This window comes from Rhipicephalus microplus, chromosome X, assembly GCF_043290135.1.
Source record: "Rhipicephalus microplus isolate Deutch F79 chromosome X, USDA_Rmic, whole genome shotgun sequence".
NCBI lineage: Eukaryota > Metazoa > Arthropoda > Arachnida > Ixodida > Ixodidae > Rhipicephalus > Rhipicephalus microplus.
Genome location: NC_134710.1, coordinates 141,614,948 through 141,903,305, shown reverse-complemented (window position 1 = coordinate 141,903,305; position 288,358 = coordinate 141,614,948). Strand labels below are relative to the sequence as shown.

Genomic DNA, 288,358 nt, shown 5'->3' with positions numbered 1-288,358 from the left:
CCGAGAATCCATCGTACAGCAGGACCGTCGAAATGTGTCGCGCCCAAGAAATTGGGATTGATATGATATGTGGGGTTTAACGTCCCAAAACCACCATTTGATTATGAGAGACGCCGTAGTGGAGGGCTCCGGAAATTTCGACCACCTGGGGTTCTTTAACGTGCACCCAAATCTGAGCACACGGGCCTACAACATTTCCGCCTCCATCGAAGAAATTGGGAAGGAGCAGTTTAAAGAAATTAATGAAGGCACAGAAGCAGCAAGCGCCGCAGTTATTCAGGCCGTCAGCACCCAAAAGCATCACTGTAGTCGGTGCGGTTATAGCGCGCACGGTAACGCAAGGTGCCCGGCTACAGGAAAAACCTGCAAAAATTGCGGGGGGCGTAATCATTTCGCTCAAGCATGTAGATCGTCGGTGCGGTGACAAAACAGAGGCGTGAAAAAAGAGCTGCACGAACTACAAATGGATGAAGAAAATTTTTTCTTGGAAGCTTTGACCGTATGCGCAGTCGAAGCGGGAGATAACTGGACTGCAGTAGTTGACATCGAGGGCAGCCAATTCACGTGCATGCAAGCTAGACACGGGTGCTAACTGCTGCGTAATTTCAAGCAAAGACTCAAAAAAGCTTAGCAATGGGCCCCTGCAAACCTGCCACGCGACCCTGACAGCCTTCTTCGGCTATAAGACCCCAGCGACAGGAAAAATTCGGCTGCGCCTACGTGCTCACAGCAAAGAGCACGAAGAAACTTTTTTTGTGGTCGAACAAAATGTGCCTGTGACTCTAAGTGGATTAGTGGCGGAACGCTTAGGATTTATTTGCCGCCATCAAAATGTTCACGTCCAACAGTTGTACCCAGTGGCTCAACCTTTCGCAGAAGTCTTCAGTGGACTGGGACAGCTGAACGGCGAAGAGTACGCAATGAAGTTAAAGCCCGGAGCCATTGGAATCGTCGTGCCAGCCAGGCGAGTTCCCGTGGCCCTTCAGGAAAGAGTCAAGGAAGAGCTCAAGCGTATGGAAGAACAAGGCGTGATAACTAAGGTAAGGGGTCCAACGGAATGGTCAAGTCACATGGTCACCGTTGTTAAGAAAGATAAAGTACGCATCTGCCTAGATCCCATCGAGCTCAACAAAGCACTTTTGCGGGAGAACTATCCTATGCCTACACTGGAAGACGTTGTGCCAAAGCTTGCTGGAGCCAAATTTTTTTCGACATTAGACGCAGCTTCAGGGTTTTGGCAGATAAAGCTGAATGACTATAGCTCCAAACTTTGCACAATGAGTACACCGTACGGACGCTACCGCTTTCTCCGCATGCCCTTCGGTATTGCCTCAGCACCAGAAATATTCCAAGCAGCGATGCATCGTGTCCTAGGTCTCGCAAATGTAGCGGTAGTAATGGATGACATTCTAGTCTGGGGCAAAACAAAGCAAGAACATGACTGCAATTTGCAGCTCCTTCTAGCACGCTGCCGCGAACAGAATTATCTTCGACTAAACCTACAGAAGTGTTTTTTGCAGACAGAGGTTCGCTACCTTGGGCACGTGCTCACTGCCGAAGGCTTGCGTGTGGACCCACAACGTGTACAGGACATTTTGGAAATGCCGACACCAAACAACTGTAAGGAGCTACCAGTCTTTTTGGGCACAATGAACTTTGTACAGCGTTTTATTCCAAACATGTCTGAGGTCACAGCACCACTTCGTACTTTGCTGCGGAAAGACACTGCATGGGTCTGGACGGAGGTGCAGCAAGAAAGTTTTCTTAGACTACGTGAGGCTCTGATACAAGCGCCAGTACTCCGGTATTTTGATTCCAGTAAACCGGTGACCTTATCGGTGGATGCGAGCCAGCTGGGGGTGGGCGCTGTCCTAATGCAGGATGCGCAGCCCGTCGCATTTTCGTCACGGACACTTACGGAAGCGCAGACAAGATACGCACAGATAGAGAAGGAAACACTTGCTATTGTACATGGGTGCACTAAATTTCATGACTACATATTCGGACAGCATGCAGTGACTGTGGAAAGTGACCACCGTCCAGCGATATTCAGTAAGCCGTTGTATCAGTGCCCACTACGGTTACAACGCATGCGCCTTACTCTACAATGTTACCCCATCCATGTGACTTACAAACCGGGCAAAGAACTATTCCTAGCTGATGCTTTGTCAAGGTTTCCGAGCAAAGCATGCATGCCAGAAGACGAGCAGTTTCAGGTCTATGCTCTTCAATGTATTTCAGCCTCTGCACGCGCGCTGCAAGACTTGCTTCAAGCCACCAATGAGGACTCAACCCTGGGCAAGCTCCGCGAATACGCAAGTACAGCATGGCCGCTTCACAAGCAAGACGTCCCCGAGCCACTTCGGACGTACTGGGAGTACCGGGACGAGATACACGAACAGGACGGCCTCGTATTCCGGAGTAACAAGGTAATCGTGCCACAATCGAAGACATCAGAAATGATGGGTACTCTTCACTCAGCGCATGTGGGAGTCGAAAAAAATGAAGGCTAGGGCAAGGAACGTGATGTTTTGGCTGAATATGGCGGGCAACATCGAGCACTTCTGCAAAGCTTGCAAAGTATGTCAAAAGCATAAACCTCGGAACCCTAAGATGCCACTTTTGAGTCGCGAGGTACCCTCGCTACCATGGCAAGTTGTCGGCATAGATTTGTTCTGTTTCGAAGGCCGAGAGTTCGCCGTCGTTGTCGGCTTCTACTCGTTCTTCTTTGAACTACGAGAGTTTCGGACGACAACGGCGTCCTCGCTTAAAATATGGTGTTCAGAAATTTTTTCCGTCCATGGCTTGCCACTAAAGTTGTGCAGTGATAATGGCCCGCCTTTTAGCAGTCATGAGTTCGAGGAGTTTCTGGACACTTTGGGCATTGCTCACGTAACCTCAAGCCCCTACCACCCGCGGTCAAACGGCATGACGGAAAGAGCGGTCCAGGAGGCAAAAAAAGCTTTTAAAAAAGTGCTCATTGAAAATACCCGTGTTTCAAATGGCTTTGCTTGAGTGGCGCAATACTCCACGTGATGATTTGCTCCAGTCTCCTGTGCAGAGGCTGCTGGGACGCCAGACTAGAACTCTGCTACCGGTGCCTACCAGCCATTTGGAACCGAGGACCATCCCACCGAAAGTGGTACAGGGCCGCCTTCAAGAAATACGGCACCGACAGAGGACCTACTACAACCGCGGTAGCAGAACACTACCGCCTGTGAAGCCAGGCCAGCAGGTCACCGTATATGATACAAACCAGCGGACCTGGGCGCCTGCAGTCTTCATCGGACCGTTCGGGGAAACCCGCTCGGCCATCGTTAAAACAGAAGACGGCCGGGAACTTCGGCGCACAAGAGAGCATCTCCGCTTGCTAGAACCGCAACCAGAATCAAACCAGCCAGAAGCGAGCCTTGTCCCTCCAAACGGGGCGTCCTCAACGGCCCCTACAGAACTACGGCATCGCACAAGGCAACGATGCGAGCCCTGTCGGTACCCTCTACCTGAGAGGCGCTAACCAGGTGTTAACTGCCCCGTAAAAAGGGAAGATGTAGCAAGGCTCAATAAGCGCCACGTCACTGTTTGTACCTTTAGTGCGCATGCCTGGCGGCGGCACTCGTTGTGTGTGTGTCTATATATATATATATATATATATATATATATATATATATATATATATATATATATACACTCGTTCTTGTTCCGGCAATAAAGTTGTTCATTGCCTGAAGCCGACTCGCACACACTATGGTTTCGAATATTTAAAACCTCCCACTGTGGCGTGCCTTGGTGTTGTATTGACGTTCTGGCTTGTAAAGCCGAAAATTTTATTTTTCAAATTATAAACTGTTGATATCTCCCCCTCCCCGGCACTCGTTCTAGGGTTGGTGCTTTGATAAAGACCAGTCACATATCTTTAGTAAAATGCTTGGATATCAACTATTCATAACTCTCATTTAAGGATGTGGAAATGAAATGACGTCACTAAATTACCGTTGAGGTGAATAATTAACTTTAAAAGCACAGTAAACTTGACTAAAAAGCTAATTCAACGCTAAAACAATGTAACCTGAACTAATAATGTCACCACACTTCTAAAACCTCATGCAATGTATATTGCATACCTGCAAGGTGCAGTTACTCGAGCGCTTTTTGCAGTGAAATTTAGCCATGGAGTTAATCCCGTTCATGGCGGTACTATTTCTAAATTTGACGTTTGAATATCTAACGAGGCATTAGGAGTTTCTTTCGGTGAAATCCGTGTTTTTTTTTTTTGGTGATGTAATTGAGGATTTTATGCATTGTGCTGGCACGAAGTTTATTGTAGATGATGTGTTTAGAGTACACCGTTCAACGACTGTGGTGAAATAGAAACAGCAATTTATGTTAATTCATGCTACACAACTCTCGTGATATGCTCCCATAGAACAGAAAAACACATAACGAAGTACATTACTAACGAACGGAAGAATTAAATATTTCTCGGTCTTTTCATGTTGTTTCTGTAGTACAATCGACAAACGTTCGTATTAAACGAGCATGACGGTACGAAGGCATGGAATTGGGTTCTGCAGCATGTTGTGACACATGTGCCACTCCAGGTCACCTTTATTACATGACATTGGAATCCACACTGAGCTTGATCTATGATTATGTACCTAATCAACGGAGAATAAGAGCTAAGCTCCGGATTCATTATTAATGTGGCTTCAAAGACGAGAAAACAGCGCGATTCGCGAGCAATCTAGCGCCCGTTCTCTCTCTCTGTTTCGTTGAACTGCTTGTGCCCTGAGATGCCACTTCGATTTCTTTTTGAATAAATGTGGCGATCTGGAAAATTGTGAGCGCCAAACAAGGCGCTAACAAGAATGAGAGAGAAAGGACGGGTGCTTGTGAACGTCGTGTGGAGGCATTAGTTAGCGCTCGAAATTTCCCGATAGCAATGCGCCATCTGGCAGGATTTCAAGTTTTGTTAAAATGTGGCGATGGCACAGACCATGGGCTTTTGTAATGTCATTTACTACCATTTAAACAGCGGTGGCATAATTTAGGGTACCATGAAAATTGTCGCGGTCATATTTCAAGAAGAAAGGAGGCAGAAACGCACCGTTCATGCCATACGTGATCCTTCATCACGCGCGAAAATAAATTTATTCAAGCTGTAATGTGGTCGAAGAATTCTTTTACCGATCATCAATCAGAGAGGCTTTTAATTCTCGAGTCTCTTTATGAGATATTGCTGCCATCTTTTTCCAACAGGCCTGCAGTTTTGTTGTACCGACATAGCAACGCCCAAGTTTTTCAAGATTTTTTTTCCCATTCCAATTCAAAAACGACTCCATTCATAGTCATTTTTGAAGCTCGTAAGAACTTCCTGTCGTTCGTCACCCGTCACCGCGTTCGTCCCGTACACACTGCAAAAAGCTTGATGGCAAAGTCGTTTTCTATGTTCAAGTTCCTCGTACCCAACCTTTCGCGCTCTTTGTGCACTTCAAGGAATGCAGAAAGACTACAATACAACCCAACGAGCTGTACACCGTGCCGTCGGGACTGGTATGCATGGCGCAAACATGTTGCGAGTGGTCTCGCAGTGTTCTGCCATTGCACTCCGTTCGCTGTTCTTTGCGCTCAAGTGCTCAAGTTGGGTCGACACGCGCCGTCGTTCCGGTGCCATTGGTGTCATGTTTCCCGCGTATTTTCTTATACACAGTGTTCTGCGAATAAATGTCTCTGTGTAGCCGCTGGTGCCGAGGTCACGGATTACATTTTTCTTTCCTTCCCCATCTGTGGTGACAATTGGTGATTGGATTATCGGTTATTTCTTTATTTATTTTAGTTTTCTCGTTTGGCTAGTTTTCTGTATTCTTGGCCAAGAAAGGTGATCTAGAACATTTTTTTTTTCATGGGAATGACCATAGGTATGTGCGTATGTGGTTGCAGCTCCACATTTCCAAGTGGTGCGATTCGGACTGCCCTGCCAACGGCTCCTGTTCTCTTTCTGCTCTAGCAGCCATAGCCGTCACGTTCTTCCAAAAATTTTCCTCCTACCTACTTCTAAACTCTTTTCTACCCTCCCCTCCCTTCAAGGCGCTCAGCAGTGCTTTCGCAAAATCGTTTGTTCCAGGTGTTAAAAGCTGAACAATATTGCTGCTATTTTTCTGTCATACAAGCATCCAGAAATCTTGCCGAAATGCTCTGTTTGCGTTCTTTTTGCAAAATCGCTTGATGCTGCTCTGGGCAACCCGGACAATGACGACTTTTCAATTTTTCGACAACGAATTGCACATAAGCTGTTTGCGATTAGCAAGAAATCACTCTGATGTGCGATTGGAGGTGGAAAATGTATAGTTTGCTATTTGTATGAAGGCTTGAGATAAATGTAAAGGGACAACTGAAAATGAGGGTGAAAGAGTGTGCTAGCGTAACCTTTAATTTAGATAGGTACCTCATCTTCCAGTATAGCTAGGTGGCGCAGACATTTTGATATTTCGGCGTTTCGGTAGTTAGGTGTTTTGATTTTTTGACTTGGTGCAGAAGACTGAGGCGCGAAAAACATATCGTGAAGCAGGAAGAGCAGAAAAGAAGAAAGAACAGCGCCATTGACATTTTACACTTTCGGTATCTTGTTTAATCGGCTTTTTCATTTTTCGGAGTACTAACTTTTGGCGTTCCAATAGTTCGTCATTTCGATTTTCGGCGTTTCGAGTGCCGCATTATTATAGCTTTAGTCAACAAAAAATGCCCTCCTTCCACGCTTCTTACGGCCCACGCTCCTTACGGCCTTCCCAATCCCACGCTCCTTACGGCCTTCTCAATACCGGCGCCGCGCGTATATTTTTTTCTGACGCGTAGTGCGGCGGCTAACCGCACGAGGGCAGCACCACCTCACTGTAAGCTCCGCCGGCTTCCCGCGTCGCCGACTGCGACTTTTCTTGACTGCGTTCGATGACCTCGGGTAAACAATGCATCAGACACGCTCAGGCACGCTAACTGCACTAGCGTAGCCATGATTTATTGTTGCGTGCCGCTGTGTAAGTCACAGCAAGGGAAGACACTGGGTGTGTCGTACCACCAATTTCCTAGCGATGAGTAACTGTGTTCGAAGTGAAGGAAAAATGTTTCACGTGAAAACCTCGTCATCAATGACAAGTCCGCATCGACTGTAGTGTGCAGCAAACACTTCACGGAAAATTACTATGTTCCCGGATATCGTATCCGGAAACTGCGTCCAGGAGCCGTGCCCATGGTCTTCGATCAGTATCCTTCGTATATGGTCCCGGCTACGAAGAAGCTGCGTAAACAACCTGCAGCGCGTGCCCCCTCGGCCACCTCGGCTCCTCGACAGCCGACGAAACGGAAAGCGGAGTCATCGCCGTCTACCTACGGGGAGTGGATACATCGTGAAGCTCGTCAGTGAGTTTGAGTGTGGTGCTTGTGTTACGATGCTGAAGACTACGAACAAAGCTGATCCTTTGTATGTTCTGTTGCACAGCCAGGACAAAAGTGCACTCCACTACCCAAACCGTATGTTTTTGACACTGTTGGACAAGATTGTTACTTTCTTTGAAAAAATTGAAAAAGCTGCTAGCAAACTTCCGCGTACAAAAGTGCATGAAGTGCTGCAACTTCTGGTTACCCCACACCTCGAACAATCACCCGTCCTCCTCTGCCCAGAGGGTGTAGACAGCAGCCACGCAAGGCGCACAGCTCGTTTAATTGCGGACAAATTCCTCAGACTTCTTTTCGTTAACTACACCAAGATGTTGAGCGATAGAAATGAAAAACCACTTGCGTGTGTGCACAAGCCGTCTAGAAAATATTTCAGACTGTGATGAGTATGTCATGGAGGTTCGCTTTATTTTTACCATGCATTTGTGTTTGTGTTAATTTGTATTGCTAGCGTGGGTTTGAAAGAAAAAGGTATTTGTGCTCACCTCGCACAGAAATTGTTTTTTATTTAAGTTCTAGTCCACCTTACGGCAAAATAAATATTGCTTTTTCTCTCTGCATTTTGTGCGCTGTAATGGATTACTGTTGCTTGTGACAACACGCGTGTGCGAAAATCCGGGAAAGCTGCCGGAATGGTTGCGACTGGGTAAGCGGTGCTCTCAGAGGTCGACTATAACATTTTAACCTCATCACATGCAACTACCGAGCTGTATTGTGTGGATAAAACGTTCATCTTGAAGAATTCAGGCGCCGCAGTTGGTTCTGTTCCTCGTACTCAGCGCTGTTATGATGGTCATAGCGCTGTGGCGCGCACACTGCGCCCGTGAACGCGCTTGGAGACGGCGGAGCATGGATGGATGGATGGATGGATGGATGTGGCTGTACCCATTAGATCGGGCGGCGGCTAATGCCACCTAGCCGTAATACTTAGTGAACTAACCATTACATTTATCTTTTTTTTCCTTTAAATAATGAAGTTGAGGATTCGTACTTCGCAGTGAAGGGTTTAATTATCACTCGTGCCTTGACTTTAGCCACCATTCAGATAACCTCCTTCTAGTTAAGTCTACCCGCTTAAAGTCTATTTTGCCCTCGCTGTCCCTAAATCCCAGTGCTTTGAAAAACTCTGCACCATCATCCTGAACTATAGGGTGAAGCCCTTTACAGAACATTATCAAGTGTTCGGCAGTTTCTTCTTCCTCTCCACACGCACTGCATACTGTGTCGACCCCTTCGTATTTGGCCCGATAGCAACAGTGGTCTAGCAGCGCCACCCCAAACTTGCGGCGGCAGGCAGCAAAACGCTCCAATGCGAAGGCCGTAAGGGGAGCGCCGGAGAAGGAGTCGAGACCGGCCGTGGCACTGCTCAGCTTACGCCGGCAGGAACAGCAGCAGCTGGTCCAGCGGGCTCGCAGGGTGGCGCAAGGCAATGGAGCCCTGGACTGGGGGCCCCACCCAAAGAAGACTCGGTGTGCATTTGTTATTAATAAATGTTTATTCTCTCTCTCTCTCTCTCTCTACGAATATAGGGACAAATGCACGAAATATGGTCTTTCTCGGTTGTACCTAAACGACACGACGCAAACGTCCCCAGATTTCTTGCGCATGTGCAAAACAAGGGCTACTCGGGCTACTCTTTAGTAAGCAACATTGTGCACCAATTTTTTGCTTGCAACATTGTGGGCATTGCCTAGGTTTGAAGTGCCATCGTACGCGCTACCGCAATAATGGCCGGTTTGGGTAGTCCTGATGCGCTCTCCGTTCAGCAAGAGGACCTGCTGGTGGCTAGAGTTGGACCGCACTTCGTTGGGCTATTTTACAATGCTCTTGAAAACCAGCGAGGCCTGATGAGAAACTTTTTTGCTGACACCGCGAAGCTGGTGTGGAATGGCAACACATGCTACACCAAGGAAGATATCGGCAAGTTCTATGATTCACTACCGGCTTGCCGTATAGACGTAATATGTGCCGACGGAGAAGCCTTTTTGCATCAAGGCCAGAGAGCTTTAGGCCTCGTTGTTGGTGGCCTAATAAAGTTTTTAGACGATGGCTGGGTGCAGTTCAAGGAAGTCTTTGTACTGACGGCTGAAAACAATGGTTGGAAGGTGGCTGAGGACACGTTTTGTCTTCAAGGCCCCGTACCGCAGCGTGACTGAGCAGACTTTGCGTGTTGTTCACTGTCTTGTGTGTTGACCACTTTTGTTTTTCTGTTGCGTGTACGAATGTATGCATGCATATTTATTTTATGTTCCTCTGAAACATTAAATGACATGTTCTTGACGTTAGAAATCACGACTTTGTTCCATCTTGAAATGTCAAGTAAGCCAGGAAAAGCTGCTCCTAAGCAAATTTATAGTGCTGAATCAGCTGTATTTGATAAATTACAAAATGTTGAATATTATATTAGCAGCGCATAGCGCATTTTAGTTTCGCATAAAATTATAATACCGGCATCTTTCGAGTAATCCAGCTTACGGACTATAGCTTTTAAAAGTTTATGTATCCGAGAGAATTGATCACTATAAAGATAATTTTTTTCACTGCATGATGTGATGCCACTTACATCGGTGAGACGCGTGACGACACTGGCCCGGGAGGAAGACTGGGGCCCAAGAAAATTTGTAGAATCATGGTTTACCCATCGTAATCTGCATGCAATATAGTAACTGGTCCCCTGCCTGTTTACGGTAACATATAAGATGCATTCTATTATCGTAGATCATTTGTGTACTGACGATGCCATTTGCATATGTGGAAAAACGTCTATATTTCATTTCAGGAGTGAGGTTGAGGATGTTGTAGGTAGCCGGCGGATCTAGCCTTGCATAATTTGCAGGCTATTGCCCCGCCCGGTTTTCTCTTTGCTAGTTGTAGCTAATATCCTTTGTTTTTTAACTAAGCACGAGCAGGCTTTTCAAATAAAAATCGTACATAGCGCGACGTAACCCGGCATAAGACGGCGGCCTTTGTGCTATATTCCACTCGCAGTATTGTGCCGGTTCTCTATCTCACTGCACTATACCCCAAACATAATTGTCATTTCAGGAGTGAATCTCCTTAAGGCGTGAGTCTCTACATCCTCCGATGTTGTACGTAGCAACCAGTGGCACATACCTGCTCTATTTCAGGAGTGAATCTCCTTAAGGCGTGAGTCTCTACATCCTCCGATGTTGTACGTAGCCACCAGTGGCACATACCCGCTCTAGAGCGGGTATGTGCCACAGGGGATGCGAGATGGTAGATGGCGGTACTTGGATTGTTCTTCTCTTCCGTAACAATATATATGGACGCACAGACGGACGCATGGATGGACGGACAGACAGACCAGCAGACAAGTGGACGGACGTGCGGAGCGGGTATGTGCCACAGGGGATGCGAGATGGTGGTCCTAGGAGTGTTCACTAGATCGACGCACGAACGGATGGACAGACGCATGAACGGACTCACGGACGGACGCACAGACGGATGCATGGATGGACGCACAGATGCTCGCGCGGACGGACGGGCTGATGGGCCTTCTTGTCTCTGTGTCGTCGTTTTGTTCTCGAGCTGTAACTATCGTCATGCCATACCAACTAGCCCAAGCTACCACACTTCTAAGTGGGGCTTCAATGTGGAGGACCAATTGGACCACACAGTTATAATCGGTCATTCCAATAGGTCCACCAGTTTTCGATTGGTCGCCCAATTGGAATGCTTGTCAGTACAATTGATTGCACACATCGCAATTGGTAAACCATTAGAACAGCGAATTCCAATTGGCCTCCCAATCGGAATGCTTGTTGGTCCAATTTAATGTGCACACACGAATTGTAAAATACTTTCCATTTGGAGTAGACCTTTCATTGAAAACATTCTGGTTGTAAAGAGTTCATGTTGTAAGTGTTCAACTGGTTGGCCTGGTATAAACCAGTGAATTTCAACTGGCTGACAAGCCGAAGACCAGTTCTCTTCAACGGCAGTGTTTCGGTTCACCCGGTGGCACAAACCTTTTCAAGGCAAAAACGTTCGGTTCACCCAATAGCCGCTTAAAACCGGCTTGACTTGGCTTAAAGTGTATGAATAGACGGCATTAGAATCGTTGTGTTAGAAAACTTTTTTCAGGCGGTTTAGGCGTTCTTTATTCTGTGGTTCATGTAGAGTTTCTCTCTAGCTTGTGACACACAGTCTGTGGCGGGTTCATCGTATTCTAGTCGTGATGTTGTTTTGGTCCGACGTTGGTGTTGGATTGGACTGTAATCTGTTTGAAATGGCGAGAACCGCCTCTGCCCGTGGGGACGTGGTCGCTTTCTGTTGTTAGAAAGTGGTTCATACGCAAGTCGCTGCCGCTTTTGTTAATTCCTGTGATGTCGCCGTGTTCAGGAGCTTCTCATCCATGCTTATCGAGTAGTTAACAGCATTCGCCCGAAGTGTTTGCCGCCAAATCTACAAGCGATGATAACGAGCATAAAATAAAGGCCGTGTGGAATGCGATTTGTGAATGTTGGTCTGACCAACGCCTTCTCTGAAAAGATGCCTGAGGAATGGCTCGCGCTCCCACCGGAGTTGGCCTGCCTTCAGTTTCAAACAAGCTCCGCGCGGTGGCGCTCGCGACCGACACATTATGCCAAACACACATTATGCCAAGTGAACAAAGAAGCGACCTACCGAGAGAACAGTAGGGAACCGGCAACCAGAACGGTGGAGAAGGAAAAGCAAGCAAGCTTGGAAAAAACAGGTTTAGCCGGTTCAACTGTCGCAAGGCCCAGCTTCAGCGAGGTAGTGGTGGGGCAGGAAGGGAACAAAAGAGCCGGCGTCACAGGTGCAAGTAACACCCAGGTGCAGAACGCTCCAGGGGAAAAGTCACAGCATGTGATAATCGCCGGGGACTCAAATTTAAATCGATGCACAGAAGCCATCAAAGAGAGGGTAAGAGGTGGCAAGAGGGTTGCAGTAGGGGCGTTCCCAGGACGCAAGCTGGAAGCAGTCATGAAGCAAGCGAGCGCAAAGCTCGAAACGAATGCTGATAGACGCAACCTCGTGATAATTTCAGGCGGTTTAAACGATGTCCTAAATGAAGATGCAGCAGGACTAGCAGCCACACTGGCGAAAGGCGTCGATGACATGTGCGCCACTTCTCCTAAGCACAATCAATTCCACTGTCTTCAAGAAAAGGAGGTACCGGTGCGTGATAGCAACCAGCAAAGAGCGGTGGTCAATGCAAACCAAGAGATATGGCGGATGAGTCGAGAGAAAGGCTTTGAGGTGGTGGAAATAAACAGAGAGGTGCATAGGTGGGGGGGTTTTCAACGAGACAGAATTCACTTCGATGGGCGGCTAGGTCATGAGGTGGGTTGGCGACTTGCAGGACGCGCAGTAGCTTTTTTGGGGGGAAAGCGAGCCCTTCGGGGAGCAGGATAGCTAGTAACGAGGAAAACAACCAGGGAGACTCTTCGACAGGTGGTATGGACAGATACGATTCCAAAGTGGCACCAATTTCTAAGATACGTAGAGTCCGGGGCATAAATAGACGTAGCCACGAGCGCCGAGCCAATTCAGACATAGGGTATATTAACATGCAGGGTGGTAGGAACAGGCTGAAGTGGGAAGAGATAGAAGAACAGCTAAGGGAAGAGAGGCCGATGGTATACGGTTTTGTAGAAACACATCTCAGGGACATGGAACGACCTCCGAACAATCCGGACTACGCGTGGGAGTATTGTAATAGAACAGAAGGCAGCAGAAAGGGGGGTGGTATTGGGGCATTCATTCATAAAAGTACAGACTGGCAAAGGGTCAAGCAGGAGTGCAAGGAACATTTATGGCTAAAAGGGAAAGTGGCAGGTCAAATGACACTCCTTGGTTCGTGTACTTGTGGACGGGAGCAAAGGCCAGAGAGGAAAACCAGGCAATGGTAGAGTGTATATCAAAGGACATTCAGGAGTTAGGAAGAGAGTGCGAGATAATTATACTAGGAGACATGAATGCGCACATAGAAGATATAGATGGGTATACCGACCCGACAGGCAAAATGATCATGGATATGTGTGAAAGGCTTGATTTGATCATTTGCAACAGTACCGAGAAGTGTGAAGGGCAAATAACATGGGAGGTAGGAAGGCTTCAGTCGACGATAGATTATGCACTGATGTCACATAGGATGTATGATAAGCTCAGGGAAATGCACATAGATGAAGGTGGCTCCAGAAGTCTGGGTAGCGATCACAAACGTATCAAGCTAAGTTTTGGAAGAGCAGTGAAAGTGGGAAGGAGACAAGATGAGCAACTACAGGGAAATTTTTATCCAGAAAGGCAAATTGAAATAGCCACTAAACAAATTGAGAAAGTAATCACGGAGGATAACAAGACAGTGTGGACATACACGAATCTAATTAGACTATTTGAGATAGAGCTTGCTAAGACGCGTGACAAGTCACCCCGGAAAAGAAGACACAAACCCAAAAGTTGGTGGGATGAGGAAGTTAAGAGAGCCATAGCAAAACGTCAGGAAGCCTCTAGGGAACACAGACATGCTAAGCAGCGGGGTGAACCGACAGATGATGTGGAAAGAAAATGGGCAACCTTTCAAAGCTGTAGAAGGGATGCATCCCTTCTGATCAATGAAAAGATTAAAAGGAAGGGAGCTCAGTGGCTGGCAGAAGTACATAAAAAAGATAGAAAGGCAGCTGCGAAATTTTGGAACCATCTAAACTCCCTAAGAAATGAGACGAGCCTAGAGCAGAACTTTATAACTACAGCCCAAGGTGCTAGGCTAGAAGGGGACGAAGCTATTGAATATATAAGAACAAGGGTGACAGAAAAATTTCAACAAAGAAGTACTTTATGCACCACAATAGACAAAGACGAATCAAGTGGTGCAACGGCTCCATTTTCACAACAAGAGTGGGAAAGGGCTGAGAAAAGGGTTCCTAGTAGTACATCAACAGGCCCAGATGGCATTCCAATTAGGCTGATAAAAACATTAGGTCCGAAGTCTAAGCAGGCTCTGAGAGAGGCAGTGAGTACAATAATAATCGATGGTGAAGTTCCCGATGGATGGAAACTTAGCAGGATGAGCATGATCTATAAAGGAAAGGGGGACAAAGCTGACATAAACAACTACCGTCCTATAACAGTGACATCAGTGGTCTACAGGCTGGCGATGCAAATTATAAAGGAAAGACTGCAGGCGTGGATAGAGGATGAGGGGGTGCTGGGGGAACTGCAGAATGGGTTTCGGAAACACAGGAGGTTGGAAGACAATCTGTTCTCACTGACGCAGTGCATCGAAATAGCAGAAAAAGAACACAGGCCCCTGTGGCTAGCATTTTTGGATATCAAGGGAGCGTATGATAGCGTGGTTCAAGAGGAATTGTGGGGAATACTGGACACACTAGGCGTGGAACATGTAGTCACTAATCTTTTAAAGGGTGTCTCTAAAGGTAACAAGGTAGTTATAAAGTGGGAAAAACAGGTATCCAAGCCTGCAGAGGTAAAACGGGGGCTTAGGCAGGGGTGCCCCCTGTAACCTTTATTATTCATGATGTACCTACAAGGATTAGAGGCAAAATTAGAGGGAAGTAGGCTAGGCTTCAACCTCTCTTTAGTCAAACAAGGAAAACTTATTGATCAGGCACTACCAGCATTAATATACGCAGATGATATAGTGCTAATGGCCAACAACAAGGAAGATTTGCAGAGATTGATGGACATCTGCGGTAATGAGGGGGATAGGTTAGATTTTAGATTCAGTAAGGAAAAATCAGCAGTCATGATTTTCAATGACAACGAAGGTAGTGAGCTTAGGATACAGGACGTCACGCTAGAGATAACAGATAAATACAAATATCTGGGCGTATGGATAAGCAATGGGACTGAGTACCTGAGGGAACACGAAATATACGTGACGACTAAAGGTAACAGGAATGCAGCAGTGATGAAAAATAGGGCACTGTAGAATTATAATAGGTATGATGTTGTGAGAGGAATATGGAAAGGGGTCATGGTTCCTGGGCTGACGTTCGGCAATGCGGTCTTGTGCATGAGATCAGAAGCTCAAGCAAGATTAGAAAATTAAGCAACGTGGAATAGGTAGGCTTGCTTTAGGAACTCACGGGAATACACCAAATCAGGGAGTACAAGGTGATATGGGATGGACATCACTTGAGGGCAGGGAAGCTAGCAGCAAGATAAAATTTGAGAAGCGATTGAGAGAAATGAAGGAGGAGCGTTGGGCTAGGAAGGTTTTCAGCTACTTGTACATGAAGAATGTCGATACAAAATGGAGGAAGCGAACCAGGAAGTTGACTGGTAAATACTTAGAAAACAGCAGGTGGCCAAACCAAAAAGAACTATCGGTTAAGAAGAAAGTGAAGGAAACGGAGACTGACATGTGGAAAATGGGCATGATTAAGAAGTCCGCACTAGAGATCTATCGAACTTTTAAGCAGGAAATTGTCAAGGAAAGGATCTATGATAATATTCGGGCCACCTGCTGTTTTCTAAGTATTTACTGTTTGAGGCAAGGACGGGAGTACTGCGAACCAAGACATATCGGGCCAAATACGAAGGGGTAGACACAGTATGCAGTGCGTGTGGAGAGGAAGAAGAAACTGCCGATCACTTGATAATGTTCTGTAAAGGGCTTCACCCTATAGTTCAGGATGATGGCGCAGAGTTTTTCAAAGAACTGGGGTTTAGGGACCGGGAGGGCAAAATGGACTTTAAGCAAGTAGACTTAACTAGAAGGAGGTTATCTGATTGGTGGCTAAAGTCAAGGCACGAGTGAAAATTAAACTCTTCACTGCAAAGTACGAATCCTCAAACTCACTTTTTAAGGAAAAAATAAATAAATATAGTTTTGAGTTCATTAGGTATTACGGCTTGGTGGCGCTAGCCACCGCCCAATTTAAAGGGTACAGCCATATCCATCCATTCATTATCATGGCAACGGGCGGTATCATTTAAGTGTTCTTTATATGCGGCCCATAGGGGCGCGCCAGTCGAGAGTTGTTCAAGACCTGCAACTGTGCGCTACTGTTTCGGAGGCTATGCAAAGTGTTGCGTTGTTGCACCGTTTGCCCCAAGTGACGCTAGCGACCGAGAACAATTTCAAAATGAAAAAAGAAAGGGTGTGGCAGCCGTTTTTTTTTCTCATGCGGCAGGCATCTTCCTAGAGGAGATCTGACGCACGGAGGAAGGAAAAACCTTTTCCTTCCTCCGTGGTCTGACGCATGTATTACGCAGATGTATGGTAGGTGCATGCGTACGTGTTGCTTGAGAACCAATCAAACAGCTGGTGTCACTTGGGAGGAAGTATATACTTGTGCCAATGCTTTCGTTGAAGCTTGTTCTTGCGCAAGTGCGCGAGATAGATACGGAATGCACAAGTTGGAATTAGAGAACGTTCTTGTCCGAGTGGCTTTATTAAGCGGTCGCAGATGATGGCAGTTTGTTTGCTTAGCAGTGTGTGTTTAGATTGCGGTAACCAACAGTGAAGGATGGGTTAGTTTTCTTTGTTGCGGTGCCTTCCAAACAAATCCGTTGTTTCTTCTCTTCATTGCGTCGGTCTTCATTGCGTCGGTGGCATTAAATTTTGCTCTGTGCTCTTCGTGACACTTTCTCTTGCTCTTGAATGCTCTAGTAAAAGTTGACGCGAAAAGTCAGCTGAAGTGTTTGAAGTTCCTTGCAGCTATCCACAGCAACATTTCTTTGTCTGTGTGATCAATTGGACGCACGTTATTTGGCGTGCCTTTAATAACACAAAACGTTTCCTTTTTTTTTTGTTTACTGAACGGTCCGGAAAAAATCGGGGACATCTGTCCCGACTGGGACAGCGCGGGCAAAGTCTTGGACAGTCCAGCAAAATTCAGAATGGCTGGTAACACTAGTTTAGGCAAGTGTATAAAAATAAAAAAGGAATAAAATAGAAATTTCATTGCTGGGAGCATTGTCGAACTTAAATTGCTAACCCCTAGAGGTCTTTTGAAAAGTTAACATTGCCGCAATACAGCAGTGTCATGGGCTGAAGAGCTTGCAGTGTATTGCAGTAAAGCATACAGAACGCGCGCGCGCGCGTGCGTGTGTGTGCGTGTGTGTGTGTGTGTGTGTGTGTGTGTGTGTGTGTGTGTGTGTGTGTGTGTGTGTGTGTGTGTGTGTGTGTGTGTGTGTGTGTGTGTGTGTGTGTGTGTAAAATGGAAGCGTAGTACTGCTATTAGGCCTAATGCGATGCGCCGTGCTTTGTCTCATTACTGGTCATGCGACAGACGGCATCAGCACCAACTTCAACCTTTGTAAAGAGTCCAGATGTTCCCCCCATAATTATTTTTTTAATTGTGGCAAGTGATTCACACTGCAGTAAACTTGTAGTATATCGCATGAATAATTTAAAATTCTTGCATGGCCCCCAATAAAGAAGTGAAAAATACCTGTGACAAACTCCTTGGTACTCCAGATTTTGTGCCATCAGATATGTGCTCTAAAATGAAAATGATCATTAATATTGAAAGATATACTCAGGCTAGGTATTGGAGATGATTGTGCATATTTCGATAATTTCCTTTTAAAAGCTCATGGTTCACTTTATCGTGTTTTCTTTAGTTATCAAGAAAAATAGCTCCCCAAGAATGGTCTAAAATTAAACACACAGTTTGTCATGGGGCAAGTTGAGCTTAGCAAGGAAATGATTTATGAAAACCATTCTGTTGTATAACTAAATGCAAGATGGTTTCAGAAAAGATGTTGACCTGAGATGATGGAATGTGTTCAAGCATCATACAAAGGCTGCTTGTTGTTATAATGTGGCTGTAATTGGACAAATGCCTGTAATCAGGCGTGGAGATACATTGCATCTCTGATCATCAAGTTTATAAAAAAATAAGTTTTAAGGGGATGCTAAAAAATTTTTTTTTGAAGGGGTGAGCATTATAGAGCATTGCTTTATTAATGTCTCCAATTTTATTAGGTTAGCACTGAGGCTTGCAGGTATGTTAAATGAGCATGGTCATTTGAGTAACACCTCAGAGGTGAATAATTATAGGGCGGACAGCAAAGTATGCATGAAACAGGATTATGCAAATTGCAGAAATAGACATGATGAAGTTGTCAAGAAGACTTTGTTAACAGTACATTTACAGGCTTCATGCAGAATTTGCTTTCCAGCAGAGTGAATTTACTTTTGCTGATGCTTTCGATGGCATCATTGCAGTTCATAAGCACTAGTTTTATGCACTGCACGTGACGATCTTGTTTTTTTAAGGTTCATGTACTGATTAAAAAGTATAGGATCAAGAAACTTACATGCTTTCTTAAGGCTTAATCAGGCTCACCATAGAGGTAAGTGGTGACATTTTAGTGAGTTATATGTGGGAGGTCTGTGTACATAACATCATAGTAATCTTGCAATGCTGTAGCTTTATTTGTGTAACGAGTGAAGCTTCTTTTTCTGTTAAAAATTTCTGCCAAGCAAACAAGTTTCAACATCAGGATTGGCCCTTGGTTAAAGCAGGTAGTAAGAGTGAGCTTATTCACAAGCCCTTCAAGAGTACCCACTGAGGGAATTAGTACCTATAGGGCGAAAATTTCAGTGCACCAAGAAGGACAAGGAAGAACGGTGCAAGTTAACATTTCAGGAAGGTATTTTCTGGACATCATCCTTCTCTAGCCACAAGCTTGTATGGCCTATGTTTAGCAGACTTCTACTAACATAAACTAGGTATAAATGTTATTTCTCTATTGCAAGATGACACACCATATACCTTTTGAGAGTCTCCTCACCACAAGCCCTTACATTAGCCTAAAAATTTTTTTTCTACGGTGCCCTTTTTTTGTCCTAAATAGTTGTCTCAAGCAACAATATGCACATTGTGACAGTCTAGCTGGTGACCACAGAGATGGCTCCAGCCATCACCATGTATACTCCACTCAAAATGTAAGACACTGCAAAATCATAATCAGGTGTGTGTGCATACGACCTTGAACGTGTAAGCAGTGACCACTTCTCTTGTGTTCTCTGCACTGGCGCATGCTTGTCGCACACCTGTTCAAGATTGTGACAGTGAAATTAGTTCTAGCAATGCTGTCTCAGAGGTAAGACTGTGTACACCCTTAGGAACACCATGGTGGAGCGAGCAAAGGTTCATATCAAATGTAATAATAAACTGGCAACACCATGGTGATATAGGCACACTTGCATTATTTATTACATTAATTTATTGAGGCCCACATCGCACAGCTAAGCCTAGTTGTGATCTCTTTTCGTTATTGTCTACATATTTTTCCCATTGGTCACAGCACAGGAAGAAAAATTTCTTTGTAGGAGCACCATATTTTAAGCTTACATGACTCCAATGAAGCACTGTGCGAACAAATATATAAAAAATGTCAATGCTTCGGGTCCTATAAATGGTGAACTGGTTGTCACATTCAGCTTTAGCATATACTCTAAGGTCATTTTGCATCAACAATGCCACATACAATAGTTTAACAATGGTTGTTAATGGGCAAGATGATGTATAGCTTCAGGGAGGTAATTAAGCTAAGGGGGAAAATTCTAGATGCCTAAGCACCACAGGAAAAATGAAAAACCACAGGGAAAGAGCGTCAGTCGCAGCTGAACTACAGAGAATACTTACACTGCACCACACATTCGCATCGTCTAGAATTTCCCCTAATAATGTTATACCAACCTGCCCAGATACAAGTACTTCTAAGGTAATAAAGTGCAGAATGACACTTGCATAAGACAGGAAACACAGGACGTGAGTTAACTGCCATCTATCTTTGTTTGTGGCTTTGTTAGAAAATATATCAGAAAACAGACACATGTGCTGAGTGACAGTATGCAATTTAACATTCATCAAAAACGTCACACAACATTGCCTGCTCGAGAAACTTTCCTGGTTTTCAAAGTTTCAACAAATGTGTCACTAATAAATACCCTACTTCTTTTCCAGCTTGAACTGCTTCCAACAGTTCACATCTATCAGGACTGCTGTCTGTAGTCTTTGTCTGGTATTTAATCTGAACTGACATGCCCTAATACTTGCACACAATCAGCCAGATTTGTCTATCTATCCTTAACAGCCTGTAAGTCTACGTGTAACAACACCCGCTCCACCTTACCAGTGGTCATAGTCCATAGGGGTCATTATATCATTCAGTTAGCTGCCAAACTATACTTTCATTCATTCACTTCATATTTCTTGAAAACAGAAATATGTGAACCCTACAACTGCTTTGCAAAAAACAAATGAAGTACAAGTATAATACTTGCTATGATGGCTTAATTAAAAAAATTATTTCATGATGATGGCCCAGAATCTTTCTTTAGAGAACATGTAAAGCCCATATGGAGAAGTACGTGTCCCAGGGAAATTCTGAAACTGCCAAATTCGAAGGGTGTGCAAAATATTCTACGATTTCACATACCAAATTGAATACCGTTCTATTTGATTCAGTCGCCATTATTCGTAGAACTAAATATTTTTTACTAGTTTAATAATATTTAAAATGTTAAGTGGACTGAAATAAATAGAAAATATGTAAAAGTATCATAAGTTTCATCCCTGGCAGGTTATACGCATTAAACATGACAGCTTATCTAGTGCAGCTGGCTGCTTCGCTCTAGGAAAGTGATTTTGCTACCTATACAATTGTCACTTACCCTTTTTTAACACTTCTGTAGATTTTAAGGGCTTGATGTTTTCGCCAGATACTCGATTCCTACTTTTAATATTGCTAGGAGTCCTTATCATAGCTGCAAAGGGAGATACAGCCAGTTTTCGATGTACTTGTTTTTATATTTCAATGGAAATAATACATCAACTGGGAAATATCAATGAAACATTTTGTATTAAAATTTATTTCAAATTCATTTTGCTGCACAACATGTGTACCAAACAGTGGCCGACAACCATTGGGTGTACTTGCACCACGCTCTGCCATAACGAAGCACATGCATGAAACCTGAGAGACACGAGCTCATGCACGCAGGTGCAATTATTATGTAGTCGTCCCTTGAAAATTCCTTGGTAATTTTGAATACTTGGCTGGGCAGATGTCTGTTAAATTATTTTCGAATGTCCCGGCTGATTACAAAATGAGCAGTGCTAATGATCTTCTTGGCTTGTGCCACAAATTTTTTACCACTCATTCTTTAAAAATATTTCCTAACACTGTTGTTGTACAACCAAACAAGAATATGTACATGCTCTTTAGCGTACTGTTATTCACAAACTAAATGGCAGTTCATCAAAACTCACGATAATGAAGCATTCATATTCCATAATTACGATAAAACTGCAGGTGAGTTACAACAACAATCAATCTTGCACTGATGTCATTATGTTTTCATTATGAATTTACTAATTTGCATGCTTGCTTCTTTTTCACAAGTTATGCATACCACTATACAATACACCACAACTAACTCATTTGTCAACTTCAGTATTTTATCACTTTCAATCAACCATCATAGTGCAAAGTTTTGAAACAAGTCACTTTTAAGACTCACAAGTTTTTTTGTGCCCTTACAGTGCATCAAAGGCCCTGAAGTGTCAAACAGGCCAAAAGGCATTGGTAAGGCTTGTTCATAGGCATTGGACAAATCTGTTTACAAAATGTGTTAAAGGCACATGGGTGCACATGTTTTGGTTTGGTTGTACGTTAAAATTAAGAAAGGAAGGAGTGGTGCGACATTTATGGCACAATCCAAGCATGTGGTTAGCATTGCCAACTTTATAGTTAGTACAGGAGTTTCAGATTAATTCCACCCTACTTTTATTTAGCAATATATCTATACCATGTGGTACAAATAGTTCCTGTTAGTAATTTCACAAATGACAACAGCATTATCAACAAATAATGATGAAATTTAGATGATAGCAAGGAAGGGCATTGGCAGTTAAAATGAGAAATAAGCTGGGCTTAGCTGAGCGCTAAGTGAGTTCAATTTCATGCGAAGCATTCAAAGCACTAAACTTTGTTAGTGCCAAGGTCCAGATGACTTAATTTTAAAGTAAATGTTTATGACTGACCTTGTCAAATGTGTTAGAAAATTCTAAAATAATTCAGTCTATGAATAACTGCATCAAGAGAATGGCACAATTCATGAGTGAATAAGTGGAGTCTAACTTTGAAGCATATTATAAAATCTATACTGCGTAGTGATGTATGAAATGTAGAGCGATGTAGATGTACTGAACTGCTTAATAAGCTTTGTTAGAATATAATAATAGTAGTGGTATTACAACATATGTGCAAGTTAAAATGAGAAAAAATAATAATAAATTTTTTAAATCCCAGAAGAAAAAAAGAAATTAAAAAAAATCACAGCATATTCATGGAGTGACTGATGATGAGTGGGGTGAAGCGTCCGTCCATGCATGCGTCTATGCGTCCGATCGTGTTTGAGAATGCAGATGGCGCATGAGTAACACCGATGAGACGCGTGCCAAGAAAGCCGAGCGCAAGCGTCTTTAACGTGCCCGCCACTCTGCTTCGTTCACGCCCCACCAATGATCCACTACGTATGATGACTGTAAAGGAGACTGAGATATCTACTCGTTCTATGCTTATCCAGGCACAGCCCCCCCATGCAGTCAATCAGAGAGTAGGGGTACAGTGCCATCTAGTTATCTTTACCCAACTGCAGTTTCTATGTAATTCTTAAGAAAGCGCTGTCTATTATACTGTTCGGCAAATACTGCCTTTTTTTCTTTGTCCTCTCTTCTCTCGGTTACACGTGACGCTTGTACCATATCTAAGGACACAGTGAAAGATGAGGCATTAGTACCAAAAGGACTTATTTGGTTTGCATTCTTTTATGATTTGGGTGAAGTATGAATATTTATAGCAATTTGATTTGGAAGTGTATTTATTAAGTGTTTGTGAGTGCCTGTAATGTGTTAACTTAAAACGACAGAAAAAAATGACTTTTGACGAGTTGATGTTTATGTCATTATGAATTTATTGAAACAAAATCTTTAGTCTTGCTATTTTTGCCCTACCTTGTAGTGTTAATAGACCAGCTTTCGTTTGCAGCTCAGTAGGAGAATTCGTTAGATTGCATTTGTTATAAATATACCTCACTGCCTTCCTGTGCACCCCCTTTTAATCCTCGCAATTAGTTACTTTGTATGCAGAAACCAAACAATACTCTTATAATCATGTTAGTAATATATTCATTTTTTACTATTAATATTACCATTGCATTGATAACATTGCACTTAATTTGCGGTTTACTCATTAAATCTGTGTTCCTCTGTTACACTGTTCAAGGCAGTATTTATAATGTCCTTACAGAGACCTATATATTTTAACTGCATTTAATGGACCCAGATATATCAGCCAGTCTTGTGGCCCACCCTACAGGACAAGAATATTTTCGTCATTTCAGGACATCCTGAGGATGTTTTGGATTTTTGAAGGAGGTACGTATTAGGGAATGACTGATGCACGGCTACCTGTTTTTTATGCAACCTTACCTTATCTCCAAAAGATCAGGTGATGGCAGTATGAGGAAAAGCAGTTAGACCTTTTCAGAGTAGCTTTATACCTTTCTATAAATTGCAGTGCCATGTCCTCCTCTGGCAGAGAGGTGCAAGGCAATAGGAGGTAAGGGAGTGCCAGCCCCTTTAAACTTTGATGCAGCACACAGCAATATTTGGTTGTGCATAAGTCCTGTGCTTTCCACAAACTGTTTTTTAGTTGTTTGCACTGCTTGAAATACCCTGTGCCTTTTTGAAATGAAACTTGTACTGGCATACAATGAACTGTAAATGTTGTCAGCATTAGATGTACAAAAAAAAAAAACCATCATGAAGGCAGTGAGCCCTTATCACTTATTTGCCTTGCACTACAGGTATTCTGGGATGAAGAGAATGGCCATAAGAAAGATAATAATAATAAAAATACTACTACTACTACTACTACTACTACTACTACTACTACTACTACTACTACTACTACTACTACTACTAATAATAATAATAATAATAATAATAATAATAATAATAATAATAATAATAATAATAATAATAATAATAATTCATACCAACTGGTTTCATTATAATAAATGATTCCAGCTGATTCCATTTCCAGGCCAGCTGGTTTCATTTTCAGTCTCGAGCGGTTCATGCTGGGACCAACTAGAACATGTTGCTAACCTGTTGGCTTGTACTTAATCCCAGCTGTATACAGCCATGGTTTCAGTTAAAGTGAACTGAAACCGTGGTGTATTCTCACCTGGAAAAGAAAGAATGTAGAAATTGATGCATCGAAAGGCAGAAAAGAAAACAAAGAGGAAAGATAAAACAGAGAACAGAGCAAGAAAAAAAAAGACGAGCTCTCAAAGAGAAAGAGAGAAGAAACGAGAGAAAGAAGGAGGCACACACACACCGAACTTCTCTCACCCCCCTTTTTGAGGGCTGCTCGTTTTTTCCCTATGCGTCACTTTTTTATTACTACCTGGCTAAATTTTCGCTCCTATACACAGATCGACTGAATTGATGGCGCACTCAGATTTAGCGTACATACTCGTCCCATCCTGTCCCAAAATTCTCATGCCTGTCGTGCCAGAAAACAGCTAAGCGACGCAAATCACTATCGTGCAGCTGAGGAGCTGTATCATGCACAGATCATAATGTCAGCCTGATCGCACGAAATAACGGTAATAACTTAGTAGTACACCATGCATAACACAAGCGTTCAGTGGGCCCTTAAGTTATGTCGTGTTAACTGCAGAAATGGAAGTTGTGCTTTGCCAGAATTTTCTTCAACTATGAGCCATACACTACAGCTGTGTTTTGTATGAGTATAAAAGAGAGTACTGCTTGAAATGTTAAGTACACTGACTATACGATTAAAAATATGTTAATCAGCATTCCTAAAAGTTACATTTTCTTGTAAAAAAGTGACACATACCTATGTCAAGATTCGTGCCAAAAGGACGTCTTGCCCAAGGATATTTCTGAAAAATTCAGCATATTCCACATAGCTTAAGAATCGACGTTATGCGAAGCATGAGAACACATGCTTAGCGTGACCATCTTGTAATTTTTTTATAGCGTCATGTCATGAAATTACGCCAAATATACGTCCAATTGTTCCACACACAGACATACATTGAAGAGTTCCAAGTGTTTATACAACCAGTTGTTTGCTCTTGTGCAATGATGCAAACATGAACTTGAGTGTTAGGGACACCAGAAGCAATAAGCTGGTATGAAGTACTGGTGCTAGTGAGAATGGTAGCCCTGGACGCTGCTGCATAAGTTGACTTCATCGCATGGGTCTAGCAACAATTGACGTTAACCCGACGTCACGGCTGCATCATAGGAGTACATATGTAATGTTCATAAAGCTAGATTGCCACCACTGCAACCACTATTAACGTTTCATGACCATATTAAGGTATTAAGCTATTTGAAAAGTAGGTCAGAGATCTGGCGTGGCTTTGTTGTAGAATATGCTTGATTGCCACGCAGAATGCTTGGGTTCGATTCCTGCTTGGACCGCGATATTTATTCCTTGCGTTCGTCGGGTCAGCCTTGCCGATGTAAGGCTTTTTAGATGCAAAGCATCTCTGACTTACGTGTGTAACGCCGTACGTACGTCCGTGCGAACGCAGCGCGGTGCGTTTCACTTGCCGCAGGTATTGGAGCAGTGCCAAGTAGGTCAAGTCGCAGCTGCGCGTTAACGTCTCACCCGCAGCAGCTGCCGGCTCCTCCACCCGCTCATAACACACATCTCTCCCGCTTCACCCTCTCCACCACCCGCAACGCTCCACCGCACGTCGAGTGGAAACACTCTTTGAGCTCGTTATCTGTGATGAAACTCACACGAAACCCAACCCACCTCCCATGTCTTTGCGTTTCAAACAAACGTTTACTCGAGTAAACGTTACACCGAGTTCGCTTCAAGCCGTTCTTCCAGCACTCGCGTCGACGCCCATTTCAACTGGGTCAACCACGTGCGCACCACTGCTGCTTTGCATCCCAGCAGGGTTCACTTCGGGAAATGGTTCATAATTTCTCAATGCACACGTGTCAAAATTTTCCACGTGTGTTCTCGTCATTCCTGGGTAGAAGCAAAAAATTAAGTGTCAATTACTTGTGGCACATACCCGTGGGTATGTGCTATTCAGCAGGAAGTGTTTGACGACGCGCATGACAGGATTGTGACCTTATTCATGTCTTAACCAGCGCGTCGTACTTGTCAAACTATGGAACCCTCCCATACTAATTTTGGTTCACGCCAAGTTAAGGAAGTGATCACAAAAGCACCCAAACGTGAGCGGCTAGATAGATAGATAGATAGATAGATAGATAGATAGATAGATAGATAGATAGATAGATAGATAGATAGATAGATAGATAGATAGATAGATAGATAGATAGATAGATAGATAGATAGAAAAGCATAAATTTAACAAAATTGTCATTTTTGTCTATATTCAGATGCAATTTGCGCCCTGTGGTGGTCAAATTGAAAGCCACCTTAATAATTAAATCAAAAGCAAATCAGCACTTCTTTTCAAATGGCAAAGCTAATCATTAAATTTTTTGTTTTAAGGAAGAAATTAATTTTGAAACTTTCCTATCGACGGCAATGTGGAATTTCAAAGCGGCAGCTGTTGTATGACCAGATTGGAAGATGGGCTCCAATGGGAAAGTTCAAAAATTACTTTCTTCCCTGAAACAAAAATGTAATGATGACATTTGCATATAAAAATAACTGCTTATTTGCTTTTGATTTAGGTATAAAGGTGACTTAATTATAGTACCACAAGGTGCAAATTGAGTTTCAATATGGACAAAAAGGACGACTTGCAAAATTTGTGATTTTTTCTCATAAAGTTTAGATGCTTGAGAGGTCTGAAAATATTTTTTTCTAAAAATATACCTTTTGTCGAGAAAGTATTCACTACTCAGGTATTCATACGAACTGCAGTATTGCAATAAAAAAACTGCAAACTTAAGACATTTTGGCTAAATTCTTGTAAGCATACGCGCCAGTAACATTGCACTAATATTGCTGAGCTTCAAACACCTTACCCAAGCACCTTTGCTTAACATGTAGACCAATGTTGGTATAGAAAGAAGGAGCGGTACTTTTAAAATAAACTTTTCTGCAAACAACACCCAAACGACATTTTCAGGAAACTCAGAAGGCAGCCACATGACCAAAAATTTTTTCTTTCAGAAAAATTTTAGCAGTTCACTGTTTTGAACACAGTGAATCAGCACAATTGTTGTTTTTTTTCGAATACATTTGAGATGGTCACCAAAATGGCTGGGACGTTTGGCATAGAACGACCCAGACAGACAGACAATGAACATTATGTGATCCTGAGGAGCTTTCGCGGGAACCCCTATCGGGGACCCGCAGAAGCCGCTGGCCGCGTCCAAGTCGGGGCTGGGACACCGTGATGTTCCGCCCTTTCTTGGGCCCTCTGGATTGCCTGGATTTGTGCCTGGAGCGATGGGCTCCGGAGTGCCTCTTCCCAGTCGGCTTCGCTGGATAGAGGGCCGTTAGGTAACGCGGGGCATCGCCAAAGCATGTGCGCTAAGGAACAATAAATTTCATTACATTCCAGACAACTTGAGTTAACGTCTGTGGAGATACGACTGAGAAGGCCCCGCGAGGGGAACGAGCCCGTTTGGAGCATTCTAAGTGTACTTGACTGAGACCTGTCTAACTTCGGGTGAGGAAGAGGATAGATCCTTCTACTTAGCCGATAGTGAGATGTGAATTCATTAAACATAAGGAGTGGATCGTTATGCTGGATTTCATCCTGACCCCATAAGGCCTCCATGCCGCCGCGGTGCGTTATATCTCGCGCACGGTCATGGGCAAGCTCGTTGAAGTAATGTACGTGCTGATGAACGTCCGCACCCATATGGGCGGGAAACCAAGAGATTAAGTGAGTGGCAGGGTCTGTTCACCAATGGCAATTGCAATTCTTTGATTGTTTCGGTACTAGATGTACTATCTGGTAGAGGCAAAAGGTGTATTAATGCCGATGTGCTGAAGAGAAAGTCAAGCTAGCCCAAGAACAGGGAAGGGACTGCTATTTATTTGGAGAAAGCGTGTAATAATGGGTTACAAGAAATTCCTGTTGTGGGATGCTGTGTGACACATTACAAGAAACTAAAACTGGGGAGTCCACATAGCCCCAAAATTAGATGATGAGAATCAGAGAGATGAATCGACTTTCAATGAGCCCAACTATATTGGTGGTGCACACGGGCACCAGACGAGGTGGTACACTGGTTACAGGACCCATATGTTCTCAGCAGATCCTAGCCCTTGTTCGTCAGTGAAAGCCGAGCTGGTAGGAGGGGGCTGGATATCAAGGTCTCCCACGCGAAAGAGGTGGGGGGTTGAGGGTGTTAGGGGAAAGGGAAGGAAGGGGGTCTTGAGTTCTGAGCAATCTGCCAAGATAAGTGGCAGGAAGCCTTTTTCTCTTTTGCAAAACGGACTGAGCGTGGCATGTTTCGCAGGGCACATGCGGTTCATTTCATTGATTTAACCTCAGGGCGCATAAAGGCCTTACAGAGGGGGTAGGGTTAAAACAAAAAAGGCAACAAACACAACATAGCAATACAACATACATGCTCAAACTAAGTTAGAATAGGCTGGAGACGTAATCCATTAGTGCAGCCTTGAATGATGACGCATCCTCTATGCAGGCGATAGAATGCGTAAGGCGGTTTCACTCAGTGCTCGTTTTCGCTAAAAAGAAGTCTGAAAAAAATTAGTGCAGTAAAAAGAAATGAAAACCTTGAATGAAAAAGGAATGAAGATGCAATGATACGTATGAAGATGCCGAGATGATTTCCTGTTTAAGTGAACATTTATGGTAGCTGATCTTTTGAAAAAGAAATACAGCCCTATCGGAAAAATTGCGATGGTGGATACTGGAAAACATGGTGGGCGTAGTGGAAATAATAGTGGGCATGGTGGAAATAATCGTGGGCATGGTGGAAATTATGATGGCTATGGTGGGACGTAGTGGAAAATAGGGTGGTTATGCCGGGACATACTGTGTGGTATGGTGTACAGATGATGGGTAAAGTGGAAATGATGGTGGAAAGCAGAGGCTAGATAGTGGGCAATAATGGGACACTCTGTCCACCATTGCGATAATGCTGGGAAGCCCTAAGCATATGGTGGGTGGTGCTTACTATGGTGGGCTACATGGTGTACCAAGCTGAGAAACTCTTCCCACCATTGCGATAATGCTGGGAAGCACTAAGCAGATGATGGGTGCTGCTTGTTATGGTGGGCCACATGGTGTACCAAGCTGAGAAGCTCTGTCCACCATCGCGATAATGCTGGGAAGCAGTAAGCAGATGATGGGTGGGCTTATAATGGCGGGCAATTTATATAGTGTACCAAGCTGGGATCTGTACACTACATGTTCTACCACCATGATTTCCACCAAAGGTTAGGCCTACCGGCCGAGCCCGTACAATTGTGTTATCCGTGCTTCCGGGTTTCAGAATACACGATTTCGACGATTAAGTATGACAATACAGCGCAGCCATGGCATCAATTAACCTAAATGAAGCATTTTTCATTGTGTATGGTGTCCGCTCAAGAAGCAACAAACATCGATGCGACGCGAATAAAGCACTTCCAGAGAACGTAATTAAGTGTCTTCTCACCGACAGCCGCCGGTCGCACTCGCCGGCACTTCTCTAGCTTTTGTACGAGAACTCAGACGTGGCAATTCGTATGCTTGGTGAACCAATATGATATGAACCAATATGATGTTTTCGGCACACTGCATTCGTTTTGGCCAAGCCGTTATGTAGTTGTTGCTTTAGCGAAAGAGCTACAGCGTTGCGCTGGCGCGACTGCCCTCTACATTGCGCGAAAAGCATCCCAATACTCAATCAAATAAATTAGGTGGGCGTATCTATGGAATGAGCCTAGAAGCGTCATAAAGCGTGAGTCAGTGCTTTAGTTGACACGGGTGCGGAGTTTTCTATAATAAGTGAAAAACAGGCTGCTCTCCTAAAAAAAGTGACGATGCCTTGGAACCTCAGGCCAATTCGTACTGCTGGCGGGCACATCGTCATGCCACTAGGCGTTTGCACAGCACGAATACAGATTCGTGGTTCTACCTTCGTTGACAGCTTGAGCGTTCTCCGTCAGTGTTCTCGAGACCTGATCATTGGCGTGGACTTCCTCAGGAAGCACGGTGCTATCATCGACATTCGACAACGCCTCGTCACGTTCTCGACAAAAAGCACCACACCAGAGCATAATCCCAGCCACGATAGAGTATGTCTGCGGGTAATTGACGATGCTGTGACGATACCACCGCACTCAAGTGTTATGATTCAAGTGGCGTGTAACAAATCAGCACACGGTGAAATGGTGGCGGAGAGCAATCGATCCCTACTCTTTTCCCAAGGTGTCTGCGTAGCACGAAGCCTAGTAGACCTACAGGCTGGCCACTGCGAGGTACTTGTTACGAACTTCAGCTACGAGCGCCGACACCTTTTCCCTGGTACTGTCATTGCCTATGCCTACCTAGTAACCAATGTGACTGAATGTTTTGCTTCCGAGGCAACCGATAATCCCGAAGCACCTCTCCGGGGCGTCGATATAAATCCAACGCTTTCTGACGAAAACAAGCGAAGGATTAACGACCTGTTGATAGAATTCCACGCCTGTTTTGTACGTTCATGGAGAATCCGTCAAACATCGATTACCCTCTACGGCAACAGCCTTACCGCGTTTCACCAACCGAACGACGCGCGATTCAAAAGCAAGGGAAGGAAATGCTTCAAGACGGTGTAATACAGCCATCAAGCAGCCCTTGGTCATCGCCAGTGGTCCTTGTAAAAAAGAAGGACGGTACAGTTCGCTTTTGTGTCGATTATAGGAAGCTGAATAACGTCACAAAGAAAGACGTGTACCCGTTGCCTCGAATGGACGATTCTCTTGACAGGCTGAGGCGAGCGAAGTACTTTTCCTCAATCGACCTCGAAAGTGGTTATTGGCAAATTGAAGTCGATGAACGTGACCGCGAAAAAACGGCTTTTGTAACTCCCGACGGCCTGTATAAATTCCAAGTGCTCCCATTCGGCCTCTGTTCCGCTCCGGCCATATTCTAACGAATGATGGATACCATTCTCGCTGACCTCAAGTGGAAAAGTTGCCTCGTCTATCTAGATGATGTTGTTGTCTTTTCAAAAATGTTTGACGAGCACCTCCGTCGCCTTCGGAGTGTTTTTGAAGCCATATGATCCGCTGACCTTACCCTCAAGCCTGAGAAGTGCCATTTCGGCTACAATGAACTGAAGTTCTTGGGTCACGTTGTGAGCGCTGCAGCTGTTCGGCCCGATCCCGAGAAGACTGCATCTGTGGCCGCTTTTCCAGCTCTGACAGACAAAAAATGTTTTCGGCGATTTCTAGGGCTCTGCGCATACTATCGCTGCTTTATTGAAAATTTCTCTAAGGTTGCGGAGCCTCTCATCAGACTTACGCGTGACGACACCCCATCTTAATGGACTGACGAACAAGCGACTGCCTTTGCGGAACTGCAACACCGTTTGTCTTCCACTTCTGCACTCGGTTATTTCGATGAGGAGGTGCGCACTGACGCAAGCAACATTGGTCTCGGAGCGTACGCCGTTTGACCAAGTTGGGATGGACCTCCTTGGACCGTTTCCTTTGTCTCACTCCGGAAACAAGTGGATCATCGTCGCAACTGATTACTTTACGCGTTACGCTGAAATGAAGCCATTGCCACGCAATACAGCATCTGAAGTCGCCAGTTTTTCATGCACCACATGGTGCTTCGTCACGGCGCCCCGTCATTCGTAATCACTGACCGAGAAACAGTGTTTACGGCAAAACTGTTGGACGACATCTTCAAGCTCAGTTACACGAACCACTGCAAGACAACCGCATACCACCCTCAGAGTAACGGCTTAACAGAAAGGCTGAACAAAACGCTGGTGGACATAATTTCTATGTACGTGGATGTGCAGCATAAAACGTGGGACGAAATCCTGGCATACGTAACGTTTGCGTACAACACCGCAACCCAGGAAATGACAAGGTTCGCACCATTCCGCCTCGTTTACGGTCGAGACGTGCAAACCACGCTAGACGCTATGATTATTTGTGACATCGACCAGCAAGAGCTACTAACTCCTGATGTCGACGATTACTATCAGCATGCAGAGGAAGCACGTCAATTAGCTCGCGTGCACATAAGATCGCAGCAATGTAAAGACGCCCGAAGGTACCATATCCACCATCGACAAATCTCCTATAAACCTGGCGACCAAGTGTGGGTTTGGACTCCTGTTAGACGGCGAGGTCCGAGCGAAAAAATCCTGAGCAAGTACTTCGGACCCTACAAAGTATTACGGCGGTTGAACGGGGTCAACTACGAAGTTATTCCAGACGGAGGCTTGGTAACGACCCAACGCCACTCACCACGAACAGAGATTGTGCATGTCGTCCGCCTAAACCTTATATTACGCGGTGATATCACCTTATTGTGTTGTTGTTGTTGTTTTCCTGTGCGAATGGCTCGTACCCAAAGAAGGGGATTGGCCGATTATAAGGTGAATTTGCCCTAAACTTTCAGCATTGCGTCATTCCTACAATTTTTTTTGTAACTTAATTTTGATTTGAAATACCGATATCAAGTTTGCAGAAAAAGAAATGAGAAAAATAGTGAGACAGCAATTTAGCAAGAAAATCGTTTAGTCGCAGTGATGTATTCTTGAACGGCGAATAAAACATCCCTGTGGCTGAAACCCAGTGTAGAGGCTCCAAATGAAAGAAGATCAGGTTGTGATAGTTGCAAGCCCAGTCTTTGAAGAGGTGGTGCTAGTATGCTTTGCCTGAATAAATCGAAACGGCGACAATGTAATAAAAAATGACTGATCGTTTCCTCCTGATTACAGTAAATGCACATAGGGGAATTCAATATGCCTGATCTATGCAAGTAAAAATTGAGGGAGGTAACGCGGCAACGAAATTTTGTGATGACAACTTCCATCATCCTTGATTTAGTCAGTTCACTGCGCCAGGGAAATAACAAGTGTTTGTACTCTGGAGAAGCCGTCAGTGCAGGGTCAGATAAATTTTGCCTGATTTTAAGTGTGCGAAATCGCGCCACCGTAATGTATACTGTATGAGGGAAAATAGGAATAATTGGTGTCGAAAGGGATGCCTTCGCAAGAGAATCAGCTATTTCGTTTAACAACAAACCTTTGTGCCCTGGTGTCCAGATTAAATGAATACTTCGGAGATGACAGGGGATCAACGATTTAAAAAGTTTCGCTATAGGTGAGTGACCAGATGCGGACACAGAAGAGCACACTGATAATGAATCAGTTATGACTGCTACAACTGGAATGGAAATATTTACCTTTCGCAAAGCTAACATTATTGCCATGAATTCAGCCAGAAAGACAGGAAGAAAGTCCGGTAAGCGAAGTGAAAATGACCAATCAAGTACGGGGCAATATATTCCAATGCCTGATTTTTCATGTGATTGAGATGCGTCCGTTGCTATAATGACATTTGTTGGCAGAGTACTTAAATGGTCCTGCAATAAACCATTTAAAATGCCTGTAGGTAATAGCTTTGCGTGAGTTGGGAAGATATCATGGTAAACAATTTCTGGAGAATTTTGTTGCTCAGTTAAAGGAATCAGATCACGAACGTGTACATTTAGGGGCTCAAGTAACGATTGAACAAATACTATTTGTGGTTTGGTAAATCTGGGCCAATGCACGGAGAGGAATAGGTCAGGATTGGAAATAAAAATAATTTGTTCAGGGTTAAACGGTGCTTCATATAGTCGTAAAAAGGTCTGCACAGTAAGAATGTTAAAGCGACATAATAAGGTTGGTATTCGTGCTTCAAGGTATAACACTGCATTTGCAGTATACTTTGGAAGTCCTAAGCAGAGCCGTAAAGCCTCTCTTTCCAACAGAACGAGCGGCCGAAGTTTGTAGGCTGGCGCACCAGAAAAAAGAATGCAGCCAAACTCCAACACAGGTCGGACATACATTTTATATATAATCAAAAGTGCCTTTCTTCTCATACCTGATCTACAATTGCTCAACCTCCGCAATACGCCCATCGCGCGTACTGCTTTTGTCGCGATGTATTCAATGTGAGGGCGCCAATTTAGATGCTCATTATACATAACTCCAAGATATTTCAATGATTGTACTTGTGGGATATCTTGAAGCTTGTAATTAATAGATATGTGCACGGGATCTTTGATTGGAAAAACGAGAATAGCACATTTACCGGTATTCAGGTTCAACATCAATCCATCCAACCAATGTTCTATTCTATTAAGATATGTTTGCAAGATAGTGTAGAGACAGTGGAAGTCATGTGCCAATGCAAAGAAAGCAATGTCATCGGCATAAACATAGGTTTTCACTTCTGGATGAACGGGGATGGTACTAAGCAATATGTTGAATAAAACCGGGGAAAGTACTGACCCCTGAGGTACACCTCGGGTTTGCTTGTGCTTACAGGAAGAGAAACCGCCTTGATAACAATAGAATTCTCTTCTACTTAAAAATTCCGTCACCCATGCTACTATATAAGGTGGAAGTCCATGACTCCATAACTGATTAGTCAAGATAGAATACTCTACACTATCATATGCTTTACATATGTCTAACGTTACTAAAGCCGCAAAGTGCTTTTTGTGACGGGCAATATGAATACGACTTTCCAGATCTACATGTGCATGCCATATGGAATATCCAGATCTAAAGCCAATTTGGGAAGGACTCAACAGTTGTTTCTCGTTAATAAACCTAATTATACGACCATGAAGTACCCTTTTAATAAGTTTTACTACATTAGATGTTAAGGCTATCGGTCGTATGTTGTCTAAATTATAGCCTGCCCCCTGTTTCTTAAGCAATGGTATAATTTTCGCCATCTTCCATTCAGAAGGGATCCATGCTCTTCTAAGGGAATAATTGACGAGACCTAACAGATCATTCGGATATTCCCTGTGAAGTATTTTTAGCATTGTATTTGTTATTCCATCGGGGCCTGGTGCTGCATTTGGCAAGCTTTCCATAGCCTGATTTAATTCGGAAGTCGATATTTCTGTGTAGTCATAGATGGTTGTTGTGTAAGCCGAATTAGGAAGATGTGTTGAGAACCTGTTTTCTAATTCTTTATCCAACTGATTCAATGATTCCTGTAGTTCCTGTGAGGTGTAAACTACTGAGTCAACGTTTCCTGGTATAGGGGTCTTCTTCCTACCACGAAGGAAGTTGAATAAAGCACGTTTGTTATTTGATTTAGACAGGTACTCGAAATGTTCTTGGTCATATTGCTCTTTCGCTCGCGATACAGTGCGTTTAAATGTTGCCGCAATGAACTGATAATCCTTCCAATTTTTTGGACTCTGATTACATATAAGTCTTTTCCATGCAGCTTTTCTTCTTCTATAATCTCGTGTGCACTCATCATTCCACCATCTACTAGGTTGGGCACTTTTGGATGACGACGAAGCAATTACAAATTCTGAAGTGTTCTTGGAGATTTTTAAAGCAGAACAGAGATTTCTGCCGAGGTCTTCATTTTGACCACTGGACACTGCCCTAATGTTGGAACGCAAGCAGTCTTTAAATTTTTTTGTAATTGATCAATGTTGGGGGACCGCCAGGGGGCCACGGAGTGCAGACACGCATGTCGCGTCGGCTCCGCAGATTTTCAGTGATTCTCAGCGTGAAATCGAAGAATTGACGGACGCCTTCTTACAGTGAAGAAAGTGGAAGTTCCACGGAACCCCGCGATACCACTCTCAAGTAGGTGGACGTTTAATTTTCGGCACATTGACCACATTTATGTAACGCCGACGAACGCACGACGCCGTTGCCTCCTGCTGCTGTGCATAATGCGCTTGGCCTAGCCCACGGACGCTGGCGTCTTGAGCCCCTTCAAGGCGGCGTCTTATCGGGTTAATGCCACAGGATGGCTACGATGAGCGTGGATGGCGAAGATATCACGCAACAAGAGTATGAGAACGACGCAGGTTGGCGCCTTGTGAACAGAAAAGGACGAGCCAACAAAGAAACCACAACGCATGAAGCCAAGGACCAAGAAACGCACTTCTCAAGCGAGAACGTGGTCAGTAATAGATGGAGGAAGGGACAGAGAGCAAGACAAATTGCGGCTGCGAGCAGGATGCCCCGTCTGCCGAAGGAAGATTACAAGATAATTGTGCGCCCACGTGACGGCTTCAAGGTCACTGACTACGGGATCAATCGTCTAGAATGCTGCATCGCCAACGCCGCTAAAATACCCAGGAATGAATCGGAAGAAGACACGGTATGTGCCAACTATAAACAGAACATTCTAGTGGTCAGCACACCATCAGAGGAGCGCGCCGAAAAATACAGAACCATTGCTAAACTGAAGATTGGGGACAAAGAATTCGAAGCCAATGCGTACGAGTCAGCTCCGGAAGATACATCTAAAGGGGTGATCCGAGGTGTAACGCAGGACGTGTCTCCAAGAGAGATCGTGGAAATGCTGGTAACCCCGAGAAATCCGACAGTCCTCATGGCCAAGAGGATGGGAAACACCACAAACGTCATCGTCCTCTTCGATGGGCATCGCGTCCCAAGTTATGTGAGCTACGGAAGAGCACTGGTCAAGTGCTCACTATACTGCAAGAAAATAGACGTGTGCTACCAGTGTGGACGCCTTGGTCACAGAGCTGACGTCTGCCCGAGCCCGAATAACAGAATATGCAGAGGGTGTGGCACTAAGAACCCACCGCAGGAGCACGAGTGCGAAGTGAAGTGCCAGCTGTGTGGCAAAGACCACCCGACGGCAGATCGCCATTGCAAGGCCAGATTTAAGGTACCGTATCTGGTGAAACGACGCCGCTGGGAACGAGCCCGACGGGAGGAAGAAGAAGCACTTTACTACGAGACGGAAGCGAAAACACTTCACAGGCAAAGATGGGGTGACTCAGGTCAAAGATCGGAACATCGAACGCGGGACGCATCCGGACCAGAAGCCTTCACCAAGCTTCAAGCACAAAACAAAAACCGCTCTACGTTTACTACCACCACATCTATGTCGAGATCCAGATCGAGGTCCACATCGAGGTCCAGATCGAGGTCCAGATCGAGGTCTAGACCCAACACCGGCAACACCGGGTCTCCCCGATCAAAGGAGGGAGGAGGATTCCAAAGCTCAAAAGGACCGAGCGGCGTCCGTGGCACCGCGGGACCCTTCCAGGTGAGCTGGGCTGATGTGGCCTCCGGGGCGCGCGCGGAGGCAGAGGCTGCTTTTCAATGTAAAATTAAGGCGCTAGAGAACGAATTGGCGCAGATCAGGCAGAACAATGTTGCATTTATGGATGAGATTAGAAAACTCAGGGAAGAAAATGATTTTCTGAAAAACGGAGGGGTTACACGCAACGAGGAAACCTCACAAGTTATAATGAAGGAAAAAGGCGCAGCAATGGAGGAAGAGGTAGCAGCCCTCACCCCTGTTAAACGTAAACCAGAGAACGCTCCGATTAAAAGCGTGGTAAAGAAACCAAAAGCAGTGGCGACGCCACAAGAAAGACAGGAGGAATTCGCAAACACCATGGAAGCCAAAATGGAACAAATTGAAAAAAAATTGCAAACTAAGCTCGAACAACAAGAAGTTAGATTTGAGGCAAACATAGAGGCCAAAATTGAGGAGCTAGGCAAGACGATACTGCAGAAAGTGCAGCAAATGGTGGCTGATTTCGACGCCAAGCTAGCAATATGGGGATCGCAGTCAAGTGGTGGGGGCCCAGTTAAGACGTCTTTTAAACCGTACGCTAGGACCTCGGTGCCCACCGAGGGATTAGAGAACCTGTAACGCCGCCATGGACAGACAAAATAGCTACACGATTTGGCAATGGAATTGTCGAGGATATAATCGAAAACGATACATTTTGCAACAACATCTTAAAGACACCAGCACCCCGGATGTTATAATGGTGCAAGAAACGCACGGGCTGGTCAAACTGTCGGGATATAAGTCATTCGGCAGTGCTGATGGGGAGACAAAGGTATTAGCAACGTTGGTTAAGCGAAATATCACGCGGTGGTGCAACATGACACGGAAATCAAGGCAATAAATCACATTCTCCTCGAACTCATACCCACGCGAAAAACAGAGGACAGTCTTTTCGTATTGAATATTTACAGCAGTCCTAAATGCAGAAAGCACAAATTCCGCACGCTGTTTCGAAAAACCCTCGCTATAACGGGCAACCGGGCGCTAGTGATTGGAGGAGATTTCAACGCCCCACACGGTGCATGGGGATACAGGATCGAAACCCAGAAAGGCAGGAACTTGTGGTTGGACGCACAGGAGGAGGGCCTGACGCTCGTGACCGATCCATCCATTCCTACAAGAACAGGTACTTGCGTTTGCGCGGATACCACGCCAGATTTGACGTTCACCAAAAATATACTGGACACGCAATGGACCAATACGCAACATGACTTGGGAAGCGATCATTTTATACTTGAAATAACGGTGAGGGCAGGGCCGCGGAAGGCAAAAGGCAGACAACTTAAACTTGTCGATTCGGACAAGTTCCGAAACATCAGAGAGGAGCCCGACGAAATGATACGGAGTATTGAGGAATGGACCGAAAAGTTAAAACGAGACGTGGAGGCCGCTACGCAAACGGTGCCACCGGAGGCGCAGCTAGAGTATGTAGACAATAAGCTTCTCCACATGTGGGAAGCTAAGGAAGGTTTACAACGGAGGTGGAAAAACCAAAGGCACAACCGGACACTTCGTAGAAAGATAGCTAAATTGAACAGAGATATAGAGCAATACGCCCAGCAGCTGTGCAGACAACAGTGGGAGGAAAAGTGCAATGACATGGACAACCAGATAGGAATGGCGAAAACGTGGACCATCCTTAGACATTTGTTAAACCCGGACGGAAACAAGTTGGCAGAAAGGCACAATATTAATCGGTTAATACAAAGATATCAAGGTACAGAGCAGGATTTCCTGAATGAAATCAAGAAAACATACATCTCTCAAGCGCTTCCCGTTACACACCCTGATTACACAGGGCTAACAAATGATGATTTAGACAACGAGATCGGGGAGGCAGAAGTGAGGGCCGTCTTGCAAAAACTCAATACTAGATCAGCACCTGGACCAGATGGCATAACTAACAAAACGCTACGCAATTTGGATGACGAGTCCATAACTAAGTTAACTGAATTCATTAACAAATCATGGAAGGCAGGACAGATTCCGCAACAATGGAAGACGGCAAAAATCGTGTTAATACCCAAGCCAGGCAAGCGAGTGCAGATTGCGGACTTGAGACCCATATCTCTCACATCTTGCGTGGGGAAACTCATGGAGCACGTGATTCTGGAGAGGATAACTACCTATCTAGAGGACCGGGATGCGCTTCCACCCACAATGATAGGGTTCAGGAGGAACCTCTCAACGCAAGACGCAATGCTACAGTTAAAACATCAGATTATAGATAATCCGGGAACAGCGACAAAGGCCATTCTAGGGTTAGACCTCAAGAAGGCCTTTGATAATGTAACCCATGCAACGGTGCTAAAAAGGGTAAACGATCTAGATCTGGGACAACGGACGTACAATTACGTGCGTAATTTCCTGACGGGAAGGAAGGCAAAGATCATGATAGGGGACCTAGTTTCAGAGGAAATTGAGATGGGCAGTGCAGGTACGCCGCAAGGCTCGGTATTATCGCCTATGTTATTCAATCTGGCTCTAATTGGACTGCCAACCAAACTCCAAGGAATCGAAGGACTGAATCATACTATATATGCAGATGACATCACCCTATGGGTGAGAAGTGGTAGTGATGGCGAAATAGAGGAAACGCTTCAAACAGCAGTCGAAACGGTCGAGCGGTATCTGGAAGGTACTGGGCTAGCCTGCTCTGCGGAAAAATCAGAGCTGTTGCTGTACAGACCTACTCGTAGAGGTCGCAAACCAGGCAACTGCCTGCAAGGTCTTGCTCATAGAGAAGAAATACAGTTAAGAACAGCCGATGGAAAAACCATACCCATAGTCGACAGGATCAGAGTACTGGGTCTGCTCATCGAAGCCAAGGGCAACAATGGAGAAATCCTCAGGCGATTGGATGCAACTGTAGCCCAAATAATGAGACTCATAAAAAGGATAGCAACTAAGCACAGTGGCATGCGGGAGGAAAACACGATAAGGTTGATACAGGCATTCGTGATTAGCAGAATAGTATACGTAGCGCCATACTTAAAATGGCAAGTCGCGGAAAAGATCAAGCTAGACTGCCTCATTCGAAAAATATTCAAACTAGCTATAGGGCTACCGATTAGCACAAGCACCGACAAACTGTTACAGTTAGGCCTGCACAATACAATAGATGAGCTTATTGAGGCGCAGCGTACGGCGCAATATGAACGTCTCTCTAAGACACGAGCAGGAAGACATATTCTAGAGCGACTAGGTATAACGTATCACACGCAACACGGCGTTAAGGTGGACATTCCAAAAGAGACCAGGGAAACAATGATGATACCACCCTTGCCAAAAAACATGCACCCCGAACACAATAAAGCTAGACGAGAGACAAGAGCAAAACAAATACAAAAAAAGTTTGGTAATGACAAGGACGCAGTTTTCGTAGACGCTGCTCGATACAAGCGCAAACGGGGGTTTACCGCAGCCGTAATCGATAGCAACAAACGCTGTATGACATGCGCGACGATACGCACCACAAGTACCGAGACAGCGGAAGAGGTAGCCATAGCGCTCGCTGTAGCTCAGACAAACGCAACCGTGATAGTCAGTGACTCTCAAACGGCAGTGAGAAACTTTGCCAACGGCCGCATCTCCCCGGAGGCACTACGTATTATCAAAGGAGGGTGTCGAACAAGCCCCAGAAATACATATATTATATGGACACCTGCTCATGCCATCGCGGGGGACAGCAACAATGGGGCTGTACATGACGCAGCTCGAGGGCTCACCGACCGAGCTGCCCTCTCAAGTGCCGCCCCAACCTCCTCCGGTGATTACGGCGTGGCAGACGAGTGGGAGTGGGAAGACAGAATGACCAGATACAATGAAATTACAAAACATTATAGATTACAGAGGGGCATATTCCCGCCCCCTCACCCAAAATTAACAAAAAGACAGTCTGTCGAATGGCGGCAGTTACAAACTAGGACATATCCGAATCCTGCACTATCGCACATTATATATCCTGATATATACAAAACGGACAGGTGCAAGCGTTGCGACTCCAGAGCCACTCTGGAGCATATGTTATGGGAATGTAGAGGGATTAGTACTCATAACAAGTATGCGGCCTCTGCTGACAGCCTTCGCGCGCGCTGGGAGGCCGCAATGCTCAGTTCCGTCCTCGAAGACCAAATGTGGGCCGTCCAGCGGGCCGAGGAAGCCGCCAGGATTCAAGGACTCCTGGCCGTAACCTAGGCGGGGCCAATCGCCCACCCCATCTACTCGCCGGACTCTGAATAAAGTTCTTTCCTCCTCCATTGATCAATGTTTTCTCTGTCCTTTCAATAGATTTCACAGCACATGAGATTTCAAAGTATACAGGAAGATGGTAACTGTTTGAAGAGAAATCAATTGTTTTCCAAGACTTTATTGAAACACTTGGGCTGCAAAACGTGAGATCTAATACCGATCGTGTCCGTCCGCGAATAAATGCAGGCTGTCTATCATTTAGGCAGGTAAGATTTTTATTAATCATCCAATCCCACAGAAGAGTACCAGAATGGTCTGTTCGAAATCCCCATGAAACATGATGTGAGTTGAAATCACCAGTCAGAAGGAAATCATTCTTGCAATTAGCTAAGGCAGTATCTAATTGTTGAGTATTATGCAAACCCGTTGGAAAATATGCGTTTATAAGTGAAAAAGGGTGGTGCCCGGGCAGACAGAGGTCTATTGCCAAAATTTCACAGTCTGTGGACATAAGCTGAAAAGCTATGCTCGCTGTGCGGCAAAATTTATTCGAGACTAGTATAATTAGACCACCTCCTAGTGATGGACGGTCTAACCGAAATGCTCTAAAATTGTTTAAATGATAATTCTTAACAGGGTTAAGCCAAGTTTCTTGTAATAAGATTATATCCGGATATAACTGATTAATTAAGCAAAGTAAGTCAGTAGAAGCAGAAATCAAAGACCTACAATTCCACTGTAGTACTTTCAAGGTATCTATGTTGAAGAGCGAAACACTTCAGCAACGGCAGCTTCTAAAATACTCTCCTTAAAAAGTGCACTGGCATTTTCGCTGCCCTTTTTGGGTTTTGTGTTTGGGCAAGGAGATTTTAATGGAGATCCAGTGCGCTTCTGACGCCTGAAATCTTGGCATACGTCCATTTCATTCTGATCCTCCACGTGGGTCGACGTAGAAGGTACGGACAAAATTGGGGTTTTCTCCTCGCGGGATTGTCGCTGTGGGGCTAAATTGGGTATAACTTCCACTGCACAAGGTGCCGACTTGGCCATCGGTACTGCTATTGCAGAAGCCAGCTGTGTCATCTGTGAGCAAAACACTTGAGAGATGCACTCACTCACGCTCGTAACTATGTGTTCCAGCGCTTTCGACATCGCCTTTTCTACTGCAGCCTCAATAAGATTAAGAATCTTCGTCTCACTTAGTTGTTCGTGCCTCGACGCGACTCCGGCATATCCAAAGGCTCTATCCTTCACAACTGTTATTGCTTCTCGCCGCGAGCAACGACGAGAAGCAATAACATTATTGTGCCAGGGCAGCAAACATTTGCTTTTTTTTTTACATTGTCCGTTGGGTCTTGAACGAACTGTGAACTCTGTTAATGTTTTTTTTTCTTATGACCAACCTCAGACAATTTTTTTTTGCACCTGCATATGCCCTGTGCACTATAGGTACTGTTTCTCTCTCTCTCTCTTTTTTCCTTATCAGCCCTGCCGTCCCCTTGTGTATGAGCATCGGGTCGATGCTCTAATGGGAGGGGGAATAATGTCACCTAGAGTTGTGAGCCGGCAAGCCCTAGCGAGCCAAAAAGGGCAAAGAGAACGAAGAAGAAGTGTGGTTAGCGCCTCGTTTCAAGATACACGCTGGTGTCTTTGTGCCCCGCTGTTCCTGTATTGTCTCTACGGCTCTTGGTGCGTGACAATATTGTTCCACTGACGCCCTTATTTCGGCCGCCGCGGTGGAATAGTGGCTACAGTGCTCGGCTGCCAACCCGAAGGCCGATCTCGGCCGTGGCATTTCGATGAAAGCGAAATGGTAGAGGCCCGTCTATACTGTGCGATGTAAGCAAACGTGCACTACATGGTGAAATTTCCTGAGCACTCCACTACGGCATCACACAGAATAATATCGTGGTTTTGGGATGTAAAACCCCAGGTATTATTATTATCATCATCACTGACATTTCTCGCGGACAGCTGGGTTCTGCTGCCAGGAGCTACCCTCTATGATCACGTCAGGTGGCACAGCTGCTGTGCCAGTTGTCAGGTAATCATAGAGGAAAGTGCTTCAGGATGGGCAGAGCCTACGCACCGCGACGTCGCTACAAGTGTCTCGTTATGTCGACAGCGCCTACCTATGTTTACAAACATGCAATAGGTCTATACTGTTGAGGGGATAACACTTGTCGGCTTGCTTACGAAGAGCGCACGGCACGCGTGATTTTTTTTCAGGTTCCTCATTAAGGAATTTCCAGGAGCAAGCTGCCGTTTCAATAAATGTGAACATAGCCGACGCGGTGAATATTTTCTTCCTAGCTTAAAACAAAAAAAAAAATGTGACGACAAAACGTGTCATATAACAACTATTTATTTGCTTTCGTTTGAGGCATAGAGCTGATCTTTAATTGAAGCACCGCGTGTCAATGTCGACCGAAATGAAGATTTTTTTAAATGGGCAATTCTTCTAGAAATATTTCAGTAGTCTAGAAATTACAGTGCCATTGAAATCGTCCATTACAAAAAACACGTGCGCACGGTAGCCCGGCGTAAGAATTTTAACCACCGTGATTTTAACGCACCCCTCACCATATACTTGGCAGGACAGAACGCGTGCACCATTTCAGAGTATACCATTCATGTTCATGCACTACATGCAGAGTGATACGCGGCTTCAGTTTTCGGCCGGCGATTGCATCACTTTCGGCGAGGAAGCGGAGGATGAAGTGCCGCTGACCCCGACCCCGGGTTTGCTGTCCGAAATCGCCTTCCAGGGAGGGCGACGCCAAGCGCGGACCCAGCAGCAACGCCGCCGTCTATCGCGATCAGCGATGCAACACTTGAGCGACGGCCGGGCTCTCTCAGCCCTTGGAAGGCGTCTGCGTATCGCGCGAACCTCGAAGGCTAAATACTGGTAAGGATATGACCGCCCCATAAATACTGTTTTCCTATGCAGAAATGAGCTTTTTGAAGAGATAAACAGTGATAAAGTGGAAGCGCTATGGGCAAAACAGGAACTTTACAAAGGGAACATGTGACGGAATGTAATGATATTCCTCTTCAGTGAGCACACTTCTTCTCCAATGATATTCCTCTCCAATGAGCACAGTGCACCACTGATCCTAAAGGTTATCCGCCTGCGTTATCGCAGCTGGTATCAGCCACCCAATCTGGTATTGTCATAGCTCGCAGGGGGCAGCTATCTTTTAATGGTGTGCTTTGTCTGTGGTAAAACGGATGACCACACATTGCACTTGGCCTGTCCTTATCGCGTGCTGCAGCATGCGGCACGGTTTTCGCTCACCCGTGACGTACAAACAAATTCACAGCTCTTACACTGGCCGCATCGACAGATAAATGGGGTCAAGAATAATTGCGTACGCTCCCTCTAAACGTCAGTGCGAGAAAAATAACCTGGCCTATAAGAAAGGAACGTCTGAGCGAACGGAATTGTTACAATATACCGACCATGGTCCTGATTACGTATGTCGATTAGGCAACTCTATACACTCTTGATGTCTACATACACATATTCTACGGGAACATAACCAACAGACAATTCAGCAAAGGGGAAAAAACAGGGGACATCATTTGTTCTTTTTCAGACCTGCGTTTCTGCCCTAAATTTAAAGCAATTAAAGGTAATCGAAAATCGCCCCACAACCTACGAATTCCGCGACCACTGATCTACCTATTGAGCTATATAAGACGGAGCGCGCTCCCTCTTCCACTTGGTCGCCTCCCCCTGAAAAAAAATTAGAGGGACGCCAAGTCTGCCCCATAGCTTTGTGCATGTCTGCCATAATGTACTCTGATAGAGCTGCCACGTCTTTGTTTAAAGGGCTGGGTTAGTTTGGACCGCGCAAGATTTTGACGAAAATGGCGGCCAAGAACCCCTTAATTATGTTGTGTTCCAAGAAATCTTTATTCCGGGTCTTTATTCCCAGAAGGCCGAGGAACATGAACAGGAAGTTGTGAGAAGTGGTTATAAGAGAGAAAAGAAAAGTAAGCCCCGTAACTGTCTGCATCAGGGTGCGACACCTCAATAGTAGCTCACAAGGGATGGGGTGAGGAGGGATTAAAAGGATATATATATATATATATATATATATATATATATATATATATATATATATATATATATATATATATATATATATATATATATATATATATATAGAGAGAGAGAGAGAGAGAGAGAGAGAGAGAGATGCGCTGGGGCAGCGAGCGAGGACATATGAGGGATAGGAGAGATAGGAAAGGTGGAAACTCGGTCACAGGAGTCCGAGGACGAGGCACCACTTGCGAGAGCTCTTGTCGGCGTCAGGAGATGGCGTAGGGCCAGCCCAGTCGGCCAGAGCTACGCTGACGTTGGAGATCACGAGGGCACAACCGGTCGGCACGGAAAGAAACCACATTATTGCATGCATTGCAAGCTTTCGAACTCGACCAAAGTAAGGGGGGTGGAGCGCTACAATCAAACTTGCCCCTCCTCACCCTTTCTAACGAAGAATACTTCGCACACCTATGTTCGCACATGTTTCCTGAAACTCGTGCTTAGCGTAATGTCATTCTATGGCCACCGCTGTCACGCAATACGCAGCTTTTACTGATATACGTGTGATTAAACAACGCCGTTTGGGGTATCGCAGGCCCAGCCTATGCTTTGCTCAAAATCTGCCATCGTGATGCCGCTGGTAATCGCCGGCCTCGTCGCCTTCACCTTCGTCCCTAGAGAAGCGCAGATTGCCACGAAAGAAGCTCCGAACGCCGGCGGGGACCTGGACATTGACAAGATCGGTAATGGCGCAAACATCACTGCAGCGTTGTTCGAGGACAGCGCTACAGGTGTGGCAAACAGCAGCCTGGAGGAGTGGAGTACGACTCTGGTGGATAGCTCTCCAAACTCCTCCTTCAACAGCCAGTCTTCCGTGCCCGACCGAGAAGCACACTTGAAAGAATGGCGAGTTGAACGACAGAGTACCCTCGCCGAAACGGCGCACGCGGTGTGGAATTGAAGAGCACGAAAAGCCTCCTCGAAATTCCGTTCTGGCCCGGACAGAAGCTCAGCCCGTCAAACCCGCAAAGCGAGGCATTGAAGACGCAATCCATCGTAAATACGCCCGAGAAGTCTTCCGAATAAACGAACCGCGGCTGCAGCCTCAGGTTTAACGCCCACCCGACCCCAGCATGATATGTGTCGTAGAGCTACTCTATATGCTACCTCATGATAGCATATAGAGTAACTCTAATTTGTCGGTGTAGGCAGCTTCCCTCAACGGATGTCCTATAGTGAGGGTGACAATAAATCGCGTGCCAGTCGCGTTCGTGCATTCACTTGCTTGCGGATACAGTGTTAAAACTGGGGATTAGTTTGACCGCTTACAAAGGTTCCAAGTGAAACATATTTCCAGAACTATTGTTGCTTATTTCACCATCACGGGCTCGGGAGGAATGAATGTCGAAGTGTTTGAAATAATGGTGGTCACTTTTTCGATGACGCCACAAAAGAGTGGCACGGTCGACCGGTGTGCCTTCCCCGCGAAATTTAAATGTGCAATGCGAAACTTTCGGCATTACATCAAATTTATTTGCAAATTTAAACAATACAACACGTTTGGGTGCATTATGCAATATCTAAAGCTGTTTCTGTGTCGTCTATACTGGCTATTTGATATGGCAGAACAGTATTTGGGACCATCTATATACTTATTATGATGGTACAATTGAGGCATCAAAATCACTACGCTGTTCATAATGAGCGCATACGCCCGTCTAGCTCATACTCATTTGAAGTTACGCGATGAAACACTTGTGGCGAGCGGTCGAATGACTGCGCGGAAGGTGCAGTGCAGTCGCAGCAAAAGCATGAAGAGCGGTCTTTCCAGGCCTTTTCTGAACACTCTTTTGGCAACTACCCCAAGCACACTTGGATAGTACCCACTAAGCCATAAATAATTTTTGTGTAGTAGGAAGGCATCCCCTATAAGCCATTATTCGTCAATCTTCGAAGAAGCCTGGTACTTGCTACACAATGTTGAGACATTATGTGCCTTTTGCTGACGCTGTGGCGGACGATTAATAATTATGTCCAAGGCTTTTGTAGTGGGTTGGAGCATTCAATGACCTACCCATTACGAAAAACGCTCCCTTATAATGCGATTTCCAACACGAAGCTCGTGAATTGAGTTTGTAGTGGAGTTCGAAGCGTCGGCGTAGCTCAGCGCTGCCACGAAGACTGTCCGGGTCCCAATTCTCACCTCGATAATTTTTATTATTTAGTTTGTTCTTGTTTTTTTTTTCTTACTACGACCACTGGCGGCGAAAAACAATATTTATACGGCGCCGGAATAGGCTTTTGTTTTGATCTGATAATAGCTTTCGCTATAAAACTAGTCCTAGCTTTCAATAGTGGCGCAAGGCTAAAGGCACAGAGGAGCTGTTCGGTATTGGCCATATGCCAAGCTTTATGGAGTAATACATACCAAGTGATACCAAGTTACAGCTCATTTCAGCGGTCTCGCTTGGCAGCGCACCGCGATTCTCGGTAAGCGGCTCCCTCATCGGCAGGGCGAACCTTCTCTCCGTTTTCTTTATTTCTGTCTCTTCCTTTCACTTGCTCCACTACGCTGAGCGTTGTTATCCTTTGAAGAGGCCTTGTAACACTTCTTGAGCCGATGGTCAAGAAACGCTGCCGATCGAAGCACCCGAGAACACCCGAGCCAAACATTAATTAGCCCGGAATTTATAATTAAAGGGGCTGTCTACCGCTCTTAAACAATCCAATTGTGGCGAAAATGAGAAGATTGTTCATCATATCGGCAGAAACGAACATGCTTTTTTCTCATAAAAATAATTATGATTTAAGCTTGATGTTGGAAGTCGACAAGAATGACCGCTATAGCGTCACACAACAGCGACGTGGCTGTCAACTGGCAGGACAAGAAGCTCTCGAAGGCAGACTCGTTTAGCTGAAAAACAAACTTGAAAATGAATTTTACGCACATGAGGCAGTTTTAGGTTTCGCCAGAGAGTAATATTTACTTTATTTTTCTCACACGACACACCCAGTGGCCCTGTCAACTGCGCGTTCCCCTGTCTGCATGCCTGCTGCGCCACTGATAAAAGAAAAAAAAATACTTTTTGGCGAATACGAGCGAGAAACTTGAGGGAATTTTCTAACCATGCTCGCGAGTCCGACATAATCTAGTAGCGTTCTGTGAAAGGCGCACACCAGTGTTCACCGCGGTAGCCATGTTCTACATTGAAGATTTTGTCGTCACGTTCAGCTTCACCAACGCGTACATGCTGGCTCTGATATCATATATGCAACGCACAACACCAAAACATCATTGAAAGACACCAAGGACCTTCTATTCTTTGCATGTCTTATGTTAGTTTTAGTAGCATATTTGGCATACGTGGAACCACTAAAGTTTGTTTCACAGCATTGGTGTACCGGTGTACCAGTGCTGCTGGAGCAGACTAACTTTTCCGCTCAACTGCGGAGGTTTTCCAAGCTCACTGAACAAAGCTGGGAAAACCATGGTAATAGAAATTCGGCAGATCCCGTGTACCTTGAGAATCGACGTTATGCGAAGCATGCGGAGGAAAGGTGACCGTGCTATAATTTTTGTATTGAGTGACACGCTATAATAACGCTAAATTGATGTACAAATGTTCCACGCATAGACATATTCTCATAGTCGTTGCTCCTTCCGGTGGAAGAAATGCTGTGCCTCTTCTGGAACATTGTCGTGCAGAAGCGCTGTTAAGCAGCGTGAGCAGTATACTGCTTACGCAGGTAACCGGCGCTTCTGCACAAGGAGTACCACCGCAACCATGCCAGTTTTACGCCCTGAAATGGCATGAGCTTGCACTCATGCCATTTCTGCGAAGTCCCATCTAACTTTCATTCAACGGCGGTGCATAATCTACCCAGCCTATTATTAGCCGAAAATTCAGCGTCCATGTCATACCATGTGCACACCTTCTTGAGACGATGCAGAACACTGGGCAAGAACGAGATAGGGGCAAGCAGCTTCGTCTACGTAGCTATATATCTATCTATCTGTTTATCTAGCCGCTTCGTGCTCACGTGTTTGCCCCCTTGGACCGAAATTGGTATGGTAGGGTAAGACAGACTGACAAAACGACTCTCGCAGGCCATGACATGTATAATGTCACAATCCCGTCGCATGTATCGTCACTTATATATATATATATATATATATATATATGTATATATATATTGTAGAGTACTCCGGGGCAGAGGCAGCAGCATCAAGCGTGCAGCAGAGGCTCGAGCTCATGAACTGCGGCTGGTGCATCGCCTTACTAGCAACAACCTTTCCGCTCAATAAATCTCCTGTGTACTTGGTGAAGGTAATAAATCTCCCTTTATATATATTAGAGAGAGATGAGAGAGTTTCACTAGCAAATAAAGATAAATTTGGTCTCTTATAAGTTGCAACACTATGATATCATTATGAAAGTATCTAGTGGGAGACTCCAGATTTATTTTTCAGTTTACACAGACATCGATCCACCCTCGCTTAACGCTTGGCTCAAAGCGAGAAAGACCGTATAGCTTGCTACTCATGGAATATCCCATTAAATAGAGCCCTCCATTGTGTGAAATCTGCTAATTTTTTTACATGCTTTACTTTGTTAAAACAAGCACAACACATCAAAGAGTATTCTTTGCTGGCCCAAGCAGCTTTAATGATTCCAGTTAATTCAGTTCAATATGGTCAAAATAATTTTCAGATAGTAGTGAATACAATTTGTAACCAGTAGACCTTGTACAAAGCTGGGGTTCTTTCCACCAAAGGTATTTTTTCTGGATGAGTATTAGAGTTGCTCTTTGCGGTCACCCAAAAGCCTTTTCTGGTCAATAAAAAATGTGCACCATCTTTCCCTAGCCCTTTTATAGGCGGGCATGTCGAAGTGTACACATTTGTATATAACCAATAAATTACACTTATTTTTTTATTGGCGAGCAAGTCATAGAGCGAGAATACTATTCATCGGTTGACTGTGCCAGAATTGCTTTGTATTCTCAGTAACAATTTTGCATTCTGAGAACCAGTCACTATACGGTTCATGACTAACTTGTTCATCAACACATCATATTCTATGCATACAAATTCATTTTAGGGGCATTTTCCACTGAATTTTAGACTTCTCACTGATCCATGATGCAGTTTTCAAAAGCCTGTGATGAAAAAGAAGCAGGCACAGAAAGCCCCTGTAAAATAATAGCTGCAAGAAAGTACTTCCAACAGTCCATTTTCAGCGAACGGAGACCTAATCCAGATTTTGAAGAATATCTCGGGAGGGAGTCAGGAAATCTGTGCCCCTATAAAATAGTGCACCCAAAGCCCTCCCCCCTCCCCTCCTCCCGGGTACTCTCTGCCTTGTGTGTAAGTACGTTAAGTACCTGTTGCTTTTGAAATTTGCTGAGGAGTCTCACAGTTGTAAAGAATTTTGTTCATTCCTTACAAAACTTCTCTTTTAAGTGTTTTTTTTTTTTCTTAAGTTGACGTGACGATGTCAGTGTTGGAAGGGACATTTTGCTTTTGGAGCAGATTCTGGAGCAGAAAAAATGGTGCTTTGGAACAGGCTCAAGCGTCTTCGGAGCAGAAAAAAAATGCTACAAATTGGGGTTGCTATTGGTGTTTTCAGAGAAGATGCATGTTTCTAAGGGCTCCTGAAGTCTAAAACATCACTTAAGCATCTAATTTTATTTCCAGTTGAACCCCTTTATCATAGACACTGACATAAAAGACAAATGGGTATAAGAGACACCAGTGTACCTACAATAAAATACGGGTTGATAAGAAATGAATACGAAGTACCCTGCTCATAAGAGACAATAATTGCTGTCCAGAGCATGTCTCCTATAAAGGGGTTTAACAGTATTAATAAACATACGGTATGCTAGTATGCAGCTAGTATACAAGCAGAATACGTAGATGGCATAAATAATGGGCGGGGGTGAAGGGTCAAGAGAGTTCGGACTTTTCTGGTGTTCAGGCTGGGGAGGACACCCCTTGCAAGTGCCCCACTTGAGGTTAAGCTTTGCATGTGATATAATTGAGTTAACAGTTAAGTATAGTGCAATCAACTTTTTAAAAGGCTTGTCATTTTTTACTGTGTGCCTGTGTTAAATTCCCCTCAGCTGTGTGAACTACGAAAATTGAAAAAAGGTGAAACAAAGAGACTGAATAGAACAATGCAACTGCTCGAGTTCGGACCCCTTGCTCGTTTTTTCAAATTTTTTTGAAAGCATGATTTAATTCCTATATAAATACAAATACAACCCATATTAAAGATATAAATTGGACACCATGGCCTGATATGCGTCACCCCTCGAGATTTTTCTGGATTTACGACATTGAGTAGCATACTAGGATGATAGTGTATACAGCTTGCTTTTGGTTTCGCTTATGCTCACGGGATGGTCTCATGGTTCAACTTCATTTTTTTTTAATTTGCCAACATGCTTTCAGAGCAGGTTTGGAGCAGTTACTAGCAAATATTGCACTTTGGGGCAGCATGGAGCAGCATTTCTATTTTGGAGCAGTTTGGAGCATTTGGAGCAGCACTTCCATCACTACGATGCTAACTGCGCATGTGCTAGCAGGCTTTGCCTATCTACTATACACGTATTACTTTGCTGCCATAAACTGTTAGCAGCACATTGTGTGTCGTTGTTCCTCTGTTCTCGTCGTTTCAGCATTTTTTTCCCTTCATTATGCCCTGTAACTCCTCTCGTACTTATCAAATTCTAAATATTCTTGTGGAAGTCGATTAATTCATAAAGCAAAAAAGCTCTTTTAATGCGGTAATTAGACAATTACTTACAAAAGCATTGCAGGGCCCCTTTAAACATGCCTCCTAAAACATGGCACTCAGATTTTATGATTTAGAGGGGAGTGAAAAAAAAAGGAACACCTAATGACTCGATTCTTATTTAATGCAACAAAAAAAGACAGCATAAAAATATGACTCCACCTATACCCATGTTCCATGGCACTCAGGTCAGAGTTTTCTTCTGCCTGCAGTTAGGGGTACGCAAATATTCGGAAATTTATAATGATACATTGAATATCATTTTACATTCGAAACTTGAATCAAATAGTGTATATTAGAAATACCCAGTAACTTTTTAAATACATTTCAAAAAGCAAGCACCGCTGAAAAAGACTCAAAGGCACAAAACATTGAAACACAGAAGAGTAACACTGCGTTGTCAAAGTGCATGCAGCCTAAAGCCTTGCCAGACTATCGACGTTATATTGATCACAGAATCAAACTCCACTGTCGCCAAAGCAGCAGTGTCATCAAATCACTATAATCATTACAGCGATGATGATGCTGACTAATGAATATTGTTTAATATTTATACATCAGCTTTCCTTAGCTGCAGACAAAGTGCCACATTGAATAATGTAGCTACTGCTGCATTCCAACCTGTAGCTACAAAATATTTTGAAGGCTTCATTTGCCGCTAATACGAGTTTACCTCAGTTTACATAATTGTGGTTTATTTTTGTAATTGTAATGTTGCTCCACTAAAGCTTGTGAATATCTGCTTCATGTAAAATGCTGTGAAATATTTTCCCCTGTTTCAAAAATGGTTAGATTATCATTCTAGGACTGCATGCTTTGAAAATGGCTGCTTTACGATTAAAAGATTTTTAAAATTGTATTTGCTTCATATTCAATTTAGTGTCTTCGCTATTTAATTAGTATTTAGTTTGGTTCTAAAATTCACAATTTGCACACCCCTGCTCATAGTCCTTCAGAGCTGAACCAATTAGCCATGCCAGCCTGTTCTAAAATTTAAAGGGACACTAAAGACAAATATCAAGTTCCCGTTGACTGTTGAAATAGCAAACCAGAAACCTCGAAGTGCTACTTTTCTTGCCAAGGAAGTGCTTATTTTGAAATACGATCATGTTTTAGTGGTCAGCATCATGGTAGCTCATAGAAAATCACCTCCCTGAAAACAGTTTTTCTGACGTCACTGTTGCCAAGCCCAACGTTGCCTGGCTTCACTGCATAGCCACCAACACTAGTAGCAGCAGAGCCAATGTAGCGGGAGCCACAGCAGCAAGAATGGTGACTGAACAATTTTCTGCTTGACTGCTAGATGGCACCACCCATACAGCCTGACCAGGCAAAAAAAAAAAAAATTGAACCACTTGCACCATTTCCCATAACCCCCGGCGGTGCTTTTTATTGCGATAGCAATTATATGGAAAGTCTCGACTGGTTCTTTGCCGTCACCGCCGCCGTCATTAACGTATATGTATATGTATGTATATACATATACAGGGAAGGATGCCCAAGCCTCCTGTTTCTGAGCAGTGAACATAGTCTATCCAGCCGTGGCAGTCTGCGCCCGTGCTTATCTCGTGAGCGAATAAGGTAGGGAGGGGCACTTATGGTTGTCGCGCTATTGCGGCAACGACCAGCGCGTGCCTTGTGCCCCCACAGCAAGCGGGAGCTTTTACGGGCTGCGCTGCCAACATGAAAAAGCGGTGCGAAGAGTCGGGTGCGTAGCCAGAAATTTTTTCGGGGGGGGGGGGGGGGAGGGCACACACTCTTTTGATATGGTCATTTTTCGCTTTTAGGCCATCACGAAAAAATTTGGGGGGGGGGGGGGGGGAGCACGGCATGGTGTGCCACCCCTTGGCTATGTCCCTGCCAAGAGTGTACCTGGAGCGGCTGCATTCTCTTACACCAGCATTTTGTAGAATTACATGAGATCAGATCTGAATGAGTTGACTGCCAGTCTCACTTCACATAACATTTCAAATTGTCGCAATCACATTTTTCAATGAAACTGATTTTGTGCAATCATCCCTGCCACAGTTGTGAACAGCACTTGACAACATGCGCATGTGTATACATAGCCACCGAGAATGCTTCTTGAGACACAGTTAGGTATTCAGCGACTATGCACGTTTTGCAGGTTCTGTACTGTTTCTCATAAGTTATTCACATACATATATATCTGTGATTACGTTTCGTGCGTCACTTGTGCGCGAGAAACGCAGGACATGTTTTGATCTGCTTGCCATTTTTCACGTCACCTTCTAACTTGTTGCTATCACATTCATTGCTCCGCCTTTGTGGAAAAGCTGTAACTTTTTTCTATAAATAAAACAAAAATCGACGAGCAGCACTTTCTTATGTCTTTTCATGCACAGAAGGTTCTTCTTTTATAGCAGCTAGTTTGATTACTAGAGATTGTAGCTGGATGCTCTCACGTCATAGGGATCATTTTGAAAATGTCTCGCTCGTGGCACACATCATACGATATATTTATTTTCTCGGTAAAAAGGGCACTGCTGTTGATAATACTGTATTGCTGTTTTAGACGTTGTCGTACATTGATCTGTCACTCTAACATAAACTGTTATTTGCCTTTAATGTCCCTTTCACCCAGTACAAGGTTTCATGCAAGAACCACCATCAAACAGCACATTAAACTTTATTCATGCAAAACAGACCTCTATTAGACATTGCTGGTAAAGGTCAGGGCTTCATATTCACTCTTCAAAAACATGGCGAAATGTGAATGCATTTTCCATGTGCCTGGCATGCATACAATGTTTCACATGTGGCTACACTCACCCTCATTGCAAACAATTCACTATCTATCACTAGGGTACTATTTGAGAAAAACATATAAGCTTTACACTACACAGTAAAATTGTTAACAAGGCGTACTTGAAATTTTGTATAAGTGGCAAAATGTATCAGAGTTTCTTTAGGTATTTGAGTAGCGATATTGTCCACTGTGTTTTTGCAAGTTTCTAGAAATGGTAGGAATATAAAAATACACTAAAGATATTAAATTTAATGTATATTAAAGAAGCACTGACACAAACATTATTTTTTGGTAATAGGCAGATTATGACCAACTTATCACAGCTGAAAACCTCATTTGTGCGAGTGCACAAGGGTTATTTATTTAGAGATTTTTTCAGAGCACGCAATCGCAATTTCGGATTCAAGTAGCACCGAGCCAGGCAGCAGCAGTTTTGGGGGCAAGGTAAACACAGCTGGCCACGTCACAGCACAGCCAGCACACGCAAAGCTACAGGCATGGAGGAGGAAATGAAGTGTAAGGCAAGAGCAAAGCGTGTGCCAGCAACCAGCCAGCACAAACTCGTGACATACGTTTGTTTACACTGCTTATGCATTGATGTCGGTGTCGCTAGGGGCTCCGCATCTCGCTCAGTCTCGTGGTGTGCACTTTAAAAATTGATTTTAAATATGTTCTAGGTTGTTTGCCCTTGATATCTTTATGTTGCGTACGTCTCCACATATATCTATCTCGCTTATTATCTCACCTTTTAAATATTATGTCAGTGCTCCTTTAAAATTTATGAGCCCAAAGTAATAAACTTTACAGTCATGCAGGAGAGAAGCATGAAATATGTGAAGTTTTCAAGTTCAGTACATTTTAAATGAAGATATAAGAGAAATTTTGAAGCAGCTAGCGTAAAACTTTAAGTATAAGAATTTCTGTACTTTTATGGCACATGAGGATGTGATTCATTCAGGAGAAAAAGATGCACATGTGCTTCTCCTATTTGCCGACTGGCAGTAATATACTCCATAGTATTATGAACTAAATGTACATGACTACATCCATAATTTTGACTGAAGCATCATTACACACTAAATTCTACTGCAACATAAATTCTTGAAGTATTTGAAATTTTATACAGGATATCAGGCCCAGCTTGTCGTTCAATATAGACATCTGCTGGGTGCCCAAGGACAGCATTTTATGGATTCCTGCAATAGCAGGTTCGTCTTAACTGTCATTCAAATCATTGAGTCGCCAACCTAGCTCAAAAGAATATCTTGTAGACTGTGCCTTTTAAGCTCTGTGATTCATAAATTGCATGTGACAATAGAAATGTGGCAACACTTTTGCTCTTGGATGCAGACAGTTTCCAATACTAAAAAGAAAATGTGGGACTACACGAGTCTTAACATACACTAGCAGTCATTACACACTATCATATTCAATAAAATATCTTTAATAAGCCTACTTTACTATACAGTGTAACTACAGATGCACAAGATATGAAAGCTCATGTTGGTATGTTAATGCAGGTGTGTGTCATGTTTTTGTTTCGTTTTATTGGTAAGTACATGACAATGCCTCAAGCATTTTAAAGCAGGAGTATATGCCAAGCACACCAAAAGTCACATGGTGCCCCTTATCTGGAAAAGGTGGCTTCAAAGATATATTCTGTGCATGTTGTACACAAGTTTACACTCTGGACAGCATAAACTTTCCCAAGGCTTCCTTCTCACAATATGACGCTCGCCAGACTGATTGCGATTTACCAGCTCCCTGCTTGTAAGGTTGAAAACCCCCGACAAAGCATTGGCACCTGGCACACCAATGCACTTCCCTAAAAAAATTAGTTTTAATACACATGTTCTACCACAGCCAGTCTGAAATTAAAAGAAACCAGAGCAATACAACTGTTCTTCAATGGCACTGCAGCTGCTCATTTCAACCTGTCAGTCAATCGACTGTTCAGGGCCATGGTGTGCGTTCATAGTGTGAATATTACTCAACATGGACAGTGTCCATAAGCACATATTTAGTACTTCCACTGTAGTGACATCTAGGTCTTCCACCAGCAGAGTGAAATGGCCCATGGCATTAAAACTAAAGCCTAGAGAGTTTGTGGCTGTTGTACCACCATGAGACTAGGACACAGCAGTTCATGTGAAAGACGTCCATCATCTGTGAGCACGCTCACGTGCAGGGCAGCCATGTTGTATGTGCCAGCCTTTGAAAAAGTGGCTGACAGAGCTACCGCAGCCGTTGTATGAGACTTGATCGGCAAATGACGCCTCACAGCTGTTGTCCAGCTAAAACCACCAGCATCCGTTGCCACCATGTCTGGAGTCATCGTAGGGCTTGTTCCAGCAGCTGGTGCCCTGTAACCAGCCCCCCAAAAAATTAATAAGAAAAAAAACATACTTGCCAAAATATGATACATTTTCTTTCTCAATTTTCTGCTGGTGTGTATAATACAGGTGCAACTTGTATACCCTTTTCTCCTATTTCCTTCTACTTTATGAGCGTATGCAACGTTGACTGCGGAAATTATATCGTTTATACAAGTTTTTAAAAATTGTATTAGGTGACAGCGGCAACAGATGTCAGATCATAGGGTTCAATGAACAAACAAATGAAGCCCCTGAATAATCTCTACATCAACATGATGCCTACATTTATGTCTTGGACGTACCAGCCCAATGAAAGTTGCGAACTTAAAGCAGCAAACGTACTAAAAAAAAAAGCATAGTAGCCGCATATGTTGTAATCAACTATTTCATTTGGTATATGGGACCATAATTATTGCATTTTAAGCCCTCAAAATTGTTTTGACAGCCTTTATTAGACAGAAAATATAGCTGCTGAGATCTGCACGTGTTACACACAAGGACCGCAGCACTTGACTGGCTGAGCACAATGCGATTCGAGCCATTCTTTGTCACTCGCCTCGCGTGTTTCTGCGCATGAAGTCGCCATATTCGCAATGTCCTATTCGTTCATTACTATGGAACACCGGCAACTATAAAAAAAAGCTACACTACAAAGTTCAAACTGAGAGCAGGTGAGAATGCACTAGTAATCAAAAACAGTGCCGCTGGACGACACTTCAGTGTCAGTGAAAAATGATGTACGAGTGACAGTCATAAAAAATTAACTTTAAGAAACCTGATGGTTTGAGCGATAAGCCCACCCACCCGAATGGGTCGTACCAACGTGAGGAAGGCAGGCCAATGATAAAGTTGCACCTGCAAGTGTACAGCATAGACTAAAGTTGTTGGTCTTGACAGAGGACACTGTTAATGCTCCAGATTCGTGAGGGACAACTGTTTTACCACCACAGTGTGCACTCCATGTGTTGGAAGCTGCAGGAGAAAAGCTGGAAAAGCTTTCGAGAAAAGCTGGAAAATCTAAGGAATTCATGGCAAAGCAAAATTGGCGAAAATGACATCGACGAATGTCACATTAACACAGATGAAGTTCTATCAACATTCAACATGCGAAGGGTGAAAACTACTATATAAAATGGTGACAAGGCAGTACTGGTGTGAAAAACACGGCAAGAAAAATCTCCCTTTACAAATTTCGTAGCTGGTCGCATAGATGGGACAGAACTGCCACCAATGCTATACATACAGTAGAATCTAATTGAAAATCTTTTAAATGGAATTGCTGCTTAAGTGGAACAACTGTTCTTGGAATACTTGGTTTATTATATTTGAATTCTGCACCTCTGTTCATGTCTCAGTAAACAAAACTCCTGTCAAGTGGAACATACCGTAGACTCTCAGTCAACGGAAATCTGTTAACCGGAACTACTGATTAAATGGAATAACTGCTTCTGATATGATTGGTTTTGCACTTGTATTAAGCACCCCAGTTCACCTCTCAGTAAACAGAACTCCTGTTAAATGAAACATGCTTCCCCGGTTCCTTCAGGTTCTGTTTAATGAAAGTCTACTGTACTTTCCTCGTCCCTTAGAGTTCCATTTAATTAGAGTCTACTCTATTTAAGAGTAAACTGATGCCATAAGACATTTTTCTTAGTTGTCATGGTATAGACCACGATGTAAGATTAAGTCAAGTGATGACACTGCACCCGGCACAGCGTCCAGCATGTGTTCGCCGCCGCGGCTGTTTCCGTTTGATGCGACAGATGGCGCTCATGGAGGGTGTGCCAAGGCGCTCACAGGGGAATGACTCCGATCCGCGTGTAGAAGATTACTGCTGCGGAGCCTCACTTGTTCATTACGCTCAATATACACATGCACATGGATGTCAATAATTAATAAGGGGTGTGCTAATACCAAAATTCTCTAATACGAATTGAATATGAATACATAGCTTTGAATACGAATCAAATATCGAATAATGAAGAGGTACAATTTTTTCCCACCAGTAATCTTATACTCAATCATATATTTAGGTTGCAAATAGTACAACTGTTATTACAGTCAGTTATTCCACACAAAAATTTTAAATACCATCTGTACTTGCCAGAAAGCATAAGACTAATAGGTGAGCTTGTGACTGTGATGTTGGGTTCAATTCACATGATGAACAAATCTTTTGTATGTTTTTTTATGTGGTAGCACTTTATTACAGAAAGAAAGAGAAGCTTTAGTACCTGCCTTCTTAGCTCAAAAGACCCTGATTTTATAGTTTTCTTTTTATTTTGTCCACTGTTCTCATATCTGGTCAAGTCACTAAGGAAAATAGGAGTACTTGAGGCAGCTTTCAAATACACAGCAATACTCGTTATCTCGCTTGCTTCCGTTGCCTTTCTTGGGGACCGCGCTCGCCATTCTACGATCAAGAACGCTAGGTTCTTCTTTCCTCTCTTCTTCTCCTGTTTCACAAAATGTTTTTTGTGCCTCAGTCATGTGCACAAAGTGAATTTTAGGTTCGAAGCGAATAGTGATTTTGGTCAAATAATTTCGTATCGAATAGTATATATGACAAAGAAAAATGGGCATAGTTATCATGACATAACTAACCTGCACAATATTTTTTTTAATGAAATAGAGCCTCCTATTCAAATTTTATTTTTTTTTCGCATTCAAAAGAAGTCAGAAGAACTGTGTAGTAACAGAATTTTACTTTCAGCAGGATGCGAGACATAGCCCTTAAAATACGTAGCATTTTAAGATTTACTATACTTAGAGCATATAAGCCACCATAACTAGCTTTTGCACTTAATAAAATTAATTGATTTTAACGTAATATTTTAACTTAAAGGGGTCGTGCGACCCTTTTCAAGTAGCAATGGAATGCATTCACTAAAGAAGCTTCATGACTTAACCAACGCAAATAGAATCCTTCCATAAACGCGGAGTTGCAAAGATTTCTCGCACGCTGCTAGTGCATTCTCTTTTCTCATCCCAACGAAAGCACTGGAAGCTAAGCAGGGAGGGATGGCATGGGAAAAGGAAATACGTCACAAGTGCTTTCTGAGCTTGTGGAGTCATTTGCAGAGAGAAGAGAGCAATTTTTAGCTGACTTTGAGAATTTATTGTGAATCGCACGCCGTGTGCTGCGCTATAATATTTGACTTTCGTGTCCTCAATAATAGCCTTAATTTACCGATTGGGAGTGTTTTCTGACAATGCTCAAAAAGTGTTGCAGGGCCCCTTTAAATTTGAAGAGGGGATTCGCGGCACAGCGGATTTCTTCTCGATAGGTCGCCTATACTGCAGTGAAACCACCTTTACAAGCAGTACATACGGATTAATATCCATTTATTACTTTCTCGTGAATACTTTGAAATATTCAATGATTTGAATTCGAACCGAAGCGAATTCAAATACTCTAATTTTTGTTTGAATATTCGAAGCATCGACATAATCACACAAGCCTACGAACGATTATAGTGAACATCAAATATTCGAGAAATATTCGAGTTAGTTTTAATATTCGAAGGCGATAGTCTGCGTGCGTGTGTTGGTGCGTGCATGCGAGTGCATGTGTGCCTGTGTGTGTGTGCGTGAGTGCATGCACGCAGATATCACAGTCACATTTTTGTTGCTTAGCAAAATTAACAAATCTTTGCCAGAAAGCTTTCAACTAATGTGTCACAAAACTTGCACGCTTTCTATTAAGAAGTTAAAATGACACGGAACCCTTGCCAGTCTTGCTGTTAGCGTCACGCAAATAACTACATTTTGGCCAGTGTAATACCCCTGTCACACGGTCACCACTAAACTACGTTGCACACCGTCAACGTAAATCTCCCCTAGGTGGTTCGACGGAGAAGGAGTTGTGGCAGTGTCACACGGCAATGAAAAGGTTGTAACAGTTGGCGCGAGGGGACTCAGCTGGCGCTGTTTGATTTTCGGAAAAGTATTCTAATTTCATCTCTATTGATTTTTTTGCGAATCCTCGTTCTAGGGTTTTTACAAAAAACCACTATTAAGGAGGTAAGAGGCTAACAAACCATAAAAATATTTTCAAAGAAAAACGAATTCGCTAAATGTAGCGATGCTGCTAGTGACGCTGGCCACATTGGGCTTTTAGTTGTTTTGTTGCCTGTGTTCATGTTTGTGTACGAAAGTTCTTGTGCTTCCTTGCCTCGTGAGCGCACATTTTGTGTTCTTCAGCCATGAGTGACACAGCGACGACCACAACCACACGCATGGACGAAATATTTTTCAATGGCGCCGGCCGGCCCGACTCGCGAGGCACCACGTGCGAGGCACGGAGTGTAGAGCATCGGTGTTGAGAGTAAGTGAACTCTGGCGGGCGTAAATATATGTAAACAAACACGCGTTTTGAATGAGTACTGCAACGAAAGAACGTTTAAGATTGCCAAAATGTATTACTCTTTCACTGCGGCCACTTAGTGCTCGAAATTTTTCTCTGACCTCTAGACTGCTAGGGATTAGAGTACCTCGTTTCGCTGCGAAGGGAGATCGTTGAACGTCCTTTGCGAAACGCTCCGTTTACCTTCGTTTGAGTAAGGGTGGCCGTGTGACACGGACCGCATCTTCGTTGTCGTAAGGACGAGGGAGTTAAACGGTCTTCGCGGGTGCCCGTGTGACAGGGGTATAAGCAGCATGGTATGATGGGGAGAACTTAATTGGGTCCCAAAGATTGACCCTAGGTTAACACGCACCACATCATGTCGGCACTGTCGGGCCAGTGCCATCAGCCATTTTTCGAGCTACTTTATTAAGCTGCGCAGACTTCAACTAGCTGAAGTACTTATCAGACAGTGAGAGCGAGCTCACTAACTAAAGCAGTATCATATTTTGCATTTGATGAGGCATCTAAGACTATCTAAAGCCTTGACTTTAATAAAAAGTGTTGTGTCATAAATACTATAGTCAGAAGTGTGCCTGCAATGTTCCAGTGACACAATGTTTTGGTGACACATTCCGGTGACACTGCCAGCTGAAGAGGCTGAAGTGTTCAACAGCCTATCAGTCAACAAGTGCTTTGATTAATTTTGGTGAAGCGCAATGACCTTATGTGTTTCTTCCTTGTCTGTTTACAATGAGTGTTCCTTAATGTTTTTATGTCATAACCTGCATCCCTTATGTTGACACTTTCATGAACACTAATCAATCCATAATAGACAAGTACAGCTCATCTTATGAACCCATGTGTAGTCACAACTGATAGAGTCAATTGTGTGACAAAAGGTGCACCTTATAGTAATAAAAATTGACATATACTGCCATCAAACTCAGATACTTATATTGAATCTGAAGGGGATAATAAAAAATTTTTAACTGCTGGTAATTCGATATATAAAAATTGTGTACATCGAAAACATATTCAGGGAGATTTTAAAACTGTTTGAGATACACAATAATTCATTATATGTGGATTCGATACACGTGGCTTCAACTGTACGAACGTTCCTATGAAAACGTCTATGAATGGGGGTAGTGGGAGGGTGTCTTCTCCAAAGATGCAGCTTGTATAATCTAGACAACCCGATATGTTTACCCAAACAAGCACTAAACAAAGCCCATGAGATATATGTAACATAACCGAAAACATTAAAAGGGGCTCTGCAACACCTTTCTCAGTTACCACAAAATGACTTCCCAACTATTTTTTCTTTTTTAAGAAGTTGTTGCCCCTTTCTGGCAATGGCCCTTTTCACTTGGTTATTGATAAAACCAAAAATTATGTTCTTATTCAAAAAGCCATAGTTACACACTTCTCATACTAACAGAGCGAGTGAGTCAGCAGGGCCCTCAAGTATGATGCGCAATTGCGATGTAACAACATCAGTATTATTTGAAATTACCAGTGTCTTTGAAGAAACATTAAAGGGGTTATTGGACTACGGTATGTTGCCTCACAAATCTCCAGCTCCAAAAACTGTACAAGTTTATTACCTACAAGTGAGCACTTTTCCTTTCATCCCCATGAGCGTGCTGGAACCTACACAGGAGGGGATAGCAAGTGAGCGATGCACCACCCAAAAGCTATGTTGCAACCCATTATGGCCTTGAACATTTTCTCTCTTTTTTTTTTTCTCTGAATCTGTTGGTCCCTACTTCTGGTTCAGGTGCTTGGCACACTATCTTGTAGTGGCACCCTGTAATGGTCATGGTACTGACGTGACTTGGCATATCACTTCCAGAGATGGTACGATGATATGCCATTGGTGAAATCAATCAATACCTGACGGGCCCATTTCCTGTCTGCTTGGCAATGACATTACACAGAAGCAAATGATTTTAGGCCTTTTTGAGATAGAAGTGAAGATTCCCAGCTGCATAAAGTGCAATAAAATTTAGCTCACATGTTTGTAACTGCCTTAACTTCAGAACGACAACAAAGTGTTGTGACTAGGTTCATAAAGTGTTCCAGCTCCTCCGTAAGCTGATTACTTGTACTATACATTATAATTTCAACAAAATTTATAGAAAGTGAAACACCTATTCTCACACTATACAAGCATTCTATATTGAACAAATTAAAGCAATTAAACTTGTAAACAATACGATCACTTAAAGGGGTACTGACACAAAAACTTTGCTTTCGCGTTTTTCTGCTGCAATGTGTTGCTGGGGCCTGTTAGTCATGACACGACACATCATTTGCTGCAGCACATAACAAATAATTAACTACAGCCCCCTCATAATCGATCAGTTTCAGTTTGAGAGAGCTCCAAAAACAGGGTGCAACTGTCGCCACCTAGCGTGTGCAGATCTTGACCACGTCACCACACAGAGCTGCGACACACTTCCGCACAGTCCACATCGTGAATTACTTTCGAATAGAAAATGGGACTGTAAAATCGCCAAACACAAAGCTTTCTAAGCATACGCCACGGCCACGCACTTGCAACTAGTCGCCAAAAAGTATAGACTACGGAAACAAATGCGGCAGAAAAAATGGCGGCTATGACGTCACCATAAAATGTTTTGTTGACGGCAGCGAGGTGACGTGAGGGAAGTAGATGGTCACCTCAGGGTCCCCTTCGAGGGTGTCAATGGTGTGATGGAGTCGAGGGCTCACGCAAGCTTTAAAATTCTTTTAAAATACTTCCCCAGCTGTATTTGCTGTTGATATTTTGCAGATGATATACGAATGTTCTTGGAAATTGACCCCACAGGCTGTCTCGGCCACAAAATTTTGTGTCAGTGCCCCTTTAAACAAGTTGATGCAAATGTCCACTGTAGTGTTTCATATGTACTCATTGCACCTACATAAGAATGTGAACATCAGGGCTCAGAAACAACACCTACACCCTTACTCATCTTGCCAAGAAAAGGGTACCTAGAGAGTGAAGAACTTGATTGAACAGATGACAGAATGACTTGTGTTCCAGACCTGAGCTACAGTGCAGAACATTAAAGTAAGAAACTTCACGTTGAATTCAACCACCTGGGACTCTTCTATGTATACTGCTCTAATACCAGCATATCTATCAAATTGCATGAATCAAATACCTTGACTTTTCCAGGTTTCCCCTGACCATTACAGCTAAATTTCCCTGACCGATGCAATGAATACTACTTCATATAAGTTGGCCATTCTATGAATCATATTTAAAACAAAACAGCAGAGAACACAAATTTACTTATTGCAGTTGCCCTTATTCTCCAAGTACACTCGTATCATGCTTCAAAAGTGCTCATTCCTTCATAGAAAGATATATAGAAGCCTTAAATTTCACTTCAAAAGAACCCTTTGTGTTTTCTCGGTCACTCATTAATAAGTGTTGATGTTTGCTCCTTTTTCTCCAATCTTTGTTTCCTGTCTGCCCTTTTTAATGTTTGCAGCTGCTATTTTAAACATTGTAGACATGTTGGCCATTTCAGTTGGTAACTTATAATTTCTTTGTGCCACCTGCCACAATGACAGAATTGGGAATCCCTCACATGCTAGTGACTTTCCCTGATAATTCTCAAAAAGACACTCCTTTGTTGAAAAGCCTCCCATTATAATGCAGTGGAGGAGCCACAGGAGCGGCCACGTCAGCAGCACGTGTAGGTGAGCTCTGCACATATCTGCCTATAACTTTAGCAATTTTGGTTCTAGGAGGGTCAGAGTGGTGTCTATTTGTTCGTGAAGGTACAAGGAGTTCAACCGCTACAAATACTGCTATTACAAACGAAAATTTTAAATTTTAGGAGCGGAAAACAGTGTGAATCTGTGAAAACAACAACAGTCAGACCACGTGTTTTTTACGATCGCTTGTAGCTTCGTTAATATTCTACCGGGAAACTTCTTGCTTATAAAGTTGAAAGTCCTTAGGGTAAACCTGACGCTACTGAAGTTTGATCAGGCTAGGTTTAATAGTTCCAGAGTTATTCCGCAATCAAAATTAAGCCTAATCACTAAAAAGATTAAAATGGTAATATCACCTCGTAAACGCATTTAAATTTTGTCCGCTTAATATAATAATAAACCGCACCCCATAGGCTACCAGGAGGCCAATTCCGTACACTCTAGGCCCTTAATTAAGGTGGTGAGGCCTGAGGTGCGGCCTCACCAGTAACCACCGCCGGGAACGCACTCCCTCACCAGAGAAGGATTGGCCGCCCTGGTGCAGTATCTGGCCACTACCTCCCACATGCATACGTCAAATAATGCAGTGCTGCTGTGAGCATGAGACAAGTTTCATATCAAACCCCATCTCCATGTGATCATGACCACATATCTTTGCCTATCCACAGCCCCTGTTGCTTCCCGTCAAAGTGTGCAAGTTGTGCCTGTGGAGTGCTTTCTGAGCACACCTTCATGTAGGAACGATGGACTAAGTGTGCTAGCAAGCGAGTCACCCTGATTCTAAGTAAGAATAGGTACTAGAGTAAGTTACCTGGGACCAGCCTCCAAAGACAATGCACACAGGGTCCAAACAGCTTGCATCCACAGTTAATTTGTACTTAAGATGATCTACTTCACAAATTCAAGGCTTTGAAAGACAACATACAGCCTTTCTTGAAGTTCAAGTACTGAAAATTGCAAGTTGCAACCACTATTGGTGCCAATAGAAGTCACTCATTGCAGACAATCCAAGGCTGGATAACAATAAATTGATTAGATATTCGGGTATGTTCAAGCCTATCATCATCAGCTTAAAGGGTGGGTCGGTACCATTGAGATAGAAATTCATTTTCCGAAATAGCAACTATAAGGTGACATCAAGAGCACTTTTGCCATCGCCGTCATGCTTATTAGTCCAAATTGACAACACCGGCCTGCCCGTCGTATGTTTCAAGCAGGAGTGAAAGCTCGTGAACAGCTTTGACAAACGTAGTTGAAGCAGAGAAGAAACGAGCTGCACCACCTGCTTCGCACGAAAGGCGCAAGGAGATTGGAGCTGAAGGGGGCGTGAGGTTGCGTGCCTTTGGCAGATTGCGCGCACCAGGCATGGTCGCTGGCGGTCGCTCGTATCTCTAGAAGGGATCAGTGGACGGATCACAGCCTTTTGTTTGTTGTACTCTCATGGCCAAGTTTGCAAACGAAGTTCACTTTTTATTGCTATCACATTCAGTGAATTGCCTTTGCCACATAAGTGACTTCTTTAACGATTTCGACAGCAGCAGGCGAGGAATGACATCTGCTACCAATGAGGGAATATAGCCACTGTTTACCTGTCTGAAATTCATGCAAAAAGGTTTCCAATTCCTCAGCTATAAAAGGAGTGGTCTGCTTTGCTAGCACAGTGTTGTATAATTTGCTTCATGGAAGGCACGGCCCGTACGTGTGGGAACACCAAGAAAGCAACAAAATAAGAAAAGCCGCCTTACTCGGCCCCTCTAATGCCACACGGCGATATTTGCCGTATCCACGTTGTATCAAAGCGAGTAAACATAAAACGCAATATGCCCGAAAAAGTAATTTAGCCAGAGCGTCCGATGAAGAATGAGAAAAACGATTTAAACTCCAACCGTAAAGTACGTGAAGATGTGTAAACCCGATGTTTCGTAAGCGACTTAGTTCCTTCCTCAGGGAAGAATGGGGCTACGTTGCAACAGCATTTTCAAAGCACTCACGGGGCTGTTATTGACCACTCCCCCTCCCTCTCTCTCTCCCATTTTACCGTAGAGCGTAGTCCATGTGTATACACCGGGGGTTCCGAGAGAATAGTTGATGTTTTGGTTCGTTCGCTGTATATGCCACGACTCGAGTCGTAACTTTCTGCTCTAGATAGTTTCACTTTCAAAGATGGTCGTTGCGTCAAAATTTATCTGGTGGTCAAACGTCTCAGAATGCTCGGCAACTGCGCTGAGCTTTTTGCAGAGCTTCCGGACGTTGTTGGCGTGTTGCTTGAGTCATTTCGGTAGGTAGTCGTCCACTGAGGAAGCAACCAAGTCGGTTCCGAAATGTCGAGCTTACGCATCTTCAAATACTTTTTGGTTGGAGTTTAGATCATTCCCAAGTTTGCATACCCAACCAGATGGACATCTGCCGAATGTTTACATTCAAGCCTATGACAAATGAGCTCAAAATCGCACAAAAACTGAAGTTCAAGAAGACCTTTTGTCATTCCCGTGGGCGAGCGCCACTGTCTTGATATGCTTCGAAAGCTCATACTTTTGTATTTCTGTTCCCACCTTCATCAATGCTGCGCACATGCGAAAGAAAGAAAAATGAAAAGTATGGTGATAAAGGCAGGTTGAACGAATTCACAATATATTTTAACTTCCATTTAGCTGTGGCTATGTAGGCTTGCTTTGAAGACATCATCAATCCAGGTGATGTCTTCACCGCTTCTTTGTTCGATAACTTTGCCATTATAAACAGCGGCAAATCGACTCTCAGTTTTAAAAGCTTCAAAACCAGACAGGTGCGGTCACATACTGAGAGCCGAGTGCACCTCGACCTGATCATCTACAGCGATAGAGAGGAGGCCATACATTGAAATCAAGGCAGAACTTACTTCCAGGGCAGCAACAGGCTCCCCGTAACAGACGACGAAGCGCAGGCGAACGTGGTGTGCGCAGCTGATATCCGCGCAAATATTGAATCCGCGCAATGACGAGATCAACTAGTTGTTCTCGTTAGGTAATTATGAAGGTTTTAATGAATTAGCAGGAATGTTTGAAACCGCATTCTACGTTGCACAAATTATATCAGGCACCCGGTGACCGGCGGACGATGCGCCTCTCATCAAGTTCGGCATGATAGGCTAATAATTAATAGTTTATTAATTTTTTAAGTGACCAGCTATGACGACAATTTTTTTTTTCGGCTAATGGGAAAAACTCCAAAGGTTCTGGTAGGTTCTGTGAAAATACCTAACGGCAGAATTTTGTTGGAGCCATGCGAATCGTGCAGTGGGATCTGCACACACCATTCGCATTACCCATTATAGTTTGTATTAAAGGCTGAAAAAATAACTAGAAAACGTCACTCAACATTGTCAGGCAGACCCACTAAGAGCACAGCACATTCGCAGAAATTAGTTATGCCTGTGTCGCGACACTTTGGTAGAGATCAAGCCCTGTCGGGACCGGATTTTTTCACTGGCTCATCTGCGCTAGTCGCGGAAAGGAGCCCATCGGGCTCGAGAGCTTCAGCTTCGAACAAAGTATGCTGCTTATATTTTAAGTTAATACTTCACTGTAGCTGCTTCTTTCACAGCCTGCGGGGACACATTCAGTGACTTAACACGGGCAAACAGCTCTGTTCGGTGTGAAGGCGAGGTGATAGTATGAGATCTAGATATCTATGAAACGTGCCCATTCAATCGCGGGTTCAATCCCGGTCATGGCGGTCACATTTTGATGGAGGCAAAATGCGACAGGCCTGTGTACTGTGCAATGTCAGTGCACGTTGACACCAGACGATGATAATTTCAGTCGCTTATCACAATAGCAAAACCCCAGATATCATTATTATTATAAATTGCATCAAGTGCCCCAAAACGCCAAGAAGACTATGTAGTAACATCACTAACACTGCTGTGCAGATTGGCTATGTGCAGCACTGCGCGTTCAGAGGAATCAACCATTGCAAGCACGTGACTAAACTATGGATGTGCACACTTCGATAGCGATCAATCCCAGTTGTGACCGTTTATTGCTGGCTCATCTGCGCAAGTTGCGGAAAGGAGCTCATTGAGGTCAGGAGGTTCACATGCAAACAAAGTATGCAGCTTGTAAACGCTGGGTTAATACTTCCCAGCAGCTGCTCACTCCTTCACATAGCAGCACCCCAGCGCATAATCTTTCGCAGCCTGGGCACACACTCAGTGTGCCAAAGCGCGCGAGCAATTCTGTCAGTTGTGAAAGCACAGTGATATATAGTGTGAGATTTAAATGTATTTGCAGCAAGCCCATGCGCACTAACACTCGCTGACTGATCAGTGACTCACTCACTGATCAGTGACAACGCATTTTTCAATGACTAGCATGAGCTCTCTAGCCTTTATTGCACAAAAGACCACAAAATCAGAACTGTTAATGCTGCGCCAACTCGCATACGGCAAACGAACACTTATTGCTCAAAGAGGGTGCACCACTTGCCGTATCCGCGGAGTTTCCAGGCTCGCGTGGTGATTTAACACACTTCAAGCATTTTTCTTCGACCGTGATCCCTCTATGTGAAATCTTTTTTGCGGCTTAAAAAATATCACGGGAGTTCAGGAAAATTTTAGGCACATTTTTCTGCTCAAAACTTCACTTCATTACCGCAAGCATTTTCAATATTCTCCACATCGACAATGTACCTGTAACTTTTCAACGTGTCCGCGGTATAAATATGCACATAGCAGACTCACAATTTATGACAGCATTTTGTACAGACGGGGAATAGCGCGATCACATGCAGCACGAAGAGCCCGATCACATGGAGCCCAGAAGTGTCACGGGCATTTGTTAGCGCTATAGACGCCCCGGCATATAAGCACACAAGTCAGCAATGCAGACTAGGTAACAAGCATCCACACTACATAGAACACATCACGCAAAATCTCTTCAGTGTGTCTACTACGACACGCGGACACAGCGAACGGCAGCCAAACGCACAGAGGACACACTCGAACCGGCGCGCGTTTTTGGACTGGCGGAAGCCTGATTGATTGATATGTGGGGTTTAACGTCCCTAAACCACCATAGGATTATGAGAGACGCTGTAGTGGAGGTCTCTGGAAATTTCGACCACCTGGGGTTCTTTAACATGCACCCAGACTGGCGGAAGCCTGTTGCAGCAGCAGCGCCACTTCCAGCCACCACTTGCGACGGCGCTGCACAACACCACGAAGTTTTCAAACTGAACAGGTTCTTTAAACGCTGCTTCCCGACTTATTCATAGAGTAACATAAAAATTAATAGTGGTAACTCTGGCCAAAAGCGGCGGCGCTATGCAGCTTCACGCCAGCCGTAAGATGGCAACACAACAGTCACTGCTTTCAAGGAAAACGGACACACTACCGTACTTACTCATGTAGTGAACAAACTTTTATTCTAGAAAAATCGGAGCAAAGTTAGAACTTAATATGCAGGGCAAATTTCATGAAAACTTCTTCGGAAGGAGCAAAAACTGCAGTAATCTAAAAGAAAGTTAGGTCGCTTATCTTTTCGCAATTTACATAAACATACACTGTTTGGAAACAGCTTCTTTGTTGCACTTTACTCATCTTTGGTTGCATGATGGCGCTATCTTCTGCAAACTGTCCCTGGGCCGCCCGTGCATGCCATAAAAGCGTTTCGCGGCTATCTTTTCTCACAATCATTTAACCACAGCAGTGGTATCTGCTGTGATCCCGAGGGGTGCCGAAAGCGTGCGCTACGACACACTTTGCCAACTTCGCGGCAGCCTCACACGACCACCATGACGACGCCGTTAACATTGTAGCAAGCTACCCCCGAAACCTCAAAACAAACCGTCGATAACAAGATTAACGACAATATACGACCGCCGCCTTGCTTCTGCATGAGAAGTTCCTCTACGCACGGATAACAAGCAAAGAGAGAACTGGGGATGCTATCATGTTGCAGAAATCGTCACAATCTTTTCTGGACAAGCGATATTTTTTTTCTGGTTTTCCAGAAACCTGCAACGCGATAGCGACGAATGACCTTTCGTGACAGCAATTCCTGTCTTCATCGCTCAAAAACCGCATGCACGTGGTTGGGTTTTTTTCGTATTTGCAGGAAGCGATTGTCGATCGGTTGGCGTGGGCAGTTTTAAGCACACAGCGAGCGAAGGTCACGATCATCAGCTGTAATGTCTCTACACGCGCACCGTTCCTGAACCCCTGCTGGCATGCCGCGCACAGATAGAAAGAAAAACAATACCGCGTGCGGCAATGGGCGACGGGGGGGAGCTAGCAATGGTGACTGAGGGGTGCCGGCGAAATGGCAAAATAATAAAAAATGGAAGTGATCCAAGGGGTGAGGAGACGCCAGGTGTTGGTTAGCGGGACTGCAGCGGATGAATGTAGGGGGTGCGTTTATTATGTGAGTGCGTTCATTACGCAAGTAAATATGGTAGTTATCTGCTACAGTACCTTTTCTAGTGTCTTTGCGACTGCGATTGTGGCTTTCTTATCCGTCATTAGCGTCTCGCATGCACATGGTCGGGCAATATCTGGCATAAATCTGATGCGAGAGAAGTGAACATGGCCTCGCTGCGACGGCAACGTTTTCACACTCCCTGTTCATGAGCATTTAAGGCAATGAAGAAGTATGAACAGCAGCAGGGAGACACAATGAAAGATGTGCGATAACGTGCCTGGCGTGCATCGTGGTGTTTGCTTGTTTTATCTGCCTCTTGGCTTGGCTGCTGCTAGGTGCAAATGCCATCATTACTTTGTAAAGTGCATATTGCATTCGTCATTGAGGCCTTAAAGTAACGTTGTTCCCATTGCGCAGTTCGGCGCAGAAAGCTTTTTTTGTACTCTTCACCTCGCTTTGTACTCCTCACCTCATTTTCGTAAACTGCATCACGCGAAAAAAACAAACTGTTTGTAATGCTGCACAGCACATTTATGAGAAAATCGTTTCTTGGCTAAAAAGTGAGTCGCCACTCGCATTATTAGGTTTTCTTTGTGCCGGTACATGTATTCAAATTCAGTTCATGTGTGAGATAGGATGTTATATGTGACGTTCGATAATTACATAAAGCTCCAACGATCTGATAAGAGAAAAGTGGTGAATCTAGAAAAACATTTGTTAGCTAAAACCAAGGCTTAATCTTTGATCAAACATTCCTGCCTCGTTAACAGCTTGCATGGCACCTAAAATTGCTTTGTTTTTGCTGTAGCAACAGCTTGTGACTGTTTTTCGCAAAAGAACAATGTGAAGTGCGTAGGAGAAAATCTGTTCGAAGGCGGCAAAGAAAACCTAACTAACATTTTTCTCTTCTTCGTTGAGTTCATGCCGGAGTCAATTGCTACGGCAACCAATACCGCGTTGCATTGTGCACTGTAGGTGTAGTTGTGTGCATCTATTGCAGTTTTACTGTTCTGTGGGTCTTCTTATAATGTTGTCTATATGCTTTTTTTGTGTGTAATTCATACTCATGATATGGCAGCTGTATTTCCACGTCTCGCAGTGCAACGTACCTCCCTTTGTGCCTTCGTTTATCAAACATTAACAAAGTGAGCATGTGCTTACCAAGAATATCACTTGAAAATAAAAGTTTTCACTCCTCCAATGAGTCTCATGTTGTATTTAAAATGTGTGCATAGACACACAGTCGCTCTGGTAGCGCAGCTTACACGAAGTTAATTGATACATGCAAACGATACGTTAAAAAAAAGAAACTTAAAGTATGACCTCAGAGACGAGCACGCACATATAAGTGGTCTTGGACACTGTATAATATTCCTAATTGCTAAAAAATAGCCCTTCGAGACATCCTTTTTTACCGCCTCCCATCTCTGAGGCTGCAAAGATTCTCAACGGCCGTTTGGAGTGCTGCGAACCCAAATCAGCCGCAGGGGCCTATGGGAGTGTCCTCTCTTAACTTTTTATATATTACTCTATGACTCATTCACCATGCCCGGAAACATAGCCTTCAAAATTGGCAGCTGTTACTCGGAGAAAACTGTTGCTGGGACGCAAGTTTGTACCAGTTTTTACACCACCTAGATAAGAGCAACACCTAAGAAAGTTGTTTTACCTGACATGTCTCACTCTGTTAGTGAATTCCCTCACTTTTCCCTGTTTTCCCAGTTGCTAGACACCCTGTAGATATTCAACACATGTCTGACAAATGCTAGTGAGAGTTGGTCAATAGCTGGAACTCAAGGTTAAAGAAGCTGTTTGTAAAACACGTGTTTGCGAGTTTACCAAGTGATACTGCCAATACTATGCATGCACAGTCACTCCCTGAAGTTATAGTATAGAACTAATCAAGTAGTGGCGTTTTATTGCTACCAGGGTTCTTTTTTTTTCTATTATACAATTCCCCCTCTTGCCCATAGTAATAATTATTGAAAGCACCATGCATAGATACTTTTACATACGCTCGTGTCATGTAAAATTGCATAAAGATCTACAACTTAGGATGCCGATCATATCACAAGCAACGTTAAATGAAAGGTATCAGCCTGAGCAAAATCGGAATTCAATACATTAATCCATACCCATCTTCTTAGTAAAAGCATTACTGAAAATGAGTGACTACTCAGCCTACTACACTCAATTCCCAACGAGGGGGCCCTAGTAAAACTGTGACAAGACACTTTTCATATTTGTAAACCTAATTTTCCTGCAATGCAGCTTGCTCAATTAATTTCAGTTTGTCACTTTCTGCAAACAGAGTGTTTAGATACAGTTTACTTGCACTATGGCATAAAAAACGTAAGCTCAGTTCTCCAGACATTAATGCGCATAAATAGATGAATCCCAGCATGTTCAACTAGGGCCTCCCCTCCATTTGTACCAGGAAAGGTGCAGCCATTAGGAGGGCTAATATGCAGTGCAGGGAAGTGTACTTGGAGATTATGAAAAGGGTCTATTAGTCAAATTATTCAAAACGCTGAATTATTAAACAGTGAAAAGATAGAAAGCCCTATTAAACATTCTTCAAGATAAAGGCAGAGATTCAGAAGGATTTCCTGGTTGAACTTAAAGGGACACAAAAGGCAAATAAATTATGTCAGAGTGAAAGATCAATGTAAGTGAACGTCTAAAACATCATTAAGTATTATCATGAGCAATGTTCTCCCTATCCAGAAATTAACGTAAATGTACGACACTAAACGAATCACTAGAGACATTTCGAAATGATCCCTATGATGTCAAAGAGCCTGGCTATAATCAACCATTAGTGATCAAACCAGTCGCAATAAAAAAAGAACCTTCTGTGCATTGCAACATGTGATAAAATGCTGCTTCTCCGTTTATGTTTGATTCACGGAAAAACGAACTGCTTTGTGTTACCACGGGAATGGCATGATTGGTTCTAAAGTTCCATTTTCACCTAGGCTGGATAGGTGATGCGATCTAGCGGGGCTAACTTGAACCAGGCAAGTGCAAAATTTTTATTGCAGAAACACTCTACATTATACTTCTGGTGTGAACGCATTGCAACAACCTAATTACGAATAAGTTGCCCTTTAAATATTTTTTTCCTCAAAAATGCTAGGCAAACACAAATGTGTCTATGACTGTGGTCGAACAAACCATCACAAGATGTCAACACCATTGTCCAGAAACCGAGCATTCCTACAATCCTTTGCTATGTCGAGGGCCATGCAGCAAAGACAGGTAATATTGAGCAAGGCAACTGCTATGTCACAGAGGTCCGTTTTCAGGCGGGCTACTTTAAATGCGCTAACGCCGTGCATATTACTAAAATGTGATTGCATTTTAATATAAGCATTTCTTTGGATGAAAGTACCACTACGAGGTTTCTGGATAGCTATTTCGGCCATTAACAAAGACTTATTATTGGCCTTTAGTGTCCCTTTAACAGACAATGCTGTGTAATTGCCACAATACAATATGCTTAAAAGACAAAGCAAGCTACTAAATATGCAGGAGTGCCACAAGAATAAACAAGCATAAAACAGAAGACTTCATAGATATAAGAAGCCTTTCACTGAATTAATGTTTTCAGGCTTTCAGTAAATTTGATGTTTATCAGAGGGCACTTCAGGAGGTTGAATTAACCAAACTCAATTTAGTGAGAGTTGTCAATAGACAGATTGATTTTCTACTAGCACAGGACTCATTACTGCGAGGGATACGCAATCATGAATGCTGAAAAGCTACACGTACCTGTTGCTTGGCTCCACTGTGACTGTGACTGGCCTAAAGCTAGGATTATGCACAAGAAGACTCACTGGTATCACCAACAGTCTAAAATAGAGCAAAAGTGCACTTAATAACACATGTGTATTGGACAAATATATATCACAATATATTTAGGTGACATCTGGAGAGTACAAACAATTATGTAAACAAGTGAAACACTCACTACCAAATATTTTTTTTTTGAGAAAGTATACAGTTGAGCCCACATATAGCGGCCCCACTTAAAACGAACAATATACGCATGACCGTGAAAATATACATTGGTTCAATGGCACAAAATCGCACTTATAACGAACGTCTCCAAGCGCCGCTGACCGGTTACAGCGAATGGAGTCAGAGATCTGCCGACTTCCCGGGAAACCAATTTCGACCACCGATCAGGCATCGGCGAGGTGGCCATACATTCTTATTGTTAAACGTCGACTCTGCCTGCGCGCCCCTCTAGTTGCCGCTCTCCCCGACCGCTTTTTGTTACGCACTCCTCCGTCCTTTGTCCCCCCGCTACTCTGAGCACCCGGCATCGCCAGACGAGGCCCGTGTTTTCACACTGCCATCGATATTTCGAAGACCGGTCGGCCATCTACCCTGTTTTTGATCACTGGTACTGTCGTTGGTGTCGCCGGCCAGGAGTGACCAGAACATTTGCCAACATCGTCGGCCACCGATTGTATCCGATAGTCTGCGTCTAGTGCACGCGCGTACGTTACCCCACCGACTCTGATAATTTGGGATTCGTTTCGTGTTTAGGACTTGTTCTCACTCACTTCGCACTCAACTCAGCATGCCTTCCGCGCGCGTGCAGAAGTGCGAAAATGGCGGTTAATTTGCGCGGAACGAATCGCAAAATATCGAAGTTCGCGCAGCCGGTGCAACGAAACGATTTTGTGAACACGGCCGCTGATTCTTCGAACACAGCCGTGCGCACCGGTTCAGGCGGCCATGCACTCTTTAAAAGTTTTTCTACGTACGAGTTTCGCGGATCTTTCAAGCAAGCTACCCAACCTGCCTCCTTTCCATGTGTTTTGGTTTTCAAGCTCGCCCTCCCGCCGCATCCTCCCCTCTCTTTATCACAACTCCTTGCCCTTCACTCACAAGTCTGCTCACCTCTCTTGATCACAACCCCTTCCGCCCGTCTCCACCGCTCAGCGACGCCCACCACGATGGCTCAAATTAGTTTCGTTTTTTGACTGGAAACGGGCCCAGAGCTGTTCCACACGCTCTGGCATGTGTGTCGCGTGTGCGCGTCTTGCTCGCTCTTGGTGTGCGTGTGTGGTCATGATGGCCGACGGGAGGACTAGCACACTTTTTCGTGCCGCTCAACAAAACGTCGAATGTGTGACCGCTTGGCTTTAGCGTAATCGGCGCGTTAGGTGCTGCGTTGCGGAGCACTTGCTCATAGCTGTTGGCCACCTGGCAGTCAACTTGCCGCTTCGGGAATCCCTGTATTCAGCTGTGGAGATGGTGAATATTTCGTGGGCGGCGGTGGCGACTACATGCGCACGAAAGTTTTCGCGAGGCCGACTTCGTCGACGTCGAGCCCGATGCCAAGCCATAAGCTTCCGAACTGCGGCGGCGATTAGTGGCCGCGCGTCGTCGACTCCGACCTGGGAGAGCAGGTGGGACGTCTGTTGCGATGGTTTAATTACAGCCGATGATGATCCCGACACTGCGGAACCGTGCACGGATTGGGGCATTGTGAATGAAGAACGTGGCGAGAGCGATTTGGAGGAATCGGATTGCGAGAATGATGAAGCTATGGAGCCAGTGCCTCATGCAGCTTATGCCACGAGCCTCGGCAAACGAGCACCCTGCCGTTTTAAATGAATTCGAGACCGCCCTTATCTCTTCTGTTCTTCGAAACACGTGCATGACGGACTCTTTGGGGCAAAAAAGTTTGTGTTTTTACTCACAACTTTTTTTAAAGCTGTGTTTCATTTAATACGAACTTCGGGATACAGCGAACGAATGCCACGTCCCGCTCAGGTTCGTTATAAGCGGGCTCGACTGTAGTACAAAGCTTAAATGTTTAGAATTCAACGAGATTGTATGTTTAGATCTAGATGTAACGTAAAGCAAGTCCTGTTCTGATACTTTATCCGTGCTTTGCTTCATATTTTATAGAGACAGAATGCTGCCACAGCATACTTGGTGCTAAGAACAGGCAATAATATTTGTTAGGGTTTTACATCCAAAATCAAGATCACAGTCATTATGAGAAATGCCATAGTGCAGGGCTACGGAAATTTTGACCACCTGAGGTTCTTTAATTAACATGTGCCTAAATCTAAAAGCTAAATATAATGTTTTGCCCACATAGAAATGTGCATGTGGCAACGGTGATCCGGTCCTGTAAACTTTGGGTTAGCAGCCGAGCATCATAATCACTAGACTGCCATGGTGGGTTTTCAGAACAGCAAAGCTGCAACTTATGAAACTTGTATAACAGGATATGCATACACAAAGACACACGTGTAACAAAATTATATTTCAAACCCTAACAGAAGCGATTTTTTCTTGCAGCATTTTTAGACTTTATTATCAAACTTTCCAAGCAAGCATGTGTTGAAAAAGCTCCAACCCACATCTCAAGCTGTCAACAGGCTAGCACTGATGCTTGCTCAGCACTTTCAGCAACACATACATCTGAATTATATGTTTACAAACACTTTGAGTTTGAAATTTAGCAGGTTGTCATAGCCTGTTTCCCAATACTTTTACTTAAAACAATTAATTAGTATGTTATTTTGATGGTGTTGCCTTGACTCAAGAAGAGCATTTGACCACACAATATATCTAGAAATGCAAATATGCTGCTTCCGACCGACACTAACAGAATGAAAAGAACTCCTGTCCAACCATTCCACTCTTAAAAGAAAACTTACCTGTTGGTTACAAAGTCATGTTTGACTTGAACAGGGTGTACCAATGCACAGCGCACATACTGAAATGTTGGTGCCACCAGGCTAACAGAAGGATGTACTGGAATTGCTGGTTTCAAGTCTGCTGGCTAGAAAAATAATAAAAAAATGCTTATAAGATGAAGCATGAACCAAGACAATGATCATTTCCCAGTTTTTAAACTTCTACAAGTAGATTTAAATGATATATTCTAATTAGCATTAAAACAGATAAAAATGTCTCAAACAAACTTAAGTCTTTGCTATTTCATTCATATTCAGTTCAAGCATACACACAGTCTGAAATTGCTTGATATTAATTTACTTCTGTTCAAATAACGTTATATGTAGTGGAGCAAAAATACACAACAGGGCACTGTTCCAAATGATTCCGCAGATGTGCAGAAAGAGTGGTTCCAGAGCAAACACAGAGGGCAGATAACATTAACTGAATATTTCCCAGTCTCATTCCATAAGAATTAAATTATAGGCAACCTACATATCAATTTACTGTTTCGAGTGAGACCAAAATAACATATTTGGCCAGTATAAATATGTTTCCATCCTTTGGCAATATTGTACAGTGCCACATATTACATTTCTCTTCTTCAAGGAACACAATGTACCTGGTGGCATGATGTTTTCTTGATTCATTACAGTGCAGCAGATCATTCAGAGCAGTTTGTCCTTGACAAACTCCTCAGTTGACTGAATGTCCATTTGTACATGGCATAATTTTTAAAACTTTCAAAGGCCTATTTTAATCAAACAGATTTCATGTCATCACTTTGTCAAACTTCTCAGTTGACTGAATGTCCATTTGTACATGGCATAATTTTTAAAACTTTCAAAGGCCTATTTTAATCAAACAGATTTCATGTCATCACTTTGTTTATCAATGAGCAAATATTGAATATTACATTTCATGCTTTGAGGTCATTTTTCCTAAATATTTGTAGAATAAAAATATATCACTATTCAAACACTGCACTTAAAAGGTACCCGTATATGAACAGTGAAAATTATCAGAAAATCTTGACTGAGAGGGCTCCATTTTTATTTAGTAGCAACCATATGAAGAGAACGAACTGTAAAAGTGAGCAAAGCATAGAGAAATTTACCATCTTTTTTTATTCAACTGTGGAATAAAGTATAAGGCTAGAATTTCCAATAAGTTTGATACTCTCAATAAAAGATACGCGACACAACACTCAAAGGAAACATAATACTTTCACAAGCAGAAACCAAGCCCACATATCCTAGCGCACTTCTCAACCAACTAACCTGCAGCAACAGCCATGCATCAGTCCATCAAGAATTTTTGTCCTTAAATAGCAGAAACTAGTCTTCGAAGAATCAGTACTGTAACTCATGATCGTGGTGTCACACTTAGAATATTCATTAAAACACAGACATTACGTGGTTTGTGACACTGGTGGCATGAAGCTAAAAACCCAGAGAATCAATTCTTGCCATACAGAGAGCCATCGGGATAATGCAAACTGTGCTTTGCATTATTAAGAACAAGGTACTTCTGGTAATTTATCCTTTAATCACAATTAACTTTACACATCAACATAGAACAGTTAAATTTTCAGCATCCTTTCCTTTGTTGTATGCTGACTTTATATGGTTGTTAGTAAAATAAAAAAAAAACACTTTAAATTAGCATGGAACTAATAAGCAATCTGTAAAAAAAACCACCACGGGTAAATGATGAAAAAGAACTGTACACTAGTGACAGAGATGATTGAAGATATCAACACAACTCATGTGATTCATGAAACAATACCGAGCTGCCCAGTTTTCTTTCCTTTTCCGTAATGGCAAATAAAGGAAATTTTTTACGCAGAACAGCAAGAACCTAAACAACAATGGCAAAGATGAAACAGCTGCTTCAGCAATGATAATGCTGTTGAAGTAGTGCTCATATCACACGGCCATACAACCATGGCTTCTTCAGGGCAATGAGAACAGACAAGATGTAGCATTCAAAAAAAAGAAAAATAAATGTAGCAATTGCTCCGGCCCTTTGCTGCCACATGACATGCTGTGATTATATAAGACCATGCTTTCGGTGCACTGAAATGTCATGACTTGTCCTAAGAGCTCAATTCCCTGTGCACAAGCTTACAGGGGTCGCAAACATTGCAAAGTTAACCATTATATGAGCACTGTGCCGAAGTTAATTTCCTTACGAATCATTTTCTTCTTTAAACATTCTTTGAATCCGTCAAGAACAACAGGAGTTACGGGGAATCATCACGCCCTCTGAGTGCTTTCTCTCTTCTTTTGTTCCAATGAGTGACCACAGAGGGGATAAAACAAAGGGCATAAATTTACAACAGCGTGCACCATGAAATGTGTCCAATATGATTCATCTCATCTACCTTAAATATGATTCATCCCATCCCGCCTGCCACAAGGCCTCAGTTGTGACCACATTACTCCAGAGAGCCAAGAACGTATGCTTCAATGACACGGAGCGAAAGAAAGAAGATCACGTAATTGTGGACATAAAAATAACGAATACCCAAAAAACTTCATTTGAGCTGCCACCCATTGCTCAGAGCAACAGAGGATATGAGAACCCAAATCAGCATTATTTGGAAGCCCTCCAAAACATCTACCAGTCCCATACAACCAGGGAACCAGCGAAATATTGCCGTGGGTCTTCAGAAAAGAAGGGGTTCGCATTGCGCACGTGCCTTCGTGAACGCTTGGCCGCCTCCTCCCCTGCCCGAAAGACTGGCCAACAATGGACAGGACCCCCGATGTCGTTTACGAAATCCCGTGCGCTGAGTGCCCTTCTTCGTATATTGGTGAGACAAAAAGCCTACTGGAATAACTCAAACAACACGCCAACGACATGCGGAAGCTCTACAAAGAGTGCAGCAAAGTCGCCGAGCATGCTGAGACATTGGACCACCAGATCGATTTCGACGCAACGACCATCCTTGAAAGCGAGACTAACTGGAGGAGAAGGTTACTACTAGAGTCGTGGCATATAGAGCGAACGGCCCAAAACAACAACTGCTTTCTCGGAACCCTCCCCCTGTGTATACACACGGACTGCACTCAATGGCAAAACGAGAGAGAGAGAGAGAGAGAGGTCATTAAACGCCCTGCAAGCGCTTTGAAGATACCGCTGTTACGTAGTCCCAGTCACCCCTGAGAAAAGAACCAAGCCGGTTCCGAAACGTTTGGTTTATTTATGTACTTTTGGTTGGAGCTTAAAAATCATTTCCCAGTTGTCATACCCAACGAGACAAACATGGGTCAAATGTTTACATTGAAACAAAGCATTACTTATCCCAATAGGCGAGAAATTAAGGGGGCATGCAAGTCGAAAAACGCAAGTTTTAAAAAAAAATTACGGATTTTTGTTTTCACTGTCTTGACAAAATTAGTACCCTGGTGTTCTGAAAAAAAAAAAAAAAAAAGATCTATGCCGGGACTCAACTGGAAATGCTTTAAAATTTCGTCTAAAGAGCACAAGATGGCTGTTAAAAGGCCGAAAGTGTGCAGTCTTCGAGCACATTGCCACTGATACTGCGCCACCGCTTGCCATTGTTGATCTCATGAGGTGAATAGCCGAACCTCACTCTTTGACGATTCCCGACGGTTTCCCGCGCTGCTGCAGTGCAAGAAATAATAAAAATAAGCATGCAATAACGACGGTTTCCCGCGCTGCTGCAGCACAAGATTAATAAAAAGAAGCATGCTTTTGCCGCATTTTTCGAGCGCTGTGACAGGCTTTTAAGTACTGTGGTACGGATTGGGGACCACGATTGGCTGCTGCGCATTTGTATGTGCTGTGAAGCCTACTTGCAGGGCCCGTGTATCGTCAAGCAGCATAGCTAAACAATGCTTTTCTCGTGTGTTTATCTCCATTATGGATGAAGAAAGCTGTCGCTCGCAGGGGAGCTACACTGTCAATGCGAAAGCTGTTGTGGTGGCGCACTCTGTAGGAATGGGCTATGAGCAGCTGGTCCGATATGCCGCAGTTCTCGGCTTGCAAAAACCGATGCATCATAAGTCATTCACAGCCATCAGCCGGAAAGTCCATGATGCACCAATGGATGCCATCTGTGCCAGTCTTGCGAGGTTGAGAGAGCTCACAGTGAGTAGAGTTAGCGGGGACGATGCTGCCGTTTTGTACGACAATACGTGGCACAAACACCGCCACAAAATGACATTGGTACTGTTGTGTACACTGGATTTCGTTTCAATTTCGAAGTTCTCTCGAACTTCTCCCTAGCTTGCAGTCAGCACAAAGCTCTCGCAGATGGAGCAAAAGAAGTTTGGCAAGTGTTGGTCCTGTCTGTGAGGAGTCGGCTTGAAATAGCCAAAACGACAAACTTTGGTGCTGGTGCATTTCAGTGGCAGTGACCAGTACAAGAAAGATTGTTCTTTTTCATTGCAAATTTCATCACATTTAATGACATCCTTGTAAATAAAAATTCAATTTTAACTTTAAAACTAGTTTTGCTTAAAACACACATTTAGCCATGTTTTTTCAATGCACCCCTCCTTTTTTGGGTATATCTGGTGCTCGTATCTGCATAAAATCTTGCCCAAATGTTTTCGAAAGTATGACAAATGCAGTTACCTAGTTCAAACTTCATTATTTTTAATATATAATAAAAAAATTCAATGTGAACCTCTACTAAGGTAGGAGAAATTAGACTTTGTTACATCTATTATTTTTCATGTCTATTACATATTTTGTATGCACTTCCCAATAAATTATTTGCATTCTACACACTATTCAAAACATTATGAACTATGAACAGTAAAAATTATGAAAGTTTAGTGATGAAAAGAGGGGGAGCAAAAAGACTTAAGGTTTTCATTTTGTCATGTTGCAGTACCATATAGCAAGGTCCCAAATCTTAATTCTCTGAGAATCTGCGGGCCACTACAAAAGAATGCGGCCCGCGAGCCGCATGTTTAATTAAGACCCCTGCTATACAGTATGGCGCTGGCATGTAGCAGCATATTTTGGGAACATGTTTCTTTCCTAAAGCCTGAGGGGTGGTTCTGGATCCCTTTATAAAGCCAAGCTAATACTTAAAGAGAAATGCTACTCGAAAGAAAAATTTCTTTAATACGTAGCTTACGGCAATATAAATTTTGCTATTTACGTAGTATTTTTATGCTGATTTCAAATATGCAATCAGTTTTATAGGAAGTTGCATAGTTTTCATTTTGTACCGTGACAGTCAGTGAAGTGTAGCTTTTTTTTACCACACTTTTCCTGTCACTAAACTTTTAGTTATGAGCCATTATTAGATCATATTGCTTCACATTACCTGTAAAATTCAAAAGCTTACCGGCAAGTCTGTACAGTACATTTTAACGAACATAAAAAATTGTAATAGGAAGAGCCTATAAACGTTCAGCCCGCACTATTTGCTTGCTTCAATTTCATAATAATTATATTTGTCTTAACAAGTTTTAAAGGAGATAATTGCACTCTCCACATGTCAAGGAATATGTGGGAGAAACTTCGTCTAGATATGGCCATCAGATGTACCAAGAACATAATGTCTAAACTCAAAAAGTTATCGAAAATTGCATCATAAAAAGAACACACCTTAAATATAAAAATGAAAGCTAATTTATGTCTTCTATCATGAGAACTTGAGAATCATAGTTATTTTGAGCATGTGGCTTAGATGAACTCCTCATGCTAAATAAAGAGGCAAGGTGACATATTCCAAGGCAGTCTAGACACAATCTTTTTTATTTTTTAATACCCACCTTATGCCGTTTAAAAGTGATTTGAAACTATTTAAAGTTTAAATACAAACTTAATTTTTGTTGTCACGAAGGTAGAGACTAAATTTTGACAAAACAAGTAAGAAAATGTATTTTGGAAAAAAAAAAAAACTTGGGTTTTTCAAGTAGAATCTCCACTTAACAATTGAAAATTGAGTGGTTATGATAGGCTTAGATAAATCCAATAGACCCATTGGTGTTAGCTCACCAGGACAATGACAACACAGCAGAAGCAACAGGTGGTGCAATGGTTGTGTTACAGACACCAATCATTTGTCTTATCAATGAGATTGATGTCCCATCAGTGACATTTCTTCAAAGCATTTAAAATTAACGAGGCTATACCTTCCTCTACTATACCAAGTTTGAAGCAAAGAAACAAATGGTGAAAATAATCATTATTTTGCTTAGATTGTGGCACTGTTATTGCCTCATATGGTTGCCGTCACAATCACAACCTCTACTGCACTCCAGGTGGTTGCATGACGAGTGTGCTACGGGAATACTGGTGTGCAACCAAATGCTTTTTAGAATGTCTGATGCCATGAAATAGAGCACATACTGGAAGGCCCGATGAGTAATGTAATATATTCAACTTTTTAAGCTAATGAAGCTGAAATTATTAGCTTTTAGATACTTTCTTAACAAGGAACTGTAACATTTCCTCCTATTAAAAAACTTCATTACTGATACACATTTTTATTGCTTTAACAATATGCTGCATGATTCGCATGGATCTAGAAAGGCTAGGTTATAGCTGTCATTTAGGCAACTCCACAATGCTCTATTTTGACGAACACGCAACTCTGAAATCCACACAACACGCAAAGAGGCTGTTTCTATGAAAGATAAATGTGCTTCTTTAAAGACATGTGCAAATGGCACACAACAGCCTACTGTCAGGAAATAGTAAAGATGTAATTAAACTAGGACAACCTTGTGTCCTGGAAAGGAAGAGTATACTGTATGAAATTCCCGCAGCAACACATGATGCTGGCCTCTGACCACACGTACTGATCCGTCCTGTTCCACTGCTGCCTGAAAAGATCAGATAGTTCACTTTAATTTAAAAAGACTGAATAAAAAAAGTTCATTACAGTATTTATTCCAAGCATCTTTACACTAACAATGCCTTGCTACCTGCAAATAATAATTGTTTTTAGCCGCCATCAAAGACAAGTGGCACAATGGACACTTGGACCACCAGTGCCAACCACAGTGGTAACAGCAGAATGGCTATGTCAAAGCCAATGAAAGGGATAAGGAATGAAATATTAAATGAACTATTCCATGGTCTCCCAGCTGTTACACATTTGAGCAGAATGGCTATGTCAAAGCCAATGAAAGGGAAAAGGAATGAAATATTAAATGAACTATTTCATGGTCTCCCAGCTGTTACACATTTGTAACAAATTACCACAGCCACAATTATATCGCACAGCAAAAGCTGCACAAACATCCTGACACTGCAAGCCACAAGCTCCTTTTACCAAGGCTGGTGTGCTATGTGCACCAGAACACAAGAGTGTGTGGGAGCCAGTGGCATTGCCAGCGTGCATGTGAGGCTAAAGTGCTGGAGTGCATGTGTAACTGCCAACACAGCAACATTAAGCATAAAACTGCTACACCATAAATGCTGGCAAAGACTACTGTTCACTTTACCCATAAGGAAAATGCTTACGCTACAGGACGCAACAGGGTAAAACAGGCCTTGCATGCTCAATCTCTTAAACAGGTTCTGAACCACTTTTCCAAAAAATCATCCAATGGCCCTTGTATCAGAGTTTACTGCCTCGCAAACCTACTGCTGGAAAAATTTATTGCATCTGTCAAGAATGACCTGGACTATAAAGATTTACCACACAATTTCAGTGCTTTCTCTCTTCTCACAACCTACCGAGCATACAGGAAGCTACACAGGAGAGGATGACAAGGGGACAAGACTATGTCAGCGGGCATCATGAACCTGAGCGCATGTCATGAAATGCGTTCTCTCAATACCAGTGCGATTCTGGTGAGCGCTAGTATTGCTAATGTGTAATTTTAGCACACTATAGAGTGCGACTGCAGCATGCAATACCATCCCATGGCAAGAAGCACAAATAATCCAAATACCACTTTTGATTCATGTCAGCTACTGGCCAATAGCAGGAATCTGTTGCTGATGCTGGCAAATTCCAAGAGAGTGAGGACAGGCCTCTGTATGAAAAGGCGCTTGAGAAAGTGGCAACTTCGCACTACACTTGTAAACTTTACATGCTGCACACAACTACCAAATTTAGCTGAACTGTTCACAGCAGTGTTTGATGTTCACTGCATAAGGTTTTCCACCCACCTCAAAGAGTTGTTCATGACCCCTTATGCTGATTACAGATATGAAGAAAGGAATGCTGTGGGCCTGAATAAGGCCAAAAATCAACAAGCTCCATGAAAAAGCATAATTCCAAGCTCCATACAGTCGACGACCGGTTTCTTGGACCCTCAAGAGACCGTAAAAACGTCCAGAAAATTGGGCAATCCGGAAAAATGAATGCATGCGAAAATGCACCTTTTTTACTGATATCTTTCACTGACAAAATGGGTAACGGCAGGAGTACGAAATTCTCGTTGAAATCCAGTGAACGCATGGTTTAGGTGGCTCTTAAAATAGCCGTTTGTTTTAAAAAAAAAAATACATATATCCAATGTGGCCAGTGCTACCTCAGTGGCCAACATTAAGAAGTTTTTGGCCTGAAAAAGTCGCTGATTTTATTCTGTACAACATTCTGCTTGCCCACGACCATGTCTGTCTCAATTTCGGTTAACGTCATGCCTCTGCTATATACCAATAACAGTGCCATCAGTGCTCGCATCAACTCCGAGCTCGTTGGTTGTGTAGGTGCTGCTTTTTCGACCCCGGTGTCGGAGTCACCTGAATCCTCCGTAACTTGACGAATGATTTCGTTATTCCTCGATTATGCACACAGTTTGAGGTCTTTGTCAGTGTCGGCAAAGCCCTCAAAGGTCATCCCGGCTGAAAGTGAAATGCCGGCAGCGTGCACTTCGTCGAAGGCAACGTCCGTGGACGGAAGTTCGTCACACATGCTGTTTTCTTTAGGCGAGAAGGTCAGCTCGACGTCAGATGTGAAGCCTGCACGGCAAAACCAGTTCTGAAAAGTCTCTAGCGTAACGGCCTTCCACAAGTCAGCAAGCATGTCGACGGCAGACCTCAGGTCAACAGCGTAGAATTTCCCACTGTCGGAGAAGAACACCATGCGGCTAAGCACGCGTGATTTATAAGGATGCTTCAAGTTGTGAATCACCCCTTGGTCCATCAGCTGCAAGATCGCTGTGATGTTTGGCGGCATAAATTCAATCTTTACAGCCTTTAAGTTCTCGATGTGGCCATGCGGGTGCACTTATCCACAAACTACAGCACTTTTCGATGTTGCTGCTCGAATCTTCTGTCCAGCTTGTGCATGTACACTTCAAATAGCTACTGCGTCACCCATGCCTTGTTGTTGGCTTCGTAGGGAACAGGCAGAGTCAATGCCCCCTTGAAACATCTTGGATACTTCGACTTCCCTATAACAAGGAACAGAAGCTTCTCACTACCTGACATGTTGCTGCCAACGAGGACAGTGAGCCTCTCCTTGCTATGCTGGCTGCCATGGCAAGGGTCACCAGCAAATGCAAGCGTTTTCTCTAGCAGTAATTTGTGAAACAGTTCAGTTTTGTCGCAGTTCAGAATATAATCGGGTAGAAACTGCTGAAGCAAGGACTGCAGCCTTCCATTCTGATATTCGGCGACTACGAAATCGTCAACAGCGCCGCTTTCCCCGCACATCTTCTTGAATTTCAAGTCACTGCGGCTCTTGAAATTGCAAATCCATCCATCACTGAACTTGAAATCCTTCACATTCATATGAAGCGCAAAAACCTCCACCTTCTGCTTCAGGATGTCACCTGACACCGGGATTTTCTTGGTGATCATGGCATTGAGCCACACGAGGAGTGCTTCTTCGAGCTTCGGGTACACAACAACTTGCATTATTCTTTGCTGCCCCGGTTGATTTCACAGCCAGTTCCAAGATCTTCATCTTATTTTTCATGAAGCCCGAAACAGTTTGCTAAGAAATTCCAAACTCCCTCCCCACCTCTGCCTGCGACCGACCGCTTTGGACTTGTTCGATGATGGCGGCTTTCTTTTCCATTGTAAGCCTACGAGGGGAATTTGTGCAGCTCAAAGAAACACATCAAGATGAAGGAGCAGTAGGTGCCACCGCTATTAAAGGCGAATTCGCTTGACGAAAAGGCAGCGCCAAACAGCTAAAAACTCAGCATATGCAGATGCTCGGGAATCGTTAACGCTGAAACACACTGCAGCACACAATCTACTGCAGAGTTGACAGAACAACACGTGAACAAACACAGTGAGGTTTGTGGTTTGACTGGGCTAAGGCTGGCAATGGATTGGTGGGCGCTATATTGCAGCGATTGCCGTTTCGAGAGTGCGGCAGCTGCGGTGCGGTAGGCGCGGTGCTACCGGCCACACTGGACCACATCTGCAATGTTGAGTTAAATTCGAGGCCAAAACAACCGAAATGCTGCCGTTGGTGGCGACTTCAAGGCCGCGGCTAGCTGTACGAAGTCTGGAAAATTGGATGGTGAAGGTTATAAGCGTCCGGAATTTCAACTATTAAATACATTGACTCTATGGGGAACTTGACAGGGCCAGGGATGAGTTCGGAAAATCAGGCATGTCCAGAATTTCGGGCGTCTAGGAAATCGGTCGTCGACTGTACTTCAGGAGACAATGGCTTGTACTCATTGCACAAAGGTCAATCACAATGCCACAGCGGCTGGAGCAGTAGAGAGCCATCTACATCCTTCCCCATTGGCGAAGGGACAAATTTGAAATCCTAAAAATTAAATAATATTAGTAATAACAATAATAATAATAATAATATCATTCGGGGTTTAACATCCCAAAGCCACAATATAATGATGAGAGATGCAGAGGGCTGTGGTAATTTTAGCCATCTAGAGTTAAAATGCACTTACATCGCACAGTACACCAGCCACTACCCTCTCACCTCCACTGAATTACGACTGCCACACCAAAATCCTAAAGATTTCATGTTTCTACAAAAAATCTGAAGGTTTCACATTTTTACAAGAGAAGGCATACAGTCCTTCCCAGATAAATCAACAGCAATATTGTTCTGGATACTTTGAACATGAGGCCTGCAGAATTCTTTTTAAGGGGCATTGTGGTGCTTACCTTCCAGATGACAGCAAGTGTGATTTGAAAAGGCTGCAGTGCAGGGGCTTCATCAGGCACAACAGCGACTGCACCTGGGTGGCCCAAGGTGTCAGAGCCAGGCAATGAAAGCTCCTGGCCCCACCAGCTGCAGAACTCAAGGCATGGACTGCGCCCACTCTCCAACTGTGCATGACAGCATGCACAACAGCTGGACTCAATAAAAACATGAGCAACTGGTGCAAGAAAAAGTAAACCTTTCCTGCAGCTGAAAGTATCACTTTTCATTTTATAGCAACAATAATAATGTTTGTAGAAGAAATGAAAAAAAAAAAACAGATGCTGATTAAAAGCAAGAGTTATTTTAAAATGACATTTACAGTTCATATAAGAGCTTTGTTCACACTGAACCATACAATGGCCAAACGACTTCCAAAAGGGTGCTACCAACCTGACCGTGTTCTGATGAAAGCTCCCTGGGTTGAAATGTTGTTTTAAAATACAGTTTCCCTTTGGTATGCATCTGTTTCATTTTTTTTCACACAAAGAACACATTTTATGCAGGGTGTTCTGTTTCTTGAGACAATACAGATTAAAAAAAAAAAAAAACTCATGACAGTCATACTCCTGTTGTCTTCACATACAAAGTTTACGTCAAGGTGGTGCAACTAGAGGGACACTGAAACCACAAATAAACAAAAGTTTGTTAATTAGCTTTCCGTTATTGACTAGAGGGCAGTTTGCATGGGAATGTAATATGCCTTCCAATATATGGCATACGCACTTTTTGAAAACGGAAAAAGCTGCACGTAATTAGTGACATTCATCACCGAATTTCAAGTACACATTGAAACAGACAGCACCTGGTGTGCAGGAAATGCATCCACTCAGTTATGCCAGAATAAGATCACCCATGACAAGGAAGTGATGAAATTTCAATCAAAACACATCAAAGCAGAATCTAGTCAGAAAAATTGGTACGTCATCTGAAATACGGAACAAACCCCTCATTTTCTTGCATGTGATGTGTGGTGTTTATATGTTTCTTCTTAAACTATAGACGAGAACTTTCATTGCCATCAGGGGGCAGCCATCTTTGGTGGGGGGCTGCTGGTCAAGTGGAACGTATGACCACGATTGCATTTGACTTTTTTTTTTTTCGCATGCTGGCCGCTAATGTTTGTCTGCCTGTGGCATAACCACATTGACCGCCCCTACGCTGGCCACGCCGACAGATTAAATTGTCGTGGTACAACGCGAATAAAACACAGGTACACCTTGAGACAACGAAAGCAGCGTGTTCTCAACAGCTGAGCTGCAAAATCGTCTTCTTCGGTCTCGAGACAAGCTAGAGGCCCACTACCTCGTGCCCACTAAATCCCCCATCATCGTTATCGTCCACATGTAGACACGCGTCATTTGCCTCTCTCTCAAAGAGCATCGCCCCGATGCGAAGTCTGTAATGCAGTTTTTTTCCTCGAGTAAAATCTCACGCAATCACTCTCTGACGTAAGGCTTCACGCGGACTACGTGAACGAGTTCAGGATGGTGCTGGCGACGCCTTGTACTATACGAACAGTCGGGAACAACTTCGTGACATCACTCAGTCGTCGCAGCACTAGGTACGGTGCAAAGTATTTTCTTAAGAGCTTTTCGGAAAGTCCTCGTTTCCGTACAGGCGTCCAAACCCATACTTTGTCGCCAGTTTGGTAGACGACTGTTCTGCGCTGAGCATTGTAGGGGCCTGCATCGTACTCTTGCAGCTGGCTGATCTGTAAACGTTCAAGTTGCCTAGCTTTTTCTGCGCGTTCTGTATATGTGTCGCCGTCCGGGACGATGTCGTTGCCTTCGTGCGGTAACATTGCATCTAACATGGTTCGTACTTCCCGTCCATGAACGAGGCTGAACGGTGTCATGCGGGTCGTTTCTTGCTTGGCCGTGTTATACGCAAATGTTATGTAAGGCAAGATTCTATCCCAATTTTTGTGTTCAACGTCTACGTACACTGAAAACATGTCTTCAATGGTTTTGTTTAGACGCTGTGTCAGCCCGTTCATTTGCGGGTGGTATGCGGTGGTCTTACGATGTGTTGTTCCACTCAGCATCAGACATGGTCCAAAAGAGCTGCCGTAAATGCGGTTCCTCTGTCTGTGATTAAGACGGTTGGTGCACCATGCCTCAGTACAATATTCTCGATGAAAAATCTTGCCACCTCTGCTGCTGTACCTCTCTGGATAGCCTTTGTCTCGGCATAACGGGTCAAATAATCTGTCGCAACAATAACCCATCGGTTGCCTGCAGTAGAAGTAGGAAGTGGGCCCAAAATGTCCATGCCGATCTGGTGGAATGGAGTTATTGGGACCTGTACGCGTTGCAGGAGGCCAGCTGGTTTAGTCGGCGGTGACTTGCGTCGCTGGCAGCCGAGACAGGTACGAACGTGGTGCTTCACGGCTGTGGTTAGTCTTGGCCAGTAATACCTTTGCTGCACCCTGGCCAACGTTCTTGTGTAACCCAAGTGGCCAGAGGTAACCTCGTTGTGGCATGCTTTCAGTACTTTGGTGCGAAAGGCTGTTGGGATGACGAGTAGATAGGAAGATCCCGTCGACGAAATATTTTTTTTGTAGAGTACTCTACCACGTAAACGAAACGATGACAACACTCTTGCAAAATCTCTTGGCGCCTTCCGAGATCTGCCATCCAAGTAAGTAATTAAGCCAAGCAACTCAGCATCGTCTCGTTGTTGCTGCACAATGGTGGTCATGTCGAGGACACTGAGAAATGATGTTTCCTCCTCCTCGAGTAGGGTTGCCGACTCAATGGGTGAACGGGACAAACAGTCGGCATCCATATGTCGCTTCCCCGACTTATGTACGACTGCCATATCGAGTTCCTGCAGCCTGAGACTCCAACAAGCTAATCGGCCGGTAGGGTCTTTAAGATTTGTTAACCAACACAGTGAGTGGTGGTCACTAATTACTTTGAAAGGGCGGCCATATAAATACGGACGAAATTTTGTAACCGCCTATACCATGGCAAGACATTCCTTCTCACTCGTGGAGTAATTAGCCTCAGCACGTGTTAACGTTCTGCTTGCGTAAGGAGTTACCCTTTCTGTGCCCTCTTGCTGCTGCACAACCACAGCTCCCAGGCCAGCATTGCTAGCATCGGTGTGTAGCATCGTAGGGGCTCTTTCGTCGAAGTGGGCAAGGACTGAAGGTGTTTGTAGTCGCTGGCGAAGATCGTTAAAAGCAGCTTCCTCTTTGTTATTCCACTCAAAGGTGACGTCTTCTTTCGTGAGACGAGTTAACGGTGATGCTATGCGTGCGAAGTCCGCGATAAATCGTCAATAATATATGCAGAGGCCGAGAAAGCGTCTGACAGCCTTTTTATCGGTCGGCCTAGGGAACTGTTCTACGGCTGCGATTTTTTCAGGATTGGAACGAACACCTGCATGACGCATGACTTAACAACATGACCAAGAAATCGTAGCTCTTCGCAGCAAAAGTTGCACTTCTCAGGCTTCAACGTCAGGCCCGCATACTGTAGGCTCGTAAGACCACCTGAAGTCTTTCAAGGTGCTCGTCAAACGTTGCGGAAAACACTGACGTCGTCCAGATATACTAAGCATGTTTTCCACTTCAACCCAGAAAGCACGGTATCCATGAGTCTTTGAAAAATAGCAGGCGCTGAGCACAAACCGAATGGCAAGACCTTAATTTCATATGACCCATCTAGTGTCACAAAAGCGGTCTTCTCGCGGTCTCTCGGGTCCACCTCGATTTGCCAATATCTACTCCGCAAGTCCATTGAAGAGAAGTATCGAGCATGTCGAAGTCTGTCGAGAGAGCCGTCTATATGCGGTAGTGGATATACGTCTTTCTTGGTCACCTGATTAAGCTTCCGGTAATCCACACAGAAGCGCAGGCTGCCGTCTTTTTCCTTAACGAGGACTACAGGCAACGCCCATTGATTGATATGTGGGGTTTAAAGTCCCAAAACCACCATATGATTATGAGAGACGCCAGCAGGCAACGCCCAGGGGCTCTGTGAAGGCTGAATGACGTCATCTTCAAGCATTCTCTCTACCTGCTGTTGTATCGCTTCACGTTCTTTTTGAGCCACGCGATAAGGGTTCTGGTGAATAGGTCTCGCCGTTTCCTCGGTAATTATTCATTGCCTGGTTAGAAGCGTCCGGCCAACTCTTGATGTTGTCGAAAAGCAGTCTTGAAATTTGGACAGTAGCTCAAGGAGTCTGCGCCGGTCGTCTTTCGGCAAAGTAATGCTAACGTCTAGAACAGGCGCTGAATCAAGATTTAGAGATTTGTCGACTACCGTCAAGCAGCCTTCGGCATCTACGACATCGTCCAAGTAAGCGACAGCAGTGCCTTTAAAAAGGTGCCGGCGCTCAGAACTAAAATTGGTCAGCAGCAAGTCCGTGCGTCCCGGAGCAACTCTGACGATACCTGGTGTGACGGAAATACCGTGGGTGAAGAGCAGCGAGCTTATTTGGTCTGCAACTCCTTCGGCGTCAAACTGAGCAGTGGCGGCCACAGAAACAAGCGTGCATGACCTAGGAGGGAGAACCACATCGTCTTCAGTAAGACGCAGTTGGTTTGCTCGCGCCTCTGGAGAATTGGGTAAGCCCGAACTGTTGCAAAACATAATCAAGCTCTCTGGCATGTTGATGACGGCACCATATTCCCGTAAGAAATCCATGCCAAGAAAATCTCTGCAGCATGCGGCGATAACGACGAACGACGCAGTGAAAGCAGAACCTCTGATGTCAATTCTTCCGGTACATCTTCCAGAGAGCATCAATAACTGACACCCTGCCGTTCTTATATGAGGGCCCGTCCACGGCTTCTTCACTTTTCTGAGGCTGTCAGCAAGGTCCTGACTGATAATGGAGAAGTCAGCTCCAGTGTTGACTAAAGCTGTCACTATCTGGCCGTCAAGAAGAACACTCAGGTCGGCAGTCACAATGTCATCGTTTTCACGGCTTATCGGCTGTATGACGTCATGCTGTGGGGGCTTCTTGTCGTTTTCTTTATGCCCTGTAACCTTGCCCCCAGAGGTCGCCGCCCTCAGTTTCCCTGGCGCGGGCTAGGTGACTTTCTTGTATTAAGGTCTGCGTAGGTGCGGCGGTGCGACAAAGGCGAACGGGCGGGGGACGGAGAGCGGGATCGACGTCTCGGACCACGAGGGTGAGTAGGCATTGCCTCCTCTGCAGTGGTACAGCCGTTCCCAAAGTGAGAACGGGCTCCATAGAAAGAGGTGTCGTCACGGCGTAGAGTGTATTCGTCGTTGGCACGTCAACCGTCAAACCAAGGTCGATTAGGACGGAATGAATCACCTCAATGCCAGCAATGATGGGCAATATGTCCTGCACCTCCGCAGTGAAAGCATAGTAGACGTCTGTCCAATGTGCGCCATGCGTCTGTTTTCCGGGTCGGTGGACATCTGAGCATCTCCCCTGGCGTCGATGCCAATGGGGTGGCTGTGGACAGCTGGTTGTATGGCTGTAGCATGGGTGGTTGATGCAGTGTCTGCTCTTGCAGCGGAGACGAAGGGGCCATTGGCACCTGGTGGTACAGCGTCGGCATAGCGGGTGGTGGACATCGGAGAGCGGCAGCATAGCTCTTAAGACGCTGCTGAGCATCAGGGCCAGCCGTAGACAACGCTTGGTGGATTTCGTCGAGTACGATTTCAGCGATCGACGTGATGGGAGTTTCAGCAACCGTATTCCGCAACCTCTGCAGTTCTTCGCGAATTATCTCCCTAATTAAGTCTCGCAAGCAGCTCTGACTCTCAGATGTCATGGCAATAGCATTGATTGGGACATTGCTGGACATGCGGTCATTTTGCCTGCAGCGTTGATGGAGCGCCCTCTCGATAGCTGTAGCCTCCTTAATGAAGTCAACCACAGTACTTGGAGGGTTGCGCAGTAGCTGTAGCCCGGCGAAAAGCTGTTCCTTGACACCGCGCATGAGGTAACTAAACTTTTTATCTTCCGTCATGTGCGGGTTATCTCGATGAAAGAGACGAGTCATGTCCTCGGCAAGCATTGCAACGGTTTCGTTGGGTTTTTGAACCTGTAGTTCCAATAACGGCTGCGCACGGTCCCTTCTATCGACATTGGCAAAGGTATCGACGAACTTCTGTCGAAAGTCGAGCCAAGCTGACAGATTGCCTTCTCTATTCTCAAACGAAGTTCGAGCACCGTCGTCAAAGTAGAAATAGACGCGTGAAAGCTTTTCCTGTTCCGACCACTGATTTACCTTGGCGACACGCTCGTAGTGGTCAAGCCAGTCGTGAACGTCTTCATGGGCACCGCCACTAAAGCTATCGGGAACGAGGGGTTGAAAGATGGTCATCTGAGATGGGTGCATCGAAAAGCTGCCTTGGGGCACCTGTTGCGGGCTTGCGTTGGCCATTCGTTGAGGTGTGCGGTGCCTAGCAGGTCCCAGCGAGTGAGCTGTGGCGCGAGGCCTCGCAACCGTCGACTGGAGCGATGCACCGGAGTTTCTACAGGTGACAAAGCGTTTGGACTCGATGAACGGCTCCCAGCGGGCTTGTGGAGCATCAGACAGGGTTGCGGCCCAGCACCTCCACCAGTGTCGTGATACAATGCGAATAAAACACAGGTACACCTTAAGACAACGAAAGCAGCGTGTTCTCAACAACTGAGCCGCAAGATCGTCTTTTTCGGTCTCGAGAGAAGCTAGAGGCCTACTCCCTCGTGCCCACTAAATCGCCCATCATCGTTATCGTCCACACATAGACACGCATTAATATATTGGGCCAAGAGTGTGCAAAACTGCTCTAAACACGAGTGTTATAGTAAAAATAATCTTATAATAATAATAACATCTGGTGTTTTACGTCCAAAAAACACGATATGATTATGAGAAACGCTGTGGTGGAGGGCTTTGGAAATTTCTACCATCTGTTCTTCATTGTGCACTGACATTGCACAGTAAATGGGCCCTACTAAAAATAATCTGGTCTATAAAACTATTTGCCCATCAGAAAGACATGTTGCAGTGGCTGCCGCCAATTTTTATGCTGCACTGAGGGATAAAAAGTGGATATTGTGATTTTTTTGTGCAAAGTTGAACAGGGACAGATTAGCACTGAACATTACACGTAAGGATAAGGCAATCCGCTGGTGCACTTGAGATTATTTGCTGCTTTCTACAATAAGATAATACTTCTACACATGCTTTAATGGAAAGATGGCATATGTAGATGGATTCATTTGATTTTATTTCCCAAGGTCAACCTGCTTGGTGTTATGCAATGCATGGAAAAACATAAAGACGAAAATGTTTTCATTTTAGGCTTATTGTGAGAACTAATTGAAATGATGTCCTAGTGTGGTCCAAGTACACTTTCTATGATTCTGGTAATTGCAGTGTCACTATTCTCTTCCCGTGGTCAGCCAATTATCATGAAAGTACCGGCTATATGTAGTGAATGGGCAAAAACACATTGTGGGTCAGTCCAGTACAGCTCCTGCTTAATACATGAAAAACAATGGGCCTTGTAGATACCTTGCCATACTACAAACAGTGAATAACTTGAACTCATGATGTGAGGGTGGAGCTTTGATTTTCCAAATCTATTATTGCTTTATGATATTTATAAAACTTTACTTATAAAACCTTATTTAAAAATACAGTTCTACATATATTATATTACGCTAGTGGCAAAAGAGTACACACAGTTTCACTGTACAAGAAACCTGCATGCATCCAAAGACAAGCTGGCAAAGTGGTTAGTGTAAATGTGAGCCACCATTTCATTTGAGACTACAGAGGAGTGGTTTGAGAAATGCAGGATATATCAAGCAAAATGTGCTTCAAAAAGGGCAACATATCATGGTCCAAGGACAGTGGCAAACAACTGTAAGTGACAATAGATCGGCATCATTAATTTGATGTACGAGTGTAGCTATCGACCTTTACATCAGCTGTTACTGTCCTTAGAAGATACAATATATGCAGCTGGTCAAATGACTTTACTTACTTGCACTCGTGTTAAAGGAAGCTGCGAGACCACTGTTGTGTTGTCCTGGCTTACTGAAAAAGAGAAAGAATATCTTAGGTGTAATGTATATGAAAATAATTATTGCAATGACAGCAGAAAAAGGAGTGCAATAACATACATTTAGAACTGAAAGGTGTGACCCGCAGTGTCAGGTTTTTTGTTTCTTGTGGCTTCACCACTGTGGTGCCTAAAAAATGATATGAAAAAAGTCACATAATTAATAAAGAAAAATTTCAAAAAGCATCAAATTTGTATGTAACATTAGATAGGGATAAAATGATAAATAACCAGAACCCAATACAGTAAGATCCAAAACATTGTTCTATGGTACTCTTTTATAGATTCATATTGTTTTACTGGTTTGAGGAATGTAATTACAGAATCATTAACATACATACGACCTCTGATGATAATAAACATTATTGTTTATTCACAATAAACATCATTGTCTAAGGACAAACATGAAGGAAGCAGTAATGCAACAGCCAACATTCATAGATGCGTTGTGTTCAAAAACTTGCTCAAAGGAACAGCACCCACCCGTCTGTAGAACTGATGTCATTGGATGTGTGTCATCGGAAACCTGGTCGCAGATCGGAATCGATCTGCAGTAAGCTTTCATAAGCAGCAAAAGAGCTTGCATTTTTTTTATTCTAAGGCTGTGTCCTCATTCCCTTTATTCTGAGTAGCAACCAGAGCAAGACAACAATCAATGGAAATCAAACTACACTAGAACTCACTCATAACGATACCGGCTTTAACAATACATTGATTATAACAATGAGAAGCTGCTGCACCGTCACCTTTCCCATGTTTTCTCTGCTGAAATAATTCACCTACACCAATGCCTGCTTGCTGCATTATAGATTATAACAATAAATTCTCGCTGTTGGGTGCCCATTCCGAAAGGTAATGGAATGTGAAATCCTTGAAAAGATTGAAGAAAGTCTGAAATTCAAGCTACTGAACCTCCGCCCACAACACTACGTCCTCCAACACCCTTTGCGATTTGCAGTATGCTTCACCATACAGCTTTGTAGCATTGAGAAAAAGCTGACTTTTAAACTGTGCTACAGTGGTGGCTTTTGTTGGAGCGACATGCGATTTGAGTAAAAAGTTGAGACTTAGAAACGTTTTAGCACCCAAAACTTCAAATGTTGTCTTACATTCACTCCACAAGTTTTGCGGTGGCCCCATGAAAGCGTGCAAATTTTCAAGCATGTCCAAAAAATTATCATCACTTTGGTGTCTGTTGGAGTATCCTATTTGATATACTATAGTTGTCTCACTGCAGCCTGCCGTTCTTGTATTTTCCTCTTGCAACCTGTTTATAGCAATTATCGGTTATAACAATGAAATTTCAGTGGCACTTGAGCACTGTTATAAGTGGGTTCGACAGTATTTTTGTTTGCAGCTGGTAGTTTTTGCTGAAAAGCAAGCAGTGTGCTAAATAACACTTTCATGTGACACAGCAACCATCTAATATGCATATTTTTACTACAGTTTGTATATTTACCAAATAACAATTTACCAATGTGTGCCATCATGCCCTAAGCATAGTGCATCAAGCCATATTTTTCATAGCGTACCATACATATAAAAAAAACTATAATAAACATATCCCTTTCGTTGCTGAGCAGACCACTGTGTAAGCATCGCTCTATTGCGCATTCTTGTCACTTTTTTTTGCGTGTCACTTTCATTTTGTCACTTTCTTTCCTCTGTTTGTAAATTACTACTTCTTCTGACTTTATTTTTCCTTGTGATCTATGTATTTTCTTGTCGATATTTTCAGCCATAGTATTTTGTGTGTTTTCTATATTCTATTGTTTCCGGTGATTCACATGCTTTACTGTAAATAGTGTTATAAGACTCATTTAATATTTGTTCTTTTTTTTTTCTCGAAGTGTATTCACAGTGTTTTTTTTTGTGTGCAACCCACCCCTGCCTATGGCTCGCAAAGCAAGCTGGCAGTATCAAATAAATAAATAATCATTTCGTATAAAGATACCCTGTAATGTTACCATAAACACCTCGTCTATTCACGACAAGATACCACAGACTAATTATCATTTTCCAGCATGACTAAAATTACAAGTTCCACTTTGCTGTATTCCACTTAAAACTGAAAAAAATCCATAGCAACCAACACTGCTAAAGCTGTGGCATAACTTGAGCCAATCGAAAATTGCGCAACCATAACATTATACCCTCATTTATGTACTTAACATTGTAGTGTACAGTGACAAAGGTAACACTTGTTATAACTAGTACACAGGTACGGCCACGTCTGTGCAGAGCGTGCGAGCAGCCAGAAACACTTCGAGTGAGTTTCGGGCTCTGACGTGGTGTGTCAGGAGCATTCACAACCTAGTGGTCAGATTGACCACATCAGGGTCCAAAAGTGCCTCAAGGTGTCGCCAGAGTTTTTCAATATTTTTACTGGTCATGAAGCTACGGCGTCACTCTATGGGAGAGCTTTGTGCGCTGCAAGCAGAGGCCGCGGGGTGCCGTTGCGTCCATCGAGCAGACGGTGGTCGCATACCGTCGCATGTACCCGTGCACTTTTCACTGTATGTTTGGTGTTGTGCATGTTGTGCCTGAAGATCAAAAAAAGATGCCGCGTACATGCTACGTGCCTGGGTGTCGATCCGGTTCTAAGGAAAATGACAAAAAAGTGTAAGTTATCGCTGTCTAGAGATCAAATAGCAGGTCCAAGACAAGAAACTAGTGGTTTAACATTTGATCCCCTGCCGGTGAAAGCGTGTGAAAAGCACTTCGATGACAGTGACATCTTTCATGTGAACCAGTGGCTAATCGTATGAGTTGTTCTGAAGACGCCGTGCGACTTTCCAAAAGTTTCGCTGGCCACTGTGCGGAGGATATTCCATGGCCTCCCTGTGTATTTGTCTAGTGGAAAAAGGTCCACAGCTCACCTGCCTACAAAGCGTCGCCGGGAACCATCAGCTGAGCTGGAAACTGTCGAGGCTACACCGGCACTGTGCATGAGCCTCTTTACACAGCTGCCATTGATAATAATGCAATTAATGAAGGTCAGCATACTGGCCAACTTCTTTCGCCTTGTTGCAAGCCAGTAATAAAGAAGCTCAATGAGTGAAATGCTCACCGTTTTTATTTATACAGGCACTGGGATCACCAAAAGTGCCAAACAGATGGTAAAATGCCAAACAGAATTGGCCAAACAGATTTGGTAAAATGCCAAACAGATGGATGGAGCTACATGTAGCTCCTCGCAGCTTGCAAAATTCGAAGTACACAGCCGTTACTTGGAACAGATACTTCAGCACTATTAATGGGAGCTTGCTAGGGTGACGGCGCAAAAAAGGATGCAATAAAAAACAAAAAGAAACTCTACCGAGTTTGCGCAAGCTGTAAAAGCATGAAAAGTTAATTTTCTATATCAGTACGTCATGAGCACGAGAACATAATTTTTTGTGTCGTATGTTGACACCGCCGGCGTGGGACATAGTAAGTCAATCTTCATGTCTGATGAGGCATCTAATACTTTCACCTTAAGTCAAGAGTAAAAATATAAATATGGACAAGTAAAACACAGCATGAGTAAGCTACACAGCAAAGTAAAGGACCGAGAAACTACATTGCATGAACAGCTGTGCTTTAAACGGGCTATGGCACCGTAGTGATAAATCAACACAAAACAAAACATGAAAACCAGGGCGAAGCCATATGAAGTATTCCTTGATCCTTGTCAACAGCTAATTCAAAGCACTGATTCATTCAAATCTGGTGTTCGTTTGATACATACAAGTCTATTTTAGGATTTATACATATATAAAAAAACTGAATGTGTATATAGCCTGAAAGATTGGATATACACTGTCAAGAGTTGCAACCACTGCCTTTCGTGACGTGCTAAGATCTACCAGAATCCTTGAAAATTTCTGGGTCATCCAGAAATTTTCACTACATGCCTCAGAAAAAAAAATTTTTAAGCGGTAGCATATCTCACGGTGGTAGCAGCAAGCCTTTGTTGCCATCAAATTTCTAGCTTCAAGGCACCGTTACATGCGAAATTTCATTTTAATAGAGCCTTCCCAAATTTCCTTGAAAGTAACATCAATCTGAAGATGTAATCAATCTTTCCGGGTACATTTAATAATTCTTCGCAGTTCAAGCGCATGCTGTACCATCGCAGTGCCGGGGCTGCTTCGATGCCCCGGGGTAGGGTGCCTCAATATGCACGCCCCCCGCTCAGGGTGCTGGCACCTCTTGTACTACTCCCTCCGCCATTGCAGTGCCTGCAGCATCTCCGCCAAGCTGTAGAGCTCCCGTGCCAGGTTTCTTCAGCATGTTTAGCCTGGATGCTGAGTTCCTCAGGGCTACAACCATTCGCGTTAAGCTAGAGACCACTACGCGTAAGAGCAAAACCTGTATGCAGCGGGAGTGATAAGGGCGGCCGCGGCAGATGTCTTCCCTCTGAGTGGAGGAGTGGGTATCGAGGCACTCTACCACGGGTCCGACAAAGGCACCTCTCATGGTTGCTCCTGTCCCTATGTCAAACTTTCGGTGAAGCTTTACGAAAAGTAAAATTATTGAAGAACTCTGGTGTCAACCCGCAGAGCAAAAACCAGCTGCTCGTGAACTCTACACAGACGTGGCCACAGCTGTACTGCACATGTTCACTCATAAGCCCTTCCAAAATTAAATTACAAAACAGTCTGCAAGTAAGATAGAGGCGTGCAAATTTAGAACTTTTCTAATGAAATACAGATATTTAAAAAAGTGGGCTCAGAATAGTAAACAGAATACTTATGAATATTTTCCCTTTCTAAAGCAATGTCTGATGTCTAAAGCAATGTCTAAGGCAATGTCTATTCTTAAGTCTGATCTAATAAGAAATCAGGCAACTACTATATATGGACACATGCAAGCGTAGCACCATTAAAACTACATATCCAAATAACTGATGAACTTGCAGATGATGATCCGTTTCTTTGAATTATATGGGGGGGGGGGGGGGAGGAATAAAGCAATGGCATTACCAATATGTGTTACCAGACCCATGCACAGTGTTGTTCCTAGTGAAGCAGAAAAGTGTGATCATACAGCACCACACATTGTTTCCAAGCAACAAAAACAAGGCAATACTCGAAATTTCGCAAAGGCCTTTCTTGCGAAACGCAGCTAGCTCTTTTCATTCATGACCTTCATACGAATCTTGACTGTAACAGACAAACTGACGCTATCTTCGACTATGAAAAAGCTTTTGACAAGGTTTCTCACCGACACTTGTTACATAAACTTTCCTTCTTAAACTTAAACTCTGACATACTAAAATAGCTTGAAGCGTTCTTAGTGAACGATTCGCAATTCGTCAGCATCAGTGATCAGTCCTCCGTTCCACTTCCGGTTACTTCAAGTGTCCCCCAGGGGTCTGTTCTTGGCCCACTTCTTTTTCTGATATATATCAATGACTTATCCCTTCATGTAACTTGTAAAATTCGTATGTTCGCAGACGACTGCGTGATTTATCATACCATTAACAATATTACTGACGCAGATACATTACAGCAAAATCTTAACCACGAGCAGTCTTTGTGTACTCGGTGGCTAATGCCTCTCAATCCAAAAAAATGCAAACATATATCATTTACCCATAGTCACAGCCCCATTACTTGTCCTTACATGATAGCCAATAGTCTCATTGAAACAGTCCCATCATTCAAGTACCTAGGAGTCTTAATTTCATTTGATCTTAACTGGGGCACACATATAAATAGCATTCTGTCATCGGCGAACCAATCACTCGGCTTCTTGAGGCGCCACTTACGTCATGCCCCACGCGACGCAAGATTCCTAGCGTACATAACACTAATCAGGCCTAAAGTTAAATATGCTTCACCAATCTGGGACCCTTATCAAAAATACCTCATCAACGCACTTAAGTCTCTTCAAAATCGCGCAGCAAGATTCATTCATTCATCCTACTCATATGACGTAAGCATGTCCGCCCTAAAAGAAAAATCTAAACTACAATCCCTCTTACACCGTCATAAGATATCCAGCCTTGGTCTTTTTCATAAGTTTTTTTACAGTTCACTTAACCGCGTGCCGTACATCACCCCACCATCAAGAATATCGCAACGCACTGGTCACCCGATACAGGTTTCAAAACCGCGCACACACACTACTACCTTCTCTACTTAATTTTTTTTTTCGTACAGCGTCAGAGTGGAATGCCCTTCGGCACCATATTGTATCTACAAATAACCGTGACATGTTCTATGCTGCTGTGTCTTCTGTTTTACCAAATTAGTTGCCATTGATTGTACTTAATGCGAGTCTTTATTTCTACAGTGTTATTTTTGTGCAAAATTTTTAATGATTATTACATTATATTGCCACATCATGTTGTTTCTTCTAATGTTACCAAATTAATCACTTAGCACGTGTTCTCGTTTTCACAGTGTATCAACATTTCTCTCTGTTACTTTCTCTACTTTTTTCAAAGTCCTATTGTTTTTTATTTTTTTATTTGGATTTAAACCATTACATGTTATTCCCACCCCTTATGTAACACCCCTATAAACGGGGCCTTTATGGAAATAAACTGAACTGATCCTCTTCAGCAGCGGTGGGTACATTTGTGTGCGCTACTTGTTTGTGCTAGTTGTGTCAACTTGGAGCAAAAAGAGAGCTAGATATATCGCTCACTGGGTTTTTTTAACCTTCTGACATCTAGTAAGCCTGTCACGGCCAAAATGTCAATGTGCTGCGTATGACTATGACCAATCACTTTGGTGAAAACAGTATGATGTTCGTTGGGTCGTTTGATGTGCTGCGTTACAAGACCAACATCAACAGTATTACTATATTCAGTCGTGTAATTAATGCACTCTCATCATAAATGCACCCCCTACTCCATTCGTCAAAATTAAATTTTTTTCCCTGCATAGTAATAGACGCACTCCCTTCATTCATCCACTGCAGTCCTGCTGACGAACATCTGGCGCCGCCTTACCTGTTGCAGGTTTCTGTTTTTTATTATGCCCACCCCCCTCGGCCACCTCGGCTTGCTCCCTCCCCCCTTCGCCCGTTGCCGCGTGCCATATTGTTTTTCTTTGTATCTGTGCGCGGCACGTCCCCCGTCTTTATCTGTGCGCCACAGCGAGGTTCAGGAACAATAGAAGTGTAGAGACGACGCAGCTGATAAGCACATAGCGAGCGAAGGTCATGAAACTGCCCTCGCCAACCGACGGTCGCTTCCTGCAAATACGAAATTTTAAGGCCAAACGACGTGCCCATGATTTTCGAGTGATGACAGGATCTGCTGTTGCGAAGAGTGATTTGTCGCTACCGCGTCGTAGGTTTCTGGAAAACCAGAAAAAAAATCACTTGTTGCCCAGAAAAGATCGTGACGATTTCCGCAACATGATAGCACCCCCAATTCTCGTTTGGCTTGTTCTCCGCATGTATAGGAACTTTCGCATGTGGAAGCGAGGCGGCGGCCACATGTTAATCTTGCTATAGGCGGTTTTGATGCTTTGGAATAGCTTGCTGCAATGTTGGTTGCTTGCTGCAATGTCAACGGTGCTGTCGCGGTCGTTGTACAAGGTTGCTGCAAAGTTGGCAAAGTGCATCGAAGCGCCGTAGCTCATGCTTCTGGATGTCCCTCGAGATCCCAGCAGATACCGCTGTTGCGGTTAAACAATCGCGAGAGAAGATACGCGCAAAACGCTTTTGTGGAATATGCAGGCGACGCGGGGACAACTTGCAGAAAATAGCGCCATCATGCAACCACCGAAGTTGAGTAAAGTGTAGCAATGAAGCTGTTTCCAAACAGTGTATGCGTATGACAATTGCGAAAGGCTAAGCGACCTAACTTTTTTTTTTGCATTAACACATTTTTTGCTCCTCCCGAAAAAGTTTTCATAAAATTGGCCCCGCATAATAAAAGCACCCCCAACTTCGCTACAATTTTTCGAAAAAAAGTGCACTCATTACATGAGTAAATACGGTATTTTTCATTTCTTCAAATATGTACAACCAAAGACTTATTGCGCACACATTGAGCCAATGATTTCACTCGTTTTATGAAAAAATGGAACATGATTGACTGCAGAATCAAATATTTAATTAAATGCTAATGACGATTGGTTGTTGTAACTCACACAAAAACACACATTTCCTCATTTCCTATTGAGACCTGTAATGCCGAGTGCCTTGAAATTATGCTACGCGAAACTAACACATCTGCGGAGAGTGCATCATATCTTGCGACTGAAGGGGACATATTAACCCAAAAGGATTCATATACTTTCAGCTGTGTAACTAAAAGCAAATAATCCAAATTGAATACGTGAAAGTTAATAATTGAATTTATGTGCCCCATGGGTAAGATAGTAAATGCTTCATATGCACAACAATCATAGCTAAATGCAGACAAATAATTTGGAATACGAACTTCTCATATCCAATCTTCTACCTGCCTTAAGACTCCCAATCAAAGTTCTATACCTCATAAGCTTTAATGACATGAATATTCAACTAGTTCAAAAAGTGAATTTCCATATCAAACATGAATTAATTGGCAAGGGCAATTTGATCAGTATTCAGAACTTGAAATATTCACACTTCTTCAGCAATAATGCAATCAGGAACCTTCTTTCTGTATGATATAAGGTATCCAAACTTTTCATCCTGCAGCAAAATATTGCCTACTGAATGCTAGAGCACTAGACTTGCAATAAACATTTAAGAGCCTTCAGTGGTCACTAATACTCTTGTCACACGGGCATCTGCGAACTCTCACGTCATTACGACAACGACAATGTGGTCCGTGTCACACGGCCTCCCTTACGTCAAGGAAGTTAAATGAAGCTTTTCGCAAAGAGAGTTCAGCCATCTTTGTTAGTGGTGGAAGAGAGTACTCTCGTCTCTAGTAATCTGTTGTTACTAAAAAAAATTGCAAATACAAAACAGCCACAATCAGCACAGTAATGGGCTTTATCCATATTCATTTTTCTTTCACTGCATAATCTGCTCATAATACGCATTTTATGAAAAAGAAATACGCTTACAAATGTACGTACTCTCCACACCATGCTCCACCAAAAGCTATTGAGTCGCCACTTTGACAACGTTTCTTCAAGTCCATGCAAGTACAGTGTAGTGCCAGTCATCCTGTCCGTGCGCACTGTGGTGTTTAGATCTCTAAAATACATTCACTTCTTATTGTTATGCTCCTTATTCTGCTTCAACACTGCCAAAATTCATAGCAGTGGTTGACGCGGGTTTTCTTTCTTCTTCGTCGATCGATGCCGGTAGCCGTGTCGGCTCTACATGCGAACTGTTGTGTGACCCATCCACAGCAAGGGCTTCGTGTACTGGACGCGAGACCTGTGCTCATTTGATATAGTAGAAAACCTTGTGACCAATGTGGTAGCGCAACTTCAAAGAGTTCGGTGACAACTTGTAATGTGTTTGACAATCGGCATATTTAGAGAAAATGTGTACCAAAACAAACGTACAGTGTTGCCACCACTTCTGTCAACATTATTGCCAACTTGCTGGCAAGTTTACATGTCTGTGATAAAATGCAAAACATTTTTTTGTTGTTTTGGTGTAAATAAATTATAGCTTATATAATCGCACGTACAACTGAAAATGTTTTCAGAGGGATTAAAGCCAAAATCTTGCATGCAGAGAAGGTGCAGCAGCGCCTAATGGGCCCCTTCCAGCTCCCGTCAAAAGCTTATGAAATTTCCGTGTGACACGGGCATAAATCCATTTCTATTGAACTCCCGAGGGTAGTTTTATATTGATGGAGTTCAACAGAAATCAGTGGTGGCCGAGTGATAGGGGTGTAAGTGCAGTAAACAGATGGTTCATTTTACAGAAAGTGCTCTACCTCAACGAAGTATCATCCACACTCTCATTTCTATTTGACTTAGGTTGTTTTATTTAGTACACTTTTCTCTTTCCAATGTGATTGGATTTCACAAACTAAGAATGTTACATGAGTTATCAACAGTGCAAGCCGCACCTTAACATATAAGAACATTCTCAAAGGCTGTCATCCATTCTCATGTATTGTCTGCACAAAGCAGAAAGCCACGTATATCCTGAAACTTAAACAAGCACCAGTCTTAATGCTTGAGTACAATGATGACAAGTGTATAAAACTCAAAGCATTTCACCAAAAGGGTCTCAATGTCCAACGACCATGCTCGTTGCTATCTTTGTACTGTAAGTGTTTTTGGCTGCTGGACACAGCAAACGCATGTATATTTGAATTGGTTGGTTCACACTTGCAGAGGAAGTGGCACAAAAAACAGGACATAATAGAGGCGACAAATATCACTAAAAAAATAACACCTACAAAATCACCCAAAAATAACACCCAAAAAATCACAAAAAAAAACAACTCCAGCAGATCCCACTCATCATGGGAATCAGTATAAGTGAAGCTTTGATGAGACAAGACAAAATGCCCCATCATGCTAAAAAGCCTGCAGCAGTATTCAGTGATGCAAGTGCCCCTTAAATTGCGAGTTTTTTTTTTTTAGGGGCGAAGCTCCTTATGGCGTGGCTTGTGCGTCCCTCGTATGTAACCACCAGTGGCACATACCCGAAATAGCGGTCTTTACGATTTTGACCTCCAAGGTGGTTCCGGTGAGAGATTTCTTCTGTGTGTTGTTGAACAATTAAAGATAGTGCTCAATGCACATGTTAATGGCTGCTAAGGGGGAATGAGAGACAGGAGCATTCGGCTTTTAGTCAACGCGCACGCTGCGATCCCCATTAGCAGCCATTGGCATGTACATTGAGCACTATCGGACAAGAAAGGGTTGCTACATCATACTTGCTGGGTGTAACCTCCTTGGTTTTAGAAAGGTTTATCGAGCGTTGAGCCGCAGGGCCATGAATACAATGAAATAGTATATACCATGAATGAATTCGAGGTGGTTAAAGGGGGGAAGCAGATACGAAGCGCAAGCCGTAAGAAATTAAAAGCTGAATCCTCCTGTCTCTCATTTCACATTAGCAGCCACTGGCATGTACATTGAGCACTATCTGACAGGAAAAGGTTGCTAGGTTATACTCGCTGGGCGTAACCTCCTTGGTTTTAGAAAGGTTTAGCGAGCATTGGGCCGCAGTGCCATGAATACAGTGAACTAGTATATACCATGAACTCAAGGTGGTTGAAGTTGGAAAGTAGACCCGAAGTGCAAGCCGTAAGGATGTGTGCGTGTGCCACCTCTCGTTTAGTCCTTGGAATGTTCACTGAATGGCGTGCTTCTATATGGGGAATATATGATAAAAAGATGCGAGATGGTGAGACTTTGGAGTGTTGAATAGATGGACGAATAGACACACAGACAGATGCATGGATGGACGCATGAAAGGACGCAGGGGCAGATGCATGAACGAACGCAGGGACGGGCGCACGAACAGACGCATGGACGGTCTCACACAGACGGACGAATGCTTCGCCCCACTCTCCATCATTCACTCCGTGGATATGCTGCCATTTTTTTTTTTACATTCAGTTGTGCGACCATACAGTATGCAAAATTTGATGGAATGAATAACCGTTTAGGGCAAGAGCATGCAGTTAATATGCCTGACAAGCACGACTGCCATGATTAGCAAATACAAATACCTACTGCCGCCCCAGAAATGTGCACTTCTACATGCCTAAAACCAATAAACACTAGTCACAAAAGTTAAAATTGCTCGGACAAACTTACCTAATTTGGGGTGCGATATAAGAGGTACCAAGCTCCACACAGGGCTTACACATGTCACTTGCAGCAGGCTCAAGTCAACACTACTGAGGCCATCTGTCTGCAACACATATACACAAGGCTCAGTGGTTAGTAACACTAGTGCACTGCTTACTAGCCTCAGCTTACCTCGCAAGCATTGGACACTTGCAGAGAGATGAGTGCCCCATCAGGGGAGCCTGCCACGCCAAGAGAAACACTCTGACGAACAGATGCCTGGAGTGTTAATGATGGCAGAGTGGTAAAGCTGATCTGGTGCCACAGAACACGGTGCCTGCATAACAAAGCAAAAGAACAGACATAAATGCTACAGAAGGTCTAGATTATTAAACTGTCATGACTAGTTCTGCCGCTGATACCCGACGCAATACAGAAAGTCAAGTGTAGCCTATCCAAGTTGCACCACTCTGCCAGATGTTTTTACAAATACATGCTAAGGTACAGCTAAAAAATAGCCATTTTAAAACAAAAGGGCATTTTTGCTGAAGACATGCAATCAGTGGTGACAGAAAATACATGGTAATTAGTTACCAGTTATCCCTGATTCACTAACTGATCTATTGAGCTAGCAAGTCTTGTGAGCTCACTGTAATCAGAAGATTGAAGTAATCTCTTTATAAAAGCCATATCAGCTTTTGTACTTGGAAAGATGTCATTAGCCACAAAATTGCAGCATGGTGAATTCACATCCAATGGAGCATGAGAAACTGTTACTGCTGAGGTCATGTCCCTAAGTCATCAAGCAACACGCAGCCTGCACTGCTCTGCTCCAAACTTCACAATACGCTTACAGGGTCACTGAGTACTGGCTGTTTATCAAACGGTAACGCACACAGCAAGATCACCTCAAAGGCCACATATATGTCCATACTTTAGCACCCAGTTTCAGTCTCATGTTGCACCAGAGCTCTGATAATAGATTTTTTCAAAGATCCAAGATCTAAAAGCTGACACAACTTTCACAAAGCTCACTTCAATTTTCTAATTACGATGAGCTTGCTACTTATCTGCATAAAAGTTATCAATTTTATTAATTAAGGAATAATTACTATATGTTGGCTAATTACCTTTGCAACTGATAGCATGTCTGTAGTGGCAATGACCTACTTTTTCAAAATCACTACCTTTAAGCATTACTGAACATCTCTATAGAAACACCCAGCATAAAACTTGGCGAGATAGGGCAATAGCACCGGAAGAGTTGTGCTATGTTGTGAATTGGTAAAACTTTATATATCTGCTGCCTAACGCAGAAGTAGGCAACCTTTTGAGGCGGAGGGCCGAGTTTCATGAAGTCGACAGGGCAGGGGCTGCACGACAAATCAGGGGAGGGGGAGGGGAAACAGGCAATGAGAAAAAACTCGTCGAATTTGAGTTGACAACAACTCAAAATAAAAGGTGGAATCGAAATCATTTACTTTGAAAACTCATGTCACAAGGTAGCAATATGCAAACATAAATTACAAGAAAGAGCACCATTTGAGGTCAAAACTGCCATGTTGGCCTTCAGATAGGGAGTGACAGGGAGAGGGGTGGGTGTTCTGACGCGTTCCTGAGGGCCACATTAAAGCTGCCGCATGAGCCGCAGGTTGCTGAACCTTTGTCTAACGCAAGCCATAATCATAAAAATATTTAATACCGTATTTACTCGCATAATTTGTGCACTTTTTTTTTGCGATTTTGGCACTTTGAGAAGAGAGTGCGCAAATTACGCGGGGATTTGGCAAGCGCATACGAAATAATGTGCAATAGTCCTCACATGTGCAGTATATAATTTTTAAAAAGTTAATAAATTGGAACACAAACAAATTTCACTTGTTTATTTTCAAGAATTAGTGCGTATTTAACCTAGTAAGATACGGTCAAGTGCGATCTTGTCGGAATCGCTGATCGAGAGGTTCGACCGAGAATCCCTGTCGCGGCCACTGTCACTGCCCTTCCAAAGCACATTTGCCCTCGGTTCTGTCTAGCCCGTTCGAATGTCCTATTTTCTTTGCTGGGAGAAACTAGTTCCCACAACACAGCAATACTAGAGGACCTAAGTGTTCGCACATACTTGAATGGGCAGGAAACTTGTATTAGCAAGCGTGGATTCTTCTGCTTTCTTCCATACCGATCGCGCCGATCATTACATGTTGAAGCACTTTGCGCTGAACTGCTTGGCAGTGGCACGATTCCAGTTTTCTTCGGCAGACTTTATAAAAGCGAGCTTGAATATTGTCGTATATATAATTACAGTAGCCCTTTGCAAGAGAATAGTAAAAATGAGGCAAATGAATGGCAAAACCTAAACTTTCAATATCAACCAAGCATGCGTTGCAGTGCGGACGCAGAGAACGAGAGGAAGAGTTGGCGCGACAGGCCCTCGCATGCCTCCGGTGCCGTGACACGAATGGGTATGTTCATGGTGATAGAGATGGAGAGATAGAGGAGAAGAAACCATGGAGGAAAGAATGGAGAAAGTGCTCCAGCGGTTCCAGCGAACCGTTAGCGTAGACCCGTCAATAGGTTTGGGTGTTTGGGTACAGTATTCTAGTAACCCTAGTTCAGGGTAAATCCTCAGAAGAAGGGTCTTTGCACTCCTAGCCTGTTTTGAGTGCGCTCGCCTGATCGGCCAGGCACATGCCCGGCTCGCCCGTCCAAAGAATTTGAAAGTCGAAAGTTTTCGTCTGTGCATCAGCGAGCTGGCTCGGGCGGGTCAGTGGGCGCAAAATATGCAAGTACCGTAAATGTTTTTTTTTTTCGTAAAGCTGACAATATATTAGGGGTGCACAAATTATGCGAGTAAATAAGGTATGTCAAAATATTAAACTATATAAACTAACGACTGGACATAGTAATTACACAAACACAAGTCAAAGTGCCTGGACATCCACCTTTTTTGGAATGCTGGTTGCAAAAACAAAATTACAATTTTGGGGCACTGGAACATTATATACTACTGCACAACTGCAGAATCGAAAGGCAGCCAGCTCCCTGTCATACGAGCCACACAGCCCACCACCTGTGGCAACACAAAGTGGGATACTGCTCATACAGAGATTGGTAGAATGCACTGATGTCTATATAAAAGTGACAGTGCTTAAATTTTATATAAGCACTGTCACTTTTGCAGCCCGAAAAGTAGCTGCAGTATGAGGTGAATTCAACTCGGATTCCATGTCTGCCTGACAGTGGACTGCATGCAAGAGAACTTGACAGTGGCCCAAGTTTTGAAGTCTGGATGCTACAAAGAGCAGCGCTATTTTCTTTTTTAAACAAATAGATGCAATAAGATATAAATTTACTTATCAGAAATTAACTGCTCTCAAAACAACATACAGTCGAATCTCGATAATTCGAACTCGAAGGGGCCCGAAAATTTGTTCGAATTAAAAGAAGTTCGAATTAATGAAAGCTAAATAAACGGAGGGCTCTCCATGCAGTGGCACATGTGCATTGAGCTAACACACGAGGGGGAAGTTTTAGAAGACTTACATTTATTCACAAATCACAGTAAATCCGTTATTAGTTGAAATAATCGGTGATGCGCGTCTGCACAAGTTTGCCTTGCAGCGAGTCAATCAATATCGCACGCAGCTTGCAAAGCATTTCTACTTCGGCTTCAGCATTCTCCTGGCAAGAGAAGTTGCGCGCGGAAATGTCTGGCACCGACACTTTCTAAAGACGACAACAACGATGACTGCGTACCGGAGCCTCCCGCTCTGTGCTACGCAAGTGACGAGAAAGGAGGGGTGTCTCCACGCGGAGAGAAGCATATCGGCATTTGAGAGACAACAAACACTCCACAGCAGTTTTTTTTTTTTCCTTTCTTCGCGTACGTCGTTGAAAGGAGAAGGGTTACGTGGCAGGGACAGGGAAGGGGGAAAAGTGGCACCAGTGAGAGACCCCTTAAGGCGCAGAGCCGTGCTCCCACAAGGGGCAAGGGCTGTAGAATATAGTGCCTTTTTCCTTTCCTTCAACCATACATTCGTTCAACCCAGCCACAGCTTTCCTTTTTTTCTCTCTCTCCCTTCGCGCACGGCGTTGGAAGGAGAAGGGTCTTTACGTGGCAGAGATGGAAAAGGGAGAAGCGTGACACAGACGCATCGCAGATCGGCATTTAAGAGAGAGCAAACATTTCACCGCAGCCTTTTTTTTTTTTTTACTTTTTAGTTCCTTCGCGCTCAGCGTTGAGGTGTCGCAGGTGCCGCCGCGGGATTAGGCGGGGTGCTGAGAGCATTTTCGGAGTGCGGTATGTTCAAATTAACCGTCAGAAGTGCTTGGGCGTTCGAATTATGGGGTGTTTTCCCCCTTTGCAATACACATAGCTTTGACGGGACCTCATCGTGAGTTTGAATTAACCGGAAGTTCGAATTAAGCCTGTTCGAATTTATGAGATTCGACTGTATGTTACAATCAGTGATTGTCGTTGTCATATGCTGTGGCTTTGAAGTAACGTTAGTTATGTCTAGTGGCCCCCTTTTCCCTCATTTCATAATGAGCTGAGAGCAGTGGGCGGCTGATAGGTAGTTAACCCTAAATAATTCATTGGCGGGGCACCGAGCAAGAGGCGATGGAGTGGCGTGCCCTTGTGGGAAGCACACCACTACTATGTTAATTCCATAAAGGGTTACTACGTTTGAGCATTGCAGATGTGCAAACACAATATATAGTACGTAGAGTTTAAAAAATAAAGTTAGGGCTCATGAGCTGAAAGCGAGTTGAAGAGAAACATACCCAATATTGGGCATAGCAGCACACAACCAGATTGGGGTTTCCCAGCATTCACTACTGTCTGTGAAATTTAGGTGGTCAGTGACATGAGTGACTAGGCAAGATTGATAATCTATATTGCTTTGACAAAACAGATACTACTTCTGCCCCATAGCCACAGCTGCTTGTTTTCACATAAATTTAAGTGATTTACCTTGATCTATGACAAAGCACAATCATTAAGCAAAAATACAAAAAGAATTGTGAAAAACTGCTGTACGTCCATTTTTCATTTTTGTTGATTGCTCCATCAATTCTTTTAAACTGTTATAATTTTCTTGACAATGGGAGAACCAAAGGCTATTTGGACAAACTGACTCACGAAAGCTGCCCCTGAGGGCCTTGGTAGTAGAATAAAAGATGCAGCACATGGCGACCCGGCTTCTTGGCACCATGCAGCCAGAAGGGCAGTGCCACCCTTTGACCACCCTCCATGCGGGCACCCACAGCAGGTGCTTGCACCCAGGCCAGTGGAGGTGCCTGAGCTAGCACAGGTGGGCTTGGTCGAAGCGGCTCCTCGTGGTATGCTTCATCCTCGTCGTCAGATACAGGACATAGGCAAAATAACTGCGGCTGTGCGCATGCAAGCTGCAAGGAATGCAATGCTGGACAGCCATCTGCATTGTGCAGCTCCACAGTAGCCTTCTGCACCTCTCCGCAGAGTAGTTGTCCAGGCAGCTCTGAAAAGGTCACCTGTGACCAACATGTGAGAAGCAAGTTCAAAGTCCAGTACTAAAGCCAGCATTACAGTAGGAGCAGAACAATTTCACTGAATTCGCAGCGAGATCAAGCTATCGGTGGGAGGACCATCCCCGCTGAACTTGGCAACGTTTAAGGGGGCAGACTGGTCTTAGACATTTTTTGTTTATTTCTTCAGTGATCTTGATAAAACTGCACAGGGTTATACAGTTTTCACTGCTGATTTCAAATATGTAATTAGTTTTCCTGTAACTCACTTTGTTGCTGAGAAAACTTAAATTCACTTCCTATTGTTTAAGGCCACCATAGAAAAAAAAGCGCTTAATTAAAAGTGATATTTAGGATATGCCAACATAGGCTAACGACTATAGAGTGAAAGTATGGAAGAGGTTTTTGTTTTTAGACCTTTATTGGTTATTTTGCAGCAAAATGAACTATACATTTTCAAAAGCAGTTGGAATTGTGTTACAATTTTGATTAGTAATTAATTAAAAAGGCATGTGCTCTAAATTTTGCTCCCATACTTGCATTCTACACACATACAGGTTTACACTGCAAATAGAAATATTGTTGTACCTGCCCTAGCTGCAGAGATATTAAGGCCTGAAAATTGAATAGTCACAAATTTACTTTTTTGAGAAAAATGGAAAAAACTGAAAACACACAGTTTCTTCAAAAAGCAACGATCATGGTGCGCATGTTAGCAATCCTCACGAAGGCGCTCATAAATTGGTAGTAGAGCTTTAGACAAAGGGGCTGGCAAATTATAAAGAAGCCTCAAAGTCGGTTCCCCATTTTTTTTTGCAGGTTCTGCATGTTAACGGCACCAAAAATCTGGACAGTTAAAATGATATTACAAAAAAATTACTACTTCTTGGTGCGTGACAATTTGCAGAGAGATAGAAAAATACTTGCAGAAACCAAATATGTCAATTTTAAAAAATGAATATTTTTGTCACTTTTTGGTCCCAAAGAGCAGTCTCCCCCTTAACACTAAAACCTTATCTAGTGAGGCAAGTCTAGCTGTACTATTGGAGGAGCTAGAGGGCATTGAATGGGATGTAACTGGGCTCAGTGAGGTTAGGAGGACAGATGAGGCCTATACAGTGCTACACAACGGGCTCATCCTTAGCTATCGGGGCTTGGCTGACAGAAGAGAACTTGGAGTGGGGTTCCTAATTCACAGAAACATAGCTGGCAACATAGAGGAATACTATAGCATTAATGAAAGGGTGGTAGGTATGGTAATTAAACTGAATAAGAGATACAAGATGAATGTGGTACAGGCTTACGCGCCTACATCCAGCAATGATGACGCTTCAGTTGAAAGCTTCTATGAAGACGTGGAATCGGCTATGAGTAAGGTAAAAAAAAACACAGTATACTATACTGATGGGAGACTTTAATGCGAAGGTAGGGAAGAAGCAGGCTGGAGACCAGGCAGTAGGAGATTATGGCATCGGAACTAGGAACGCCAGAGAAGAGCTACTAGTAGAATTCGCAGAACGCAATAATTTACAGATTTTGAATACCTTATACCAGAAGCGAGGGAACTGCAAGTAGACATAGAGGAGCCCTAATGGCGAAAATAAGAACGAAATAGACTTTATACTCAGTGCACACCCAGGCATCGTGTAGGATGTGGAAGTACTTAGCAAGGTACCATGCAGGGACCAGGGAATGGTACGGTCCAGAATTCGCCTAGACTTGAAGAAGGAACGACAGAAACTGATACGCAAGAAGCCAATCAATGAGCTAGCACCGAGAGAGAAAGTACAGGAATTCAGAGTCTCGCCTCAGAACAGGTACTCTGCTCTTATCGAGGGAAACTGCCTTAGCATTGACGCAATGAATGATAATCTGAGGAGTATCATTACGGAGTGTGCAGTGGAAGTTGGAGGTACAGTAGTTAGACAGGATACTGGCAAGCTGTCCCGGGAAACAAAGAATCTCATTAAGAAGCGTCAGAGCATGAAAGCCTCAAGTACAACAGACAAAATAGAGTTGGTAGGGCTTTTGAAGTTGATTAATAACGTAACGTATCTGATGTGAGAAGGTATAACATGGAGAGAATTGAATACGCTCTGAAGAACGGAGGAAGCGTCAAAGCAGTGAAGAGAAAACTAGGGATAGGTAAAAACCAGATGTATGCACTAAGGGACAAAGAAGGCAAAATAACTACCAATATGGGTAGGATAGTTAAATTAGCGAAGGAGTTTTAGAGAGATCTGTACAGTAGCCAGCACAACCACGACCTTAATATAAGAACTAGCAGTAACCCAAATGACACCCCACCAGTAATAATAGAAGAAGTCAGAAAAGCATTGGAGAGTGTGCAAAGAGGCAAAGCTGCTGGTGAGGATCAGGTAACATCAGATTTGCTGAAAAATGGACGACAAATTGTGTTAGAAAAACTAGCGACCCTGTTTACGAGGTGTCTCCTGACGGGAAGAATACCAGAATCTTGGAAGAATGCTAACATCATCCTAATACATAAGAAAGGAGATGACAAGGACTTGAAGAATTACCGGCCGATCAGCTTGCTCTCCGTCATATACAAGCTATTTACAAAGGTAATTGCTGACAGAATAAACAAAACATTAGAATTCAATCAAGCAAAGAAACAAGCAGGATTTCGAACAGGCTACTCAACAATCTACCACATTCATACTATCAATCAGGTAATAGAGAAATGCTCAGAATATAACCAACCACTATACATATCCTTCATAGATTATGAGAAGGCATTTGATTCAGTAGAAATATCAGCAGTCATGCAGACACTGCGGAATCAAGGTGCCGAATTATATATAAACATCCTGGAAGAAATCTACAGGGAATCAACTGCTACCATAGCGCTTCATAAAGAAAGCAACAGAATATCAATCAAGAAGAGGTGTAAGGCAGGGGGACACAATCTCCCCAATGCTATTTACCGCGTGCTTACAGGAGGTTTTCAGAAGCCTAGAATGGGAACAGTTAGGGCTAAGAGTTAATGGAGAGTACCTTAGTAATTTGCGCTTCGCCGATGACATTGCATTGCTGAGTAACTCAGGGGACGAATCGCAACTCATGATTACGGAGTTAGACAAGGAGAGCAGAAAGGTGGGTCTTAAAATTAATCTGCAGAAAACGAAAGTAATGTACAACAAACTCGGAAGAGACAGCGCTTTGAGATAGGTAATAGTGCACTTGAAATTGTAAAAGCCTATGTCTACTTAGGACAGGTAATAACCCCTAAGTCGAATCACAAGACTGAAGTAACTAGAAGAATAAGAATGGGGTGGAGCACATTTGGCAAGTACTCTCAAATAATGACAGGTAGATTGCCGCTATCCCTCAAGAGGAACGTATATAACAGCTGCATTTTGCAGATACTTAGCTACGGAGCAGAAACCTGTAGACTTACGAAGAGGCTTCAGCTTAAATTGAAGATGACGCAGTGAGCAATGGAAAGGAAAATGGTAGGTGTAACTTTAAGAGACAAGAAGAGAGCAGAGTGGATCAGGGAACAACTGGGGTTAAGGGTATTATAGTTGAAATCAAGAAGAAGAAATGGACATGGGGACATGGGACGTGTGAGTATCTGTATTCAGTGTTGAAATTTTGTACTCTTCCCCCTCCCCCCCCCCCTGTAATGCCCTTGGGGGCTGTGAGTACTATGACAAATAAATAAATAAATAAAATGGGCCAGGCATGTAGCACAGAGGCAGGATAACTGCTGGTCATTAAGAGTAACTAACTGGATTCCTAGAGAAGGCAAGCGGGTTAGGGGGAGACTGAAGGTTAGGTGAGAAGATGAGATTAAGAAGTTTGCAGGTATATATTGGCAGCAGCAAGCACAGGACCGAGTTGACTGGCGGAACATGGGAGAGGCCTTCGTCCTGCAGTGGACGTAGTCAGGCTGATGATGATGATGATACAAATACACACAACGGCGCTTGCTTTCTTGTGTGCAGTTTGAGCCGATTGTCGGTGAATAAAATATGTTGACTGCAGTTTATTGGTAATATCTATGCTTCTCTCTGCCAAATCAATGCACGAAGCCCATGCAACGTCACTATGACTTGGTTACTTGCGAACGCCTAGCTCGCCCTGGGTGACTGTCTGCATATGCTTTCGCACTAAATCACATTTTTGCTGTGTTTCTTGTACGTGTTTAGCTTGTGCTCCACCTACTATGCACTGCTGTAGTGCGACTGAACTACTTATTTGCTTCTTGCTCACCTGCATAAAAAAAAAGAGAGAGAGAGAGAAAGAATAATCATAGCAACCTTGTAGAACAGTGCGATGAGTTCAGTATCACTGTTCACACGAATAACCATATGCTTTCTTTTTTTCTCTTCACTATCAAATGTGGGACAGTCGATAAGTCCAGTTAGAAAAACTTTGTGGCTGACAGCGCTATGCGCTACATAGACAATTATCGCATACGCACATGTTGTTGCACTAGTAAAAGCATAAAAAGCTTGCAAGAGTTCAGCAGAAAGCTTTCATTGATAAAGTACGTGCATGACAGTGATACAACAAAGGTCTGGTAATTTTATGGGACGAGAATGTTTTTTGTTTTCTTTTGTTTTTTCAAACAAAAAATACTACTGCCATTCATCATTCAATAACAATACCACACAAACCCTCAAGAAAACGTATATAAAGATTACATTTTTCGAGAATTCATACAACACAAATGTAAAGTATGCTGTCTGAATTAATTTTGAACATCTGGGTTCTTTAAAGCATTTTTATATCCAAGCACATGAATGTCTTTCGTCGAAAGTTTAACGCCAAGTTGAAAATGCGCAGGGTGATTCCGTTTGCGATAGATGGTGTCAGAGATGCGTACAGCTTAAATTTGTTTTTGCATTGTAGAATATTTTTGCTGTTCCAATGCATGCAGGATACCTAAAGTTTTTGATTTGTCCTATTTTTCTCCCTTTCTGAATTCGAGAAAGGTAGTTCTAGCATAGATGCATGAACTGTTTCGAAATTGAGGCAGTATGTCAGCCAATAATCGTGACAAAGCACACTCAAATGAAAAATAAAGCACAATTTTTCGCTAAACCAAACTATAAAATAGAACCCCTTAAATGTTTTTTTTCAAGTTTTATGGGCACTATTACATTGAGGCACACACTTTATGATGAAGAATGTGCTGAAAGTCCTTTTTGTCCTTTTTTATGACTACGGTACAAGCAGCAATAAAACCAAAAGCTGTGGCTATGACGTTATACGTAAAATCGTGAGAGAAAAAAAAGGATGACAAGACTGATGCTCTAGACAGTCGGGAAAAGAAAGAGAACATGAATATATACAAGATCTAACAGGAAAGCTAATACCTCAAACATGAATCGAGTTCATAAATGCACTTGCAGAATTTAATGCATTCGGTGACACCATATTGGTGAGGCTTCCCTTGATTCATAGCCACAATTTAAATGCGGAAATTCAGGTACAACTGAGATGCTTGTCCTTATTTACTGACAGAAGAAACAAACAGGCTGCACAAACACCCAATTGTACTACAGCCGCTGGAGATGAGCTGCGCTGCCCCGCCACGGTGGTCTAGTGGCTAAGGTACTCGGCTGCTGACCCGCAGGTCGCGGGATCGAAGCCTGGTTGTGGCAGCTGCATTTCCGATGGAGGCGGAAGTGTTGTAGGCCTGTGTGCTCAGATTTGGGTGCACGTTAAAGAACCCCAGGTGGTCGAAATTTTTGGAGCCCTCCACTACGGCGTGTCTCATAATCATATGGTGGTTTAGGGACTTTAAACCAAACAAATCAGATGAGCTGCGCCAGAAATATGTGTGTGCACGTGCACACGTGTACGTGCAAGCGTGTGTGTGTGCAAGTGCCCCTTTGTACCACTTACTTAGATTAAAGCCTTTTTGTGCGAGAAATGGGGCGAAAGAAGTGCAGCTTGGTGCATAGGTGTTTGATTGATATGTGGGGTTTAACGTCCCAAAACCAACATATGATTATGAGAGATGCCGTAGTGGAGGGCTCCGGAAATTTCGACCACCTGGGGTTCTCTAACGTGCACCCAAATCTGAGCACACGGGCCTACTGGTGCATAGATGTTGTCCCACTTTTTTTTTTTTTTTTTTGAAAGACCCGTCTTGGGTCAATAAGACACATGCACCCAACTTTTTCCTCATAAATAAGTAGTTGTATTTCGGTGAAATTTGCTTCAGAGTATTTCTAAATACATTAATTGGAGATTCCGTAGGCATATTTTTGTTACGTGACAAATATAGATGAACCGGAGTTAGTCCAGAACCACACACCTAAATTTATTGTTTCAGATTATTTTCTCTAGGTTATCGACTGTAAAAACACAGCTAAGACTTCCTACTTTTTCTCTTCCTGCTCCTGTCTATGCCTTTTTTAAAGACGATAGTCTTTCTTGGGGACCTTCGACGTAAAAATTTTGGTCTGTCTGTCTGTACATTTGTCTGTTTGTCCACTCTTAACGGCACCGTGTACTTGAAATGGTTGACCCCATCTGCAGTGCGCACCAATGCTGCTCAAGGCTTAGCGTTTATACTTGTGCAATTGTCAATTAAAAAGCAATTATTGCGCATGTCTGGGGTACCATAACAACACGTATATATTCTGCATGTGCACCTTTTACTAGAAAAGACATACATAAGTAATTTTAAGAACTGTAACGCTTATCACGCTGCGCTGACCATGCAATGCTTGCACGAAAAGGCGAGTGTTTCCAACGCTTTGCCAAGATGAGACGGCGGTGGCACCTACCCGTCGCCTTGCGTTCGACACCTTATCACTTCCGAGACGGGCGCGCACACCCGTCTCAGAGCCACGCGCTTCGTTTTCCAAGAAAACTGCCAGATGGCGCTCATGTCTCACGAGTGACATGACTTGATGCGCTTGTTCACCTCTGCTGCATACTCAAGGCACTCTAACGCAGCGCCTCCAGAATAAATTTTACCGATTTTCTTGCGCAGAACATCAAATAAATGTTTTTTTTTACTCTCTCCACACGCAAGACTATCGTCTTTCGACGACATTTGCAGATTAACATGCAGATAGGAACCAATTTTTTTTTTTACTGAATACCTAATTCGACACCACGTGAAAACCAGAACAATCAGTCAGTTCACTCAGGCCATTGTACAGGTCATCCAAATGCAGCTATTCCACAGCAAGAGCACATCACTAAGCTTTTGCAGTCTTTCTTCCTGTGCACTGCCTGAGACTGGAATAACCTTGCAAATGAAGTAGCAGTCATCCTTAATTTCCTGCACTTCAAGACTGCCATTCAGAAAGCAGACCAATCCACATTGTGATTAACAGCTCCATCAATACCGTCACTTTAATACTGCCAATCCCTCAAGGAAATTCTCAAGTGGGACTTTCAAGGAAATAAAAAAATAATAAAAAACATTGTCACTGCTTGAGGAACACATGGACTTATCTGTGGTTGTCTGTCTTAGCCTTCAGTTAGGTTTAATATGATGAGTACAGTAGACTGCTTTTAAACGAAACTTGAAGGGACCAGGAAATGGGTTTCATTTAAGAGGAGTTTCCTTTACTGAGAGGTAAACAGGGGTACAATGTTCAAGTACGAAACCAATCATATTAGAGGCAGTTGTTCCATTTAAGCAGCAACCTTGTTTTTGAGTTTACAACGGACCTCCACTCCGCAACTTTTTGAGTTTGCAACGGACCTCCACTTAAACCTCGACTCTTCATTTCAAACCATGTCATCTTCCTCGATTTTTCTAAGGTGTTCGATCGCATTCCTCATCAAAGACTTATGTTCAAACTTTCTTCCCTTAATCTAGACCCGCTCCTACTGTCACGGATACAAGCCTTCCTCACTAATCGATCCCAATACACAGTCATCGAAGGTCACCATTCCTCGACTACAAATGTAATATCTGGTGTACCTCAATGTTCCGTCCTTGGCCCTCTTCTCTTTGTAATTTTTATTAATGACCTTCCCTCAAGTGTTGCAGTGAAAGCTTGTTGATTCGAACTTCAATAATTCGAATTTATGAATAATTAAGCAGTAAGTTATCGTCCGGCCAAGCTCCATACAAGCCTATGAATAAAAAAGCCCGTTAATTCCAACGCGAGTAGGTTCCGCCGCCGATAGAACGAACTACGCGCTACCGCGCTGGCGGCTTGGCTAGTCACTCGATAGGGCAGCTGCCGAGTTTTGAGGCGGCGTTGACAAAGAGCGGAGAGAAAAACGGAGAAACTGGCGCGGAGGCCAGAGTGCAGAAAATAGAGCCACTTACTCTTCTCCCCCTTTCCCCCATAATCTCTCTCTCAGCGGCTGCCTGCTCTCCGTCCTACGTAACCGCCAAGATTTTTTTTTTGAAGCGCCAATCGTGGAGCTTTTGAAAATCCTGCGTAGTTGTCATTGTTAGACGACAGATGGCATGACCAGCACACAGCAAATCGGGTGCGTCGTAGCTTCGCCCAGCCTTCTCTGCAGTCTCCGTCTTGGGCGTGCGTCAACACTTCGGTTGTTGGTGCTTGGAGTAGCTTCCGACTGTTGCGATTCTTTGTGTTGGTGTTAGGCCTCGACTAACGTTTGTTGCGGTAGTGCCGGTAGTAGCTTTCCGTCTGTTGCGATTCTGCTGCTCCGACTTGATGGTGTGTGCCCGCGGCAAATACCGTGCCAAAACATTTCAGGAGAAAGCCGATATCCTGCGGGAAGTGGACGCCGGACTCTTGCCTATGCAAGATATCGCGAAAAAACATGGGATACCAAAGACGACGCTATCTACTTATATAAAAAATAGGAGGACTATTGAAGACGGCTTAGAGGCAGAAGTTGCGAGCAAAAGGAGGAGGTTGCGGCCCGCTAAGTATCCTGACTTCGAGAAAGCACTTGTCATTTGGATAAAGGAAATGTGTTCGCAGGACATACCACTGAGTGGCCCAGTCATACTGGCAAAGGCAGCGGACTTCGCCCTGTAGCTAGACTACGAAAACTTCGCTGCTTCAGATGGGTAATTGCACCGTTTTTGCGAGCGCTATGACCTTGTTTTCCGTGCTGTGTCGGGTGAAATGAACGCGGTCAACATGAAAACATATGAAGGTTGGCGCTCCGAAGTGCTTCAAGGCTACATGGAGAAGTATTCTCCGCAGGACATATTTAATGCGGATGAAACTGCCTTATTTTTCAAATTGCTGCCCGCCAAAACTATCACGTATAAAGGCAACAAGTGCACGGGAGGGAAGAAAAGTAAAGAACGGATAACTGTGATGGTTGCTGCAAACATGACCGGGACCGAGAAGTTGCCTCTGTTTGTGATACGCAAATCGAGAAGTCCTCGTTGCTTCAAGAACATCCAGTCCCTCCCATCAGACTTTGCGGCCAACAAAAAGGCCTGGATGACGGTAGATTTTTCGCGCAGTGGCTGGGGAAGCTTGACAAGAAGTTCGAACGCTGTGGCCGCAAAGTCCTGCTTCTTGTAGACAACTGTTCGGCTCATAAAATCAACATTGAGAAGAAGGCCATTGAGCTTGCCTTCCAGCAAACACGACAGCGGTACTGCAGCCCATGGACCAGGGTATAATGAGAAATTTAAAATCATTTTATCGGCATCATATGTTCGAACGAATTATTCTGTGCAGTAACTACCAAGTGACACTCCTAAGTGCACTACACATGCTTGTGCATGCTTGGGAGCAAGTGACAGTGGTTACGATAGCAAATTGCTTTCGCCACTGTGGCTTCAGCACCGAAGCTCTGCAAGCTGACGAGCCACCAGGGCTCGAACATGATGTCACCGCCCCCATGGAGGACGTTTTGGAAGACATCTGCTTTGCGGACTACGTCGATGTGGACTCAAGTGCAGTGGTGTGTGGTGCACTCACGGATGGCGACTTAATATGTAAGGTGAAAAGTGCAGAACCTGTCGCTGCCAGTGATGATGATGAGGAGGAGGACGAAGCACCAGTGCGGCCCTCTGCTGCGGAAGTCATGGCCGGATTGAATGCCGCCCGTCTTTTCTTAAGTTTTGAAGAAGGCGGAGAAGAGGCCTTCCGCCAAATTCGCTCGTTAGAGCAGAAAGTGCTGGCTGTCACCTTCAAGGAAAAAAGTCAGACTGCGATCACAGATTTTTTCAAAAAAATAAATTGTTATGCCCTGCTCGCAGTGTACTATTGTTGTTCTTCACTTTCGTTAGTTTGAACTTTCGTTAATTCGAACTGAGGCGGCTTCCCCTTGCAACTTGAATTAACGAGCTTTTACTATACATCTCCGATATGTCTCTTTGCTGACGATTGTGTCGTTTACCGCCGTAGATGTGATGGTTTTGATCAACTTGCCCTCCACAATGATTTAAATGTAATTGAAAATTGGTGTTTCTTATAGATGATGCAACTTAATATTTCTAAGTGTAAATCTCTGCAAGTTTCCCGTAAACGCTCAAACCTAAATTTTACTTATTCTCTCCAGTCTACCCATCTTGCCCTAGCAGAATTGCACCAATAACTGGGTGTTATCATCAACAGCAAACTAACATGGTAAGACCACAGCTTACTGCTGATGCATCCAAAACATTAGGTTTCATCAGAAGATCCCCGTCCTGCTCACCGGCTTCAGTTCGTAAACTTGCCTACGCAACCGACGTCCGTAGTAAACTCGAGTATGCCTTTCCAATTTGGAATCCACACCAATCTTATTTAATAGATGCCCTTAAAGCCATTCAAAATCATGTGGCTTGTTTTATAACCTCCAAATACAATTTCCGCACAAGTGTTACTACTATAAAATCATCACTTTCTCTCACCTCTCTGGACGAAAAATAGCACGCCTTTGTTTATTTCACAAAGTGTATTTCAATTATTCTTACTTACATGGCTCCCTGCTTCTCCCACCAATTCGAACTTCGCGCCGTCTCTTCAATTCTTTGAGTGTACAAAATTTAAAAGGTTCAACCAATGCTTTTAACAAATCTTTTCTCCTGTTAACAATTGAGGATTGGAATCGGCTTGCAAATACAATAGCCAATGAACGTAATACTCTGAAGTTTAAAACCTTACTCAAGACTCATTTTACAACTGCACCATCGTAATTTCTGTGTAGCCAGTTTCCTTTCTCTAATTTTTATGCCACTTTGAATCATGCTATTAGTTATATAACGAGTTCTGTTTTTATTATTGCCCTGTAATTCCAATTCTAAAATTGTAACCTACTTTTTGTTCTTGGTCTGTAATTGCCTTTGTGTATCCTTGCTCGACCCTCCCCCCCTTGTGTATTACCCCGTCAGGGGCCCTTAAGGGAAAATAAATGATGATGATGAAGAGAGTTTTGTTTAATGAGAGTTTACTGTATTTGTAAGTCTGTACAAAATTTGGATATATACAAGTTTTTATCAAATGCTATATGAGCTGCATGCAAAAAGAAATGCATGTGGCTACCATGCTGTTTTTCAAGCCACGAAAATTGAGTAACAGCCTTCTCATGCTCATAACACAACAGTTCTTTAGCGCCTATCCTAGCATTTTTCTGCTTCTCATACAAAAAAAATGCTGAACAAAGTATGTGAATTTGAATAAAATTAGATTTGTAATTATCAACATCACTTTTGGGATTAAAGTTTTTAAAAAGACTCGCACAACCATCATCACCGCTGGCTCGCAATTGCTTGGAAATTGAAAGATGGTAGGTAAGTAGGCCTGTGGCCTAACATTCCAAGTCCTCTCCCCAGAAATGCTCCACTCGCTAGGCTAGCGTAAAGGAACAGACCATTAAGATATCTCCAATTATGGCAAGACCAACATCATCAAATATATATATATATATATATATATATATATATATATATATATATATATATATATATATATATATATATATATATATATATATATATATATATAGCTGCCAGCTCGTAATAAGTTCACGTGCTACATGACGCCAAACAGGCTCACAAAGAGCGTGCCACACTCACCGCCATGGCTACAGGTGGCACTGACTGACACTCCCACGTTTAAATTTAAATATAAACTCAATAATGTAACTGGGGGGATAGCCACCATGGTGGCTCAGTAGTAGAGCATCGAACGCGTTATTCGAAGGACGCAGGTTCGGTTCCTGCTCACAGCAAGCCACCCACTTTTCTTTCTTCACATTTACGTTACGATTGAGTCTAATAACTTTCCCTATACATTCCTTGGCATTATTGTCTGTTAGATCTCACTAACATTGGTCAAAACACAGAAAAACGAGCCCTTAAGTATACACTTCTTTTCACTTTACATACATACATATCATCATTATCATCAGCCTGACTATGTCCACTGCAGGACAAAGGCCTCTCCCATGTTCCGCCAGTTAACCCGGTCCTGTGCTTGCTGCTGCCAATTTATGCCCGCAAACTTCTTAATCTCATCTGCCCACTTAACCTTCTGTCTCCCCCTAACTCGCTTGCCTTCTCTGGGAATCCAGTTAGTTACCCTTAATGACCAGCGGCTATCCTGTCTAAGCGCTACATGCCCGGCCCATGTCCATTTCTTCTTCTTGATTTAAACTATGATATCCTTAACCTCCGTTTCTTCCCTACTCCACTCTGCTCTCTTCTTGTCTCTTAAGGTTACGCCTACCATATTTCTTTCCATTGCTCTCTGCGTCATCCTCAATTTAAACTGAACAGTCTTTGTAAGTCTCCAGGTTTCTGCTCCGTAGCTAAGTACCGGCTAAGTACCGGCAAGATACAGCTGCACTTGAGGGATAGCGGCATTCTACCTGTCATAATTTGAGAGTGCTAGCCAAATGTGCTCCACCCCATTCTTATTCTTCTAGTTACTTCAATCTCGTAGTTTGGTTCCGCGGTACCTGACCTAAGTAGGCATAGTCTTTTACAACTTGAAGTGCGCTATAACCTATCTCAAAGCGCTGCTCTCTTACGAGGTTGTTGTAAATTACTTTCGGATTCTGCAGATTAATTTTAAGACCCACCTTTCTGCTCTTCTTGTCTAACTCCGTAATCATGAGTTGCAATTCATCCCCCGAGTTACTCAGCAATGCGATGTCATCGGCGAAGCGCAGGTTACTAAGGTACTCCCCATTAACTCATATCTCTAACTGTTCCCATTCTAGGCCTCCGAAAACCTCCTGTAAGAACGCGGTAAATAGCATTGGGGAGATTGTGTCCCCCTGCTTTACACCCTTCTTGATTGGTATTCTGTTGCTTTCTTTATGAAGCACTATGGTAGTAGTTGATCCCCTGTAGATTTCTTCCAGGATGTTCATATATACTTCATCAACGCCCTGATTTCGCAGTGTCTGCACAACGGCTGATACTTCTACTGAATCAAACGCCTTCTCGTAATCTATGAAGGCTATGTATAGTGGTTGGTTATATTCTGAGCATTTCTCCATTACCTGATTGATAGTATGAATGTGGTCGATTGTTGAGTAGCCTGTTCGAAATCCTGCTTGTTCCTTTGGTTGAGTGAATTCTAATGTTTTCGTTACTCTGTTAGCAATTACCTTTGTAAATAGCTTTTATACTACAGAGAGCAAGCTGATCGACCTGTAATTCTTCAAGTCCTTGTCATCTCCTTTCTTATGCATTAAGGTGATGTTAGCATTCTTCCAAGACTCTGGTATTCTTCCCGTTAAGAGACACCTCGTAAACAGGGCGGCTAGTTTTTTTTAACACAATCTGTCCTCCATCTTTCAGCAGATTTGATGTTACCTGATCCTCACCAGCAGCTTTGCCTCTTTGCATGCTCTCCAAAGCTTTTCTAACTTCTTCTATCATTACTGGTGGGGTGTCCTCTGGGTTACTGCTAGTTCTTATATTATTAAGGTCTTGGTTGGCCCGGCTACTGTACAGATCTCTGTAAAACTCCTCCGCTATTCCAACTATCCTATCCATATTAATAGTTATTTTGCCTTCTGTGTCCCTTAGTGCACACATCCAATTTTTGCCTACCCCAAGTTGACTCTTCACTGCTTTGACGCTTCCTCCGTTTTTCAGAGCGTGTTCAATTCTCTCCATGTTATACCTTCTTACATTGCATACCTTACGCCTATTAATCAACTTTGAAAGCTCTGCTAGTTCTATTTTGTCTGTTATACTTGAGACTTTCATGATTTGATGCTTCTTAATTAGAATCTTCATTTCCTAGGAAAGCTTGCCAGTGTCTAGTCTAACTACCCTGCCTCCAACTTCCATTGCACGCTTCGTAATGATACTCGTCAAATTATCATTCATTGTATCTATGCTAAGGCAGTTTTCCTTGATAAGAGTTGAGAACCTGTTCTGAAGCGAGACTCTGAATTCCTGTACTTTCCTTCTCAGTGCTAGCTCATTGATTGGCTTCTTGTGCATCAGTTTCAGTCGTTCCTTCTTCGATAAGAGTTGAGTACCTGTTCTGAAGCGAGACGAGACTCTGAATTCCTGTACTTTCCCTCTCAGTGCTAGCTCATTGATTGGCTTCTTGCGTATCAGTTTCTGTCGTTCCTTTCTCAAGTCTAGGTGAATTCGAGACCGTACCATATTCTATGGTCACTGCATTGTACCTTGCCAACCACTTCCACATCCTGCACGATGCCTGGGTGTGCACTCATTATAAAGTCTATTTCGTTCTTATTTTCGCCATTAGGGCTCCTCCATGTCCACTTGCGGTATCCTCGTTTTCAGTAGAAGGTATTCAAAATCCGTAAATTATTGCGTTCTGCGAATTCTACTAGTAGCTCTCCTCTGGCGTTCCTAGTACCGATGCCATAATCTTCTACTGCCTGGTCTCCAGCCTGCTTCTTCCCTCATTAAAGTCTCCCATCAGTATAGTATACTGTGTTTTTACCTTAATCATTGCCGATTCTACATCTTCATAGAAGTTTTCAACTGAAGCGTCATTATGGCTGGATGTAGGCGCGTAAGCCTGTACCACCTTCATCTTGTATTACTTATTCAGTTTATTTGCCATACCTACCACCCTTTCATTAATGCTATAGTATCCCTCTATGTTGCCAGCTATGTCTCTGTGAATTAGGAACCCCCCTCCCAGTTCTCTTCTGTCAGCCAAGCCCCGATAGCAAAGGACATGCCCATTCTGTAGCACCGTATAGGCCTCATCTGTCCTGCTAACCTCACTGAGCCCTATTATATGCCATTTAACACCCTCTAGCTCCTCGAATAGTACAGCTAGACTTCCCTCACTTGATAAGGTTCTAGAGTTAAATGTTGCCAAGTTCAGGTTCCAATGACGGCCTGTCCGGATCCAGAGATTCTTAGCACCCTCTGCTGCGTTGCTGATCTGACCGCCGCTGTGGTCAGTTGCTTCGCAGCTGCTGGGGACTGAGGGCCGGGCGTTAATTGACGTATGCATGTGGGATTACGTATGCATGTGGGCACGCGTATGCACGCGTAATTCGAAGGTCGTAGGTTCGATTCCTGCTTACAGTTGGTAATTTTTTCATCCACTTTTCTTTCTTCTTATTTACATTCCATTAATGTTAATAACTTCCCCTGTACATTCCTTGGCATTAACGTCTGTTATATCTCATTATTATTGTGTTAAAAACACGGAAAAACGAGCCCTTAGGTATACACTTCTTTCCCTTATTTCATTGAACGAGGGTCTCGTACTGGCAGACTTGGTGTGTTTAGGTTGTATAAGAGGGACAATTAATCAGCTGCCCGCTCATAATAAGTTCACGTGCTACGTGACGCCAAACATGCGCATAAGAGTGTTTTCACACTCGTTGTTTGGCTTATAGATGGCGCTGACTGTCGCTCCTACTTCTAAAAATTCACAGATAAACCCAAAAAGTGGATGGAGGGAGAGCCGCTGTAATAGCTCAGTGGTTAGAGCATCGAACGCGTAATTCGAAGGTCGTAGGTTCGATTCCTGCTTACAGTTGGTAATTTTTTCATCCACTTTTCTTTCTTCTTATTTACATTCCATTAATGTTAATAACTTCCCCTGTACATTCCTTGGCATTAACGTCTGTTATATCTCATTATTATTGTGTTAAAAACACGGAAAAACGAGCCCTTAGGTATACACTTCTTTCCCTTATTTCATTGAACGAGGGTCTCGTACTGGCGGACTTGGTGTGTTTAGGTTGTATAAGAGGGACAATTAATCAGCTGCCCGCTCATAATAAGTTCACGTGCTACGTGACGCCAAACATGCGCATAAGAGTGTTTTCACACTCGTTGTTTGGCTTATAGATGGCGCTGACTGTCGCTCCTACTTCTAAAAATTCACAGATAAACCCAAAAAGTGGATGGAGGGAGTGCCGCTGTAATAGCTCAGTGGTTAGAGCATCGAACGCGTAATTCGAAGGTCGTAGGTTCGATTCCTGCTTACAGTTGGTAATTTTTTCATCCACTTTTCTTTCTTCTTATTTACATTCCATTAATGTTAATAACTTCCCCTGTACATTCCTTGGCATTAACGTCTGTTATATCTCATTATATATATATATATATATATATATATATATATATATATATATACACACACACTTAGGGAATATCTTTATGGAATATCAACTGTGATTTGACCTCATGCAATTGCCTCTTCAATAAACAATTTTTCTCATTGCCATCAACAACGAAAATGTCGAAGATGATTGCTTACATCTCATTCATGAAGCCAATAATGTAACAGCCCATGTACAAGTTTACCCAAAACAATTTCGAAATTACAAATGCCCTGGTTTACACTGTGATGAACTCGATTTACTAACTTGTTTATATTTTTTCAAATATTCTTTTACCTCCCCATTGGAAGAAGCTCCCTCATAGCGAATTACCAACTTATAAAAAACAAACCATACATGATTCAAAAATCGAAAAGAAAGGTCCTTGACTTTAGTCCTGGTTTGTCAGGTCAGCACCAACAGCCTTCCGTCAGTATCTTACAGACATTCAACACTTTGTCATTTCTGAAATACGACCTCAGGCATCTGCAATGACTTTTCTTAGATACAAGGATATCTATGCCCCGCCGCGGTTGTCAAGTGGCTAAGGTACTCGGCTGCTGACCCGCAGGTCGCGGCTTCCAATCCCGGCTGCGGCGGCTGCATTTCCGATGGAGGCGGAAATGTTGTAGGCCCGTGTGCTCAGATTTGGGTGCACGTTGAAGAATCTCAGGTGGTCGAAATTTCCGGAGCCCTCCACTACGGCGTCTCTCATAATCGTATGGTGATTTTGGTACGTTAAACCCTACATATCAATCAAATCAAATCGAGAGGATATCTATTTGTACATTAATCTGTATGGTGTAACAAGCCTCAATGTGAATGAGTCATATGACCTTGGGCAATTTCCATACAGTTACAAAGACTATCAGTCGTTATAAGAACATAGTATTCCTGCACAAGTCATCATCAGATCAAGCAACACAGAATGTGAATTGCGTATTGATGATTAATTTAAAATCATGAAAAATGTAACTGACCGTGAGTTGAGGCATAGGTCCAACCACAGTGGGTTGTAGGCGAAAGTCTGAACGTGCCCCCTTCAGGGGAAGAACAGGGCCCGCTTTGGAAGGCACTGTAAGCGGCTGGAAGCCCCTGACTGGGCTTGGAAGTGGCCCCAAAGGTGCAGCAGCCTCACGCTGTGCTGCCGACAGCCCAAGGCAGTACGCCAGACCTCCTATCTGTAGCTGACCACATTGCTGTGGGCGCACACGAAGTTGAATCTGCACAACAGAAGAATGCCTGCCAGTGAAGATACTAGGCAGCTATGTAATAATTGCAAATAATGACTAATACAATACAAAAGTAACAGAGCATATCTCACATATGCTTACTCATGACTAAGTATAGCCACATCTATCACCAGTCACATCAGTCACAGGGATAGCTTTTCAATTTTATGAAGGTGAATGCAATAACTACAAATGAATTACTTATTGTGAGATCCAATCTGTTAATTTAAAAAACTTGTGCACACAGCATAATGCATACCGACACCTGTATACATGTAATGGTAATATGCAGTTGAAATTGTGGCAAGAAATATTTCTAACGATGACCGAGGATGGCGAGTGGCAGAGATGCCACATGGATCACATAGCAACAAGACATCCTGTTGCTGTAAGCACAATTCAAGCAGCATCCCATCTCTAATTATATGGCGAAAGAAACCTTTTAAAAATGCTGCTTCTGAAAGACCGCAGCCTACAACAACTTCAGATGCTGAATGTCTAACAGAAGATGCACATGACTTCTTCCAATCGTGATTGACTTTCAGATACAACTGTCATAACTGGTATGCCTGAGAGAATGCAGTGAACAGAACAGTTAGGACAAATACCAGAGTTCGTACCATGCAGTCACTATGGTCACATACTGAAGGCACCAGAGTAGTTGTGTATGAAAGAGACTTGGCCAATTAGGTATTGGATAGTGTACTAAGAGTTTGCTAGAAGGGCTAAATATAATCTATTGGTGTCCATGCAATCAAGCGAAGATGAGTCCGACAAAGTAGTGTTTTCAATGCCTCTTTGCTTGCGACTCAGTTTGCGCTCCATGACAGTTAATCTGCAAGTGAGTGCAGTTGTCAGCAATGTAATGAAAAAGAATAAAATAGAGCCACTAGACAATAATAGTAGATACCTAAGGGCTATCAATCAAACTCTTGTTCTCCATATAAACACAATTCATATATGTAGCCTTATATGAGGGCATGATCTAAACCAGCAGCATTGGCAAGCACTCTTAATTTTGACTGTTGATTCCTTTTCTAACATTTATCCAAGGACAAAATTCAGTCAGTGTAAAAGTAACGGATAAATTAAATTAAGTGACCTTGTGTGACGCAACTTTCTAAAACATGCTAAATACAAAAAGAGAAAGAGCCAGCGACAGGTATAGGGCACTAGAAGTACAAAATATGAAACGAAACTGGCTAAGCACACATATGTATTACTAGAAAAGAAAGACATGTTTTACAACATTCATAATTCTTCACTATTTTCTTAAACTAAATGCAATCACAATAGTGGTGCTCCTGCTATGAAAGTGAGCAGCACCTGTCACTAACTTTCGCTACAATACAACTGTTACAAGGCTCAACTAAATCTTTATTGTTCAATTAAGAGTGAGCACCACCCCCCTTCCTAAGCAAGTCAAAATTACCAGCTTTCTGGAGGGTGGGGGATGCTTTTCGGGAACGGCACCAAGATTCAAGATGGTGGCAGCAAACTTGGCCAGCCAAAAAAAAAAAAGGAAGGGGGGGGGGGGAGTCAGACACAAGGTCAGAAATCTTACGCCGCCAGAAACTCCATTGATAAAAATTGAAGCTAAAAATGGACATTCTATACCAAAAATGGACTCTGTCAAGATTCTAGGTATCGCCCTTGATGCCAAGAGTTGTAACTCAAAGGTACTGAACAAGCCCACAGGACAGGCTAGTAGTGTCCCAAGACTTCTAATTTGCATCTCAAATGAAAGATGCAGTCTTAGCTTGCCAGGCACTTTTCTGAAGTCTTGTTTTTTTTTTTACGTCGTGCCATACCTTAATTTGGCTAAGGAGGAAAAGACCAAACTTAAATTCCTTATCAGAACCAATTTCACGCAATGCTCAGCCTTCTGTAATCCACGAACACCAAGAAACGAGCCTCCTGGCTAATGCAGCCTCTGTTCGTATTAAGTTTGCCTATGTGGCGGAGGAAACAGCAATTTCTCTGGCTTTTCCAGCACAAACACTCCCCATATCGTCTTGGGATTGCACGCGGCAGTTGGATCTTTCTTGGCCACCCCCTTGTCTGAACAGATGAACAAAGCATTTCAAAGAAATCGGAAGAGGAGCAAAGGAGAGTACCACACCTCCTGGTTCCCAGCCCATCCAGACGACTCAGCCCGCTCGGATGTACACTCAAACCTCATTATAACAAAGTTGCATCTTACAAGAGAATAAGTTCGTTGTATGTGAAAATTCGTTATAAAGGTTATTTCTAGCACTGCATCTATTGTAAGAGCACTTTTCATTTACTTCATCATAACTGATATTTTGTTATATCTGTGTTTGTTATATCAAAGTTTAAGTGCAATTCAAACAAGCAGTCCAAATGAATAGCTATCGTGGATAGCCAGGCTCAAAACAAGGTTAAGTAAAAAGATCCACCATGTAATTTCCACGAAATCTTTTTCCTTCAAATGACTACAGTATTTCAGACATCAGGTGCAATGCTGTGAAGGCTAGCAAGACTTCTTGCAGGATTTTCTTTCCTTATTTTCCGGCTGAGTAATAAATGAAGGCATTTAGTGTCTCTGAAATAAGCAAACACCTCTGTACAGCTGTTATTATACTGCTGGATCGCTAAAAGTTTTGCTGTTTTCATTTTTGGTATTTCTCTTGCAGCTCGTAACCACACGGCAAGTGGAAGCTCATGCACAGCTGGTGCAAGTGTTTACAACGACAAAAGCCAACCACAAGATGCACAGTGTTTTACATTTTGCTGGCCAAACTTCCTGCATAGCTGCCACAGCTTTGCACGATAGCTTTGCACTACGATAGTTAGTTGCCACAGCTTTGCACGACGATAGTTATAGCGCGAGAAAAAAATGACGACAAAGAGCACCAATCATTATTCTGTTCTCACGATATAACTATCGTCATGTCATACCAACTAGCCCAAACTGCCACGCTTCTAAATGTGTATAGGCAGGAGGAAATTTTCAGCCCGCTACTCCAAAATGAACAAAACTCGAGCCAGCACACTCAGAAGTCTGCAAACCCATTCACATTCAACTTCTCGGTCACTTAAAACGACACTAAGATATCATAATAAGTCTATGTTGATTGTTGAGATGGTGGTGGTGGTGAAAAACATTTATTTACAAAAGAGAGGTGTAGGACCTCTGTAGAGGCCCCTACAGACTAGGTGGAGTCTCTATTCCGGGACCCCATTGGTTAAAGCCGCCGTCTTGGCTCTCTGGACCAAGGCCTGCTGGGCCTGAAGGTCTGAGCAGCCGAGCAGGGCCGCCTCCCAGTCCTCTCGCCTAGGGTTTGGGTTAGGAGTAATGGCTGCGTTAGCTTGGCAGGCCCACACCATGTGGTAGGTGTCTGCCACCTCCCCACAGTGCTGGCACTGTCCTGTGACCGTAGGGTCGAAATGTTTGACTATGGCAGGACATAGCAATGTATTCGTCTGGAGGCGAAGCAAAATGCGCTCCTCTGCTTTCTTCAACCCCCGTGCGGGGGGAGGGTAGCGGCGATGACTTTCCCGATAATAATAAAGAATTTCCTTATATCGGAGGAGAGGGTAACCCTCCTCATCGGTCTCCATCGGCATTGACGAAGGTAGCCCGGAAATGAGCGCTCGGGCAGCCGCATCTGCAGCCTCATTTCCCCGCAATCCCTGATGGCCCGGTGTCCATATAATGCGTTTCGGATGAGGGTCCGTGTCTCTTATGCAGTTGCGCAGTATTGTCTCGGCTAACGGTGATATGTACCCGGCTGTATAATTACGACACGCTCGGCGCGAATCCGTGATAATATACCGGGAATTACTGTGAGAGGCCGCAAGGGCAATGGCGACCTCCTCAGCCTGTGTTACAGAATACGCCCTAAAGGTTAGCCCATCCACCTGTGTGCCCTCGTGAATAGCAGCCGCCGTGTACCACCCCTTGGAGGTGGGGCCAGCAACGTCCACGTAGTACACACCTGGCTTCTGTCCAAATTGTCGTTCCAGCGCCCGAGCGCGTGCGTCACGTCGCGCTGTGTGTTCATCTCTGTCCATTTTAGTGGGTAGAGGTCGGACCAGAAGGGCTGTGCGCCACAGTTCTGGCACTTTGACCCGTTCCTGTTGTTCGAAATCATGTCTTATGTGCAGACGTGCAAGCAGGCGTTGGCCAGAGTTGGTTTGGGCTAGCCGTGTGTACTGGTTTAAAAGATGGGCTTCCTTCAGCTCTTGGTATGAATTAATCACACCCAATGCCTTGAGACGGCTGTTGGATGTAGAGATCGGAAGATCAAGAGCCCGCTTTATTGTCTTTTTAATGATTGCCTCGATTCGTTCTTCCTCATGTTTGCGGAGGGAGAGGTAAGGGACGGAGTACATGACCCTGCTGGTGACAAAAGCGTGCGCTAGCCGCAACGCATCTGTGCACCGAAGTCCCCCCCTCTTGTTGGAGACCCTGCGGATCATGCGACCCACCTGGTCTCCTATCTTCCTTAATTTCGTCAATGTTGTGTCAATCCGGAGCTGCTGGTGAATGTATAGGCCCAGGACCCTGATCTCCTCCGCTCGTCTGATTGGGCCCGCAGGAAGAGTGATGGAGATATCTGTGTTGTCTTTAGGCATGCCTCTAATGTGAAGGAATTCGGATTTGTTGGGTGCGCATTCGAGTCCGCAACGCGCCGCGTAGGTGTGTACAATTTCGGCAGCCTGTTGCAGACTGGTCTCAATGGCACCTAAGTTCCCTTGAGTTGCCCATACCGTAATGTCATCGGCATAGAGGGCATGATGAATGCCCTCTATGGCCGCCAGCTGACGTGGCAGGTGCATCATTGCGACGTTAAATAGAATGGGGGAGAGAACAGCCCCTTGCGGTGTCCCTCTGGTACCCATTTGATACGGCCCGAATTCGGAGTCTTCAATGCGGAGCAGGGCGGCTCTGTCCGATAAAAAGTCCTTGACGTAATTAAATGTGTTCTGACCACAGTTAGTGAGGCTTAGGTGTTCGAGTATGACGCTGTGTTTAACATTGTCAAAGGCCCCCTTCAGATCTAAGGCGAGGATGACCCTGTCGTTATGTTTCATCGCCACCGGTTGGATGACCTCTCGGTGTAGTTGCAGGAGTACATCCTGTGCCGATTTGTGAGGACGGAATCCGAACATGGTAGGGGCGAAAGCCCCTTTCTGTTCAAGATATTCCGAAAGTCTGTCCCGCACCATCGTCTCCATCAACTTGCCAACGCAAGACGTTAGAGAGATGGGGCGAAGGTTGTCTATGTTTACTGGCTTCCCCGGTTTGGGAATGAATGTGACCAGTGATGTCTTCCACTCTGAAGGGACCGATATCCGACCACTCCAGATGGCGTTGATGTATTCCAAGAGGTGTGCCAGCGCAGGATCGGCCAAATTTGCCAGCGTCTTGACCGTGATTTTATCCTTACCAGGGGCTGTTCCTCTACGCATTTTAGCCATTGCCGCCTTCATATCATGTAGAAGAAAAGGGGCATCTAGGGTCTCGTTTTCTTTTTGTTGAGATAGCGGCCCAGAAATCTCGTAGTGCAACTTTTGTGCCAAGAAAGCGCTCATTTTGAAATAAAATAAATTACAATTTAGAGATCAGCCTTGTGTTAGTACACTTCAAATTACCCGCCTCAAGTAGAACCTTTCACGTCAGAGTTGCTGTACACAATGTTGTCCGACTTTACTGCATGGCCGCAGACACTATGCGCAGAACGAAAGTAGCAGGAGCCATAGCAGCAACAATGGCCATTGAACAATTCCTGCCATGGCCTCCGAGATGGCAGGCATGCTTGGTTCAACTGGACCGCAAGTTGGCACGACCTGTACAGTTTACCCAGGCGAAAATTGAACTTTTGAACCACTCGTTCTATTCCCCATAGTGATGTTCGGCAGTTCTTTTTTCTATGAATCAAACATAAACGAACAAAAGAGCATTTTATTATGTCTCTTGATGCATGGAAGGTTCTTTATTTAGCGCAGCTGGTTCGATTAATAGTGATTCATGGTAGATGGTTAGTCTGACGTCATCGAGATAATTTTACGAATGTCCCTACTCACGGCTTATGACTTCTTGTGCATTTACATTAATTTATCGGTAAGTAGGGCCCTGCTGTTGATAATATTGTCATTTTACATGTTGTCATACATTGAGCTTTCACTCTGACTTCAGTTGTTATTTGACCTTAGTGTACCTTTTATAGAATGGACTTTGACCCCTCACAGTCGTGCCACAAATGTGATCACCACTCATGCTTTTCAACAACATGCTCTGGCTGTGCCTAGTCCTTAACACTTCTCCACCTATTGCCGAGGAACAATGAGAGGCATCCCTCAAGACCAGCAATCTTCGCACTCAACTCCAGGCTGCCAAGAGGGCACGCAACATCGCGGTGAGATTTCGTATTCCAATTTCATTAGGAGCAGAGCCACCAACATGATCTAGAAAAGGGGAAAGGGGGAAGCCTTCAGATCCCCCATTCCCCTTTTACTCAGTGCTTGTCATGTCATGCATGTGTACTTCCTCTGAAGCCTTGTTGCTCTTGTTCATGCCACAGCGCATTACTGCCACGAATCAAACACAAGAAACACATTGGCAATGCGATAGGAACATACAAAATGGCATGGAAGTGCCTCCAATGATAATGATGATGAGTTGTTTTTAATGGCACAAGAGCCAATTGATGGCCAAAGAGCACCGTTTCAAAAGCCTAGATATGTGAACAATGATATGATATGCCTGGCTGTAAAAGGGCCTTAAAATTCCTCGCGCTAACGTGGGCAAAAACATAGAAGCATTAAAACCATGACATTGACATGAAATATGTGCAATAATACTAAATGACGAGACGTCGTGATAGTGGGACAGTGGCGGAGATGCAGCCACCGCGGCAGCGACCTCTCTTCAGAGATCTGGCTACGGAGCGCCCGTGTATATGACCTTAAAAGTACATACATCTGTTAAAAACACCAGCAATGATATATGAGGACAAGGGGGTTCTCTACTGATGAACATTGATGGGTGAAAGGGTATCTGTTGTCAGCAGGGATATAAAAAGTGCTCTTTTCTAAGAGAATCTAAATCACTGCACTGGACAAAAATCTAGAGAACCGTGAGTGGTTCTCCCCATCTCTCACACAATGCTGCATCGCCACCAGACAAAAGGTATAAATGTGTCGAGTCTGCGTGTTCTATCTGTAGTCTTGTCAGTGTGACTAGTGTGAAGCATGATCTATATACTGTTGGCCAATTTCCAAGTCTCGGTTTGACAATATGCAGTTTGTTTTCCATCTGCCGATCCCACAGGCACTGCCAGCACGCCCTGAGCTCCCGTCATAAATGGTTTCAGATCAAGCGCAGGGACAGGTACACATGTATTGGCGCCAGTGTTGTCTTGGGCAGATGTGCCCAGCTGATCCGCCAACACGTTTCTAGCGATTTCGCGGTGCTGTAGTCTACAACACCGCGATTTCGCGGTGTTGTAGTCTGCTGGGTGCCCCGGCACCCAGCAGACTACAACATGCCATTTAAGAGCGTAGATCGTGCATAACAGAGAGTACAAGGACACAAGGACAGAATTTTTATGTTTTTGCAGAGTTTTCAGAGTCACCACTATGCTCAGTGAATCTGTGTATATTACCACGCATTGTAGTTGCAGTTTCTTAATACGCTTGACAGCCACAAATACCGCGTGAGCCTCTGCTGTGAAGATGCTTGTTTCGGAGTGCAGAATACCGGAGTTGGAGAAAGATGGGCCAACAGCTGCATAGGACACACCAGTGTGAGACTTCGAAACATCTGTGAAAAATTCAGGGCAAGTGTACTTGTGTTGGAGTTCGAGGAAGTGCGTGCAGATGTGTACAGAATGTGCGTGTTTAGTGACTTCCATGAAAGATCGCAGTTTATGACTTGCCACTTCCATGGTGGCAGATATACTGCTGGAGCCATCAAACATTGTTTTAAAAGTGGCACAGCTGTTTTCTCAGCGAGCCTCCTGATGCAAAGTGAGTAGGGCTGTCACAGCGAAGGACGGTTATTGAACAAGGTACAGTTGGACAGATCATTAATTGTGGAGTGAGCGGGATGTTCATCAGCGTTAACCTTGAAATAGTATGTCTCTGCAGGTGGAGCGACCATTCATTTGATTTTACGTACAGACTCGCTACGGGGCTAGTTCGAAAAGCACCCGTAGAGAGGCGTATGCCTAGATGGTGGACAGGGTCGAGAATCTTTAAGGTTGATGGTGTCGCAGACTGATAGATTAAAGCACCGTAATCTAGGCGCGTGCGTACGAGGCGTTTATATAAATTCATCAGACATTTACTGTCACTGCCCCACGTAGTTCGTGATAACACTTTCAAAATATTCATGGTTTTTAAACCCCCGTCTTTTAAATACTTGACGTATGGGATGAAGGTTAGTTTTGTGTCTAATATTAGGCCCAGAAATTTATGCTCCGTCTTCACAGACAGACGTTGACTATGCAGGTCGATCTCGGGATCAGGATGAACGCCCCTTTTTCGGCAGAACAAGGTGCTGGTACTCTTTTGCGCGTTCAGTTTAAAACCATTCTCATCTGCCCATTGAGAGACCTTGTTCAAACCTAGTTGAACCTGACGTTCACACACTGAGAGGTTACAGGACTTAAAGCCGACCTGCACGTCGTCAACATATGTACAGTAAAACATATTTCGTGGGATAACGAGGCGCAAAGAGCTCATTTTCACTATAAAAAGTGTACAACTCAATACCCCTCCTTGCGGCACTCCTGTTTCTTGAACAAATGTACGGGACAACACAGTGCCCACTCAGACACGGAATGTCCGATTAGACCGGTAGCTTTTGATTATTTTAAACATTCTGCCCCACACACCTAGGTGTGACAGGTCTCTGAGTATGCCAAAGCTCCACATTGAAGAACACTGACAGAAAGAATGGTTTATGAATGAAAGCATCACCGATTTGTGCCTCGATACGAACGAGGTGGTCAGTAGTGGACTTAGCCTCTCAGAGCCCGCACTAGTATGGGTCAAGCAGGCTATTTGTTTCAAGGAAATGCACCAATCATCTATTCAGCATTTTTTCAAAAACCTTGCATAAGCAACTTGTCAATGCTATGGGCTTGTAGCTTGATGCTAAAGATGGGTCCTTGTCCTGCTTAAGAATCGGAATAATGATTGCTTCTTTCCAGGTGGAATGGATCTCACCGGAAAACCAAATGGCATTATACAAAGAAAAAAGAACTTTTTTTGGTTTCAGGAGGCAGACGTTTGAGCATTTCGTATAATATACGGTCAGAGCCTGGGGCGGCTTTGATACAGCAGTTTAATGATGCCTGTAACTCAGCTAAGACGAAAGGTTCATTGTATGCCTCATTGTGGATTTGCGTTCTATTTTCTGTTTTTCTGTTCTTGCTTTGTATCGTTGAAACGCTGGACTGTAATGGAACGAGCTGGAGACCTGTTCAAAGTGTGCACCAAGGGAGTTCGCTTGGTCTTCCAAACTGTTGGCTTGTGGGTTTACTAGAGGAAAAGGATGTGGTTCTCGTCCTACTACCCTACAGACCATGCTCCACTCTTGCTTCATGTGTATATGAGTTGATTCCAGATAAAAACCTCTGTCAGCTCTCCCTCCTGGCCTGTCGACGCGTTCACCTGGTTTGGGACTCGATGTTTTTAAAATTGACAAGATTTGCAGCGGTCGGTGAGTCTCAAAGCAGTCTCCATGTTTTGTTTTGTTGTTTGCGAGCACTGCGGCACTCACTGTTTCACCAGGTGACCCGTCGTTTTCCGCCCAGTCCAGATGTTTGCGGAATGCACTTAGCTGCAGCTTCAATAAGAAAACCAGTGAAGTATTGTACAGCTGCATCTAAGCTAAAACCGCATACGTCAGTCCAACATAAGCTAGCAGCCTTGTAAAACTGGTCCCAATTGGCTTTTTCTATAAGCCATTTGGGAACCTGTGGAGGACTTTCATTTGGTACTGCTGAGCTCAGAACTACAGGATAGTGGTCACTTCCAAAAGGATTATTAATGACTTTCCAGTGAAGAAGTGGAAGAAGCGATGGAGATACAATGCTTAGGTCGATTGACGAGTAGGTATGGTTAGCGAGGCTATAATATGTTGCCTCTTTCCTATTGAGGAGACATGCGCCAGAGGAGAAAAGAAACTGTTCAATCAGACGACCTCGTGCATCGCAGCACGAGTCACCCCACAGACTGCTATGTGCGTTAAAATTTCTAAGGAGAAGGTACGGTTCTGGAAGTTCATCAATTAACGCTTGGAATTCTTGTTTACTAAGTTGGTACTGAGGAGGTATATAAATAGAGCAAATTGCGACCAGTGTATTCAAGATAATGGCTCGGACGGCTACTGCCTCAAGAGACGTCTGAAGTGGTAAATGTGTACAGGCAGTTCCTGGATCCACAACAATGGCAACACCACCGGCTGATGCAACTGCATCATTCTGATCCTTTCGAAACATAGCGTAATGATGTAGAAAGTTTGTGTGTTTCGGTTTCAAGTGTGTCTCTTGTACACACAGCACTTTTGGTGTATATTTGAGTAAAAGTTTTTGAATATCGTCGAGGTTTTTCAGCAGTCCTCTAACGTGCCACTGTAATATTTGTGTCATTTTAATCTGTGTGATGCTGTGTGTACAAAGGTGTCCTTACGTTACAGAGTCCTTAGGAGGCCCTGTATTTCGTAGTTTTTCTTTTTTAGTGCGCTCCAAAAAGCTGCGCCTTTCCTTCGGCGTCTCGGCCGCCGGAGGAGTCGTACTTGTATCCATCGCCTCTTTGTGAGGTGGTGGATGGTGCCTGCTCAACAGGCACATTCACAGAACTTTCGGACCTAACTGCGCTTGCAGTGGTCTGAGTTCCGGCAGACTAGGGAGTCTCCTGGCCCGCTTTGTTAGGTGGCGGAGCAGTACTGGCTGCTCCAGCCGGGGGCGCTTGTGGCGCGCCCGCAGTCTCTCTCTGTGTGACTTTTGCGGGCACGGAAAGATGCGGCACAGCGCCCCGGCGCGTCACATCAGCGAAGGAGGGACTGGAATAATGGATGGAGAAGCGTTTACGTGCTTCTTGAAAGGACAGATTGAACTTCACTTTAATCTGAAGGATTTGTTTTTCTTTCTTCCAGATTGGGCACGATCTCGAGTAGGCAGCATGGTCTCCTTCACAGTTCGCACAGCATGATGTGTTTGAAGTACACGTATCTGATGCGTGCTCGTTAGATGCACATTTTGTGCAAGTAATGCGCCCTCTGCAACTTTGTGACCCATGTCCAAGGCACTGGCACTTGAAATATCTGTGAGGGTTTGGCACATAGGGCCTGACACGGAGCTTGCAGTAGCCAGTTTCAATTGAATCAGGTAAGTCACTGGTACCAAAGGTGATGATTATGTGTTTCGTGGGTGTTTCCTTTTTCGTCTCGTCGTATAATTATTCTTTGGACCTTGACTACATTCTGGTCTTGCCAGCCTTTTAATAATTCACTTTCGGACAGTCCAAGCAGGTCGTCATCAGAGACCACGCCGCGCACTGTATTCATTGACCTGTGTGGGCCCACTGAGACTGGGACATCCCCAAATGCTACAGGACAGATAAAAATTGAGAGATAAAGACAAAGATGTAGGTACAGAGAGATACGAAAAGGCGACTGCCGATTTCCCCTGGGTGGGTCAGCCCAGGGGTGCCGTCTACGTGAAGCCGAGGCCAAAGGAATGTGTTGCCTCTGCCAGGGGATTTTGAAGGTCCAATCACCCGGCATCGGCTCAAGCCCCAGGGTTCCCTATTCCCCAAATACTGCAAAGCCACGCACGGTTAGGCGTGGGAGGGAGTCGAAACTCCCTCGTTAGCTCGGGTCCATGGTGTCGCTATACACCAAATGCCTGCTTACAGAGACGCCCCTGCAGGGGTGCCTCCAATGATAAACTAGCAGAACAGTGCTAAGCAACAAACACTGAACTCATGCCTTACTTTTGCTCTTTTGCTGACTATGTCATCATAGGTATCATCTTGGAATACTGAGATCTCAAAGCCCATTCTTTTGCTCACGGGACTCCGTAAATAAATTGTTACAGGAGTCTTGCGCTAATTTGGGGAGCGATCACTATAAGGGGAAAAAATGTTGCCAACAAATTTTCGGTGCAGACACTTAAATCTCGGGCTACGAAGGCAGAGAATGAATGAGATGCAGGCCAGTGTTGGATGCACCCGACACACAATCACTGTGTAGAGCGAGAGATAGGGCAAAGGAGTTGGGGAACTTTTCTGGAACAGTGTGAAAATGTGAAGTGAGCTGTGAAATTGGAGGGGGAACTTGCTTGTGTAGAGGTGCTTGTTCGGAATTTTATGGTATGCCTCACGAATGCTTTAGAATGAGTAAAGCACTTTCTAGCAATGTTCATGGTACCAAAACAATTATTTAATATACAGTAGACTCTCGTTAATTCAAACTCGTAGGGACCTCTGAATTTCGTTTGTATTATCAAAAAGTTCGGATTATTAGCAGTTCTCAGATACACTCAAACCTCGTTATAATGTAACGGGGTATAACAAAATAATGGGTATAATGAAGTAAATGAAATTCCCCTTGAAAGCTCCATTGAGAACTATACATTTTAAACCTCATTGTAACAAAATAAAATATACCGGTAGATGAATATAATGAACTAAATTAGTCTATCAAATAGTCTATCAAGTAGTCTATAAAAAAAAACCGACCGTAGTGTGCTAAGTATATTGTTTTCTGAGGAGTTTGACGCTCGTTCGGCACGGCTCTTTCAAAACTACCGCGCCGACCTTACAGCTACGGCACGCGCCGCCGAGAAAGCCATCCTGCTCACGCAGCCAGCGGAGAGAATTGAGGAAGCGCTCAGTGGGTCACATGACCGAGAAGCGGCGCCGCGGTGCAAAGCGATTTCCCTCTCCACGACTTAAAGACGACGGCAATGACTGCGTCTCCGCTGCTACCCTCTGCACCGAGAAGGAGGACTCTCCGCGACAGCTTTCTTTTTTTTTCCCCTCTCTCTTTACGCGTGGCCTTGAAAGGAGAAGGGTCTGTCTCTATGTGCAGAGATGGAAAAGGGAGAAGCGTGGCACAGGTGCGTTGCAGATCGGCATATGAGAGAGAGCAAACACTCCGCCACAGTCTTTTCTTTACCTTTCTTCTTTTCCTTTGCATGCAGCGTTGAGAGGTGCTGCCGCGGGATTGGGCATGGTGCTGAGAGCATTTTCGGACCGTGGTATATTTGAATTAACAGTCGCAAGTGCTTGCGCGTTTGAATTACAGGGCATTTTCGCCCATTGGAATACACATAGCTTTGACGGGACCTCAGCGCGAGTTGGAATTAATGAGGTTCGACTGTGTTTATTTTCTGCCACACGTGTGGTCAAGTAGCGATACATTGGTCCGTGAGCCAGTTTTATTCTTTGCATGCATATAGGTGTGCGCCCATCTGAGCATACACTGCCACAAACTGTTATAATTGATATAACGATATAATGGATAGAACAAAATAATTGTGGCTCCCCTTCAACTTCGTTATAACGAGGTTCGAGTGTAGATGACACTGGGTGAGGTGATACCACACATTATGATTAGGCATTGACTTTATCACATCTAAAAATTTTGTAAGTGTTTTTAAACCCTTGCTGCAAGCAATGAAGAGAAAGCAGAGGTGTAAGGCCCACAAGTGTACAGGCCATTTACTCCTGATCAGACAGTTTAAAGATATCGTAACTTGCCAGCTGCTTCTTTGCTATAGGTATGTGCCTTCAGGACAAAGCTCTCTATACCAATTCAGAAGCATGCGTGTGCTTTGTTTCAAACGTTTGTTTACTAGTAAAGCCTTTGTTCTTGAAGGCTTGAGGTGCTTATTTTTCATTTTTAAACTATTAGGATTATATAAGCACACAAAGTTTTAAACAGTAGTGGGAAAGCAGCAGATATTTTCTGGTATGGAAGTGCAAAAAGTATGAATTAACCGAATGATGGAGTTTGAATCAGAGGTTTTCAAATACATTGAAAGAATAGAAGGGCAACCGAAAAATTGAATTTTGTTTGAATTAACTGAAAGTATGAATTACCAGAGTTTGAATTATCGCGAGTATGTTGTACCTAATAAAAATTTACCATATCCACAAAGTGAATGATGTTAGAGGAGCTTGCTCGGGGGTGGACAGAGCATTTCTTGGCGAGACTATTTCTGTAAGAAGGCTTGTTAACGGCTGGCGCATGATGTGTACATCAAAGGCAGTGTTGACAGGCCCGTTTCGCAGCCAGCAGGGCACGGTGTTGACAACGTCGATCGCCACATTACCCACCTGTTCCTTTATGCCATATTGGTATTTCCTGTGGGTCAAATGCCAAATGCTCATAAATCGCAGATGCGGAGCTATTAGGCGTTCTTCAATGAGGTTGAGAGCAGGCAGGTGAGGGGGCTTGGGAGGATATCAGTACCCGTGCGTACACTTATCGGAGGAACTTGTGTGTAACACTCACCGTAAAAACTTGTCATGTGCTGCTGTGCCTACGAAGCAAGGAGATGAATTGGGCGTAGTAGCGAGGAGGCGAGTGCGCAGGCCATTGAAAACTGACGCCTTGGGTGGCGGAGCGCAACCTAGTGAGCATTGTTGTAATCACTGGAGAAGACGTCGTAAGCGGCGACCGGAGAAGTGTACACTGGCAACACTGGTGTACATGCCGGCCGCGGCCGCCACCAGACAAGGCGCAACCATAAGAAGCTTGCCTAGCAAGCTCCTAAAATGAAGATATTATTGAAGTTGCAGAAGGGTGTCTTGAAGAGCCAGTTAGTGAGAGGGAAACAGCGCAGAAACGGGACACAGTTGGGTGGTCATTCTCACTTCGTACTGTTTTTGCACTGTTTTCCCCTCAATATTATAAGTATTAGTATGTATAGTTCCCTTTTTTCCACTTGCCTTCAAGATGCACCATCCCCAAAGTGCACAGTGGGTTGAAATGAAATGCAGCATCTATGGTGCTGTATTTCCTACTGTGCAGGAGCAGCAGAGCATAAGCAGCTGACACTCAGTTCCTCTAGGAAGTTTGCTATTCTCGTTGAATATGTCTCACTAACGCAAATCTCTCGCTGGTACAGTCTGTTTGGATAAACCCAGTCAAATAATATACAAAGTGTAGTGGAGAAGATAGACAATATCTAGTACGAGAAGGTAGATGACTGCAACAAAGAGCCCAGAGAGCCAAGACAGTGACTGATGCCTGAAACCACTTTATAATTTGGTGGAGGTGCTGGGTAGTCCTTGAAGCTGGATCTACCAGGTCCCACCTTATCTCCAGTTCCAGCAATTCCGGAAGAACCCTTCTCTCAAGGTACCTCTCAGGTTCCTCGCCACTGCATGTCTTGGCGCGTTGCAACTGCTTCACCCACGAATCCTCAGCGACAATGACAATCAAGACATTCAGCAGTGGCTAGCTATTTACCACAAGGTGAGTGCAATGAATAAAAGTGATGATGTGGCTAAGATGACTTATATAAGCTTTCACTTGTCTGGCGTCCCTAGTCTCTGGTTGCAAAATTGCGAAGCTGCTATTGTCAGCTGGGATTCATTCAAGGCAGCCTCTTCTTGTTTACCCCCCCCCCCCCCTCCCTCCGTTGTGCGAAAGCTCTATGCAGAAAGATTTCGTGAGTGGGTTCAACAGCCAGGAGAGACCTTTACTAGCTATATTGAAGACATTAACTTGTGCAAGCGTGTCACCCCATCGATGCTCGAAGCAGACAAGATAAAACAGCTACTCAACAGGTACAACCCAATTGCAATGCTGTTTAGCCAAGGACTCACAAACCATAGCTGACCTGGTCAGCTTGTACCAGAGTTTTGACGAATTGCGCAAACAACGCATTCAAAAACGATGCTGTCTGGAACAGAGTCCCTCGATCGCGGCCTTGACTGTCCGAGACCAGCATGACATGTTGGCTCACATAATGCACTTTGTGCGTGAGAAGTCGCTCAGCAGCTCTCCATTTTATCGAGCACACCTGAACCAGCATAGACGCATTATCTGGCCCCCGCCATAAGGCACGTTATACAAGTATAGGTTACTGGAGCTTGCATTTCACTCGTTCACCACCTATGGGGGTCGCACCCCTTACGTTTGCGCAGGTTGTTACAGAGCGCCTAAACAGCCCACTTATGCTCCTTCGCTGATGCCTGTTCAGTCATCACCAGCTCTGTTCAGCCCATTAGTTAAAGCATTTCCCAATCCGTGGCGCATTGCAGACAACTGCCTCGTCTGTTATTCTTGCGGTTATGCAGGACACATGGCACGTTTCTGCCACCACCACCCTTCCATTCACACAGACACCATGCAAAGATCGTCTCAAAAGTCGACACTCTAGCGGCACAGCACGGTAACAGATCCATCTCCCCGGCGTTGCTCCCCGTCACCTATGCACTGTTGACCCTACCCTTCAGATGCGGAAAACTAGATGCCGCAGTTTCCAAGACACGAACTGTGTCGTCATCAAAAGAATCCAGTCCTCGCATTTCTTTGGCAAACCTCATCGTTATTGTGGACGGTTATCATACCTTTGCGCTTGCGGAAACTGGTGCTGCCATTTCAGCAATTGATTTGAAACTTTGCCACGAGCATCAGAAAGTTACCATGTTGTAAAAGAGATTGTGCCTTCGTACTGCCAGTGTTCATCATATTCGACCATCAGTTGTCTGCATAGCTGGTGTTGTAATCCAAGATGTTTTGTATACTTTTGAATTTCTTGTGCAACCTGCGTGTCCTCATGCTGGGATACTCCACTCGGATTTTCTGTCACATAATAATTGGTAATTGACTGTGCTCATGTTGAAGATGCCATCTCTACGTTCGTGTTCCTCAATGCTATAAGCTGTGTAGAAGAAGCTGTTGTCGCCAACAGCCTTGACCTACCACCGAAAAGCGCAGCCTTTGTTCCCGTGCTTTGTGCCAATGTGTCCAGGTCTGCAGTTTTGTTAACGCCATCCCAAATATTCCAACATCACAGGAGCTCCACATTGCCCTTGGCTATTCTAGACATTACAACCTGCGCTACAAATTTGTTTGTCACGAATCCTTTGCCATCTCCAATAAACCCTCTTATACAAGTAACAGTAGCAAAGAGCTCAAAAGAGCATACTGACTGAAATCTACTGCCTGGAGACTTAGCCTATATCACCCAACGGGAGCACTCTCTGCTATATTATGTAGACAAGCAGCTATTAATAGTCAGCCAGCAGCTCTGTTTGAAAGGGAGGTGTTCCAAGTTGGTGATTCGCCTGTGAGAACTTCTTATATGTGCATGGCTACAAAATTTGGCTTAGATGTTCATAGCTCTATCTTCGCTCTGCAGAATGTGTTTTCTCATTAAGCACATGGCACGTTTCTCGCCACTGCACAAGCACAAGGGTGATTCAGAATCCCTTCAAAGTCTAATAAATACTTTTCTTTGTTTAAAAGTAGTAGTCAAATAATTCAGAATATGGTAGACAGTACACCAATTTCATACCATTTTTAACAAATATGAGGACACATTTACATTTTATGTATTTTACAAGGCACTATATGATCAGGCCGGGCTTGGATTACATTAAATCTCCCAAGTGCATTTGTGCTATCCTAGGGTGCATGCACCTTTTGGGTATATTTCAAGTTCACCTTGGTCATAAAATCATAAACACTTTGTATGTAAATAAATATAATGAATAGCTGCTAGCCATATTTCTATACATGTACTGAAGTCTGGTTGAAATTTCTTTTATCAGCTTCAACTAAGCTGGTTTGTTCGTTTAGCTTGTGCAATACATTTAAATGTCTCATCAAATACACACTATGTGAGGTCAAGTGCATGGATGAATCATCACAGCCCCGCAACAACACTGACAGGCCACTTACCTTCTGTGTCTGCTCAGGTTCAAGGAGTACCTCGCTCAGGATGTCAGTTTTAATGATTCCGTCAACATCAAAATCCTAAGGAAATGAAAACAAGAGGTTCAAGCTGGCAGTTGGGTAATTTCCTCAGTTTCAGTCCATAATTGTGCAAATGTAGTTAATATGCATACCTTTGTTAAAAATCCATGTCTGCTAACCCCTTTGATTGTCACATTAAAGAACTAACACAGATATCCTGTGCAAACCCGAGTGCATAATTCCAATCAACCACTTTTAGGCACTATACTACTTTTGTGTGACATCTTGGAAGCTAATATACCGCTTAACTTAGTCTATCAGGGAGCATCGCAGCAAGTGGTGTCTCGGAAAGTGTTCTCTCACTTTTGTGCTGAAGCGTGCCCATTTCAACCTTAATCACAGTGTTCCAGTAAGGCAATCTACACAGCATTAGTTCCAATTGAAAGTGACTAGTGTTATTATGTAAACATGGCCCAAGCGGTTTATGCATTTAGAAATCAACTAAATGTGCACATTCTTCAAATGCTATCTAGTTCTCCAGATTCAGAGCACTGCACAGACCTCGGCCGGCCCGAAAGCCCCGCCCCAGCCCGTGAGGCAGGTGAAAGACTGTTCGATCGGGCCTGGGCTGGGCTCGAGCCCGTGAGTTTCAAACTTAAGTAGGCCTTGGGCCTGAGTCAGGCCTGTATTACGCCCGCGTCTCATACATATCGGTATAAAGGCATGTGTATGCTGTTTGGCTTTGTTGTGTGAATTGATTACTGCGATAGCAATTATATGGAGACTCACGGCTGGATTTTGCCAACGTCGTCGACGCAGGCGTCAGCGTCGATGTTGGTGACCGTCATTCACCGTATATGTATACGTATCATATATATGAAAACGCAAGCAAGAAAAATAATCCAGAAAAAAACTCCGGCGCGCAGAATCGAACGTTCGATCTTTTGCTCGCAAGTGCGTGACATTACCCACTGAGCCACGAAGGAGCACCTCCTTGGACGGTGAAACGGCAAGCTATTTGTATCTACCACTTACTGCTGCCGATAGCGATCTCGGGGAAACTATTGTGCATCAGCATTACCAGCAAGATGGCGCTCTGAGCGTGCGGCGCCAGATCTTCACGATGCAATGACGCATGCTGATATGTTTATCCTCCACGCGTACTTTGCCCTACGTCCTTACGGGGGGGGTAAACACTCACATGTGCACATGCTTATCTCGCGGTGGGGAGTATCGTATGCCTTGGGCTGTCACCAGAACGATTTTGCTGTAGTTACCTAGTGCACAAAGGTCACGGCACTTGTTGCACAGTCTACGTTCGCGAAAAGGGCGCACTTTTCAGACACAGCGAAGTGACAACTGAGACACTTATTCGCGTTCATCTTCACCTGTGAGTACGTTCCGTGCGTCATTTGTGCGAGAGCGCTGCGGGGCACGTTCTGATCTGCTTGCCATTCTTCGCGTGACATTCAAATTTGTTGCTATTGCATTCATTGCTTTGCCTTTGTGGCAAAGCTGAGACTTTTTAATTAACTTATTTTGTCCACTGAAAAGCTGGCCCTTTCTGAAATAAGGGCTACTGAAGCAATAAAATATGCCTGATCCACATAAAATGTCATTCCACACAGGCGCTAGCCCTGTTGAAAGCTGACTTCTTTACTTTCCACTTTTTCTTTCTCACCATAGTCACCGCTTTTTCCTTTCTGCCACACATCTCATTCTCCTCCATTGTCGCTGTTGCGAGCTGCATGCCTGCAACCACAACCGCGAGCCAGAGATGGCTAGACTTCGCTACCCTGTTCAAACTGAGGCCTTCAGCCATCGGTGACCCACTGGAATGCTTCCAGTCTCTGTGGGAGGTCGCTCTCTCGGCAAGCGCTACGCTCCGTTCAACGGGGAGTGCTAAGGAAGCAGCCAGCTAATTCACTTCGGTGCTCTAACCCACAGTTGTTTTAGAAGCTACAGTCGAACCTCGATATATCAAACGACACGGCGATCGCGAAATAGTTCGATATATCCAGAATTCGATATAAAAAATCACGAAAAAATGTGTCAACAGCTTGCTGAAAACAAACCAACGAACCATTCAAGCGTGGTGCAGTAAATACTCACTTGAAGATTCAAACATAGTATTTATTGTGTTGGTTTAAAATATTGAAACAGAGTAGCCTGCTTTTTGTTGGCCATGGCGTGTTTGACGACTGCGTCCTCAATACAGTCCAGGCGATCCATAAGAGATAGGCCGGTGCAATCAATCGCGCCGCCACTGCGGCGCACAAGGGCCAAGGCAGCTACGACCTGAGCTGATGTCGGGAGCGGGGCACCATCAGCGCTTGCGGGATACATTTCGGCAGAGTCTTCATTTGGCTGCTCAGCAGTAGCTTCGACGACAATCTCCACATCCGTGAGCTCCGCCATGAGCTCCGCCATTCAGAGTTAGGCCTGTCGCGCACCACAGCGCGCGACAGGCCTAACTCCGAACGCACGAACACTGCGAGCACAACGACCGGTGCCTGCCGATGCTACGGGGGGGAGGAGCTTGCAACAAGTGCGCAGTGTGCCGTTGGCACCATAGAGACTGCAACGACTGCAAGCTGCAACGCTGAGGCATGAGTCCGGGTGTAAAGCGCGCACATGGCGCGCACATAGCGCGCCCATGCCGGCTCGCCTGACTGCTTTCCCTTTCTCGGCGGCAGCGCAAGCCGCGTCCGAGACAGTCGTCTGCGTCCTTTCCCTCCTATACTATCCTCCTCCATCTTTACCTCCCACTTCCCCTTCCCCCGCGCGACGTCGTGTCGGTGCCTTCGTATTGAAAGAAAATAACAGCTCGGCGCTTTTATCTTCACTTTCCTCATTCAAGAACCACTACCGCAAGGCTGCGGCGCGCGTACGCCGCTATGTTAAAGTCGCGCTCTCGGTGCCATCAATCTGTGCAGCATTCGTAAACGCCCGCCGCTCTATCGCTACTTTCGAGAGTTGCGGGAAAGCTCGCCGGCTGTCAATGGAGCGCGGGTGGTTTGGGGTGGCTGAGTTCGATATATCAATTATATGTCAAACTTTGTTCGAAATAAAAAATCAATAATGCATGCGATTTCCCACGTGATATAGGAACCATTCGATATAGGCAATAATTCGATATATCCGTGCTCGATATATTGAGGTTTGACTGTATTAGTACGTTATTGCTTTAGGACATAACACTTTCAAATATTGAAGGCTGTCACACGAAGACGACAAGACATGCATCTTCAGCGAACAGCGAGGATTGTGGCTCGCTCACTAATGTGTGTGGCTCGCTTTGACAGATTTATCCCACTGTGGTGGTGGAAACTCTGGGAAGAAGGATAGGTCGAAGAGCCTGCTTGTTTTGAGTGTGAAAACATAGTGTATGTTGGGGACGGTTGCCTGCAGAGAAGTCCACGTGACAGGTTTATTTATGCAATACTGCCCAGTCTGGTGTATTCCTCACATAAACAGCTAAAGCTAGTTTTTTTCTTTCATTGCATTGTGCAATAAGTCAAGTTTGGAAGAGACTTGATACTTTTACTTGACAGCTCCAGCTCTTATGCAATATATGTAGAATGAAAGTACAAATTTTTGCCCCCCCCCCCCCTTTTTTTTCCCTTTAGGAGTATTATATTTTGCTGTTGTCCTTTGCATTGTGAAAATAAGACTGCGTGGTTAGCACTGCGAAAATGAGACACTTAGGTATGACTCCGATTACAATTTATATTGCCCTGAATTTATTTCGAAAAAGTGCTACAGGTATAACTTACCAAAAGTAAACAAGTACCAGAGAAAGTTGTGACACAGTAGGAAGTTCTCAAAACACTCTAGAATATATCTTGTCAGGTGTCCACACAATAACCAAAGATCGGGCAGTGCCTCGTTTATGCTCAAAACATAATTGGCTAAAATGGGCTGTGCCCACACCTTTTAGGTACAGCCATATTTAAAAGCACCAGGCCAGGCGCGGACAGGCCGGAGCATGGTGTTTTTGGGCCGGGGCCCAGGCAAAAAAAAAAAAAAGGCCCATGCAGTGCTCTATTCAAATTTCCAGTTTTCCAACAAGACGAATTAGTGCAGCAGCACAAAATTTTTTAGCGATAGTGATAGTGCCTCCACAATGCAACAAACTATTCACTGCAGTGCTTTCGAAATGATGAATGATGAAGGCGCTTATGCCCCCCTTTCACTAAGAAAGCCATACGTAAAGTTTCGAGGTTGAAAAGGTCTGCATTCTGACAAGGAGAAAAAGGTACATTTTAATAAAATGCACCTTCAACTAATTAAGTTCAATTATGGTTAATTTAACTGTGTGATGATAAAATCCCACAGAAGGACCTGGCCAGCGGTAATCTACATCAACAAATTGAACCTGCCGTTATTTTAATCCTAAAAAACCTATGGCTATAGTAAAGTGAAGTTAGCAGAACCATGAAAGCTCCTAATTTGGCATTTTTACTAAGCGCTATGGAAAAACAAAAAAACAGGGACTAAAATATTTGATGTCCGATTTTCATGGTCTTCCTGCCCAAATTTTACATCCAAAACAATATTAATTTAGCCTCCATCTCTGCTGCACTAATCATCTCCCTGTTCGAACTAGCGATTTCTTGAGTCAATACATTTGTGACCAAAGCAAAGCCTAAAAGACAGCTTTGCCACAACAAAAATGTGATGGGGTGAGCATATTGTTACGAAGCAGTGGGCATGGCTCCGCCGTCGTAGACGAATCGATAAAGAAGAAGTGGACTCACGGCGCGAGATTCTGGCTGCCCTGGGGTGTCACACTTACCTGTAAATATTGGAAAGTTTCTCTTTTTCGTGTGTTCGTAATTCTCGTAATAATATTGAAAATCTGAAGGGGCCACTGCCAATTGGACGTTGACTGTAGTATTTGTCTTCGAAAAGTTCGAATAGTAAAAATCCCGTGCGAATCAAATCGAATAGCGAACACTATTGGAAAAATATTCAAAATTTCAAATATTCACACACCCTTAGCTTTTTGTCAATGAGTCTCAGTGTGTAATATATTCCGAATGCTTTTGTGCACGTAACAAGTGTCGTACATTTTCACCGTGACAAGGTGATCTCATTTGTCCAAAATAATGTGTTCTTGATAAATATAAAAAAAGCCCTAAATCAGGTCACGCAAGGATATGGTATATAAACCTGGGGCCATGGTATTTTGAAACCACAGATGGAAAGTTCTTTGATATGAAATAGGGAGGCACAGGTCCTTTGTAGAAATAAACCATAGTTTTTGGTATTATGAATATCGTCATACATGAAAGCATGCTATGCTACGAAAAGCTAGTTGGCTATTGTCACTGTCAGGCAGTGTACAGCCAGATCTACCAGGGCTATATGCTGCACATGTCGTGCAATGGCCGCAGCTGCTGCGTTTTACCTTGTGTTTACACTATGTGTCAACTGCATTTAGCTTTGCGTGTGAATGTCTCCAAAAGCATTCCCAGATCTATGTGCCTGATGTTGCAGCTTGCATTATCCCCCCCCCCCCCCCCCCCCAAAAAAAAAGAAAGAAGCAGCTAAACGTGCTTCCTCAATTCTGTTTATGATATTCATCACGTCAACTTTGTCAAAGCCAGTGTCCATAGATATCAAGTGAAATACATTTGTGCTAGCATATATAAACAAACATCTTATTTGTTAACTAGCAGGCTAGTATTGACTAAAATAGTATGCAGTGGGTTCAAGCTAACTTGGGCTAAGCAACATAATTGTTGAATGAACAACGAGATAAGAAAATGCGACTAACAAAAGTTTTGTTTTTGATTGCCTTGAACATACTGGCAAATATTTTATTGTCAATACTTAGTCCCTTTGTCAAAATTATTTGCCCACATAATGTATTACAGTTTAACCTGCTTTTAACAAACCTTTATATAACGAATTCTTCAATAAAACAAAGTTTTTATATTCCCCACCATAACTCTATAAAAGCACATGTATTTGCGACCTCTATGTAACAAAGCAACAGTGGGAGACAATCTTGATAGAACAAATTTTTGCCATTGACAATGTAAAAATTTTGCCCAGATTTTGTCATTTTGGTATGAGCATGCATATTCCACGGTTGCCCCGCCGCCGAAAAGGCGCAAAGCAGCGGCAGCGCACTCGTGGCCTCGGTGACTCCCAGGCGAGAGCGAGCGCTCATTATTGCATGCTGGTGTGTGCGAGGTGAGCGAGCGGGCCTACACCCCATGAGCCAGCGTTACCACCATTCTTGCCGCCGCGAACGCATGCGCGGATGTGCCCTCCCCTTCAAACCAAAAACAAACAAATGAAAAAAAAAAAACTACTTTTACATTGGCAGTGCGACACCTTCAGTTAGCATCGCATATATGGGTCTGCGCAGGATATGGAGGGCGCTTTGCCGTTTACTTTTCCGCAGTATCGGTGTCGTTCGCTTTTAGTTTTCGACGCCATGCACACAAGCATAATTTCATTGCGCACGCATGGTGTGGCCCCGGCGGCGTTCGACCTTTGCTTTATTGCAGACATCCACGTGTGTCACTACCGAGAGCCTTTAGAGGTCGACTCGTCGCGCGTTTCTGTTTGCGTCACGAGTTCGTGGGACCGTAGCCTTCGCGATTAGTTGATTAGCCCTGGTAGCAACATGACTGTGCATTGAATGCAATGCAATGAACAAATTGTAATGCTATACGAAGTAAGGCTGGCAGCCAACTATATTGGATCAGATATCGTGGAACTGCTATAAAACACATGTGTAAGCAAATACAGCTGCTCTAGGGAGAAGTGCTCTTTTCATACAGTCGCTTCGCTTTGAAAGCGTACCGATGCTTGCCAAGAGAGCACGCGCACCAGCAATTGCGACCACACCCTTAAAATCCAAGTTCACTATTGCTACTTGAGCGACCCCCCCCCCCCCTTTTTTTTTCATGCTCGTTCAATACGGGTGCTTTCCTTTCTGTTTGAGCATTCAAGGGCCGATCTAATACGCGGAGGGATGTTATCGTAAGCGCCCTCCAGGCGATAGAGATGGGCAGGCTCATATGATTTCTGTGTCAGTAGCGCTAGCGCGATTTTACTCACTTATAAATGTTACGATGCGCGGGGGCATGTTATCAATTTGGGGTTCTTACGGAACATACAGGCATCAAAAACCCGTTGAGAGTATTCATATAATTTCTATCACAATGATACCAGTTTTTTGCCGCTAAATAAGTGTTTTGGGTGAGCTCTGCCTTCAGCTCACTTTTTAATTTGTGCGTTCATTTTTCGAATTTTGGTATTGAACCTGCGTATAGCAAAATCCTCTTTATAGCGAATTTTTGGGGGAATTTGTCAATTTCATTATATCCAGGTTTATCTGTACTTGCATATTTGCAGAAATTTTTACATCAGATTCCAAAACGCATTCAAAAACATCCTAGTCCAAAATGTCAAGCCTGCTACATCACTTCTGATTACTTTTTCTATCTCATCGTTCTGTTAGTAAGACGCATGGCTGTATGTACACTTCGTAGAGAAACACTATGTTCAATTTAACAAGCCACAAGACATATACCCCGACACAAATTATTGTCAAGTGCATGTTAACAGGTTGCGTTTCCACAACGTTCTACGCGCATACTGTAATTACATAATACTTACTTGCCCTAAGTCATTGTCATTGCTGACAACACCACTATCATCTGATGCCGTGAAAGTCCACAAAAGATACATGTCCGTCAGCTGCAGAGCTATTTGGAGAGGATTGTGTAGCTCCAACTCAACAGTGATAGGCTCTGCAAAATATGAAATTCAACATCAGCTGCCACATTGAAATCATTAATTTGGCTTTTGTTAATTTTTAAGGTCTGATAATCTGGACTTGTTTTCTGGAGCCAGTAAGCATATGCATTGTTTAATGGCATTAAACTACCATTCATTTGATTAAATTAGGTCATGAGGGTCTCGTGGACACATTCTTCACTGAAGGAACTTGCAAGATTACCAGATTACGAAATATTTCATGTGCCTTTTGGGGAGCAAGATTTTGTCTGAAAGAACTGCAAAGTAGATTAGCATAGCACAATAATCTGGAATCAGAACTGGTAAATGGATGTCCTAAATCCACCTGAACAAAGGTTATGGTAAGTTGAACATTTCTGAGCGAGTCAATTTCAAGCTAGGATTTCACTCACAAATGTTCAATATACCAAACTTTTCATTTAATGGGTTTAGACATCCAATTTTGTTGCACTGCAATCAGTTCTGATTGCAGATTATCGTAATATGCTCTCTTACTTTGTATCTCTTTCAGTTTAGAAGAAATCTTCTTCCCCAAAAGGTACATGAAATATTTTGTATTTTAAAAACTACCCATTATACTAGAAAAATAGCTGCATATATGACAGCAGCACTCAAATATATATATACATAACCTCGCCAAGTTTCATCATAACCAATAAAGAAATGAAAAACATTACCGTATTTACTCGATTCTACCGCACCCTCGATTGTAACGTGCACCCGATTTCCACGACGAAAAAAAAAAAAAAAAAGGAAAACATCGATTGCAACGCGCGCCCATTTTTCTCGCTGGCCCGCATGATCACACCACTCAAAAAAACTACTCCTTTCGGGAGCGTCTTCCATTTAAACATGAGGTACGGGCGAAGCTTGTGCCCATCTGACGTGTAACAGAGCATTGCTGTCACTGTAGTTTTACCGTGGACCGATGTCAGCACGCGAACTTGCTTCGCCCCCTTCTTCTCGATGGTTGTGGTGCCAGGCATATCGAAGTAAAGAGGCGTCTGATCGGCATTCCCGATTTGCCCAAGCAGGTAGCCGTTGTTGCGCCGCACGTTTAGGACGAACCTCTGAAAACTGTGAAGCTTTTCATCGTACTCCTTCGCAAAACTTTTCGCATATGCCCTAACCTTCGGAGGGAAAAGCCTTTCCTCTTCATAAAGTTAGTTAGCCAGCACTTGCTCGCTTTAAACAGGCTTTGCATTAGACCTTTTTCTAAGGCTAATTGCATAACCCGCACTTGCAGCTGTTCTGTCATCACGGGCCGCTGTGCCGCTCGCTGCTCAAGCACATACTCACAGAGCAGCTCTTTAATTTGCCGAAACCGATCCTGCTGTGGTCCACTGAAGCCTTTGCATGAAGCTTTGCTGTCGACAATCTTCTGCTTTTGTTTCCGCCAGTCTCGCACGCACGTTTCGGGAACTCCGAACGACCGCAAGGTGGCCCGATTTCCGTCCGTTTCTGCACACGCGATGACTTTTCTTTTAAAAGCGACATCATGGTGCACTCGAGTTTTTGGAGTCGGCCCTTTGATGCCAACGATGCTAATGCACTAGAAGATGACGAACTCCTCAGGCAGGTACGAAGTGCCGCACATGGCAAACACATAGGCAGAAATGGCCGACACGCCATGCCAACGCACGTAGGGGGCGGCCATTTTGGAAATGCCGATGGCAATAGAATGACCGTATTCATTTTTTTTTCATACTCGATTCTAACGCGCATGCGATTTATGAACTCGCTTAACCGAAAAAAAGGTGCGCGTTAGATTTGAGTAATTACGGTAAGTGCTCTTGTGCCACGGCCTTGCCGGTCACTACCGGCAATCACCGTTCCGTGTAAAGCGGCATTCTGAAGTGACTTCAACACAGTAGTGGTGCGGAGAATTCTGCAGGGCCGTCGGTTCGCTCGCCAAAACTTCTTTAGACACACTTGACCGATGAACTGCCTGAAGGGACGGTTACAGTCTAAACTGTCATCTCCTCTGAGCTGCTCAGGTCATTAAGACTCACCAGACAATGGGCCGAACGTATGGGCTCGGTCTGCGAGAACGTTTTCCACATTCCTTGGTGCATTCTTGTCTTTGCGGCCTGCCAGGAGCTAGCAGCTGTAGATGAGTCAACCCTGAATCTTGCCAACCAGATGAGGTGACTTTAGGCGTGGAGTTCCAGGTCATCCCACCGTGCCAGTTGTGTCGTATTGCCCCTCCCTGTGCAACGGGCTGTGCGTGCCTTTCCCCTTTCCTAGGTTCAGAAGAAGGCACTTTGCCTCTTCGGGGGGGAAGTGGAGGACAACGATCCTATTGGACGGTCCTGGACTCGATTGTTTTCCCTTGCAAGGAAGACGGAGGATATGAAATGAGAGTGCAGACACGCTTGGGTGTGCTTCTTCTGTTTCATGTTGTTTCATGTTACTCTAAACATGTAAATACTGTACATAAACCCTTCTTTTTACCAACTCCGGCTCTTCTACTCGTCTTCTCCAAAAACTAGGATGGCTTGAGTCAGGACCAGAGTCGCCACAGTCATAGATGTGGTGGGATGTTTCGACACTTCATACCTAACAGCGCCATGTCCACCTTCAAGGGCAATATTGTCACAGGGTCGTGACTTCGACAAAGAAACAGACAGTAGGATAAAGGTTAAACTGTTTATTTGAGCAAACTTGTGCCCGGTAAACGGAAAGTTGGATCACATTAGCAGACTTGCACTAATAGCGGCGAACGGATCGTCAGCCGTCGATCAACTGACAAGCGTCGAAGCGCGTCGGCATTTATACACTTGCCGTCGAATGTTCTAGCGTTATCGCTAGCGGTGACCTAGGCTCCAGAATAATCTGTATAGTTCGCGGAGTGGGCGTGATCTTATAAAAATGACCTAATACAGTCCTGAAGCTTCTTAAAGACTGCAGGCATGGTTTGCGCTGAGAATCACGTAGTGTATTGGGGTGACAAAAAAACTTGAGAAAAAGAACGTGGCATTGCCCCCCTCTGAAAAAGACATCGTCCCGATGCTTTAACGGAAGATAAAAGTACAACAATAATGCAAGAAAGTACAACCAATAAATTATGATACAGCTCTAATGCAACAAATTACACTGTTTCAGCTCATTAACGCGCATGAAACGACTTGAGGCGCGCGACATGGACAACTTCAGGTCGCGAGCGGCGTCGTTGAGAGTTCGTGATGCTGTCGGGGACAATCTCGTAATCAAGTGGGCCGAGAGGTCGAACGACCCTGTACGGTCCAAAGTACCGTCACAGAAGCTTTTCACTGAATCCCCATCGGCGTATCGACGTCCACACGCAAACACGTTCACTGGGCTGGTATTCCACGAAGCGGCGTCGAAGATTGTAACGACGGCTGTCAGTCGTCTGTTGATTCTTGATACGGAGACGCATGAGTTGTCGGGCTTCTTCGGCGCGCTGAAGGTACTCATTAACAAGAGGTTTTCTTTGTCAGTGACGTTGGGTAACATGACGTCGAGCGCCGTTGCCGGGCTTCTTCCGTAAACCAATTTGTATGGAGATATCTGCGTCGTCTCCTGCACCGCTGCGTTGTATGCGAAGGTCACGTACGGAAGAATGGCGTTCCACGTCTTGTGTTCTGACATCCACGTACATTGCCAGCATGTCGGCGATGGTTTTGTTTAGCCGCTCGGCGAGGCCGTTGGTCTGTGGGTGGTACGCTGTCGTCCGGCGGTGGCTTGTCTGGCTGTATGCCAAGACTGCTTGTGTTAGGTCGGCAGTGAATGCCGTTCCTTTGTCAGTGATGAGGACCTCCGGGGCGATGTAAGACGATGTTTTCGACGAAAAGCTTAGCTACCTCGGATGCACTCCATTTGGGCAGGGCTTTTGTCTCAGCATAGCGGGTGAGATAGTCGGTAACTACCACAATCCACTTGTTTCCGAAAGTCGACGTCGGGAACGGCTCCAGTAGGCCCATATCGACCTGCTGGAACGGTTGGCGAGGTGGTTCAATGGGCTGCAAAAATCCCGCTGGCCTTGTCGGCGGTGTCTTGCGTTGCTGGCAATCTTGGCATGTCTTCGCATAACGAGTGACTTCGGTGGTAAGACGTGGCCAGTAGTACCTTTCTTGTATCCACTTCGGCGGTATGACGTGGCCAGTAGTACCTTTCTTGTATCCTCGCGAGCATGCGGGAAACACCGAGGTGCCCTGCCGTTGGATCGTTGTGCAAGGCCTGCAGGTGTTCTGGTCGCAGAGCTGAGGGCACCACAAGGAGGTACTTGGCTCGAAGCGGTGAGAAGTTTTTCTTTTGGAGAAGACTGTTCCAGAGGAAGAACGACGCAAGCGCGCGCTTGAATACCTTAGGAACTTCAGCGGTTTTGCCTTCGAGGTATTCTATTAAGGCCCTAAGTTTTGGGTCGGCCCGCTGTCGTTCAGCGAAGTCGTCGGTAGTTATCGTTCCCAAGAAGCAGTCATCATTTGGGTCGCCGGGCTGTGGTGGGTCGACAGGCGCACGAGAGAGACAGTCGGCGTTAAAGTGTTTCTTGCCGGACTTGTAAACGATGGTAATGTTGTATTCTTGAAGTCTTGGGCTCCATCGTGCGAGGTGACCTAAAGGGTCCTTCAAGGTAGCTAGCCAACGCAAGGTGTGGTGGTCGCTCACAACTTCGAAGGGCCTGCCATAGACGTAGGGTCGAAATTTCGATGTAGCCCAGATGATGGCGAGGCACTACTTTTCTGTTGTGGAGTAATTTACTTCTGCTTTGGATAGCATTTGGCTGGCGTAACTGATAACCCTTTCCAGTCCGTCAGCCCGCTGCACAAGATCGGCGCCGAGACCTACGCTGCTTGCGTCAGTGTGTATTTCTGTCTCAGCTAATTCGTCGAAATGGGCGAGTACCCCAGGCATCTGGAGGCATTGCTTTAGCTCCTCGAAAGCGTCTTCTTGTGGCTTTTCCCACTTGAACTTCACGTCGGCCCTGGTAAGGTTAGTGAGTGGATCGGCGATGCGGGCGAAGTTTTTGGTGAACCGCCTATAATAGGAGCACAGTCCCAGAAAACGGCGCACTGCCTTCTTGTCAGTGGGCGGCGGAAAGTCGCCGATAGAGGCTGTTTTCTGCGGATCGGGACGAACTCCAGACTTGTTAATCCTGTGCCCCAGGAACAAGAGCTCCTCGTACGCAAATCTGCACTTTTCTGGCTTCAGGGTGAGTCCAGACGTCTTGATGGCTTGACGTACAGCTTCAAGGCGCTGAAGATGCTCGTCGAAACTCGAGGAAAACACGACGACGACGTCCAAGTACACAAGGCAATTCTGCCACTTCAATACTGTCAGTACTGTATTCATATTACGTTCAAAAGTGGCAGGTGCCGAGCAAAGACCGAAGGGCATCACCTTAAAAACTCGAAGAGGCCGTCCGGTATTACAAACGCAGTCTTCTCTCGGTCTCTTTCGTCGACTTCGATTTGCCAATAGCTAGTCTTGAGGTCCATCGATGAAAAGTACTTCGCGTTATGGAGCCGATCTAGTGCGTTGTCTATTTGTGGGAGAGGATAAACGTCCTTTTTTGTAATTTTGTTGAGGCGGCGATAATTGACGCAGAAACGTAGGGTTCCATCCTTCTTCTTCACTAACACCATGAGGGACGCCCATGGACTTTTATACGGCTGGATGATGTCATCCCGTAGCATTTCATCAACTTGTCTCTTTACCGCCTCACGTTCTCGTGTCGAAACCCTGTACAGACTCTGACGAAGTGGTCTGGGATTTTCCTTGGTTATGATGCGTTGTTTCGCGATGGGGGTCTGCCGAATTTTCGACGATGACGAAAAGCAATCTTTGTATTGCAGGAGCAGGGTCTTGCTTATGGTTCAGAAGGCTGGGATTGACATCAGAAGCTGAGGGAGGGGCTTGGTTTCTCTGAGCAGGTTCTGCAGAATCGGCGAGGACGAAAACGAAAGAACTGGTGGCTTCCACAATTTCTTTATGTATGCGACTGTCGTGCCTTTGTTCACGTGTTTGTATTCATCGCTGAAATTTGTGAGCATAACCGTCGCTTTGCTTCCCCGCAGCTCTGCAATTCCTCTTGCGACGCAAATATTGTGGGTGACCAAAAGATGCTGACTGCCTTCAATGACGCCTTCCAGGTCACGTGATTTCGGAGCGCAGACTGAAATAATGACGCTGGAGTGAGGCGGAATAGTGACTAGCTCTTCTAGCACATTCAAGGCGGGGTTCCTTGACGACGTGCGCGGCAGTAGTACTTCTTCTGTCGATAATGTTATCGACTTTGTTTTTAAGGTTGATGACTGCACCATGTAGGCATAAGAAGTCCATGCCAAGGATGACATCTCTCGAGCAACGCTGTACGACTACCAAGTCGGCAGGATAAATATGGCCGTTAATGGCGACTCTCGCTGTGCATATTCCTGCCGGTGTTACTAGATGACCTCCGGCTGTGCGGATTTCAGGGCCTTCCCAAGCTGTCTAACTTTCTTCAACTTCACGGCGAACGACCCACTGATGACGGAATAGTCGGCTCCAGTATCGACGAGAGCGGTCGCACTGTGGCCATTGAGAAGAACGTCGAGGTCGCTAGTTCGCCATCTCGCGTTGCAGTTAAGCCGTGGCGTTGGGTCAAGGCTGCATCGGCTTGTTCTGCTGCTTCCATGTTGCGTCGTCAGGTCACCTTCCGTAAGTGAGGTTTCGTCGTCAGGACTTTGCCTGGTTGGCGTCGTGTTCGGAAAGCTCCGTGGCGTCGTATTCGGAGGATCTTAGGTAGTTTGTCACACAGCAACCGCACCTCCACCGGCTGCTGCCCTTAGTTTCCCGTACACAGGCTAGGAAACCGGCCCCGCGTTGGGCCAGAGTATTGCCGGTGCCGCGGTGACATGCGGCGGCTGGGCGACGGTGGATGGGAAGGACTTTGTGGTGTCCATTGCGTTCCTTCTAGATTGTCGGCAATGTCCCGTGTTCGTTCCCCTGGCTGCGGACGTGGCGCATTGACAGCGAGGCCACGCAGTCCCATCTGTCAGTACTGGCAGCGGCGGTAGGTGTGTTTGGCTTCACCGTAGTGGTAGCACAGTGGGTGGTGGTCAGGGGTGCGCCAGACGTCAGTCTTCCTTGAAGCGTAGCGCTGGTAGGCCTAGGGCGGTATGGCGTCGGCAGTGCCTGGCGGAAGAACTGCGGCGGGGCTGTGTCCTGACGAGGGCATGGAGGAGCGTTGCGGCACACTGCAGTGGCGTAGCTCATTGCTTCCAGTTCAGGCTGCGGTGCTTCGGTGATTCCAAGCGTCTGCTGAAATTCTTCACGAACAATGTCAGCGATCGAATTGGCTTGAGGCTGCGTTGAAGGCAACAACTTCCGCAGTTCCTCCCGTACTATCGCTCGAATCATCTTGCACAGTTCGTCAGTACTGAAGGCATCGGCGCAATTGAATGAGGCACGGCGGTTGTTTTGCATTGTGCGCATCTGAAACACCTTTTCTATAATTGTGGCTTCGGCAAGAAATTCGCTGACAGTCTTGGGCGGGTTCCGGACAAGTCCCGCAAACAGCTCCTGCTTGACTTTGCACATGAGGAACCGGAGCCTCTTTCAATCAGTCATGTTGGAGTCGGCGTGTCGAAAGAGCCGGGTCATCTCTTCGACGAAGAGTGTTATGCTTTCATTAAGAAGTTGCAACCTTGTCTCCAGCAATGTGGCAGCTCTTTTCTTGCGGACGACGCTGGTGAACGTGCTCAGGAACGTCGTCTGAAAGAGTTCCGAGGTTCGTAGTGTGGATTCATGGTTTTCATACCACGTCTTCGCGGAGTCTTCTAAGTAGAAATAGACACGGCGTAACTTTTCCTCGGGGTCCCAGCTGTTCAAGGTGGCGACTCGGTCGTATATTTCGATCCAGCTTTCCGGGTTCTCGCCTGACGATCCATGGAACGTTGGGGGTTCCTTAGGCTGCTGGAGAACGACTGGGGCAGGCTGCACGGGGGCGGTCATGGTTGCTGCAGTTGATGTTGGGGTCCGGGGCTGCCTGACTGCTTCAGGAAAAGGCCTGTACTCTGGTTGTAGTCCCCTCCGCCTGCGGCTTGTTCGCTGTTCAGGGTTGGCGTCCGTGTCTTCTTTGCCGCTCAAGCTGGGCTCGCGGCTCGAAGGGGGCGTCCGGAACTTCAAAGAAGCAGCACTTCCACCAGATGTCATACGGTCGTAACGTCGACAAAGAAACAGACAGTAGGATGAAGGTTAAACTGTTTATTTGGGCGAACTTGTGCCCGGTAAACGGAAAGTCAAATCACAGTGGCAGACCTGCACTGATAGCGGCGAACGGATCATCAGCTGTCGATCAACTGACAAGCGGCAAAGCGCGTCGGCATTTATACACTTGCCGTCGAATGTTCTAGCGTTATCGCTAGCGATGACGTAGGCTCCATAATAATCTGTATAGTTCGCAGAGTGGGAGTGATCTTATAGAAATGACCTGCTACAGTCCTGAAGCTTCTCGAAGACTGCAGGCGCGGTTTGCACTGAGAATTACGTAGTGTATTGGGGCGATAACAAAACTTGAGAAAAATAACGTGGCAATATTTACAAGCCAGCCTTATCCTTACCTCTCATTTGCCTTATCATTTGTGCGCCCTTGACGCACATTAAATGCATAAAAACAGTAGGTAGGGCAAAAGATAACTGAGGTTGGCTTCTCAATGTCCTTTGTATTTGTTTATGAAGTACACTAAATGGACCCTCCCACACTTTTCCAAGTAATTGTCTAAAGGCTTCATTAAAGGAGCTTATTGCTTCACAAATCGACTGCTGCGACACGCTTTAGAATTCGTCATGTACAAGTAGGGTTGAAGGGGTTTGTCGAATGCTTTAAGCCCTTTATCTCTCCTTTAATAGCAGCGAGCGCACCACAAGCTATGCACAGACGAGAATGACAAGAAGGCGAAATGCATCTCTTCCTCAGTGCACGTCTCGACTTTGAGCACTTCTTTTCATATTGTATTCGAATGCACGGCTTACTTTCAACGTGACTGCACGTACGTGCACAGGCACGTGGTGGCATTCCGTGGCAGCCACGGTAACTATGCAGCTTCCGATGCTCAAATAAGTCAAAGGCCCTGAACACTGCCTGTATGGCACAATAATTTGGGTATATGGCATCATCTGTTGAGAATAAGGGGCGATTTCTAGCTGACTTTGAGAAAATTGGAAAGTCCAGGCTACGTGATGCGCTATAACATTTTGCTTGTGTGTTGTTCTCAGGAGCCTCGACTACTGATCAGTAGTGTTTTTTAATTATGCTGAAACTGTTGCAGGGCCCCTTTAAGGAAACAGAAATGAGAAGTAAACCAAACAATAAAGATAAGGTTGACTTGTGAATACAAGCCCATGTTTCAGGAACACTATTATATGCCCATTAACTGCAAGCTTTAAAGACTCAAGGCTCTGAGCACATACCTAGGACAACTGCCAGGGGCCGCACACTATTGTCTGTGCTGGAGTTTAGACAGTTGAGCTGTGGCCGGAAGGTCAGGGGTAGGATGCCCCCATGAGCTGCCCGGGCAGCCATTTCTTCGAGCCACGGCTCACCTGGCGGGGACCCTTTTGCCCCCAGCAGCACACTTGTGGCACCTTCAGACACCCGTGGAACTGGCAGCTCCACTCGCTCAGGGCCAGCTTGTGTCTGCAAAATGAGTACAGTGAGTAAAATGCTTGCATAATGAAGCACGTGGGACTGTGACAATTATTCATTAAACACGTCACTGCAGTATATACACACATCATGCACTTTTATGGCTCCATAAAACAGATAAGCATACTCGAAAAAAAAAAAGTTTATTCATAGCAGATTCAAATGACACTTGGCTAAAAAAAAAAGTCTAGAACTTTCTTCTGCACAGTACTACGACTTCATGCAATATCACCACCAACTGGACACTATTGAGATTCACAATGGGCTGTGGTATGAGGTCGAGGAGTGAAGAGGGATACATACATTCCACACTAAACCACAACACCATGCCACAGAACAGAAAGCATTTTGCCAGCTTTATTCCTTCATTTTTATTTGCCCTTTCTATTTTTAAAGTTCCTAAAAGTTAAAGGGGGTTGACTTTGTAGCCACGTTGCGCCCTTTCTCTTGGCAGTTGCACAGTGCGTGTGTATGGCTAAACATATTCATTGTAAAACAATGAATGGTGGGAGATTTTTATGAATTGCTTTTTTAAGATAGGCCGCCACCTCTGACAGTAAAATTTACAGTCGTAGTCTAAAAAATATAATTCTACTTTTGGCTTGTAGGGCTTAGGTTCTTTGTAAATTTAACATGATGAAATTGCTAAAAATGTAAAAAATTATATTTCTAAAAATCAAAATATGCATGTTGTGTCAACAGCTATAACTACAAAATCGTACGTGTGGTTCAAGCACAACTTGACAGGTACATGAAGAGGACATCATAATCATAACAATTGTTGGGATTGAACATCCCAAAACCACCATACAATTATGACAAACGCCTAGTGCAGGGCTCCGGAAATTTTGACCACCTGGAGTTTTTTAACGTCCACCTAAACTTAAGCTAAGCACACAAGCCTCGAGCATTTGCACCTCCATAGAAAATGGGGCAGCTGTGGCAGAGATTCAATCCTGCGACCAGCGGGTCAGCAGCGGAGGGCCTTAGAGACACTAGACAACCATCGCGGGTCATAAATAGGAGATTATCCAGTGCACTTAAGCCCCAATATCACCACATCTTTAAGCTGAAGCATATTTTTATAAAAATAATAATAAAGTTCATTTTTGGTAGATTTGCTTTGCATACAATTGCCTATAGTACAAAAAGTTACAACTCAATTTCAATCATTCTGCTTGAATGCACAGTTAGGGTCAAACCTCATAAGCGCGAAAATGCACGCGACAGCGACGAGCGACGCTATGAGCGACGAAACAGGGCAACGCGTTTTCGCGCGATCGCTTGGTTCTCCAGATTTGGAAACCATCGCTCATCGCCCGGAAGTGCTGGGCTCAAGCAGCCAATAGCGAAATACCGGAAAAGACAAAGACTGCATAGGTGCACATGACCCTGCCCGAGTCACGTATGCGCAACAAGAAATAACGCAATGTTTATTACGCATGTGCATATAAAAAATGCTGCAAGGTAATAATAAACAATTTCCGTTTCATTACACAACAATATATCTTATTTTTAAATTGCATGCCTCTCACTACGCGGTTTTCTTGGTGCGAGTAGACGGCCTCATGCCAGCAACAGTGGAATTCGCTCGCCGAAGCCGTCGCGTGAATGAGGTTTGCCTGCGCTAGCGACTGATCGCGCGAAACCGATCTACGTCGCGTCGCTTGTCGCTGTCGCGTGCATTTTCGCGCTTATGAGGTTTGGCCTTTATGTATGTAAAGAAATCATATGGAAGGTTTTCTGTGAAAATATTTATTAGAAGAAAAGTTGTCACTGTTTCAATAAAACTTGCAGCTCGGCGAGTTGGTTCATACATCCAAAGTCAACCGGTGTGCACAAATAAAGATAAGGACACAGAAATACTGGGTCAGGAACAGGCACTAACTTTCAAATGACTTATTTTTCATCACCTTTCAAATTCAAATCTTCAAATCTGAAGGGGGTCACTGCCAATCGGATGTTGACTGTATATTCGTCTTCAGTAAGTTTGAATTGTCACGAAACAGACATAGTCATGTGGTCATATGGTCAAGACTAAACAGCTTACAAGAGAACACCTCTTGCAGATATATAAAAGGCCTCCATCAGTCCGTGGGGTACGGTATCATCACTCCTACACAAAATCAATCTCTCTGAAAATTGGTGAGCACATGCAAGCTTGGCAATGTGCAAACAATTGTGCATTCACGTCATTTCTAAGTGAAAGCTGCCTTTGCACGGTCGTTCACGCAGCGCCCCGTTTGGCTTACGTAAGCTTTTCCACAAGACAACGGTATTTCATAGACGATGTCAGTCGCATATTTTGCATACATACCTGAAACTACCTGAAAGCCGCGGCTGCCGGCGTGTACACAAGTACTGTCAGTGCACTCGTCTATGGTCGCTGCTCAAGATTGCTGCTCCGGTCACCTTACCAGTGATTCCAACAATGCTCACTATATGGTACGCTGCCTCCCAAGGCATTGTTTTTCAATGGCCCGTGCACTCGCCTCCTCGCAACTACATCCACTTCGTTCTCGTCGTTTCGTAGGCATGGCAGCAAGTCATAAGTTCACACGATAAGTGTTACACACGGGTACTGATATCCTTCCAAGCTCTCTCACCTGTCTGCTCTCAACCCCGTTTAAGAGTGCCTGATAGCTCCACATCTGCGATTTATGAGCGTTAGGGATTTGACTCACGGCAGCGACCAGTATGGCATAAAGGTAGTTATTGTGCCAATCGATGTGGCCAACACTGTGCACTGCTGGCGGCAAAATGTGCCTGGAAATGTTGCCTTCGATGTACATATTATGCGCCAGCTCATTAACAAGCCTTCCTACAGAAATAATCTCGCCAAGAAACGCCCCTTGCACCTCCGAAAAAGCTCCTATAGCATCATTCACTTAGCGGATATTGCGATGATTTTTTTTAAGTTGTGGGAAATGTGGTGCATATAAAGCATCACCTCTGGACGTCACCTGCGATGTGGGCCACGGTCCATGCTGAAACAGGCTGCTTTAGCATCACGCAGAAGAACCTCTGTGATCGCCGTCACTGCCATGCCAGGATAACCGGCAGCAAATAAACGCTGAACCTGACCATTAAAGCTATCTTACATTGCATGTGGGCATGATTTCGTGAGAGCAAAATGTAAACAGTTTGGCAATACCCCTCTTGACAAGCTTAGACGATGCAGGATCGTAAAGAAATGGGGCCTTCTGCGCACATAGACCACAACGCACACATAGATGATGAGCTAGAACGAGATGTAGATCTAAAAACTGCAGCGAGTTATCAGAGCAAAATTAATAGGTGAAGGTCAAGCCATTTCTATACTGTTCAAAAATGTTAAGAATAGCATTAACGAAGTTGCTCAAAGTATAAAATGGGGCCTCATTAAAAGAATTAAAAAATCGCCCACATACCTAAAAACTTTCAGAACACATCTTTCATCAAGAGTACTATCTAAAAACCAATCAATGTCCGCTAGCGAAATGTTGCACAAAACAGACGGAATACACAATCCAATACTAATTCCTTGTTGCTGCAGATAAAACTCATTTTGAAATGGAACACTGATTTTATATGCAATTAAAATCTTTGGTATCAGATTTCTCGGACTTCCTGTCCAAATTTCAGGTCCTAAAATACATTAACTGAGCCCTCACCTCTGCCATATATATCATTCCCATGTTGGAACCAGTGTTTTTTTTTTTTTTTTCAGCCAATTCATTTGCATCTGCAGCAATGCCTGAAAGACAGCTCTGCCGCAATTCAGAAGTGTAATGGGGTGAAGCATATTGAAAATCTGAAGGGGCCACTGCTAATTTGATGTTGACTAAATATTCGTTTTCAGGAAGTTCGAATAGTTTGAACAATAGAAGCACAGGGTGAATCGAATAGCAAACACTATTTGAAAAATATTGAAAAATTCGATTATTTGCACACTCTTGTTTAAAGATTTAGATTGACTATTCATGCAATAAAAAAACATTCAAAATGTCTACATTTACCAGTTTTTAGCTTGGGCCCTTCTTCAAAGTGACTCATATGTCTTTTGAGCAAGCTGAAGCAGGCTTTTTCTTTCTCATTAATTTAGCATCTCCAGCTGAATCTCATCCATGTGCTTTTTAGAGGGTCAACGTTTTGTATATTGATTTCCTAATTTGTGTTGATGCTTCCTTGTCATCCTCTACACTGTGATAGGGGCTGCTGACAGGGGCTACACCTATAGGGGCTGCTGTGAAAGCTGCGGCGCATGCACAATGTTGAGAATCATACAGCAGACAGCAGCTCCACATTGCTTTGAGAGCTATGGTGACAAAAGTGCCCGTGGTCGCCGCATTGGTTCTTCGAGCAAAATTTTAAGATATCGTAGGGAGACATTCATCAGCAATCCCACTACGAATAAATAAGAAAACCTGCATCAAAGCAGCCATGTTTTCCCCGTTAGTGATCGCCTTGCTGCCCGTCGTCAGTACTGACAGCAAATGTGTGCATCAGGTGTGTGCAGTGCAAGATGCTTGCTTCATAACTGTCGCGGTAAGCTGTCATTTTTTTCTACTTAGAATATTATTGGTGTGTGCACACTATCTGCGTACTTGTAAAATACTCTGAGCATTTAGAAATATTGATGGATTCACGGCCATTCACCATAGAAATTTTGGTGAGTGGCCGTCGGCATGCTCATTTCTTGTGCCTTCGTGTCACGCCATTTTCAGCTATTGACTCCCGCGAATTATTTTGCTTGAAATTGTTGCGACATCATCCTATCTCATCATGATCATGGTCTTTACCACACCGCTCGCGCAGCTATGCCAAGAGCTTGAGGTGCGGGCAAGAAAGAAAACGCACTACTATTTCAGCCAGAGAAGACACCGCAGTCCCGTTTCGTCTTTCGCTTCACCTTGTAAAGTGGCGATCCCTTCGGCCACGGTCACTTCGACCAGCATGATGTCTCTCTCATTCACTACAACCTCTAGTGTTATGTTCTTTTTCAGAATGCGCATTTGTCACTATAGCATTGGCGAAGCTTCGTTTTTCACCTTGTAGTTCTGGTACTCTTCAATCTACATAATTTCTTCCTAACATGCAGATTGTTTACCAATCTAACATGCAGATTGTTTACCAATCCAAGAAAAATACTGCTGGATAAACCACTCGGAAAGATGGGATTCAGTAAATCACTTTCAGCGTTCTTTCCGTTGGGGCATCACTAGCGTTTAGCCAATGAAGCACTTGCAATGACGAATGCGATTTACTGCACGAGACGAAACAAATTGAATGCTTAGGTTGTCTAAATCAAGCTTCAACAGTGTTAGTGTTTTTTTTTGGGGGGGTATCAAGCCAATTACTTGTTTCGAAAACAATCTACTGCTAAGCATTTTGAGATTATCAACGAATTTCTTAATATAACAAGGCCCCCGCACTTTCATGGTCGATCTCCCGTGGTGGGTTGCGGCAGTTTAATAAGGGTCAACCAACCCATGAAAGTGTCAGTTTCATCCTACTGCATTCGCATAGTGCTGCTAGGTGGCTAATTGTGTTTACGGTAATATGCTACGTAACAACATTCACTGATGGTCCCTAACTAATGGTTCTATCAACCCAGCAAAACACTAATTGACCTCACTATGCATTCCAAAGGGTAGAGCGAGTTAATAATTATTAAGGTCCATTAAAGCATTCCATTAGACATAAGGTGAATTAAAATACCTTGCATAACTTTCTTTTCTCACCTGCTCTATGGCAGAAGGAAGATCACGAAATGTCATTGCACCTGCAGAGGTGCTGCCTGAGACCACTTCAAGCATGCAGCGGCAGAACGAGATACGGCAAAGGAAGCGAGAACCAAACACCTTTCACAACTCACAAGTGTAATCCATTTATTTCGCAGCCCAATAAAGCAGGAACGAGTCGAGAAACTATCAAGCATTGTTCCCGCAGGACACGACGTGTACCCTTGGGTACAATCGAATACGCAGCAGTTCATGATTCCGATAAACCACGTGCTAGCGGACATTGGAAGAGCGTTTGGTTCTGCTCGAGCTCTCAACGGCAGTCTGCTCCGACATCCGCGAGGCAGCGCGCCACTCATCGTGCACGGAGCGTATACTTAACGATAATATTTCATGAACAGTGCTACAACTTTCTCTTAGGAGGGCCAGAATTAAATCCAAAAGATCGAAATGGCACATGAAAAAGGCATAGACAACTAAACACAAATGTGAGCAAGTTAAATAAACAGTAGAGTGCCAAAGCACCCGCAGCGCCTTAGTGGAAATCTTTAAGCAAGTCGAAAACATCATGTCTCACAATCTTTAGAATGTATGGAACTACTTAGCATTATGTAATATGTATACGAGACATCTATGACAAGATGATGGGTGCGGTAGAATCAGAAACCTTTAGTTTTGGTTTAGGATACATCTAGAAGTAGTTCACAAAACTAATTTTTGAATGCCTCATGATAGCAACTTCTAGGCATACCAGGTTAATGCCTGCAACTGCTGCAAGGTGTTCCTCCGTAGAAAAAAGCCGGCTGCTCGAGCGCTCTGCTCAGACATAGATGTGGCTGTACATTATCAAGAGCACATTTGAAGCAGTATAGCAGAGGAATGGAGAACCACAAAGTGTAGTATGAGAGGTACAGTACAGTCTTGATGACAAGATCATCGTGGATATGAATTGCATAATATAGTAGAATCTCGATGATACGATTACAGTTGATGCGAATTTCGAGATGATACGAATTTTAAGATTCCTTTGGATAGACTACATTATCCAAAATACACCGTGATTCGGTGTTATAGAACCGAGATCGCCAGTCACTGCGGATGATGCGAACGCGCGATTGACCGCTGCACGTGAATGGCGCAACTTGGATTGTCTGTGGCGGGAAGGCCCATTCACACCATGCCTCGAAGAGAGTGAACGCGGCAAAACTCACGGGAATTTCCCCCGCATTGCCACCTAAGTGACCAGAAAACCACGCTGCGAGACTGACACAAAAAAATCTGCCTGAGACACATTTTTTCGCCACGCGATAGCAGATCGCCCATTTGCTTCATGGCATGGGCTACACCGGCTGCACTAGGTCTCAAACCACGTGATGTGAACAACGAGCCGCAAATTCAACATAGCGGCAAAGGCGTCGGCGGTGGTTCGCGTCAGCGCAATCGCGAACTACCAACGCAGCACAACAAAGCTCATGAATTTTACAAGTACGCGTTCATCGAGAGCCTGGTTTGAATTATGATCGCTGCGAACACCCGAAGTCAAAGAAGGTGAAGCAGCAGCGAGTCGGCATGCCCTAACGTGCCTTGCTCACTTTTGTACTGCCGGCTGAATCTGTCGCCGCCGCTGCCGGTGCGTCTGCTCTTGTCGTTTCTACTGGTGTATCTCCCAAAGCAATGTTTTTATTGGTATAAACTGTTTCTTTGGAGTGCTTTGTATGCATAACTAGAACTCGGTACGAATTTTATTGCTCAGGAAATGGGCAAAATGGAATGAATTCTCAAGCAATTAAGGCAGCAGCGGTAGGCAGAACGAATGTGAGCAATTTTCGGTGGGCGCAGACATGGTTTCGTGGATGTTCTGGCATTTTCGCTTGAATTCTGGCGTATAACTGATTTTTTTTTCTGAGTCGACTTCGCGGCGCATTTTTCCAGCCGCTTAAGCCGAAAGCGAGTGATTTTCCAATAAGTTTTGCCGCTTTCCCTCCCTTTGATGACAAGTGTGAACGTGCTTTAAGCACCAGCAGCATGAATGAGGAAACCGCGGCCATTTATTGAGAGGCGGTGAAAGCAGAAAAGGTAGAAAGATCATGGACTTCTTTTAGCAAGTAGTAGTTGACCCCAATAAAGTTCCTGTTCATCTTTATAATCAGCTTTAACTGGTTTTTGGTTCACACAAATTTGGGATGATACAAATACTTTGCCTGCTCCCTTTAAATTCGTATCATTGAGATCTACTATACAAAGTTTAGAAACATCCCAGACAGACTACCGTATAAACCGGAATATAAGTCGAGATATTTTCAATAAAACAACGAGCTAAAGTCGCCCCTCGTCTTACATAGCGGTGTCTAGCCGACAGTGCACCACTGTCTGGGAACATGTGGTTTGCATGTGCATGAGAAGCTGGACACGGCCATGTTCGCATTCAAATCCAATAGCAGGTTGTTTTTTTTCTTCTCTCTTGCCTGTTTTTTTTTGTGTTCATGATTTTCCTCTGATCTGTTCTAAGTTCTCGCTCCGCTTGACATTGTGTTTCATTTTTAGCGGTCTTTTTTTTTGTTCACTGAATATGAGTAGCGGTATGAGAAGGCAGTACTCAGCTGCGTTTAAACTAGAGGTTGTTGAGTTCGCAGAAGCGAATGGGAATATGGCTGCTCAGCACCGCTTTGGTGTATCAGAAAAAAGCGTGCACTATTGGAGAGTGCAGAAAAGGAAGCTGCAGATGTGCAATCCTCGAAAAATGTCATTTTGTGGGCGAAGTGCGGTTGATCTGCAGCTGGAGAATACGCTAGAAAACTGTGTGGGAAGTTCATACGTGCTCGCTGCCAGTAACCGTGGATACCATATGCAAAAAAGATGTGAAACTTGCTCGAGAAACAGGGCTCATTAGAGAAGAGTTTCGTGCACCAAACTCTTGGGTGCATCGATTCATGAGACGCAAAGGATTTTTTTCCGGTGGCGCATATCCATCTGTCAGAAGTTTCCAGACGAGTTCGAGGACAAGCTTATAAACTTTCAAGGCTTCCTGAACTGGCTTCGGGAGCAGAACAACTACATGATGGGGCAGATTGACAATGCCGATGAGACTCCCGTGTGGTTTGACATGCCTTCATCGACCATGATCATGCAGCGTGGCGTGGCATATGAAGATGTTGTCCACTGGCAACGAGCACTCGCGCTTCACCGTCATGCTGGCATGCATGGCAAATGGTAGAAAGCTTCCGCCCTTCATCATTTTCAAACGTAAGACAATGCCAAAGGAAGTGTTCCCACCCGGTATTGTCACTCGCGTCAACAAAAAGGGATACATGGACGAGGTCATGATGCTTGAATGGATACGAGTAGTCTGGAACCATCAGCCAGGTGCACTGCTGCGTTTTTGCAACATGCTGGTGTTAGATGCGTTTTGTGGTCACTTAACCGACACTGTGAAGCACGCACTGGGCGATGAAAAAACGGACCTCCCCGTGATACCAGGTGGTATGACGTCTACCCTCCAACTGTTTGACGTACTAAACAAGCCGTTCAAGGACCGAGTGTGGCTGGAGCACCAAAAGTGAATGTTTGGTGACAACCCAAAGACACGACGGGCCGCCTACAGAGGCCTCCGCCTGCGACTGTTTGTGGCTAGGTGCTTTCCGCCTGGGGTTCTTTGCCAGATTCCATGGTGGAAAATGCTTTTAAGAAATGTTCCATTAGCAACTCGCTGTATGGCATGGAAGACAACACACTGCGGGAGGCGGCCAGCGACAAACTCTCGTCTTCAGAAGGCAGTCGTGCTTCGTCTGACGAATAGGAACAATTACGATGGTGGTTGAGGGGACCTCCGACGATCGGGGTGCAGTGCGCTGAATTCGCAAATAAATGTCGTTCGGCAATTTTGGGTTGTTTTCCTTTTTTTTTTTGGTAACCTGAACTTGGGGGGGTCGGCCTATATTCCCACTCGACCTATAGTCCGGTTTATACGGTATATCACATAGAGTACACTACAATACAGGTTGATACAAAGTGTTTCTGAGTAAGTTGTAGATGATGTGAATGCATGAACCATCAGCGCAGGAAAGTGCAAAACTGCAAAACAAAGTGCAAAACTGCAAAGCAACACAGGAACACTGGGCTGTTTCGCCACTTTTGAGGTCGCATTAATTTAACATGTTTTTAGAAGGCTTATATGGGGTATTGGTTTGGTGGAACTTTGGCAGTAACATGTATCAAAGTATTATTTTCATGTTTTATAAACCATGCCTGCATTGCATAATAGACGTCTTGCCCAGCAGTCAAGGGCCGATGTTGGCTCAACAAACTATGCAGGAGATTTATTTTTTTGCTGGTAGTATTTGCTTTTTTTAGAAGAAACAATTATACTGTTTCTGCTAATGATGACATCAGACACACATTCAAAGATTATCATAACAGGACAAAGAATGCACAGGCACAAACATTGGGGCTAAGCAGAGCAGCAAGAGACCAGGCGTGAGCCCAATTCCTCCAGTCTGTGAATTAAAATGGCATCAAAGCATCGTCCAATACATAATAAATGGCTTGATTTGAAAAAGCAATAGTCTGCTTCACCGTCACTTCATTACAGACATGGCAAAGGATTACCTACATGGATTGCTAAGGATATGTTCAGTCCAGTGCAACCTAATCATCGCCTCAACTCACCCTTGAAATAACTATCTGTTCTTCTTTAGGGTACGCAGCAGAAGTGGCTTGCATTTTGCTTTTCATGCGGCATATGTGGTACACATACAGATGCACCGACTACTTTTTTTTTTCTTGGCACTCGTGCTCTATTTCCTTTCCTTGCGGGTACCCGGTAGTCAGATTGAATTGATTGATTGAATTGTCATAAGCAATAATGTGGCATGAGAAAATTTCATGAATTTTGGTGATAGCATGAGATTTCACTTCAGAGTGAAGATGAGGCTATCACGAGGCAATCATAGTTTCAAAATTTCAATTATAATTTTTTCCTTATATTAGAGTCTCATTAGTGCATAAGAAAAAGCGAAGATTTGAAAACAATATCTGCTTACCCTAAGCACAAGAAGGAACTCTCGGAGAAAGAGCAACTGTTGAGATGGGCTCTGAGCGCTTCGCTGTGCCAAGAGGCGATGAAATGCTTCCCTGGCACGAACTAATTGTTTTAGCTGTGCAGACTGCCGTCCAATAGTGAACTGCATATGACCCTCGGCAAGGCTCCAGCCACGGCCTTGATACACCTGCAGCAAAAAAAAAAAAAAAAAAAAAAAATGATGTCTCAGTGTTCTAACCTAAATGTAACCGGATATATGTCGATTACTAAACACTCAAGAAAACTCACACAGGTGCATCCACTTGCTCTGTTCTACCATACCTGGTTGGTGAAGGCAGTTTATTTAGGGCAGCACAGTGCTCTTCAACTTCCCTTATTTTCTGTTTAGAGAAGTCACGGCCAAAAGCCTAGCACCAGTGATTTTTTTTTTTACTCGCCATGGTACTTGAGCAATAGTCGGCTCAGTTGCAGTGGCAGTGAACTAAAAGGTGTCACCAAGCTATTGATAAGAGAATAGCAAAAGGGAACTACCATGCAGTGAAGCATACTGCCTGCTGTCATTACATTGTCAGAAATTGGCTTAACACACTGCTTTGAGACCACAGAAAGCTTCCCAGTACTATACATGTGTTTCACAAAGATGTGGATTGAGTTGTAAACAAGACTGGGCATTTCATGTAACCTTGGAGAAAACAAATTTGCAAACTCCCACTTTTACACTAAGGAATGTCCAGGACATGCAGAATTTTCAGATGAGCTCAAGGTAGGCATATTTTATATTTTGAATTAACAATATATCAATCCATTTTATAATCTCCTTTGGGCTCAATATATACAGGTTTGACTGTTAATATTAGTGCACAGTCTACACCCCTAAAGCTATCCTAAATATCTCAGAAAGTTGCTATGTGGTACACACATTTATTGATGCACAATGCAAACCTCGACAGCCACAGCTGCAGGTATATGCCGTCTAAACTTGGCAAATATACACAAAAATCTTTAAATTCCAGAGCATTTATTTCCATCTCTCTAACCACACAAAACTGAGTACAGTAAAAGTTTGCTGATTCAACCATCATAAATTTATAAAGTCAGGTAATTCAGACTTGTTCTCTGAGCCTGGCTAATGTATCCATTATTTTTCATCAAAAACTCTCAATAATTTGAATATATTTTGCCTCACACCCGTTAATTCAGACAATCCTCATAGCATGCCAAGCATTAAAGGTGCAAATGCGTGATGCAAATAAGCAAATCTGGTATTAGTGTCCAGCCAAATGAGGCACAGCACAGTTTACATCGCCATCATCATCAATGCAAACTGCAGGTAATGACAGGGAGGCCAAAATGCATCATGCCTTCCTGTGGCTACCCCCTATAACTATTACACTGGTGGTCACGGGCTCTCAGAAAAGTGTGGCTATGAGCCATGATTGTTGGTGACAAAGGGTTCATCCACAGCTGCAGTAGCAAACTAGGGTTGTTTTGATTGAGTGCATGCGAAATGTGTGAATGCTAGCCATGATCACTTCGATAGTAAATATTGTTTCATTACCAACAGCTGCGGGAAAAGTACAGTAAAACCTCATTTATTCAAAGTCACTGGGACCATGACAAATCTTTGCATTAGGAGGGCTTTCAAATTAACAAAACATACAAAAAGTTGGATGCAAGGAATTTGAAACTATCAAAAGTATAATCAGGGCTGGTGATTTGCTGTGCTGGCTAATTTGCGGTTCCAAGGATTATGTGGTTTTTCCATTTTTACAGTTTTTCTGCAAACAAAGGGGAATGCCGGACATCACTGCTGCATTGGAAAAAAAGAAACGTTTTTTTGATGAACTAAAATGCGTGCCTGCAGAAAATAAGACATCTTCACTGCAATACGGTAGTGATACGCGGGCAGTATGTCACTTGCTTCACGCTGCATCAACACGTCATGATGAGACCATTCGCCCATTCTTTCTAGTAAAATAAAAAACTTAGTAAAAGACAGTGTGACGAAATTCAAAATTTTTTGGGTGGCAAACATGATCACTGTAGCTTTTGAACAGAGTTTCCAAATTAGACATAGCACGCAAGAACTCCGGCAGCAGTGCAAGCACGCAAATTGGTGGAGCAACTCACACTCAGTGGTTTGGATACATCGTGGATTCTGAGAGATTGTCCTTTCTTAATTTCTTTATATTCCCAGAAAGAATGGGTAAATCATGACACGCTGACCTTGCAAAGAAGCATGTCTTGTTTTTCGCCGGCGCACATTTCAGCTGGTCACGAGACAGTTTTTTTTTTTAGCCGATCACAAGACAGTTTCAAATTTTATTTTTCATGCTGGAAGTATCGAGGCTGGGATACTTCAGCTGCCACTCAGTGGTATCACTAGAGTTCATTGTCTAGTGGCTTTCAAGGGCTGACATTTCCGTGGCTTTGCGGCGAAATCGAAATTGGGAATTGGTACACTGCACCCAAAGTTTTCTAATTAACTGGATTGGAACTGACTGCCACTTCAAATTATCCACTCAAACTTACATTGCAAGATACAGGACCGCTGAAGTAGTATTTCAAAATAACAGAGTTTGAATTAATGAGGTTTTACAGTAGTTTCCTCATGATACAGTGCTTGTAGGCTCTGTGTCCCTTTAGAACTACAAGAACGCTATCTTATCACAGGGGTGGAACAGAGTCCATGAATTTGAGAGCAGTCCTGAGAACAGGCAAAAGTATCTTTTATAGCAAGCTTGGAGCAGCCGAAAAGACCTTTTGGAGCAGGCTTGGAGCAGCCAGAAGGGCCTTTTCGTGCAAGTTTAGAGCAGTTAGAACATTCGGAGCAGATGTGGCCCCGTTACACACCACTCGTTAAGCAATACAATGCTGCATTTTTCAAACACTTACTAAATTCTGCAATAGTAAATACATCGACACATTCGACTGGTTTTTGCTGTTGCCATTATGTTTCATATAAAGCCCATATTGACAACTTAACCCTGTGCATTGCGTGATCTACCCGCACGTAAAGCGCACGAATGGGGGAAATGATGGCAGCTGAAACGAAGATCACAATCATTGCGGCTGATGAAGCAAAGATCGCGAGTCCATCTCCATCGTTATGAGGGTGCATGAGACAACATCCACCGGCTCTGGAGGCAGCGCTCCACCAGTCTTGAAAGAGCATGAAAAGAAGCGAGTGAGGGGGGTGAGGTATCGCCCTAGCAGCAACTGTGAGAGAGAGAGAGAGAGAGAGAGAAAAGACATTTATTTGGTCCAGAAGAAAGAGGATGAGATGCGTATACATCCAACTCCTGACTAGACCAGCAACTGTGAGCTTTGCTTCTATAGGCGTCGTAGTCGCGATCGTTGGTGCGCAAGCTATCTTGGCAGCCATCAGCAGGCGGCTATCTACGTGTCGCACTCTTATTGCGAGAAGACTGCGTGAAGCGCTGTTCTCTGGAGTGGTCATATCTCATACACCAGCATTTCATAGAGTTACGCAAGATTGGATCCAAGAGAGTTAGCTGCCAGCCTCACTTCGTATAACATTTCCATTCGTTGCTATCGCATTCGTTGCTTCACCCTTGCTGTGCTACTGTAATTGTTTTAGCTATGTACAGCCGCCCATTATTTAACCTGAAAACGCAAGCATCAAGTGCGGCAAAATGAACGAGAATATGCGCATGCATGAAGAATAAAAGAAGCCTCCTCATTGGGAAGATGGGAAACAAGGTGACTTTATTGCCCAGAGCACCATTGCATGAATGCGTCCCCCCCCCCCCCCCCCCATTGACGGCCGTTCCAAATCGGTCGTCACGCACTAGTCCCATCATCATCCTTCTTCTAATATTCAACAATGTGCTTGATGAGCAGTACGGTACACCTGTATTTGCTAGGCTGCTCTGGGAACTGGACATCATCCTCGCTTCTTTTTAGCACTGTTACTGCCGTCATTTTTTTTTTCTTTTCCGACCGCTGCCACTAGGTTACAAAAAAACAGCTTCACTGCAAAGCCAAAGGAATGAATGGTTTCGGAAGAAATTGTAAGGCTGGCAGCCAACTCTTCTAAATATGATATTGCGTAACTACAAAACGTTGGTGTAAGAAGATACGGCTGCTCCAGGAAAAGATGCCCTTTTCACAATCTTTTCAGGTTACGGGCACAGCATGTAGAAAAATAGAAGGATTCACAAGCCATTTGCTCTGATGCCTGTCATTATAGCGCGGACCGGTCACAGCCTTGTCGAAACCGAAACTATAACCCTATCAATGAAACCAAAAACACGACGTTTCAGCCTTGTTTTGGGGTATGGGCTATCTCAATAATGATGATGGTGAACCCTGCGCCAACTATCACTCGATACCTGTTAACCCTAAATGCAGTTTACCTGCGGGACACATGTGCACCACAAGGCGCACACGACTTTACAGGGGGTAATAGCACCCCCACGGGCTTCATGGCTGTCGGACGTTGTGGCTAAATTTTGGTTTTGATGAAGTGTGGTGCTGATAAACGAGCTTGGCACAACAGGGGCGGTTCGACGCAGAATAGTGCAGGTAGACACATTTGGTGCACAATGGCACAAATGGTGCAGCTGTTCCATTACTGTTTTATCGTGTAACTACTGATCACGGTTTCGTCTGCAGCAGATGTAATGTCTACATTTCATAATGTTCTGACTGTGCGTGTGCAAGAAATATGCGTACCCTCAGAACTTCAAAGGTGTTTTATGATTGTGTCGCTGGCGATCACAGTTTAATCCATAGTGTAAACGGCAGCTAGTATAGTTATGTTTTGACTCTAAGCATTGTGCACGCACAGTCACCAAAGTCAAAACATAGATGCTGTTGAAGATTAAGAGCAGTAAACTACCATTACTGGTCAGTTTACCAAAAAAAAAATATTGTAACATATAGCTGGTTGGTAATGGTTGTGGTAGTGGCAGTATGGAGGTTGAAAGGGGAAAGAATTCAGATCAATTAAGACATGAAAACCCTGCACCCTGGTCACATTGTGAAAAAGTCAGATTATAAGAAGTGAGAGTTTAAAGGCCAACAGCAACGAAATTTCGCACTCCACAAAAAGTCAATATATAGGTAGTCTAGCTACAAATAGTGCTGTCTGCCAAATGCCGCTTTCGAAATACAAGTGCTTCCCTTAGAAAATAACTCGCAAACAACGGTGTTTTTGAGACCGAAACTAGAAAAAATGACACCATTATGGCTGACCAGAAGTGACATGAACAACAGAAAAATCGTCTGCTTCGCGCTCCTCGAGCACGCACATTGCGGAAACGCCCCTTAGTGTTAACTTAAGAAAGCTGCGTGAATATGCCTTTTATCGGACGCTGGTCCGGACTTCCCAATGGTGGGTTTCCAGTGTCCGATCCCCGTATTCAGAAACGCTGCTTGACTTGAATTTGACTTTCTATCGACTTCAATGCAGCATGAACATGTTTCGAACGCACTGTCTTTAGGCGGTGTAAAGGCAGCACAGACGCACAGAGCGATTCAGCGACAGGGAGGATTGCTCACAAGGAGTGACGCGGTGACGTTCCGTAGTAATTGTCATATCCGGTTCTGTCCGATTCGCCAGGGCACACCGCTAGAGCTCCGTGTCGTCTGCTTGCTGGCAATTATAGCACCGTTTATAAATTTAATTTAACACAACTGCAAGATTTTTCACTGCCGTTATCGTAACTTACTGTATGTATACTACTCATTTATGGCCGTTTCTGCCCATGTAAAATTTAGTTGCACTTGGCGTTTAATACTGCTTTTATGCAAAATATGTACTGGATTAGCATATTCATTGAGAAAATAGAAGTGCATCAATGTAGTACACATCTGGACTGAGTTTTCTGATACTCTTGATAATTTGAAATTCAGTATTCTGGGAAATTCTTTTCTGATCCTGTGAAATCCAAATAAACAAGAACTCTGCAACCACGGAAAAAAAGTCAATAGACTTCATATCACATATGCATGACACATCCCCCCCAGGCTCAACGTTCATGTATGTTGGATAAGCTCGCTCAATTAGCTTTCACCAATCTCTTGCCACCTGAAGCTGGGCACCATCCCTGAATGTGAAAACTCCCACAGTTTTGTCATCATGCAACTTCCTATGCAATTCAATGTTCATGCCCACATGCCAGGATAAAGATGGCTTGTTTTGTGATGCATTCTTTCGGTGGAACCACATTACAGCAGCTCCGTATCCGTCGTTATAAGCATGCGATGACAGATGAGGTAAAAAATTAAGGTAAATTTAAAAGCTTTCCAAGGTTGTCGCACATGGTGACAAGCATGTCAGTATTATTTCAAAGCAAATGCAAGTTTATTAACTCTTTGCTTATATACAGTCGACTCTCATTAATTCAAACTCGAAGGGACCTCTGAATTTTGTTTGAATTATCAAGAAGTTTGAATTATCAGAAGTTCTTAGATAGGTGACTGTGGGCAAGGCGATGCCACACATTATGATTAAGCATTGATTTTAGATTGATTGATTGATATGTGGGGTTTAACGTCCCAAAACCACCATATGATTATGAGAGACGCCGCAGTGGAGGGCTCCGGAAATTTCTACCACCTGGGGTTCCTTAACGTGCACCCAAATCTGAGCACACAACATTTCCTACAACATTTCCGCCTCCTTAGGAAAAGCAGCCGCCGCAATCGGGATTCGAACCCACGACCTGCGGGTCAGCAGCCGAGTACCTTAGCCATTGGACCACCGTGACGGGGGCAAGCATTGGTTTTAGCACATTTAAAATTTTTCAAGTGTTTTTGAGCCCTAACTGCATAGATTGAACAGAAAGCAGAGGTGTTAAGTGCGCAAGTTTATTGGCCATTTACTGCTGATCAGACCTTTCAAAGAAATCGTGGATTGCCAACTGCTTTATTGCTATAGGTATGTGCCTTTAGCACAAAGCTCTCTATACCAGTTGAGAAGCTTAACGGTTTACGATGGATGTGCTTCATTTTAAACATTTGTTTACTTGCAAAGCCTTTTTCCTTGAAGGCCTCAGGTGCTTATTTTTCATTTTTAGACTGTTGGGATTATATAAGCACACAAACTTTTAAATAGTAGTGGGAAAGCAACAGTTATTTTCTGGCATGAACGTGCAAAATGTATGAATTAACCAAATAATGAAGTTTCAATTAAAAGGCTTTTAAATACATTGAAAAAATAGAAGGCCAACCAAAAAATTGAATTTTGTTTGAAAAAACCGAAAGTATGAATTATCAGTTTGAATTATGACGAGTTTACTGTATGTGATGCACACAGTGAAACAGAAATGTGTCTAGGTGTGCTGAATTAGAGTACTGTACGACAGGTAAATGTTCATAACTTTGCATTATCTACTAATCCAGTCTCTTCATCTATCTGAAAAAAGAAGCGGTGACTCAAGCACGGACGAAGAAACATCACACGAAGACGGTCGCTGTCTTCATGTGATGTTTTTTCATTCATATTTGAATTAGCACTGCTCTTTTTATTTCAGATGGATCCGTATCAACAAGCTGGCATCCATTCACTTTGAAGTTCTTTATCAACAGAGTCTGTTCTTTGCCCAAATACCATACAAGTGAGTATCGATTCACAAGCAAAATCTTCACGCAAGTCAAAATAAATCAAATAGGGAGGAGCTGATGAGCTGAACTAGGGCTTCACTGCAACGGATCCTGTGGAGAAATTAAACAAGAAGCAGCGCCTAACCTGAAGAGCCTGAGAATAGGCATGCAGAGCATGACGCCGATGGGCTGCCTTTGCAAAGCGGTGTCCAGATAGCACCAGGTGAAAGGCGAATTTTCGTGGGCAGATTGGTGTCGCACGTAAGAAGCACAGGGCTGCTTGCTCCAGTAGCAGGGCACTGCGCAGGTCTGATCCCTCACTAGTAAGCCGTATCAGTTGTCCAGCTGCCACTGACGCCTGGCCCACTTGCCATAGGCACTCGGCACTTAGTAGTGCTGCTCGTGTTGCCAGTTGGGGCACTCTGGGAGAAGCGAGAGCCATATTTACCAAAAATTTTAAACACCCAACCGAACCCCAAGCAATTACAGTCTCTGCACACCATAAACCCACATAGAGCCGAAGGTATGACATAAAATGCAATAACACTTCGAAAAGTACTCTAAATAGGCATAGAATATTTCCATGCACATGCACTTCCCGAGATCAGCCTTTTTCTTTTCAGTTGAAACTGAAATTTATGAAATCACAGAGAAATAAAGTGGTAATGTACAAACTGATATGCTGAAAGAATCCTGCACGCACAAGAAAGCAACAGCAAGACTAAGGCATGCAGTTGATGGATGTAGAATATATCAGGGTAACCACCCACTTTTCTGTAATAGTATGCGTCCAAAGGAATGTTTTGTTTAAAACAAAGATAACATAATTTGAAACAACCCTGTTTTTAAAAATAATAAAAGAGGCTTTTTAACACTATTTTTGCTTGTATCACAAAGCTAGAAATGGAGAACATTATAGCATGAGATGTAATGCATGGATAACGAAAGCTCATTTTCACATGACTTCTGCTCAATGTAGCATGATGTAAAGATAAGTTGTTTGCCCTGTGTTTGTGATGTCTCTACATACTACATGTCTCCATCTAATTCACAATGGCAACATATTTCACAAAAACAGCAGGGCCTTAAATTTCCGGCTCCAGTTCACTTTTGAAGATTCCGCACCTCACAAGAACATGCTAGGTTTATGGAAACCCATGTATTTTCACTGATAGAGCCCAAGGCATGCTATTGAGACTATATTAGAGAATGCCCTTCTGGCACTGGCATAAAACCCTCCTTCCAAAGTGTGACCACACTTAACCACATGACTAAACCAATCTTGCAACCCAGTTTGTGCCATGAGGGGATATCGCAATGCAAATAACGTATGAGTTGTGCAGAGAAAACATCAATTGGAGACGCAAGAGAGTTCAGCATCCCCACAGAATATATGAAAAAGTGCTCCACCAAGATTTCGTTCAGACTACTCCACAATAGACCATATTCATACTATCAATCAGGTAATAGAGAAATGTGTGAAATACAACCAGCCTTCATACAGAGCCTTCATAGATTACGAGAAAGCATTTGACTCTGTCAAGACATCAGCAGTAATGCAGGCATTATGGAATCAGGACATTGAAGAAGCCTATATAAACTTGGTGAAAGAAATCTACAATGGATCCACAGCCACCATAGTTCTCTAAAAAGAGAGCGACAGAATCCCAATAAAGAAGGGTGTAAGACAGGGAGACGATCTCTCCAATACTATTTACCGCGTGTTTACAGGAGGTTTTCAGGACCCTAGATTGGGAAGAGCTACGGAAGTGTACCTTAGCAACCTACAACTCACTGATGACATTGCCTTGAGTAACTCAGGGGAGGAATTACAGCTTATGATTAAAGAACTATACACGGAAAGCAGAAGAGTAGGTCGGAAAATTAGTGTGCCCAAAACAAAAGTAATGTGTAACAGTCTCAGCAGAAAACAGCACTTTGAGATGGGTGGAGAGACGCTGGAAGTTGTAAAGAAATATGTCTACTTAGGACAAGTGGTAATCGCGGAGCCGAACCATGAAAGTGAAATAACTAGAACAACAAGGATGGGGTGCATCACATTCGACATGCATTCTCACATCACGAATGGTAATCTGCCACTAACCCTCAAGAGGAAGGTATATAACAGCTGCATCTTGCCAGTACTTGCCTACGGAGCAGAAATCTGGAGGCTTACAAAGAGGGTTCAGCTTAAACTGAGGGCAACGCAGAGAGTGATGGAAAGGAATATGATAGTTTAAGGGACAAGAAGAGAGCCGAGTGGTCTAGAGAACAAACCAGATTTAAGGATATCATAGTTGAAATAAAAAAAAATGGACATGGGCCGGGCATGAAGCACATAGGCAGATAACCGCTGGTCATTTAGGGTAACTGACTGGATTCCCAGAGAAGGTAAACGCATGAAGGGGAGACAAAAAGTTAGGTGAGCCTATGAGATTAAACAGTTCGCAGGTATAACGCGGAAATGGAAACACAAGACTGGGTTGATTCGCGGATCATGAAAGAGGCCTTAACCCTGCAGTGGGCGTAGTCACACTGATGATGATGATGATGATGATGATGATGCACCATCTTCTCTTAACATAGGTATAAAAGAATGTACTATTTTGGCACTAGGCTGTACCTCCAGTACACTGAAAATGAATCTCTCAAAGGAGTCTGAATTCTCGCTATGAATTGTATTGTTTAAAGGGTAAAAATTTCAATGACAGAACAGAAAAGCCACACATATACAGCAACTTAGACAAATAAACAAAATCATAGCAACTTCAACCACTGCCTTGCATTAATAAAGTTCCACTGTTCCACTCTGCTATATGCTGGTATGCAGAGGCTGCTTTCTGCCATTTGCAGTACTGTACTAGCCGGCTCAGCTTCATTATAGCATAACACAACAACATAGCATAACTTTAAGAAAATGTCAGCTAACAAACCAAAATGTCGTGTTGCTTTCCTACTTGACGAGTCAAGAAGCACTTTTCATTGGCAAGGCATTTCTTATGAAATTGTGACAAGGCAGTGACACTTGGAAGATAAAATCACAATGAAACCATCTAGCAGTAGGCAGAAACAGACAAGAATATCACTATGCACAAGTCCTCTTAAACTTTAACAAACACTAATAAAGCACAGAGTACTCAGCTTTAGAACCTGAAGAAAATACAACATGTTTTTGTACATGCACTAAAAAACCACAGAAAAATGGGTTTCATATAAGCTTAGCAACCTCTGAACAAAATGGCTCCAATATTAACTCACTTGCAGGTATTGAGGTAGAGGTCAATAGCAGAGTCCATATAACGTACAGGGAAGGGTCTCTGAGCGCTGACTCCAGCCATAAACACTGCTAGAGCAGCCATCTCCTGCAGAAAAAAAAATACATGAGTGGATATAGTGAAGGTTTAATCATGTTTGCAAACAACTTATTCATTTTGTAACACAAGGTCTCCATACCCATTTACATCTTCGTATGAGCATAGAAAAGAACTGAAAAGGTCCATGTAATAGATAGACATATCAATGTATTTTTTAGTTTAAAGGATTCAGACTGATTACAGACAGTTTACACAATTATAGCCATAAAAAAGAATATCACCTCACATTTCTCCCCCTAAGACTATGAAAATTTCTATCATTGCAGCAGCACAAAGCATAGCCGACCATATTTGACTTTAGCACAAACACATAACGCGTACAGATGCAAAAGTACAAAAATACTGAGCATGAAAAACACTGCATCAAGACAGAAAAAAACAATCAGAAAGAAACACACATACACTGCTCTACGCTGTGTGTGCATGCTTCTTTTCACTTTCTTTGTCACATCTCGGCATGCTGTTTTTCACGCTCAGTGAGCATTGAATGATGCACTAACAGGCAGTGTTATAAATATACAGATACAGTACAACCTCATTAATTTGAACTCTGTTATTTTGAAATCCTCCTTGATACGAAATATATCTGCTGTCTCATATTTAGCAATGTAAATCTGAGCAGATAATTTGAAGTGGCGGTCAGCACCGGTCCGATTAATTTGAAAACTTTGGCTGCCATGTACTAATTCCCAATCCTGAATTTGCTGCAAATCTGCGGAAACAACGGCCCTTAAGAGTCATAAGACAATGCAATGTAGCGATACTAATGAGTGGCAGGTTATCACATCAAACCTAGCTACTTCCAAAGTGAAAAAGTAAAAAATAAGTCACAGTTTTGCCACAAGGGCGAAGCAAGGAATGCGATAGCAACAACTTGCTTCTGATCTGCTAGCCGCTAATAACAGCAAGCACATCCAAATGTGCAGCGCGCTGCTCATGCACAAATAACGCACAAAAACAGCACACACAGGACGAGGGCGAACAAACTACATTTACAGCTCAACACTAAATGCACTGTTTAAACAAATATGATGCACAAAATGTAATCACAGGTACAGATATGAGTGCAAACTAACAAGTGTACAAGTTGTTACTTCGCTGTGTTTGAAAAGCAGGCTCTTTTCACAAACAGGGCCTGTGCAGCAAGCGAAGTGATCTTTGTGCACCTAGCAACTAAAAGCAATCATTCCGGTGAAAGCCGAAGGCTTGCGATTCTGCCCCACCACAGGATAAACATGAGGATAAGGCCTTTCCCCCTACGCCGCGCAAAGTACGCGTAGGAGATAAGCGTGCATTGGCGCATCACGACAAGCTGGGCTTTATGCCGAGCGTGCTCATCGTGCTATCTCACTGGTAATGCTGAAAACATGCTATTTCCTCCGAGACAGGCGTCGCCAGCTCTGTTGAAGGAGGTGCTCCTTCGTAGCTCAGTGGCTAACGCCGTGCGCTCAGGAACGAAAAGTCTGACATTCAATTCCGTGTGCTGGAGTCTTTTTCTGGACTATTTTTCTTTCTTGCGTTTTAATATATATGAAATGTATACATATACGGTGAATGACGGTTAACTCCAAAGCCTTTGGCAAAAACCAGCCGAGAGTGTCCATATAATTTAAAAAACGGTCTAGTGATTAACCGAAATGTGTGCCTGCGGAAAACAAAATGTGCTTTACTGCAGTATAGCGGTGATGCGCGGGCAGCATATTGCATGCTCCTTGCAACATCAGTGCATCATGATTTACCCATTCTTTCTGGGAATATAAAGAAATTAATAAAGGACAGTTTAGCAGAATTCGCAATGTATGCAAACCTCAAATTGCCAGTTGCTCCAGTAATTTGTGTACTTGCACTGCTGTCAGTGCTCTTGCCTGCAATACCTACTTTGAAAACTTAAGTTTGGAGGCTTCTATGATCATGTTTTCCAGCCATAACACATTGTAAATTTTGTCATAATGGCCCTTATAAAATTATTTATTTTACCAGAAATATTGGGGGAATAGTCTCATCATCACGTGCTGACTTAGCGAGGTGCAGGCAACATTCTGCTCCTGTGTCACCACTGTGTTGCAGTGAAAATGTCTTGTTTTTTGCAGGCCCGCATTACAGTTGATTATGACTGCTCCTCCTTCACCGCCACGGTGATAGCAGTGAGGCCCGTTGTTCCCCATGTTTGCGGCAAAATTTGGACCAGGCATTGCTGGAAAACATGACCCTTTAGGCCGCAAACAAGCAGGCAAAGTAAACAACTATCAATGATTACTTCGAATATTTCTTAGTTCCTTGTATCCCACTTTTTGTATGTTCTGTCAATTCAAAAACCTGCTTAATTTGAAGATTTCTTACAGCCCCAATGACTTCAAATTAACGAGGTTTTACTGTATATGGACACTAAATCTAAGACAAATTTTTCTCAGGAGGGATATAAGCTGAAAAAGCCCTTATGAGCTCTGGGTATTGCAACCTAACATGCATGCCTAGTAGATTACATGCTAGATATTAAGTTTGCAAAGTATGGAACAGGTGCATAGCACAAAAATTGTCTAACCTTCAAATAGAAGGCTGCAAAGTTCCTTGAAGATTTTTTTGTGTGCGTCTACATGTGTGCGTGCGTGCGTGTGTGTGTGCATGTGCACGCGTGGGTGTGTGTGTGTGTGAGAGAGAGAAAATAAAACCTGTACACATGCATGCCTGCATAGCAGCTGCTCCCTTGAACATCACTAAGCACGTGAACCACAAAATGATGACAGTGTGTATTGCCACGTTCCTTTTCCCAAGTTTTGTTATCGCCTCAATGCACTATGCAATTCTCAGCGCAAACCGCGCCTGCAGTCTTCGAGAAGCTTCAGGACTGTAGTAGATCATTTCAATAAGATCATGCCCCCTCCGGGAACTATACAGATTATTCTAAAACCTGCATCGCCATTAGGGATAACGCTAGAACATTCGATGGCAAGTTTATAAATGCTGACGCGCTTCGACACTTATCAGTTGATCGACGGCCGACGCTGCATGCGCCACTATCAGTGCAAGTGTGCTACCATAACCCGACTTTTCGTTTAGCGGGCACAGGTTCGCCCAAATAAATAGTTTGCTTTGATTATTCCATCTCCTGCCTTCAACCACGTCACGACCCCGTGACATCTGGTAGAGGAGCTGCTTCGTTCATGTACCGGACGCCCCAGTCAAGCCGTGAACCCAGCCCACATCGTGGAGAAGACACCGACGCGCACCAGGAGCTGCGAACAAGCCCCCAGCAGCAAGGTCTACCACCGGAGTATGGGCCTCTATAAGACAAGGTGCGGAAGACCAAGGCCATGACCTCTACTGTGGTGACAATGACAACCGCAGCATCCCAGCCCGCGATCGTCATGCATCAACCCAGAGAACCACCATACGACCATGGGTCATACGACCATGTGGCTGCCCTCAACCACTACGACACTGAAGAAAACCTTTGTCCTGTGTCTTTCTACCTGGAAGACACTGCAAGGACCTGGCTTGAAAATCGGGAGTCTGCGCTTCAAACATGGGATGTCTTGTGCGGTGCATCCCTGCAAACGTTTGCGAGCGTCACTCGCAATGAGAGGGCCACTGCTTTACTAGAGACTCGGGTTCAGCTACCAAATGAAAATGTTGTCATTTTCACAGAAAAAAACGACCCGCCTATTCCGTCACGCTGACCCGGACATGCCCGAGGAGAAGAAAGTTCATTTCCTGATACGAGGAGTCAAACAGGAGCTTTTGGCGGGACTGATAAGGAGTCCACCGAACACCGTTTAAGAATTCGTATCGGAGGCGACCACTATCGAAAAGACCCTCAACATGCGCACCAGACAGTATAATCGTCGTCTGACTCCAGACTGTGCTGCTGCAGAAGCCACTGACTCAAGAGACCTGCGTGAAATGATCCGAGCGATCGCGCGGGAAGAGCGGCGCAAGCTATTGCCTTCGGCGCAGCCTCAAGTGGATTCGATCGCCGACATTGTGCGAGAAGTTTGGCAATCGCTTCAAATTCTCCAAGCACCGCTGCCCGAGCCGGAAGCTATGAGCTACGCCGCTACAGTGTGCCACAACGCTCCTCCCCGTCCACGCCAAAACGCGGCCCCGTCGCACTTCCATCGCCAGACGCCACCGCTGCCATAACCCCCACCGACGTCCTACCGTTCGCCAGCGGGCCAGCGCAGTGCGCCGAGGAAAACGGACGTTTGGCGTGCATCTGAATACCGCCCGCTCTGCTTCTACTGCAATGAGGTCGGGCACATCTACCACCGTTGCCAGTACCGACAGATGGGACTGCGTGGCTTCGCCGTCAATGCACGACGTCCGCAGCCAGGAGAATGGCCACGTGACATCGCCGACTACCTGGCAGGAACTCAATGGACACCACTAAGTCCTTCCCATTTGCCGTCGCCCAGCCACCGCATGTCACCGCACCACCGGCAGTACTCTGGCCCAACTCGGTGCCAGTCTCCTAGCCAGTATCCGGGAAACTAAGGGTAGCAACTGATGGAGGTGTGGTTGCTGTGTGACGAACTACCGAAGATCCTCTGACGCTGACGACGCCGCGATGGAGCTTTCCGAACACGACGCCAACCAGACAAAGTCCTGACGACAAAACCTCACTTACCGAAGGTGACTTGACGACACAACATGAAAGCAGCAGAACAAGCTGATGCATCCGTAACCCGACGCCATGGCCTAACTGCAACGCGAGACAGTGAACTAGCGACCACGACGTTCTTATCGACAGCCACAGTGTGACCGCTCTCGTCAATACTGAAACCGACTGACTATTCAGTCATCAGTGGGTCATTTGTCACGAAGTTGAAGAAAGTTAGGACAGCTTGGGAAGGGCCTGAAATCCGCACAGCCGATGATGATGATGAATGATATGTGGGGTTTAACGTCCCAAAACCAACATATGATTATGAGAGACACCGTAGTGGAGGGCTCCCGAAATTTCGACCACCTGGGGTTCTTTAATGTGCACCCAAATCTGAGCACACGGGCCTACAACATTTCCGAAATCCGCACAGCTGGAGGTCATCTTGTAACGCCGGCAGAAATCTGCACAGCGAGAGTCACCATTAATGGCCGTACTCATCCTACAGACTTCGTAGTCCTACAGCATTGCTCAAGAGATGTCATCCTTGGCATGAACGTCTTATGCCTCCATGATGCAGTCGTCAATCTCAGAAAAAATTCAATAACGTTATCCACAGAAGAAGAACTACGGCTGTGCACGCCGTCAGGAAACCACGTCTTGAATGTGCTGGAAGAACAAGCCACCATTCCGCCTCCCTCCAGCGTCATTATTTCAGTCGGCGCTCCTGAATCACCTGACTTGGAAGGCGTTGTTGAAGGTAGTCAGCATCTGTTGGTCACCCGCAATATTTGCGTCGCAAGAGAAATTGCAGCGCTGCAAGGAGGCAAAGCAATGGTTATGCTCACGAATTTCAGCAATGAATACAAACACGTGAACAAAGGCACGACTCTCGTATACATCGAAGAAATTGTGGAAGCCACCAGTTCTTTCGTCCTCGCCGATTCTGCGGAACCTGCTCAGAGGAACCAAGTCCCTTCCTCAGCTTTCGACGTCAATCCCAGCCTTCTGAACCATAAGCAAAAAACGCTCAAGACCCTGCTCCTGATATACGAAGATTGCTTTTCGTTGTCATCGAAGATTCGGCAGACCCCAATGACGAAACATCGCATCATAAACGAGGAAAATGCCAGACCCCTCCGTCAGAGTTTGTACAGAGTTTCGATGCGAGAACGAAAGGCCATAAAGAGACAAGTTGATGAAATGCTACGGGATGACACCATCCAGCCGTCCAAGAGTCCATGGGCATCCCCCGTGGTATTAGTGAAGAAAAAGAATGGAAACCTACGTTGTTCGTTAATTATCGCCGTCTGAAAAAAATCACAAGAAAGGACGTGTATCCTCCCCCATGAATAGACGACGCACTTGATCGGATCCATAACGCCAAGTACTTTTCGTCAATGGACCTCAAGACTGGCTATTGGCAAATCGAAGTCGACAAAAGAGACCCAGAGAAGATGGCGTTTATGACACCGGACGACCTCTTCAAGTTTAAGGTGATGCCCTTTGGTGTTTGCTGAGTGCCTGCCACTTTTCAATACGTTATGGATACAGTACTGACAGGATTGAAGTGGCCGAATAGCCTTGTGTACTTGGACGACTTCGTCGTGCTTTTCTAAAGTTTTGATGAGCATCTTCAGCGCCTTGAAGCTGCACTTTAAGCCATCAAGACGTCCGGACTCACCCTGAAGTTAAAAAAGTACAGATTTGTGTACGAGGAGCTCTTGTTCCTGGGACATGTGATTAGCAAGTCTGGTGTTCGTCCCGATCCGTAACAGACGCCATCGCCGACTCGCCACCGCCCACTGACAAGAAGGCAGTGCCCCGATTTCTGGGCCTGTGCGCCTATTATAGGCGGTTCATGAAAAATGTCACCCGCATCGCCGATCCACTCACTAACCTTACCAGGGGTGACGTGGAGTTGAAGTGGGAAATGCCACAGGAACACGCTTTCTAGGGGCTAAAACATCGCCCCTAGATGCCTCTGTTACTTGCCCATAAAGATGAATTCACCGAGACAGAAATACACACTGACGCAAGCAGCATAGGCCTCGGCGCCGTTCTTGTGCAGAGGACTGACGGGCTGGAAAGAGTTATTAGTTACGCCAGCCGATCGCTATCTAAAGCAGAAGCCAATTATTCTACAACAGAAAAGGAATGCCTCACGTCGCCTCGCACGATCAAGCCTGAGACTTGAAGACTATGACATTATCGTCGTTTAGAAGTCCGGAAAGAAACACTCCAACGCCGACTGTCTCTCTCGTGCGCCTGTCGACCAACCACCACCCAACGACCCAGATGACTACTTCTTAGGAACGATAACTGCCGACGACTTCGCTGAACGACAGCAGGAGGACCCGGAACTTAGGGCCCTAATAGAATACCTCGAAGGCAGGACCACCGCCATTCCGAAAGTATTTAAGCGCGCACTTGCGTCGTTTTTCCAGCGAAACGGCCTTCTCTAAAAGAAAAACTTCTCACCACTTCGAGCCAAGTACCTCCTTATGGTGCCTTCAGCTCTGCGACTAGAACTCCCGCAGGCCCAGCACGACGATCTGACGGCAGGGCACCTCGGTGTTCCCCGCACGCTCGCGAGGATACAAGAAAGGTACTACTGGCCACGTCTTACTGCCGACGTCACTCGTTATGTGAGGACATGCCAGGACTGCCAGCGATGCAAGACACCGCTGACAAGGCCAGTGGGATTTCTGCAGCCCATTGAACCACCTCGCTGACCATTCCAGCAGATTGGTATGGACCGACTGGGGCCGTTCCCGATGTCGGCTTTCGGAAACAAGTGGATTGTGGTAGCTACAGACTACCTCACCCGCTACGCCGAGACAAAAGCCCTGCCAAAAGGCAGTGCATCCAAGGTAGCCAAGTTCTTTGTCGAAAATATTGCCCTACGTCACAGAGCCTCGGAGGTCCTCATGACCGACAGAGGAACGGCATTTACTGCTGACATAACTCAAGCGATCTTGGCATATAGCCAGACAAACCACCGCCGGACGACAGTGTACCACCCACAGACCAACGGACTGACCGAGCGGCTAAACAAGACGATTGCCGACATGCTGGCAATGTACATCGATATCGAACACAAGACGTGGAATGCCATTGTTTCGTACGTGACCTTCGCATATAACACGGCGGTGCAGGAGACGACGCAGACCTCTCCATACAAATTGGTTTACGGAAGGAGCCCGGCAACGACGCTCGATGCCATGTTACCCAACGTCACCGACGAAGAAAACCTCGATGCGTGTGAGTACCTTCAGTGCACCGAAGAATCCCGACAACTCGTGTGCCTCTGTATCAAGAACTAACAGACAACCGACAGCCGCCGCTACAATATTCGGCGACGCTTCGTAGAATATCAGCCCGGTGAACGTGTTTGTGAGTGGACGCTGATACGCCGACGTGGACTCAGTGAAAAGTGAACTCAGTGGACTCAGTGAAAAGCTTCTGCGACGGTACTTCGTACCGTACAGGGTGGTTCGACGTCTCGGCGTACTCGATTACGAGGTTGCCCCTGATGGTATCACGAACTCTCAACGACGCCGATCGCAAGCTGAAGTCATCCATGTCACGCACCTCAAGCCGTTTCATGCACGTTAACGAACTGAAACAGTGTTTTCTTCTATTATTGCTGTATCGTAATTTATTCCTTGTACTTTCTTGCATTATTGTTGTACTTTCATCTTCTGTTAAAGCATCGAGACGATGTCTTTTTCAGAAGGGGGCAATGCCATGTTCCTTTTCTCAACTTTTGTTATCGGCCCAATATACTACGCAATTCTTAGCACAAACCGCACCTGCAATCTTCGGGAAGCTTCAGGACTGTAGTAGATCAATTCGATAAGATCACGCCCACTCCACGAACTGTACAGATTATTCTGGAACCTATGTCGCCATTAGCGATAACGCTAGAACACTCGATGGCAAGTGTATAAATGCTGACACGTTTCGCCGCTTGTCAGTTGATCGACAACCGACGCTGCTTGCGCCGCTATCAGTGCAAGTGCGCTACCGTAACCAGACTTTTCGTTTAGCGGGCACAGGTTCACCCAAATAAACAGTTTGACCTGACCATTCCGTCTCCTGTCTTCAACCACGTCACGACCCCGTGACAGTATGCACTTGCAATGTATATGCTTAGGCAGGCGCCACACAGCTAGCGATTTCAATCTCATGCACTTTTTTTTATGTACTACAATATTTTACAAGCTTTGCCCACAAGCAGACACCAAGTCAAGCCAATGCACACTGAAAGATGTCCGAAAAAGCAAAGACTCAAAAACAAAGGCAATGTATAATGCATGTGGAAAAATTATTTGGGTGTGTGTGCAGAGGAGCTCGACAAATATATAAATGTGCTTAAGGATTCCGTAACAGTTGTATTGCACTAGCGCACAACTACTCCAGCAGATTGGTCACGAATGGCTGTACAGTAGCTACAGAATGCATTATTCCAAGTATGGGTAATTTAACTAAAAAAGAAACTTTTGAATACCATGCATTATTCCAGTGAACTGTCAGTGTGTTTAAGGACTCCTAGAAGCCTACATTATATTCTAGAGCTTTTAGCCTTGGATAATTATTAGGAGTGTGTGAATACTTAAATTTTTTTAAACAAGTTGTACATAAATATGCAAAATACTATCTTCAAATATTGAAAATATCATCAGCATAATCAGCAGTTTATCTTATGGCAACTGCTAGACAAAGGCCTTGCCAAATGACCTGTCCTGTGTGAGCTGATTACATTTCAAGCTTCATTGCTGCACGTAACCCTTTGCCATCCCTGCTTGCTTGTGCATCGTTAAAATGTAGCAAAAAAAAAAAAGGAGTGACAATAGCTTTCATTACTCTTTTAAGGAGAAACACGGGTCTTAAAGACTGAAAAATTTCCGAAAAATCAATTTTTTAAAGTATTTTTTTAATAATATATAGGGCCTGAAGAAGGTGTTCCTAAAATGATTTTGCCATGTAATGCCTATTTGTCAAGTAATTTGGTCTCAAAGTCAGTTTCGTGATCATTTTCCCTCGCGACGCCAGCTCAAAAACGGCCATATTCGACGCCGCGGTGTCTGAGAACCATGTCAAGTAGCACAGCCATTTTGATCTCATTTGAAAGCCGTATTCTTCTTTTGTCTGTTCCAAGCAGAAGATTGTTTTTCGTCAAGCAACAATGTAGCTATTTCAAATAAAAAAAAACCGCATACTCGCACATCATTGGTGCATTTCTGTCACGTGGGGCAGTTCCTGGTTTTCTATTGGATGTCAAGGGATACGTCTGCTAGACAGCGGTATGCAATCTACCATTTTGTGACGAGTCCTAAGCTAAAGCTGTGCGATCGGTGGGATGGCAAGCGGTCATCGAAAGTTCCATACTGCTCATGCGTTCGAAAAGGAGTGAAAACAGCATCTGAGAGCATGCAGCGTCTTATCAGCAAAACCCTCAGCCGCCGAGAACACGGAAAAAGCTGGCTGTGCCAATGCTATCATGAACGTGGCTTCCGGCATCACAGACTCGATAGCCGGGGCCAACGATCACATGCGAGATCTGCGCATTGGCACTCCCCACGTTTCAGACGCTGAAAAAGTGGCCCTTGCGTGTCGTGCGAGTGATATTCAAAGGGACCTTTAGTCGACGTCAGCCTCACGACGCGACCGGTCTGTTTTTTGAGACTTGGAAGTGACTGCGACTACTGGAACGCCGTTCACCATCGTAAGCTGCTTCAGTGTATGAAGTGCGGCGTGTGGCGGGCCTGGCAGCATTTCTGAGAAAGATCGGGAATATGGCATTACCACGAAACTTGTGCTGACGTGTGATGAGTGCGGGGAACTGAAATTTGTACAGAGCTCACCGAGAGCAGGGGGGAGATGCGGCGCACGGCCCATTCGAGATTAACGTGGCCGCGGTTCGCACGGCACAGCAAACGAACAAACTGCATTGAATTGCATTTTTTTTTCACCCTGAATGTTTCATGGAGATGCAAAGACATATAAAGATTATGTGAAAATGGGAATAATTCCTGTTTCATAGAAGGCTGTCGCGCACGTTACTGACGATTGCGCAAGCACTGTCAAAAGCTGTATGCCGATCTGAACTTATGGAAACATCTGGCATGCAATGAAAAGAAAGCTTCAAAAAATGATGACTACACTCATGGTGGCTTGTAGCATCATTACTGTACTGATTTACACCATTACCTGTCGAATATACATGCTCAACGTATCCCTAAGCTTCTTTTCTAGTTTTCTCAAAACAACACTTTTCATCAAGTCCGAGGCCATTGCCCACAGTATCTTTTGATCTAGTGGTTGGATTTTGATAATTGTTGCAGCATTTGAAAGCTTATACATAGATGAGTGCAACAAGACCAAAACATTATAATAATTTGATTAAGAACAGTGATTTAATTGGTGATAAAATTAAGCAACCATTTCAGATTTCTGATTAGTCTACTTGCTAAGGCCATAACTCGAACCAATGAAGCTAAAAATAAAATTATGGTTTCCTTGCACAATCTGTTCTTTACAAAACACTGCCATATCTAATTTGCAGCAATTTGTTATGAGAAAGCTGTCTAAACAATGGACAGAATGTAAGTTCATAGAACAGTCAATATTTTAAAATCTGGAAGCGAGAGCAGAAAACTAATTGCATATTTGTCTTCAGCTATGAGAAGTTCATATCACATAAAATTTCCAGCTCTAAATACTCAAAATTAAAAAAACAATTTTTAAGGCCAGTGTCTCCCCTTAAAATAAATTAATAGAACTGCATCTCATTCGATGCAGCACATTGAAGATACTTTTGAAAATGCACAAATTTCAATTATAAAGCAGAAGAATGAACTAATTGACACATCTATAATGTGAACACTATTTAAATGTTTGAAAGTGAAAAACAATCCCTTCCTTATGCAATGTGATGCTCATACAGTGTTTTCTTTTTCCAAGCATCTAAGCATTGTTTAGGTAATACTATTCTTAAAGTCTATTTCATTCTACCGGTTTACAGTATGAGAAAGTAAAACATATGTGGTATAAGAGAGTTGCAAAATTAGACTTGGTGAATAAGAAACCACTCCTGTCACCTGGGCATGCAGGAGATGAGACTAAAATGTAGCACGAAGGGAATGTGTGCATCCTGCATATTTCTCATTGATTACAGTAAAACATCCCCAACTGCCAGGATTGCATCACAAGTCTGCACTGAGTGGTAGTATGGGTAAATGCAAAGTAGAATGTAACTTAATGGATATGTGTTAAGAGTTGTTTCATTTTAAAAATAATTACGCATAGCCTTTGTAAGTTGTTACTTGAATATCTGAATTCGTCCAAATACTTGCCTTTTTATCTGCATATCTGGTCATGGCTGCATATTAGAAAAAGTCTAAATATGCAATCAAATATGCTTCAAATAAGAAAAATATTCAATTCATATAAAAATGTCTGAATATTTAACCACCTTTAGTTATTATATTGACAAAGCAGTACACTTGAGACAATGGAAATAGAAGAGGTCTGTTTGATACAGAAATTGTCAGGCACGTGTACTGAGACTCTGTACTCAGTACAGTGAATAAGAGAGGATTTAGTTTGTCTGAGCAGAAAATATTAAGAGGTGATGATGAGACTGTTCTGGCTCAGTATGCTAGTTTGAAAATGCGAATTTAACTCAAGAAACAACCCATGCAATCAACAAGAAAATGTTCACAGTAATACCCCTGTCACACGGCATGTGTAATGTCATTCACAGCAACTGACATTTAAAACGAATGTCATTGCGATCTTGGATTCCAGGTCTACAGGGCTACTTGAAATGACATTCGCAATTTATGTCAATGTTCATTGGCAGGCTGCTGTGATACCGAAAATTCACATATCATGCATTTAATTTATGCAACATTGTCCGACTGATTCAAAATATACCTCAATGTGACAAAACAGCATCGGCAGAAAAAAAAAACTCTCATACCAAAGCAACACTAGCCTAAAGCTTGCGGCAATATTTGGAACCATGACAGGGTTCATGAATTTGTGACCGCGATAAATTATGAGCACTGCAAATGAACAATAATTACTCTCAGCAAATGAAGTATCAGAGTTTACTGAAGAGCTGAAGATTAATGACGACGAGAGGTTTGGAGCTGCACCTACATGCCAATTCGTTTACGTTGGCTGCTCTTCGGGCTTGAACTTTGTCAGCGAATTACAGAGAACTGTGGTGCTTCCCAAGAAAGGAAAATTGGTTTGAAAACACTCTCCCTAAACTGGTGTCCAACATAAGTGTGTGTATTCTGCTTCAAGCGAGTCTAACGCGGCGACACTGCCCCAAAAGAACAGCGAGCGTGTGTAAACATCGCTGACAGGAGTCTGGAAAAGAAAACATAGCTGTACAAATTGCTTCCACTATTGTGTTGCACATTAAAAAGTAACCAAAAAGTTAACAACCTTCAATAAACATGTGAACATTATTTACACTTGCTTTAAAACGTCGAATCTGTAATCTCTTGTCAAGCGCCTGTTGACAAAAGTACACATGTCACGCTTCCACGAGTTCAGCGAACACATTCAACGAACGAATGTCAGGTGTGAATGTCATTCACTATGCCCATGCAGAAGCAACAAAAATGCAATGATGCATAATGTCATTCACAGCAAATGACATTACAGGTGCCATGTGACAGGGGTATAAGACAATACACAAAATTTGGGGTGAGAAAACCTACAACTGTTTTGTGAGAAAGCATTTACAAATGAACCTCACCTGTGCTCCTGCCAAATGCAGCCAGGCACTGTCTCCACTAAAGTCTCTCTTTGCACTGTGATATGCTTGGTAGGCAAACTCATATAACTGAAAAAGAAAAGCTAGATCTCCAAGCCGACGCACCTGCAATTCTGGTGCATCTTGGCCATACCTGCAAACCAAAAGAGAGGGCAAGCAAGATCTAAGTCCCACATTTGTTGTTATTTGTAGCCGAAGAATCTCAGCCTACATTGGTAGACAAAGCTAGCAACACCAGCAAGTAAATGTTTCTCTAACTAGCCTGCAATTTTTCCAATAGCCCTGGCACTAGTTGCACCGTTACATTATGTATGTACAGTAGAATCTCGATGATAGAATTACGATTGATGCGAATTTCGCGATGACACGAATTTTAAGGTTCCTTTGGATAAACTACATATACAAAATACGTCGTGATTTTATACGAACGGGATCCCGAGCCACTGCAGATGATACGCACGGGCGATTGACCGCTGCACGCAAATGGTGCAACACGGCCTGTCTATGGGGGGAAGGCTCATTGACACCGTGCCTCTAAGGAAGTAAACGCGACAAAACTCACAGAAATTTCCCCTGCTTCGCCGCCTAAGTAACCGGAAAACCACGCCGCGAGGCTGACACAAAAAAATGCGCGGCTGAATCTGTCACCGAAGCTGCCGGTGCATCCACCCATGTCATTTCTGCTGGTGTATCTTTCACAACAGCGTTTGTATCGGTGTAAACTGTTTCTTTTAAGTGCTTTGCATGCATAACTAGAACTCGGTTCGAATTTTAATGCTCAGGAAATGGGCAAAATGGAATGAATTCTGAAGGGGCGAAGGTGACAGAGGTAGGCAGAACAAATGTGAGCAATCTTCGGCGGTCGCGGACGTGGTTTCGCGGCCACTCTGGTTTTTGGTTCACAAATTCGGGATTATATGAATACTTTGTGTGCTCCCTTTGATTACATATTGTTACAAGACTACATCACGCTAAAGAATCAAGACAAACAGCGAGAAAGACGACGTGATTCTGGGATGTGGGGCACGCTGTCGCTTGCCATCTCGGCTTAGGCTTGGCGTCGTGCAAATATATCTTAGCTGTAACCTCGTTTCTCTGTGTGCCCTCCCGTAACATCTTGGTGGAAGGTGCGAGGTAGCAAAGCACGATAGAGCTTCGCAGCGGACGCCAAGTTGTCGCTTCTAACATGTCTACCAACAAGGATGCTGTGCCAACAGCCATGCCTTGCGCATCAACGGCGCCCACCTCACCTGTGGTCATTGTGACCACTCCACCCTGCGATCCTGGCAACTTTTCGGGCACTGACGGCGAAGATGTGGATGAGTGGTTTCAGCTCTACGAGCTCGCGAGTGAAAACCACAGATTGGACCCAACCATGATGCTGGCAAACCTTATCTTTTACTTGAAAGGTATGGCCAAGGCGTGGTTCAACAACAATGTGGAAGAGCTCACCAGCTGAGACGTCTGTAAGACGAAGTTGCGCGAGTTGTTCGCCCAATCTACCGGATGCAGGCAGCCCGCTAAGAAAGAGCTAGGTAACCGCGTCCAGACATCCATGGAGTCGTACCTGGCCTATATTAAAGATGTCTTGACCCTCTGCCGTAAAGCTGATAACACCATGACCGAAGCCGACAAGGTCGCACACGTACTCAAGGGCATCGCTGATGATTCCTTTAGCCTTCTTGTATTTAAAGGCTGTTCGACAGTTCAAGACGTCATTAAGGAGTGCCGACGCTTCCAAGAAGCTAACCCCCGAATGCAGAGATGTTACTTGACTCGTACTTGACTCGTTCTTGACTCAAGACCGTCTTGCCGGTCGCCATAAATCGTTCTCGAACTTGCGGATGACTTGAAGGCGACTTGGCTCGGTCGAAGTCAGGACAAGTTTCAAGTCAGCTGCGGGGCTTGCTTGAAAGCGACTTGACGCGTTATTCCAACATGGCCACCTCCCGAATGGACGTCGCGTGAAAGGTCGCCGCTTTTGAGTTTGCTTGCCTCGCCATAAGCGTAGCATTTTTTGAGACGCACTGCCTGCCGAAGATTCTTGGAACCGCTTTACGTGACCAAGGAAACCCGATGGAGTTGTACGACGAGCAACAATTCCACGCTAGGTACAGATTCATGAAGAACGCCGTGGGGCAGCTGCTCGTTATGTTGCCGCTCCGTGAAAGTGGTGACAACCGAAGACAGCCCGTGCATCCAGTGTTACAGCTACTGATGGCTCTCAGGTTTTACAGCGCTGGCACATTCCAGCCAGTCACCGGAAATTTCCTCCGCATTCTGTAGTCGACAGTGTGCCGTGCTGTCGGAAAAGTCACGCTATTCATCGCAAAGCACCTGTACGCGATGCTGGTGCGCTTTCCACAGCCGGCGGACTGTTATGAAGTGGCTGAGTTCCTTTGCGTGACAGGTTGTGTCGACTACACACACGTGCGTATTAATAGCCCCGGTGTCGACAACGCCGAAGTGTTCCGTAACCGCAAAGGCTATTTCTGTTTTTCTATAACACGACGACACTTTCCGTCTCTTTCGGTAAAAAAAAAAAATTGACTCGGTGCTGTGTCCGTATGCCTCGTCTATCCTTTCGTCCCGTCTAGGGCGCTGTTTTTCGCCCACAAAGGCATCGCTTGTAGCACAACGCTACGTAAAATTACACACATACAAAAAAGAGGTGCCCCTATCACGGTTTTTTTAATCCGCGTCACCATCATGCAGCGATACATTGCTGCACCCCGCGAGACAGAATTCTGCTGAGGGCAATGTCCTGACCCCCGCTTTTTCTCTTGTTTACCAAGCTGAACAAAAGGATACGAATCACATTTGTTCCCAGAACTATTTTTTTTTTCATAATAACTGCGACCTAGCCCATTACAGGCATGCACACGGGCGAACAGAAAGGCAAATACCGTGAAAATCGCGTCACATCGTGAGCCAGGTCAGCACAAATACATGCCATGGCGTTCGATTGAGAAAAAAAAAAAAAAACGACGAAAGAACCCAACGCGATGCTTGTTTCGCCTCCAAACAAGCAACCATGAAGAAACGCACCGCATTTGGGTGGCCACTAAAACCAGCGGACAACGAAGCTTTACAGAAGCAACACTGCGCATCGCTGTGGTGGCAGGCACCACGTGCCGCTCGTTAGCCGAGAAATGGCAAGAATATGCTTGAGGCCCTTCGTTTTTATAGTTATTTTAAAACGTATGGTCTTTTTTTGGTGTAATGCATGCCTTACGGGAACAATTTCATTAATACCCTCGTTAGCAGGCAAGCAGCGTGTTTCTGCTTTCAAGCTCGTTCTTGACTTGACCAAGCAAGACTGCCTGAGCATCTATGAAACGCGAAGGCTGACTTGGGCGTTTTGAAGTCCGCTGCTTGCTTCGCGCCGACTTGCTCAAGTTAAGTTGAAGTCGCGAGCCAAGTAACATCTCTGCATTCGGGGGTAAGAGTCGTCGCATTTCCCACCACTTCACCCGTCTTCCAAACACCGCAGCAACATCAACTTGTGAAGATCTCTGTTTTGAGACCCAGCCCAATCCACCCTCTGCTGACATTACGTGGGTCGTTCGACACGAAATCGAAGCGATTTCACTAGCACCCTTGAGGGTCCCGACGCCGAACGATCCTCAGCCCACCATATCCCTCCTACAGAACGTTGTGCGCCAAGAATTGGCAAACACGGGCCTTCAAACGATTTGTTCTGTGCACCGACGATGATGATGATGATGATGATGTTTGATGTTTTGTGGCACAAGGGCCATTTCACGGCCAAAGAGCGCCAGTTCATCTTACTAAAAAATATGGACAATGATTGTGATAAGCGGCTGTATAAGGGCCATAAAATTCCTCGCGGTAAGGCGGGTAAAAACATACAAGTAATAAAATCATGACCATGCCGTGAAAAGTGTGTGTGGTGAGAATAGATGACAAGACATGGTGATTATAAAAAAACGATGGTGGATATGAATGGCATTAGCACAAGTGCCTCACTCGTTCATACCCTTGTGTCCAAGGGCCGTGAGGCAAGTGCTTACTTGTGTAGCCACCGCAGCAAAAACCTCTCCAGAGAGGTTGTGCTACGGAATGCCCGGGTATATGACATGAAAATTATGAATTTCTTTAAAAAACGCTAACAATGTTTTATGACTAAAAAAGCGGCTCCCTACCGACGAACATTGCAGGGTGTAAAGGTATATGTTGTCGGTAGGGTAATGGAAAATATTGTTTTCTTAGAGTTTCTAAGTGTTTGCATTGGATTAACATGTGAAGGACTGTTAGTGCTTCACCACATCTGTCAATAATGGTGGATCGCCACCAGACAAAAGATATGTGTGTGTCGCGTATGTGTGTCCTATCCCGAGTCTCGTTAGTATTATATCTGTATGACGCGATTTCGATACGGGCAGCCAATGACCAAGGTGTGGCTTAATAACGTGTAGTTTGTTTTGTGTGTGTGTATCCCACTTGCTCTGCCAGTATACCCTGAGGTTTCGTTTGAGAGACGGCTTAAGGTCAAGGGCCGGGATTGATATGGGTGTAGGGGCAGTGCTTTTGTGAACGGATGCAGCGAGCTGATCCGCCCTCACGTTGCCTTGAATCTCACGGTGCCCTGCCACCCAGCACACTACAACATGTTGTTTGAGTGTGTAGAGTGTGCACAAAATGGAGTAAAGTGAGACAAGGACTGGGTTTTTGTGTTTTTTAAGAGTGTGCAGAGCCGTTACCACACTGAGGGAGTCCGTATAAATTACTGCTTTTTGTATTTGTAATTGCTTGATGTGTTTGGCCGCCACAAGTATCGCATAAGCTTCCGCTGTGAAGATACTTGTGTCTGGATGTAGAGGGCCAGCATCCGAAAAGGATGGGCCGACAGCAGCGTGGGACACAGAGGAGTTAGACTTGGAGGCATCTGTAAAGAACTCTGGACGTGTGTATTTGTGTTGAAGTTCCAGGAAGTGTGTTCGGATATGGGCAATAGGCGCATGTTTTGTAACTTCTAGAAAAGACACATCGCAGTCTATAGTCTGCCATTGCCACGGTGACGGGTATGCTACAGGAGCCATTAAACTGTGTTCAAGTGAGACTCCAGTTTCCTCAGCTAGACTCTTCAGGCGAACTGAGAAGGGCTGCCTCATCGAAGGCCTGTTTTGAAACAGAATTGAGCTCGACAAATCATTAATAGTAGAGTATGAGGGGTGCTTCTTGTCTGCTTTTACCTTAAGGAAATAAATAAAGTACATGTAAGTTCTCTGCAGATGAAGCGACCACTCATTTGACTCAACATAAAGGCTTTCTACGGGGCTGGTGCGAAAAGCACCCGTAGAAAGGCGGATGCCCAAATGGTGCACGGGGTCCAGCATCTTCAAAGCACTTTGAGTCGCAGACTGATAAACAACGGCCCCATAATCTAAGCGGGTGCGAATGAGGCTTCTATATCGGTTCATGAGACATTGCCTGTCACTACCCCACCTAGTACGTGACAACACTTTTAAAACGTTCATGGCTTTTAAACATTTTGTTTTTAGATACTTGATGTGCGGTACGAAGGTCAACTTGTTGTCCAAGATTAAACCTAAGAATTTATGCTTGGCTTTGACGGACAGACGTTGCCCGTTCAGTCGAATGTCAGGTTTCGAGTGCATGCCTCTCTTTCGAGAGAACAAGACACACGTGTTTTTTTGTGGGTTCAGTCGGAATCCGTTTTCCTCTGCCCATTTGGAGACCTTGTTTAAACCTAACTGAACCTGCCGCTCACACATTGCCAGATTGCAAGACCTAAAGCCAAGCTGGACGTCATCGACATATGTACAATAAAACATATTGCGAGGGATGGTCAAGCGCAAGGAATTCATTTTTATGAGAAAAAGTGTGCAGCTAAGTACACCACCTTGTGGCACGCCTGTTTCCTGGACAAATGTTTGGGAAAGAACCGTGCCCACTCGGACACGGAATGTCCGGTTTGACAGGTAACTTTTGATTATGTGAAACATTCTTCCGCGCACGCCAAGGTGGGACAGGTCTCTTAGAATTCCAAAACGCCATGTTGTATCATAAGCCTTTTCGATATCGAGGAACACAGAGAGAAAATATTGTTTATGGACGAAGGCGTCTCTGATCTGTGCCTCGATACGAACAAGGTGGTCTGTCGTGGATCTACTCTCTCGAAACCCACACTGAAATGGGTCGAGCAAATTGTTTGTTTCAAGAAAGTGTACAAGTCGGCAGTTTATCATTTTTTTGAAGACTTTGCACAAGCAGCTTGTAAGTGCAATAGGCTTATAACTCGAAGCTAAAGAAGGGTCCTTGCCTTCTTTCAAAATGGGAATAACAATAGCCTCTTTCCAGGAGGTAGGAATAGTGCCAGAAGACCAAATAGCATTGTACAAACAAAGTAAAGTTTTTCGGGTTTCGTTTGGTAGGTTTTTTAACATTTCATACATCACACGGTCAGAACCTGGGGCAGAAGTACTGCAGGAGTTTAGAGATGTTCGGAGCTCAGCTAGACTGAAAGCTTGGTTATATGCCTCGTATCTAGTGGATTTGTGTTCGAGTTTCTGCTTTTCTATTCTTGTTCTGTATTTTTGGAAAGTGTCAGTATAGTGGGACGAGCTGGATACCTGTTCGAAGTGTGCACCGAGGAAGTTTGCCTGATCGTCCAAGGTATCACCCTGAGTGTTTACGAGTGAAAGTGTGTGTACTTGTTTTCCTGCTATCCTACCGACCATGTTCCAGACTTTAGCCTCCTGTGTGTATGAATTAACCCCTGATAAAAACTTCTGCCAGCTTTCTCTTCTGGCCTGCCGACGCGTTCTCCTGCCTTGAGACTTTATTTTCTTGAAGGTTTCAAGATTTTCGGCTGTCGGTGAGTTCCGAAGCAGCCTCCAAGCTCTGTTTTGCTGTTTGCGCGCGTTTCGGCATTCAGAATTCAACCATGGCACACGTCGTTTTCCAGGGTGTCCATTTGTTTGTGGCATGCATTTTGTTGCAGCATCAATCAAAAACGCTGTGAAGTAGTTCACAGCAACATCAATGTTCAAAGTACAGATGTCATTCCAACCTAGACAAGCGATAGTATAAAACTGTTCCCAGTCGGCTCTGTTTATTAGCCACTTGGGAACACGTGGTGGACACTGAGTTACTGTCGTTGTGCTCAAAACTACGGGGAAGTGGTCACATCCGTACAGATTACTGACGACTTTCCACTGGAGTAGAGGCACAAGAGAAGGAGATACTATGCTCAGGTCTATGGAGGAGTAGGTGTTATTAGCGAGGTTATAATAGGTTGGTTCTTTTCGATTTAGGAGACACGCGCTTGACGAGATAAGGACCTGTTCGATCAGTCGACCTCGCGCGTCATACCGAGAGTCACCCCATAGCCTGCTATGCGCATTAAAGTCTCCAAGGAGAACATAAGGCTCCGGAAGTTCATCAATTAGAGAGTGTGATTCGCGTTTTTGCAGCTGATAGCTAGGAGGAATGTAAATAGTGCAGATTGTGATCAGTTTATCAAAAAGAACCGCTCGAACAGCCACTGCCTCAAGGGATGTTTGGAGTTGTAAGTGTGTGCATGCTATTCCTTGATTCACTATGATGGCAACACCTCCGGATGATGTCATAGCATCAACACGGTCTTTTCGGAAAATAACGTATTTACGAAGAAAATTTGTGTGTTTTAAATTAAGGTGTGTTTCTTGTACACACAGCACTTTTGGTGAGTGTTCATGTAATAGTTCTTGGATGTCGTAAAGGTTTCTGAGAAGGCCCCTGACGTTCCATTGTATAATTTGAGTGTTCATGGTGAATGTAAAATAGTGCTGTGTGTACGAAAAGCGAGTGGCTGTTTAGACAGGGAGTTTGAGTTCACTTAACAGGGCCATCACCAGGCCCTGTTATCTGCTTTTTTTGTTTTCTTGACGCGCTCCAGGGAGCCACGCCGCTCTTTCGGCACCAAGGGTGCCGACGTATTCATTGCCTCCTCGGAGGCACTGGATGCCCGCACGTGCGGGCTGTTAATTCGAATTTCGGGCCTCGCCTGGTGAGGTGAGGCCTTGAGACCGGAGGACTCTGGAGTCTCCGGTCTCTGTTTGGGAGTAGGCGGTGTAGCCTGGGCTACAGCCGCCTTGGGGGCAGGTGCCACAACCACCGGCTCGGTATGCGCGGGCCGAAGGAGTGGCGAGGGCTGGTGCGGCGGTGCCCCCTGACGCGCCGCATCAGCGTATGTAGGTCCATAGAATGGAGCGACTCTTCGCCGTGCTTCCTTAAATGTAATGTTCTCCTTCACCTTCAACGTAATTATTTCTTTTTCTTTTTTCCAGTATGTGCAGGAGCGTGAATATGCGGCATGGTTTCCTTCGCAGTTTACACAGTGTGGCGGTTGTTTGCAGTTCTCAGACACATGGCCTAGTACTCCACATTTTGCACAAGTCTGGTGACCACGACAGGTTTTAGAGCCATGGCCATACCTCTGGCATTGGAAGCAACGACGAGGGTTTGGTATGTACGGCCTGATAGATGTCTGTGTACCCTGTTTGAATAGATTCCGGTAGTTTACTGGATGCAAATGTGAGTATTAAGTGTTTCGTCGGTGTTTCCTTATTATCTCTTCTAATGATGATTCTCTGTACATTAGTGACATTTTGGCTCTTCCACCCCTCCAAAAGTTCAGTCTCAGTCAAGTCAAGTAAGTCCATGTCAGATACCACTCCGCGAGTTGTGTTCATTGATCTATGTGGTGTTATGGTTATTGGTATGCCACCGAAATCTGAGAGACGGTCTAGCTTTTCAAATTGTTCTTTGTCACGGATTTCGAGGAGAAGGTCTCCACTAGCCATTTTGGTTACCTTGTATCCTGTGCCAAGAGTTTCGGTAAGACATCTAGAAACCAGGAAAGGAGAGACGGTTCTGGCTTGTTTTTCAGTTTTTTCACAGTGGATAACATGATAGTGAGGATATGTTTCTTCGGGCTGGTTAAAAAAGTTTATATCATCGGTGCGTACCCGCTTTAAGCCGGTACGATCAGACAGTAAGGGGAATGCTCTGTGCATGCCTGTCGTATTTTTGTTCAGCAGCGTTGGCGGCTACCCACCATGGAGCCCAACGAGGGGACGCTACAAGTTTGCGGATGCTGAAACCTGCAGACGCCAGCCGTACAACGCCACTATAACCCAATGCGCCTAGACCAAGGTAGGCTATTTGCACAGGGTTAACCCTAGCCGCCAGGAAGTTTGGAAGTAAACGGAAGATAGTAGAAGACAGGACAGATAAACAGTAAGAGATAAAGATGAAGATGTAGGGAGAGAGAGATAGGAAAAGGCGACTGCCGATTTCCCCTGGGTGGGTCAGTCCAGGGGTGCCGTCTACGTGAAGCCGGGGCCAAAGGGGTGTGTTGCCTCGGCTGGGGGGCCTTAAAGGTCCAATCACCCAGCGTCGGCTCAACCCCCAGGATCCCCTTTTCCCCGGACATGGCAAAGCCACGCACGGCTAGGCATGGGAGGGAGTCAAAACTCCCCCGTTGGCTCGGGTCCGTGGTGTCGCTACACACCAAACGCCTACTTGCGCAGGCGCCCCTGCAGGGTGTTCTGTGCACCGACCTGATGTCCATTCACCTACCTTGAACACACGTCAGTACTACCAGCATCCTGCTCCACGTAACCGAGATCCAAACGCATGGAGGACGCCTGGCGACAGGCCAATTTGCTTCCGTTGCAAACGAGTGGGACACATTTCGCGTCATTGCCGAAGCACGTGGACCTTGCCCTTGCGCACAAGCCCAAACTTCATGAACTTCGACGCATCAGCCCGCCCTTCTGGCCAAGAACTACCCTGCCGTGATGACTCAGCTCATTACGACATGACAGCCACGACCAATGCCCAGTATAGCCGCTCTCCTTCACCACGACGTAGATTCTTGCGGTCTTCTCCGCCATCCCGTTCCCCATCCCCGTGCTTCGCCTGACGGTTTTCTTCGAAAAACTAACTGGTGCAGCTCCTGGAGGTGACGCTGCTGCTACAACTTGCCCTACAATTCCTCTGTTGACCCTCTCGACCAACCAAAACTTGATTGATGTAAAAGTGGAGGGTTCATCTATTAAAGCTTTAGTCGACACTGGTGCCCAAATTTCTGCTATAAGCTTGCACATTCGTGACCGCTTAAAGAAAGTCTTGACTCCAGCCCCTTCACGCTGTGTTCGTGTTCCTGATGGCAGTGCAACTGCTATCGTTAGTGTCTGCACAGCACGCGTTACTATAGCCGGCCATCAAACCTCCGTCCCCTTCACTGTTCTCATCAACTGCACCAATCATGTTATTTTCGGCCTAGACTTTTTATCCGCCCATTCGGCCCTCATTGATTGTTCAGCTAGCACGGTGCAACTTGACCTGTTTTGTACGACTGATACGCCCAGTCCGCCCCAAGTTCGTCTCTGCTCTGCTGAACATGTCCGTTTGTCACCGCAAACAGTTACCTGCATTGCCGTTTCAGCGTTGCCACCTGTACCTGATGGAGACTACGTGCTCATATCCATTACATCCGTCCTTCTGACTCGCAGTGTTATTTTTCCGCACACTATTATTACGTTAGCGGAAAACCGTGCTTGCATCCCTTTGCTGAACTTTGCTCTGTGTCCACAAGTGCTTCCGTGTGGAATAGCCCTCGCCACGCTGACACCCTTTGAGGATTGCGTCATCTCAGCTTTGTACCCCAATGATGTGCGTCACCCCAACTGCGAGCAAGCCTGTTCTTCGACAGAGAGTCCATCTTCTAATGTGGAAAAAATGATCGCGGTGGACCTTTTGCTGCATTAAACTGACATGCTCAGTCACGTCCTGGAATCGTACTTGGACGTATTCGACTTTTGTGACCGTCCGCTAGGTCAAACCAGCATTGTGAAGCACCGCATTAAAACCGGCGATGCATCTCCGGTACATCGACGGCCGTACCGTGTTTCTCCTGTGATTTGATTGATTTGTGGGGTTTAACGTCCCAAAACCACTATATAATTATGAGACGCTGTAGTGGAGGGCTCCGGAAATTTTGACCACCTGGGGTTCTTTAACGTGCACCCAAATCTGAGCACACGGGCCTACGACATTTCCGCCTCCATCGGAAATGCAGCCGCCGCAGCCGGGATTCGGTCCCGCGACTTGCAGGTCAGCAGCCGAGTACCTTAGCCACTAGACCACCGCGGTGGGGCATGTTTCTCCTGTGGAGCGTCAGATCATTCAAAAGGAAGTCAAGAAGATGCTCACCAAAGACATAGTAGAGCTATCTTCCAGTCCATGGGCTTCCCCTGTTGTTCTTGTAAAGAAAAAGGACACCAGTTGGCGATTCTGTGTCGATGACCGACATCTGAACCGGATCACTAAGAAAAACGTCTACCCGCTACCGCGCATTGATGACGCCCTGGATTGCCTACACGGCACTAAGTATTTTTCCTCCATCGACCTTCGCTCAGGGTACTGGCAAATTGCTGTCGACGACATGGACCGAGAAAAGACTGCTTTTGTGACCCCTGATGGTCTTTACCAGTTTAAGGTCATGCCGTTCGGATTATGCAATGCTCCAGCCACCTTCAAACGAATGATGGACACTCTCTTGGGCGGGTTCAAGTGGTTAATTTGCCTATGTTACTTCGACGACGTCACTGTGTTTTCCCCGACCTTTAAAACACACCTTGACTGCCTTTCCTCCATTCTTCTGTTTTTCGTAACACAGGACTGCAACTGAACTCATCGAAGTGCCACTTCGGACGCCAGCAAATGATTATGTTGGGCCATCTTGTGGACTCCTCTGGCGTACGACGTTTTGTAAACAATTTTGGGGACGTTGCCCGACCTCTTACGGCTTGTTGAAGAAGGATGTTCCATTCTCTGGGGGCGCTGTGCAGGCTTCGGCATTCTCTAACGTCATCGCGTTGCTCACAACACCACCTATTCTGGCCCATTTTGACATGTCTGCCCCAACAGAAGTCCGCACTGATGCCAGTGGCTATGGAATCTGTGCTGTTTTGGTCCAGCATCAAAGCGGCTGTGCCCGCATTATCGCATATGCCAGCCGTCTGCTCTCTGCGGCCGAGCAGAACTACTCTATCACTGAACGGGAATGCCTTGCTCTAGTTTGGGCGGTTGGCAAATTTCGGCCCTACTTACATGGTCGTCGTTTCACCGTCACAACTGATCACCACGCCCTCTGCTGGCTCTCTTCGTTAAAGGATCCCACTGGGCGTCTTGGTCGCTGGGCACTACGGTTCCAAGAATATGACTACTCAGTGTCTTACCAATCTGGCCGTTTACACCATGACGCTGACTGCTTGTCCCGCCATCCAGTGGACCCTCCCGAGACTTTAGATGAAGCGCTGCCATGTGTGCTCTCTCTCTCTGCTTTGAGCAACATCCCTGATGAACAGCGCCAGGATCTCGTGTTGCGTGACATTATTGAAAAGCTGAACTCTCCAACGCCCCATCCGTCAAAACTGTTTGTACTTAAAGAAGGCACCTTGTACCGCTACAATGTCAACACAAATGGGCACGAACTGCTCCTTGTGGTGACTTCCCACCTACGTTCGAGTGTTATCGCCCAGCTCCATGACGCCCCCACCGCCGGTCACCTTGGTCTCTTTCGGACTTAAACCGCATTCAATGTCGATTTTACTGGCCCGGGCTTTATCACTCCGTGCACCGCTACGTCGTCGCATGCGACCAGTGCCAACGTCGGGAAAAACCCCCTATGAGTCTTGCCGGACTCCTCGAGGCACTTGATTTTCCTATTGACCCCTTCTTTCGAGTTAGTCTTGATCTTCCAGGCCCTTTCCCTCAGTCTACCTCCGGAAACAAATGGATAGCCGTCGCTATGGGTCATACAACCCGGTACGCCATCACACGAGCTTTGCCAATCAGCTGTGCCACAGATATTGCCGATTTCCTTCTCTATGATGTCATCCTCGATCATGGTGCTCCATGCCAACTCCCCACAGATCATGGACGCTATTTTCTCTCCCGAGTTATTGACGACCTGCTTCGCCCTTGCGAAACCAAACATAAATTTACGACGGCCTACCATCCACAAACTAATGGGCTTACCGAACGATTCAACCGGACTTTAACTGACATGCTCTCCATGTACGTCTCCTCTGACCACCTAGACTGGAATGTTGCATTGTTATTGGTCACTTTTGCATACGATTCTTCACGCCACGATACCGCTGGGTTTTCACCATTCTGTCTCTTATTTTGCCGCGACCCAACTCTACCTTTCGACACCATCTTTCCGACAGCTGTCGATTCGCCGGCTGAATACGCCCGTGACACTATCACCAGAGCTCGCAAAGCACAAGAAGTTGCTCGGAAGCGCCTCTTAGCATTGCAAGAGCAACAGAAGCAACATTACAACGCACTTCATCGTGACGTCTCCTTTGCCCTGGGTTCAATTGTGTTGTTGTGAACACCGACTTGGCATGTTGGTCTCTCCAAGAAGCTGTTTTCCCGGTACTCAGGACCCTACCGCGTCTTGCACCACGTGACCGACGTTACCTACGAGATAGCCCCACAGAAGTCGTCATCTTCCTCCACTACATTGTCTACAGACATTGTTCATGTCTCCCAACTTGAGCTCTACCACTCCGCAACACCATAGAAAGCACCGAGACGGTGCTTCTGCACCCAGGGGTCATGTTACAGACTACATCACGGTGAAGAATCAAGACAGACAGCGAGAAAAACGACGTGATTTTGGGATGTGGGGCACGCTCTCGCTTGCCATCCCAGCTTAGGCTTGGCGTCCCGCAAGTTATATCTTAGCTGTAACCTCGTTTCTCTATATGCCCTCCCGTAACAATACAAGTGGGTACACATCTTTTTTTCTTCACAGCATTCAATTGGCGATAATCAATGCAAAATCTCCAGGATTCCTCTTCTTAACGAGAGTCACTGAAGCTGCCCATGAACTCGCCGACTCTTGTATGACTCAGCCTTGCATCATTTCGTTCACCGGCTCGTTAATAATTTTTGGCACTCGAATGATGAAACACGGTATGGCTTTTGTCTAATCGGATTGGCCAAACCTGTGTTGATGGTATGACGTGTCGAAGAAGCAGGAATTGAAGGTCCTTTGTTCCTCTGCCCAAAGTCAAACGCGGAGACATGCTTCGAAAGTACATTCACTAATGTTCGGCGTTCCTTGTGCTTAGCAACTTTTTCCCCATTGACAGAAGAGCCGTTTCCGAAAAGTAACTACGATGCTCTTCCGGGGCATCTCTAAGCTGAGTCACCAATAAGGCCTCGTGTTTTCCACTGATGATGGCCAACTTTAGACCATCTGATAGCATCACTGGCTCTGTGGAGAAATTGACCGTCCATAAGCCAGCGCGTCCACCTCTAATCGACACCACACAATGTGGGATCAATACATTCTTTTTCATACACATGATGTACACCAGTTCTATATTGGCATCAAAGTTGGCGGAATCGCGGTCGCTGCAACCAACAGGTACACAAACAGTTGATGATGGAGGTATGATAGTGTTGCCACAGACACACATTGCTGTCTCACCATCCGCAGGGTTTTCCAAGATTGCTGGCGGAACATGACAGAAATTGTTGCCCCCGTGTCCACCAAAGCCATCACAGGCACATTGTCAACAAAAGAACGCACCCCGTTTTTGAGCATCAACACAGGAGGTATTTCTGATATTAGCCCATCTCTGGCGACCTCACCTCCATCGGCTGCGCTTGCTAGGTTTTTGGTGGCAAAGGAGACGTGGTGCGACGCCGCGGTGAGGAAGAATGGGGAACACGAGAACGTGGTGGAGGCATCCAACTCCTGTCAAATGTAGGGAGTGATTCCAGAGGCTGCGTGTCGAGAAGTCGTCACCAGACGATAGGTGTGTTACTCTTGGGTCGCTGTGCGCTCGATCAGACGATCCTGTAGAGTTGTGGTAGGCCATAGTGTGTTACTCGCGGGTCGTCGTGAAGTTGTTCGGACGGTCGTGCAAAGAGTGGAGGGTAGCCATAGCGTGGGGCTACACGCTGATGGTTGCAAACTCGTGAAATATGTCCTGGGACACCGCAGAAGTAGCAAACTGGTAAAGGTCAAAACATTGTTTGTTTGTCGATGAATCAAACGTCGCATTCTCTGGCGTAGTGGGTCAGTTCATCCCGTATATCATAGGGATAGACCGGGCGTCACAAAGAAGGCGGACGCTGAGGGCGCTGGTTATGGCTGGGAGCTGGCAAGCGTGGTGTTCTCCTTGGCTGTGGGGGTACGCTGTACTCAACAGCTGTTGCAATAACCACTGATTGCCGAGAGGCCGTGAAAGGCGGCGGCACAGTCAAAGCCTAACATGGCGCATATACTGAATGTTTGTCATATGCCGAAGGGTGGTTAACTGCTCTCCATAGCGAGAAAGTTTTTCGCGACCAATGTGTCGGATTGTCGAAGAGAGGTCTGGACAGGAGCTCACGTTGATGCTGGCAACCGTTGTAACATTTGTGAGCTGGCTAAACTTGGGAGCAATCCCGCACATTTTGAGCTGTTCAAAAGTTCGCCATTGCCGAATGACGTCGGACACCGAGTTCAGGTGCTCCTTTCTGATAAGAAAACTATAGACATCCTCGGCAATGCCTTTCAGCAAATGTCCGACTTTGTCTTCCTCTGACATTTGAGCACTAACCACCTTGCAGAGCTTCAGCGCATCCTCCATATATGTGGTACATGCCTCACCTGGGAGCTATGCGCGTTGATGCATGTGTCTGCTCAGTCCTTTCCTTTTGACGCTGAAATCGCCGAAACACACCTTCAGTTCTGCAACAAAAACATCCTACGTTGTCAGCGTGTCCTCGTGGTTTTCGTACCACACAATCGCAGTATCCGTAAGGCAAAAGACTACATCGGGAAGCTGAGCGGCGGCATCCTAGCCATTGGACTTGTCGAATCACTTGCACCAGACGAGCCATGCGTCGACATCTTCTCCCGATTTTCCTTCGAAAGGTGTGTGACTCGGTAGTACTGCAAGTACTGCAGCGGACCACAAGGTGCCACCCTAGAGGCATCTCCTTCTTCGGGCATGTTAGAGGCGATCTCGTAAGACGGCAGGAGGCCGGCAAGTCGACGGCTTCGACGAAGCTGCAGCAGTGATGGTTCCATAGTGGGCGCGTATCCTGCAACTTCACCACTCTGTTGCACAGAAAGAGGACCAGGTCATACAAGATTGAAGGGGCCGTTTATCAAATTGCAAAGGGGAGCGCAGGAGCGGCCAACAGGTTGATAATCGCAGCGTCGTCTTCTCTCTCGCTGCAGCTTGGCGCAGCCAGAACGTTCACCCATCTCCATTTTCTTTCCAGGTACGCCTAACAATAAGGACACTCGCGGCTCATTTTGTTGCGATAGCAATTATACGGACACTTTCTGCAGGATTTTGCTGCCGGCACTAACCATATATATATATATATATATATATATATATATATGCAAAAAAGAAAAAAAAAATCGAATGTGGGATCTCTGAAGTGCGAGTGTGAGAGCAGCTCCTTCAATGTTCAAACGGCAAGCTATTTATATCTACCACTTACCGCTTGTGACGGGCATCTCGGGGGGGGGGGGGGGGAACTATTGTGTTTTCAACATTACCAGCAAGATGGCGCAATGAGCCCGCATCGCCACATCGTCACGACACACGCTCTAATCTCCCACGCGTACTTTCCGCAGAGAGAGAGCAGACGTGGACGCTAACGTGCACTTATCTCGCAGTGGGGGCAATTGTACATCTTAGCTGGCCTTAGGCTTTCTCCCAAATGATTCTGTTGTCATTACCAGGTGCACAAAGGTCACTGCAATCATTGCACAGTCTCCGTTCGCGAAAAGGGCGTTCTTTTCAGACACAGCAAAGTAACAACTGAGACGCTTATTCACGTTCATCTGTACCTTTAGGTACGTTTCGTACGTAATTTGTGCATGAGAAAAGCAGGACACGTTTCTATCTGCTTGCCATTCTGCGCGTGACCTTCCAATTTGTTGCTATCGCGTTCACTTCTTCATCTCTGCAGCAAAGCTGTGACTTTTTTGCCATTGCGGTCTAAGTCATGCCTAGTGTAAATTTTTAATTGACATCACCACCCCGTGCATCAGATGTTATATGGGTGAACAAAGCTTGTGGAGGCTGCAGACAAGCACAGCTCAAGAAGATATGAAGCACGCCGGTCAGAATCGTCCAGTGAAGGAGCATGAAAGGGTGTCAGAGCAGGGAGGGGGGGGGGGGGGGGGCTGTGTTGCTCGAGCAGCAACTGTGAACTTCGATCAAAAGGGCACAGTCACATGTGCTGTCTCGACTGAGATCAGTAGACGGCTCATACCCATGTTTGTGCTCTTACAGCTTACTTCATGTTGAAAAGACACACAGCTCGAAAACCCCTTAGCTTCTTGAAACGGCCATATTCCCTTATAGTACCAGCATTTTCTTAATGGTAGCTGCTAGTGATCGGCTAGGTATCTCGTATTAAAGAACACCAGATGGTCTAAAATTCAGAGCTCTCCACTTCGGCATCTCTCATAAATGATATCACGGTTTTCGAGTGTAAAACCCAGGGTATTCTTATTATTATTAGCTGCTAGTTAAGGATGTGCGAATAGTGAGAGAGAAACAACTCTATTTTGCGAATAGTGAATTTTGGAACCGAATCATAACGAATTTTCGAACTGAATCAAATAGCGATGACACCGAATTGAATATGAAAAGTAACCGAATACTGTTCAAATAGTCTTTGAATAGTAAGTAGACCATTTTCAAAACAGTCTTTGAACATCAGAACACATTATTCGAAACAAATGTTCACAAACTTTTCACCAAAGACCATTACAGCTAGTTTTAATTGAGTCAAAATACCACAATTACAAAAACTAAGATAAACTCTAGGCTTGTGCAAATATTGTAACTAATAGTTGAGTATTCGAATTCGCTTCAATTCGAATTTAAGTTATATTTGCAATGAACGAATAGATGTATATTAATCCGCATGTCACTGCCTGTAAAGGTGGTTTCACTGCAATGTAGGAATGCTAAGCCGTGAAAGCATTTACAAAAAAAAAAAGCGCTTTGCCGCAAAGCCTTCCTTCAAATTTAAAGGGGCCCTGCAACATTTACTGAATATGGTCAGAAAACACTGCAGATCGGTAGTCAAGGCTACCGAGAACACCCGAGGCAAATATTATAGTGCAGCACGCAGCCTGTAATTCACAATAAATTTTCACAGCTGAAAATTGCTATCTTCCATCGGCAAATGACACTACAAGCTCAAAAATCACTTGTCACAGCCAAGAAGAAATATACGGCTCTTGTCACAGCCATTGGCTGATTTGAGCATGGCGCGCTCATCGTTACTGGGGTCACCGCTTCTCCATGAGTATGTGCGCAATCGCACTAAAAAGCCACGTGTTCTAAGAAAAAAAAAAGGTGCTCAAGGTCATGAGGTCGGTGTGACGTATTGTCTTTAGCCGTGCCATTCCTCCCTGCTTGGCTTCCAGCTATTTCGTCGAGACGAGAAGAAAGAATGCGACAGCGTGCGACAAATTTTTGAAACTCCACTCGTACTGGGCTGATTCTAGAAACTTTGAGGTGTTGAATTTGTGAGGCGACAAGCATGTTTACTGGCTCCATGGCTACTTGAAAAAGTATTGCAGGGCCCTTTTAAAAGAACATGTTACCCTCAAATCAATTCTTCATTTTACTAAGCTTGTTATGATGGCTTATATGCTCCAAGTACAGTAGACTCTCAGTAAACAGAAATCTGTTAAACGTAACTATTGCTTAAACGGAACTATTGCCTCTACAATGCTTGATTTTGGGCTTGTATTCTGCACCCATGTACACCTCTTGATAAACAGAACGCCTGTTAAATAGAACACACTTTCCCGGTCTTTTCAGGTTCTATTTACTGAGAGTCTACTGTATAATAAATCTTAAAACGTTAAGTATCTTACAGGTTATCACTCGCATCCTACCGAAACTGCTACTCAAGGTTGTTTCGACTACCTTTGAACGAAAAAAAAAAAGACATTTGCATAGAGCCCCTGTTTCAATTCAAAAGAAATATTGTGCAGGTAGGTCATGATAAATATTCCCTTTTTTCATGCCATACATACCATTCAAATTCGATTTGAAATTATTCAGTCAAAATCACTATTCACTTCCAATTCGCTTCAAACCTAAAGTTCACTGTTCGCACAAGCCTAGTAAACTCGTATACAACAGGCACTAGAGCCTTCACAATATTTCGTAACTGTCGGTTAACATAAAGCATTCACAAAAGTTATCAATGCGAGACATTGTCGCTTTGTTTTAAATGAATTTGGGACACACAAACTAAATAATTTACAACCAAACGCCATGAATACAGCTAAATATATAATGAAGCATATAAGCCTGTCATCACAACGTAGCCCGCGCACCAACCGCATGTTAATATCAGCATTCAAATTTACATCTGCAAGAACAATTTACAAAAACGCAGCACTCGCGTCTGTTATTAGTCATGAAGACGAAAGCAATCAGTGTCCATCTTCAGTTATTACAGTATAGACTACTTATAACATAACCGCTTATAGTGCGGGACCGGATATAGTATGGTCACTTCAGACTTTCATTAATTCTCCCATAGAACCCTATGAATACACATATCGCTCATAGTACAGTCGCGGGAGGTGATTACCGGTTACAGTGCAGATGCCTATAAACAACCGTCACGGCGAACGCCCGTCTCAACGAGGTGCAGTGGGTGCCCTGAGAAAAGCGGGTGAGAAAGAGAGAGAGAGAGCCGAGGTCATTGCACGGAGCAAGACAGGCGCGCTGAGTGAACGAGCGGAAGAGTAAAAAGCAGGTGCAGTGAAGACACACGCGTAGCTCTCTCTGTGCTTGCACGGAGCACTCTTATTGGGCTATTCGAAACCGCGTGGAATTTTCTTTGCCAATCAGTGTCCTTGTGTTTGTAGCATTTTAGGTTAGATGGCAGCACCGCCACAACAGCGTGTGTTGTCAAACCGATCGAACGGACGGTCGGCGGCACGCTTAGTCAGCCTGTAAGCCTCGCTTGCCTCGCTATGTCGTGTTGTGTGTGTGATCGGTTGCTAGGCCTCCTAAGTGACCACGTGCTTTGATAGCTTCGTCCACATCTGCAGGCATCAGAAAACGGCAAGCTGTTTCGCTGGAAACAAAGGTCGCCATAGTGAAAGAAGTTGAAAAGGGCATCAAGAAAGCTGCTGTGGCTGCAAAATATGGTATCGCGGATACCACCGTGTCAGCAATTTGGAAAAACTGAGACAAGGTGCGACAACAGCTGGACGTGAATTCTGCTGCATAATCCAGAAAAAGAACGCGCACATTGAAGTACGAGGACGTTGACACTGGCTTATTCCGTTGGTTTAAAGAAATGCGGGCTCAAAACGTGCCGATTGATGGGCCCATTCTGCAAAGAAAGGCCAAGTGCTTCGCTAATCTTTTGGGGCACGATGACTTTAACCCCTTAAATGGCTGGATCCAGCATTTTAAGGATCGCCATGGAATAAGTTGTAAGGTTATTTCTGGCAAAAGTGGCGAAGTTGACGACTCCGCAGTTCAAACGTGGCTGAACATGAACGCGTAGAGTATGTTTCTGGCCCATGCGGCCCGCAACATCTGCAACACCGACGAAGCTGGACTTTTCTACAACTTATTGCTAAGCCGTAAACTTTCATTGAGAGGGGAGCCCTGCACTGGACGTAAGGCATCGAAGGAGCAGGTGACAGTTTTGTTCTGTGCCAACTTAGATGGGTCAGACAAGCCCCGCTTGCTTGTCATTGGGAAGTATGCGCGGCCAGGTTGCTTCCGGAAGGCAGAGCATTTTCCCATGACATGCAAAGCCAACGGCAAGGCTTGAATGACCCAAGACTTGTTCAGAGAATGGCTGCAAAAATTTGACGAGGAGATGGTGATGCAAAAGCACAGCATTGTTATCTTATTGGATAATTGCACCGCTCACAACGTGCACCCAAAGCTAACGGCTGTGAACAAGAAGTTTCTGCCATCCAACACCACCATGAAGAGCCAGCCGCTTGATCAAGGTGTCATAGCAACTGTGAAGGCTCTGTACAAGAAGTTCATATGCAAGAAAGTTCTGCTAAACTTGCAGCAGAAGGAACGTCTCAAAGTGGATTTGAGAGCAGCTATTTACATGATAACAGCCTCATGGAGGCAAGTGCAGCCGTCTACAATAAAAAAATGGTTTCAAAAAGCAAGTTTCTCCCGTGATCACTCTACCGATTTGCCAGCTGACAACAACGAACCAGTGAGCGTGGACTAGGTGTGGTCCGATTTGGTCAATAACTGCGTTGTGTCAGAAACCGACACTTTTGAAGACTTTTTTGGCGACATCGATGACGTTGCAGACATATGCGAAAAGGCTGCAACCGATCAAGAAATCGTCGCAGCGATCCAAGGTGACGATGATGAGGCTGCGCTCGAGTCCATGCCTTACGAGGATTATATTCCAGACCTGACGTGCAAGGAGGCACTGGAGTACATGAAAAAACTGAAAGAGTTTTGCGCCACAAAACAAGTTAACCGACGAAGTGCTGAGGACGAAGTGATAGCTACAGCCATCAAGAAGCGGCGGCAAACTAAAATAACGGCATTTTTTCGTCCGTAGGGAATGTAATTAAAGGCATTTCGTGAATCCGCTTTGAATTTCGTCTGCTTCACGTGAAGGCCGTTTGAAATGATAGGGCCTGGGATGTGCACAAACAGGTAACCCATTATGTTTATAAATGGACTACAAAAGCTCCCGCAGCATTGCGCGATTGTCGCATACGCGTGGCTGCGCAGCCCAAATGTTCTACATATAAGAGGACCTTAAAAATCGCCGTTTTAGTTATAGTGCGGTATTGCTTATAGTGCAGTTATTGGCAATTTCGGTGACTTATGTTATAAGCGGTCTACACAAAGTGAGCAAAAAGAAACACGTTTATGTATCTAGCAATCAATATAGTGTCAGTAGTCTCGTAAGAGCTTGTGCTGCAAGTAGGTCACTTTAAGTATTAAAACAACAATGACCTCTAACTGTTCCAAAATTTTGTTATTTTGGGGTTCCCCTGTTGGTACTGATTGTTCAAAAACTATTCGAAACATACTCGGTATTTCAAATGTTTCGAAATATAAACTATTCGAGTCAAGAACCAAATCAAATACAACACTATTCGATTTGTTATTTGAAATATTCCAATATTAACACACCCCTACTGCTAGCCTTCTTCGCATAACATTCCAATTTGTTACTACTGCAATCATTGCTTCAGCCTTGTGATAAAACTGAGTTGTTTTTTTCACACCTTTAACAGAAAATTTTAAAAAATAGGCACAATCTATCTTCTGGATGTTTCCCTAAAGCTTATATAAATACAGACTACATCATGGGTCAAGAGGATATTTGCAACAGCTTAAATATCTCTATTACGCAAAAAAAGCAAGGGCCTTACACAACCGAGTTGACTGATGCGTGGGGCCCCTGAGGCGTTGTCTTGCTTCCAGCAAATAACTTCTTCATGCTCATAAACGATCTATGGATCCCTTTCTTGTTTGTCACCTTCAAAAAATGAACAAAGCAAGGTTTTATACCTTCAATTAAGTTAAATTTTTTAATCAACATGGAAGGATATCTTCAGCGCAAACCCTGCCATGAAACAAAACAGAAAGTTGCATAAGCAAATGAATAATGGCTTTGTCTGATTGACTTCAAGATTATAACATTAGTAAAGAGATTTTAAAAATACAGATATGCAATACCCAAGGAAGCCACATCCCAATGACCCCATACTGCTCCAATGATCAAGTCACAGATGGCTATAATAACTTGTTTTCTTTCACTTCTAAAGAGTTCGTCGCAATAAATTTTTTAAGAAAGTGTTATTGACAGCAGCCATTACCAACATAAGCAACACAATATTTGCAGGTAAATTATAGTGTGCAGTTTATTATGTACCACACCTTGTGATCATACCTCCTTTAAGCACTAACTAGTAATTCACCACCAGCACTTTGGCGCTTAGTCTGACCAGGCATCAAGACTTTAAATCTGTTTTAGCAACATTAAATGATGGTTCAATTTGTATGATAATGCGTTGTGTTATTACTCATTTTGTATGATGATGTGCTGTGCTATCATTTGGAAAGCTCTGCATGAATCACCCCTTTTTAATAAGTTTACTCAGGGGAACTTAGGGGCACATTTACGTGTGCATGGGCATATGGCAGTAAGTTTACATTTGTTTTGCAGATGGTTTCCATTTGTTGCGCTCGCAATAACTCACGTCTACCTGGTTTATAATTTCTCAAAAGGCGACCACTTGATACTATCTCATCTATTGCTCACAAGGATGCGATTTCAGCTGCATACAGGCACATGCTGGTATATATAAACAATGCTGCTATATACGAACGATGCTACTGTGGCTGCAATTTTTTTTCCTTTAGGAATCATGAATATTGATTTTTTTTGGTGGCAATGACATCAAGGGTTATGAGAAACTTATTCCTCTCTCTCACTCTCTCTTTTTTAAACGGGCACTGCCATAGCGTTTTCTTGCATGCACCCACATACACAGTGATGAAGCTATGCACGAGTGCTTCAGTTTCACAACTGTGAACGAGTTTAGCAGCTGTTCCTTTGATTTGTATATTGCCCAGATGCCAAATCACAGTCACATTCACTGAACAGAGATTAAAAAATAAAACCAAAATAAAATATGGCAAATCTGCAAAGAATAAAAACAAGACATGCTCAAGCCTACACATAGTGTATATTAGCAGTTTAATTCATAAGATAAAGAAGTACACGAAAAAGCAGCCCATTATATTTTATAGTAGGGTGATTCTACATAAGCTCGAACCAAGCATGGCTGGTCGATCTCTTAAAATTTCTTCCAAATTTTATATTTCATTGCCTGATCAGTGGAAAGAAGAGATCTGCAATTAGTTTTGCTATAAAAATTTTTTTTCGAAGCACAGTAAATCAATAATGAAGAAAAGGTAGAGTGCCACGCTTATGTGCCTTGCTGTTTTTTTTTTTAAATTTGGCAATGAATTACACAAATTATAATAAAGCTACGTACCACAAATTTTTTTAGCTAAATATAGAAGTACTTGTGCTTACGTTCAATTATATTTCGAATCTCTGCATAGCGTACATTTTTCTAAAAAAACTCTCAAATTTGTCCTAAAAACTAGAAAATGTTTTTTTATTGCCTAATTTACGGGCCTTTATTTTAAAAAAGGCCTGTGACAGAGCGGTAAAAATTTCGAATTACTTTCTCAGCATGCTTATTCATGAAACTGCGAAAGCCTTATTATTAACACTTAAAAAAAAAGATATAATCGCGCAAACTTCAAGGAAAAAGCAAGCGAGAAAAGAGCACGCACTCTGACGATAACTTAAAGGAAACAGATCTGATATATTTTATACGTTCCCCCCCTTAATTCCCCTTCACATCAGCTTTCACAATAAAAAAAACATGTTGCATTACATGGTATCGCTTGCTCTTGCGGCCTGTCGAAAAATGCCCTTGCGCAAGAATAGGCAGCGGTAGATCAGACTTCCTGCCCACTAAGTATGGAATGCAGGCCTATACTTCCGTTTATTAAAAGGCAAGCACCACTGAAATAGCTGTTGACAGCACTGAGGACGTCCATTCCGAAATGGTTTGGCAACAGGAGCGGCCATGAGTGCGGGATTAATGAGCAAGCAAGCATGAATTGATTGATTGATATATGTGGGGTTTAATGTTCCAAAACTACCTTATGATTATGAGAGACGCCGTAGTGCAGGGCTTCGGAAATTTCGACCACCTGAGGTTCTTTAACGTGCGCGCAAATCTGAGCACACTGGCCTATAACATTTTCGCCTTCATCAGAAATGCAGCCGCCCCAGCCGGGATTCAATTCCGCGAACTGTGGGGTGTTCCGGGGCAAAGAAGGCTCGTTTTTGCGTCCTCAGATGATAGGTTGCGATACAGCCAGAAATAACTTCCACGCATCGGAATTGGAGCATAGATATTTTATCTGCCCTTTGCTCGCATAGCAGCCACGCACTGTTAACATTGCAGACATAGCAGACATTGTTTGCGCTTGTTGTGTGTCTAAAGTAAATGAGAACAAAAGCATGTATACAATACGTAATTTTACATTTAAACGAAAGTGCCCCCAGGTTACCGATCCAACGCACGTGCTTGGCACGTCAACAGAGGCAATCGGTCTAGGTAGCAGATTCGCTGTCTGTAGCTCAAGTTCCCCGACCACATTTGGCGCCTGTACAAGAAACACTTCGAAGCATCGACATGGAAGTTGCAGTTTGACTGGGTTCTTTCGGTTGGAAGCTCCTGAGCACTCTTGTCAGGAAGCTGCGAGCGCTCACTTCCCGCATGCAAGTGGCAGCAGCTTTAGCTAAAGAAATTCCGCAGCATGAATTAATTGATCTCAGTGAAGTCCATAAAGGTGGTGCTCCAGGAGTCAAATCAGAAGGGAACAAATGCCAAACTATAGACAACAGGGTGCACCCGCCTATCTCCAGCAGCAGACAACTTGTACTAGCCGTGCGCACAGTCCGCTGCTCACACTTCGTTTGACTCCGATAGTGCTCATGCTTCCCTTTGCTACTGTACGTTTCACGGCAGCAAAATATAGCTCCTAGCACAATTATTGTGCAGACTACCTTTTGAAGCACAAAAAGCTCATTTCAAAGACACAAAATTTTCACTGAGTTACCCACAGCTTGATGCCGCAGTGCCTCAATGAACCCCATGCGTACAACACTAATTTCTAATCATTCGCTACCATGTTTATCACTGCTCATTTGCAGCGGCAGAACGTAATTACTCAATACAATATCATGCCAAATTGAAAAGCCATACACAATCACAAATTTTATACAATCTTTAGACCCACATGTGCTCAGTCTTGCACAAAGGCTTTATTCGACGGGCCTCTTCACAGTGGAAAATGGACTATGCGTGCTTGCTTGCTCGGTAATCTCGGACTCATGGCTGCTTCTGTGACCAAATCATTTCGAAATTGTTGCCCTCAGTGCAGTCCAGAGCTATTTCAGTACTGTTTGCTTTTTAAGAAACAGAAATGTAGAACTGCATTCCATACTTAGCGGGCAGGAAGTTCGATCTACCGTTGCTTACCCTTGCACAAGGACATTTTCTGATGGGCGGTAACTGCAAGTGAAACCATATAATGAAACATGTTTTTGTTGATTGTGAAAGCTGATGTGCAGTAAATAAGGGGGGAAAATATAAACATATTGTAACGGGTGCAGGAGAGGAAAAGTCAAAAACTAGTTTATTATGGGCGAACTTGTGCCCTGAAAATTATGTGCGAAAAGATGGAAGAGTCCGCTAGAGCGTTTCAAAAACAAAAACTGTTCCTCTGCCCACGCACCTTCTTCTTCTTCGCAGCTCCAACCCACACTGGCTCATGCCTGTGAACAAGAGGCATGAGTCGTGCGGCCCCAAGCAAGAGTGCGCACAAGACTGTGGACACTGATTTTTCATAATGTCGGATATTGTAAACAGTCTCTGTGGCATTAGTCCCCCTTCGAAATACGCATCGTCTCGATGCGTGATGGAGGGAGGCAAACAGAAAAAGGGAGCGCTTTCATTCGCTCTCATAATAGGGCTTCATACGAACGACGTGTACGACTTCTGCGCTGTTTTGCCGCTTTGAACAGATGTGTCCATCGGCGATGACTTCGTAGTTTAGGTCACTAATTCGTTGGAGAACCTTATAGGGGCCAAAGTATCGACAAAGAAGCTTTTCTGATAGGCCACGGCGTCGGAGTGGTGTCCATATCCACACTCGCTCTCCTGGGTTGTACTGAACTTTTCTGCGGCGCAGGTTGTAGTGCCTTGCGTCCTTGTTTTGCTGTTGATGTATTCGATGTCGTGCCAACTGGCGTGCTTCTTCAGCCCTTTGCAAAAAGTCGTCAAGTTCATATGGCTCGTAATTGTCGTTGTCTACTGGCAACATGGCATCTAGTGTCGTAGTGACAGTGCGACCGTAGACCAGCTGAAATGGTGTGACGCGGATGGTCTCCTGCACTGCCGTATTGTAGGCGAAAGTTGCGTATGGCAAGATTTCGTGCCACAATTTATGCTCAATGTCAACGTACATCGACAGCATGTCAGCGATGGTGCGGTTCAGGCGTTCTGTCAACCCGTTGGTTTGGGGATGGTATGCAGTGGTCCTCCTATGGCTGGTGCTAGTCATTGTCATTAAGGACTGCATCAAATCAGCCGTGAACGCTGCTCCTCGATCGGTAATCACGACGAGTGGGGCTCCATGGCGAAGAACAATATTCTGAACGAAAAACTTCGCGACTTCCGTTGCCGTTCCTCGCTCAAGGCAGCCGGTTTCAGCGTATCGTGTCAAATAGTCAGTCGCAACTATTATCCACCTTTTTCCTGATGAGGACATTGGAAATGGTCCGAGGAGGTCCATTCCAACCTGTTGAAATGGAGTCGCAGGTGGCTCTATAGGCTTGAGAAGACCGGCAGTCTTGAGGGGTGGTGTTTTTCGCCTTTGACACTCGCGACATGTCTTGACGTAATGCTTCACGGACGCTAGCAACTTGGGCCAGTAGTATTTCTGATGAATTTTGGCGAAAGTTCGACTTGCGCCCAAGTGACCCGCAGACGGTTCATCATAGCAGGCTTCTAAGACTTCATGCCTCATGGCTGATGGTACAACCAGTAAGAACTTCTCCTTGTTGTGTTCAAAATTCCTCTAGTAAAGTGCATTATCTCGCAGGCAGAATGAGGATAACCCTCTCTTAAATACGCGAGGAACTTGTTCGTCGTGCCCTTCGAGATACTTTATTAATGGGAGCAGTTCTATGTCAGCCCGTTGATGTTCGGCGATTTCTGAGGTTTTTATCACACAAAGAATTGGGAAGTCCTCTTCTTCTGAAAGAGTCGAGTGGACTGGTGAACGTGATAAGCAGTCAGCATCATCATGCTTTCTGCCAGACGTATATACGACCGTAATGTCATACTCTTGGAGCCTGAGACTCCATCTCGCAAGCCGTCCCGATGGGTCTTTTAAGCTCGCCAGCCAACAAAGTGAGTGGTAGTCGCTGACGGCACGGAACGGCCTGCCGTAAAGGTATGGCCTGAACTTGCTGATCACCCATATGACTGCCAAGCACTCTTTTTCTGTTGCAGAGTAGTTTCTTTCCGCTTTTGAGAGAGTGCGACTAGCATATACTATTACTTTCTCTTCTCTATTCTGCCATTGCACCAGAACCGCACCTAGGCCAAGATTGCTGGCATCTGTATGAACTTCCGTATCTGTGGTTTCGTCAAAGTGGGCCAGAATACGTGGAGCTTGCAAACGTTTCTTTAGTTCGTTGAAGGCACTGTCTTGTTCGGTGCACCAAATAAATGCCCCGTCCTCTCTTGTGAGTCTTGTTAAAGGTTCGGCAATTTTCGCGAAATCTTTCACAAACCGCCTATAATAAGCACATGAACCCAAAAATCGGCGTACCTCCTTCTTGTCTTTTGGCTTAGGAAACAGCCCCACGGACACAGTCTTCTCCGGGTCCGGTCGAACACCTTGAGCGCTGATTACATGACCGAGGAAACGAAGCTTCTCGAATCCAAACTGGCATTTTTCCGGTTTAATCGTCAAGCCGGCTGACTAGATAGCCTGAAGTACCGAACGTAGTCACTCTACATGCTGTTCAAACGTTGCTGAAAACACCACAACGTCGTCCAGGTAGACTAAGCACGACTGCCATTTGAGGCCTGAAAGGACGCTGTCCATCATGCGCTGGACACAGGCTGAATGGGAGTGCTTTAAACTCATACAGACCATCCGGGGTAACGAAAGCAGTCTTTTCACGGTCCCTTTCGTCCACTTCAATTTGCCAATAACCGCTTTTTAAATCCAATGAAGAGAAATACCTTGCGTGCCGTAGCCGATCCAACGTATCATCAATACGCGGCAAAGGGTAGACATCCCGCTTGGTCACGCTGTTCAGCTTTCTGTAATCAAATCTCAGCGTGTTGTCCTTTTTCCTCACAAGGACTACAGGCGACGCCCACGGACTATTGGATGGCTCTATGACATCATCCTCCAGCATCTCTTTCCCTTGGCTCTTTATGATCTCGCGTTCCTTTGGTGATACTCTGTACGGATTTTGGTGTACCGGCCTTGTAGCTTCATCTGTTATTATTCGGTGTTTAACAACCTGGGTCCGCCGTACTTTTGACGAGGTAGAGAAACATCCGGTGAAGTCTCTTAGGAGGTCTTGAATGATTTTCTTCTCGGATGGGAATAGATTTTTGCTGATTGCAACTCTTGCCACGACATCGGGCGGAGGTTCCGAAGTAGGTAGCCCAGACACCAGACCACATAAGTCCGTCACTGTTTAAAAACCATGCAGGAAGGTGATAGCAGTGTCCTTTGCAACGTGCTAAATTTCGTTTCCGAAATTCGTGAGCAATACATCGGCACATCCACCACGTAATTGAATAATGCCTCGAGCTACACAAATGCCTTTCTTGAGCAGTAGTTCGATGTTTACATCCGCTATACCTTCGGAATCAACGAATGCTTCATTTCTTACACCGACTATTATGCTGCATCGTGGCGGCACAGTAACATCACAATCTATAACACGTAATGCAGTGTATTCTGGCTCATTTGTGTCTATGGCCAGTTTGGTCGAAAAAGAGACACTAGAATTCTGCAGGTCGATTACAGTTCCATTTGCTAGCAGAAAATCCATTCCGAGTATTAAATCTCTGGAGCATTCCGGAAGTACGACAAAGTCAGCAACGTAAGTAGCGCCTTGAATTCCGATTCGTGCGGTACATCTTTCCACAGGTGTGACGAGATGACCCCCAGCCGTGCGTATCTGGGGTCCACTCCAAGGCGTCAGGACTTTCTTTAAATCCTTTGCGGCAGCGTAACTGACAACCGAATAATCAGCACCTGTGTCAACTAAAACGGTAAATTCACACCCGTCTACGGTAACGCGTAAGTCTGAAGAAATTTTGTTTTTACCTAACCTAGTTGTAGGGTTCCGCTCGTCGTTGCTGCACTGGGACCTTGACAGAGCATCTTCAGTTGGTCGGACATAAGCGGCCTTGCCTCCATAGGTCGCTGGCTTCAGTTTTCCTGGTGGGGACTGCTTGAACGACGGTGTGTTGAGGTTGAAGGTGGAGAAGATGAACTAAATCGTCGAGGACTTGGCGATCGATAGCGAGCAGGCGCTGGTGATCTAGGCTGATGCTGGAAACCGGCAGTTGGAAACAGATGGCCGGACAAGTAATCTTCAATTTCAACGGGTCTTTCGCCATATCGGGGGCATGGCGCGTTTGGACAAAACCCACGAAGACCAACTCGTCGATATGGGCACATTCTGTACAGGTGTCCAGCTTCGCAGCAGTGAAAACAGAGAAACAGAGAGGCGTCCTGTCGGGTGTGCGCCACACGTCGCTTTTTCGGGGCCTCGAGTTAGCTGGATAGTTTGAGCCACGCGAAGCCGGTCGGTAGCCACTGGGAGCTGCAAACGAAGCAGTATGCACGAAGGGCTGGCGTACGGCATCGGCGTAAGTAGGTACGGGGCGTTCCTGCAATTGCTGTTCAAGTCGAACAGGTTGCGCCTCGGGTTCGGCTTGAAGAATGGCATGGCGAACTTCATCTCTGATCATGGTAGTCAGAGACGAAACTGGCGTTGTGACTTGTCGGGGCAGCAGCTTCTGGAGCTCTTCCTTCACAATGGATCGCACCATTTCCCTCAATGCTTCGCTGTTGCTTCCCAGGTTTGCTGAGAGGACATCCGCAGGAACACTACTCGTTTCATGATTGTAGTGACGGGAGCGCTGCTGCAATGCCGGCTCAATGGAGGTGGCTTCGTTGCGAAATTCAGCAACTGTACGAGGTGGGTTGCATACCAAACCGGCAAATAACTCCTGTTTGACACCTCGCATCAAGTGACGCAGCTTTTTCTCTTCGTTCATGTTCGGGTCAGCGCGCTTGAAAAGGCGGGACATGTCCTCAATATACATGCCAACGCTTTCGTTCGTGCGCTGGTTTCTGGACTGTAGAGCGTTCTCCGCCTTCTCCCGACGATCAGTGCTGGCATATGTAGCTACTATTTGTCGTCTGAATTCTTCCCATGTCGGTATGAACGCTTTGTGGTTTTTATACCACGTCCTCGCTGCATCCTCCAATGCGAAGTACACGCGACGCAGTTTCCTTGCTTCATCCCAGCCGTTGGTTTTCGCAACCCGCTCGAAGTGTTCTAACCAATCCTCCACATCCTCGAAGGTGTCACCGTGGAAGGGCTCAGGCAAGCACGGTGGGGACAGAATAAGTTCCGATGATGTCATCTGGTAAGCCATCGTTCCGTTGTCTGTGGACGCTGCTTGTGTTGCTGGATCGCTGGGGAGGGGTGCGAATTCAGGCGGCTTTCCTCGGAGGCGGCGGCTTGAACGCTGGTGTATCGGAGTCAGTTCGCCAAGTTCCAATCGTTGAGGATCGGGGCTTCGCTCTCTTGCGCCAAGGGGGCTTCCAATCATACCCAGCACCGTCCACCAGAATGTAACGGGTGCAAGAGAGGAAAAGTCAAAAACTAGTTTATTATGGGCGAACTTGTGCCCTGAAAATTATGTGCGAAAAGATGGAAGAGTCCGCTAGAGCGTTTCAAAAACAAAAACTGTTCCTTTGCCCACGCACCTTCTTTTTCGCAGCTCCAACCCACACTGGCTCGTGCCTGTGAACAAGAGGCATGAGTCGTGCGGCCCCAAGCAAGAGTGCACACAAGACTGTGGACACTGATTTTCCATAATGTCGGATATTGTAAACAGTCTCTGTGGCAATATCACAAATGTTTTTTTTAATCGTCGTCAGAAGTTTTTCTTGCATGCTGTTTTCTTGAAGTTAGCGTAGTTGTATCTTTTGATTGAAAGTGGTATTAACATAAACTTTGACGGTTTTATAAATAAGCATGCTGAGAAAGTAACGCACAATTTTTACCACTCTGTCAGAGGCCTTTTATGAAATAAAGGCCTGCAAGCTAGGCAAAAAAACATTTTCTTGTTTTTAGGACAAATTTGAGTATTTATAGAAAAATCTACACTACGCAGAGATTTTAAATATAGTTGGACGTAAGCACAAGTACATCTATATTTAGCTCAAAAAATTTGCGGTACATAGCTTTATTTTAATTTGTGTAATTCATTGCCAAATTAAAAAAAACAGCAGGGCAGCTAAGCATGACACTCCACCTTTCTGTCATTATTGAGTCATTGTACTTCGAAAAACATTTTTACAGCAAAACCAATAGTGGATCTCTTCTTTGCGCTCATTGGGCAACAATATATAAAATATTCAAATAAAATTAAGAAATTGACTAGCCATGCTTAGCTCAGTTTTCCGGGGAAACACCCAGCAGGTAACGACAAGTACCTGGTCATTCAGGATCCGCATTTGTTCCTCAACATAAGGAACCAAGGCTTGGCTGCAAAATTCTTGTACAAAAACACAAAGGCGAGCCCGATCACTCTGTGTGAGACAGCTGCCTAGCCGAGTACCAGGCTTCCTCTGCCAACCCTTTTCTTCAACTAGCTGTAGGCACAAAAAGAAGAGGAGATGCAACACATTAGAATTGATACCTGGCAAAACACAATGTTTTACAGTAATTAAGGCCCCGCACTATGGGCCTCTCAAAGTAAGGCCCCTCATTAGAGACCCGTAAAATCTTTCTGTTCTCATACATAAAGTTAAATTTTAAACATTGTCTAGGCATTGTTGTAGACAATATTTACTTAAAGTTTTAGTAGTAACCAAGATGGGAGCTATAAGAAAGATCGTTCGAAAGGAAATGTCACAAAGAACGTTTGAACAAAAGGACTTGTCTTCAACAAAGACAAGTCTTCTTTATAAAACCTTTGCTCAAAGAAAACTTTCTATTGCATAATTTCACACTTCAAGCTGCCATCTTTCCATAAGCTTCTGTCTCATTAATAGAGTTTAACCCTTTTATAAGAGGAATGCTCCGGGGAGCAATTTTTGTCTCCTATATATGGTGCCTCTTATAAGCAGGCTACCACATATGCATTTTTTTACCAATCTCTATTTTAATGCAGGTACACTGGTGTCTATCATACCCATTTGTCTGTTACATCAGTGCCTCTTATAAAGAGGTTCGACTGTAATCATGGCGCACGTTGTAATAGGGACTCTGGATTAGAAGGGCCCTGCAATGCTTTTTCAGCATGGTCCGAAAATGCTGCTGATTGGTGGTCGAGGCACCTAAGAGCACACAGCACACAAGCTCAGCATTATAGTGCAGTAGACAGCCTAGAATTCACAATTATTTCTCAAAATCAGCTGGAAATTGCTGGTTCTTCTCTCGGCAAACGATGCCATAAATATAAAGAGCATTGTGAGCAGCATATTTACTGCGACTGCCACAAGACACCGTCACATGCATGCGCATGAGTTCACAGTGAATGTAAGTTCCTTGTTTGAAGAAATTCAAAGAGCAAGGAAGGAGCTCAAGGTCATAACACGAATGCAGCTTCTCTGCCTCTTGTCATTTCTCTCTGTGTAGCTTTCGGCCCACATACTGGTACAAAAGAAGAAAGCGCTTGAAGTGTGCAACAAACACCAATAACTCCAATCATACTAGATGGATTCTAAATATTTTTATGGCAGTCCATTTGCGAAGTGTGAAATCTTTTAATGAAGCCACTTAATAATTACTTTGAAAAGTGTGGCAGGGTGCCTTTCACATTGAAACCCAGTGGTTTCATGGTACACCTAAGTCTAAGTATGCAAGTGCTTCTCCATTTTTCATATCAGAACGTGGCCTACATAGCCCGTAAGTGCATTTGTCACTTGACAATGAGCCGCCACAGCCGAGATACACTTCCACTAACAAGTGCAGAAAAGTTTTGTATTGGTTTCTAGCATTTTTTTTTTACCATATAGATCAGCTTCACCCCTTGCAGAATCTATTGCAACCACATTAGGCATTTACACACTACATTTTGTTTTTACACAGTGCACGAACACGTTTGAATGCACACACAAGCACCAAGTTTCAACTGAGTTTTTAATGGGAAAGGGACACAAATATATACAAAGCCTGTGTGCTTCATCTAGATTTTATGTGCTGTTCTTTATGATGGAGTCATAACTGGCACTATTAACCACACTTCTGTCCAATACCGTATTCACTCACATAATTTACACACTTTTTTTTGTGAAATTGGGGCCCCCAGAAGGGGGTGAGCAAATTACGCAGGGGTTTCGTGAGCGCGTACGAAATATTGTGCCACACTCCTAACGCACAGTATATACATTTTTAAATAAAAGAAAAAATAAATTGGATCACAAACAAAAGGTACTTGTTATTTTGAAAGAATTAGCACATACTTAAACCATTCAGATTCGGTCACGTGCGGTCTAGCGGGAACCACTCATCACGAAGTCCGATTGGAAATCATCGTTGCGGCCGCTGCCACCACCCTCCCGAAGCGCATCGCCCTCTGTTCTGCCGAGCACATTCAAACGACCCATCTCCTTGAAGCTCTTTCGACAATGCTGGGAGAAACTAGGTCCCATGACATGGCGACACCAGAAGAACTACGCAACCCCACATAATTGAAAAGGCCTCCTTCATTGGGAGGAAACTTGCATTAGCAAGCGCGCACTCTTCTGCTTTCTTGCCTACCGATCGCACCGATCGTCACGTTGAACTACGTCCCCTTGAAGTGCTTTGCGGCAGCACGCCTCCCGTTTTCTTTGACAAAAATTACAACAGCGAGCTCCAATTTCGCCGTATATATAATTACTGTCAACACATCACAAGGAAACCGTCAAAACGAGTCAGCGAGATGGCGAAACCTAAAGTTCAGATGTCGACTAAGCATGCGTTGCAGCGCGGTCGCAGAGAACAAGGGGAACAGTTGGCGCGACAGGCCCTCAGACACCTCCAATGCAGAAAGTGATCCGTGCAGTGGGGACGCGAGCCGCGAACGTGCAGGGTCGCCATTCTCACAGCCGTAGAGTTGGGGAGATAGGTGGAGGCAAACGCTCAAGCAGTTCCGGCGAACCGTCAACAGGTTTGAGTTCGGGTGAGATATTCTAGGGACCCTAGTTTGGGAGAAGTCCTCAAAAGAAGGGACTTCGCACTCGCAGCCTGTTTGATTGCGCCTGTCTGCTCAGGGAGGTGCCAACTTGGCCGAAGCATCGAAATTTCCGAAGGGGCGCGCCAGCGAGCTGGCTCGAGCGGGTCGGGGAGTGCGAAATATGCGAGTAAATATTTTTTTTCAGAAAAGATGGCAAAATATTTGGGGTGCACAAATTATGAGAGGGTGCAAATTATGCGCATAAATACAGGTATTACTTTTGTTCCTTTGCTCCAAAATTTTTTGTTTGCGTGCAAAAAATCCTCCCTAAGGAATGCAAGTAATCTGCACATAACATGAAAATGTTTTACTTTTGGTAGCCACATATTAACACTTTTGAGCTGTAGCTAAACTAGTGCTTTTACATATTCTATAGCATAACGTAATTTAAAAAAGGAACTTCGAGTGAAATGCATAAACATCAGTCCATGAAGATTAATATTTTCACAACCACCGGTCCTAGCAGGCAATCTATCCAATCTGTTAAAAAAAAAATTAAGATTATGGGGTTATCCGCGCCAGAACAAGGGTACAATTGTAAAATAATTGATTGATATGTGGGGTTTAACGTCCCAAAACCACTATATGATTATGAGAGACGCCGTAGTGGAGGGCTCCGGAAATTTAGACCACCTGGGGTTCTTTAACGTGCACCCAAATCTGAGCACACGGGCCTACAATTGTAAAATATGTGGCCAACTGAACAGTCGAGACGGACTCAAGAACACAGAGAGACCTTTATCAGCATCCGCATGAGCTCAGAATGTAAAAAAGGGCGACTTTTCGTCTTTTTCAAACGAGCTCACGGGCTTGCTGGCATGCTCGTCGTTTTGTTCTCTCAGGTTGAACGCGAGAAATTCAATGACGATTACAAGGCATGCTGTAGGGGCAACTACTTCAGATTAACTTTGACTGCATGATTCTTTCATGCACACCTAAATCTAAATAAAACAGTCGCACTTTACCACCTCTGAAACTTAAAGCCACTGTGGCTGGGCATCAAACACCCTGTGCTTAGCAGCACAATGCCCTAGCCAGTGAAGGGCCATTGTTACACTTAACCACCACTTAAAGCCACTATGGCTGGGAATCGAACACTCTGTGCTTAGCAGCACAATGCCATAACTATCGAAGCGCTATCGCTACACTTTGCCACCACTGAAAGCCATCGTGGATTGGAATCAAGCACTCTGGCCTTGACAGCACAATGCCATAACCACTGAGAAGCCCCTAAACACCTTCGGTAATTTTTACCATATCAAGTAGGCACGTGCATAGAGTTGATAATGCCATGACAATCAACAATGCCAAATGCTGCAGTGCCTCAAATTGCAAGAAGCACTCCCTGCTCCTCTACAGACCTTTCTGTAACCCCAGCATTGGATGTAACATCAACTTTCGCATCTGGTGATGTCATCCACAAAAAGAGCCTGTTTGTCTGGTCACTGCTCTTTCTCCTCGTACGATAAGGAGACACCCTCAGCCAAGAGGAGGGACGAGCTGACTAACGGAGCATAGTGAAAGAAGCATAGTGAAACACCAGTCCTCTGTCTGTTCTTTTTTTGTGTGTGTTGCTTGTCAATTTTCAATGCTTACTCTTTGTGATATCATGAATAGCCAACTATCCCGACAGTGTTCTGCAATAGTAAAAGAAGGAGCAAATCGAGCCAAAACCTTTCAAGGATCATCAAACACATGTAACACCGCTATTATGGCACCGTTTGGGAAAATTCTCTAGACGACATGTTTGTTGACTCGTGCACAACTGTAACACCACAACTAAATGTCAAACTCTGGGTGGTTTAGGCCCTAACCATTGAGGCACCACGACACGTCCTATTTAATTTAAACCCTGTGTTTCCAAATATACTACCTCCTAATGGGACACAGCATACTTGTCTAATTGTTTTCTAAAATATAGATTGTCCCTACACTAAGTTTAAAGAGTATTAGGATTCTTAAAACATATTTAGCAATTTTCATGAAAAATATGAATTAATAAAAAGAAGGTTTTATCTGCGGCACTCCTGATGGCCCACTGACGTAAGTGTGTGAGACCAAATTTCACTTGTAGGACAAACTATAGGCACTAAAAAAAAGCGTGAGCATTACTTAGCCCTAATTTTTTACATTTCAATCCATGCTGCTGTCCCTGTGCACCACATTCACCAGGTTCTCGTCACATCTTTTTCAGTTCCGCTTCACAATCGATTTGATAACCCTTTGCATTACATCTGCATCTGAACTTCTCCTTGCATAAATTTGCTGGCTGTTGTCATTCTAGATATTCTAAATGAAATAAATGTTTGACAAGTTTGAATAGTAAATTCTTTGAGTGAACAGAACCAAACAACAAAATCTAATTCATATTTAAAATTTTGAATATTTCACACACCCCTACAATAACTCAATGGCACATGATCCCCATGGCAAACCACTAACTAAGCGATTGGTCACCTGTGGTTCCAAGGTCGGAGGTGATGAGTCACCGCTGCTCAATAAAGGATGCTGCACACATTTTTCTCTTGGTGCCTCCTCACATGAAATAACTTCTTCCCCTAAAAAAATGATGGCATAGAAATATCAAATACAGCTACCTGTCTCAATATTACAATTGCTTGTAACTGCACAAAACATACAAGGCATACATAGAAAGCCATAGCACTTCAGCAAACCGAAATTCTAAACAACAATGTACTAACTGTAATACAAAAGTCTTTGCTACACTTTCTGGCTAACAAACAAACGAGCCTATAAGACAGTTTAGTTGCATAATTAGATTATCTGACTATGCATACAACAAATTAAGTTTGCTTCTGAAAATCTTAATATCTATAGGCAACTGTAGAACATTTCAACATACAGCAAGCCAATTGTTTATTTTTGATCAGTGGTGGTTCAACCAATTTAGGATATGAAGCAATTTTCCGAGCATAAAAAAAGTAGTTTTGAAACAAATTCAGAGCAGAAGAAACTATTTCGGAGTAGCTTTGGAGACTACAAAATGGAGTTCAAGATCTTATTACATTGTACAACAGTAATTCTGCAACTTTTTAAAGCATATGCTGAACAGTATAGAAAAAGAAAATTCTGCTCTGGTAGAAACAAAGAGACAAGACCAATAATCAGAGAGCCATTAATAAGGCTGTTCACATGAAACAACACCGGTTTCACTGCAACATGTACATTGTGGTGAAGCATAAGTGATAAGGTGAGCCCTTGCAGTTTCTCTGACCGGGGTCAAAGACCATTCTGGACATGCTTTCAAAAAAAAAAGAAAAAAAAAAGGTGGGGGTGACCACATTAACAGTCCCACACCACCCTTGGATCCACTTCTGGCAGCAGTTCTTAAGCTGGGTTCTACAAAGAAAGCATTAGAGTCCCGAGACTGTTGAAAACTAATCCAACTACATATTGTTAATTTCCCATTAATTTATACTTCTCATCAACTTAGAATAATAATTTGGCATTGAAATTGAGATTTAACAAGGCCACAGAGCAACATATCTGTACTTCCATAGTATGTGAGCAGCAAAAAACCCACGCAGCAGCAGAGCCCACTTGTCACTGCTCTACAGTTGAACCTCAATATATTGAAATTGATGAATTCTCGAAAAATAGTTATAAGGAGGATTTCGTTATTTGCAGGTTCAGAACAAAAATTTGGAAAATAAACACACACATTAAAAGGGGACTGAAGGCAGAGCTAGCCCGAAACACTTTTTAGCAGTAAAAAATTGCGCTATTGCGATTATATGGACACTCTCGGCAGGTTTTAGCCGTCGCCGCCATGTTCCATAACAAGTTCAAATTGACAGCATGCCCCCGCGCATCGTAACTTTCGCAAGGGGTTGAAAGTGCATGAATGCTGCTGATGCAGAGATTAAATGAGTCGGCCCATCTCTATCTCTTGGAAGGCACTTAAGATAACATCCCTCGCGTGTTAGAATTGCTGTCAAATGCTCAAACAGAAACGAAACCACCTTTCTTGAACGTGCATGAAAAAAACAAGCTGTGAGAAGGGGGGAGGGGGGGGGGGGTGGCTCGAGTAGTAACAACGAACTTTGATTTTAAGGCCGTAAGGGCAGTCGTGATAGCTGGCGCACGTGCTATCTCGGCAAGCATTAGTCTGCTTTCAACGCGAAGACAGAGTGTGAAAAGAGCACTTCTCCCTGGAGTGGCCGTATTTGCTCACACCGGCATTTTGTAGGAGACTTCATATAACATTAGAATTCTTTGCAATCGCGTTCACTGCATTGAATTCAACACATCGTGTTGTTGCCAGAGCTAATTGATTAATAGAGAGAGCTACGAACTTGCAGACTCCTAGCTTTCGTAGATTAGGCACTGATGGAGAGTTTCTATCAGCGCCTAATCTGACATCCCTCCTGCAGTGACGACACGGTTGTCTGCATTAAAAAAAAGAGAGAGGAAAACAAAGCACGCTGAACGTCATCGGGGCCACACCATGCGCACGTAGTGAAACCACGCACGTGCACACGGCGTCAAAAATGAAGAGAAAACAAGGCGGACACTGCGAAAAACTACTCTGTAAAACCCCCTCCATATGCAACGCGACCACACATATATGATGCTAACTAAAAGCGTGGCCCTGCCAACGCAAAATTAGTTTTTTTTTTTTTTTAAGCTTTTTGGTTTGGAGGGGAGGGGGGGGGTGACGTATGCGCTTGCACCTGCGGTGGCAAAACAGTGGCAACGCCGGCTGGTGGGGTACAGGCCCGCCTTGTGCCCGCCCGCGAGCAATAACAAGCGCTCACTTTCAGCTGGTTTTCACCGGGGCCACGAGCGGGTCGTGCGCGCCGCCACTCCTTCGCGCACCCGCAAAAGATGCATGCCACAGAAGACGCAGCACCTGTGGAAGATGCGTGCTCATACCAAAATGACAAAAACTGGGGCAAAATTCCTAGATTATCCGTGGGAAAAATTCTTTATATCAAGGTTGTCTCCCGCCGTTGCTTTGTTACATAGAGATCGCAAATACATGTGCTTTTATGGAGCGAAAGTGGAGAATATAAAAACTTCATTATACCGAGGAATTCGTTATATGGCGGTTCATTATAAGCAGGTTTAATTTTATTTGCAAACACACTGTGGCCGCATTGAGCATGCTATCCCACAGAGCTTGTAACAAGTTGATGGGAATCAGTTTAAAAGCTTTGCAGGCTGAGATTGATATATTCAACTACTTTTGACATTTGACAACATTTGCTGATCAAACAGCATTTTATATTAGACATGTGAGCGCAGTCCCGCATCAATTGTGGCTCTCGCACATCAATGTCCCTCATGGCTCAGTTTCTACGCACACAGGTTTTCCACTGCATTTCATAAGTTTTGCAATCAAGACATGTACCGAGCGCTTCGATGCGTGTGAGCAATAGTCTGGGCACATGCAACCCGGACATTTAGGCTTTGTGTTACAATATCTCGCACAGTGCACTTTGCACAGCACAAATGACATGGAAAATTATTTTTTGTGAAATATCAACCTATAGCACATCCAAACCTTAGTTTATGTTGTAGGGGTGCTGACACCCCCCTTGTAAAGTTGTCTACTCCGCGTGGCGCACGTGTCTCGCCCCAAGGCTTTGTTTCGGTGGTGACCACCGCCAGGCGATAGATGGCGTTGTGTTAGCTTTGAGTACCACGGTTGGTAGAGTGGTAGCGCCGGCGGTGGTCCCTGGCGGAAGGCAGGCCTTGGTGGTGGGTGAGCGTTGAGCGAGCCTTTTCTGCGCGTGGCGGCTGCCGCGAACGGTTGTCTGTAGCGTGGGTCCCCGGTGCTCGGCACCGCGGGCTTCGCGCCGGGGTCTCACGTGGAAAGTCAGGGGTTGGCGACGCCGCCTTGGGTATGTTAGTGTGTTGGGTGTGTTAGTGTGTGTTTATCATGTTATTGTATGTTTAGTGTGTCATTGCGTTATGCTGTTTGTATGGTAGCGTGTTAATCAAAATTTATGTATCATTCGGCAGACGATATCGTCGTCTAAATTAGTTAATAAATGTATGTATGTTGGGTGCTTTGTACCAACCACGTCTGCTGTGTCCGTTCACTCCAAGAGCGTGGCGTGGCGATGCGCTCGTTCGCCTCGCCGAGACCCCACAATGTGAAAACACTATTTACAGAGTACAGTGCCTAAAACGAAAACCTCAAGTCTGGTGCATGCATACCTGCCAACCTGGCTACAGAAAAATTCGTGAAACCCTCGATAAAGAAAGGGGGTGGGGTTTTCGATTTTCTGTGGGCGGGGCATGAACGGCAGTTCCAGCTACGACGCATGCGCAGTAACAGCAACCGCACCACAAGGGCTCGCAGTGAGCCCTTGTGGTGCGGTCTAAACTTTTCTACTAAGCCATTTTATGCTATCTATGATCACAACTGCCGTGGTTTTGTCCACAGAGTTTGAGGAAAGCAGCATTGCTTTGACAGGTCAAGCGTTGGCCGCACGCACACTTTCGAAGTTCTCTCAACGTCGTCGCCATACATGATCGTGTCAAGCAACTACGGTTTCGTCCATAGCGGTTGTGGCAACGACAGCCACATGCACTGTCTTCTACAGTGCGTGTGGCTGCCGTTGCGACACGCACTGGTTGCATGGCTGGTTGCACGCATACTTTCGAAGCTTCGAGCACGCTGCTCTCAATCGGCCTTCGTTCGACGGTTTCGGTACTAAAGTTCATATCACACGCCGCGATTAGGAAAAGTGTTCGGAGCTCTTGAATTTTGACTTAATGGACACATGAATTTGGCTGGAATTCGAATCTGCCGCGGGCCATCACTGAGACTCTACTGTATGTTTATATGAATGCCTCTGAAATTCATTTATAATAAAATACGGTCGGCTCACAGAAAGCCTCGAACGGAGTAACCTGCATTTTTTTGTCAATGCGGCCAGATCTCGCAGACAAATTTTGATTTCCGGGATATTTTCATGGCTACCGTACAAAGGGAAAAAACGGTCAAAATCTGGAAGTCTTCCGCACAATCTCCCAGACAATGCGGAAGACTTGGCAAGTGTAAAAGATGACAACACCAACACATGTTGTTCTCTCTTGGTGGCGGAATATAGCACAATGCCGTTTTTGTGGCCTCTGCGACTAGGTACGGTAATGCGCCGTAGTCAATCGCAGAGGCCAAGCTGTTTTACAATTTTTTTTATCGAAAATGAAATATTTTTCATAAACGTTTAGGCAGGATTCGTAAAATCGAAAGCATGGTCAAAATTCGTACATTTTACGAGAAAATCAGAAGAGTTGGCAGGTAGGTGCATGCCACATTATATTATCATAAGTGGCTCGTAAAAAAAATAAATGCTTGTCTGTGTATTACCACTAATTCCCTTCAGGAGCGACGAGCTTCCAGATTACCGCAAACATGTCAAGCTGTGAATAATGGAGATAACATACACACCTTGGTTAGGCCGATTATAATTAGAAAAAAGCTCACTGGTCTAACAAGAGGAAAAGTGGGCTTCTGTAGCAATAATGGAAAAGCTACTGATGACGCACAGAGGAAAAGCCAGCAATTTTTTCGATTTTTTTCAAGACCCCCCCCCCTCCCTTTTTTTTTCCCATTTACCTCTCTGGCTACACCAATGACTAGGCAAGAAACGCTCCACTGCCATTTATGCTAGCAAAATAGTGAACTCTACTACAAGAGGCACAACCTGAACTTGAATTGCCACAGTACGACACAGAGAGATGCGATTGTAGAAAACGGCACAACTGGTGCAGTTGGACCACCACTTCTTGATGAATGCTTGTGTATGCAAAGCTACCTTGAAATTTTTAACACCAAATATATATATGTATATAATTTTTCACTGCAACAAACTTTCAAGGGCAAACAAGATGTACAGACAACATTTTATGGGCACCTAAAACATCTTAGTAATTTTTAACAAGCCTCCACAACGTGTTCGATTAAAGATACACTGAAAATATATTCATATGCAGAGACTGCTCATTTGCCAACAGAGTGCGTGATTAGACAAATTGCACTTGACAGGGGCAATAACTTATTTCACTCAAAGCATAAGCACAGCAGCATGATGCCCTGTGGTTCTGTTTACCAACAAAAAAGAGAGTCAAGCTATCATATCACGAATTAATAATGCTATGCTACAACCGCACTTATAATGCATGCACATTGCAAACACGTGTGCACCTCGTAGGCAGGTGGCATGAGGGGTAATCCCGGATAACGTGGATCTACCAGTATGCCACACTTGATCTCATGTTGAAATATAACTATGATAACAAACCCACAACTGCACACACCGGTGAGCAATATGTACAATGAGTGCTACAGGTAAAATATGCAATAACATATGGCTGCCTAAAGATTGCAGACAAGCTGAAATGAATGATGCCAGATAGAACATTTGTAGGTACCTGTTGTTTTTACACGGTTGTGAAATCATTGAGTTTTGTTCTGCAAGAAAACAATAAAGTCCCACTATCGACAGAGCCGAAGAAGTGAAAACAGAAATCCAGCTAAATGTAGCACAAAGCTGAAAGTCCCACATGGGTTTCTAAGAAAGAATGCTCCAAACCAGAAGAAAAATGCCTCCTCCGTGTGCATAGATAAATCAAGGTTCTTCCACCTTGCAAGCTTTTAAAGAACCAATTCATCAAGCCAAAGGAGCTTATTATGTAAGTTCGAAGTTCTGTTAGCTTGTATTCAATGCAACAAACAGCACACATAACAGAACAGGGGGGCAAGGAACAGGAGCTTTGTATTCCAAGGATCAAAACCCAAACCACTACAAATGCTTAGCAATGATTTGTCATTAGCTCAACTGCATTGTAGGTTAAAAAAGGGGTGGGGGGGAAGATTTCATTATCCAGTAAGTGATACTTGTTAATTTGCACAAAAACCTTATTGTCAAGACAATGGAACTATTCATATGTTTCTGTAACAGCACACAACGACAGTTCACGAGTTATCTGGATTTTCGAGTATACCTTAACTTTTTTCTATAAAATCAGTACTTTTTTACTTTTTTCTTTTACTATACTTTTGCAGGCTATTTCTAGCACTTTCAAAGAATGAAGCCAGATATACTTAAACCCACCTTGCTGGAAGGCATCTTCATCAAGAGAAGAGTTACTTTGTCGAAGTTTATCCGAACCCTCCAAATTACTTGTCACCTACCAATAAAACAGCCACAAAAATAAATATTTCTATCAGTAACACGAAGGAAAGGATGAAAGGAACAAGGTAAGTCAATGCTCGTGCCATTTTAATAGACCAAGGCATTTTTTTTTTTCAAACAAACCATTAAACATTCATGAAGGAAGAACAGCAAGACATGGTTCTATCTACTCAAAGCCAATGACAAGTGCATCAGAAATTAAACTGGAGTAGAAAGCAATTTCATGCAAAAGTCAAAAAGCTGCGAACTTCCAAGATGGAATGCTTCGAACTAATATAAGTTGGCAGAGACCATCAAGCACTTCTAGCATTTTTTTTTACTGGTTTATATTTTCATAAAAGGAGTAAATGTCACACTGAGGAAATATTTCATGATAATATATATATATATATGCCAGATGTTTGTGCTCGAAAATAGACCACTCACTGATCATCAGGTACAGCAAATGCTACAGTGACTCAGTTAGCCTTCCTTGATGAAAATTAATGAAAGGGCAAACAGTGCACGACTTGGACCGTGTTCAGCTGTGCAGTGCACAAACACATCTTCTGAAGGCAGCCAAGGCTGGCACTGCAGAAATACTAAAAAATTTGAAGCTCTACTCCCCGAAAAGGAATAACATCCTATAACAGGGTGTGGAGCTTCTAACACCCCTGTAATGTTGTTAGCGCCTCATGGCGCACGTGTCTCGCGCGTAAGCCGCACTCACTCAGGGGTAACATCTACCAAGCGGTAGGTGGCGTGGTGCTCGCGAGCATTTGTTATCACCACCATCATCATCATGGTTAGAACGCTAGTGCTAGCTGTGACGCCTAGCGGCATGCCTAGGTGGCGGCTCACGAGAGATGAGCGGTTCTTTTTGGCGAGTGGCGGTTGGCGCGAACGGTTGTCTCTAGCGGTGGGCCAGCGGTGGATGACACCACGGGCTGTCTGCCGTGGGCCCTCGTGGTAAGACAGGCATTGGCCAAACCGCCTTGTGTGTGTTCTTGTGTTTGTATGTTGTTGAGTAATACTGTGCAAGGCTGTTTTAGCGTGTTGATACCGATTGATGTATAATAATTCAGCTGATGATATCGTCGTTCTAAAGGCAATTGAATAAACATGTGTTGTTTGGTTTGGTCTGACCACGTCTATTGTGTTCGTGTTCCAAGAGCATGGTGCTCTCTCCATTTCGAGACCCCACAAGTGCTCAACACAACAGACTACAATACGAATATTAATTAGAAGGACTTTGTTTACAGTCAATAAGAAAGAACAGATAATAAACCTTCAAATAATGCACACTATATTGTGTTAGTTATAGTTACCATGTCATTTACAGAAGAGACTCAAGCGATTCAAAGCAAATGGCGAAGGTTTGGTTTTGCCTCGAGTTCTTTTAAACATAACAGCTATATAACATAACTGCTAGTCATACCAAGGGCAAAGCCTTAACAGGATCCTGCAACACTTTTTGAGCATGGTAAAAAAATGTGGCCGATCAGTAGTCGAGGCTCCCGAGAACAAACAAGCCAAATATTATAATGCCGCATGTGACCTGAAACTCGCAATAAATTCTCAAAGTCAGCTAAAAATTGCCTTCTCTCAACAAATGATAGAACAAGCTCAAAAATTACTCGTCACAGCCACTTTATCAGCTACTGGCTGATTTGAGTTTGGCACACTCGGTCGTTACTAGGCCTGACACGGGAGGCCGTGACTTATCCAAGCGCGCATGCGCGATCGCACTGAAAAGTTGTGTATTCAAAGAAAAAAAAAGAGAGAGAGAGAAAATGTGCTCAAGGTCACATGGTGCACGTGACGTTTTTCTTTTCCCATGCCATCCCTCCCTGCTTAGCTTCTAATGCTTTTGTTGGGACAAGAGAAGCGAGAATGCAAAGCAGCCCGTGACAAATCTTTGTAACTCAGCTCATACTGGATGGATTCTTAAAATTTTTGAGGCGGTGGATTCGTAAAGCAATAAGCTCTTTTACTGAATCCATTCCATGGCTACTTGAAAAAGTGTTGAAAGGCCCCTTTACTGAGTTGACCTTTACATATGCTAATCATTTACTACTGCCCATCTACCACAACATTGGCAAGTTAAAGAATTAGGCAAAGAATGAAATGTACCACACCTTATCAGGTGCATCCAAGTGTAAGAAAGGAGACCAAACATCAGGCAGAATTGCTGCACTGGGGTCATTTGCAGGGACTGAGTTCACCTGTAGCAGATGGCATGAGTTGGCACCATAGCTCCTCTTCAAAGACTGGAAGCTAGCCTCTGCCCTGGAACAAATGTAGTTTACACTGAAGCCACAGCTGCCCTAAAGTGTTCACAAATATAAGAAATAACAAGACAATCATTTCTGTTGAAAATTTTACAAGAACAGGCATGACAGCTCACATATGTGGTTGTTAAAATGCTGCTACTGAAGAGTGATGGCCTTTCCATCTATATCACTGTGGGTCATCTGAATGTCACATGCACAAAATTTTAGGCACAGCCAATCAAGCTAAATATTTATAAAACAAGGGGTATATAGAGATATGTGGTCTTTAAGAAAGTGACAAAGAACTTGTGAGAACTTGTGTGTACTGTATGTCATCTCTGGACAGAGGTTCGTATATAGATAGCTGCACCACTGCATGGGCTCCCAAGTACAGCACAATAGAGTTCTACTATTAATGTCATGAATGAAGCATGTACCATACAGCACTGGTAATAGTATTCATTTTATTTCCTTCATGACAAGAACAGCATAGCTCTACTTGCTCTGCGTCGGGTCAGGAGACCGTGTAGTAGCAGACCTATTGTCCAGAGATGATGAAGACAGGATTCTGAGCATGAGGACTTTGTAGTTTCCATAGTCCAGCCAGCATGTTTGACAGCTGTTCTTGCTTTATAAAAGTTTTCCAATAAATGCAGCCATGGTCACTTTGCTGCTGAGCTTTTCAGATGTAACAGGACAGCAAAAAACTTCGTATATATTTACATGTAGAATAAGCAGCAAGAAACTCAAATGAAAATACAGTCAATAAACAGTGAATTAAATAAATATGCAGGGCACAATAGACAAAAAAACGTGAGGAAAACTCACTTGGCTTGGTTGCCGTGCAATACATCATGAAGTAAGAGGTAATACTTTAAGCACTGTGGAAAGAACCATCGCTGGCTGCCTTCAGACAGGCCTGCCTGGTGTCCCTGAGCCATTTTCTCGAACTCATCTTCTGGAGAGCTATGTTCTGAGGACACCACGAAAATGCCTGATAGGCCAATAAGGTGAAATATTGCCTTGACGGCTTCACTAAACATATTGGCATGCAATGAGATCAGCCAATTAAGGTCATTTTGACCTACTTCTGCAGTTCTTTAAAAACTTACACACACTGCCCAATCAGGCATAGTTGAATCTCTGCATTTGTGTGCTTGACAGCTAGAATGTGCATGTTAGCTGCGTGACAGATTTGGAGCTACAAGCTCACAGACAAAACTTTTCATGCATCAGCATTAGCATACTCACTCAGTAGACACTATGTGCAGGGTGCTACTAAGAAGTTGAAGTAATTAAGATACAGCATGTCGAGTATAAAAACCTTTCCGCCTTTAGATGCAACAAGCAGTACGCCTTGTGTACCAATGCACTAACAAACGAACAACTAGGTGGAAGCATCATTTTGTTAAAAGTGGTTTTGCATTAAGTTTACTTTGTTTTTTTGTGATGAGACTTTAAAGTGCAAAGATTTATTTCACGTTCTGTTTTAAATTAAACAGAACTGCCCCAAAAGTGCGTAGCAACACATCTGAGCAAGTTGGTAGTTTACCATACTTCAGATATCCCAATGCCCTAACAAACAATGGACAATATGAAGACAGGACAAGTAAGCAATTGTCCTGTCTTCTTCTTGTCTGGTGTGTATAAGTGTGCTATGTTTTTTATGTATGCTGCCCCAAAAGACCTATTTTTGAAAGGCAGAATGTGTACAGCCCAAGCAAGACATTCTGGTACAAGCCCTCCAGACACACACTGAAAAGAAAACGTAACAGCTTTTAATTTAGGTTCGACACCTTCCATAAGACTTCTTCATTCATGCATTGCTTCCACTTAAGACTCCCCGCTACTGCCTCCTCATATATAGGTGCACGGGGGTCGGCTGTCATTTAGAACTGGCCGCAAAGTTATTTCCCAGTTCAATTAGGTCCTCAGTACGTAGCCGTGTAATACATTAATTAGTGTTGAATTGTAATATGTTAATGAGTAAGTTAAACATTAATTAGTATAATACATTAATTGGTGCTTGAAATTGTTGAACATTGCACAGCTCCCTAGTCGCGAGGTGGATCTATGACATCATGAAAATGAAGTGCTGTTCAGCTAGACAGCTGCCTTTCATGATGCGAGCATTTAAACTGAAGTAGTGAATACAGATAATCTACATTTCTTTTGAGGTGTGCTCACATGAGGCAGCTTTTTTAAATACCTGTGGTGGCAAAAAATTGAGTGCTCTCCAATCAATAATAACACAAACACAAAGATGTTTTGGTACCACTACCGGGGCCTTATACACAATGTCCAATATACCACAATTTTTTAACAATTGGTCGGCGCTCAATTTTTCCACAATGAACTTTTCAGACCAGCCGGATTTCCATCGAATCATGTATTTCATTAGGCTTCATTAGGCATTTGGCCAACCTGTGATTACCGAGAGATTGTGATTAAAGCCCCCACAGCAAGATCAAAACATCTTTTTCTTCGTGTTTTTAATGACGATTGGTTGGTGCTTGATTTTTCTGCCGTGAACTTTTCTGAACAGATGGGTTTCTGTAGAAACCTGGCTTTCAACTACTTGTGGTACAAGGATTAGCACAAAGTTAATAATACAATCTAGAGTTTTATGTCCCAAAACCATATCGTTAGGAGTAGAGAGATCCATAAATTGTTCCCTAACTGGCACAGTACAAGGGCCTCTAACATTTCGTCTCAACTCAAATGCAAATGCTGCAATTAGGATTGAATCCAAAACCTTTGCATCAACACTGTAATCACTAATCCACTGCGGTTGACGATCAGCAATAAGTTATCATACAAAATAAATTTATGCTACATTTTTATAATTATTCTTAAGTTATACAAATGAACTTCAACTGATTACAGCCATTCTGAGGCCTACCGTCATTCTCATCTCATTTTTCACTCTAGAGTTATAAGTGGAAGTATGAAACTGCAGAAGTATAAAAAAAAAGGGGTACACTTCAAATCTACAGTTCCATTCAAGAACACTAGGAGTGTGAAACAACTTGTGTAATCGTTCATTGGTCAAATGTGCACAGCGCAGCTGTTTTTAGCTTAGTCGTCAGAGTAAAGGATACAGGCAAGAAAATGCCGTGTAAAATCATGCTCCAGTGGAGGCAGGACTCGAAAGAATGCATCCCTGTAGGAATAGAACCATGGCGTGGATGCTGAAATAATAAAAAAGAGAGAAAGAAGTAAAAAAAGTTACGACCAAAGTACTAGTAAAAAAAAATATATCTACACATCAGAATTTTGAAAACTCTTTAACTCATAATATAATCAATGTATTTTCATTCAAGTGAACGTTCATTCTTCTTCCTTGCCAAAAATCATACAAGATGCTGTCTGTCAAGTAAAGAAGCCGAGTGCCATGACGTACCTGCTGAGGCCTATTTACAACCTCTAAGGGAGTATGCGAAAAAAAAGAAAAATATGCCTATTCTTTGTCCAGTGTTCAATGCTTCTATCTTTAAAAGATTAATTCATCGACAATTCTATCACACAGTGGACACCGTAAAAGGCATATATAAGCTAATGAACTTTGCAAAGTTATACTTCAGTGAAAAAGTAAGTTTATCACACAGTAAGTTCAATCTGTGAGCAGAGTCAAACAAAAAATTTAGTAGTCCGAAATGGTAATTTCATTAAAAACAACATGCCAGAATACCAGGTGCTTGAGTGCCCCTCTGTTTTTCGTTTTTTTTTTGTGTGTGTTGCCAGAATAATTATACTTTATCTAGGTTCTTCTATATATCTTGGCTAAAAGTATCATTCAAACGTTAGCAAGGCCTCCAATGTTAAAACCATACACAAACTTTCTTAAGTTGCCAATTTTGCTCAGTGTGAGAAACATAAGCAAGGAAATAATGGCAAAAAGTAGTGCGAACAAGTGGAAGTCACCAAATAATAAACTTACACAATAAAAACAAATGAGCTGCTTCTGACCTATTTTCACAAGTAGATATCACCCCTTTTCTCGTAGTGCGCGCATGTTGACGTCACTCTCTCCCTAGCCTGTCGCCGCTCTCCAGGTGTCATCTCTCTTGCTTCACCCTCTACACAGCTCACAACGTTTGAGTGCAGATCAAGCAAACAGTCTTTATCTGCGATAAAACTTACACGAAACCCAAATCACCTAGTGTGTGTTTGCTTTTCTAACAAACGTTTACTCTAGTAAACGCTACACTGAGTTTCGCTTCAGACCGTCCTTCCAGCACACATGTCGACGCCAGTTTCAACCGAGTCGATGCCATGCGCACCGCTGCTGCTTCGCATCCCATCAAAATTCCCTTCGGGGAGACAGTCCATACTTTTTAGTTGTTTTTTCGACTATACCATGCACAAGAAAGCCCAAATATGGAGAAAAAAGTTTTTAAAAGTTTAAAAAAAAAGTAATGTCTGCCTTTCGAATCTGAGCCTGTAACCTGCAATGTCATTGGAAGTTTTTAAGAAAAGCTTTGAAGTCACAACTGGCATATAAACGCAATGGGTAGACCAGAAAATGACAGTATCCATTACTGCACTGGCAAGCTGTGCTCAAGATGCTGCATATTTGTTTTAGGAGACTTAAAGAGACACTACAGTCAAATAACAATTTACGTCAGAGTGAAAGCTCAATGTATGACAACATTTACAACGACAATATTACCAATAGCAGTGCCCTACTTACCGAGAAATTAAGGTAAATGCACAAGAATACATGCGCAACAATAGGACATTCTCAAAATAATACCGATGACTTCAGACAAACCACCTACAATTATTCACTAGTAATTGATCAAGCTGCACTGAATAAAGAACCTTCAGTGCATCAAGAGATGAAATAAAACGCTGCTTATTTGTTTCTGTTTGATTCATGGAAAAAACAACCACTGGACGTTACTATCATAGTAACGTCCAGTGGTTGTTCAAAAACGTCATAGGGACGTTTTTGAACAAATTGTACAAGCTTCTAAGAAACACTACTGTGTTCCACTTTGTCACATTGTGGCCTGTTTTAAATGCACCACTCACAACGTGCAGTCCGCAGCTTCCAATGTCCACAATATTCTGATTTCCATCAGACGCAGAAAACTCTTGCTTCAACGACTTCAACAACTTCAAATTGACGTTTGGACCATCCATCGAAAGTTGAAGTATTTTTGCCGGCTCAATGTTCTCAGTGGCCTTTTTGAAAGCGGCAGCTAAATCTTCTGCGCGAGTGTGTCCTAAAAAACAGGACGTCAGGTAGCGGGTTTTGACAACGTCGTCAGCTGGGTCCCAAAACCTGATCAAAACGTCCATTTGCTCTTTCTGAGCAATTTTGTTCAGGGACTCGTCAAAAGCCACGACCACATGTGGGACACTATGCAGCTTTGATAGCAGCCTGTTTCGGAAGTACGGGGCTATACCGTAACAAATTGTATAGCCAACTTTGTCCTTACCAAGTTGCAACTTCTTCGCGACGTCGCACGTGGGGAACATGATGGGAAAAAGCGCCGCTGACGCTGCTGCTGAATGAAACGATCCATGGGTCGCTATAGTGCTCAAACACCAAACAACTTCTGCTTTCGTGACACATTTTTTGACCAGAAACCCATTTAAGGATGCCTTCCCGTCAGGCGCGACGGCCACCGGTTTAGCAGGCACGCTTTCAGCACTCGTGCTTGACACAGTCGATACACATTCACTCGTAGTCGTAGCAGTCATGGAACACGGCAAGTTGGGTCCAGCACCGAAAAACGTGCGGATGTTTGTCTGGGAAGCACTTTGCACAATGCTCACAGCAGTTAGGTGTTTCTTGCTCACAGCGTGACTGGAGACAGCAGCGATGCCCATATTGCTAAGCGAGAAAGTCTTCTGGCATGCTGCACAGTGAGCCTTACTTGTATCGTTCGGCACTGCTCTAATCCATGAGGCGTGCTCGGATATTTCCGCGTTCACCCAATCAGGGTTAAACGAACACTTCTTCGCAAGAGGCATAGCAACTCACTGCATGCTCACGGCATCACAAGAAGAATGGCAATATGGCTGCAGCCCAGGCATCTTGATATGTGGATTGGATTGGATTGGATCCGATCTGGATTACCATATTTGCTCTACTACTGTTTTTGTATCCCAGTCCAATTTACGCACCTGTAAACTACACATTTCAGTAAAAAAATAATTACGACTCGCATATTCTGTGCACCTTGCCCTCTGCTGATGGCACTTCCAGCCTAACCAGAAAACCCCCAAGCCGAGCCGAGATCGCGGCCAAGACAAACATGCACAATTTTATGCGCGTGAGTAACGTTGTACTCGGAAAGTAGAAGTGCCAGCTATGCACTGCTTTTTTTTAACTATGCTTCTGCTTAGCTGTTCTGTGTGGTTTAAGGAGCGATTTTTAAAGCTTTGATTAATGCTAATGAATATTTTCGTGGCGATCTGAAAGACTACAGTCAGTTTCCATGACCTGGCCGGATTTTTCAGAAATTCCCTGACTTTTCCCTGACTTTTCCAGGCGTGTTCAAATTCCCTGACTTTTCCAGGTTTTCCAGGTTTTCCAGGTTGGTAGACACCCTGCTATGAAAGATTCAATTTCCACGTGGTTACAGTGGACATGTCATGCCATCTAGTGGGGCCCAATTGAGCCAAAACAAGTCTGCGATTTCGGAGCCAATGGCAGGAAATTGATCGATGGCCGTTGTTCTTGCTGTGGCTCTTGCTGCTTTCGTTTTGTCTACTAATGTCGACGACAGCGCAGTAAAGCTGGGTAACGTTGTGCGCGACAACAGTGACATGAGTCGAACTGCTTCTTGAGGCGGGTAAATTGAAGTGCGCTAACACAATGCGGGCCACTAAAACGTAATTTTATTTCAAAATAAGCCCTTCCTTGGCACAAGAGTGGCACTACGAGGTTTCTGGACCACTGTTTCAACAATCAACATCGACTTTATAGTTGTCTTTAGTGTCCCTTTAAGGCCTCAAAGTGACTCAAGCTACTAAAGACGCTGTAATTCAGGGCTTCAGACGATTTCAATCACCTGTGGTTCTTTAATGTGCTCCGACATCGCTGAGAACACAGCCCTCTAGGACTTTCCTTCCTTTGAAATCCCACTGCAGCCAGAATCAAACCTATATTTTTGTGGTCAGTAGCCAAGCATTGTATCCACAGAGTCACAGCAGTGGCCATGCCTAAGAGGCCGCGACAGGAAAAGAAGTGTGCAATAAAATGAGTAACAAATGCTTGCCGTGCATGAAAAAATTGTGCATGATAAAAAGAATAGTTTGCAGTTTTAATAAAATAAAATTGCTGGGATAATTAATGGCCAGAAAAAGTGGACCAATATAGCCTGCATTTGTGTAAAGACTATATATAGTTGCATAAGGTCTGCATCTCATCATATTAGCAAAAAAAAAGTATATTCCACACAAAATTAGAATAATGAAAGGCATGCAAGATAGCTATGTGGCAAAACGGAGGAGGAGGGGGGGGGGGGTCATTAACCACCCCGCGAGTGCCTTGAAGATGCTGCTGCAACGTAGCCCCAGTCCCTCCTGAAAAAGAAACCAAGTCGGTTCCGAAATGTTGAGTTTACGCATTTTCACATACTATTTGATTGGAGTAAATCGCTCCCAAATCGTTCCCCGATAGACGATAACTTTCATATGGGTGCTCCCCCCCCCCCCCAAGACCCGAACTATAGAAACTTTTATCGAAATGCGTCTCGCAATAACACAAGTAAACGATGGTTAAAGATATTGATAAAAAAATTGTCAGAGCTATTTTCCGTTCCTTAATAAGTGCAAGTTATTTTAATTAGCTTCAATAGCCATGAAAAGAAAAATGAAATTTATGGTTACACATACTTGAGACAAGCAGATTGTAGCTGCCAGCTTTAATCTTGGTAAGTGAGGCAGCATTCTCGTTGACAGGAGGTTGGACATTTGAAACTGAGTCATTGAGCAATTTCTTGGCAGCTGCTAGCTGTGGCACAGGACTATTCAGGTCTCGAACATTAATATGCAGCTTGGCAGCTATGCTCCCTTGGAGAAGATTAGGTGGCCTCACTGACACTGAAAAAAAAGGTCAATTTATTACAGTAACAATTGTAACAGTAACAATTGACCCAATTACAGTAACAATTGTAACAGTAACAATAATTTTCAAGTGCACGAAGATATAAACCTTCTGGTCACATGCAAAAGACAAGACAGAAAGGTAATACCCTTACTATTATGCATCTGCTAGTGTGCCACAAAAGGGCAAGAGATGGCTGTAAAGCAAGGTTAAAGCAAAGCTGCACTATTGGCAAAGTGAATACCAAAGCATCAAACTGTTTCATTACATAGGAATATGTGATTACAACCACAAGTAACTGTGAACAGCACCTCCAACTATTGTGGTTACCCACAATGAACCGAGAAATCTTGGTGGTTGTGTGCTGCGATCTAGGTCATAGCGACAACCACCAGCGGCACATGCAGTCTGCTTAGGTTCTGCAACAAGAGAACTACAGAACCACCACCCTTGCGGCTGTCAAGACTGCTTCGTAAACTTAACATTCAGCCAAAGTGGAACATCGTTACAGTTGGCATATAAACTGTACTATATTGTCACGGGAGTGAGATAATGAAAGAAATAAATATATTTACAAAATATACAGGAAGAGTCAGAGGCAGCTGTGGCCAAGATGGAGGTACAACAGCAACAACAACATGAGCGCAATCGCATTCATTTTCTTTGTCGTCTACCTGATGCTCTCTCATTGCCGATGTCGTGTAACATATAACCCCCTGCCGCTGGTAGCGCCGTCTCGGCGCCTGAAGGAGAGTAGCATCATATGAGGAGATGTATAGTTTCAGACGGGACACGTGGACGACGTCAGTGGCAGGTGCGGACGGCGACAACTGACTGTCCAATGGCGCGATCTCATATGTGACCTCAGTAAGCCGGCGCAAAACCTTGTAAGCCCCTGAGCAGCGAGATAGGAGCTTCGAAGAGAGGCCAACGTGGCGGCATGATGTCCAGAAGAGGACCAATGATCCTGGAGAGTAGGAAACTACTCTGTGATGGCTGTCGTAGCGGGCCTTCTGAGATAGCTGCGAGCCAAGAAGACGTTCCCGTGCGTTTTGGCAGGCCACTTGAGCCCAAGCAGTGGAATCCCTAGCGTACTCTGTAACCGTTTGCGTAGTTTATGGGAGAAGAGTCTTGAAGAGTAACGCTGGATGGCGGCTGAACAATAAATAGAAGGGGGAGAAGCCAGTGGTGTCATAGCGTGACGTATAGTATGCGAATGTCACATAAGGGAAAGTACTATCCCAATCAAGATGACCTTTGTAAACGTACATGGAGAGCATTGTCGTCAATGTTCGATTTAGGCGCTCGGTAAGACCATTTGTTTGCGGGTGGTAGGCCGTAGTGAGCTTGTGACGCGTCGAACACGAGCGAAGAAAGTCACTTACTACTTTTGAAAGAAATGAGCGACCACGATCGGTCAGCAGCTGTCGAGAAGCGCCATGGTGAAGAATTACGTCATGAAGCAAGAAGTTCGCGACATCAGTGGCATAGCTTTTCGGTAGTGCTCGTGTGATAACGTATCTTGTGGCGTAGTCAGTGGCCACAGCTATCCACTTGTTTCCAGTGAGAGAACTAAGAAATGGTCCAACGAGATCAAGACCGACGCGGTAGAAGAGGACGGTGGGTATGTCTATTGGTTGGAGCGGACCAGCTGGTGGCAAGGTGGAATGTTTGGAGCACTGGCAGGACTCACAAGCATCAACGTATCGGGGCACAGAACGGTAAAGGCCTGGCCAGAAGAATCTACGCCGCACGCAATCGTACGTGTGCGCGACCCTGAGATGTCCAGCGGTTGGGGCGTCGTGAAGCTGTTCAAAAACAGCGGAACGGGGTGTCGCAGGAACTACGAGTAGTAGCTCTGGTCCCTCGGCGCTGGTGCTGCGTCGGTAAAGAATGCCATCGCGTAGAACAAACAAGTGTAGCGACGGGTCTACGTGGGGCAAACGTAGGTAGACTCTGCATAATTGACCGCAAGTGGACATCGCTGAGCTGTTCCTTGCGTATGTCGGTGAAAGCAGACATGGCGAAGACACAAGGGTCAGAATCATGTGCTCAAAGGTCGGGTGGGTCCACGGAGTGACGGGATAAACAGTCGACATCCTGGTGGATTAGGCCAGACTTGTATGCCACATTAAAGCTGTATTCTTGGAGTTTTATGGCCCAACGGCCAAGTTGTCCAGTTGGATCTTTAAAGGACGACAGCCAGCACAAGGCATGGTGATCCGTAATTACCTAAAAGGTAAGGCCAAACAAGTATGGTCGAAATTTTCCGACTGCCCAGACTAGTGCAAGGCGCTCACGCTCTGTGATGGAAAACTTGCTCTTCGAAGGAGAAAGGAGGCGACTGGCATAAGCAATGACGCCATCCTCTCCTCATTGCCACTGGGCAAGAACAGCACCGATTCCATGTCCGCTGGCATCAGTACGAACTTCAGTATGGGCTGACGGGTTGAAATGGGCCGAGATGAGTGGGGAAGTAAGTAATGTTGTAAGGGTGCTGAAGGCAGTCGCTTGGTCATTACCCCAATAAAAAGGCCTGTCTTTCTTCAGTAGTTTCGTAAGTGGTCGGGCAATGTCAGCGAAATTCTTCACAAAATGTCGAAAGTAAGAACAGAGGCCGATAAAACTGCGTACATCTTTTGTGGAACGTGGTACAGGAAAATCTTTGACAACTCTAATTTTGTCAGGATCAGGTTGCAGGCCTCGAGCACTGACAAGGTGACCCAGCACAGTGATTTCCCGACAGTCAAAGCAACATTTGGAGGAGTCGAGCTGAAGTCCTACTGTCCGGAAAACCTCAAGAACAGCCGATAGGCGGCTAAATTGGCTTTCAAATGTAGGTGAAAATACGATGACGTCATCGAGATAGCACAGGCACATGGACCATTTGTATCCACGCAGGAGAGAGTCCATCATCCTTTCAAACGTAGCTGGGGCATTACACAATCCGAATGGCATAACCTTGAACTGGAAAAGTTCATCCAGTGTAATGAATGTAATGAATGTGGTTTTCTCATGGTCTCAATGAACGACAGAAATGTACCAGTATCCTGATCGCAAGTCAATAGATGAAAAGTAGGCAGACCCATGTAGGCAGTCGAGAGCATCGTCAATCCGCGGCAGTGGATACACGTCCTTACATGTTACTTTGTTTAAATGACGGTAGTCTACGCAGAAGCGCCAGCTGCCATCTTTCTTCTTGACTAGCCCAACCGGCGATGCCCATAGACTGCAGGAAGGTTCGATGACGTCTTTTGTGAGCATTTCTTCAACTTCGTGCTGGATAACTTGTCGCTCAGCATTAGACACGCGATAAGGACGTCGTCGGATGGGGCTGGCGCCTCCAGTGTTAATCCTATGAGTTACGAAGAATGTCTGACCCAAAGGGCGGCCATCAAAATCAAAGATGTCACGGTAGAACTTCAGCAGGTTTCGGATATCAGCTGTCTGTGCTGGAAGAAGGTCAGGGGCGATCATCTTGTCGATGGTGGCATCCACTGCACTCTTTGAGGAGGAGAATGGAGCAGAGGACGAAGAAGATTCGGCAATGAACACCGAAATGGCAGCATCGATAGAAGAAACTTTTACCAAAGTCATACCATCTGGGATAACTTGAGTGCACCAGCTGAAGTTTAGAATCGGAAGAGATGCTGTATTTCCCGTGGCTGTCAAAAGTGTGTGAGGCACGGCAACATTTTTGGCCAGCAGAACGTCAGCAATAAGTGTCAACAGGTAGGCACCGTTGGGAACAGAAGGGACAGATCTCAGATTCACGTAGGTAACAGCTTGAGGTGCTAGGCGAACGTGATCTACAGAACATGGTTGAGCTGGTGTTGGGTCGACTGTAACACGGTAAATCAAGTCGAAGCAACAGTTCCACAATCAATAAGGGCAGAGTGGGCGGATAAAAAGTCCATGCCAAGATAAGTTAATGGGAACATTTTTCCAGCACAGAAAATAGCACTGTCGTGGAGCGATCGGCAACACTTATATGCGCGGAGCACACTCCAAGCACAGGAAATGTGCCACCGTCGGCGACCTGGATGAGTGGTGCTGTGGGTGGCGTTAAAACTTTCCTAAGGCGGCAACGAAGTTTTGAATTCATCACTGATATGTGAACCCCTGTGTCCACAAGTGCAACAACGGGTGTGTCGTCTACTTCAACCTCAATAAGGTTGCGTCGAGTCAGCAGCATGGTCAGAGGACTTGGCGGGCAAGTGGTCGATGCAGAATCACCTCCGGGAGCTTGTGGGGGTGCTGACACCCCCTGTAAAGTTGTTTGCTCTGCGTGGCGCACGTATCTCGCATAGAAGCCGTACTTCGAGGGTGACAACCGCCGGACGATAGATGGCGTTGTGTTCGCGTTGAGTACCACTGTTGGTAGAGTGGTAGCACCGGCGGTGACCCCTGGCGGAAGGCAGGCCTTGGTGGCAGGCGAGAGTTGAGTGAGTCTCTTCTGCGCGTGGCGGCTGCCGCGAACGGTTGTCTCTAGCGTGGGTCCTCGACGCGTGGCAACACGGGCCTGCGCGCCGGGGGGGCCACGTGGTAAGTCAAGCGTTGGCGACGCCGTGTTGAGTATGTTATTGTGTGTTTGGTGTGTTACTGTGTTATGTTGTATGTGTGTTAGCATGTTTGTCGTGTTGTGTGTTTGTTGTGTTATTGTGTAACGATGTCCTAGCATATTACATATGGAGTTATGTATCATTCGGTGGACGATATCGTCATTCAAAAATTAGTTAAATAAATGTATGTGTATTGTTTGGTTTATACCGACCATGTCTACTGTGTCCTTTCACTCCAAGAGCGTGGCGCTCGCTCGCCAATTCAAGACCCCACAAGCTGCATCACCTAGTTTTTCCGCGGCAGGTGGTCAGTCGGCAACGTTGGTCGGCGAAATTGGGGCGAGCGAGACGAGCGACGGGAGAGTGGTGAACGGGACTGGTGAGTATGCGGAGATGGAGAGCGACGACGATATGGCGACATAGAAGGAACGTCTTCACTGGTTGCCTGAGGTGATTCCCGGTAAGGTTGAAAGCGTCCATGATCCTTCTCTGGGCGATGGGTGTACCCGTAGGATGCCTAATGCCAATACCACCGAGTGTTACAATGGCGGGCCACGTGTCCGATACGGGGGCAGTGAAAACAAATCGGACAATCGTCAGCAGTCTTCCACTCGGCTGGATTGCGAGGGCGCACCCGAAGGTTTTAGCATTGGGCATAAAAAACAGGGGGTCGACGAGGGTCGATCGACTGAGAGGGAGCTGTAGTGCACTCGGAGGCCAGTCCAGCATGGGAAAGCTCTTGTTGCACAACGGCATGTACCAGTGGCATCATCTGAGGGCTAGAGTCACAGGCATGGGAGCACGTGGACGCAGGAGACAGAGCTTCAAGTTCACGTCTGATGATCTTGGTCACATGCTCTGCAGTTAACGGCCTCTGTAGTGCAGGTCCATCTTCGCACGACCAGGTTGCTGCTGTGTTTGGTAGTCAAGTGAAATGGTGGGCGATACGTTGGCTTTCTGCGGCCTCAAAACGCTGGCACTCCTTGATCATGGCAACGACCGTGTTGCAGTCCTTGCATATGAAAAGGCTGAACGCATCATCTGCAATGCCTTTCAATACGTGTGCTACTTTCTCGGTTTCTTCCATGCTACTGTCTGCTTTTCGGCAAAGAGCAAGCACGTCCTGTATGTAAGTCACGTAGGACTCTGCTGATGTTTACGCACGAGATGCCAACTTCTTCTTGGCGGCTGCCTTTATACCCACAGACTTGCCGAAAAGGGCGTGCATATTTTTCTTGCACGCATTCCAGCTTCCAATTTCATCTTTGTGGTTCTTGAACTACACTTTTGCTGTTCCTTTCAAGTAGAACAAGATGTTGGCCAACATAAGAGTTTGATCCCAGCGGTAATTCTTACTTGTACGTTCGTACAACGGCAACCATTCTTCTATGTGGACATCATCAGTGCCACAGAACGTGCCAGGATTTTTTAGCTACAGAAGGACAACAGTTGTTGTTGTAATCACCTCTGCGGGAGCGGGTCCCTGGTTTGCCATGGCGGAAAAATCCAAACATCGGCCGCAGTGGAACTCCGTTATATCGTGTTGTACCCCGCACCACCACCAAATATCACGGGGGTGAGAGAATGAAATAAATAAATATATTTACAAAATATACAGAGAGAGTCAGAAACAGCTGCGGCCAAGATGGAGGTACAACAGCAACAACAACATGAGCACAATCGCATTCGTCTTCGTCGTCTACCTGTTGCTCTCTCGTTGCCGATGAGGTGCAACAATATTATGCCATAAAAGAAACTCTGACATTGCGCATTCATCTTCGTCTACCTGATGTTTTCTCGTTGCCGATGAGGTGCAACAATATTATGCCATAAAAGAAACTCTGACAAACATTCTCACTGAGCACACTGAGACCATTGGCCAGTGTCTGTGATAATGCACACATCATCGGCACATGTGCATTAATATAGCACCATCCAGTGTCATTAAAGATTCAAATGACTGTGTAGAGACTCCATCGCTATGACTACTTTTGATTGCTTAAGCATGCTGATAGCAACACCTTTTTTTTGGATGCATACTGTATCCAAACTTCACTTGAAGCCAGTGTAATCAATGCTCTCGTACGGGAGCGAGGACACCTTTCATTCTTTGTGTGAGTGCTCTCTGAACTTTGTTAGTTTTAATTTCATGGTCTGTCTCCACTTCACCAGTATTGATGACACATACAGCTGGCAACCAATATAAAGCCACCAAGGCTTTAACACACAGATAACAATGCTGCTTGTCAACTTGGCTATTAACATGATAATAGATAATCTCATTTATGGAACTTGTGCACACACTGCACTTAGGTTACTTTTTGTTTTCCCATTATCTCACACAAAATTATCCAAAAAGCTACCCTTAGCTTTTTTTTTCTGATGCTGCACATTCTTATGAATATTATATCAATCCTTATGAGCCATCATACAGTGTGGTAACTAAAAGAATTATTTGAACTGTACTGGCCAATTGCTTTCCACTTTTTTGGATTGCAATCCAAAAAAGACCACACTATGAAAAAATACTTAGCTAAAGATAGATGCAAGGACGAAAGAAGAAATAGATGCAGGAACAAAAGAAAAGTTCCAATGCTGCAAACAGTTCTGATGGCGCCTGCTCAGACATACTTAATTCCTTATTGACAGAGATAGACTATATTGTATTCAAAATGAAATAAAAAACAAGTTGTGTGGGAACTCTGACGCAAATTCAAATGAGAAAAACTAAGTGTAAATGAAACTGAATAACTTGATATTTTTTAAGTATAAGTCTTTTGGAGAAAAAAAAAACATTTTTTTTCCACAACAGACATGAAAAATAGGTTTGTTGTACAGCAAACAATACACATGAAATTTATACATTCTACAGCAATACTGCTTGACAGTAGAGCACATGCTATTATTTAATGCCACAAAGAATGGACAGCTACTTCGTATATTTTTTAGGAAATAGTGTCACCACCATGCAAGTCACCACTTCTCCAAGCAACAAACACAGCCACTCACTTGGCACACTGTAAAGCACCAGGCATACTGATAAGGCATACTGATGAGGTACTGATGTCTTAATCTTATTATCACGGTTTGATCCTCTAAGCATGTTTTCTCAATTTAGAGCAATCATAACTGGTCGGCACAATGTTCACAGCAGGTGCTTCCTCTTGAAATAACCCAGGATAATGCCAGGTTTCCTTAATTGTAGACATTTCTTCATATTTTGCAATGGCAAATATTGCAATATTTGTTTCAGTGATCTTGTTGAGTATACTTTCAGCCCTTTATTGCATTAACATATTGTGCTTCACGTGCAAGGCCAAGCTCTAGCCACTACACTTCAATGCTGGCAAGACACAAAAGCGCATGTGGGAAAGAGGTGATGGGGGGAAATGTGGGAAAAAACTAATTTATCTACTTGTGCATGAAATATTGCAAAATTTAGCCCAGGTATGTAATTTGTGCTGATTTCAAAACTTGTTAAGAAGTTTAGTGGTGTTCAAAGTAAAAGCGCCTTGCGACTCTGAATACCCAACTGCTGGAATTGAATATTCCAAGTTTCAAATATTCACACACCCCTAGTAATAGCTAAACTTGCTGAGATTTCAGAATTATAAGTGAAACATAATGGCTCACATAGGAGATAGCACTTTGGATTCTGTGACGTAACACTTGCATATCAGTGTTGGTCATGTTCACGTGTCAACGTAAAATTATAAATATGAATCTTTTGCCTTCACTTTCTCATCTGTAAAACAAATATTTTCCTAGCAAGATTTAAAAAAATAATGTTTCAAAATAATATATGATGAGTAAGTTGAATTAGCATTTCTCTGAAAGGGTCTCTGCAACAATTTTTCAAGTAACCATTGCAGGGCTTCATTAAATAAGTTCATTGCCTCCCGAATTGACCGCCACAAAAATATTTAGAATCCACCAAGTATGAGCGCAGTTACAGTGATTTGTCACATGCTGTAATTTCTTTCTCTCTCTGCTCAGCCCAATGAGCACACTGGAAGCTAAATAGAGAAGGCAGCTCAGAGGAAAGAAGCTACATCATGTGCACCTCATGACCTTGAGCATTTTTTTTTCTTCAAACGCACGCCTTACTTTCATTGTGATTGCAAGCTTACGTGCAGGCAATAGGGGCCTCAATAACTATGCAGTTGACGATGATCAAATCAGCCAATGGGCATGAATTTGGGTACATGGCGTGGTTATTAGGGTATACGGCATCATTTGTAGAGAGAATAGGAAATAATTTCTAGCTGACTCAAAATTGATTGTAAATTCCAGGCCGCATGCTGTGCTATATTGTTTGGCTCACATGTAGGTGCCTTGACTACTGATCGGTAGCGTGTCCAAACCACGCTAAAAAAGTGTTGCAGGGCCTCTTTAAAGCATTCCTTTAAGATTACTGCTTCCCAACCCTCCCTGAAATACATGCACAAAATAAAATTAAAGGAAATACACAACTAGAGAGATTGCTATAGTTTATAAGCCCCTAAACCACCGAGAGGTCAAAATTTAGTCGTGTTGCAGTTTCTCACAAGTCCATAATGAACATGTAGCCATGAGAAATTTTTTAATGGTGCTGTAATACAGGAGTTACATGCATTTGATGATTCAAAGATTGCATTTGCTTATTGGTCTTTCCTTCATTACAATCTGTTCGTCGGTTTGTCTATCCTCCTTATGGAGGATAGACAAGCCACCTCGGCATTCAAGGAGGACGAACAGCAACTGCACGTAGATCTGCTGCTAACATGACCAAATGTTGATGCTAATGTCTCGAGCAATGCTGGTGAAACCGAAAGGCCCGGAGAGGAGTACATAATTGTGTGTGTGCGTGCATGCATGTACGTGTGTATAGTGCCCTCGCAGCTGTTTGGCATTGTTCATTTTGATGGCATTCCGAACTTAATGTGCATGTTTACTTGAAATGTTAAAAAGAAAATGCCAGGCCTGTGCAGTAGGCACAGCACAGTCACAGCGAAAGCTAAAAGAGTGGCCTTTCAGAGCCTTTACAAAACACTCATTGGGTAACTACTGCAAGCACACTTTCTTGGTATCCACTAGGGCATTAATAAACTTTTGGGTAGTAGGCCAGCATTCGCTACGTTATTTTTCGTCATTCTTCAGAGAAACGTGGTATCCGCTGAACACTTGCGAGGAATTTCATGCCAATTGTCCATGCAGTGGCTGACGACGATGAGGAATTATGGCTGTAGTGGGTATGCGCCACAGTTAATAGAGAGAGAAGAACAAGCTTTTGTAATGGGTTAGGGCATTGGACAGCCCACTCGTTATGCTAATCGCATTGTGCGATGACTGGTTGTTCTTTCGCTGTTTTTAAGGCGTCTTAAGTCGTATTAATGAGATTGCTTTCCCGACATCAAGCCTGCCTAAGGCAAGTTTGACAACAAGTCACAAGCACCGATGTAGCTCAGTGGCAAAATACTGGGCTGGCACCCTGCGCACCCAGGTTCGAGCACCACTGTGCCTTTGGTGTTAGGTCATGCCTGCCTAAGGCAAGTTGGACAACAAGTTACAAGCACCGGCGTAACTCAGTGTAGAATATTGGGCTGGCACCCAGTGGACCCGAGTTCAAGCCCCACTGTGTCATTGGTGCAAAGTCTCTTTTTATAATTTCGCACGATGTGGTTACAGACACCGGTGATCGCGATGAACATGCAACTGCGCGTGACCCGAAAAGTGATCTCATAACGAGCTTTTGCTGTAAAAAATTCACTGATGACTATGACAATGTTTCGTGCAAATTCTGAGTGCATCTTCGTCTTAAGGCAACACCAACTGTATTCAAAGTTCTGGCTATCTGCAGTTGTAGCAATGTAATGTTCATTACAAATTTTGCCACAGAAACTGCCAGCACTCTAATACTACGCACACCACTCTGTGCATTGCAGCCGTCGCGAACAAAGCGAAGTGGCAACAGCACTATAGTGTTAAAATAACCTTCTGTGTATTGCAAGCATTGCAAATCAAGCAAAATGCTGCAGCCCCATTATGACAAGCAAACCCAGCCGCAGTGCATGTGCCTGCCCTGCATGTGCAAGGGCTCTAACCGGGGGGGGCCAGAGTGCATGACAGAGGAAAAAAGCAAGGTTAGAGGCCAGTGGCTCATATAATGACAGACTTCAGATTCATTCACTCTCTTTCATACTTGTTCGCTCTATCGGTTACGCTGACACCTACGACGACGTTGCTTAACACAGAAACAGGCAACAGAAGATACATAAGATGTTGCAGGGGGTTTAGGCCCCTTTAAACAGAGTTACCTAGCACACAAAAAATGGCTACTCGGCAGACAAATCTATGTTTATACTTGCATCACTTTATACTCATGAGTCCTCTGGCATGTGTGTATGTGAGTGTGTATGTATGTATGTATATATATATATATAGATGAAATAGAGGATCAGAGTTTCTTCTGGCTACCGTAATAAAAGTTATAGACTTCGAGAATAGTGCAGTATAGGAAACAAAACAATAAAATATTTATTTAATTCTAACAGTTTCGGCTGGTGGACCAGCCTTCTTCGGAGGATGTAAGTGAAATGGTACAAGTTCCCGTAGCAGAGGGTCACCCTCACAGTTTGAAGACCCTCAAAAAAAAAAAAAAAAACCCGAGATAAACGGGCGAACGAGGTAGCAACAGACAACAAGAAGCAGAAGAAGGAGAGGAACTAGAAAGGAGCGACGGAGAGCCGCCAGGAACGAGCGGGTAATTCACCCAATAACAATGCCAGAATTACCCGCTCGTTCCCGGCGGCTCTCCGTCGCTCCTTTCTAGTTCCTCTCCTTCCTCTGCTTCTTGTTGTCTGTTGCTACCTCGTTCGCCCGTTTGTCTCGTGTTTTTTTTTTTTTTTTTTTTTGAGGGTCTTCAAACTGTGAGGGTGACCCTCTGCCACGTTTCACTTACACCGTTTCACTTACATCCTCCGAAGAAGGCTGGTCCACCAGCCGAAACTGTTAGGATTAAATAAATATTTTATTGTTTTGTTTCCTATACTGCACTATTCTCGAAGTCTATAAATATATATATATATATATATATATATATATATATATTGCCGATATTGAGTCATCTTGCACTCACTTCAAATAGCTGGCACTTAATGTTGAAAAAATATTTGCACAACATGCTAAGTTGAATATACGCAATAGAGTTTATTTCTGAACACTAAAAAGAAACCTGCCTGCCTTCCACTAATAAAAAATACAGAACATATAAAGAACACAATTCACAACTGAAAAACTATTGTATGAACTCCAAAATGTCATCTAACGATATTGCCACGTTCCGTTTCCCAAGTTTTGTTATCGTCCCAAAACACTACACAATTCTCAGCGCAAACCGCGCCTGCAGTTTTTGAGAAGCTTCCGGACTGTAGTAGATCATTTCGATAAGATCACGCCTACTCTGCGAACTGTACAGATTATTCTGAAACCTACGCCATTGCCAGCGATAACGCTAGAACATTCGACAGCAGGAGTATAAATGCCGACGCGCTTCGCCGCTTGTCAGTAGTTGATCGACGGCCGACGCTCCGTTCACTGCTATCTGTGCAAGACTGCTACTGTAATCGAACTTTCCATTTACCGGGCACAGGTTCACCCAAATAAACAGTTAAATCCCAACATAAAGTCTCCTGTCTTCGGCCACGTCACGACCCCGTGACAATATAAAATTGGCAGGCTTGCCTGGAATGACCATAAGTGGAAACCGAGGGTTCACCATTTCTGGTTTCTATTTTCATTGTCTGGTTTCCATTCCCACGCTCTTTCCTTTTGCCAATCCTTCTTGATGGTTTGCATCTACTAATATTTTTGAAACCGAAGATGCTTTGAGCAAAAATTATTGACATAAAGCTGAACCCCCTGATGAGCACTTGAAATTTTCTCTTCAGAGGTGTTATCACCACAAGAAGAAGAGCTCAAGTGATCACCATCACTGGGTTCTTCACTTCAAGACACAAGATAAGCATAGGTATCTGAGTTGCCTTCATTCCAAGAACATGACTAAGATGACTAGGATGAAAAACTTTTTTGGGGGCAGACTGGCCAGCTTTGCATAACCCCACCGGACGTCATGTTTTTACACAAAACCTGCACTCCTGTTGTAGAAAAAACTGAAATTGTCAAGTGCTTCTATCTGGTAGGTGACACGTAGTCTAAGTCAGGGACGAGTGCTTCCTATTTTGAACACTAAACACCAGGACCCATTCTGGTAGCATGAGATGAGCTATTCTCATCCAAAGTAGTATGGAGACGCTTTGACTAGGATGAGTTCTACATATACACTCAATGGGCTCAAGCACTGACAACCCTTTCACAGTCGGGCATTTCTGGTCATGACGCATTCCTGGTGTTGGCTTGGTTTCAGGAATATCAGGGAAGCTTGAACCGCAGAGAAATGGCACACCGTGAAGTCATAATGACAGATAGGGATGGAAAGGGGATACAACAACCTCGTCAGGTGCTGACATCAGCAAGTGAGGCAGTGGTGAACAAGCGAAAGCAGTGATTAAGTCATGTTTCGGTCTACTGAAGATGTAACGACGAGCTCCCCTAAACATGACATGCAACAGCAGACACACCAAAAGAATTTTGAAAAAAGCCTGCACATTTGCGATAGATGGCAGAACAACCATTGTACCCGTAATTACATGGTGCCGCATGGCCGCTACACCCGTGAGAGTAGCACGTGTTGAGCGGCGATGCCTCCCAGCAAGGAGGATGCAACACTCTGTACTCTTTAATACATGTACCAACACAGTGATGAAAAGCGGTGCTTCTGCATTGATTTGAAAGATTGTACAACCAGTATGATCATTCAAAATATGGAAGTTTTTGCAATTTGGAATGGTAAAATGCACAGCAGAGAACATAGCGGCGTGTCACACTGTGGGGAAACGCGAGAATGTACCAGTACAACACTACCAGCAAAAGGCTTAAAAAGGCCCTGAACCTCAAATTACAGCCTTTTAATCATTCGTTAGCTTGCTATGGGTCTTGGCGACTGTTATGACACCAGTGAAATCCGCAAGAATGATGTGTTTGATATTTTAATTTATTCTTGAAGTAGGTTTCCACACCTGCTGCAGCATTGTATACATAAACCGTTTTTGCTGCTGGAAGTGAGGCATCATTCATCTGGATTATTGATATGTGGGGTATAACAAACCAAAATTATCATACGATTATGAAAGACGCTGTGCTGGAGAGCTCCGGAAATTTTGACCACGTGGGGTTCCTTAACGTGCACCCAAATCTCAGCACACGGACCTACGGCATTTTTGCCTCCATTGTAAATGCAGCCGCCACAGCCGGGATTCGACCTCTTGACCTGCGGGTCAGCAGCAGAGTACCTTAGCCACTAGACCAGCGCGGTGGGGCAGGCATCACTCATCTTATATGCTGTTCATTTTGATTAGATGAAAATAAATATATTGTCCATGCTAGCCATGTGTGGTGTAGTATAGTGAAGTGCTGGTGTCTATGAAGTGTGGTGACACCATGGTGTTATGTACAACGTGCTTGAAGGCAACGGCAGTAGTGCTTCTCGATATAGTGGCGAAAATACGATGACGACGTTGGCGCGAAACATCACGCATGAAACTGCGGCCCGCCAAAAGAAAGAGAAAGTTTGTGCGAAAGGTTGCGCTGCCAAAGCACGAAAGAGAAGAAGAAGAAGACGAGTCTGGGGCCGAACGAGATCGAGCTGGCTGGAGTGAAGATCCTGGGTGTCGCGGAACTGCGGTGTCGGGTTCCGGACCCGAACGCGTGAAGTCAGGCAAGGCCAGGACGCTCCAGCTGCCCATGGTGTACTTGGAGGTACGCGGCCTTCTAGAGTTCCGGCCGTGGCTATTCAAGGTCACGTCCCAGGTGTCTGGGCTTCGACTCCGGTCCCGAACCACCCGTGGAGAGCGGAGCCTTCCGGGTGGTGATCGCCTCCTCGAAACGAGCCAGCATCGGTAAGCAGCCGCAGTTCTTGCTAAGGCAAGGGCTACCTCGTCTTCCGCCAAACATAGCCGTGCTGGTCAGCGCGTGACTTCAGCTGCTGAGACATCACCAGCGTCCGCCACCTCAACCCACCAAACCACCGCCACCATCAACGCCACCGGTGACTATTGATTTTCATAAACATTATAGCTGGACAACTTACAGGACATGTTTTAGTTTGTCAGCTCAGAGTCGGTGTCTGTACACTGTAACTTCATCTCTTTTTTTTCTCTTGATTATGCTTGAAGTTTCTACTTTTCGGCTTCTTCATTTCTTAGCTCGGAGACTTTCACTCCGAGCAACAATTTACTCACCCGTAAACCTGCATCACAAATTGGTGTCTAGTGACAGGACAAAGTCATTTTCTTCATCTGGATTTTCGGACGCGGTGCGAACCATGACCAGCACGTGGGAGATATTAGAATTGGCTGAACGCACGGGTCTGAAGGGAACAGAGTTCAGAGTTTGGTATGAGGAGCGGATGGAAAGAGAGTGTGAGCAACGGGCTGCAGAGCGAAAGGCGGCGAAAGAAAAGCTAGAATTAATGACACTAGAACTCGAGCAGCGACTCGAACTTGCGATGGCAAAAAGGGGGCATCTGGGGATACAGAGGAGTAAACCAGTGGCTGAGGTGTGCTCTCACAGCAGTTACATCTGGAGCAATTTTAATTTATGTCAGGCTGACCCTGTACCTCGTCATGACCTTTCGCTAGACAACGAAACTATGGAAGAGTATGGCAGGGTGGTGGGTAGCCAAGAAACTAGGAAACTCGAGGAGCTTATTGAAGCACGGGAATGCTTCATGAGCATGGAACAAGAACGTTCCATTCAAAGTAAAGGGTGTGTTAAAACCTGCAAGAAGTCAAGCACACTTCATGCAGAGGTAGGATTGTCTCTGAAGAGCTCCACTGAAGGAACAGTAAAAGGTCTCCTAGCTAACGCCGGCGAATGCCATAATGAAAGCTCCGATCTAGTTTCTGCCTATTGTTTTGGGCCACTGGATGTAGCAACAGGCGCTACGTACACAGCTTTTCACGATGAATATAACTCACCCATACAGAGAGAGGGCTTGAGTTCTCGAGAAATTGTAGATGATGCTTCCATGAGAACACTGGAGCAAAATGCAGAAACACTTGTTGAAGAACAGAGAGTAGAGTTGCAATGTAGGTCAGCTCTATGTGGTAATGAGGGTAGTCACGATGACCCATGCAGAAAGAAGGGTTGAAAGTTTTGATGAACAAGCAAGACAAAAAACTGAAGTGATGGAAAGTGAACCCGAAGGCAGTAATGGTCCAGCAGGCTATTGTACAAGGAAGGACGCCGACTGGTGCTTTCTGGCATCTTCGGTTGAAGAGGTCGCTTCTCTAAAGGTGTCTGAACGATTGTCGGCTTACGAGCTCAAGCAAGGCGTTCCTGGGAAGGATGAAGTCATTCGGACGTGGTTGTACTGGTGCGCCTGGAGGCAACGCTTCCGACTGGCATACAGTCATTCCAGTGTGTATGCTTGTGATTTAGAGGTAGGGCGTCTGGTGATACACCGCTTTAGGTTTAGACGAGCTTACAGTCGACAATTCTTCTACCGGCGTCGAATTCCTCACTCTTGTCAATTGGATAGGGCCACTAAACGTCTTGTTTGGGACGCTCTAACTTTAGCGTCAAGTTAGAATTCCTGGTGGTTTTTTTTGGATCTTGATTGCGGACTACGGAAGGGTGTTTCATGTGAACAGTTGAAGAAGTTACACGCAATGTAACATTGACTTGATGTAAAATTCTTTTTTTACTTAATAGGATATATATGAAAAAAAGGTGGTGTACTAAACAGGCTAATTTGGGGATCTTCATTATCCGCTAGATGAGTTCATCCTTTTTCTTGCTTTGTGTGCATATAGTGGTTAGTGAATGTCGACCTTTGGACAATGTAGGGGAACTGCGTGACTGTGTGTTTTGAATGACATCATCCGAGAACTGAGCCGCAGTTTTTCGTGCAGAAAAACTTTCCCAAAAAGGGGCCTCTTGTGGTGTAGTACAGTTAAATGATGGTGTCTGTGAAGTGTGGTGGCACCGTGGTGTTATGTACAACGTGCTTAAAGGCGACGGCAGTGGTGCTTCTTTATTGAGCGGCGGAAATACGATGATGTTGGCGTGAAACGTCTCGCATAAAACTGCGGCCCGCCAAAAGAAAGAGAAAGTTTGCGCGAAAGGTTGAGCTGCCAAGGCACGTGAGGGAAGAAGAGGAAGACGAGTCGGGGCAGAATGAGATCGAGCTGGCTGGAGTGAAGATCCTGGGTGTCGCGGGACTGCGGTGTCGAGTTCCGGACCCGAATGCGTGAAGTCAGACAAGGCCGGGACGCTCCAGCTGCCCATGGTGTACTCGGAGGTACGCGGCCTTCCAGAGTTCTGGCCGTGACTGTTCAAGGTCACGTCCCAGGTGTCCGGACTTCAACTCCGTTCCCGAACCACCCGTGGAGGGCGGAGCCTTCCGGGTGGTGATCACCTCCTCGAAACGAGCCAGCATCGGTAAGCAGCCGCAGTTCTTGCTAAGGCAAGGGCTACCTCGTCTTTCGCCAAGCGTCGCCGTGCTGGTCAGCGCGTAACTCCAGCTGCTGAGACATCACCAGCGTCCGCCACCTCAACCCACCAAACCATCGCCACCATCAACGCCACCGGTGACTGTTGATTTTCATAAACATTATAGCTGGACAACTTACAGGACATGTTTTAGTTTGTCAGCTTAGACTCAGTGTCTGTACACTGCAACTTCATCTATCTTTTTTCTCTTAATTATGCTTAAAGTTTCTACTTTTATTTTCTTACTTTAAACGGCTTCGTCATTTCTTAGCTGGAGGCTTTCTCTCTGAGCAACAATTTACTCAACCGTAAACCTGCATCACACCATGCACTCATTGAGAATAATTCACACATTGTATCGTAAAATTTAAAACAAGATCTAAGTGTACTACGCGGTAGAAAACACGAACGGGAAAAAGACAAGGACAAGCACAGACTATCAACTAAACTAAAGGTTTATTCATCCCGCATTGCATATATATATATACGACAACCAGGAAAAAAAAGAGAAGAAAGAAAGGAAGGAAAGTAGCATTGTTCACGAATGCCCTAGACAGATCCTGCTCTCACATAATGAACACAATCTTCAAGAATCAAGTGGATCGTCTAAAAGAAGCTGGCTATCCTGATTCCCTTTTCGTTTCTGTGGCCGAAAGTATGAAAAAAGTCCACAAGTGGAGAGAGTGCTGATTGCAGGGACAAAGGCAAACGCAACAACGTCGCGGTGATCCCTTACATGCACCAGCTATCGCACCAGATAAAAAAAGTCGGCCAACGCCTATGCGTGCAGGTTTTTTTTCAGCCCCGCACAAACTTTCCCAGCTCGCCAAACTGACATGTGCAAACATTAGGCCTAAGCAGTCCTGCAGTGCCAGGCACAAATCTCAGTTTGTCCGATGTGTCACGAATGTAGTATACAGGATTCCGCTGTCATGTGGTGCGTGCTACATTGGGCAGACTGGGAGGTGCCTCAACGAGCGCCTGCTTGAACACACACGCAATGTTCACAATGGCAATGAGGGCTTCTTAGCTCAGCATGTGAGCAGGTTTGGTTGCCATGCACTATTTAAAAATACAGTTGTATTATACAGGCACAAAGATGATCACACGCGCATGATTGTTGAAGCAGAGAGAATGGCTCAAGAACCTGACAACTGCGTAAGCTAACCATCGATTGCCCTCCTAGATAAGGAACTTCAATTTCTGGCAAATGGCGCATGTGTGTAATTTATTTGATATTCTGCCTGATGTTTCGCATATATGAAGTCTGATGTGCTAGTTTCCTTCCCTTCTTTCTTCTCTTTTTTTTACTGGTTGTCATATATATATATATATATATATATATATATATATATATATATATATATATATATATATATATATATATATATATATATATATATATGCAATGCCGGATGAATAGACCTTCAGTTGATAGTCTGCGCTTGTCCTTGTCTTTTTCCTGTCCGTGTTTTCTACCCATGTACACTAGTTACACCATGTATCACCAACTGGCCCAATCCTCCACTTTGATCCAAAACAATCCCCCCTTAACACCCCCCCCCCCTCCCTCTCGTGGCGAAAGATGACCAGGCAAGATTTGTACAAGGAAGGAAGAGGGGGGCTTTGCTCGGTTGTGGACCAATATTCAAGATGGTGGCAGAAGAATAGCCTTTAAAAGAATCCACAACCATGCTTCAAATAATATGCTTTATTGAATCAGCATGCACTTACTCTTTTTACTGAACCCTTTAAAATCCTTGCGTGAAACTGCACGTGTTATGACAAGTGGTGACAGCTTTTTTCAAATGCATGAACAATTTTTGACAACCCAGAGGCACCACAATGTGGAAGCACTAAGAAATCAAGTACATATCAAAAGTCTCTCGGAACTTGGGTTTCTAGGAACGGCTGTTGCAGGACTCTTAGAGAAGAGGTTGAAAAAAAAAAATGATGCGAGGGGAGGGGGGATGCCTGCTCGGTCATCGGCACATATTTCCATTCTCCTTAAAATGGCAAGGAGGCATTTGTTTGGGATTTTACCGCACTGCGTTTGATACATAATACAGAGCTAAGGTTGAATCCAATTTGTGCGCCAATTTCAATTTCGCTGCGACTGTGACACCACTAGCGCTGTCGATAAAATTACTGTGCTGAAGTTACTCTATATGTGTAGACTAGAGTCACTTTACAGTAACTCTAGTCTACACAATGCACAGCCTTCATCAATGCACCATACTTTGCATTACTGCATTAGGGCAAAACCATTCATTTCACTACGACAAACACAGAATTTCCCTGTACTGTCAACTGCTTGAGCTCGTTGTCACCTGCAGACATTATTCTTTTCAGTGAACTTGAGCAAGAACATGTTCCTAATGCAACTGTGTTCCGTTCCACATTCCTGCATGGCCCTCATCGTCTTCATGTGACTATGGTGAGGCATTGGTCTCGCTTGCATCAGTGTAACGTTTTACAGCCACATGTTTTCATACTTAATGCATAGCACGTCGCTTCCTCAGGGGGAAATCACATTCAACGTTCGTCCAGTCCAAGCAGCTCATCATTTCAGAGGCATTTTAACTTCTCTTTTGTCAGCATAGAGTCACCTGCTGAATTGTGCGACACCGGACATGTCAAGAGTGCAGCACAGGCGTAAAACAGGAAGGCCACCATGTGTGGCAGCATTCTGATAATAATAATATGTGGCGTTTAACTTCCCAAAACCACCGTATGATTATGAAAGACGTCTGTCGAGAACTCCGGAAATTTTGTCTACATCTTTAACAGGCACCCAAATCTGAACACATGGGCCTACAGCATTTTCACCTCCATCAAAAATGCACAGCAGCCGACATTCGATCCTGTGACCTGCGGGTCAGCAGCCAAGTACTTTAGCCATTAGACCACCGCAGGGAGGCAGCCTGGCAGCACTCTGGTACAGCAAAATATAAGCAGCATTTCGAGTGGAACCAGATAAAACCAGCCTAACACGTTATTCGGTGAGTGACATCTAAAAGAGTGAGATGATTTCTGTTATCTGCTTTTATATTGCAGTTAGAAGCTCAATAACTTCTGTTTTTATGTGTCTATCCTCACTTTTTTTTTGCATTCATCTCGAGATACAAGGAACGTGTTGCAAGGTAAAACTATGTAAGTGACGTTTGGTTACAGGGCCCTTTGAATAGAAGCTGTGCAAAATCCCATTTGTTCAGAAAGTGCAAGCAGCAATGAAGAACGCTTACTGTTAGGTGCAATTCCCATAGTAACTATAAGTCAATAAATATTTTTCTGTCTTATAAATCCCATCAATAGGTTTTATATGGTACCACTTAAAGGTGCCTACAATAAGGTACAGGTCCCATAGTAATCATATATGGTAACTATGGTCTAAAAATATGTTTTCGGTTTTATTAAATCTACATGTTTCGAGGCACTATTTTATATTGCTGATTAGGCTTAACATCTCAAAGCAATATAGGGGTTGCAATGGACATCACAGTGAAGAGCTCTGGGCCAATACAACCTAGGGTTCCTCAATGCACACCCAAAAATAGGTGCAGAAGTACATTAGCATTCCCTACTCTTATCAGAATGCACACAGCCCTTCTGTGATATGATACAACTTTCAGGATGTCATGACATGGTCCCCACCTGTATGTTTGCTTTTTTTTTCATGTGCAGCTATGTAACCTAAACATTTCTAGTAATGTTTGTCTCTTACAGCATCCCACATTTTCAGAAACAAACTTCAAACAAACCCATAAGGTGTAGCTTGATGGCAAATCAAGATTAGAGCGAATGCAGCATGTGGTACCAGTATTTCTGTGTATGCAGGAGTCCACAGTTAGAGTGAAAATGCTGATATCCCCCTGTGTGCGTGATTGCCCACTCAACACACTTGGCATTGGGTGGAGGTTACATGCTAACGCATTCTCTCTTGCGTGCAAGTGTGAACACAGCAAACAAAAGATATATCCTTTGTCCCCGTTGTTGACCATAGTTTGTTTTAATGAAATCACCATTCAAAAACAAACCATTGAGGTTTTATGTCATACATAAGTGAAACACATCATAAATAACATTTACCTACAAGCAGAAGCAAAATAGATCAATAGAAAAGCTGACACAACAATGTTTAAGCTGTCATTACTGTCAGTTATTCTACCAGGAGATTATAAGTCTATATAAAATTCTGTTGCACGATGTTACTTTAAGGCAAAAATTATGTTCGTGAAATGAGATAACACCACTTCACTAATTATACCTATTGACAGACGTTAAACACCTAGACATGAAGTTATTAATGAAGGTTTTCAAGAAGTCAAAAGTACGCTACGTAACTAATGGGTGGATGGTGTTTGTGCATGCGTTTCTTGTTTGTTTTTTTCGCTAGAATCAGACATCGTTAATGACTTGAGAAACAAGCAATGTCAGCAAAAACAACAATCAGATGTTTCAGAGATTGCTTACAAGTAAGGAAAACTACAAAAAATGAATGCCATGCTATATTTGATGGTTATAAAACGCCGTGACGTCAACCGTAAGGTTACGGCGTTAAAAAAAAATGTTACCCTAATTTTAGCGAGCATAGAATGTACCACGTTAGCCTGAAAAAAAGATACAGTGACTTCAAAGCGTACTCTACGTGCGGTAATACATGACGAGTGGTACCGAGCAGGTGATTAGCGTCAAGATAGGTAAATGTCACACTGCACCATCAAGATGCGAGACTTTTATGAACCAACTCACAGCATGTAAAAACGGTTACATTGTGGCTCTTTTTAACTATATTTACCGCATATTTCTACCATCGATAAAGGGGGAATACAAGCGCACTTGAGTCCCACTAAATCCCCTTTCTAAACACGTATCGATTCGTGTAGTACGGAACGGAACAGGCTGCACACCTACCTTCCACTTGCTGGCAGAAAGGTTGCACCAGTTCTGCGAATGAGAGATTGTTTCTTCGGCACACATCTTCGGCGTCAGAAGTGCACTGCACCGTTACTGTAGGGGCGAAAACGCCTTGGATGAAATCCTCTGCTGTCCGCTTGTTGGCGTTCATCATTGTAAACCACTGCTGCGAGGATCCACGAGTTCATGTGCTGCGCCGTTTCATTCTGGATTTGATCGGTATGCGGCGTTCACTTGCATGCTGCTACCAAGTGATGACAACCGCTTGCGCTCAGCCTTTAGTTCAATTATTTTCTTCCGGATTTTAGGCAGCGAAGCGGCAGCCGCCACCACAGGGAAGCATTCTCATCGCCGGAAGTTATCCTGCCCCCCTAGTCGGAAGCACGACCTCCTCTCGTGGTCGGAAGCCAATACTGGGCCAAGCCATCGTAAAGGCCGTTTCACGTGACACAAAAAGTAGCAATTTTCAGGCTGCGAATTTGCTCGCAGCAAAAAAAAAAGGCAATTCGCTTTCACTGCAGTGTTCCACAGCGAGCTTTCAAGATGTATAAAATTTTCGCTCTGATCGCAGCGGTGGCAGCAATTTTTGGTTGGGACCCGTCGAAATAGGGTTGGTCCGGCCAAGCCGTCGAAATAGAGTCGACGTGTTTGTTTTGGTCGCGACCGGCCGGTCGTGGTTTTGGTAGAGTGTGCTAGAATTTAGTTTTGGTAATGGCCGATGCTGTGCATTTTAAAATGAATTCAGACTGGAAAGTGTTCTTAAATGACGAAACAAGCGAGCCCTTTGTTACCGTTCACGGTAGTTTCATAATATCATAATGCACATATTACTGCATTACATTCGTGTCTGTCACAATGAGTGGTGGCAAGAACTCGCCGCTCCAGTCGCAGGGCGAAAATCGCGGACCGTTCGCGGTCCATGTGAAACGAAACCGCCATTAGCGATGGTTGCGAACAGAGCGAACGGAGCGATTTTTTTCGCGGCATGTGAAACAGCCTTAATGTAGCCAAGCCCGCTGCTAGACGATCGCTAGAACTTCTATAGAGATCCTGCTAGAATCTCTAGATCTATACGAAACTCTAAGTCTAGAAACATCTGCTAAAGCTCTTGTAGCCTACTTGACGAATTCAAGCAAAAGCATGAGCGCGGCACTGCAGTCACCGCAGTCGAGCTGTCTAACGTTCTTATAGTTTGTTCAACACGTGTGAGTGCTAAACAAGGACACATATGCGAGTAGCTTTTCTTATGTTTTTTTTTTGGGGGGGGGGGGGAATTAAAGGGTGTACGTGTTTCACTCGCTTGCACGACCCACATTCTACTTATCTCATCAGGTTCACAAATCACCAGAACTCTCTTGGTCCAGTTTCATAGAAGCTAACGAGTGTCATACAGGATGAAGAATTGCGCGATTTAGTTTAAGGTTACGTAAATGGTGAAATGAAAAATTACAAATCAAAATGATAGTTTTTTTTTTTTTTTGTCGTACCTTGCGTTTACCACCACATTGCTAATGTGCACCTATAGATCTAATCTGGGTAGATGAGCGACTTACCTGCATGCCTCTTGGTCATGTCATGATTGGTACAAAAATTCTCTGGAATTTCAATAACGTCACATAAAATGTATTGGGTATACTATATCGGAATTATTCAAAATTAGGTGCACTTTCAACAGATACATTATCACTGGAAAGGTGAGAGTTTAACAATGTAAGAGCCTATACCTTTGAAGTGTGTGTACGCTTAGATCGATTACAATTTTTAACAGCAAGACCAAGGATACTAACCTGGTTCATCACCTGACTTGCTACTCTGGGCTTTGGGCGATAACTATGGTACAATGATAACATTTATAACTAAATAATACCTAGCCACACATATGTGCAAAAGTCATTCATGTTTCATTCAAGTGCTGGATTTCTTGAAAGCTCGGTATAACGTTTATTTCCTATTGCATGAAAATGGTTTACCAGGAGTATTCACGTGAAAGCGTTGAAGAGCTCAATTCACCAAAATTTTCGTGTCGGTGTCGTTGTTTGTGAGCAAACAATCGTCATCTTGTCCTTGACCAAAAATTTGAGAAAGATGCCAATAAACAATAAAAATTTTCAGTTTGAGAATCGAACCCAGGCTGTCTATGTGGCAAAAATTTGTTCTACCACAGAGCCATGCTCTGAAAACTTCAGTAAAAAAAAACACTATAAATGATAAGCAGTGGAAGAAGTCACCTTAACACATGCAATATCGTGTGGCAGAAGCGCAGAATTGTGCCATGTGTCACAACATACAAACAGTGCCATGAGTGGGTGTTTCAAGGGCCCATCCATTAGAAAGCACTCGGACATATTTAATCATCAGCTGTAAAAGCATCAACAAAGTAAGCAGCTGCTTAGGTTCACATGTCGCCTTGCGGAGCATAGTGGGCCCTTCACCGATTTGCATAAGCAAGAATTATGGCGTAGTGGGCTCTCAACAACTGCACTTGGAGTAGGCATTCTAGAATATTTTGAAACTACTAATGTTCGTTTCCTTATGACACGGATGAGGCATGCACGGGAACTGAAATCAGCCTATGTATACAGGGCCCGATTATGCTATTATGTTCTACTCTTGAAGGCAAAACTAAAGTGTCCTCCAAGTTATTTGCTCAGTACATGTATCAACATTCAAGCTCACAATTACAGTCCATAAACTGTGGCTCATGCATACAGATTTATAATAAAGCCAGCCAAGCACATTATGCTCAATTATTTAGGGCAAAGTTGGCATCAAAATTGATCTATCTAAGCCACCCCGTCACAGCTTCCGGTGCCGCTGAAATCTCACTCTGTGGCAGCATAACAACCATTTGGAGCATTTACCAAGCAAACAATTTCAAACACAGTAGTTGTCGTTAAGCTGCACCAGTTGTGCGACATATTTCCCAAAATCGATTTGTACACAGAGATGTACTTTAGTTAGAATACCTTAAAATATTAAATTGCACTACTGCTGTTTTTTTTTTTGCCGACAGTTTTAAGTTTCTTTAAAGCCATAACATCATGCCACCTAGCATTTTCCTAGCATGCACTTACCTGTGAATGAACATTACTATCCCTGATGCTTTAGTTACAGTACTGGAAGCAGAAGCCATGTAAATTTTCCATGCATTGTTTACTATCCAGTAGAATTGTTCTGATGACATTCGTGCTGTCAACAACCCAGGGCTTCACTGTATAGTGCACTGCCTGCTGTTCTGCTTCATGGAAAGATTCATTAAGATTGTGGTTCACGGACAGTTAAAAACATATGAAATTTGATAATTGGCCCTTTAAGTTCGAAATTTAATATGTGATCCACGAACTTCAGATAATGCAAGTGCTAAACAAGGTCACATATGCGAGTAGCTTTTGTTATGTTTTTTTTGGGGCAAGAGAGAACGGCTAATGTTCGTTTCCTTACTGTCGTTGTTGTCGAGAAACAGAACTGAGACAACGGGATGCTGGAACGCAAAGCTTTTCCATTTCGGCGAAATCCTACCCGCTGAAGCATGTGATATTGTTGAAGAAGTCTTGTGATTGTACGGGTAGGTTAGAAATTAAGCACCCGGCAGGAAATTTTACATAAGTTTATCACAGAAAGATATTTTTTTGTAAAACAAACTACATTGAAATGGTCTATTAGAAGCTATTCTACTGAACTTAATAATGTAATCTTGCTGTCTAGTGTTGCAGTAATAGCAAATTTTGTGTACATACACAGTATAGGCCAGTTTGGCATCATTGTGTTTGACATCATTGTGCCTATCAACTACTTCAACTACACTGCACAAGCCGGTATGGTTCAATTACCACTCAAAATTACAGTTGTAACATAAAAACAGTTTGCAAGCACATTCATTATTCTTTTTCTCAGAAGACCACAAGAACGGCATCCTGGCACATGTTCTGTGCAAATTACGGGATCATTGCAGAAATGTAGCTGGATATAGCATGTTTTGCCTCTTAGCACTGTTTTGTGCAAATGGCACAGCTATTGCATCACTGCAAAAGAAGCATGGTAATTGAAAAGCAGCTGATTATTTCTGTAGCTTGTTAGTTTACAACATGCACTAGACCATGTGACAAACTGTGCTGTACAGTTTCGCTTGCACCAGTCAAAAACTGCTTGAAATTTAATGCTTTCTTGAATCATGCTGTCTGTAAATGCTGATGCAGACTGAATGTTGTCCAACCTGTGAGCTTTTTCCATTGTATACCTGCATTGCAATAAAAATCTTGAACTACAGCAACATCAGAATTGTGCAATGTGAATCCTCCACCACTGCTTAGCTACTGACATGACATCAACAACTGTGCAGTTATGTTTATTTTTGTTCCTTACACACATTGGTGCCAAAAGTGGAAACAATACATCAAAATGCCAAAACAATCAAATCAGAAAAAAATGTGCTCATAGTACACAGAACTCTTGCTTGGAATGCATTTCAGCACCAAAATGTATCAATACTGTACGCTCATACGCATACTAAGAACTGTGACCCAGTAAATCAGGAACGCCACGATGACAAATTAGTAGAACACTGTCCCGTATGTTGACTGAAGAGCTCCTCACCAGGTTTGGACATTGTAAAATGAACAAGCACCGAGGGAAAAAACGGGACGGGGAGAGGTAGGGGGTATTTTCTGACAATGACTATCCCTACAGGTGGCGTGGCAACAGAACAATTCACTTTGCTGAAACTTCTCCATTCTTGAAAAGGTTTGAAATGTTCTTTTGGATAAAGTTTGTCCTGTATGGCAACTTGCCGAGTTCAACCAAAATTTGCAACAGGGCCTGGTGAGGGGCCTTTACTCAGCATTATTCACATGAAATGTTGCATATTACAAAAAAACACTGATACATGTCCAGGTCAACAAAATATCTTTTAACTGTATTTGAAAGGCACTAGTTGTACTGAAAATTAAGGCACTCTTATTACTGTACACAATGCATTCAATTCAGTGGAATTCACATAAATGCTGCCACCTTGCAGATAACTCATGTAGCACACTGTTATCGATGAACTATGTGGGGAGCACGCTTGAAAGCACAATAAGGCAAGTGCCACTTAAAGCACTATTATGGTATCAAAAACAAGCAAGTCTACGTGGTTCCAACACATTCGTCTTTAGTTAAAGCACTCTGAGCCCCTATAAAATGTAGCAATTGCTTTTTTAAAGTAACCTTAAAATAAAAAACCTGGTCAAGCTACAGTGGTAGGTTACTCTCTCAGAGCAGAAAGCTTTTTAGCAAAACCAGATTCATTTTTCTTTTTCTTTATGTTGCACTAAATGGTCTGCTAGGCAACATGTTGCAGATTTAGCAGTTGGATTTGAGTTTGTGTTCTTGAACTAGCAAGGCTAAAAATGCTAGGCTGCAGGCTCTTTTTATTCTTTTTCAAAGTATAATTTTTATTTAATTAAAAAAATCAAATTAGCAACTCCTGCTCGTGAGACTACGAGGATCAAGTGCACATATTTTAATGTAATATTATCACCATGCTCTGCTGCTCTGTTCTAGAATGCTAAGGACTCCGCTCTTTCCGAGTCCCCTATATCTTTTTCCAGAAGTGTAATCTACCACACATGCTCAATATTCTATTTACTTTTGATTACCCTTTCCTAACCATTCAGTTGAAGTATGTAATAATAATTTCTATACATAAAATCAGCAGAATCCCTAAAATCATTTCATACTTGCAAGCAGTGAGGGAAGCATGAATTCCGAGATGTCAACAGCTTTCTCTAATGCCGTAACTCCTATTGGATTGGATAAACATTTATTTGGTCCTCCAAAATACAGATCACTGTGTTGCGGGCAGCTCCCACGTGGGGACTGAGATGCCAAGCTCCTCAGCCGCCTCGCGGGCTTGGTGGACAGCCCAGAGCTGATCTGCCAAGGATGAGCTGCGGATTGCCGCCTCCCATCTGGTGAGGTGATGTTCGATAAATGAGCGAATTTGGTGCACTGCCAGAGCATATGTTCTAATGAAGCTATTTCCCCACAATGTGGACAAAGATTACTTGGCTATAGGTCAGGGTACATAATGTGTAACATTTTCAAAGTAGAGAACATCCGCGTTTGCAAAAGCCTTAATGTAAGTGCTTGGGGCCGAGTTAGATTTTTGTGAGGTGGAGGGAAAATCCTTCTAGACAGGTAGAAATGTTTAGTGAGCTCGTTATATGTTGTAAGAATTTCCCGGTTATCCCCTTCACCGGTAGAACGCATCCCCGGGGAGGCGCGGTTGGAGAGGTCTCGCGCCGCCTCGTGTGCTGCTTCATTGAGATTGGGAGGAGAATCGTTATTTGTCCAAGGTGAGCTGGGAACCAACTCGGAAGATGATGTGTTATGTTCTTGCCTTGCAGTATTCTCAGCGTTTGTTCAGAGACCTTCCCCTTGGCGAACGCCCGTAGTGCTGCCATGAAATCACTGCACATGACTTCAATGTTATCCATCTTGAGTGCTAAGGCGATGGCCCCCTGTTCCGCAATGATTGGGTCTTTCGTCCTTACCGTCGCTGAGTTGACGACACGGCCAGCCCCATCGACCACAACTGCCACAAACGCTTCCCCATTGGCGTAGGAAGCCGCGTCAACAAATACGACCCCTCGTTTCTCGTTTGAGACTTGACGAAGTATAGTCCTGGCCCTCGCTACTCTTCTTCCAATGTTGTGTTCTGGATGCATGTTTCTTGGTATAGGAGATACCGTGATATTCTCCCTGATGTTGTCGGAGATATCATTGTAATTGCAACTGATTGCCATTGGGTGTTGGCCCAGCTCCTGCAGGATCATTCTCCCCGACCTTGTTGTAGATAACCTTGCAAACTGTGCTCTCTCTTGGGCTTCTGCTATTTCTTCGAGCGTGTTGTGAATGCCAAGCTCAAGTAGACGCTCGGTACTGGTATGTATGGGTAGGCCCAGGACCTTCTTGATAACTTTCCTGAAGAGCACATTCAGTGTCTCGGACTCTGCTCTTGACCAGTTGTGCATTGCTGCCTTCTACGTGAAGTGGCTTAGAACAAACGCCTGCATCAACCTGATGAGGTTGTCTTCCTTGATCCCATTTCCTTTGTCGGCCACTCTGCGTATGAGGTGCACCGCACTGTCTGTTTTCCGAGTTAACTTGGCTATAGATTTGCTGTTGGCGCCGGTAGATTCTATCAGCATTCTCAGGACTTTGATGGAGTCGACCCTCTGGATGGCATCCCCTTGATTTGTACGGAGATGGATGTCTACCTGGTTTAACGGCTTCCATCCCCTGGGCTTTGGTCTCCGGCGTGCAGGCCGATAAAGCAAAAGTTCTGACTTACTCGAGGAGCACTTGAGCCCGGAAGGGCGAAGGTAGTCTTCTACGGTGTCAATCGCCTCTTGCAGAGCGCTCTCAATCTGCCCCTCGCTTCCACCTGTGCCCCAGATGGTAATGTCATCTGCGTAGATGCTGTGCTTCAATCCTTCAATGCTCGATAATTTCTTTGACAGTCCAATCATGGCAATGTTAAACAGCATTGGTGAAATCACTGCCACTTGTGGCGTGCCCCTTGCTTCTAGTTCGATTTCTGCGGTCTCGATATCTGCAATCTTCATCAAGGCTTTCCGATCTGTAAGAAAGGACCATACGTAGTCATAGAAGGCTTTCCCCAGACCAAGCTTGGAAATTGCTTCAAGTATGAATGAGTGGTGGATGTTGTCAAACGCTTTTTCTAGATCTAGGCACAGAATGGCTCTCACGTCTCTGGTTTCATTGTCGATGACGTGGTGTTTGATAAGCTTCAATGCATCTTGTGTGGATAGCCCTGCCCTGAATCCAACGATATTGTGTGTATATATGTCGTTATCTTCCAAGTACTTGTTTATTCTGTGCAGTATGACATGTTCTGCAACCTTGCCGATACATGATGTCAAGGATATTGGCCTCATGTTGTCCAAGTTAGGGGGCTTTCCTGGCTTAGGAATAAGGATCGTGCTCGCCAGCTTCCACTGCTCTGGCACCCTGCCTTCTCTCCATGCTGCATTGATCATATCCTTCAGGGTTTCAA

At 44.3% G+C, this 288,358-nt stretch overlaps 2 protein-coding genes and 2 non-coding genes across 6 annotated transcripts; 3 read left to right on the top strand and 1 right to left on the bottom strand.

The window, feature by feature from the left end:
• Positions 1-9,173: 9,173 nt before the first annotated feature.
• On the top strand, positions 9,174-9,602 carry LOC119176872 (NTF2-related export protein). The gene has a single exon (XM_037428215.2). It carries the CDS (start codon positions 9,174-9,176, stop codon positions 9,600-9,602), a length of 429 nt encoding a protein of 142 aa, XP_037284112.2.
• Positions 9,603-56,977: 47,375 nt separating this feature from the next.
• Positions 56,978-280,646, bottom strand: l(3)76BDm (trafficking protein particle complex subunit 8 homolog l(3)76BDm). 3 transcript variants are annotated; one of them, XM_075877897.1, is made up of 28 exons: positions 280,297-280,646; positions 258,019-258,225; positions 253,266-253,355; positions 250,993-251,158; positions 250,030-250,180; positions 247,832-247,907; positions 241,197-241,297; positions 236,011-236,169; positions 226,017-226,123; positions 203,507-203,657; positions 190,009-190,112; positions 186,896-187,172; positions 179,180-179,365; positions 168,183-168,408; positions 158,628-158,761; positions 150,972-151,046; positions 132,818-133,060; positions 115,033-115,403; positions 110,085-110,229; positions 109,920-110,016; positions 98,303-98,371; positions 98,164-98,216; positions 90,157-90,321; positions 85,830-85,931; positions 79,095-79,219; positions 76,177-76,257; positions 58,729-58,779; positions 56,978-57,912 (listed from the first exon to the last, which is right to left on the bottom strand). In XM_075877897.1, the coding sequence occupies exons 1-28, from the start codon at positions 280,451-280,453 to the stop codon at positions 57,645-57,647; spliced, it is 4,137 nt and encodes a 1,378-aa protein (XP_075734012.1). In that variant the 5' UTR covers positions 280,454-280,646; the 3' UTR covers positions 56,978-57,644. The 3 variants fall into 3 exon arrangements, with proteins under 3 accessions (XP_075734012.1, XP_075734013.1, XP_075734014.1); XM_075877898.1 differs by lacking the exon at positions 58,729-58,779; XM_075877899.1 differs by lacking the exon at positions 85,830-85,931.
• On the top strand, positions 131,197-131,269 carry TRNAT-CGU (transfer RNA threonine (anticodon CGU)). Its single transcript has one exon. It is a non-coding gene; the product is annotated as a tRNA-Thr (tRNA).
• TRNAT-CGU (transfer RNA threonine (anticodon CGU)) lies at positions 131,654-131,726 on the top strand. Its single transcript has one exon. It is a non-coding gene; the product is annotated as a tRNA-Thr (tRNA).
• Positions 280,647-288,358: the final 7,712 nt, after the last annotated feature.

What these genes read in the sequence shown, in the direction of transcription:
- LOC119176872 (XM_037428215.2), top strand. Translation starts at nt 9,174, where the DNA reads ATGGCCGGTTTGGGTAGTCCTGATGCGCTCTCCGTTCAGCAAGAGGAC.